This window comes from Saimiri boliviensis, chromosome 1, assembly GCF_048565385.1.
Source record: "Saimiri boliviensis isolate mSaiBol1 chromosome 1, mSaiBol1.pri, whole genome shotgun sequence".
Classification (NCBI taxonomy): domain Eukaryota; kingdom Metazoa; phylum Chordata; class Mammalia; order Primates; family Cebidae; genus Saimiri; species Saimiri boliviensis.
This window is the reverse complement of record NC_133449.1, coordinates 286694405-286964205: the sequence shown is the minus strand read 5'-3', so window position 1 is coordinate 286964205 and position 269801 is coordinate 286694405. Positions and strand designations below refer to the sequence as shown.

The following is a 269801-nucleotide window of genomic DNA, read 5'->3' as shown; positions in this document are numbered from 1 at the left end:
AGGCCGAATGAAAACAAATACTAATAAAGCAATTTATACTTATCTACATTTGGAACCAAAGGAGATGGAAAAAGTAAATTCTTACAGGCAACTGGGGAGTGGCAAAAGTTAGAGTTTAAAAGGTAGCCTGGCACTTTGGGAGGCCGAGATGGGTAGATTACCAGGAGTTTGAGACCAGCCTGGCCAATATGGTAAAACACAGTCTCTACTACAAACACAAAAATTAGCTGGGCATGGTGGTCCACAGCTGTAATCCCAGCTACTCGGGAGGCTGAGGCAGGAGAATTGTTTGAGGCTGGGAGGTGGATGTTGCAGTGAGCTGAGATTATGCCACTGCACTCCAGCCTGGCCTGTCTGACAGAGTGAGACTCTGTCTCAAAAAAAAAAAAAAAAAAAAAAAGGTATCCTGGACCAAATTGTGAAGAGCATTACTAATAGTGAATGGGGAACAGTCATTTGAATTTTAAAAGAATAACTTCAGTTGTAAGTATGGAAGATAGAATAAGATGAAATGAGAGGGTTGAGTCGCCAGTTGGACATAGGAGGCAAAGAAGAAAGAAGAATTAAATACAAATCTGGAATGTCTGAGGCCATCTCTGATAATCTATGTAAAACAGAATATCTGTGGGGCAGGGGTGTGGGAACTTAGAGGACGGTCAACAGATGCAGCAAACCACCACGGCATACATACACCTATGCTAACAAACCTATGTGTTCCGCACATGTGTCCTGAAACTTAAAGTAAAACCAACAACAAACAGAATATCTGTCAGTCACTACTCCTTTATTCTGCTTCATTTTTTTCCACTGAAACACGCACACACACACACACACACACACACACACACAGAATTTATTGTCTATTTCACTAGAATATTAGATCCATGAGGAAAAGGACTTTGCTTTGTTTATTGTTGTATCCCCAGGGCCTACTATACAAAAAAATATTTTTGAAGGAATGCCTGAAATGACTAGCTTAAGAGAGTAAGTGGATTGCAATATAATCAACTAAAATTAAAAATACAGAAAGGAAGTCACACTTGGAAGAATAAGTGATATATTCTTTTTGTGGCATGATGATTTTAAGGTGCCATTATGAATATATTGTCTGGGCTTGTAGAAACGATGGGGTTGCAGATTGATATTTGAAAGTCATGGGTGCTTAGGTATCAGCAAAAGAATGAATTTTTAGTCGAGGAGACATGATAAACAGTGTGGATCTTACAGAGCTGCATGAGAGATAGTTTGGTGTGACTTCTGGTCATTAGAACTGCATTCTTCTTTATCTGCCTCTATTTCATGGGATTTGTAGGTAATGCTTTACAGCTGGTAAAGCCTTAGGGAATGCTGTTCCTGCAGCCATGCCTAATATACTTTGTCTTGTTCAGCTGAAAGACTTCAGTTTGCTTTAAAGGTGACAACTTATATATACATTCTCAACTGTTTACACAGTTTTTATATTGTTTGCTGAGGATTTCTGTTCTTCCACAAGCCACTTGAAATAACTACTCTTTAAACACACACACATACACACCCATGGCAAGTCATGTGACAAACCTTGAACATCACAATGAATACAACAGGAATAAGTAATCTGAAATCTCAAGAGAGATTCAATAGAAACAAAGATGTTCCATAGTTCAAAATTTAAGACTGTTAGCAGGAAGCAATGATTTTCCTTGTTTTTGAGTGTTAACTAGTAGAGCTCATATTTTTTGTTCTTCCATATAACAAGTGCAAAGTGGTCTTGTAATAAGCATAACCCATGCCAGCTTCCATCTCAAGGCATTTTCCAGTGTTACTTTAGTGAAACATTACCATGAAACATTACAATTTGACTGACGTTATGAACGTATCTTGAGTTCTCATTCTTTTCACAGTGATTTGATAGATTTTACATATTTCATTAGAAAAACAAACTGCAGTATAATTCACTCCACTGATTTTTAATCAAATTGGAGTCTGAATAATACAGTGTATTAAATAGCATTGAGAGTTAGATACAATGAATATCAAGCATTTTTGTTGCATTATATATTTTATAGGCTAAGACTAGCTGCTATAGGCTAAGACTCATTTGTCAAGGTTCAAGTTGGACAACTTATGTTATTCAGTTACTATATATGTTCATTATATTTCATTTAAAATGTGGTTATTTATATTACTAATAAAATGTACTTTCTCAATGATCTTCATACTTTATATTCCTTTCAAGAAATGTTACCACTTCAGGAGATCCACCTCTGTACTTAGAGCAGAAGTAGTTCTGAACATTATACAGATGTCAGTTATGGTGCTAGACACTTTCAGACTGCTTCCCTCAACTGCTCTGCTGCCTTTCTTTTTTGTTTAAAATTTTAGTAGAGTCGGTATCTTGCCATGTTGCACAGGCTGATCTGAAACTCCTGGGCTCAAGCAGTCCTCCTGCCTTGGCTTCCCAAAGTGCTGGGATTACAGCCATGAACCACTGTGCCCAGCCTCTCTTTCCTTCTGAAGGTTTCACCCACCTCCCACCTCGTGCCTCCTATACCATCTTTGTCAGGTTGGCTGAAATCTAAGTAGAAGGCACAGGCTTGAAAAGGGATAATCTGACTTCTTTTCCAATTCACATGTCCTGTGTCCTGCATCACGCCCTAACTCTGGGCTTGGATGAAGCCCTGCATACACCATACAGAATCGAGTTTTGGCATCCTAAGTGGCTACTGATGTGCTTGATGACACTGCCCCAAAATGTGGATGAGTTAGCTTTCTGTGGGGAGAACCTCGATTAATAGGAACTAGGAAATGGAGGCAGGGAGCGATTCTCCCTCCCTTGTAAACTCTGAGATACAGTTGTTCTGAAGATACAGTTGTTTTTGCAGCCGTTCTGAAGCATTCTCATGTGCTAGACGGCAAATGTGGCTGAACGACATACCATATATGTGTGTTTGTTTTTGGAAGTTTTGTATGAAGTGGTAGACAACACAGCAGCATGTTGTGTCACTTCGCTTCAACTCTTTTCCTTGCCTCACTTCTCTTTTTTCTCTCACTCATTGTTCTGGGTTTTCACCTCTCAAAGTATAATGTTCTTTTTTCTAGAGGACCTGTTAAGACTATGACCATTAAAAAAATGAAGAAGATAATATTTTAAAAAATTTTAAAATATATTTAGAGGATAAAAGTGCAGATTTTGCATAGTTGTAAAATCTGTTTTTTTTTTCTTTTAAATCTCTTTTTCTTTCAACTTTTTTTAAATTGCATTTTTGATTTTGGGGTACATGTGAAGAACATGCAAGATTGTTGCATAGGTACACATATGGCAGTGTGATTTGCTGCCTTCCTCCCCATCACCTATATCTGGCATTTCTCTCCATGCTATCTCTCCCCAACTCCCCACCCCCCCGCTGTCCCTCCCCTATTTCCCCCCAACAGACCCCAGTGTGTGATGCTCCCCTCCCTGTGTCCATGTGTTCTCATTGTTCACCACCCACCTATGAGTAAGAACATGCGGTGTTTGATTTTTCTGTTCTTGTGTCAGTTTGCTGAGAATGATGGTTTCCAGGTTCATCCATGTCCCTGAAAAGGACACAAACTCATCGTTTTTGATGGCTACATAGTATTCCATGGTGTATATGTGCCACATTTTCCCTGTCCAGTCTATCAAGTCTGGGTTTTTAATGTACCCATTACCTGAATAGTTAACATTTTACTCAATAAGTGCTTTCCTTTTCAGTATATTTTTTTAAAACTCTATCTTCAATGAATTTTCTTTCAGCTTTTACGAGTTTTTTCTATCATTGGCACTCTTGTACGAAAAGCCAGAATTCACTTGTTTTTTTCATATTCTAATGACATGTTACACTTGAAAACGTATACATCCTCCACCCTTTTCTTCATACCAGTATGCCATGCTCTGTGGTCCAAAACAAGCCCTCTGATTAAGCTTTTATCTGTTTCAGATTTATGTTTCATCTCCATGATCTCAACCATGAAGAGATCAGTAAGTTCATCTTGTTTTTTAATGACCAAAATGGAATTCACTACAGCCTCTGTTAAGACCTTTGCAAGTTCAGCATGAATTTAAGTACAAAGAGATGTTCTGGCCACATCTACAAGTGTTTCCCTGTCCACCTTTTTGTTTACTTTGACTTCTTCCAAAAACTCAAGGGTTTCTTTTGCAGCTTCAAATCCTTCAGTGATTATTCTGGGATGAAGGTCTTCAGAAATGTGTAGATCTGCCTGCTCTCCAATGATTAGGATATTGGAATTTGTAGTTTCTGGTTATATCATTCTGGGCTGTTGCTATCTGTGCTGTTAAGGAAGCTGTTGCCTGTTTAATTTGCATTTCGTGAAGCAGCACAATACAGTAAGCTTGATGCCTCCAGCACCAGAAACAAGTATCTTCATGGTGCCCTTTGTAAGGGTAGCTGAGAGAAAGGAAAATAGACCCAAAGTCAGGCAAGAAAGTTTATTAACCTGCCGGGTTGCTTAGAGGAGACAGCAGCCCTGAACTTACAAAACGAGTGGCTTATATGGGGTGAGGGGGGCATGTGGGGGTTTTAGGTAACAGGCACAGAGGTAGTTTTTTAACTTGCAACGGGCCTGCGATACATTATCCTGTGACTTTTGTGGCGGCAGTCTTTTAAAAAAAGACCAAAACCAGGATTTTTTACAGATACGTGTCAAACAGGAATTTACGAATGTGGTAACCAACATATGTTTTCCCTGTCTTCCCTTGAGCTGCCTGTGCTGCCCCATAGCTGTAATTAGGTTTTGGTTAATTGTAGCACTGGCAGCCTTGGTGTGGCACCTGGGTAGGGGTTCAGGAATGCAGCTGCAAAGCAATGCGAGGGGGGTGGGGTGAGCCTGCTTGGAGGGGGTTTTCTGGGGCAGCATGGCTAGTTCCTAACACCCTTGGGCCCCAGGTTGGTCCTCAGCATGTCCTGTAGACCCCGCTGTCAAGCTGATGTTGACCGCCAGCTGCCCGCATTCAGGCCACCTCAACCTTGAGGTTCAGGGTCTTCATCACCATCATAGCTGCTCCAGTGGAGGAAAATGGAAGCGATGCGATGTGGCATGGAGATCCCAGAGCCAGTGCAGCCCTTTGCCCATTGTTTTTAATGGGGTTATTTTTTTTTCTTGTTGAGCTGTTTGAGTTCCTTGTAGATTCTAGATATTAGCCCTTTGTCAGGTGCAGTTTATAAACATTTTTGCCTATTCCATAAGTTGTCTGTTTTCTCTGTTGCTTTTTTCTTGTGCTGTGCAACTTTTTATTTTAATTAAGTCCCATGTCCATTTGCTTTTGAGGTCTTGGCCATAAATTCTTTGTCTATGCAATGTTCAGAGGAATTTTTCCTATGCTTTCTTATAGGATTTTTAGTTTCTGCTCTTGTGTTTAGGTCTTGAATTCAACTTGTGTTATTAATTTTTGCATATGGTGAGAGGTCTGGCTCTAGTTTCATTCTTCTGTATGTGGCTATCCAGTTTCCTCAGCACCAGTTACTGAATAGAGTGTCTTTTCTCCAGCATATATTTTTGTTGACTTTGTCAAAGATCAGTTGGTTGTAAGTACGTGGCTTTTTTTCTGGGCTATTTATTCTGCTCTACTGATCTATGTGTTTATTTTTTTATACGATATCATGCTGTTTTGATTACTATTGCCTTGTTATATAATTTGAGGTCAGGTAATGTGATGCCTCCAGCTTGTTGTTGTTTGTTTGTTTGTTTGTTTTTTGAGACGGAGACTTGCTCTTTGCCCAGGCTGGAGTGCAATGGTGTGATCTCAGCTCATTGCAATCTCTGCCTCCTGGGTTCAAGTGATTCTCGTACCTCAGCCTTCTGAGTAGCTGGGATTACAGGCACCCACCATCACACCTGGCCATTTTTTGTGTGTATTTTTAGTAAAGACAGGATTTCACCATGTTGGCAAGGCTGATCTCAAACTCCTGACCTCAGGTGATCCACCCGCTGGTGGCCTCCTGAAGTGCTGGGTTTACAGGCATGAGCCACCACACCCTGCCACACCCGGTTAATTTTTGTATTTTTAGTAGAGATGGAATTTCACCATGTTGGCTGGTCAGGCTGGTCTTGAAGTCCTGGGGTCGTGATCCACCCACCTGGGCCTCCCAAAGTGCTGGGATTACAGCTGTGAGCCGCCATGCCTGGACCAGCTTTGTTCTTTTTGCTTAGGATTGCCTTGGCTATTCAGGTTCTTTTTTGATTCCATATGAATTTTAGGATAGTTTTTTCTAATTCTTTGAAAAATGTATGTTGGTAATTTGATAGGGATTGCATTGAATCTATAGATTGCATTGGGCTGTACAGTCAGTCATTTTAATGATATTGATTCTTCTAATCCACGAGCATGGGATATTTTTCCATTTGTTTGTGTCATCTACAATTTCATTTATCAGTATTTTGTAGTTCTCCTTATAGGAATTATTTCACCTTACTTATGTGTTCCTAGGTATTTTATTTTGTAGCTATTGTAAATAGAATTGCCTCCTTAATTTGGTCCTTAGCTAAATCAGTATTGATGTAGACAAACACTACTGATTTCTGTACATTAATTCAGTAAAGTAATGAAGCTTTACCGAAGTCATTTATCAAATCTAAGAGTTTTTTTGTGAAGTCTTTAGGGTTTTCTAGATATAAAATCATAGCATCAGGCCAGGTGTGGTGGCTTACGCCTGTAATCCCAGCACTTTGTGAGGCCGAGACTGGTGGATCACCTGAAGTCAGGAGTTTGAGACCAGCCTGGGCAAACTGGTGAAATCCTGTCTCTCCTAAAAATACAAAAATTAGCCAGGCATTGTGGCTGGCGCCTGCAACCTCAGCTTCTTGAGAGGCTGAGGCAGAGAATTGCTTGAGCCTGGAAGGTGGAGGTTGCCGTGAGTCAAGATTGTGCCCCTGCACTGCAGCCAGAGTGACAGGTGAAAAAGCCCAAAACCAAACGGTGAATCCATCTGGTTTTGGGCTTTTTTTGCATGGGGAGAGAGTTTTTTTTTATTATTACTGATTCAATCTTGTTACTCATTACTGGTATATTTGCGAGTTTTTTTCCTTTTTTTATTTTTAAAATTTGTGTGGGTACAAACAAATTTGTGTCTATATTTACGGGGTACATGAGATATTTTGATACAGGAATGCAATGTGAAATAAGTACATCATGGGGAATAGGGTATTCATCCCCTCAAGCATTTATCCTTTGAGTTACAAACAATTCAGTTACACTCTCTAAGTTATTTTAAAGTTCAGGGATTTTAATTTCTTCCTGGTTCAGTCTTGGGAGGTTGCTTGTTTCTGGGAATTAATCCAGTGGAGAAGAATTTTCTTTTTTTTTTTTGAGACGGAGTTTTGCTCTTGTTGCTCAAGCTAGAGTGCAATGGCGTGATCTCAGCTCACTGCAACCTCTGCCTCCTGTGTTCAAGTGATTCTCTTGCCTCAGCCTCCCAAGTAGCTGGGATTACAGGTGTGTGCCACCATTCCTGGCTAATATTTTGTATTTTTAGTAGAAATGGGGTTTCTTCATGTTAGCCAGGCTGGTCTCAAACTCCTGATCTCAAGGGATCCACCCACCTCAGCCTCCCAAAGTGCTGGGATTACAGGTATGAGCCACCATCACCCAGCCAATAAAATCCTAAATGTGGTCTGGTGATGTTTCAGTGGATCTGTGAGGTCAAAACCAATTTCTTAATAATACTAAAATGTTATTTATCTCACTCTCAATCTCTCATGAATATATTGTGGAGTTTTCTAGAGTGTAATATTGCAGCTGTTTGAATATAGAAGCAGACATGAAAAATCTAGCTTCATTTTCTAAACTTTAAGTTACTGTTAGGTAATGTAAAGAATCATATCCTTGATTTTATGCTACTGTATGAATAAAAAGACAAAAGTTAAAAAAAAAAAAAAAAAAAAAAGGCCAGGCGCGGTGACTCAAGCTTGTAATCCCAGCACTTTGGGAGGCCGAGGTGGGTGGATCACAAGGTCAAAAGATCGAGACCATCCTGGTTAACATGGTGAAACCCCGTCTCTACTAAAAATACAAAACATTAGCTGGGCATGGTGGCACGTGCCTGTAATCCCAGCTACTCAGGAGGTTGAGGCAGGAGAATTGCCTGAACCCAGGAGGCAGATGTTGCGATGAGCCAAGATTGCGCCATTGCACTCCAGCCTGGGTAACAACAGTGAAACTCCATCTCAAAAAAAAAAAAAAAGAAAGAAAAAAAGAGAAAAATCTAGCTTCATTCTATTTGTCATGTCTCCATGTGCAAGCCTGGACCCACACAGTCTGAAGTCCTGCCTGCCTCCACTAATCGTCCCCAACCCACTGCCTGAATTCACTAATCGCCCAGCGTAGCTTCCCAGGACAAGCATCTCATTCCACCCTGCCATCTTAACTGTTCTTATGATGATATGAATATCTGTCACCCAACCCTGCCATTTTAACTGTTCTTATGCTTATGATAATGTGAATGCTCTTTGCCCCATCCTGCCATCTTAACTGCTCTTCCACCCATTGTAACTGAGTCTGTAGGTCATGTATACTCCTTTCCCCTACACTCCACCACTGTAACTGATCTTACTCTGCAACACCCCGCAAAAACTACCTCAACCTATAAAGCCAATTCCCACCCTTATCCCCTTTGCCTGTCCTTTCTCGGATTCAGCCCACTTAATGGCCTTGTTGCCTGTTTGGAAGATCTCTTTATTAAATGTGTTTAATATTTGGTACTGTTGGGCGGTAATAACACTATTTTTTTTTTTTTTTTTTTTTTTGAGGCGGAGTTTCACTCTTGTTACCCAGGCTGGAGTGCAATGGCGCGATCTCGGCTCACCGCAACCTCCGCCTCCTGGGTTCAGGCAATTCTCCTGCCTCAGCCTCCTGAGTAGCTGGGATTACAGGCACGTGCCACCATGCCCAGCTAATTTTTTGTATTTTTAGTAGAGATGGGGTTTCACCATGTTGACCAGGATGGTCTCGATCTCTTGACATCGTGATCCACCCGCCTCGGCCTCCCAAAGTGCTGGGATTACAGGCTTGAGCCACCGCGCCCGGCGGTAATAACACTATTAAAACAGACATTAAAGAGACTTGCAAAAGTTGAAACAATGTTACTCTTCTCACCACTTTTTAGTTTTGGAAAATGTAGGTTTTCAAAGTAAAAGAGTTGCTTATGCTAATGTGACTGTGACATGAGTTTATTTTTTTAAAATTAGCATGTATTTTTTAAATTCCCCAATTTTAACATCTAATTCAATAAATATCAATATATAGAACCCACATAAACAAAAGCTTATTAAGGTCCTGTTTTAAAATGCAGGTTTTATTATTATTCAGGTATAATAAGGCCAATAGGGCAGGAGATGACTGCCATCGAAAGGATAGTTTGTTACTCAAAGTTCTCAAAAGAAAGGGGCACACACCAAAGCATGCAGGGTCACAGGAGGAAGCACCAGGGTCAGCTGGGAAGCAGGAGTGAGGGGAAAGCATGAGCAAGAGAAGGCTCTTGCTGGCCAGCTGGGTGCTCTTTATTCTCCTCCCTCCTCCTCTTCCCCCCCGCCGCCTGCACCCTGCTACTCCCCGGCCTGCCCTGTTTCCAGGTCGACATTGCTACCCAGCCGGCAGTGAGGCCTTTCCCTTCTCAAGGGCTCTGCGGCATCTCTGGCCACATTTGTTTTAATGTCTGAACCTCTAAAGCTTTTCTTTTTAATTTGTTTTACTTTTTATTTTAAGAAGCCAGCCCCGCTGTCTCATAGATGGGATTTGCACTCTCAGGGCAACTTAAAGCGTCTCTCTCGATGCTCACAGATGATTGATGTCTTGTCGCTGTGACCCACTCACCATGTAAAGAATTAACCTCCTATCTTAGCAGACGTCGTCTCCTAATATTTCCCTTTTCACTGTGATGTGTGTATGCAGGAATGGGTAAGAAAGGGTAAGCAGGCTTAGAATCAGTTAATTTGAATAATTTCAGCGGGCTCCAGGTTGTCTCAGAGGGTCTGGTTCCTGGCCCTCAGGTGATTGGAACAGGGAAATAGTGTTTTGAAGTTTAGCAGCCCTGTGAGAGTCGAGAAAGGGAGCAGCTAGGGGTATGGGCTTTCATTTGGATGGTTTGCATATACAAAGTGTGGTCACAGGATAGTTGTTTTCCATCTCTAGGAATAATTAGCTACCTCTGGGAGGGGTAGCCTCTGCTTGGTCAGCAAGGCCCCAGACACCAAAGCATACAAAGAATACAGAAATTAAGAAAATATAGTTAATACAAGTCCTTAATAATTTTTAAGAGTATAGAGAATGTAGGAATGTTCTGAGACTAAAATGCCTGTGAACTTCTGGGTTAGTTATGCATGGTAACAGAGAAGCCCCAAATCCCAATGGCTTAACATGGCAAAGAGGTTGTTGTTTTTTTTTTTTTTTCTCATGCAAAGTCTTCACGCTTCTGAAAGGCAGTATAAAAAAAAACTTTAACAATTAAAAAAAAAAGGTCATAATGTCAGAACAAAGGAAAATCACTGTAATTACTTTAGGTTTATGAAAAATTCCATTATTTTTCTCTTTTTTCTTCATAAATTAGTTAAATTTCAGCACTATTTAGCAAGAGTTCAGGGACTGGTGCTTGGCAGTTTCTGACATCTAGGAAAATTATGTTTAGAAACGTGAAAAAAAGAAGAGACTTTGTATGCTGAGAGAATTTAGCAGAGAGAGGGAGGCTGATGATACTGGAAAAATAGGCACTCAACAGAAACCCTGGAGGATGTGAAAGGGAAAGATGGGGGACGGTCTGATATAGCAAAGAAACTGGCTAGAAAGGAGGATGAGACAGTGCCCTTGAAGATAATTTAGCTGGAGGAAAGAGAAAAGCTAAGAGTTTACCCTCAATGGCACTGATTTTCTCTGACTCACAGGCAAATTCATTGCATAATGTCAAGAGGGCATTGAACGATGAGGGCTTGAGACCCATTGCAGGAATTGCAGAAGGGAGCAAGCCAAGAACACAAGATGATGGAGCAGAACCAAAGGCCCGGCTGAGTTTTAACTTTAAATAGTAATAGCATGAAGCACACAGTAGCCTAACTTTTCTAACTGTGCTCCTTCATTCTGGCTTTTAATAGAGGGGCTGGAGGTAGGGATATAGAATTGATGCTTATTGAGAGGCAGTGTGGTATAGCACTTAAGAACATCGCTGTTGAAGCCAGGTGCCTGAATTAGGGTTTTCCCTACCGCTTACTTTCCTATTCAGTAAAATGGGGCTAATAATAGTCTTGTGGTGTTTTAATGAGGACAGTAGTTGTTTTTGAGGATGACATAAATATATGCTGTGGACTGCCCTTCCGCATCCCCATTGCTGAGGGGTCAAGGGATCTACTTTGATTTCTTGGGCTTCAGTGCATGATGGACTCTTGAAAAGGGACAAGCAAAGTTTCTCTCTTCTTCCTGCCCATTTTCTTTGACGGTGTGCCCTGCTCAGACTCCTCATCCTTGTTCCTCATTATCCTCTCTGATTGTGGTGGGCTTTCCCCTATCTCTTTAAAACTATTTTCTGGCATGGTCTATAAGCCTTACAGATCAGACCTTTAGTTTTGAGTCTCAGTTACCTATATTAGAAGTAAACTATACTAACTCTATTTGTATTTTTACTCTAATAATCTTAGCCTACCCATTCACCTGCTTGCTCTCCAGAGAGATTCCTCTGGATCACTGAGAAAAGGTCACATATGGATGATACAAAAGATAAAAGCATAAACATGTACTTCAAAAAATCTCTTTTTACATGTTACTTCTCTTAATTCTCCCATAGGCAGATGTTCTCCTCCTTCTACATATCCAACACTGATGCTCAGAGGGTTAATAATCTGCTCAGAGTTGCACAGCCAGTTGCTGGCAGAGTAGCAATTCAATTCTATGCTGTGCACTTACAGCTTGATAATCCACATTCCCTCACACAAATGGCTGAACTGGTCCAGGGCTGAGGGGTAGACGGATGATGGCACTTAGGAAAAAGGTGTGAGAGAGTTGTAGGTGTTCATGAGAGTAGCTGCTTACCGTAATCAGCATAGGCAAGAGAGTACAAGGGTGTGTGCAGAGAGGGGCTGACAGGGAGAAACGGAAGGAGCAAAGGAGCTTCAAGTTACAATGCAACTGATAAGCAAATGGGAGAAATGAAAGGAGAGGTTAGCTGACAGAGAGTGGGATCCAAAGGTGACTATTTTAAGGTTATTGGTCCACTTCCGGATGATATCAAGGTCTAGAGCGTAGCCACTGGACTAAGTTGATGAGAAGTTAAAACTAGTGGTGTGGACAACGTTAAGGATTGTTTCAGTTGTTTGTCTGAATGAATGTTGAAATTAATAGATATTTTGTTGAAGTCATTTACAAATGTTTGAGAGTGATCTTGAAAAGTAGGCAGGGACCAAGGCAGCAGAGAGGCCCACAGCTGGTCCAAGGCTGGGGCCTCCCACAAAGAGGAAGGTTTTGGAGGCAGGAAGTGTCAGTGTTTTTAATTGTAGTACTTCTCATATGCGACTTCATTTGGTCCTCCCGGTAATCCAGTGAGATGCACACAGGGCAGGAAACAGACTTTCTCCGAGAAAACCAGCTGTTAAGTAGCAGCATTTGGACTCAGTTCGTCTCCTGGCTGTAGTTTGTTGTGAGATCCTTGTTCCTCTACATACTATTCACAGTAGGAAATCAATACATTAGGGAAAAAAACCTTCTCATAGATTCTTTCTACATAGAAAAGGAAAATTTCTTTACATTTTCTTCATTCCAGACTGCTAAAAATCTTTAGGCTGTAATGGTGAGGAAGAGCTACTGGGCTGGCCAGACTGGCTCAGGAAAAGGTCTTATGGTGCCACCTAGTGTCCATGATTGGGTTTATCCACAAAGCTTTGACTATAAATGACAAAGAATGTAAGGAAATCTCAAGCAGCTGATTAATTTTGCAAGATAATAGCTATTAAAACATAAATAGTTTTTTTCTCTCTACCAGGAAGATTTCTTATTCTGGCCTCTTGACTACCCCAAGGGTCAGACCAATTCAGTAAGTTACTTTGTTGGATAAAACAGAAATTATGACCTAGTGAAGTCCAAGGTTACTTAAAATTAGCATGTTTCATAAGGTCATTCTGTAGAGTGGAAAGAACACTAGGCTTGGTGCTCTGACCACTTCAGGTCTTAACTCAGTAGGGTGGTGTATGAAAGGTGCTTCGGAAACTATAAAGTGCTAAGAAAGTGTTAGATATAGCAATAATTTCACAAGCACTGTCCTGGACCTCTGACGCACCTCCCTTCTAATCCTCATATTTATAAGACAGCAGGTACTACCCAGATTTTGCATAAAAGAAACTGAGGCTCAGAAACGTTAAATAACTTGCCCAAGGTTACATAGTTATTTTTTCTCTGCTATACTATATGGCTATTATAATACTGACATAAGGAATTAATATTTAAATCATGTAACAAAAATTCATTAAAGAGCACTGTATACTATACACTTGGTTAATAATAAGGTATATAGGCCAGGCATGGTGGCTTACGCCTATAATCCAAGCACTTTGGAGGCCAAGGCGGGTGGATCACCTGAGGTTGGGTAATCAAAATCAGCATACTACTGGTATGAAAACAGGCACATAGACCAGTGGAACAGAATATAGAGCCCAGATATAAATTTACAGTCCAGTCGTTTTTTGATACAGAGGCTAAGAACATACAACTGGGAAAGGAGAGTTTCTTCAATAAATGTTAATGGGAAAATGGAATAACCATACACAGAAGAATAAAACTAGATCCCTATCTCTCACCATATACAAAAATACAATCAAAATAGAGAAAACACTTACATCTAAGACTTGAAGCTATGAAACTACTTGAAGAAAACAATGGGAAAATGCTCCAGGATTGATTTGGACAAAGATTTTTTTTTTGTAAGACCTCAAAAGCACAGGCAACCAAAGCAAAAACGGAATGAGATGACATCAAACTAAAAAGCTTCTGCACAGCAAAGGAAACAGTCAACAAAATGAAGGGGCAACCACAGAACTAAGAGAAAATATTTGCAAACTATCCATCTGACAAGGGATTAATAACCAGAATATATAAGAAACTCCAACAACTCAATAGCAAAAATTCAAATAATCCAATTTAAAAATGGGCAAAAGACTGAATAGACATTACTCAAAAATGATGTACAAATAGCCAATGGTGGTGGATGGGGAGTTGGGGAGAGATAGCATGGGGAGAAATGCCAGATATAGGTGATGGGGAGGAAGGCAGTGAATCACACTGCCATGTGTATACCCATGCAACAATCTTGCATGTTCTTCACATGTACCCCAAAACCTAAAATGCAATAACAAACAAACAAAAAACAAATGGCCAATAGGTACATGAAAAAATGCTCAGCATTACTAATTATCAGAGAAATGAAAATCAAAGTCATACTGAGGTATTATCTCACCTTGGCTTTTATTAAAAAAAGAAAGGAAATAACTAATGCTAGCAAGGATGTGGAGAAAGGGGAACCCTCATACACTGCCGGTGGGAATGTACATTAATATAGCCACTAAGGAAAACTGTATGGTGGTGCCTCAAAAAACTAAAAATAGAACTACCATATAATCCAGCAGTTTCCCTACTGGGTATATATCCAAAAGAAGGGAAATCAATATATTGAAGAGCTATCTGCACTCCTATGTTTGTTGCAGCACTATTTACAATGGCAAAGTAAGGATCAACCTAAGTGCCTATCAATGGTTGAATGGACAAAGAAAATGTGATATGATTGGGTGCAGTGGTTCATGCCTTTAATCCCAGCATTTTGGGAGTCTAAGGCAGGAGGATCGCTTGAGCTCAGGAGTTCAAGACCGGCCTGGGCAACACAAGGAGACCTTGTCTCTACAAAATATGAAAAAATCAGCTGCACATGGTGGTGCATGCCTGTGTTCCCAGCTACTCTGGAGGCTGAGGCAGGAGAATCATTTGAGGCCAGGAGTTCAAGACCAGCCTAGGCAATGTAAGTGAGACCCTGTCTCTCTACAAAAAAAAAAAAAAAAAAAAAAAAAAAAAGAAAAAGAAAATGTGATATATATACACAATTAAATGTTACTCAGCCACCAAAAAGAATCAAATCCTGTCATTTGCAGCAATAAAAAAAAAAAAAAAGAATCAAATCCTGTCATTTGCAGCAATATGAAAAAAACAAACAAACAAAAAACTAGAGGTCATTATGCTAACTGAAATAAGCCAAGCACAGAAAGTCACATATTTCATGTTCTCTTTTTATTTTTTCTTTTTTTTTAAAGACAGGATTTTACCATGTTGGCCAGGCTGGTCTTGAACTCCCGACTTCAGGTGATCCACCTGCCTCAGCATCCCAAAGTGCTGGGATTATAGGCATGAGCCACCATGCCCGGCCACATTTCATGTTCTCAATCATATGTGGGAGATTTAAAAAAGTGGATCTCATGAGAGTGGACTGGTGATTACCAGAGGTCGAGAAGAGTGGGGAGAAATGTTTACGAACGAGAACAAATATATAGTTATAAGACATAGTGTTTGATAGATCAGTAGTTAGAATAATCTACATTGTATAGTCCAAAATAGCTAAAAGAGAATTTGAATGTTTCTAGCATAAAGAAAAAACACATATTTAAGGTGATAGATATCCCAATTACACTGAATTGATCTTTACTACATGAATGTATTATCACATGCTCCCCAAAATATGTACATTATATGTGAACAAAAAATAAAATTTTTTATTAGAAATGTAGTTTTAAAGGATATAATTTCTACTGCATTGTAAATAGATATTTTAAAATAATCATGACTTATTTTTAATAGAATCTAACATTATAAATTCATTATTCACAAAAAACTGTAATTTTACATCATTCCTTTTTCTCATTGAATTATTTCCTTTCTGTTTCCCATTCGCAGAATTTTATTTAATGCAATATATTTTTATGTTTGAAAGTCTTTTATTACTTAAATTTACTTGAAAGTTTCACTGTAACATTAGCCATCAAAATTCGATGAAAACAACGTATTTAAATTTTGGTAATTGTTACATATACTTCGTAAAATGTGATTATATACATCTCTTTCAAAATCTATGGATGAAAGCTGGGCGTGGTGGCTCATGCCTGTCATGTCAGCACACTGGGAGGCCAAGGCAGGGGTATCACTTGAAACCAGGATTCAAGATCAGCTTGGACAACATGGTGAGACTACAAAAACAAAAAAATTAGCTGGCCGGGCGCAGTGGCTCATGCCTGTAATCCCAGCACTTTGGGAGGCAGAGGCGGGTGGATCACCTGAGGTTGTGAGTTCAAGACCAGCCTGACCAACATGGAGAAACTCCATCTCTACAAAAACTACAAAATTAGCCAGGCATGGTGGCACATGCCTGTAATCCCAGCTACTGCAGAGGCTGAGGCAGGAGAATCACTTGAACCTGGGAGGCGGAGGTTGTGGTTAGCTGAGATTGTGCCATTGCACTCCAGCTTGGGTGACAAGAACAAAACTCTCTCTCAAAAAAAAAAAAAAAAATTAGCTGGGTATGGTGGCATGTGCCTGTAGCCTCAGCTACTCAGGAGGATGAGGCAGGAAATTGCTTGAGTCTGGGAGTTTGAAGCTGCAATAGCTATGATTGCGCCACTGCACTCCAGATCTATTGATGAATGCAATTTACTGTTAGAAAGAGATAGTTGAATATTAATTCAAAATAATTATATTCAATTATATGTATTTTTATATATCAATATAATTATAATTATATTCAATATAATATTAATTATATTCAATTAATTGAATATAATTAATTTCAATTATATTCTATTTTTTGGATTTAATAAACACTATGAAACACTGTCATAAATAGATGGAAATAGTTTTGTTATCACAAAATCAAATCCTTGACCTTCTGAATTGCATGCCAAAAATATCATAGTAATCACTCATGAAATATTATTTTTAATCATCAGCTAATAACTTTAGGCTCTCTCTCAAATTTGTTCGAAGCAAGAAATTAGAAACCACCTGAATTTCAAAGGAATGATGACCTAGGTATTAAGAGTAGCTCAGCTTTTCAATTTCTGGGAAGTACACTAAGGCAAGCATCTCGCTTTAAATCTTCATTCTAAGGTGAACATTAGATAAGGCAGAGAGCTTTGCCATGAGTCTGTCACCTTGATGACATTAGATGCCACCAATACTTTTTTACCAATACTCTCTACTTTGTTCTTCCAAAACTCCCTCAGGAGCAAGTTATCGTTTAGGGAAACTAAAAGCTTAAAATTTGAGTTAAATGACTTGTCTAAGGTCACATAGCTAGTTTTCTCTGTGCTATACTACATCACCCTTGTTTGAGCCCAGAAGTTTGAGACCAGCTTAGACTACATGGCAAGACCCTCTCTCTACAGAAAATTTAAAAAATTAGCTGGTTGTGGTGCTGTGTACCTGTAATCCCAGCTACCTGGGAGGCTGAGATGGGAGGATTACCTAAGCCTGGGAACTTGAGACTGCAGTGAGCTATGATTGCTCCACTGCACTCCAACCTGGGCGACAGAGTTGGACCCGGTCTCGATTATTTTACATTCTTTTTAGGGAGTGTACTAAGGCCTTAAAATCCTGTGTTTCCCACAAACAGCAAATCTTAATTCTGACCAGCTACATTTTTTCTTTTCTTTTCTTTTTTTTTTTTTTTTTTTTTTTTTTTTTTTTTTTTTTTTTTGAGACAGAGTCTTGCTCTATCACCAGGCTGAAGTGGAATGGTGCGATCTTGGCTCACTGCAACCTCTGCCTCCCAGGTTCAAGTGATTCTCCTGTCTCAGCTTCCTGAGTAGCTGGGACTACAGGTGCCTGCCACGACACTCAGCTAATTTTTCTTTTTTCTTTTCTTTCTTTTTTTTTTTTTTTGAGATGGAGTTTCGCTCTTGTTACCCAGGCTGGAGTGCAATGGCATGATCTCGGCTCACCGCAACCTCTGCCTCCTAGGTTCAGGCAATTCTCCTGCCTCAGCCTCCTGAGTAAGCTGGGATTACAGGCACGCGCCACCATGCCCAGCTAATTTTTTGTATTTTTAGTAGAGACGGGGTTTCACCATGTTGATCAGGATGGTCTCGATCTCTTGACCTTGTGATCCACCCACCTCGGCCTCCCAAAGTGCTGGGATTACAGGCGTGTGCCACTGCGCCCGGCCTCCAGCGAATTTTTCTATTTTTGGTAGAGACAGGGTTTCACTATATTGGCCAGGATGGTCTCGATCTCCAGACCTCGTGATCTACCCACCTCGGTCTCCCAAAGTGCTGGGACTACAGGCACTGTGCCTGGCAGACCAGCTACATTTCAAGTGCTCAAGAGGCACACTTCTCTACTGGCTACTGTATTAGACAATGTAGCTCTTGAGGCACACAATGTAGTAAGATTTGGCATGGTTGAGAATCTTCTATTTTTGTATAGCAGGAATATGGTAAACATGAAGGAAATGGTTGGAAAGGAGCACAGGCCTCTTCACATCCCCATGCACCTGTAAAAAGTATCTTTTACTCCAGGGTCTTTGCTGTACAAATGTGTAAAAATGGTATTGCTGTGCCTCAGGAGACAGAGGTATGTCAGTTTGAAGACCACTATTTTAAGATGGATTCTAGCTGTTGAGGTCTATGGGAATGATGCAATAATGATGAAATTTTATACATTCTTATCCCTAAATCTGGACCAAGACAAAAGAAAAATTCGTGGAACAAAATATTTGCAGAAGATCCAGAAAGCCCTTGTGACTTTGCCAGTGATATTCTGGTATGATTTTTAAAGATAAGGTTGATAATCTACCTTCTCACAGTAGAGTTTTTGGTAATAGTAGGTATATTAGTCATTTTTCTCTAGAGGGACAAAACTGATATGATATATATATATATGACATATATGATAGTATATATACGATATATATATATCATATATATATGATAGTATATATATACGATATATATATCGTATATATATATATGATATAAAGGGGAGTTTATTAAGGAGTATTGACTCACATAATCACAAGGTGACCTCCCACAATAGGCTGTCTGCAAGCTGAGGAGCAAGGAAGCCAGCCTGAGTCCCCAAGCTAAAGAACTTGAAGTCTGATGGTTGAGGGCTGGAAGCATCCGAAACAGGAGAAAGATGTAGGTCAGAAGATTAAACCAGTCTAGTCTTCTCTCGTTCTTCTGCCTGTTTTTATTCTGGCCACCCAGATTGAGGGTGGGTCTGTCTTTCCCAGTCCACTGACTCAAATGTTATCCTTCTTTGGCAACACCCCCACAGACACACCTAGGAACAAGACTTTGCGTCCTTCAATCAAGTTGACACTGAATATTAACCATCACAGTAGAATAATATTTTTCTTTGTGACTACAATGGAGACAAGATCAGGCTGTGAGAGAATCATCAACCTAGCATCAGGCTACTTGAGGAGGTGAAGATTTCCTGTAAGTGACAAAGGGTCTCTTCCTTACCTTTATTTTCTTAGGAAACATCTATGATTTGCCCCTCTAGCTCTTTTTAAGTTCCACTATGTGGTATCAATGATGGACTTCCTTTCCAAAGAAACCCATATGCTTGTAAAAGGTAAGTGTAGAGAATTACTCTGTAGGGAATTACTTGGCCCTAGCAGACCAAGATACCAAGACTAGATAGCTTAAATAACAGACATTTTCTGACAGTACTGGAGGCTGAAAAGTAAGATGGAGGTGCCAGGTGATTCAGTTTCTGGTAATGGCTTTCTTCCTGGTTTTCAGATGGCTGTCTTCTTGCTGTGTCCTCACATGGTGCAGAGTGAGCTCTGGTGTCTCTTCTTGTAAGGACACCAGCCCCTTCATGTTAGGGACCAACCCTTTTGACCTCATTTAACCTTTATCATCTCCTTGTTTCCAAATACAGTCACATTGGGGGTTAGGACTTCAACATCTGAATTTTGGGGAGACATAATTCAGTAATTCAATCCATAGCAGATACTAAGCTACCAAGAGTATGGAATTCCATTTCAGAAGCTCTTCAAACAAATTAAGATTATCATCTGCCTGGATGATTCTTAAGGGTGAAATTCTGTTTAGCTAGAGGCAAACGACTGATTTAATATTTTTCAGAACTCCAAGTCTGTGAACTATAACTGCATCATTCTCTCTCCTCCTTATATATAAAATGGTTTCATTTTCATGATAAAGTAAATTTCATTATGACCCATACTTCTCCCAATAAAAACTCTTGGGGAAAGTTTTGGGGGTTTCCAGGTAAACTAATTTTACAGCAAGATATTTTTTCTATTGAGCTATTTCCTCTATTTTTTTCTTTATAAAGTTATTTTCTTTAGCCTGAGAACTGCAGAAGGACAGTAGGTTCCGCCCCCCTCTGTTTTTTAAAAATAGGCATTCAATTAAAACCTAGATGATGGGTTGATAGGTGCAGCAAACCACCATGGCGCATATATACCTATGTAACAAACCTGCATGTTCTGCACATGTATCCCAGAACTTAAAGTAAAATAAAAAAATAAAAAATACAAAAATGCAAACATGGCCATTCAATAATCAAAAGGCATTTTGAATAAGAGTCTTTCAAATTAATACATGGGTATTCCTAGAGTAGTTAATTTCTAAGTGAAACTAACAATAGTTTCCAAAGCTTGGGCACAGTCCATGAACCTATAAAACTAGAATAAACTAAAAAGTACCTTTCCTGTGAGTACTTTAGAGATTGTTGTACAGAACACACTTCAAATCTAATTTTTATTGTTATGGCATTGGGAAATTCCAGAGAGTATAAAAATATAGGGTATTTTAACCTGGCTGTAAATTATGAGTTTATGGTGTTGAAAAGGTGGAATATGAAAATATGCATCCAACTTGTGTTAAGCACCTTAAAGAAAAATTTAAAATATAAGAACACTGTAATGGCTTAGCACTGTTCTTTGGGAACAGTTATTACAAGCAAGGACTACAGCATTCAACGAAAAGGAACGTGGACCCTTTCACAGATTAACTATTCTAGGCAAGGCTACTGAAGTAAATATATAAATTCAAGGTGGTTCATTAAAAATGTAAACTACCAAGTATTGCCAAATTACAATACCATCATATTTATTTTAGTTATCTGATGTTTGATTCTAAGAAGAAACTGAAAACTGACACATTGTCTGTAAGTTATTACACAGGCTTTTACTTAAACGTATGGGTTTTTATGTTATGTATTTATCTTGACATAACAATAGGCTAATTGTTGTAATTATATCACAGTTCATGGGCTTTATTCTCACGACTGCCTCTAAGAAACTCTAGTGTTTGGCTGGGCACGGTGGTTCATGCTTGTAATCCCAGCACTTTGGGAGGCTGAGGCATGTGGATCACTTGAGGTCAGGAGTTTAAGACAAGCCTCGCCAACATGGTGAAACCCTGTCTCTACTGAAAATACAAAAATTAGCTGGGCATGCTAGTGCATACCTATAATCCCAGATACTTGGGAGGCTGAGGCAGGAGAATTGCTTGAACCCTGGAGGCAGACGTTGCAATGAGCCAAGATCACGCCACTGCACTCCATCCTGGGCAACAGAGTGAGACTCTGTCTCAAAAACAAAAACAAAAACAAAAACAAAAACAAAAACAAAACCAACCCCCCCACCCAAAACGGTAGTTTTTGACTTATTTAATACACACATACATCTCTCGAATCATTTCATTCTGTAATATCAGTAAAAACATTTGCATATCCGAAATATGAATAGATTAAAAACTCATGCTGCATCTCTGTATTATGTATACCAGAAACATATACACAATATAGATTTTAAAAGATAAAAGCAAAATGATTTAACATTTAATTTTTTATTTTAATTTTTTTGAGACAGAGTGTCACCACCTATCTTGTGATCCACCGTCGTGGCCTCCCAAAGTGCTGGGATTACAGGCATGAGCACCCTACCTGGACAACATTGAATTTTTAAAATTAAAGTACAAAGTTAGAACAATGACTGGATATTCTTATTTTGGAAGGTCTTGGTTTAACACTTTATGATATGGTGATTTGAGTTTATTTATTTATTTATTTGGAGACAGGGTGTGATTCTATCACTCAGGCTGGAGTACAGTGGCATGATCTCAGCTCACTGAAGCCTCTACCTCCTGGGTTCAGGTGATTCTCCTGTCTGTCTCCCGAGTAGCTGTGACTACAGGTGTGTGTAACCACATCTGGCTAATTTTTGTATTTTTTGGTAGAGACGGGTTTTTTTTTTTTTTTTATCATATTGGCTAGGCTCGTCTCGAACTCCTGATCTCACAGGATCCACCCACCTAGGTCTCCCAAAGTGCTGGGATTACAGATGTGAGCCACCATGCCCTGACTGAGTTTTATTTTTGATCAAAAAAATAGGACCTTATCTTTTAGAAGAGTTTTAGATTTACAGAAACATTGAGAAGATACTACAGAGTTCCCATATACTCTGAATCCAACTTCCCTTATTACTAACATCTTACATTATGATGATATGTTTTTTTATTTTTTATTTTTGTGAGATAGGGTCTTATTCTATCACCTAGGCTGGAGTGCAGAGGCGTGATCATGGCTCACTGCTGCCTTAACCTCCCAGGCTCAAGAAATATTCCCACCTCAGCTTCCTGAGTAGCTGGGACGACAGGTGCACGCCACCACACCTGGCTAATTTTTATCTTTGTAGAGATAGGGTTTCACCATGTTCCCCAGCCTGATCTTGAACTCCTGGACTCAAGCAGTCCTTCCGTCTCAGCCATCCAAAGTGCTGGGATTACAGGCGTGAACCACTGTATGTGCTATAATTAATGAACTAGTAGTGATATATTAACTAAAGTCCATGGTTTATTCAGATTTCCTTTGTTTAATCTAATGGTTTTTTGTTACAGGATCCCACCCAGGACACCAGGAATTGTATTTGCCATGTCTCCTCTTGGCTATGAGTTTCTCAGACATTTCTTGTTTCTAATGACCTTGACAGTTTTGAGAGTATTGATGCCCCTCTAATGGAATTGTCTAATTTTTTTTTTTCTAATTAAACTGGAGTTGTGTTTGAGGGAGGAAAACCATAAAAGTACAATGCCACTTTCAACAGAAGGTTACGTGCCATCAACATGATTTATCACTGAGCTCAGGTCACATGTTAACTTGGTGGCCTATGGTTAAGTTTTCAGTTTCTACTAAGGTCCAGTAGCAAACCAAAAGCTGTTTCTCAAAAGCAGAATAGTTACCCACAGACAATGACAGAGATTTGCTCCAAAATCCGAAGGATTTGTACTATGGTTTACCTATGGTTGCTTGCAAAGGATTCTAAACAGTATTTACTTAGTTATTTTTTGGGAGAAAGGATCTTTTATGTTGCCTAAGCTACAGTGCAGTGGCATGATCATAGCTCACTGTAACTTGAATTCCTGGGCTCAAACGATCCTGCCTTAGCCTTGCAAGTAGTTAGGACAGACTACAGGTGTGTACTACCATACCTGGTTAATCACATTTTTTTTTTTTTAATATAGAGATAAAGTCTCCCATTTTTGCCCAGGCTGGTCTTAAACTCCTGGGCCGAAGCGATCCTCCCAACTTGGCCTCCTAAAGTGCTGGAATTACATGTGTGAGCCACTGTGCCTGGCCTCTCAACAGCATTTAAATCTGCCATTGACACTTTAAGTACCATTGGATCTGCTGGATCTTATGGCCCAAATGGCAGAGCAACTTGCCCAAGAGCCTGGACCTGTTGTAGAGCCTTCTCTTCTTCTACTAGGTATTGTGTGTTTTTTCTTTTTTTGTTTGTTTGTTTGTAGAAGGTGCCAAATGCAATATGCAATAACTTATTCTTCTGTTTACAAGTGATATCTGGGAGGCCACGGTGGCTCATGTCAGTTGTCTTGGCACTTAAGGAGGTGAGGCTATGTGTTCGAGGCCAACCCGGGCAACATAAGAACCTCTCATTCATTAAAAAAAAATAATTAAAAAAAATTTACAAGTGATATCTTGACATGTCCCATACTGGTCTCCCAGAAATTTCATGAGGTGGAGGGCCCCAGATGTTTTGTGAGACTTACTTCCTGTCTTCAGAATGCATATATTTTACCAATATGTCTAGAGTAATTGCTACTTCCTGCTCACCATGAGTAATCAGCATAATATCATCAATGTAATGGACCAGCATGAAGTTCTTTGGAAGAGGAAGACTAAATTATGACATAGGGCTGAAGGGTTGATACATTCCTGTAGTGGGACAAGAAGTTGTATAGTGGTCTTACCAGTTAATAGTAAATTCCTTCTGATGGTGTTTTTAAATAGGTATAGAGGGGAAAAAGCATTTGCTTGATTAACAGCTGCAGGCCCAGTACTAGGAGGTGTGCTGATTTGCTCAAGTAATGAAACATCTAAATGGCAGTGCAACTAGAATAACCATGAAATTAGGTTTATAAGAATCTATTGTCATTTTCCAAGATCCATTTGTGTTTTGCACATGCCAAATAGGCGAGGGGAAAAGAAATGTAGTGGGTATCACCACCTCTGCAACTTTCAAATCCTTGACAGTGGCACTAATATTTACAATCTCTCCCAGAATGTGGCATTGCTTTCAGTTTGCTACTCTCATAGGTATAAGCAGTTCTAGTGGCTTCCTTTGGCCTTTCCTATTACAATAGTCTTTAGAGGTCAGGGAACCAATGTGGGTATTCTTCCAGTTGTTGAGTACATCTCTTTTAATTATGCATTCTGGAACTGGGAAAATAGAACCACAGGATGGGTCCAGGGATTCAATGGGTCTAATGAGAGATGAACCTGAGCTGAAACTCCATGGATCACTCGACCTCCATTAAGCCTCTACTCTAACTGGTAGGCAGAGTAGTTTTTGGTTTCCACAGATTAATATCAGGTCAGAGCCATTGTGTAGCAATCCCTGAAAAATCTGATTATTTCTCTTCCCCCAATACACAGTTACCCTGGTAGATGGCTATTGGTCCCTTTGCGAGAAATAACAATGTAGAATTTTTGGCAATGTAACAGTCCTTCCTCAAGAGGATCCAGTCTCTCCTTCATTCAGAGTTCTGAGAGTATAAACTGGATCAAGTCTAGGAACTGATTGAGGGGTTGTGACTCTCGTGTTTTGGTGATGCAAGTTAGGATATCTGTTTCCTAGGTGTAGAACTCTTCCACTTATACAGATCAGTAAGAATGTAGTAGATTGACTATTTTCTAGGGACACAAGGTTAACTGGCCAACAGCACAGGTCTCTGTAAGTAATACTGTTTTAGCTTTGCTGGCAATTACAGTAATCATGCCCACCTACCTTAAGGCAATTAAGTGCCACCCCAGAGTGGCACTTAGGAATCCCAGTTTGATGGTAGTAGTTTCTACTGTAAGATATATGTGACTTAAGAGTAGCCGCAGATCTCTTCAAGGATGCTAGGGTTCCCCTCACAAATTTATTTCTTAGAGTAGTGGTGAAAAGTATGCCCTCTGGATCCTCCTGGGGTGGGTAAGCAGGTCTTAAATGATAAATCTACTCTAACATTCCAGTCACCCCATGCCTGTGGATACCTTTTTCTACAGATACTAGGCAGTTTTGGCACTTCAACTTCATTTAGCATAGGCCCATCTGGGTGGATGGAGGTTAAGTGATCAATGGAGTTTTCATTCAGATTGTTCTCACGGTGGGCCCAGTGGGTCCCCAAACCTGTCCTGTGTTTATTTTCCGAGTCTGACATGCATAATTGGAAAAGACACACTCAGCAATTAAACACAGCATTAGAGCTTTTTCTAAGCCTCTGAGATAAAACACTGAGTCCAGAATCTCTGGTCGGTTCACATCAATAAATTTGGCCCGGATAGAATTTACAATCTTTCCATTTTGATCCCTGTATGAGTTTCCTGGGGTGGTCATAAAAAAGTACCAGAAACTGAGCGTCTTAAAACAACAAAATTTATTCTCTTGCAGTTTTGGAGGCTAGAAGTCTGAAAGCAGGTTTTTGGCAGGGCCAAGCTTCTTTGGAAGGCACTTTGGAATAATCCTTTTTGGCCTTTTCTTTGGTCTGCTGACTCCTGGCATTCTGTGGCGTTTCCTGGCTTCCAGTTGCATCACTCCCATCTCTGCTTCTTTCTCCACATGGCCTTCTTCCCTCCGGGCCCATTTATCTGTATGTCCTCCTCTAAGGGCACCAACCATTGGTTTTAGGGCTCATCCTATACCAGCTCATTCTATACTAGACCCTCATCTTAACTAATTACATCTGCAAAGCCCCTCTATCCAAATAAGTTAATATTGTAAGGGTCTAGGTGGACATGAATTTTGGGGGACACTATTCAACTCTCTACAATCCCATACCTTAACAGTCTTTGTATATTCTTTCGCATGCTCTGAATTTTTTAGCATGTGTATTTATTACTTTTTCAAGTAAAATTAAAGGAGAAAACTATATCCCTGGAGTTCTCTGCCACGAGATAGAAACATTCTTTCCGTCCAGTTTCTCCCTTGAAGGTCACTACTATTTAGTCTCCCTAAACTGGTCTTCCAAGTCTTGCCCTTCTCCAAACTTTTACCAAACTGCTGTCAAAGTGATTTTTCAAAATGATCTCAAGATCTGTCAATGAGGATTAAACATAAGCTCCATAGTTAGCCTAATATGGCTTCTTCAGGGTCTGGTCTCCAGCACCACTTTTTCAGTTTCTTTCCTTTTTTTTTTTTTTTGAGATGGAGTCTCACTCTGTCATCCAGGCTGGAGTACAATGGCGCGATCTTGGGTCATTGCAACCTCCGCCTCCTGGGTTCAAGCCATTCTCCTGCCTCAACCTCCCGAGTAGCTGGGACTACAGGCACCCGCCACTGCGCCCGGCTAATTTTTGTATTTTTAGCAGAGACGAGGTTTCGCTATGTTGGCCAGGCTGCTTTCAAACTCCTGACAAGCGATCTGCCCACCTCGGCCTCCCAAAGTGCTGGGATTGCAGGCGTGAGCCACCACGGCCAGCCAGTTTCATCTTTCAGTACAATCCCCTGCTCCCCACCTGCTCCGCCCCGGACTCCTCGCGGGTTTCTGCACTGCCCAGCCGTTCCGTCCCGCCCTGTTCCGGCGCTGCACGTCCCTTCAGCGACGCTTCCTGCCCGCGACTGCAAGTCAACCTTGGAGGCTGCTTCTCTTCTCCATCCCGGAGATGAAGCACGTCACTCTTGGATGCTTGAAAACGGTTCATATTTTCCCTTTACATTTTGTTCCAAAATGTTTATGTGAAATACTAGGATCCAAGAACACACACTGCTGCGCTTGCTTAACCAGGTCGGGTTGAACCAGTTCACCCTCTCCGCCCCAATCCCGGTGAGGTGACTCCCAGCCCCGGAGCAACCAGCCTGGCCCGACAGCGGAGGCCCAGGCCCGCCGGACTCGGGTGCCGGGACCTTCCCGGCAGGGGATAGCCCGGACAGGCCGCAGCCACGCTTGACAGCTGAGGAAAACCCGCTCCGGCGGAGGGCGACGCTCCGAAGCCGAGAGTGACACCGCAAGGCGCCGGAACGGATCAGCGCCCTTCACACCTAAGACCGGCCTTCCTCCTCCTCACCCAGGACGCTCCCCGCCGCTGCGCTTGTGGTTTCCAGCTCTCAAGCCGTCAGTCTCTCCCCACACAGCTGAACAGGGAAGCAAGCCAGCGGCGCCCGGGGACAGAGCATGCGCAGCAGCCTCAACGCGTGGTCCACCACTCCGCCCCGGCAGCGCAGCCCGCGCACGCGCACGCGCATGCGCCGCGTCCCGGCCTCCCTCCGGCCGCACCTCCACACGCCAGGTCAGAGGCCGCGGGGCGGGCCTTGGTGACTCGCGCGGAAGCGCCTTGTGGACCCTCGGAAGCCGCCCGGGCAGCAGAGAGGCTGCGCCCACAGCCTGGCACCCCGAAGGCAGGGTCTCGGGACCGTTCCGAGCCGGCTGAACCCCTTCGGCCCCAAGCGGCCGCATGAGTCGGGGGACCATGCCTCAGCCCGGAGCCTGGCCGGGCGCGAGCTGTGCCGAGACACCGGCGCGGGAGGCTGGGGCCGCGGCGCAGGAGGGCGGGAAGGCGGCGGCAGGCGGGCAGCCGCGGTCCGAGATGCGGTTCCCGGCCGAGCAGTGAGTGCAGGGGGCGCGGGTTGGGGGCGGCGGGCTGGGCCCCTCCGGAAGCCGGGCTGGGGTGGGGAGTCGTCACGGAGGGTCCCTGGGCGTCCTCAATTCTGAGTGAGGCCGTCGACGACAAGGAGGGATTGCCAGACAGTTTTGCCCGTGTCCGATTGCATATTTTCCCCCCAGAGCCCCTCACAATTCTCATCACACAGTGCCTCCCCTCCCGTCTCATTTTTGATATCTGCATGTCTGCAAAGTTAAAGTTCCAGAAACTTGGGAAGCAAACCTGAAAGCGATGAGTTTTATTACTAACTCCCACTAGATCTTTCCTCCAGCTTGGCACAGGGAGGAAGTGAGGTCGCCCTGCCGCAGCCGCGGGAGAACGGAGCCACGCGACATGTTCTTGGAGGCGACGTCCCACCTGTTGGATAGACTTTGGACCGAGTCTGACCCATTCTCTTTGACCCTTTAATGGCCTGACTTGTATCCCTTCCCCCTTTTTCTTTTAAAAAAGAGAGTCAGTGCTGGTTAGATCAATTTCTTACTGTACTGTGAAGAAGACGGTTTGGGAAGAATTCATAGTTTCTGCAAGGGTCGGGGGTACACGTGGAAGCAGAATAGAAACTCAGAGTGAAAGTTTTCTGCACTTTCAAGTTCTAGGCACCTATAAATGCTCTTGTAATTTAAGAAATAGTGAAAGCGCTCAACCAGTTTGACAGATCTTTTAATTGGCTGGAAATTTAAATTTAAGATGCGTAAAGCACCGCTAGAACTTTAGGAAAAAAAAAAAATCCTGAAAAGGGGTCCTTTGGAGGCCTGTTAGGTAGATATTGTGTTATAATAACACATTTGCATAGTACTTAGACATTCTCATTTGTTGAGAATCCCCTTGGGATGATGTTATTCACACTTAATGGGATAATGGTCACTGGAAAATAAGATAGAGTTGGTGGTCTCAAACTCCTGCCCCCAGAACTAGGCAGTAAGTGAAGTAAGTTAGTGAAGTTGGCCAGGACCTGGAGAGATTGTCTCTCTGTTGGGAGGCAGGGTCCCCTATGCTCAAGCTAGCTGCTGCATCTTCTGTATTTAAAGAATCCAGCTGTTTGGGGTTTTGTATGAAATATGCTACTTTTTAAACAGTGGCACTTTTTTTTTTTTAGTTGAAACCACTGTACACATCCATGTGTGAGTTGATGTGTCCTGTGGCAGCCAGTTTGCTCTCTGGGTTAGAGTCTGTATTAGGCCATTTTTGTGTTGCTATAAACAAGTACCTGAGGCTGGGTAATTTCTAAAGGAAAGGGGTTTAATCAGCTCATGGTTCTGCAGGGTTTACATGAAGCTTGGTGCCTGTATCTGCTTGGCTTCTGGTGAGGCCTCAGGAAGTTTTAATTCATGGCAGAAAGCCAAGTGGGACCAGACAGTCACTTGGCGAGAGAAGGACCGATAGAGAGAGAGAGAGAGAGAGAGAGAGAGAGAGAGGTAGGGGTGCCACAAAGTTTGAAACAACCACATCTGGTGTGAACTTGGAGTCAGCACTCACCTGTCACCATGGGCATGGCACTAAGCCATTCATGAGGATTCCAAATACCTCCCACCACACTCCACCTACAATACTGGGGTTTATATTTTAACATGAGATTTGGAGGGGACAAATATCCAGACTATCATTCTGCTCCTGGCCCCCCAAATTTCATGTCTTTCTCACATTAGGAAATATAATAATCTCTTTCCAACCATTCCTCAAAGTCTTCACTCATTCTAGCATCAAGTCCAAAGCCCTAAGTCTCATCCAAGACTCAGCTCCTTCCACCTGTCAGCTTGTGAAATCACAGACAGGTTATTTAATTCCACAAATTCCTGGGACGTGGACACAGTGCAGGCAAATTCTTTGCTAGGACATAATGGGTGACCTTTACTCCAGTTCCCAATAACTTCCTCATTTCTATTTGAGACCTCATCAGCCTAGCCTTTAGTGTTCATATTTCTTTTTATTTGTTTTACTTTATTACTATTTTTTATTGAGATGGAGTCTCGCTCTGTCACCCAGGCTGGAGTGCAGTGGCACAATCTTGGCTCACTACAACCTCTGCCTCCCAGGTTCAAGTGATTCTCCTGCCACATCCTCCCGAGTAGCTGGGATTACCGGCATCCACCACCATGCTTGGCTAATTTTTGTTTTTGTTTTAGTAGAGACAGAATTTCACCACGTTGGCCAGGCTGGTTTTGAACTCCTGACCTCAAAGCGATCTGGCTGCCTCAGACTCCCAAAGTGCTAGGATTACAGGTGTAAGCCACTGTGCCTGGCCCACTGTCCATATTTCTATTAGCATTTTGGTCACAACCATTTAACCAGTTTCTAAGACGTTGCAAACTTTCCCTTGATTATCTGTCTTCTGAGCCCTCCAAACTCTTCCAACCTCTGCCCACTACCCAGTTCCAAAGCTGTTTCCACATTTTCAGGTATCTTTATAGCAGTGCTTGACCCCTCAGTACCAATTTTTTGTATTACACTGCTTTTGCACTGCCATAAAAAAATACCTGAGGCTGGGTAATTTATAAAGAAAAGAGATTTAATTGGCTCATAGCTCTGTAGGCTGTACAGGAAGCTTGGTGCGTGTATCTGCTTGGCTTCTGGTGAGGCCTCAGAGAGCTTTTACTCATGGGAGAAAGCCAACCAGGACCATGCGATCACATGGTGAGAGAGGGAGTGAGGTGGGGGTGAGGTGCCACAGACTTTTAAGCAACCAAATCTTGCGTGAACTCAGAACACACTCATCACCAAGGGCGTGGTGCTAAGCCATTCATGAGGGATCTACCCCCATGATCCAATCACCTCCCACTACGCTCACCTCCAACCCTGGGGATTACATTTCAGTATGAGATTGGTAGAGTAGGAGGTGGGGAGAAGTACCCAAATCATATCAGAGACTTACCTCAGACTCTACAGAAGGTTAAATAGGGGGTCTCTTGTCCCCAGCTCCTGCTCCATGGGCCCATGCTGGTTCCTAATTGCTGCTTTGCCTTCCTCCTGCCCTGGTGGTTAGAATCACGTGCACTTAATTTGATGCCCTGACCCATGTTGCACCTCAACCCCAGCTGTTTCATGCCCCCTGAGCAGGGCAGAAACTTTGAAGCCAGACCATGTTCTCCAAAGTATATGTAGTTATTTGACAAGTTTTCTGGTGGTTGTGATTCTCAGTCTGAACACCTATGAAAACAGACAATGGTAGGAAGAAGTGCTCTTTCTTGAAATGTTTTTGTGGCACAGGTCCCTCTTCTGTCTGCTGCTAGTGGAACTGTATAGACTTAGAGCTGAAAGGAATGCAAAAAAGCTAGCCTAGGTTTGTCATTTTACACATTTGCAGATTTGTTAAGTGTAGCTTGGCTAGAGAGACCCTGATGCATCAGTGGGAACCTCCCTTGTCTCTTCTGTGCTTCCTCAGCAAAACCAGGCAGAGATACATGGTTTATAGTAACAGCCAGCTTCACCTTTTTTTTTCCCCCTTGGTTTGCTTCCCAAGTTTGCCTATTAATAGATGTTCTAGTTTGTGTGTGTGATTTTTTTTAAGCAGCTTAATTTTGTTTTCTCATTTTTTTGTGTGTTTGATTATCTCATTCTCTTTTACCTCTCATAAGATGGGGCAGAATAGGAGAGGTGAGTTTAAGATGTCACCTTTTGAACATCATGTCTTAAATTTTGGACTTTTTAGCCTTTTTCCATCTTTCTGATTTGGCAGTATCTGGGTAGTGGGCTATTTCTCTGTGGTATCTTCATGGGCTAGACAAACTGTACTACAGGTATCATATAAACATAAAGTTTGCAATATAAGATATTTATGTCTATTCTTGCATGATGATATATACAGCTTAATAGTTGAGTATCAATTTAAATAGTGTAATGTCCATTTTTAGTCTGTTTTTTTTTTTTTTTTGTCATTGGAGCCAAGGCCTTTCTTTCCACCAGATAGTTGGGTTTGCTGTGCAGAGGAATCATTTAAAATGTTTGCACTTAGAAGTGTGAACACCGTAAGACTGTAGAAGTTTTGAGATATCCTACAGAGTCATTTTTAATACATTCAGTGGACAGTAATTACAAATACAAATCATAGCCCAACTTCTGCAGCTGAATTAGACATTCGGGATGTGATTCTGAAGGCTGTGGTGATGGGTAGAGAAAGAGATGGCTTATTTCCTAGGCAGCACAGTAGGTTACTCTGATTCCTTTCCACTAAGCTCATCACATTTCACAAGGGAGAGAAGTGAAGGAAGAGAAACATATAAACCACATGGATAAGCTGCTTTGTTTTTGTTTGTTTGTTTGAGACAGGGTCTCTCTCTGTTGCCCAGTCTGGGGTGCAGTGGCACAATCATGGATCACTATAGCCTCAACTTTTTGGGCTCAAGGGATCCTCCCACCTCAGCCTCCTAAGTAGCTGGGGCAACGGGTGCATGCCACCATACCCAGCTTTTTTTTTTTTTTTCTTTTCTTTTTGTGGAGACAGTCTTTTTGTTGCTCAGCCTAGTCTCAAACTCTTGGGCTCAAGCAATCCTCTTGCCTCAGCCTCCCAAAGTGCTAGGATTATAGGTATGTGAGCCACAGCACCCAATGATAAGCTACTGCGTAATTGCAGTTATTCTTTTCCTCCCTCCTTTTCTATCTCCCTCCCTTCCTTTCTTCCTTTTTCCCATCGCTAATCAGCGCATTTGAGAGATGTGGTTGGCTCACATCTCCTGGACAAGCCCTAAGGATGGCTCAAAACATAACTTAGAGTCACATTTGAGGAGATCTTATGACAGACCAGGTTAGTTGACATTCTTTAAACTCCCTCTGCTGATCTCCTATGCTGTATTCCCTGCTTACTCCACTCCCAACATGTGACTCCTGCTATCTGGTCCTGGGACATGGTTGGTGGCGAGGCCAGAATTTCTTAGGGAATTGGGAAGAGACTACTCCATGGCCCTTCTCTGAGCATGAGACAGGATTTGAATTTGTGGAGGCGTACTGTTGGTGAACCCCTCTGAAATTGAAAGCAATTTTATGTATGTTTCTGAGCTTAGGTTCTGATGAAATCTAAATTCTCAAAGTGGCTGTGAGCAAAAAAAGTGGCACATTGTTGTTCTTGTGGATGTATTTTCCGCCCCACCCCACCCTTAGATGCTGCTACAGTTTGGAGTAGGGATAAAGTCCACTTTCTCCCAACCTGATGAAGAGCCTGCTTTGGGTTCCAGAGCTGGGATGTTGCTAAGAATCAAACCTTATTGAGAGTGGCTCATTGACCCCAGTTACCTCTGGAAGTCACATGGAGTAGCATGAGCCAGTCATGGAAAATCTACTTGCAGAAGAGGTTGGAATTTTGGCCTGGGTGCCGGTACTTTCCTGTATTTGATGAGTTGTTCACCCATCTCTGAACCACAAGTGGTGGAGAATGGCTGGGTTGAGTGGTCTTTGCTTTTCCTGTGCTGGTGTGGGAAGGTGTGTTAGTATCACATTGGTTGACACTGTCTCACCAACACTGCCTTATTGTTGCCATTAGACTCATAGGACAGGCTAAGTTAAGTATGATCTGCAGGGTTCAAGTCCAGAGAGCTGAATTAAAAAAGCCATACTTAATTCTTTTAGACAACCAAGGTTCATAATGACAAGTGATTAAAATTCTGTCTTGTTAGCTTTGCGTATATATTAGAATTGTTTTTTTTTCCTATTACATGTTTACTTGAATCAGAAATTGAAAAATTGACTTCAGAGAAATGTTTTCTGCTTTACTGAGCTCTTTTTTTTAATTCATGGCTTTTGTTCTTGGGAGTAGTGTAATTTTGTGTCTGTATAGTAAGCATGTTTAAAATAAGTTTTCAAAAATTGGTTGGTATGTAGATGTTTGAACAGAGCAAGTGGTTCTATAATAATTTAGTATGCAACATATAGCTTACTCAGTTGGATAAATTGCCTTAATATCAAAAAGAAAATATTTTATCTCTAGGTTAAGACAAAACAGGTAAATAGGCCAAGCATGGTGGCTCACGCCTATAATCCCAGCACTTTGGGAGGCCAAGGCGGGTGGATCACCTGAGATTAGGAATTTGAGACCAGCCTGGCCAATGTGGTGAAAACCAGTCTCTACTAAAAATATAAAAATTAGCTGGACATGGTAGTACACACCTATAATCCCAGTTACTTGGGAGGCTGAGGCAGGAGAATCGCTTGAACCTCGGAGGCTGAGGTTGCAGTGAGCTGACAGTATGCCATTGCACTCCAGCCTGGGTGACAACAGCGAAACTCTGCCACACACACAAAAAGAAAATAGGTAAATATTGTTTAATAGGAACTTGAAAATATACATATACAGTTTAAAATAATGCCATGGTGCAAAACTAAGAATTTTCTAATTAGGAACTGTTAGCAGGCGTGATGGCCCATACCTATAATCCCAGCTCTTTGGGAGACCAAGGCAGGAGGATCTCTTGACCCCAGGACTTTAAGACCATCCTGGGCAACATAGTGAGACCCTGAATTTATACAAAATTTAAAAAATTAGCTTGATGTGGTGGTGCATACCTGTGGTCCCAGCTACTTGTGGCTGAGGTGGGAGGACTGCTTGAGCCTAGGAGGTCGAGGTTGCGGTGAGCTGTGGTTGTATGGCCACATTCTAGTCTGAGCAACAGAGTGAGATCCTGTCTCAAAAAACATATACATAATTTTTAAATTGACTTATTTTTAAATTATACGTATTTATGGGGCACGTGATGTTTTGATATACATAACTATAGTGATCAGATCAGGGTAATTAGCATGTCCATCATCTCAAACGTTGATCATTTCTTTGTTTTTGGGAACGTTTAGTATCTTTCTCTTAGCCGTTTCAATCTATATAGTAGATTATTATTATTATTATTATTATTATTATTATTTTTTTGAAACGGAGTTTCGCTCTTGTTAACTCAGGCTAGAGTGCAATGGCACGATCTCGGCTCACCACAACCTCTGCCTCCTGGGTTCGAGCAATTCTCCTGCCTCAGCCTCCCGAGCAGCTGGGATTACAGGCACACACCACCATGCCCAGCTAATTTTTTGTATTTTTAATAGAGACGGGGTTTCACCATGTTGACCAGGATGGTCTCAATCTCTTGACCTTGTGATCCGCCCACCTCGGCCTCCCAAAGTGCTGGGATTACAGGCTTGAGCCACCGCGTCCGGCCTTGTAGATTATTAATTATAGTCATCCTACAATGGTATAGAACACTAGAACTTACTCCTTCTATCTAACTGTAATTTTACCCTTTATTTGTATCCTTTAACAAATTTTAACTGTGGAATTGAGTGTGACTGCCAGGAAATAAAGTCATTTAGACTTTGGCTTAACTTTTCTTTAACATAGACCTTTTTGCTCTGGTGATCATCTGAGTCATTGAGCTTCAGTGGTTTCTTCTGTGTCAGAGTGTCTACCTCCCCACTGCCACCCCAACTTGACACACAAAAGGTTACCAAATCCCTGTTCTTCTCATTGTTTTATCATCTTCCCATCCCATAACAAAAACTTAAACTCTCTACCTGTTTCAGATTCCCAGGTTTTAGTATAATTTCATTTTGTCATTATTTTCAGCTTTATTATTTTAATACTTAATTAAAGCAAAAGTGTATTGAGTGAAGCATTTTTTTTTATTTGATGAAATTTTATTCAGCAATAAAAAGGAAAGAGTGAAGCTTTGTTTTTTTTTTTTTTTTTTTTTTTTTTTTTTTTTTGGTGGAGATTGGGTTTCACCATGTTGACCAGGATGGTCTCAATCTCTTGACCTGGTGATCCACCCACCTCGGCCTCCCAAAGTGCTGGGATTATACGCGTGAGCCACCGCGCCCGGCCGCATTTTTAAAATAACATTTTTATTTTTATTTTTTGCTCTGTTTCTTCTTTTCTTCCTTTCTTTTTGCTTATCTTTATCTTAGATGGGTAACTATTTCATTCTGGCTGCGAACTGTCTTCCTTCCTGAATATATTGATTGAGATTCGTTGCTCAAACCTAAAACTTATTCTTCTGGATTATTTTTTAAAATTCAATTAATTAACTAGTTAATTAATTTTTTTTAGTCACCTGGGCTGGAGTGCAGTGGTGTGATCATAGCTCACTGTAGCCTCCAACTCCTGGCTTAAGTGATCTTCTCTCTTCAGTCTCCTCTGTAGGGGGGATTACAGGTGAGTGCCAGCACACCCAACGGATTTTTTTTTTTTTTTTTTGTAGACGTGGGGTCTTGCTTTATTGCCCAGGCTGATACTGAACTCCTGGCTTCAAGCAGGGTTATTTTTATTTTAATGGTGGCCTTCAGTAAAGGTGATATTACATTTTCTGTATGTCCTTGGTGGCCATCAAGTTAGCAAATGTTCACACACAGGATCTGAGTGAAATCCAGTTGTGGTTAAAGCAATTTGAATATACTCTGGTTCTCTTACTCTGTTTCTGCTTTGCTTTTTTCCTGTATCCTAAATCACTGCTTTTTATTTCCAGCAATTTCCCATTCAGCTTCGCTTTGCATTTAGTTCTGTTGTTTCTTTCTTTCCTTTCCTATTTGGCCTTCATGGGAATTTATATTTGTGGGATGGAGAGTCGCTTGTTTAGAGAATCTCCTCCGGGTATTGGTTTTGGATTTCGGTTATTTTGTAGATTAAAAAGGAAGAAAACAAAAGTGGAGCCAAATGTACATGCAGTATAGCCACTTTCGTTCAAAGTACAATTTTCATGACAAATATATTCATAGACTTAGACTAAAGAACTGGAAGAGGAACCATGTAGCTTATATGGCCTCTTCCTGTCTTCTCATTTTGAAGATGAGAAAACTGAGGCCAAGGTTGGGCAAGTGGTTTGCCCAAAGGTATGCTTCCGATAATGATACCATTGAAAGTAATTTGCTGAAATGACTGTTCTACAGGATTAGAATTTGTCTGTTTGTCTCTTATAAAGCCAGGAAGGAGACTGAAAGATGTTGTTAAATTATTAAGAGAAGAACAAACATATTTGGTCACTTTTTATTTTAGGCCTTTGATGTATGGTCCCCATGAATCAGGTTTCTGTTTGTTTTTAACTCTGGCATGGGCTCCAAGGGTGACATCACACTTTTTACTTGAAATCTCACTGGAAGCAAGAGCACATGGAAAGTACCTTTTCCTGATACTTGTTCCCTCATCCCCACACTTTAAAAATACACACAGTTACATATTTAGAGAGAAACAAATAAAAAATGATCATTGGTCAGGTTGTTCATTAATACTTTGCACCAGTGGGCATAAAATGAGAATTAATAAGAACAGTTAACTTAATTTTGAGTGCTAATTATTTTCCATGTATCTGTTTCTTAACAGTAGCTCTTTGAGGTGAGTAAAGGGCTACTGCCATTTTGACAGGTGGTTAAATCTAGATGCCGAGAGGTGTAGTTACTCTAGTCATACAGCTAATAAGGGCTGGAATGAGGACTAGTTAAATAAACCCTGGCAGTCTAATTCCTGGGTCCCCATTCTAACCCTTGCACTCTGCAGGGGGCTTACCCAAATGGCATGCATTGTGACATGTTAGGCAGTGGGCAGGTCAAGAATTGTGGACCATTCAGGAAGAGGGAATATATGAGTGAATCACAAATGTGCAGGCGCACGATAGTGTTGGTCGGGCGTTTGGACTGAAGTGTGAGTAGTGCATAGGGAAATAATGTGATGCAGGCTAGAGTGGTGGGTAAGGTCATAATTTTGATGTTAGTTTTCTGAGTGTTTGGACACCACTGAGAGGTTTTAATGGGGACATGTGAGACTCCCTTCCACAGTCTGCCCCTCACAGTACCTTTTCTTCATCTGTTTCTTGCCCTCTGACCCCTTCCTCTTTCCTCCAGCTATACTAGGCCACGTACCAGGAGCTAGGGTGGTGAGGGAATTGGGGGTAGGGGTATCTCAGTCATTCACTGAATTTCTTTTTTTGTTTTTAGCCTGGCACCTCCTCCTTCATGTGTTTCATTGAGTCTGCAGCCTTATGTGAGGATTGGGTATGCTTTCATGAGGCAGAAGTATGGGGAATTGGAGGTCTAATCATTGCTATGTGAACATCAGCAGTTCTCTTTGTTTTCTGCTCAGTGTGTTTCTCATGCTCCCTGAAAGACTTGGTGCATCCGATTTCTGAGCCTTTCTGGAGTTCTGCCAGGTTTTCTGGCTTGCCTTCCGCCTGTGCCCATCCACCAGCCTTGGCTTCCCTGTCCCGTGTCATTTATCATTTCATCTGCTTTCCACCTCTTCAGACGTTCACCTGTCTTCTGGTTTCATGAAAGAGAGAGTTGGTTTTTCTATTTCCCTTTATTGTCATTTTCGGATGAATCTTGAGGGAAAAAGGAGGCGTCTTCAAACCACAAGTCCCATTCTTCATCATTGCCTAGCATCTAGTGGATTTTTTCCCTTTGTAGTACTTAATGGGCTCTTGTTAGTTAACTAAAGCCCTAGAGACTCTTAAGGAAACTCTGAGTAAGAAGTCAGTAGTGGTGGGACAGTGGGAATATATGCCACAGCTGCATGAGCGGCTGGTTGAATGTGGGGCCAGGAAACAGGAGGAGCTCGAGGAGGTTTTTCAGCTTTGGCAATTTGTAATTGGTAGTCTTTTCTTGTTTTTAAGGTAGCTGTTGTTGGGTTTGCTTGTGACATGTTACAAAGGTCGGCAATGGGCCTGCATTCCTATATAAATACTTTTACCAGCACTATCTCCATTCTTGGAACTTGACAGAATCAGTTCAGGAGCTTCACTAATAAGATGCATGCTATGATGTCTAGATACATAGTTGAAGCATTAATAGGCATTACAAATAAAATGACCTCAGAACCATGTAGCAAATGAAGTGATGTAACTTGTCTTATTTAAAGTAAGAAATTCTGAAGTAGAAGAAAGTGATGTAATAGAAGCATATTCATCTTTATCCTTAACATGTAAGACCCATATTATATCAGATTATCATCATGTAAAATGAAAAAAGTTAAATCCTTAGTGTATTATGCATTTTATAAGCAGCTGTGTAATAGGACGGAAAATGTCAGTGCAACAAGTGAAAATGTCTGCTTTGGTGTGATTTCAGTGAGGAGGACATGTACCGTGCTGCAGATGAAATAGAAAAGGAAAAAGAATTGCTTATACATGAAAGAGGGGCATCAGGTATGTTTGGAATTGTTTTATTTATAGAGTTCTTATTTATAGCAGAAAATGCAGTTAAATCAGTATATCCATTTTCATAAAATATTAATGTGTACTTCTTAGGAAATATTCTTATGTATATGGTCTTATCAATATTGATTATTTGTTTTGGTGAGGTATGTTTAGAGACTGTTGTTGCCTGAGGTTTTTAAATTTTAATGCAAGCATTCCCTCTGCATTCTTTACATTCATATCATTTTTTGCCCCTGTGAGGATTATTTTGTTTAATGTCTTGACACCATCCTCTCTCTGTTCTTGATTTCCTTATATTTTTAGAGGGAGAGTTCAGATTTGAAGCGCATTTTTCATTTCAAATAGAAAGACTTCACTGAGAGACTGGCTATGCGCATCTTTGTATGCAGATAGCCATATGAATGTGATTAAGTAATAAGAAAGACAGTGATGGGATCAGTAGCACAGAGTCTCATCGTTTTGTGATTTCATGTCTGTGTTTTTCTTGTCTTGCCTGATCTTACCCCTACTAGGATTCATTGCTGCTGGAGTGAGGTGTTACTCTTGGCCCCCTCCACTGGTCCATGGAGACTTAGCTGGCAAGGTTGCATGTGATGTACATCCTTAGTTCCCTGACTGCCCTCATGCAGGAGCCACATAGAAATAACTCTGATTTTGGGATACTCCATGAATAATTACAAGTGGCATTTTCTCTCTCATTAACATGACTAATGTATAAGAAGACTATAAAAAAGGTTATGGAAAAATGGAATTAAAAGCTAGAAGGCTGGGTATGGTAGATCATACCTGTAGTCCTAGCACTTGGGGAGGCGGAGGTGGGTGGATTGCTTGAGTCCAGGAGTTTGAGACCAGCCTGGGCAAACAAGGAGACCCTGTTTCTACAAAAAAAATACAAAAATTAGTCAGGTGTGGTGGTGCATGCTTATGGTGCCAGCTACTCAGGAGGCTGTGGTGGGAGGACCACTTCCTCCTGTGGTGGGAGTGTGAGGCTGTAGTGAGCCATGATCGCATTGCTGCACTCCACCCTGGGTAACAGCGAGACCCTGTCTCAAAAAAAAAAGTGTGTGTATATATATATATGTATATATATATATATATATATATATATATATATATGCACTTTATTTCTCAACCTAAGCTCCATCAGTTTTAAGCCACTTTTAAATGATGATACCAGCCATTTGTTGAACTCATCCCTAAAGAACTGACAGGCCTGGGAATTTAATGATGTGAATGTAGCAGTCTTTTTTACATTACAAGCTGAAGAAAAATTTGTGTCCTTTTTTAAAGGCTTCTTAAGATTCGGAAACAAAAGGAAGTCAGAAGGAGCCAAATCAGGACTGTAAGGTGGTTGCCTAATGATTTCTCATCAAAACTCTTGCCCTTGTTTGAGAGGAAGGAGTAGGAGCATTGTTGTGATGGAGAAGGACTCTTGGTGAAGCTTTCTCTGGCATTTTTCTGCTAAAGCTTTTGCTTTCTCAGAACACTCTCAGAATAAGCAGATGTTAATTGTCCTTTGGCCCTTCAGAAAGTCAACAAACAAAATATTTCAATATTCCAAAAAACTGTTGCCCTGACCTTTGCTCTTGACCAGTCTGCTTCTGTTTTGACTGGATCCCTTCCACCTCTTGGTGGCCATGGCTTGGGTTGTGCTTTGTCTTCAGGATCGTACTGGTGAAGCCAGGTTTCATCTCCCATTGCAATTCTTTGAAGAAATGCTTCGGGGTCTTGATCCCACTTGTTTAAAATTTCCTATGAAAGCTTTGCTTCTGTCAGCAGCTAATCTGGAAACAGGGGTTTTGGCACCTATGGAGTGGAAAGTTTGCGCAACTGTAATTTTTTAGTGAGAATTATGTAAGCTGAACCAGTTGAGATGTCTATGATGTTGGCTATTGTTTCTGCTGTTAATTGTTGGTTCCCTTCAATTAGGACACCAGCAAGATTAATATTTTCCTCCTGAATTGATATGGATGGTCTGACACTGCAGGTTTCATCCTCAGCATCATTATGTCCCTTAGGAAAACGAGTTATCCATTTGTAAGCTGCTGATTTCTTTGGGGCATTGTCCTTATAAACTGTTGATAAATCATAAGTGATTTCATCGTTCTTTTGCCCATGCCTCACCATAAATTTGGTGTTTTTTCTTGCTTAAATTTTAGCAGAACTCATGTTGCTCTAACGGGGGCTCTTTTCAAACTGATGTCTTATCTTTCTCAGTGCTTTAGACTGGATTCTGTTCATACGTGTTATAAAAAGTTAGTTTGAGTTTATCATGGCACCAAAAAAAATTGAAATCCATCCGTAGCTTTTTCATAAAACTCATTTTCCATGAACCTTAGAAGACCCTTGTCTGTGTTCTGGTTTTGAGAACTAGCTTCTGTTTATGGCGAACAAAAGCATTGCCATATGTGATTAGGAACAAATGATACACAGTGTGGTTTTTATAATACTTTTTGAGCCTTTCTCAAGAAATTGGTGAACACTTCACTGTGGTAGCCACAGGAGATACTCTTTGTGGTGGTGTGTTCTGGGGCTGCACTGTTTTCAGTCTTCCATGAAACTTCAGAGAATGCTTAGTCTCTATTGCTGTGGTTGCTCAAAATTTCATATAGGGTGCAGTGTCCTCATTAGTTAGATTCCTAAGAAGAAAGTGCATATTCAGCTGGTGTTTGTTAACCTGCTGACAGTCTATAGGCTTTCTGTTGTGATTCTCTTCTGTCTGGCATTGTACCCCACATAGGCAATTAGGCTTCATAGTGGGTCTTGTAACTCCTAGCTTTAGTCTGAGAGTGAAATGGATCCCCTTACACTCCTTGCATCTCAGACCTTCTGGGTTCAGTGTCCTTCCTGAAATAATATTTACTACCCTCTCCCCTGAAGCAGAGCCCAGACTGAGCAGAAAGTTTTCTTATCCTCTCTGTTAGGGAAAAGATTTTTTCCACCGTACCTGGGAGTTGGCAAATTATGGCTTTGAGGCCAAATCTGACTTACCACCTGGTTTTATAAATAAAATTTTTTCTTTCTTTCTTTTTTTTTGAGACAGAGTCTTGCTCCGTCGCCCAGGCTGGCCTGCAGTGGCATGATCTCGGCTCACTGCACCTTCCACTTCCTGGGTTCAAGTGATTCTCCTGTCTCAGCCTCCTGAGTAGCTGGGATTACAGGCACATGCCATCACGCCCGACTAATTTTTGTATTTTTAGTAGAGATGGGGTTTCACTATGTTGGTCAGGCTGGTCTCTAACTTCTGACCTCGTGATCTGCCTGCTTCGGCCTCCCAAAGTGCTGGGATTACCTATTGTCTGTGGTGGCTTTCATGTGTGGTAAAGTTGAGTAGCTGTGACAGAAACCTTATGGCCCTCAAACCCTTAAGTTTTATTTCCTGTCTGGCCCATTACAGACAAAGATTGAGATTCCTGTCTTATTCTACCCTCTGTTTGAGAGTCCCTGCTTTCCGGAGGGGTTTCAGTTTTAACGTCCCATCTTCTGGGGATCTGATTCTTGTCTTTGTCACCCATGTGGTGGTTAAAGGTCAGTCCTCTTTGTTATTTCAACTCCTGGCTTTACCACTCTGGTTTTCAACTTCCTTATTTTTCTGTTTTTTATTTTCTTGCCTTTCGAAATGTCCTTTTTTGAAAATGGCAGAGTCTGTGTAGTTTGCAACTAAAGAAAGGTGCTGTTTAACTCCGTAAACTGCTTGAGGTCAGGTACAGCCTTGTCCTTCATCTCCAGCTCCTAGCCTGGTACCTGGCATGTAGTAGCCATTGGAGTCCTCCTTACAGAGGACCACAGTAGAATGGGAATTCAGGTATTTGATGCTGCCAGCTGTGCTGGTACCCATTTTCCCAACCCTCACAGCCCCACATAGGCCTCTGATACAGCACTTGATTATGGCCTGTGGCTTGGTCTCTTGGCCTGTGTGAGGGCTTGTGCCTCCTCTCCTCAGTCCTGAGGTGCTGGGCTTGCCCCACCCTGTTCTGGTGGCCAGGTCTTATCTTGATGTGCACAAGAATGAGTACTGCAGGGAGGAGAGCAGGAATGTAGATTTCCTTTCCAGGAGGCCCTTTCTGAGCTGGGCATGTGCTTTCTGTTCAGGCTCATAACCCTACCTGGAGGAACAATGGGGACCAATAGGTCCTGATTCTGGATGTTTGCATTTCTTCCCTTTTGGGCAGGTGAATGGAAAGACGGATACATGAGAATGCGTCCATCCACCAAGCAGACATGCAAAAAGTATTTCTTGAATTAAAAAAAAAAAAAGAAGGTTCGTTCTTTAAGGATTGGCTGTGCAGCATTGGTCTTCATTGTCTTTATATATTATACCTCAGGAGCCTGCTTTGCTTTTAATGTATGCCACAAATAAATATGTCTATGCTATCTGTATATGTATTGTTTTCCCTTTTATGTAAAAGATTACTTTTCTTTATAAAAAGATTCACAATGAGATTTTAAAAAATTAGCAGTCCTTAAGAGTTTACCTAAAAAAATTAAAAAAAAAAATTTACCTAACCTGCAAGGAGGATTTTGTGCTCCTAATCATCCTAATACCCATCACACCGTGGTTTATAAGCGCTTGTTGTCTTTTCTTCGGTAATCCATAAGGCCCTTGAGGATAGAATCCTATCTTCATCACCTTGTATTCCCAGTTCCTAGCTCAGTGTTTGGTACATTTTAGGCACTCGGTAAATATTTGTTGAATTTAGTTAAATAAAACATTTATTTCATGTACAATTTGCTCAGGAGTAAATATGTTGTAAGGTACTTCCATATTTATATTCTAAAATCATTGCTAGCAGCTACACCTTCAATAATTTAAAAAGGAAGTTGAGATGTGCCAAAGAATTTACCTCCTTTTCTTCCTAAAACACACGTGCTTATATGCACATGTGTGTGTATATGCATGTACCACAAAAACCCAAAACCGTGTACATTGAACTAGGAAAATCTAAAGGCCTTTTTTTTTTTTTAAAAAAAAACTATAACATTTATCTGATGGTGAGTTGTATTTTTAATTTTGGGGGATGTGTTGTTAGAGTCAGGTGAGGTCCATGGATTAACAGACATGGAGAGTTCTGTTAGTTTCTCGTTTATTATCGACTACTTACAGCTTTTTGGGATCAGGGTAGTACATAAATACATCAAGATAATTAAATGTAATTTTTGTTATAGTAGGTGTTATTTCTTTGTAAAATGGTTATAAAAAAACTACTCATTTTTAGAAGTGTTTCTCATAGTTCAAACTGTCACATCTTTAATTTGATTAGAACAGAATTCATGAGCACTTGTGTGTCAGTGCAGCTCCACATGCTGAGGACATAACACAGCTGGGAAACAAAACAAAGTCCCTGCCTTCAAGGAGCTTGTGTTTTACTGTATTTTTGTATGGGTGTGTATTTGTGTGTGGGGGTGATGGGGTGGTACAGAAAAGGATTTCAGGTATTGATGAGTGCTAAGAAGAAAAACCAAATAGTATAAAAGGAATAGAGAGCAAAAGTGTGTGTGATACTATAACACAAGGTGCCTGCTGACTCTGGAGCAGAGGCCTACATGGAGGGAGGGAGCAGCGTTGCAGGTGTGGGGAAGAGCAAGCCAGGAATGCTGGAGAGTATTGGGAGGATGTAGCCCTGTCAGTGTGGGGAATGGTGGGAGCAGAGACCAGAGAGGCAGAGAGGGGGACTGTATGAGGAATAAGGCCATGAGGCAGGAGCCTCTGGAGCTCTGTGAGCCCAGGAGTGATCAAAACCATCTGACTCATGTTTAGATGTGTCATCCTGGCTAGCCACCATGTGGCGAATGGTCTGGAGAGTGTGGTGACAAGGGACACCCATTGGGAGACCACCGTGGTTATTCAGGGATGAGGTAATGGTGGTCTGGACCAGGGGGTAGGCAGTGGTTGAATTCTGGATTTTTTGGCATGAAGAAAGAAAATGAAGAGGGAAGGGTAACCCCCAACTAAAGCAGTATTCTGATTATGCTTTGATTTATTATTTGCTTTTTTTTTTTTTTTTAAATTCTTTAACAGAACCAAGATTAAGTGTAGCTCCTGAAATGGATATCATGGACTACTGCAAAAAAGAATGGAGGGGAAATACACAGAAAGCAACATGTATGAAAAAGGTATGACACAGATGCACGTATTTCAGGTCTTTCAAATAGTCTCTCGTAAGTTGTTATGTCATTTGATATTTTTAGACATTAGTTAAGATGACTGCTATAGACTTTATTATTGATGTTCTAATTTTAGAGATAAGGAAATAGACTCCAAAGATAAGGGATTTGTTTTAAGTCACAATATTAGTATAGAATCAGCATCAGTTACTCAGTAACTTAATTTCTTGGAAAAACATCTGACTCTGCTGTTCAGATAGGGCCAGCCATTGGATATCCTCTTGGGGCCATTTGGGAATGCCCTTTTTGGCCTGGTATTGTAAAATAAAAGCCTCAGGGATGCCTCAGGCCTATTCCACACTCCTGCTTCCCACAGCACATTGGGTTTGCTTACACACCTGCCAGTCCTGGGGCCTAGAACCTTCTTGCACTCCCTACACAGGAAAATCAGGAATTACTTCTTTCATTTAAGGTGTCCCAGGAGCTGCCCCCTCCCAATCTCATTGTATAGATTGGTGTCTCGAAGATAGTTCCCAAGGCTGTGGGATGACATTGGGGACTTGTATGATGTGGTCCTGCTGCGGCTCTTTGGGCCAGTTCATTACTCAGCTCAGTCACCTGGCCAACATACATTACACAGCTGATCAAGCAGCAGACCCTGTGGGCTCTACCCTCAGATATATACCAAATCCAATATTATCGGTAGGATGAACCATGTGAATAGCTCAAAAATAGTCAAATAGCAGATTTAACCCAAGACTTCCATGACCTCCTGAAACCTCTGGGTTTATCTTTTGCTCATTTTTCTCTTGGGATTATTTACATTATGAATTTGAATGCGCTTTTACGTTAGAGATACTGACCATCATATTTAATAGAAATACCTTTAAATTTTTTTTGGTTAGGATTTTAAATTTTTAAATTTTTGAATATTTAGTCTTTTCCTTAGAGCTCATTTTTATAGAAAATATTGCTCATCTTTCAGCATGTACTTCGACTGCCCATGGGCTGACCTTAGTAAAAATCTAGCTGCCACTTATAAAGCTCTGAGAGAAGGTGATAGCTCTCTGCAAATCCGATATGTAGATGCTTTGTGTTTTTAGGCACTTGTTAAATAACTCAATTATGAAATACCTGGGACTCTTAGCTCCTGCCAGAGGTTAAGAACATTTATATTTTTGCTGACTATGCTGTTGGTCACTTGCAGATTTTCTAGCCTATAGCCCTATATCATCAGGACCCATGGCAGTAATTAGATATCTCAGATACCTGAAAACAGCTTTCACCTCTGTTCTATTTTAGTCCTTATTTGTGTAATTATTTATTTTTGTTTTGAATATTCTTTAGGAAGTAAGTTTATACAAAGCCAGATTTAATTTTATTCTGAAATAGATGAGTAATTTATGCATTTGGAAAGGTACAATTGCAGTTGAATTTGCCATCTTAAGTATTCTGGGGTAATTGAGGTTTACCGTAGGCAAGAAGTGCATAATTATTAGTAGGTGTGATTCTGCCTGATGGAACCTTATGTGTTACAGTGGTTTGACCACTGAATAAGAATGCAACTCTCAAAATGTTATTGTTGGGGAAAAAAAGTACTTTTATATTCATTTAAAACATTATCCTATGACTTGAACCTTGAAAATAGCTAATGATAAGGTTCTAGTATCTGGACACCCAGGACAGAGGTGGTCTGCATTGCGCCCACTCCTTGATGCGGATACCACTTCTTTCTTTGTGTGAGTGCAGGGTAGGAAGTGGGTCTTGAGTGACTGTCAAGGAAGACTGGGATGAGTTAAAGGGCTGACTGGACTCAGGGCCAGGGAGGTGACAAGGCACTTAAGTCAGTCCCAAGGACTGTGCATGTGTCTAGCTGGAGAAGCCAGGCACCATGCCTGCTGGGGGATCAGAGTCACTAGGATTTTATGGTGTCTTTTCAGGGTACATTTCAGAATATCCATTTGGATTGCTATTTTTGAGTGCCCAAGCATGCCACTGAACATTTTCATTTCCTTGTTTCACTTCCAGACTGAGCAAGAGTGACACTTCATTTCGCTTAAAAAAAAGAAAAAAAGGCCGGGCCTGGTGCCTCATGCCTGTAATCCCTGCACTTTGGGAGGCTGAGGCAGGTGGATCACCTGAGGTCAGGAGCTCGAGATCAGCCTGGCCAACATGATGAAATCCCGTCTCTACTAAAAATAGAAAAAAATTAGCTGGGCGTGGTGGTGTGTGCCTGTAATCCTAGCTACTCAGGAGACTGAGGCAGGAAAATTGCTTGAACCCGGGAGGTTGCAGTGAGCCAAGATTGTCCCACTTCACTCCAGCCTGGGGCAACAAGAGCGAAACTCCGTCTCAAAAAAAAAAAAAGAAAAGCCTAACAGAATTATTTTTCAGCCATCTCCTGGCATATAGACTTATGTTATACATGCACATATACACAGCACCCCCACCCCTCACACTGCCTCCCTTTGTTTTTTAGAAACTTGAGATTTTTCTATATTTTCTTTTTTTTTTTTTTTTTTTGAGACGGAGTTTCGCTCTTGTTACCCAGGCTGGAGTGCAATGGCGCGATCTCGGCTCACCGCAACCTCCGCCTCCTGGGTTCAGGCAATTCTCCTGCCTCAGCCTCCTGAGTAGCTGGGATTACAGGCACGAGCCACCATGCCCAGCTAATTTTTTGTATTTTTAGTAGAGACGGGGTTTCACCATGTTGACCAGGATGGTCTCGATCTCTAGACCTCGTGATCCACCCGCCTCGGCCTCCCAAAATGCTGGGATTACAGGCTTGAGCCACCGCGCCCGGCTGAGATTTTTCTATATTTTCTTAATATGAAGATATAAACTTAGTTTGTCTCTCTTTTTTTCTTGCCTTTTTGTTAAGGAGTTTAGGGTCACTTAAAACGCAGATTAAACCTTTCAAAATGTTGGTTGCCAGTGAGTAAGTGTTACAACAATTGCCTAGAAAGGGACATAAAGCTCCAACATTGGGCATCTTCCCAGTGATTCCAGGCCTAGTCTTTTCCACAGGAATGAATCTTCCTATCTCAAGTCAGTAATGACCACTTTGAATTCTTTCATGCCTTTTCCCAGGGCTATGAGGAGGTTTCTCAGAAGTTCACCTCCATACGGCGAGTCCGTGGTGATAATTACTGTGCACTGAGGGCCACGTTGTTCCAGGCCATGAGCCAGGCTGCTGGGCTGCCACCCTGGCTGCAGGACCCAGAGCTCACGCTGGTACGCTGCTGCTGCAGGTTTGAGTCCAAAATGTTTCAAACAATTTTTGTGAGAAAACTTTCCCTTTCTGTCCGTGCTACCTGCTAGTATTGTCTGCAGTATCATGTCAGCATGTGGGTTTATTCAGTTTTGTGTGGCTGGGATGATTTCACATAGTAAAATGACCAAAAATAACTGATGTTTCCCAGAAGAGAAAAATGATAAAATTTATACGAACAGTTTAGTTGAATTAGAGTGCAGACGTTTGTAAAAAGCACTTAGGAACAGCTAGATTTCAATTTTGTGTTTATATTAAGTTGGCTGCATATTTTACTATTTGAGAACCTGCTAGGGATTTAGAATACACATTTCTTTAGTTTTTAGCTATAATTCAATAAATTAGTACCTTTGGCAAAGTGTGAGAAATGGCTTAATAGGTGGCTGAATAGCAACACTAGAGAGATGATTACTGTCCCATGGAGTGGGGCTTCCTGAGGAGCTGAGAATCAGCCTGTCCCGGGCCTGGCCCTCTTTAGTGTTTTAAATGTATCACATGGCAGACATGCCCTGGGAAGTCATGTTTGTGCATGTCCTGACATGCATAAAGTCACATAGTCGGGTGGGTGATAGTCTCAGGGTTATGGTCAGAAATGATTGGTCAGAGATAGCAATATACCCATGTAACAAACCTGCATACGTACCTTTTGTATCTAAAATAAAAGTGGAATTTTAAAAAAGAAAGAAATGACCACAGCTACCCAACGTTCAACAGTCACCACCCTGCTCAGTCAGCAGCCATTAACATCAAAGCAAGACCCTCCACCAGCAAAAAGATTACAACTTGCTGAAGGCCCAGATGATCATTAGCTTTTTTTTTTAACCAACAAAATATTTTTAAATTAAAAAGAAATGACAGTATGACATTAACTGGAAGAAAATGGAAAGTCTTATGCTTAAATTTAAAAAAATCCAAAACCTGGAAGTGCTAGCTGTGGGAGATTGGCTTTATAGCAATTTATGAAGAGAAGGAAAAAGATGTTAGGATTTTAATTGATTGCAAGGCCACTATGATCCTGCATGAAGTGTGATGGCCAGCAATGATCACAAAGCCGTAGCTAAATTTTATTTTTATTATTTTCATGTTTTGTATGTTAAGCAAAAAGACCAACCTGGCTGCATTTTAAAAGGAATGATTCTAAGAATTAGGCAATGACAGCCCCACATGGAGTGACAGCCCCACCTTGAACTGAGCTGGTCAGAGCCCGTCTCCAGCTTGGTGCCTGTATCCTCCACAGGTGGAAATGTGGCCAGGATGTTTCATCACATGCTGGGAGCAGTTGAAGGAGCTGAGGTATTTTCCTAGAATAAACAAGACTTTCAGAAGAACTTATTATTGGCTAAGCTAGAGGTCTTTTAGGTAGATGAGAGATCACATGTTCCAAAGGGCAAAACCAGGACTGATGGTTGGAGGATACTGCCCATCTGTTCCACGATTATTTAATAAACCAGTATAAAATTGGCACACCTATATCAACTGTTAAAATGACATCTGGAGCCAAGTGTGGTGGTACCTGTAGTATTAGCTACTTAGGAGGCTGGGATGGGAGGATCACTTGAGTCAGGAGTTCAAGGCCAGCCTGGGGACCATAAGGAGATCCCTTAATGTTGAGGAGTCTATTAAAAAAAAGCAAAACCAACATCTGGGAAAGATATTTTCTTCCAAGCAAAGAAGTATGCCATCTGAAACAGATTTTTCAATATTAACTTATTTCTTTCACATAAAGGCAAGAGAAATGGATATACTAGGCTATTTTTTCTTTTGTAAATGATGACATTTATTAGTAAAATATTTCAGAATTGTTTGTCAGTTGGCAAAAGCATTCCTATGATTGGATATAAGACCCAGCTAGAGAAGCAAACAATGATTTCACTGTTTTTGCTTTGCTTTGTTGTAACTTCTGTGCTTGACAACTGTAGCTAAGTATGTCACAATTTCTAGATTGTGGTGGCATGTGCCTATAGTCTTAGGTACTCAAGAGGCTGTGCCCCTGACAACTGTAGCTATTTTATATTAATCTACAAATCTATATTTCTAGATTGTGACATAGTATCCTTCTTAATTATAGGCAAAGTTTTCCTTTTGAGGCTTTGCCTTTAAGGAACTGTTTAGAGTTATGGACTTACTTGACATTAAACTTGCATTTTTATGCTTTCTGAGAATCTGGTGTCCTAAGTAATTAATTAAACATATAAAATTGCTTAATAAAAGTAAAGTACAATGTCCCCCTGCCTCCCCCCCCTTTTTTTTTGCTAGCAAGATGTATTTGAATAACATCTGCCATATTAAAAATAGTCTGGGTAGATTACATTCAAACTCTTATCACTGTTAGAGTATGTTGTATGGGTGAGTGATAGGGTTTTAAGGTGGTTTTTCCGACTTAATTTGAGTACTGTGAAAATAGTTTAAAAATTCTTAAGTGTTATTTTCAGTTTCTTTTTTTATGTGTATCAGCTATTACATTTTTCTGGGAGCATAATTTAATTTCTTGGTCCCTGCGGTTTGGTTTTTGTTATCTAATTTTTATTGAATGCCAGGAGGCCTCTGTCAAGGAGAGAAAACACAGTGTACCTGCGTGTGGGTTTGGTATTTACGTTTATTAAACTTTGGGTCTAAATGTCAGCTGAAGAATGACTTTGTTCTTTCCTTGCTCTCATGCAGCTAGAGAACTTGTCCTTGTTTTGCTGTTCCAGCCCTTAGCAATTTAACATAGTTTGAAAACTTCCTTCACCTAGTTCATTTTGTGGTATCATGTCTGAGACATGATTGGATGACAGATTCAAATTCAGCACATGCTTTGTGTCTGAGGGGCCAGCGAAGGAAGGAAGGAGGGAAGGAACCCGTGATCTTAGTCTGGTTGTGCAAATCTCTCAGGTGTCCTGCAGGTCCTCCTGTGGATACCTTTCTGTTCCTGTTCTCACTTTGCCCCTCATGCCCCACCCTTCCCTTGGAAGTCCCACTGTGACAAGGGCTTTGTTGAGCGAGTGAGTGTTTCTTGCAGTGTGACTGAAGGAAATCAGGGTGGAAACTTTAGCTAGCTTTTATCTGCTTCTTTTTGCAGATTGAGAGATGTTCTCTGTGGCATTTTGCTGTCTTCTCTTTTAGAACATCATTTGGTTTTAGGGTATTAAAGGTAACTGGAAAAGCTGAAATGAGTGACTCTTCCCTTAATCTGTGCTCAGTGAAGGGGACCCAGGCTTCCTTTCTGCTGGTGCCCAGCTTTGCTGGCCTTGCTCTGTTCCCTGCCTGTGAGGCGGAGCTTTGTCCTTATTGCCGCTCTGACAGTTTGGCTGCCCCTCACCTCCTGTCATCCTGCCTGGGCTTCCTGTTTGTTGTTCCAATTTCTGTCCAGATCCCAGTCTCTGTGTTTGGCTGCAGCCAGATCATCTGACCCTCACTCCAACTATGGAAATTGCTTAGCCTGGCTAAAAAATGTGGAACAACACTTTGGTTCCTGAGAGGGGACATCCTTTAGAGCAGGAGTCCTTTGATTTCCAACTTCGCTACATTTTATAATGTCTCTCAACTGGTTAGACTGTGACAGTGTTTGCTTAGAGTGGGATAGACTATATATCAGATGTTTTTGTGAGTTAGTTTTGGGGATGACACATTTTTGTTATTTGCTGTCTGTTGTGGTATCAAGAATTACAGGCATTTATTAGAGAAAACAGGCTGTCTTATAGTTCAGTCACAAACGAAGTGACACCTAAGCTAATTACCTACTTTATTCTTGAATATTTCCAATCACTGTTTCTTATTTAAATCTGGTTTCTTGCTTAACTTTTCTTTATTCTAATGGAAGTCCAGTTTTCCAGTTTGTGCTTAGTGGAAGAAAATGAAGGCTATTCACATGTGTTCCATGTGCTGTGACCTTTGAAAGCATTTAAAGTTGTATTCACTCTCTGAATAAATTTGACTTCATTCCTTTCTGATGGCTTCTTTTTTTCATGCTTGGTTTTTAAAAATTGTCTTAAGGATTTCTGCATTTCCTGGAAGCATACAACCCTGAATTGTTTGACCAATGTGTGAAAGAAATAAGAAACAATTGTTTCTCTCTGTATAGTGAGGTCTTCAGGGTTCTCCTGAGTAATTCAGTTGAGTACTGCACCTACTTTTTAGGTAACTGTATACTGTCTCCAGATGCTCAGCTGATCTTCTGCGCTTCCCTTCACCTCCTTTCCCACCTCACATCTGTGTAGCCAGTATTTTCTGCTCATTTGTAGTTCTCTGTGCCCAGTTGTAATTTTAGCTTGTTGCCACTTGAGGGCATGCGAGGTTCTTGTGATAAATCTGAGACCAAATTGAGGGTTTTGCTGCAGCTGCTACATGTTGCTAAAATGCGGGGCAGTGTTGGCAAGGAGTGGGCTGGTGCAGCTCTTAGATGGGTGGTCATTTGTTACTCTAATAAGATGAAGAGGAGAAGGCCCCCTCCCCACCTTAGTGAGTGATATAATTCGCCATCACTGTGGTCACAGTGAAAAGTAATTTACATTCCAGTTGTGGTTCTATGTTTTGTAGAAACCACCTTAGTTTCACGTGATTGCTATAGGTTGAGAAGGTACAACTAGAATTAGTATTCATGAAAGGGTCTTTTAGTATTACATTCTAGTAGAACGGAAGATAACAGCCTCATTTAAAACTGTATTTATTTTATTTTATGTATTTATTTTTATTCATTTCTTTCTTGCTGTATAAATTATTTCTTTTTAAGAGATGGAGTCTTGCTCTGTTGCTCAGACTAAAGTACAATGGTGCAGTCATAACTAACTGTAACCTCAAACTCCTGGGCTCAAGTGATCTTCCTGCCTCAGCCTCCTGAGTAGCTGGGAATACAGGCACATGCCACTGTGCCCAGGGAATTAAAAAAAATTTTTTTTTATAGATATGGGGTCTTGCTATGTTGCCTGGACTGGCCAAACTGTATTAAAAACTGCTAAACAAGGTCAGGTTCCTTGTAGGAATTGTAGGATTTAATTATTCTTTAATGATCTGTTGACTTGTTGATATCCTTTGTAAATTTTGTAGCAGTGGAGTGATACACCTATGCCCAGCCCAATTCTATGATTTTTCTCCTGACACATCAGGACTGTTGGAAGAGTCTCACTTCCTATGCTGTCATCAGTCAGATTGGGTCTCCACTTGCCTTTAAAATGCAGATTCTGCTGATAACTAGAGGGAAACAAAGTAACAAATACTCTAGGAATAAACAAAGGGAAACCAGCATTGTAGGAGTTCAGCTGTCAGTTCTTTCCTGAACTAAGTGATCACAGCTCCCTTAATTGTATGTTTTATCTTAATATATCAATTAGACAGTTAAACTAGTCCTAATATAATTTCTCCGAATGTTAAAACTTTGAGTACATGTGTTAACATTATTTAACAAAAAGGTCTTTTTCTACCCTTTTTTTGGTAGATTTTTTTAAGTACCAGAAACTAGATTTTATTTTTCTTACTGGGTAAGGAGCAGGTTTGACTTCACCCTGGACCTCACATGCTCAGAAGCACTGTCCTGAGCCATGTTTTGGTGGTGGTTGAGAGGCTGCAGTGAGCCCTGAGCCTGAAGGTGTTGGGTGTGAGGACGTGTGCTGTGGGCATGGCCTTAGCTCATCTGTACAACTGCTGTGGAATGTCCTGGCCATGGTTGGAGTCCTGCAAGGCAGACTGTGCTTTGGCATCTCAACCAAAAGCACCATTTCACTCCAGCAGCCCTCTTCAGGGTGGTACTTTCTAAGTTCCTGACTTGTAGATTTAGGTCCTCCATCCTAAACCCACATGACAGATTTGCAGGATTAATTCTGGAAACAAAGGTAGGTTTCACAGACTTTGTGGTTTCTTGCAGCTTAGAGCATGTGGTGGATTTCTTGGAATGTTAACAACTCTTTATCTCTTTGTTTCTCGGTGTTCTAGTTGCCAGAAAAACTTATAAGCAAATACAACTGGATCAGGCAATGGAAACTTGGACTGAAATTTGATGGGAAGAACGAGGACCTGGTTGATAAAATTAAAGAGTCCCTTACTCTGCTGAGGAAGAAGGTTTGGAACCTGTAGTGTCCTGTCTGATTAGAGTGAAACTCTCATTCCTGCTTGCCTTGGTAGACCAGTTTTGGTCTTCATTCAGTGGATTTTCAAATGCTCTTGGCTGATTTTTAGGCAAAATGGTTTTAAATGAACTCAAACTCTTTCCACGAGGGCTTTGGTAAAATGGGAAGTACCAACATTACGTATTCTTAGAGCAGACGCCAGGTACTAGGGTATCAAATAATGAAGTATTTAACTTTCTTAAAAGGAAATCTTAACAAATATAGTCTCTGTTCCAAGTCATATTTATGTTTCAAGAATATAGTTTGGTTCCTATTTCCTATACTAATATCAGTCACAGTAATTCACATTTATTGAATTCTTTCCTATTATGCTCATGTTTTAAGATTCTACCCATATTTATCAGACTTACTTTCTTCCTCAATGATTTTCCAGTTAGTAGATTTAGTAACTTGTCTTTAGAAAACTGTCCTGAGATTTCTTTCTGAAACAGAATTGTAGGGAGAACTTGGTCTGCTGATTCCTATTGATTTGGTATTTAAAATTCTACCTTTCTGTGGCTTTCCACTGTCTCCTCTGGGTGGGGTGTTCTGCCTGCACACTGTCTTACATGACCCTTAGCTTGCTTGTATTGAGCAGCTTGGAGCCCTTCTCACCAAGAACCCTGAGTTGAGAGCCTGTCACTTACACTAGGCTGTCAGTGGAGAGCAGTCAGGTAGAGAGGGGGTCAAACATGGACTTTCAAGGTCCTTCCTAGCATGCACTTCAGACAGTGATTTCTTTACTCCCATATGGTCTGCTGCTCCCATTGGACTTCCAGGAGAGACTGTCCTGTGCATTCCTTGACACCCTGTGCCTAGCAGCAGGCATGGCACAGGGTGTTCATTCAGTGCTTTACTGAATTAGTCAAGTGAGGGCCCTGACTTCTTGGAACCTAGTTTTGGCTTACAAAGATAAGAAATGCTTACTGAAAATAAACTGTCAAAGGAAGTCCAGTAGTTTTATCTTTCTTCTATTATAAAGAAATGGGAGCAAGAGAAGGGAAGAGGGGAATTCCATTCTTGTTACTTGTTGGTCTAGAATGCAGAATTTTGTGTTCCCCAGTCCTTGGGTTAGTGGAGGGTTGAGGCCAGGGCTCTAGCCCTGTGGGAGTAAATGAGATGAGAGGGTTCTTCACCGCAACCACAGGTCACATTTTGTTTTCATTTTTTTAAGGCCTCGTGAAATTTCTGTTTCTGCTTTATTAGGTGTTTCTACTATAATTAGGGCCTCATATTTGGGAATGCTTGAGTGATGCCAATTTATACTAAGATTAAAATTACTCATTAATAATCTGAGCCAGCATTACTAACACTTCTATGCTAGGCTTCACACTAAAATTTCATGTGTTGTTTAATTCTCACAACTATGAAGGTGGTGTTGCTGTGCATCCCTGTTTTTCAGATGCGGAAACTAAGGCCAGGAGCTCAGTTAAATGCCCTGCAAAAGCTACCAGCTGCTCTGTGGTGAAGCCCTGATTCTATCCTGACTGACTCTAGAGCCATGTCTGTGACTGCCAGCTTGGTCTAGTCTGGAAAATATGAGATAAAGACAAATGTGTTCCACCTTTCAGCCCAAATATGACAGAGAATTCTATGCAGTCATTACCATTAAAATTCACTCTTGGATTTAAAATCCATAATGGCGTTTGAGAGGGACACTGGTTGTTGTTTATTCATAGGGAATGGCATTTATGTTGGCATCTTATTCTCATTCACTGTAACTTAAAAGCACATATATTTATAAGTTTTCTTTTTTCTTTTTTTTGAGACGGAGTTTTGCTCTTGTTACCCAGGCTGGAGTGCAATGGCACGATCTTGGCTCACAGCAACCTCTGCCTCCTGAGTTCAAGCAATTCTCCTACCTCAGCCTCCCGAGTAGCTAGGACTACAGGCACACGCCACCATGCCCAGCTAATTTTTGTATTTTTAGTAGAGACGGGGTTTCACCATGTTGACCAGGATGGTCTCGATCTCTTGACCTTGTGATCCAGTCGCCTCCCAAAGTGCTGGTATTATAGGCGTGAGCCACTGCGCCCGGCCTATAGGTTTTCTTTTTTAAAGAGTTTGCCTACATTCACTGAATACCTAACACAGTACTTTATTTTTAATCAGGAGTTAGTAAGAGTTTCCTGAATGGATTTATTCATTTGAAGTTCATATATATTTTTGAAGTTAGATGGGTAAGTTTAGTAAATTAATATTCAGGAGCCCCTACACTCTTCCTTACCTCTCTTCTATTTTGGAGGGTTGGCTTTGTGTTTCTGGTGTTAACTCTCCTGTAAGCCCCTTGTAATTGTAGCTGCCTTTCACAGCTTTACACACAGGCCTCACACACGCATGTTAGCTCTTCCGTAAGTATCCATGAAGGCTGGTTCAGTCTTATTGCCTGTGAAGCTAAGGGAGTCAAAATTTCCATGGCCTCAGTGCTTCTTCCTGCATTGTATTTTTTTTTTTTTTCCAAATTAATGGGAGGGAAAGCTGAATAAGGAGTTCGTGTGGTATAAAGTGTACCGTTTTAAATCTGGAAACCTGAATGTTGTAAGCATTGGTAAATGACCCATGGTTGCCTTTTAAAAATAATTTTGTGCTCAATTTATAGTATGGTACTATACCAGGGATTTTTAGAACAAAAAATTGTAATTATTACATAACTTTCTTATTGTAGTGGGCAGGCTTGGCTGAAATGAGAACTGCTGAAGCAAGACAGATAGCTTGTGATGAACTATTCACAAATGAAGAGGAAGAATATAGCCTCTATGAAGCTGTAAAATTTCTAATGCTAAACAGAGCCATTGAACTGTATAATGATAAAGAGAAAGGAAAGGAAGTACCATTTTTCTCTGTGCTTCTGTTTGCTCGGGACACATCAAATGACCCAGGACAGCTGCTGAGGAACCACCTAAACCAAGTGGGACACACTGGTGGTCTTGAACAGGTGAGTTGTGCTTTTGAGCATGCACTACCCCAAAATATAGCAGCTTTACTGATCAAACTTAATGGCATAGTTTTTATAGGTCAGAAATTCAGGGATGGTTCTGGCTCAGGGTCGATCTCATGAGGTTGCAGTTGTATGTTCGAGGCTGCAGTCATCTGAAGGCTTGACTGGGGCTGGAGGATCTTCTTCCAATGTTGTTCATTCATGTGGCTGTGGGCAGGACGCTTCAGTTCCTTACTGGTAGTTAGTAGGAGGGTTCAGTTCCACACATAGGCCTCCAGAGGGCTGCTTAAGTGTCCTTACAACATGGCAGCTGGCTTCTCAGAGTGATCTAAGCAGAGAGCAAGAAAGAAGACACAATGCCATTTATGCTCTATTCCAGGAAGTCACACACTGCTACACTGTATTCTACTTTTTAGAAACAAATTACTTAATGCATTCCACTCTCAAGAGGAGGGAAATTTGGCTCCACCATTTTGAGTGAGGAGTATGAAAGAATTGTGGAATGTACTTTTTAGTCACCACCATTATCTTGACCTGGGCTTTATTCTTCAGAGTGGTGGATGGGATTAGTACTCTTGGCTCTGGGAGGCTACAAATAAATGAAGTTCTTGGAAGAGCCGTTTGAAGGGTCTTGTTTAATCTTGGCAGCTGTAGCTGCATTAAAAAGAGAAATGGAGTCTCCTTAGCCAGTAGAGTCCAGCCCGCTCTTGGATCTTTTACAGATATGTTAAATGTGGAGTTTTACACAGAAACTGAGTGCAGTACTGTCTCTAAAGCCAATATAGTTGAGTCACCACACCTTGTGCTGTCTTTGCTATCTTTGATGTGTTCATTTCCCTAAAAAGTCTTAATGAGGCTTTTTTTTTTAGTGGAATAGCCAACCACTAAAGTAGCATTAAGCTGTTCATCAAAGTGCCACCCTCCTACTTGCATAATTGACTCTTGTGCTTGCTTTTGTCCAAAAAGGCCCAAGTGCCAGGACAGATACTGCAAGGATTAGAGAGCTGAGTTAGGTTCCGTTCTGAGCTGTCCTGGAGTGTGAAGTCTCTTCTTTTATTCCCAGGTGTGTAGGAAGGAGTGGAGACTAATGGTCACTGCTGGGTCAGGCAGGGCTGATGATGGTTATTTTGAAAAATTATCTGTAGTCATAATGTGGTACTTAACATCTCAAACCATACCAAGTACCATGCAATAAAAATGCTTGTAGAGGTTGGTTTGTATATTAGATTAAAGTTAGTCTTTTCTGAGACCCTGTAAGATCCGCTGTGATGGTAAGTACATTCTTTTTTGTTTTTTAATAAGAAATTTTCAGTTTCTTTTTTGAAATATAATTACATATACCGTAAAGTTTACTCTTTTAAAAAGTTTTGCAACTGTCATTATAGTCTAATTTTAGACCATTTTGTCACCCCAGAAAGAAACCCCATACCCATTAGTAATCACTTTCTCTTTCCTCTAATCCTAGGCAGCCGCTAATCTAATTTCTGTCTCAATGGAGTTGCCTATTCTGGACATTTCATATGAATGGAGTAATATGGTCTTTTGTTTATGGCTTATTTGATTTAGCATACTGTTTGTTAAGATTTTATCCATATTGTGCCATGTATTAGTACTTCATTCCTTTTTATTGATAAGTAATATCCTATTGTATGGATAGATCACATTTTACTCATCTTTTCATCAGTTTGATGTGTATTTGGATTGTTTCTACTTTTTAGTTCTGTGAATAACCCTAATAACCCTGCTATGAACATACATATATAATTTTTTTTATGTGAACATATGTTTTCAGTTCTCTTGGGCATACACCTAGGAGTGGAATTGCTGGGTCATATGATAATTCTTTAACATTTTGAGGAACTGCCAAACTGTTTGCAAAGCAGCTGCACCATTTCATATCCTCACCAGCAATGTAGCAGTGTCCCATTTACCATATCTTCACCAACACTTCTGTTTTTTTTTTTTTTTTTTTTAATTGGGGTGAAGTTCATATAACATAAAATTAACCATTTTAAAGTATACATCTCATTGACATTTAGTACACTGACAGTGACCACCACCTATATGGAGTCCTAAAACATGTCATCCCCAAAGAAAATCCTGTACTCATAAAGCAGTCACTCCCCATTATCATCTTTTTGGTTATAAACATTCTAGTGGGTGTGAGGTACTGTCTTTCGTTGTAGTTTGGATTTGCGTTTCTCTAATGACTTACAGTGTTGAGCATCTTGTCATGTGTTTTGTTGGTCAGTTGTATATCTTCTTTGGAGAGAGGTGTCTTTTCAGAACTTTTGCTTAATTTTTAAGCTGGTTATTTGTTTTTTTGTTTTGTTAATTGTTGTGAGTTCTTTATTCTGGATACAGGTCCCTTAACAGACATATGATTCATTCTTGGTTATCTGCCCTTTTCTTTTAAATAGAAAAGGATTGGGGCTGGGCCCATGGGGGAGGAAAAAAAGGCTGTGGCTTCACCTTTGCTGTGCGTTGTGGGATAATGGATGGAACGTGGCGTTAAGCCATATCTTTCAGTGTGATCTTCCTTAGAATACCTGTTTGTTCTTTCTTCCCAGGTTGAAATGTTCCTTCTTGCCTATGCTGTGCGCCACACAATCCAGGTGTACCGGCTCTCTAAGTACAGCACAGAGGAGTTCATCACAGTCTACCCTACCGACCCACCCAAGGACTGGCCAGTGGTAACGCTCATTGCTGAGGACGATCGCCACTATAATATCCCTGTCAGAGTGTGTGAGGAGACCAGTCTGTGAGAGACGCATGCTCCTGACAGCCTGGTGATGTGGCCAAGATGCACAGGTGGCTGCTGGGTTTGGGCTGCAGGCCTGAGGGGTCTCTAAGAACAATCTTTGAGAACCTTGGGGCCCTGGGAGCCAAGTTGGACAGGATGTCCTGAAGATTAGCTTTTGATAAGAGAAATTAACCAAGTCTTTCCCCTCATCTTTGATGCAATATATTTCATTGGGGGCCTTCAGAGCACACCTGTTGGACAGTGCAAACTATATCTTTTCCAGAAGGCAAATACTTTTGTATCAGAGGAAACTAAGTTTTGGAAAGGAATATGTTCTTTATATCTCAAATCAAAGCTCTCTCAAATGGTACACTGGCTTCTAAGTTTTTTAAGACAGTATTTTTCCCCTCTCTAGTAGTAATGATTTTCTGTAGAACTCCCTATACAGTCTGCTTTAACTCAGGACCTTCAGATTATGAGATGGATGTGCTGCCCACTGCACTAAGGGGGCCTCTAACAGTCTGCTTTAAGTGGTATAATTCTGAGATGGATCTGTTACTGGCATAGTCATGACAACCTGTGGTAATCTCATCTTCTTATGAAGAGAAGAGCAATGGTTTAGACTTACATCTTAATTAAGGCTATTTTAAGCAGATTGTCTTGCAGCAGATTAAGAATTGGGTCCCAGAGTGGGTTATTTCAAGGCATTTTTGAAGACTGGAGGAGCCGTAGGAGGGAGTGATGAGGGAACCTACAACTGCTTCCTCCTTGTGATTGTGACAGGTGTCCGATGTCTCCAGCGCACTGGAGTCCGGGGCTTGGTGCAGGTGGTGCACCATCAGTGTGGACAGACACTACTTGCCTTTGTGCTTTAGTGTTGGAAGCTTTAATTATTCTTCAGTTCCATAGATTCATGATTTTATAGCCAGACAGTTTCTATCCACCTGTTTTCAAAGGAGGAAACCGAGGCCAAATTACTTTGATGTAGGGCTGAGCTGGACCCAGGTTTTCCTGTGCTCTTTGCATGCTGTGTTGGAGGGTATGTCCATTGTCAGATCTGTGTAACCCATCTGGGGCAGGGGATGAGTGACAGCAAACCATCTCAGATTTTTCACGAGTACATTAAGCAGAAGCATGTAGGAATATGAGTGCAAAAGTGTGGCTGAGCTGCCTATGCCCTTGATTGGTTGAGAAGCCCGAGAGAGGCAGCCTTCTTGGCTATGAACCATCATCTGCCCAGTCAGGCTAAGGATGGTGACTGGGTGGTGAAGGGGCAACTCTCCTGAGCATGATCTGCCTTATGGCCTGAACTGGCCTCGCTGTGGACTGCAGATGGTGTTCACGTGAATCAGAGACAACAGGATTGTACTGGCAGCCCCTGAATTGGCTCAACATTTGTGGAGGTGGTGTTTCCCTGAAGTACTGAGCTTTGTTTTATAATATTAAAATCTTTATTTGGTCCAATTTAATATAGTTTAGAAGCAATTCTTTTTGAGGCAAACCTTTTTTGAAAATGTAAATTTTGTTTTTAATTAAAGAAACTGAATTTTGTAATTATCAAAATTCTCAGGTAAAATCTCAAGCCACATGAATTGGTTAACACCTCTGTTGGGAAAAGCATTTGTGAGTTTTTATGTACTGAATTTTGTAATTCAATTTCTTTAGTTAAGAAAATTCAGGATGCACAAAACTATTCAGACTGTTACTTTAGCATTCTCCCATTACCTCATCAGTAATTTCACCACATTTTGCTAAATGTTTATTGATTAGAGTGTTGAAATCAAATTCTGCCCTGAATGTATATGAATACATTGGAGAGGCTTTGTGTTTTTCACTGTGAAATGCAATTGTGCCTTGAATAAGAAGGTGCCTAGAAGCCAAATTAAAGTAATAATGACTTCTTATTGGCTTTGATTTTTCATTGAAGTATATGGGATTGCACAACAGGAAATGCTTACCATTCATTTCTGATATTTTTGAAGGCACAACTGGAAACATTCATATCAAATATACGTAGCAGCAGGAATCTGTGCCCTTCAGGTACATTAAATCTGACAATTAGTTCATAGATGTCATTGAATTTTAATAATACTCATGTTAATAGTCACCTATCTTTGCATTTTGAAAATGTTCTCAACTTAGTGAACTTCAATTGGATTTCTGAGCAAAAGGATGTTTCTTTTATGTTACTTTCTGTCTGACACCCTTGTCAGAATCTATGAGACTCTTGTTTAGGTTTAGTGGGATCATGGCGTCAGAGAAGCAAAGCTTTCAAAGAAATAGTACTTCAGGGAATAGAAATGATTGATCAACTTTAAAAATAAAAATTTTTTATTGCAATATGCAACTTTAGTTGCCCAGAATCTTAGTTCCATTTCTCATTCTTGGTATTGAGCTGGTCAGATGACATCAGCAGATTAGAAGTTAAATGGAGATCAAATGAATTCAGTAGAATGTCCCACTTAGAGCAATCTTCAAAATGATAAAGTGTTTAAGAATAAAGGAATGTAGTAGGAACTATACTATGCTTAACTTTCTATCCCAGAGTTTCTTGCAAGAGCTTAGGAGTTTTGGACCCTATGTATTGGCAGAAAAGTTACCTCCATCTTAAGGAGGCATGACTTTTACACCTGTGAGCTCATTTAAGGTGAATTTAAACATAAAATAATTTCCCTGTATTATGTTTCATGGAATTAACATTGCTTTTCTAGAACATTTTCAGATTCCCCTCCTTACATCCTGAGCTCCTTGTGCATATACATCTGTTGCTCATCCACAAGGAACAAGGATGGTTACATTGGAGAACAAGAAGCCAGTTATACATGGTCTGTAACTGATGATTCAGGCCTGGATTGGATCGAAAGTGTTTGCAGTTCCTCTTCCTTAGAATACTGAGTATATGAAAATGTTTTCAATGCATGGAACAGGATGAATCCTTTTTTCTTTATATAGCCATTTACACTTTTCTTACTCTATTTTATATTCAGTTAATGTCTGATAAGATTTTTTTTTTTGTTTAAGGAGAACAGACATTGCCTTGGTATCTTTTTTCCCCCCCTCCACTTTTGGAGCTTATCAGCTAAAATCTCAAGCCACATGAATTGGTAACATCTCTGTTGGGAAAAACATTTGTGAGTTTTTATGTACTTGGTCTTTGTTGTTGTTATTCATCCTATGTTGTTACTCATCATGTCCTCCCTCTCCCCACAATGTGCTCTTTTACTTAAGAGTTAGTCTAGTTTCTGAAGATCTTCAAGAGAGAGGCTGTGAAGTGCTGTATCACCTTTAATGATACAACACTCCTACCATCTCAGTGTTTACATAGGACTTACATAGACTTCTTGGCTGTGTCCTTTTTGGATACTAAAGTACAGTTGGATCATTTTCTTACCTCTTTTTCTTAAGCAGTACTTTGTAGGTACTCCCCTTTAAAAGTCAGAAGCATAAACCATTGGGGAATCTTATTTGTAGACATGCAGAAAAAGAAATGCCTTTCTATAAGATCTGTGAGTACTTAAAAAGAAAGCCCTGAGTGTGTGCGAAGTGAATGTGAAATATATGTGAAGTACATAGAATTACCAAATAGTTCGACAAAGGCAAGACACACTACCAAGTAATTTAAAAATAGTTCAAGGACCTCCAAGAAGTGAACTCAAGATGGGAACTAATTCTAGAATAAATGTTAAAATGCCATTCAAGAACAAAACTACAGATGCTAGACAGACCTCCTGTGCTTAAGTTATAGAAGAATAAAAATCTAATGAATGGAAGGCCTTATCTGTATATGTTTTACAAATTCCTATTTCTAAAATGTAAGTTCCTTATTTAACAGAAGTATATATTTTTAATGTTTAACTGTCTTGGGAAACCTCATTTGTGACATTATCTAAGAGGATGGAAAGACCAGGGAGCCAGTGCCACATTGAACAGAACAGTGGTTTAGTGAACGTGTGAGGAAAGACACAGGGAGCTGATTATTAACATTTTTGTAATTCAGTTTATAACTTGAAGCCATGAAAAGGAGCAAAACTAAATTGGTTTGACAGCCTGCCACCTCTAGCTTTTCCTTTAAGTCACTAGCAATAGGGGTGAGTTGGGCTTGCCCATGACCAGGAGGGTTGTGTGTGTGTGTGTGTGTGTGTGTGCATGTGTGCATGTGTGTATGTGTGTTGGTCTGCAGTCATAGCACACCTTTCTTTATGTGCATGTGTCCTCACAGCTTGGAACCCAGCAGTATTTTGGGAGGGTGGAGGCGAACTGCCCCATGTATTGTATTATATATATATATATATATATATATATAAATTTTTTTTTCCCTGAGACGGAATTTCGCTCTTGTTACCCTGGCTGGAGTGCAATGGCGCAATCTCGGCTCACCGCAACCTCTGCCTCCTGGATTCGGGCAATTCTCCTGCCTCAGCCTCCTGAGTAGCTGGAATTACAGGCACGTGCCACCATGCCCAGCTAATTTTTTGTATTTTTAGTAGAGACGGGACCAGGATGGTCTCGATCTCTTGACCTCGTGATCCACCCGCCTCGGCCTCCCAAAGTGCTGGGATTACAGGTGTGAGCCACCACGCCCAGCTGTGTATATATTTTTTGAGAAAGGGTCTTGCTCTGTGACCCAGGCTGGAGTGCAGTTGTGCGATCTCAGCTCACTGCAACTTTTGCCTCCTGATTCACGTAGTTCTCCTGCCTCAGCCTCCTGAATTGCTGGGATTACAGGCATGCACTATCACTCCCAGCTAATTTTTGTGTTTTTAGTAGAGACAGGGTTTCACCATGTTAGCCAGGCTAGTCTCGAGCTCTGGCCTCAGGTGATCCACCTGCTTTGGACTCCCAAAGTGCCGAGATTACAGGCATGAGCCACCGTGTCTGACCCCATGTATTGTATTTTTTCAGGGTATATTGAAATCTATTACTGGGAATGGTGGAATGGGTTTTAGTATATATAATGGAAATATATAGAGTGGTGATTAAATCTAGAAACACATATATTAATTGTATTGAAATGTTATATTAATACATCATTTATGATGTATGTCTGGTCCTAGACCTCATGGCCACCAGTTTGTTTAAGCATTCTGAATGTTTTTTAATAGCATTCAGTGGCATTAATGGAGGAGGATGCTGTGTTTTCTCAATTAATCTCATTGACTTGCTTGGTATAAGTTTGGGTCAGAAATGAGACTGCCGAAACATGGATCAGTACAAGGAAGAGACACAGGGCTTAAAATGTCCTCAGTCTTGACAGTGGACTTGGCAGTTCTCCTAGTAAGCAGAAATACTTGAGCCTAATTCTGAACTTCAAAATCATATTTTATACTGAATTTTAGGAGCTTTCATTTACATATTGAAAAATGCCTTGACTGTTTTCACATAAATGGTGCTAAAACGTTGTACCCCTTATAAGAATCGTAGCAATCCACAGCAGCGTTGGTTACTTCTGAATATTTTGATAAGGGAACAAAGTCAAAATGAATGTATTTAATAAGCTTTCTCATTTCCATTGTTTTTATAAAAATATGTTGGTATTGTTGCCTGCATTTTAGCAACTTCTAACTTTTTGTATTATTAATTCGGAGAGGATAACAACCCAATTTTAGAACTTCTGCCAGTGGTGATGGTGTTTTTCTTCTGTGCGTAAGCCACTGTGAATGGAGACCAGCGGAGCAGCACACTATGTGAACCTGGCAGTGTTCATCTTGGCTTGTTTAGCAGCATCTCCTCTGTTTACACCGTAAGATGTTCAGCATGTGTCAGAAATTTCGCCTGCTGAGAAAAACATGCCCTTGGGGCTCTGGGCAGTTTGGGACCTTGGTTCCCACCTGCAAATGCGGTCAGATGCCTGGCTCCTGGGGCAGAGTTTCCTCTGTTAGTTGTTGAGTCTCTTTTCTTCACTGTCAGAAGCTGAACCGACTTGGGGGCTTTGCTGTTGATTCACTTTAGCAAACTCTGCTGCTGAGGACTGTAAAAATAAATAACCAAAAATAAACTTAGAAAATACAACTCAGAAGCCTGGCTGTGTCGCTGTGGTCAAATGCTTGCCTTTGAGGACTTCGGCAGATTGTGGTATTGCAGTGGGATTTAACTTTCTGGCACCGCCAAGGCAGACCTATGGTGTCCACATGGCTGATTCTTGGTCCCTGCCCATTGTGAGCAGAGGCATCAGGAGTTTGGGGAGGCAGTATTGGGCAGTGCTGAGAGTTAGATGAGATGAAGCAGTTAGCACAGTGCTTAGCCCATACTAAGTGCCCCTAACCTTACCAACCAAATTAGGTGCATAGTTACCAGCTTGGGTCTGGATTCAGCAGCATTTCCACAGCCTACTAAAAGGGTGAGCTTGGGCACTTCCTGAACCTCCCTAAATCCTGTTTCTTCATCTTTACCACATAGTCTGTCCTGGTGGTGGTGTGGATTAAGTGAGGTGCTAGCACTTACTGGGGAAGATCCCCCAGACCTGCAAAGCAGTGCTGCAGCCCCAATTCTGACCCAGCCTTGCTGTGTGTTTGCTGCAAGGAGGTCTGCTGTGTGCAGGACACTTTTTTATAAATGCTGGAAATGTACCCAGTGCTGGAAATGTACCCAGCAATATGATAGCAAGAACTTCAACAAACTGTTTATGAATCAGGCTGTCATTGAAAGAAGTTAATCATCTGAAGAAGGGGGAAGACTGGACTTTCAGAGGCATCTTGGGGATAGAAAATGAAGTTTGAGTCAGCAGAGATCTGCCTTCCTGTTTGTCAAACAACTACTGAGTCTGGGAGTCTTGCAAAATGGATCTGGGCTTCTGAAGAACCACTGGGTATGTACTGGGCATCCATTAGATAGCAGTGCTACATTGGTCACGTGCAGCAGAAAGACCTCCCCATGGTGAACAACAAACCAATTTTCTTCTCCACTGGCCCACTCACTTAGATTGATACACTTCTTCAGTGTCGGAAATGTACTTACTCCCTCTACCTGTTTGAATTACGGTGCTCTGCTTAACTCTGTGGACAGTGTTTCTTGAATTTCCTTGCCACCTCCTTTTCCCACTCAGGGAAGTGGAGAGAAAAACAGGGATGCAGGTTGTGGGTCTTATGGAAGCCCTTTACAACCATTAAATAAAGAACACCAGCTGCATTATTGTTTATACAATATGTTCCTGTTTACCACTTTGGTTTTGCCTGAAACCTTCTGGGCATTCTTTCTGCAGTTCCTCTGAATTTTCTGCCTCACCTCCTCACTCCTGCCCTTGCCTTTTGTCTGGGCTTGGTTGCCTGTTCATGTGCTCACTGCCTTGTCTAGCCCTCCAGAGTTAGAATAGGAGGAGGGAGCTAAGGTAGGGAGGGCACAGAGATCTCAACCCTCCATAGGAATTGTCCTAAGCCGGCACGCTTCTTGGACCCAGCAGGGCTTCGTTCTTATTCTCTCATGGGGTACTTTCAGGAATCTTTGAGGCCCCTTCTGTCTCTCCACCTCTTGTCCCTGGCTCAGGGCCTTCGCAGGTGTCTTGACCAAGGCAGCTCCTGGGATGTGCTAATGCTGTTGCCTCCGACCACCACTTCCTCCTTTGCAGCTCTTAGGAAGCCGGTGATAGCTCCAGCTTCTTTCTGCTGTGCCCTGTCCACCCTGCTAGGTGGCCCTGTGGGTTAGGCCTTAAGATGGCCTTAAGGCAGGCTTGTTGATCTGTGTAGCCAGGGCCTGGGCCAAGGGAAAGACTTGCACCGCCTGCCCTGTCAAACGCAGGATATACCAGTCAGCCCCAGTGCCCTTCTATTAGATTTGGTGGGTGAGTCAAACACCAGCCCATGGAGTTCCCAGGACTGAGGACCCTATTTCAAGCTTTTGAATGTTATACCCCCACTAGCCCAGGAGGAGTGGGACCAGTATAGCTCTGTGCAAAGAAACCATCTCTACAAATTCTTTAAAAATATCTACTCTTGGTCCTTTTTTGCCCTCCTCGGTTTGAGGGATGACAGTCACGGAGTTCACATTCCTGCAGCAGGAGGCTAGGAGCTATCAGGAGTCCCTGTTTTGTGTGGCCACCTTCTCTTTGGTGTGAGTGTTATCCTCTGGCTGGATTCTTATTTTCTACACATAGGCCAGGTGTAACCTGGTACCCACCCGTGGTAAGTGTCAGGCTGGTCCTGCAGTCGTCCAGTGTCTAGAGTGAGGAAGGACCTGCCAGGCAAAGCAGGGCATTCATCAGGCCAGGGTTTCTAGAACCATCCCAGGCTGCTGGGAGTGGATGTGTGGGTTGCGTGCTGCAGAACTCCAGGAGATGTCATTTCCATCATAGCCCAGAGGAATACTTGAGCCTGGCGAAGGGAGATGGTTCTGGAGGGAGGTTTCGGTAGCATCCAAGCCCAAGGTGAGCAAGAGCCCCTGAGCCAAGCTGCTGGAACTGAAGAGGAAAAGGAGGGAATGGGAATGCGAATGCTAGGAGGCAGCACTGACCGAACTGAGAGACTTGACTAAGAGGAGTAGGACATGGAGTGGGTTTCTGGGTGGGTGCCCCGTGACGACTCTAGATGGGAGATGCCAGAGAAAGTGTGGGAGGAGCGGGGAAAGAGTGCAGGGATGGCCTGAAGGCCACGGCCCCTCTGGGACCCTAAGGAGATGTTGGGAGGTGACTGGAAGTACTCAGTGACTGGTCTGAAGCTTGGGAACAAGTTAGGGCTGGAAGAACAGACTTGGGCATCACCGCTGTATTTGGAGCTGGAAATAGGCCCAGATTAGGGAACCTGGCTACATGAGGACTGGATTCCCAGCAAAGGTGGAAGTGGGCCTGCCAGCTATTTGTATACTTTTCTGAAGAGCGTGGCATTAAATAGTATTGGGCAGGCTGGCATTGGGAGAAAGACAAGAACCGAGTGAGATTAGGATGTGGCCTTGCTGGCATGATGGAGGAAACGCTCTTTACCTCAGACCACATGTGGATTGCAAGCATCTGCCGGGATGGTGCCAGGGGCAGTGGAGATATAGGCCGCTGTCCTCAGCCATGTCCTTTAGACCAAGAGAGCTTTTATTGTGTGTCAGATGACAGATGAAAGACCTGGTAAGAATTTGAGGTGTATAGTATAAAGTTTGGAAATAATGATTGCATTTGTTAATTCTATTTTGGTCTTTGGAATCAAGGGTCTCTGAACCTGAGATAAGCAGTTGTTTCATTTTGTGAAAGCTCTAGTCTCTAGTTATTTTTCCTTGTTGAAAGCGGACCATAATAATGTGATTTGATGTGTTGGCAAAATACTGCCATGTGGCTTGGAAGCTTAAGCAGACATGGCACCTCTGCCTTCTTGAACTGCCATTGGTCACTCTGCAGATGCTGATGTCGCAGTAGATTAGAACTGTGTAGAAAAGATCTTGTTCTAGAGGAGAGGAGGCTGATCCAGAGGCATCTAGTCGCTTGCCTGAGTCACAGCTAATAAGCAGGAGACAGAATGAGGACTCACAGTTCCTGATTTATTTTTCCCTTTTGTTAAAAGCCCAGTGTATCGAACTGGGTAATCAGCATGGTATTTGCTCTTATATTGTCCAGGTAAAAAACCTGGAGCTTGTTGGGAGCAGAATTACAAAGATAAGCAAATGCCAACCTTCTCTGCACCTTAGCATTGCCTTTAATAGTGTCAGAAACTCCAAAAAACAGCTTAGAAAGAGGCATGGTTCTCTCCACAGTATTTGAGAAATTCACCATGATTTTCCCCTGAGCTAAGCCAGTGAGACTACAGAGGATAAAGAGGAAGGCATGGAAGGCGGAGATAGCAGGAGGCAGGACTGATGGCAGTGGATGGGACTCCACTGGCGGGTGGGGGTTGTGGAGGAGGTTTCCAGGTGGGAGGCAAATGTGCCTCCTCCTCTAGATGGAGATGTCAGGGGAAAGCATGGGGGTGGGTATAGATTTGCTCCTTGTGGTATTAACAGTACCACTCCCCACAGGGACAGTGAATGATGCTGAGGCCAGCGCAGTCTTTAAGGCAACCAGGACCTGAACACACCCTGACATGATAGCTAGGCCTGAGGCCATGGCATAACCCATGCACTGTGGCGGGCAGCTAAGATCCGAAGACTTCAAAAACATGGTTGGTGTTAGGGGCAATAAGAGGGATGCACAGTGGAGATAGGACTGAGATCTGGAATTTTAACAAAAGAACAGTAAGGAAGGAAATAGGTAATCCCTAGAGAGTCTGTAGGATGCCTAGAATCTAAATGACTACAGGTATGTAATGAAACAGTTTTTACAATGTCTTATGAGGAGCTAAAAAAATTAGAGCCATCTTTGAGATTAAAAAGCGATGCTTTAAGAAAAGAGGGATGCTGGCCAGGCCTGGTGGCTTGTGCCTGTAATCCTAGCACTTCGGGAGGCCAGGGTGGGTGGATCATGAGGTTGGGAGATCAAGACCATCCTGGCCAACATGGTGAAACCCTGTCTCTATTAAAAATACAAAAATTAGCTGGTTGTGGTGGCACCCACCGGTAGTCCCAGCTACTCAGGAGGCTGAGGCAGGAGAATAGCTTGAACCTGGGAGGCGGAGGTTGCAGTGAGCTGAGATCGTGCCACTGCACTCCAGCCTAGTGACAGAGCGAGGCTCTGCCTCACAAAAAAAAAAAAAAAAGAAAAAGACTGTTGCTTTTCCCGTAAAGATTAAGAAAAAGAAGAAGAATCTCTTAAATGTGGGTAGGAGATTCTTCTCCGACTCACCAAACACTTGCCTCATTTTGGCATTCTCATTTGAGAAGGTATGTAGAGAAATTGGAGAGGGTTCAGAGAATATTTTCAGTATTAACTCAAGTTATCGGAAGTAAAAGTAATTTTAAAACAATAAAATCTGAAGAAATTGGTTATATTTAAGTAAGACGGAGTTTAGAGAAATTTCTCAGTGGTTAGCAGTTTTAGCAACCAAAGCAAAGGGCAAAATGTTAATTTCTCAGGTAAATTTGATAAAAAGGGAAACTATAATCAGGATTTGGAAACCAAGTAACTTTGAAGTGAGTAAACAGATGCATGGTTAGAATTAAAAAACCAAGAAACTAAAAGCAATCTCAATCGTATGCCAAGTGTTTGAGCTTTACTTAAAGTAAAATTAGAATATGAAACCTATTTGACAATACGTAAATACAAATCCATAAACCCTGAAACAAAGTATATATAAATGCTCTTACGAATGCAAAAAACTTCATCTGTTAGATACATAAACGGCACTTCCTTAAATGCGACATATATTTTATACCGACCTCTGGTCAATTTTAATCAAAAACTACACAAATATTTGTATTTTATAGACGGGGTTTTGCTCTGTTGCTCAAGCTGGATTCCAACTCCTATGCTCAAGCGATCCTCCTGCCTCAGCCTCCCCAGTAGCTGGGACTACACATGTACACCACTGTGCCCAGCTAAACATTTTTAAATTATACCCACAGTTTTGATGTGAAACTGAAAAACCTGGGCCGACAGCCACAGCCCATGTAGAGGAATGACTCCAAGCACACTTCATTTTGTTAAAAAAGAATATGAAAAATCTGGATCATTGCTAATGTTCAGATCTGAAATGAAGACAGGTAATTTTATTCTTCCATTGTAGAATCTCATACCATGTTCTAAATCACAGACCATACACAGAATGTTAGACCAGGAAGGGGCCTTAGCAGTAATGGCTCGAGCCTCCTATTGGACAGATGAGCGAGGTGAGGCCAAGAAGTGTGAGTGATACGGAAGCCAAGGCTCCCAGCTTGAGTACACTCCTTAAATGAATGAGTGTCGGCAAGGAATAGAATCGCGGGTGTGGCTCTGTCCACTTTCCCGAAGCCCTTCAACTAGCTCCTTGGTCCTACTAGCTTTAGCTAGCTCCCTGATCAACATGTAATTAAGCAACCAAAATATCTCATTGAATCGAAGGAGCAGCGCATTTTCCACTGCGAGGCTTGTGGATGTGGCAGCGCGGGGGTGAGGGGCCTGCTGCAAGGTGACATGGCCAGTGCTGTGGGGTGCTGGGTGATTGGTGTTGCTGCGTACCCTGTACCTTTGTTACGTAAGGGTGAACTTAGCTTTCAGTAGCTGGTTTATTCAAACAGTGGATCCCTGGATGTTCACGGCCCCAACTTCAGGGAACCAGTATCTACCTGGTTGTGATGTTCCCCAACTCCAAAGGTGCCATTTCTTGTCCTGGCTCATTCCTAGGGAACATTGCCTCTAAATCTTATAGTAAGAATTTCCACAAGGTTGTAGTGAGCGGTACAACCATTTTTAGCTGGTCTGTCCCTTTCTTTCCCCTTATTTAACCTAAGGAAACCACTTAGAGTCTTGGAGAGAGAAAGGGTGCCTAGTTCTTGTGTGCTTTTGTTTACATAAACATATTGTAGATCCTAATGTCAAGTCTTGTTAGTAAAGTGCAATTCAAGTTACAAAGCCTAACTTAAAAACAGGTACTATATAAAAAACACTTGCTGAATCTATGTGTAGCTGACAGCCATCTATAAAAGTGCATATTTCTTATGCAGTCTTTTAGAGACCCTGGTTGATTGCAAAATGAAGCAGAGAAAAACATTATCACTAAATGAAATATTTTAAGACACTGGCTATAATTCTCCTGGAACCACTTGAACTTGACAAAGATTTCTCAAAAATGATTTAGGAGACCCACCTTTGATGCTCCTCCTAGCAGCAAGTTGCAAGTTAATAGATTTGATGTCTCCTTTTGAGAAGAAAATAGTCTTAAGGTCTCACCATCTCATTTTTCCCTTTTGAGATCAGATAGTATACTATGTATTTGTGACTTTTCTGACTTCTGAGTGGAGTTTGGGTTATTTTGATTGCACAGTGTAATTTCTCTCATTTTATTTTATTTTATTTTTTATTTTTTATTTTATTTATTTTATTTATTTATTTTTTTGAGACGGAGTTTCGCTCTTGTTACCCAGGCTGGAGTGCAATGGCGCGATCTCGGCTCACCGCAACCTCCGCCTCCTGGGCTCAGGCAATTCTCCTGCCTCAGCCTCCTGAGTAGCTGGGATTACAGGCACGCGCCACCACGCCCAGCTAGTTTTTTGTATTTTTAGTAGAGACGGGGTTTCACCATGTTGACCAGGATGGTCTCGATCTCTCGACCTCGTGATCCACCCGCCTCGGCCTCCCAAAGTGCTGGGATTACAGGCTTGAGCCACCGCGCCCGGCCAATTTCTCTCATTTTAAACATTAGCTTGATTTTAGACATTTTGCCTTAGGCAACAGGCCCTTTTACATTTTTTTTTTTCAGATTTTTCTCTACATCCTGTTTTATGTGTGGTTTAGATCAGTTGATGAGTCACATGATGTTTTTTGCTGCTTCGGTGACAGAAATAGATTCAAAATAACCACACAGAGGAGTATCCCAAATGGTTACCCAACACGTTGCTCAAAAACATGCTTTCCTACGGTTCGAATGCTTTATATGAGAGCTGTCAGAGGGCTGTGTGTGAGGGCGCTGTCTACAGAACGCAGGCACGAGCTGCTGGCTTTGAACTGGCTGAACGTGCAATGCAGACATCTCAACACTCTGCATTTTTCAAAACCCTTCCTCACACTCCATTACAATTTTGGTTCCAAAAAGGTGGGGAGCAGAACTTAGGAACATAAAGGATCCCTTTTCTCGGAATGTGCAGTGGTTTGGTGAAGACGTCATTGTAAGTTTAGAAGTTAGGTCACCTGCAGAGCTGCTACTAACTGGCACATGCTGTCCTCGGCACTGTTGTGCTAAGAGAGTCACTGAAGTAGAAAGATTTTAAATACAAGAAAATATTTCTCAAGGAAATGTAATTACAACACTATAAATACTTGCTAGTTTGCAACAGACACACACTCTCTCCCACTTCAATTTGAAGGAAAAAAAAAATCCAGTCACCTACTGAGTCTTGATACTGATATGTTTCTAGAAGCCAAGGGTATAGAAAAGTTACTCTCCTCATGCCCCTTCCCTCCAGAAGATCCCCAAATGGGGAACAAGAGAGCAAGGAGCTGTTAACATTTCATACTTCTTACTCTGAAGATATAAGTGAATAAATTTTCTGACAGTTGTGATATGTAATGTTTAGCCCAACCTGGAGAGAGATTTGGAGGGCTGGGAGTGAGCACTCCTGAGCTGGCCCCGCTGCGATGCACCCTGGCGTCTGGAGAACTCGGCCCAGCTCTGTCACTACCTTGGGAGCTGCCAGGCCTCCCCATCCTGGACCCCGTAGCCCCCTGCACCTCCCAAGGTTATATTGGGAAGACTCAGAGAGTGAAGTATAAAGTGCTTTTACTATTGTAAAGAAGCTTTACTTGGCCCTATCTGATACATCCTAAACCAATATTAAATGTTTCAGTTTCTTAGGGAGTCAGCTATCCAGGACATTTCGAAGCCAAACTACCAGCTAATGCTAAAAATCAAGGCAAAACAAAAATAAGGGAACAGTAACTTTGGCACAAGGCAAATCCGATGCAGGCAGTCATGGGGCATGACTTTTTTTACCCAGAAATGCAAACAAGTGGCCTTCTATGCCCCAATTAAAGAATCCCAAATAGGGGAGGGTTCCTGCCAATGTGCAAATCCCTCAATACTCCCTGAGCCTCGTGGCTGGCCAGTCCAATCCTATCGTGACTTTCTGAATGCAAGCCTCGTCTAGTTTTTTGCTTAGTTGAGTGTCACTGACGCCCTTTGCCACTGAGATCCCTGTAAGTCAGTACAGAACAAATGGCTACTGCACATTGAGAATGACCTCCCTTGTGCCCCTCAAATAAACAGAGGCCACCAAAGGAGGAGCTCTAGCCTTGGCTTACTCGGAGAAAACCCTTAGACTCTATTTTCTATGCTTTGAGCTGTCCAAACCTATTTCTCAGCATCTAAATGAAAAACTACTTTGTACTCCTGTATTTTTAGATTGCATTCGTCCACAAGCAATCACCCAATTTTGAGAAAGTCACACCTGGTCTCTCCATGGTCTTTGACATGAGAATCTGACAGGCATGGTGCCCTTTTAAACGCAACTGTAAGCTGAATGCCCTGCAGTGAAAAATAAATGTTTTGGGGGAACATTTCTTTGGTCCCAAAAATCAAAAGGTTGCCCCTAATGACTCTGAAAAGTGGGAAGGAGAAAGTTCCCCTTCCCTGGTTTGATCTCATGTCTAGCTGGATAATGGGACCCAGTTAGAACAACAAATGCAGGGGAGTATTCTAATTCTCAGTTTTGTTTCAGAAGTTGTTAGGCTGTGACTTAAGCAGCCCAAGTGAAGAAAACGTATGAAGGATCATGTGCTTTAAGGTGAAAAGTTTGAACAAGTCCTGCGTTCAGTCAGCTCCACCGTGGTGGCCTGAGTGTGGCATTGCTTCCTGTGTTCTCAGAAACTAACCAAATATTACGGCCCAATGATCTTGATCACTGAAGGGGGTCTCTGGAGTTGCATGTCCTCGTCACATAATGAAGAGGACCTTGCTGATCCTTCCTTGATTTAGAGGGAAAGGATTTGCTTTCGTTCTTTTTTTTTTCTTTTTTTTTTTTCTTTCCTTTTTTTTTTTTTTGTGACAGTTTTGCTCTTGCTGCTCAGGCTGGAGTGCAATGGCACCATCTCGGCTCACTGCAACCTCTGCCTCCTGGGTTCAAGCGATTCTCCTGCCTCAGCCTCCTGAGTAGTTGGGATTACAGGTGCCCGTCAGCCATGCCCAGCTAATTTTTATGTTTTTAGTAGAGAAGGGGTTTCACCATGTTGGCCAGACTGGTCTTGAACTCCTGACCTCAAGTGATCCATTCTCCTTGGCCTCCCAAAGTGCTGGGATTACAGGCATGAACCACTGTGCCCAGCCTCCTTTCTCAGTTTGTATCTTTTAGCTCCAACCCCAGAAGCATGAAAGAGTCACACATGTTAAAAAATACTGCTGTTTAATTTTCTAGTAATGTCCTTAAAAAAAGCTGATACATTTAGATGTTGTTTTTCATCTTCTCAGATCTGCCTCTGAAACCATTGCAAAGCAGCTATGCATCTTAATTTTTCAGCACTACGTATATATTAATGGAGGAAAAGCCTCTCTGAGGAAGCACGCCAAGGACATGTCCCCATGTGGGCACACCCCATCGGCACTGGGTACCCAGGAATGTGAATGCAACCCTGGGATGCTCACAGCTAACTTTATGCCCTTGCATTCTTTTTTCTATGAGGAACAATTATGATCACACAGCACTGAAAACGGTAGACACAAAAGGCCTGCGTTTTTCTTTCTTTCCAATTTTTGCCCTTCCAGCTTACACTTCTGTTCCCATTCCAGTGACGCATTTATTCCCCAGCTACCCATAATGAAAAGTAGTTCTGTCATTTACTGAGCCTTACATTCAGATGCAAATGATGGGCTTTATAAAACTGCTGCAAATAAGGTACAGTGTTTATTGATACAATACGTTTCAACTGCAGGTATGTTGAGCACACAAGCAATTACCGTATTGTATTAGAGACATTTTATTGAAAATGCGAAAATAGGAAATGTATTATAGCCTAAAATAAATTACATAACATATACAGCATATATTTATATCTTTAAAATATTTTTTTTGTTTAGGTTCTTTCAGTCTAGGAATTTTGACTAAATCAACAATTTAGTGAACTGTGTCTATAATTTTTTAAAGGAAAAAACCTGCTTCCAAACTTAGAAAAATATACTGCACTACATGGATTTCAAATGCATTATTTCAGGGAGGATCACATAGTGACTCTGGTATCGTTATAAAATGTCTTGCTTTATCGTATGGTGTGGGAGGGAAGTACCGTAGTACATTCTGAATTACCTGTACCGCATAGTTATGACTAAGGATGGCAGAACCAGGTAATACATCTACTTCAAAAGTTACCCTACAGCAACCTGGCATTAGAATGCTGGATTAGAGTTAAAGCTTCAGTTCACTGTAAAAACTAAAATGCAAAGTTAGAACGCTCCATGTGACACGCTCTAGTGCGACCTTCAGGAAAGGCAAGGGAAAAGCAAGCCTTCAGGAAAAGTCATGCGGCAGGGGCTGGAATCTGGAGATGCGCTTTTGTGACAACTTAAAGTTAGCTCATGTATATACACAGTGGGGGTGAGAACTGACAGCTCGCTCAGATCTAGGAAAAGGCAAAGGGAAATGCTATCGTTCAGTCATGTCAGTTTGCTGCCCCCGTGCCATTTCAAACCTTTCTACGGGAGATGATACCCATCCGTCAGCCAGGTGTGGTCACAGGTCTCCATTCCTCAGTGTGAACGGTGACTCCGGGCTGCAGCCTGCTGCCCTCCTCCTGCACGTGTGGAGTAGATGGTTTCGAACTCTGAGGCGGAAGGGAAATTTAAGAGGCCACTGGGGCTCCACCTCTTTGTACAGCCATGTGACTGGGAAGCAAATCAAAGGAAGCCAAGCTTTAACCTGTTGATTCTTAAGAGCGATGAAAGGGGACAGGAGAGAGTCTGTGGCCTGCTGTGCGGGGTGACCGAGAGGCGCTGGCACAGCCGCAGTCCTTTGGTTCCAAGAGGAGATTGTCCAGGGGAGGAGGACACAACGGCGACCATGAGGCAGCTGTGTCTTTTGGGTTTTCGTGACGCAGGGGCACGAAGTCAGTTGTTTTGTTTGATTTTACATAGCAACAGTAAAGACCATTCACTAGGTCCCCCCGTCAGTGTGAGCATACCCAGTATGCTAGAGAATTGACACGAAACCTTTAAATCAAGGCCTCTTTCATTACAAAAAAAAAAAAAAAAAAAAAAGGAACAAAACACGATGGGAGAGGGAAGAGATGATGCTGAAGTGACATCCTGACTGTCCCTGCAGTGCCCATGGTGTCCCGTGCCTTATTCATTCTCCTCTCTCATCTCCACGATGTCTGTCACCTCCTCTGTGGGAGGCATGTCTGTCATGGCGGAGTCCTCCCCCTCTGCGGCCGACTCATTCTCCATCTTCTTTTTCTAGACCAAAGAAGACTCATCAGTGAGGGACTGTGGATGGGGACACTGCACAGCAGAACCACTAGCAGGGAGACACCACTGGCGTCTCAGGAGACCCCTCGCTGCTAGCTTAAACCTTATGCTTGGGGTGGCCTCATCTCTTTTGTATCTTAGATCAGCGTGTTCCTTGCAGTTTGGTTGTGTGCCTGGCACTGAGCTAGGCAGGCACTTCAGAGGACACCGTGTCCCACTACCCTGCCCCAGATAACCCACCCCCTGCTGCCCTTTCCAGTGGGGGCTGCGCTCTCCCTGACTCCTCACAGTCACCTGCAGACTGCTTTCCCTTCCTCCTACCTGAAGTCTCAAGCTTGGAATCTCACGTTATCAGAATATTCTACCTTGTACAGCATCAGTCACCTCTGGGACAGCTCCAGGCCTGCTGTCATTCTCTCCAACTCACTCTCCTAATTTCCTGGTCACGTCCCTGCCATGTTGCCTGTCCTTACAATAGATGGCCTCTCAGGGATCAGGCTCTCAGCCCCAGCCCACCTTAGCCACTCCTGGGTTACCACAGACCTTGCCATTATGGACATGTTTGGCACCACCAGCAGGCCAAGGCAAGGACACTTTCCCCTGTCTACCAACCCTGCTAGTCCCCCATCCACGGATCCTATTATCCCTTCACTGTGGCCACCTTTTCAATGTCCTTTCCCTCCCTCATCAGCTTACATGTCATGGTCTGTAATGACCATCATTTCCCTACCCTGCTTTTCTTTCATTATATTTGCCAGGCAAAGCCCCAGCTGTGCTGCGGTTCAGATCGTTACCATCTCAGCCTGTACCACTCAGCTGCCATAACTGGGGGAGCCGAACGGCAGGGGCCAGCCTGTGTCCTAGGATGTACGTCACGTACCATAAGCAGGCCCTCTGAGAGGCCTGGCTGTCACCCTGCTGCCCTGGCCCGTGCACTCGGCCACTCTCCTGACCAGCTGTTTCCCCACTCATGTGTCCTCACTCTTCCACCCTCTAACACCTCCCTTTTCTCAGATGATGATCTGGCTTCCTTCTTTGCTGAGATAAATAAGCAATCAGAAAGGCACTGGCACAAGCTCTCCAACTGCATCTCTGCTCCGGTGTTACCAGAGATGCGCCTGAGCTCCTATCTTGGGCTGCCTGGTCCTTGTGTACACAGCCACGTTCGTCCCACTGTCCCCTCTCCCATTGGCAGCATTGCCCTTCTGCAGATCATTCTCTGAAGCAAGCCACAGGCCGAACTTCACCCCATCTTCACTGGCCTTCTGAAATCCAAGTCCACACCTCTGTCTCCTCTGGAGCAAAAGTCTTGAAAGGGACTGTCTCTACTCACTGCCTTCAGCTTTTCCCCTTTTTCTCTTACCCCACTCCCATTAGGCTTCCAGCTGCCCTAAGCCACAAGACTAGGCAAGGTCACCAAGGATCCCCCACTGATGAGCGTCACCATCCAACCCTGGTCAGTGGCTGCACAGGCCCTCTTGCACCTGGGGGGACGCTCCTGGCTCCTGGCACGACTCTCTCACCTGCTTCCGATAGACATAGCACGCGGCAATGGCGACCATGGTGGATTCTCCCACAAAGCCTGCCAGGAGGGAGCCCACGCCCAGGGTGGCACCATGAACCCTGCAGATGAGAACACAAAGTCGATTTGTCTGTTCAGGCCAAGTCAAGGCACAACTGTCAATGCTAAAACCCAGGAAAGTAAGTGTAGCCTAAAGACAGCCGAGACCAGCAGCATTCTCCATCAGCTGGCTTCATAAGGGCCGCAGCTAACAACATAATGTGTGAGGGGAACTAGGAACTCGGGGCTGGGCTGCCTCCCCGCAACTGCACATGGATCCCACAGCAGTTCCCATGCTCCCCAGGACACCGGGAGCTCCCCGAGCACAGGGACCATGTCCTTCCTCTCTTCTGGTTGTCACATCCAGCAGACGCTAGCGCCCGCGCAGGGCAGGCCGTGCCCCAACAGGAGCTCAGTGGCTACTACTCGTGTCTGGGCCTGACACCAAAAGCACTTTCTAGAAGGGATCCCAAGAGCCTCCACCTGGTGCCTGGGCAGACATCATTCTGAATTTCTGATCTAGACATGCCTAGGGATTTCCCATGGGAATGTAGATCTTAGACCTCTGGACACAGTATTTAAGCGGCAGAAGGACCCATAGCCCCAAATTCCCTGACCACATACCCCAGGTAGGGCAGGACCACGAGGCTGGCGATGAGGACGATGATCCGCAGCACAGAGCTGGGGGCCAGGACGAAGGTTTTCTTCAGGGTCATCAGCCACCCGGTAAGATGCGCCCTCACCGTGACTGTAGGGGAGCAGAGGACTCATTAGCCCTGCCCGTATCCCCTCCGCATCCTGCTGCCTCTGGCCCAGGGCAGCACGTCGGAGAGCCAGGGGCTGCCTGGGATGCTGGCTTTGCTGCTGAGGCCCTGGCCACCTCCTCTTCCTGCTAGGGTTCCCAATCCCTGCTTCTGAACCTGGGCCCAGCCCCTGGGCCAGCCTCCTCACAGCCCTTTGGGTCTAGACTGCTGGGGGCAGGCAGGCTCCTTGCTCCAATGGGACAGCAACTTCCCAGGCAGCCAGTCTAATCCTGTCCCCACGCCTGCCCAGCCTCACCCTCTGATCATCCACCCCTAGAAGAGAACACTCAGACAAAAGTGGCAACGTCACGGGGCTCTAGTGTGATGCCGGGTGAGCAGAAAAGCTGGCACCAGAAGCCATCTTACCTGCCTGTGGTCAAAGGCACAGGGACAGAGTGGTGGGTAGGAGGAAACTGCATGTCCCCACTTCCCTCTGTGCCTTCCCTGGGCTGGTCCTGACCACGTCCACCCTTCCCTTGGTCCCTCTCCTAACAGTGCGGCCTCTCCTCTGGCATGCTGCCATCTCACAATGAGCCACACGGCTTCCCCATGCCCTGCCTCCTCACTGGATCTCTGAGGGCCGTGGGTGGCCAGCAGGGAACTGTGGAGGGCACGGGGCTGGCCCTTGACAGTAAGAAGGCCCTGAGCATCTAGATTTCATCTGAAACTGGAAAGGCTTGAGAAAGCGCAGGGCAGGGCCTGACCTCCCTGTGGATAGCACCAGGCAAAGGCTCTTGGAGAAGAAAGTACTCCTTCCTGGGATAAAAACTCCTTTCCAGGATATGCTGGTTTGGAAGGAAGCCTCTGCCGTCTTCTTGGCCTAACAGCGTGTCCTGCCTTCCCCCTGGTGGAAGCCTTGTATTAATTTTAACGAGGCTCATTTTCTTCCCTTAGGCAGACAGACAGACCCACTGAGGTTTCTGACCAAAGGAGAGAGTCAGGGTCCCAGGTGTATGCTAACTGGGCTGGTCCAAATCCAACAGATTGCAAAGAGTGGCAGGGCCTGGCAGCTGTCTGGAAGCCCTTCATCTTACAGGCAAGGAAGGGGAGTCCAATGGAGATTAAAGGCAAACTGTATACCCAGCTGCAACCTGCTCCCAGCTGGGGCACTCCAGGCCCCTCCTCTGGTCACAGCCATAGGAAATTAACTGCATGTATCTCAATCTGCGAGTGCAACTTCTTCTAGATGGTGGCACCTTCTAGAGCTTGGTTCACCCTGTGTCTACCCAACAAAGTCCAGATGCCATCCTGGTGCTGTGATCTTCCAGCCATTTCTCCATTTCTGTCACAGTCCAGAAAGTGATGCTGTGAGGCCTAAGAGCAGGGGCCACCCCGTCAGCCCTGGCCTACATGGGCTCCATGGCTCCTTTCTTTCTTTCTTTCTTTCTTTTTTTTTTTTTTTGAGACAAGAATCTTGCTCTGTCCCCCAGAGTGGAGTGCAGTGGCATGATCTTGGCTTACTGCAACCTCTGCCTCCTGGGTTCAAGCAATTCCTGCCTCAGCCTTCCAAGTAGCTGGGATTACAGGTGTGTGCCTCCACCCATGGTTAAGTTTTTGTATTTCATAGAGATGGGGTTTTCACCATATTGGTCAGGCTGGTCTTGAACTCCTGACCTCAGGTGATCCAACTGCCTTGGCCTCGCAAAGTGCTAGGAGTACAGGCATGAGCCACCACACCCAGCCCATGGCTCCTTTCTTAAACTCATTGTGGCTTTGTAGATTCTGGCTTCCCAGTTTAATGATTGAGGAGGATCTTTTTGGGAAAACGATTTTTGACTAGGTGACACACTTGGTACAGAATTTAAAAGGTACAAAAGGGAATAGAGTACAAAGGCCTTCTTCCCAGTGGCGACTTCCCAGACACTTGGCCTGCTGCCCATAGGCAACCACTGTTAGCAGCTTGGTGAGTTACTGATAGAAAAAGAATGTAGCCATGCAAGCACTTAGCACATCCATATGATGATACAGACATACATGTGCTACATTTTTGTTATGGAAATGGTTGCATACTAATCAACCATTCTGTAACCTGCTTTTCTCATTTAACCTAGAACGACCTTATTCTTGTAGAGTATACCTCATACCACTGTATCAGCTTGGTGTAATAACTTTCCAGCTGGCTTTTGTCTCAGCCATGGGCGGTTCCTTTCTGACCACCCACCATCTGGCCTCCAGTTGTCCTGGAGTCTCCTTTTCTCCCGCAGCCCTTCTCTTTGTAGAGCTCTAGGCCTTAGCAATAAGCTCACTCTATTTTTCTTTTTTTGATTTCACCGCTTAAATTAATGTATTGTAAAACTGGCTTTTTGGTGCATGGTCGTGAGAATTTTAACACATGAACACATTTGTGTACCGCCACCACCACAATCAAGACAGAGGGCAATTTTGGGTCTACTTTCTTTACTATTTTTGCAATCACTGCACTTTTAAAAACAAGTTATACAGCCAGGCTCAGGCCTATAATCCCAGCACTTTGGGAGGCAAAGGTGGGCGGATCACTTAAGGCCAGGAGTTCAAGACCAGCCTGGACAACATAATGAAACCTTGTCTCTACTAAAAATACAAAAATCAGCTGGGCATGGGTGTGGGTGCCTGTGGAGGTTGAGCAGGAGAATCGCTTGAACCCGGGAGGCAGAGGTCGCAGTGAGCTGAGATCGTGCCACTGCATTCCAGTCTGGGTGACAGAGTGAGACTCCATCCCAAAATAAATAAATAAAATAAAATAAAAACAAGTTATACCTGTTTGATATACTTCTTGAACTTTTAACCTACTGACTAATGTCTTTGCATCTTTGTAAGCCACAGTGAAATTTTACATTTGTGTTGGTGACACGATTGCAAATATTTCCAAAGAACGATTTAATGAGGCATGCGGATAAATAGGAATGTTTCTTTCATTCTGTTTTTCTTTACCTGGAACTGGGAAGAAGGAGAAGATCCTCAAAGGAACAACACAGAGTTCTGCAAAGGCAAAGTCCACTCCGATGATGTCTATCAAGATTTTCTCAGACACGTTGGGTGTCCAAAACATCACGAAACAGAGCTGGAGAAGAAAGACATTGAACAGGGTTGTGAGGAAAAGGTATAAGCGAGTGAAATGAGCCAGTCATGTATGGCACAATCCTGGGAGAGTTGCGAGAGGGACAACCGGCCTGACTGGGTGGCAGGCATGCTGGTCCCAGAGCTGCCACCTCCTTGCTTGGCCCTCTCCTGACCACAGAGGCCCTGGTCCATGTACCATGGCTGCCCCCAGGAGACCTCCACAGCACAGCAGATGTGGCTCCTCCAAGAGTGGGTCATTTCTGAATGGGTGAGCAGGCCCGTTCAGAACCAATGTGCTTTGGGGCAAGAGTGCCACACAGCTCAGTCAGTGCCGGGTGGACAAGTTTATTCATATAATTTTTACAGCTTTAACAAATAATAAAAAATGACCTGAAAGTACTTGGATGTGTACAGAACCACATAGAATCAGCACACATAATGAAAATGGAAATATTAATATTTAGAGTAAGGATCAGCCTACGAACCTTTCAAGGTCTAGTTAAGAGAAGAGGCAGCAACAGAATGTGACACTCTGGAAAGATGGGCAGGTGATAAACCGATGTAATGAATGCAGGAAAAGGAACTCCTGAACTTGGGGGGGAAAGGGGAGCTCTCTCCCCACCTCCCTTCCCCAGAGATCAGAAAGTGTGGCACAGGTCCTTCCGGAGACGGGGTGAAGGCAGGGTCCAAAGCGGGATGGCTGGAAGTTGACTTAGTAAGCAATCCATCCATAGCTCCCGCTGTACAGCTGGTGATGACATCTCCCCGAATTTGACAGGACACAGGAATTGAGTCTCTGAATGAGGTAAAACAGCCGGGTACCTGGCATGGCTGAGGGCAGAGTTACTACAGGTTGAGTAACCCTTATCTGAAATGCTTGGGACCAAAGTGTTTTGGACTCTGAATTTTTCAGATTTTAAAATATTTGTATTATACTTACAGGTTAAACATCCCTAATCCTGAAAAACGAAGTCCAGAATGCTCCCATAAACATTTACTTTGAGAGTCATGTCAGCGATCAAAAGTTTCAGATTTTAGAGCATTTTGGATTTCTGATTTTTGGATTGGGCATACTCCATCTGTACACGGAAAACGGGGATTAAGAGAAAGATGACATTTGCATGTTCTGGCTTCCTCCCTCTGCTATGCTCCCAGAACATGGGAAACTAGTTGAGTTCTTCAGGCAGGAGACCAGAAACAGTCTCTAAGGAGTCTGTCCAGCCCAGGAGAAAAGACGTCAAGTTCCTGAAAATTAGTGTCTCCCAGTGAAGCAGCTCCACTTGACCAGCCATCAGTGAGGCCCTCACAGGTGATAAATCTCATTCTGGTGCTCACGGCTTCCCAATCAACTAATAGTCTCTGGATAAGGTAAAATGGAGTGGGCTTGGGGGTAGAAGGCAGAGTTACTGCAACTAGTAACTAGTGCCCCACTTACCAAACTGAGCAGCCAACCAGGAAAAATCAGACTTTGACAAAGTCCTCCAATGTGAGGAGTTCAAAACAAAAGAAAAAGCTGGCCGGGCATGGTGGCTCACACCTGTAATCCAAGCACTTTGGAGGCCGAGGCAGGCGGATCACCTGAGGTCGGGAGTTCAAGAAAAAGCTACAATTTAAGAGGAAACAAAGACAACGTGGTGGTGGTGGTGGGGGTCGGTGAAAAGGAAAACTTCTCCACTGATACTCCCAGAGAAATGGGAGAAGAACTACACCCATGAAACAAGAACAGAAGGAGAATGTTATAAAGAAGACATTCACTCTGGGTGCAGTGGCTCACGCCTGTAATCCCAGAACTTTGGGAGGCTGAAGCAGGTGGATCACCTGATGGCAGGAGTTTGAGACTAGCCTGGCCAACATGGTGAAACCCCGTCTCTACAAAAAATGAAAAATTAGCTGGGCATGGTGGCACCTTCTGCAATCCCAGCTGCTTGGGAGGCTGAGGTAGGAGAATCGCTTGAACCAGGCTGGGGGTGGGTGCGGTGGAGGTTGTGGTGAGCCGAGATCACTCCATTCCACTCTAGTCTGGGCAATGAGAGTGAAACTCTGCCTAAAAAAAAAAAAAGAACGAAACAAAACAAAACTAAGAATTAAAAAAGATGAAAGCAGAAAGGAAAATTCGCAAGTGAACAATAAGATAAGTTTAGGGAAGCCTGCCATGGAGACAGAGCAGAATCATGAAGGCATGCAAATACAGCACAGGAGGACAGTTAAAGAAACAAAAGTCCAACATCCAAATAACAGGAGTTCCAGAAAAGGGGACAGCGAAAATTTCAGACTGAAAGATACCAGTTTCAGGACTGAAAGGGCCCATCTGGGGGCGGTGGTGCAGTGCACAAGAAAAGCCCCATCAGGCCCGGCGCAGTGGCTCACGCCTGTAATCCCAGCACTTTGGGAGGCCGAGGTGGGAGGATCACAAGGTCAAGTGATCGAGACCATCCTGGCCAACATGGTGAAACCCCGTCTCTACTAAAAAAATACAAAAATTAGCTGGGCATGGTGGCACATGCGTGTAGTCCCAGCTACTCGGGAGGCTGAGGCAGGAGAATTGCTTGAATCTGGGAGGCGGAGGTTGTGGTGAGCTGAGATCACGCCACTGCACTCCAGCCTGGCGCCTGGTGAGAAAGCAAGACTGTGTCTCGGAAAAAATAAATAAATAAATAAATAAATAAATAAATAAAAGGCCCCATCAGGACACGTCACTGAACACCACTGAGGATGGAGAGACGGTCCTATGAGCTTCCAGCCTCAGGCTTCTCAATAGCACTGAAAGCTAGAAGACAAGGAGCAGTAAGTTTCAAATGAAGATATTTCTACTCTGGAACTCTAAACCAAACTATCACTCCAGTGTGTTTAAAAGAAAAATATTTTTGGCTAGGCATGGTGGCTCACACCTGTAATCCTAGCACTTTGGGAGGCTGAGGGAGGCGCATCACCTGAGGTCAGGAGTTCAAGACCAGCGTGGCCAACATGGTGAAACCCCGTCTCTACTAAAATACAAAAATTAGCAGGGCATAGTGGCAGGTGCCTGTAATCCCAGCTACTTGGGAGGCTGAGGCATGATAATCGCTTGAACCCAGGAGGTGAGGTTGCAGTGAGCCGAGATCACACCACTGCACTCCAGCCTGGGTGACAGAGCGAGACTCCATTTCAAAAAAAAAAAAAAAAAAAGAAAAGAAAAGAAAAGAAAAATACTTTCAATATTCAAGGCCTTAACAGTTTTACCTCCCATACATACTTTTTCAGGAGGATATTGGTGGGGGTTGCTCTGCGAATGCAAGTGAGTCGTGGAGCGGAAAACAGAAAGGCACAGGTGAAGCACAAGACAAAAGCCAGGGGAATCTCTGGGGCGGTGGTGAAGGCTGCGATAGGCCCACAGGTCAGCTGATCTTCCCCGGAGCAGGGAGAAAAAGGCTCCCAGAGATGCTAGCTACCTAATGTGCTTGAATACTTGAGATTTATACCACGAAAGGAAAGTGTGGGAATAACTTAGTGTTAAGTACACAGAAGGCTAAGAAAAATGATAATTGAGACAATTATTAAGTCCAGGAAAAACTACAGCTGTTTGAGAAAGGAAGGGAATCAGGGCTCAGCCATCAGTGTTTATTGCAGTCATAATCCATCAAGAGTTGGGGAGTGCCTCCGGGAGTAGGAAAGGGATGCAGGGAGGTGAGCAGCCCTGGAAGAGGGGGACTGGGGACATGGCTACTGTGGGTAACAATCCTGACAGAACTTACTTGCGAAACTTGGTGCTGATTTTAAAAATCTGAATTTAAAAGTGCAACAGCGTAACTTTAGAAGATCCTGTTAAAAACTTGCCAGTTTCATCAAATATTTTTCTCCTTTTCTTAAAATGCAAGTGATTCTTCTCTAAAATAGAACTGAATACATTCTAAAATGAATTACAATAGTGTCAGAACAGAACACTGCAATTTTTGAATATGACATTCTTAATGTACTCTCTGAGTACATTAAGTTTCATGGATTTAGGCAAGCTCTATTTACTATGTCATGCTGACATATTCAAGAAATACACTGGAGATCTATTATAAATATATTTCACTTTTTAAGTGCAATAGAGCCATTCCCCCATGTATTTTCAGCATCTGGGAAAGTATATTCCACTGTTTTTCAAAAATGGCAGAGGTACTACCATTTAATCCACTGCCTGATGACAGTACTCACACTCCATTTTTGACATGAAGGAAAAAATACTTCCTTCGGTCTAGCAACTTGATGCTCAGGGACTTTATTATCTGAATGCCCTGGACAAGTGGCCCTGTTACCTTTTTCCCACTGCGAAGCTACTAGCCTGCAACGGTGAGACATCGCACACAGTCACAGCCCTGATGGCGGCAATTTCATGTTACAGTTGGAAACAACACTGGGCATGGAGTTGGAACTGTATTTCCCCATCCATATCCCACCACCACAAACACATGGGTCATCCCTGCTTCCAGCTTTGCTCTATACTGGGCCCCCAAGATGTCCCATAGCAGTAAAACCGTAAAGAACTGAACTAAGGGATGACTGCCTTACAGTCTGGGCCGGCTCTGTGCCTTAGAACCTACAGAAAGTAAGCCATTCTGTGTTTACCTAAGGGTTAGAGAGACCTAGGTCACATACTGCTAAAAAAACTTAAGCTTCCAGGAGAACCGTTAGTGTGCTGGATTAATTTTGCAGCCAGCAATGATCTGAATGTAAGATAATGCCTCACACAAATGTTGCAATCTCTCCAGGCTTTGCAAAATCCTTGTAGGTGGCTCTTCTGTTCAAGGAACCAGGGAAAAAGGAGGGTGTAATTGCACGCCAGAGAGAAAGATGGTGCAAATGGGCCTCGGTGGGAACCAAGCCAGGTCATCCCTGCACTGGGGTCCCCACATGGCTCATGTTCGCCCAAAGGCGTTTTCCTGTCTTGTGGAAGATCAGTTAATCTCTGGAGTGGGAAGTCCAGTTTGAGGACACAATAATAGTGAGTGTGCCCACATCACACTGACATCAGTATCAGCCAAACTGTGTCAGCAACCACAGTTCTGGTACCTTGAAAACAACCACGGTGTTAAGTAAGGTTTGGTGGATTTCATTCTTTCTTTCTTTTTTCTTCTTTTTTTGAGATGGAGTCTTGCTCTGTCACCCAGGCTGGAGTACAGTGGTACAATCTTGGCTCACTGCAACCTCTGCCTCCTGGGTTCAAGCAATTCTCCTGCCTTAGCCTCCTAAGTAGCTGGGTCTACAGTCACCTACCACCACGCCCGGCTAATTTTTGTATTTTTAGTAGAGATGGGATTTCACCATATTGGCCAGGCTGGTCTCAAACTACTGACCTTGTACAGATCCACCACCTTGGCCTCCCAAAGTGCTGGGATTATAGGCATGATCCACTGTGCCCAGGCCTGGTGGATTTCTAATAGGAGCTTTCTGGGACGGTGGCTCAATATTCCATTTCTAAAATTCCACAGTATGATCCAACTTGGCACCACTCACTCACTCTATTCTTTATCTGGGTATCTGCTGAGCACACCCCAAATGCCCCTTGTTAAAGCCATGTGCCAACAGAGGTGCTTCTTCAGTTTTCAACCACATACACCCACAGCCCAGACTGGGTCTTCATGGGCTGTCAGAACTGGAAGCTGTTAGTCTGATCTGGGGCTTGAATGATCACAAGTAACTAAAGAGGAGGAACGCAATATTTATCAAAGCTTCCTTTCTCTCCCTCCCTGAAATCTCTGAAGCTCTTTCCATGCTTCCAGTATGAAAATGCCACTTCACTTTTCAGTAAGCTTTTCAATGAGTGGGTATTTCTTGCACATATAATTTAGGTATACATGTAACTTAGAAAGGAATACATGTAACTTAGAAGTGGGTATGGTGTTAATTAAAAGCTACAGTACCTATCTGCAGGTGAGCTCTCCCTAAGCTAAGTACTGAGCTCTATCATAATAATCAGACTACATTTAACCAGTCCATTTCAAAAAAACAGGAAGCTTTAGAAGTTCCCTTGACAAAGAGTATTTCAGGAACAGTGTCATTTTAACGAGTTCACCCAGAGTAGTCCCAGCTCAGAACATGCCTCCCAGTTGACCATGACGTGCTCTGTTCTTCAAATATTTGCAGAGCCTAATGACATTGACTTTTCCAAACCAGAACACAACCCTAGTAAACTCCTAACAATGAACAAGAGTTGTTTCTCTGAGCGGCTGCAGGGGTGGATTTTTTTGCTGTCGAGTTTGCTGTCAGTATTCTCTCATTAGGACACAGCCTTCAAAACAGAATAATCCAGACAGTGCCCAGATCTTGGTCTTTCTATTTATTCTTCAATAAAAGGAACAAGGGCTCCTTGGAGAAATGACTCATTCTAGGACTAGGACTAAGGCAGAGAATATGCAAGACGATTCGCTTGGAGCATCTATGTTACGAGAAGGAAGGACACGCCACAAAATAAAAGAATGGGAACATGGCAAGGGACACAGAACCAAGGCAGAAGGAGCTTTCAAATGGCCAGAGCAAAAACAATTTGGGCAAAATAAGTACAGCAGTATTGAATTATATTCCTAAATAGAAAATAAATATCCATGAGTCCATAGGGATAGAAATAAAAAAAATGGCAGCGAAGGGACAAATGTCCTGCCCAGAACTCTAAGTAATTCATTAGCTAATCCCCTCTGAGGTGGGCAGAGCAGACCTTCTGCTCCTTCTGAGGAACTTCCTTCTCAAGGGCATGAAAGGAAACACATCCTGACAGCAGAGGAACGCAGCTGACATAACCCCAGCCACGTAATCAAGGGCAACATCCACAGAGGTAAGTCAGGTTGACAGCACGTGCCCTCGATGTGAGGAAAGTGGCACTTGGTCTCTGTGGTCTTCCTCCCCAGAATCCCTAAGCCCCGTCTTAACCATGAGACAAACCCCAGACAAACACACATTGAGGACTTTCTACCAAATACCTGATCAGAACTTCTTGAAACTGTTGAGACCTTAAAAACAAGGAAAGTCTAAGAAAACTCCCAGAGACAAGAGGAGGCTATGGAGGCATGATGACTAGACATACTGTGGTGTCTTGGAGGGGATCCTGGAACAAAAAGAGCTCATGAGAAAACTATCCAGTACGATCCTAACGAACCATGGAGTTCAGTTCACAGTCACACATGCACCAGGGCTGGTTCCTTGGTTGTCATGTGTGTGCTGTAGTAAAGCAATGTGAGTGAGGGTGAGGGGTCTATGGGAACTCTGCACTATCTCCACAATATTTCTGTAAATTGAAAGTTATTCTTAAAAAAAAAAAAAGGTTAATTAAAAAAGAAGGGCTGGGCATAGTGACTGATGCCTGTAATCCCAGCACTTTGGGAGGTCAAGGTGGGAGGACTGCTTGAGGCTGGGAGTTCAAGACCAGCCTAGGCAACATGAAACCCCTATCTCTACCAAAAAAAAAAAAAAAAAAAATTTTAGCCCCGTGTGGTGGTATGTGCCTTTAACCCCAGCTACTTGGGCAGCTGAGGCAGGAGGATTGCTTGAACCCAGGAGGTCCAGGCTGCAGTGAGCCAAGATTGTGCCACTGTACTCCAGCCTGAGTGACACACTAAGATCCTGTCTCTAAAAATTAAAGGAGAAAAAAAGAAGGAAGAAGAAGAAAGAAGAAGAAGATGATGGGACGTATCCAAGACGGCAGATTCGGAGCAGCTCAGGATTGCAGCTCCCAGCGAAAGTGGGGAGGGTGAGTGAATGCTGCATTTCCAGGCGGATTTTTATTGCCCACAGACCAGGAGATTCCCAGGTGGAGGAGCCCCATGGGTCGCCAGCGTGGCTGTTTTGGCCTGCACAGCTGTTTCGGCTGGAGCAGCTGTTTTGGCTGGCACCCCAGTGTGGTGGTTCTCTGTACAAAATACACAGGTCCCGGCGCTGTTTTAGCTGGTGATTGGAGCTCTGGGAAGACGGATTCACACATTCAACTGATAGAAAATGGGACTGAAACAGGGAGCCAGGCCAAGAGATTCCCGGGCAAAAAAGCACCATGAATCTCAGCCGTCGCCGCATGGGAAATCACAAAGATCCTGGTGCCTTTTCAACAGGCAACTGCAACACTTGGGAGACCAAAATGGAAAAAAAAAAAAAAAAGGCTCTGAGGCAGGGAGCCAGGTGATCAGGCTTGGCTGGTCTCACCCCCACAAAAAAACAGCAGTCTGAAACACTCTGGATTGAGAGTTTCACAGCAAGCACAGCTGAACCCAGGACGGTCCAGCTCTGTGTGGGAGGGGCGTCCACCATTACTGAGGCAGTCCACCACTATGGAGGTAGTCCGCCATTGCTGAGGCAGTCCACCTCTGCTGAGGCATTCCACCATTACAGAGAGAGTCTGCCATTATAGAGGTGGGCCACCATTGCCGAGGCAGTTCTAACTATACCAGTATAAACAGGACTGCAGGGAAGTTCACATGGCAGCTGGGTGGATCCCACAGCAGCTCAGCAAAGGCTCTGCAGGCAGACAGTGACTAGGCTGCCTCCTCGCTGGGCAGGGCAGCCCTGAAAAAAGCCAGCAGCACATCAGAAGCTCATAAATAAAGCCCTAACTCCCCGAGACAGAGAACCTGGGGAAAAAAAAGGGGGGGTTTACGAGTTCAGCTGCAGCAGACTTAAACATACCTGCCCAGCAACTCTGAATGAACATCGGAGCTCGCAGCTCAGCACTTGAGTTCCTATAAAGGACAGACTGTCTCCTCAAGCAGCTGCCTGAACCCCATATATCCAAAGAGTCACCTTATAAAGGAATGCTCAGACTGCATCAGGGGGGTATCCTTCAGGGACAAAGATAGCAGAAGAAACTGGTAGCAACCCTTACTGTACTGCAGCTGCGGCAGGTGATACCCAGGTAAGCAGGGGCCTGGAGTGAACCTCAGCAGTCCTACAGCAGAGGGGCCTGACTGGTAGAAGGAAAACTAAGAAACAGAAATGAATAACTTCATCATCAACAAACTGGACACCCACTCAGAGACCCAAACTGAAAGTCAACAACTACAAAGATGACAGGTGAATAAATACACAAAGATGGGAAGAAACCAGCACAAAAAGGATGAAAACACCCGAAATCAGAACACCTCTCCTCGTACAAGGGATCACCACTCCTCACCAGCAAGGGAACAAAGCTGGATGGAGAATGAGTGTGATGAATTGACAGAATCAGGCTTCAGAAGGTGGGTAATAAACTTCTGTGAGCTAAAAGAACATGTTCTAACCCAATGCAAAGAAACTAAGAACATTGAAAAAAGATTTGATGAAATGCTAATGAGAATAAACGCTTAGAAAGGAATATAAGTGAACGGATGGAGCTGAAAACACAACATGAGAACTTCATGAAGCATGTACAAGTTTCAACAGCTGAACTGATCAAGAAGAAGAAAGGATATCAGAGGTAGAAAATCAAATCAATGAAATAAAACGAGAAGACAAGATTAGAGAAAAAAGCATAAAAAGGAATGAACAAAGTCTCCAAGAAATATGGGACTATGTGAAAAGACCTAATCTACATTTGATAGGTGTACCTGAATGTGACAGAGAGAATCCATCCAACCTGAAAAATACTCTTCAAGATATTATCCAGGAAAATCTCCCCAACCGAGCAAGGCAGGCCAACATTCAAGTTCAGGAAATACAGAGAACACCACAAAGATATTCCTCAAGAAGAGCAACCACAAGGCACATAATCTTCAGATTTGCCAGGGTTGAAATGAAGGAGAAAATGCTAAGGGCAGCCAGAGAGAAAGGTTGGGTTACCCACAAAGGGAAGCCCGTCAGACTCACAGCAGATCTCTCAGCAGAAACCCTACAAGCCAGAAGAGAGTGGGGGCCAATATCCAACATCCTTAAAGAAAAGAACTTTCAACCCAGAATTTCATATCCAGCCAAACTAAGCTTCATAAGTGAAGGAAAAATAAAATCCTTTACGAACAAGCAAGTACTCAGAGATTTCATCGCCACCAGGCCTGCTTTACAAGAGCTCCTGAAAGAGGCACTAAACACAGAAAGGAACAACCAGTATCAGCCACTCCAAAAACATTCCAAATGGTAAAGAGCATCAACACAATGAAAAAACTGCATTAACTAATGGGTAAAACAGCCAGCTAGCATCAAAATGGCAGGATCAAATTAACACATAACAATATTAACCCTAAATGTAAATGGGCTAAATGCCCCAATCAAAAGACACAGACTAGCAAATTGGATAAAAAGCCAAAACCCGTCAGTGTGCTGTATCCAGGAAACCCATCTCACATGCAAGGATACACAAAGGCTCAAAATAAAGGAATGGAGGAAGATTTACCAAGCAAATGGAGAGAAAAAAAAAAAAAAAAAAAAAGGAGAAGAGGAGAAGTTGCAATTCTCATCTCAGATAAAACAGACTTTAAACCAACAAAGATTAAAAGAGACAAAGAAGGACAATTACGTAATGGTAAAAGCATCAATGCAACAAGAAGAGCTAATGATCCTAAATATATATGCACCCAATACAGGAGCACCCAGATACATAAAGCAAGTTCTTAATGACTTACAAAGAGACTTAGACTCCCACACAATAATAGTGGGAGACTTTAACACCCCATTGTCAATATTAGACAGATCAACCAGACAGAAAATAAACAAGGATATCCAGGACTTGAACTCACACCTGAAACAAGAAAACCTAATAGACATTTACAGAACTCTCCACCCCAAATCCACAGAATATACCTTCTTCTCAGCACCACATCACACCTACTCTAAAACTGACCACATAATTGGAAATAAATCACTCCTCAGCAAATGCAAAAGAACAGAAATCATAACAAACAGTCTCTCAAACCACAGTGCAATCAAGTTAGAACTCAGAATTCAGAAACGAACTCAACTGCACAGATTCATGGAAACTGAACAACTGGCTCTTGAATGTTGACTGGATAAACAATGAAATGAAGGCAGAAATAAAGATGTTCTTCGAAACCAACGAGAATGAAGACACAACATACCAGAATCTCTGAGACACATTTGAAGCAGTGTCTAGAGGAAAATACATAGCAATAAATGCCCGCATGAGAAGCAAGGAGAGATCTAAAATTGACACCCTATCATCAAAATTGAAAGAGCTAGAGGAGCAAGATAAAAAAAACTCAAAACCTAGCAGAAGATAAGAAATAACTAAGATCAGAGCAGAACTGAAGGAGACAGAAATACAAAAAAACCCTTCAAAAAATCAATAAATCCAGGAGCTGGTTTTTCGAAAAGATCAGCAAAATAGACCACTAGCCAGATTAATAAAAAAGAAAAGAGAGAATAATCAAATAGATGCAATAAAAAAAATGATAAAAGGGATATCACCACAGATTCCACAGAAATACCAACCATCATCAGAGATTATTACAAACAACTCTATGTACATAAACTAGTAAATCTGGAAGAAATGGATAAATTCCTGGACACTTGCATCCTCCCAAGCCTAAACCAGGAAGAAGCCAAAACACTCAACAGACCAATAACAAGGTCTGAAGTTGAGGCAGCAATTAAGAGCCTACCACCCAAAAAAAGCCCAGGTCCAGACAGGTTCATAGCCGAATTCTAACAGACATGCAAAGAGGAACTGGTACCATTCCTTATGAAACTATTCCAAACAATCCAAAAAGAGGAAATCCTTCCCAAATCATTTTATGAGACCAACATTATCTTGATACCAAAACCTGGCAGAGACTCAACAAGAAAAGAAAACTTCAGGCCAATATTCATGATGAACATAGATGCAAAAATCTTTAATAAAATACTGGCAAACCGATTGCAACAGCACATCAAAAAGCTTATCCACCATGATCAAGTAGGCTTCATCCTGGGGATGCAAGGCTGGTTCAACACATGCAAGTCTATAAACGTAATTCACCACATAAACTGAACCAAAGACAAAAACCACATGATTATCTCAATAGATGCAGAGAAGGCCTTTGACAAAATTCAACAGCCCTTTATGCTAAAAACCCTCAATAAACTAGGTATTGGCAGAACGTATCTCAAAATAATAAAAGCTATTTACAACAAACCAACAGCCTGTATCATACTGAATGGGCAAAAACTGGAAGCATTCCCTTTGAAATCTGGCACTAGACAAGCCAGAGCAATCAGGCAAGAAAAAGAAATAAAGCGTATTCAAAGAGGAAAGGAGGAAGTCAAACTGTCTCTATTTGCAGACAACATGATTGTATATCTAGAAGACCCCATTGTCTCAGCCCAAAATCTCCTGAAACTGATAAGCAACTTCAGCAAAGTCTTAGGATACAAAATCAATGTGCAAAAATAACAAGCATTCCTATACACCAATAACAGACTTAAAGAGAGCCACATCAAGAACAAACTGCCATTCACAATTGCTACAAAGAGAATAAAATAAAAAATCACAAGCATTCCTATACACCAATAACAGGCTTAAAGAGAGCCACATCAAGAACAAACTGCCATTCACAATTGCTACAAAGAGAATAAAATACCTGGAAATACAACTAACAAAGGATATAAAAGACCTCTTCAAGGAGAACTACAAACCACTGCTCAACGACATAAGAGAGGACACAAACAGATGGAGAAACATTCCATGTTCATGGGAAGAATCAATATCGTGAAAATGGCCATACTACCCAATGTAATTTACAGATTAAACACTATCCGCATCAAGGTACCAATGACCTTCTTCACAGAACTGGAAAAAACCACCTTAAACTTCATATGGAACCAAAAGAGAGCCTGCATAGCCAAGTAAATTCTAAGCAAAAAGAACAGAGCAGGAGGCATTACACTACCGTACTTCAAACTATACTACAAGGCTACAGTAATCAAAACAGCATGGTTCTGGTACCAAAAACAGAGATATAGACTAATGAAACAGAACAGAGGCCTCAGAGGCAACACCACACATCTACAACCATCTGATCTTTGACAAACCTGACAAAAACAAGCAATGGGGAAAGGAGTCCCTGTTTAATAAATGATGTTGGGAAAACTGGCTAGCCATGTGCAGAAAGCAGAAACTGGATCCCTTCCTGACACCTTACACTTAAATTAACTCCAGATGGATTAAATACTTAAACATAAGACCTAACACCATAAAAACCCTAGAATAAAACCTAGGCAAAACCATGCAGGACATAGGCATAGGCAACGACTTCATGACCAAAACACCAAAAGCATTGGCAACAAAAGCCAACATAGACAAATGGGATCTAATCAAACTCCACAGCTTCTGCACAGCAAAAGAAACAGTCATTAGAGTGAATCAGCAGCCAACAGAATGGGAAAAAATGTTTGCAGTTTACCCACCTGACAAAGGGCTGATATCCAGAATCTACATAGAACTGAAACAGATTTACAAAAAAAAAACAAACAGGCCCATTCAAAATTGGGCGAAGAATATGAACAGACACTTTACAAAAGAAGACATACATGAGGCCAACAAACATATGAAAAAATGCTCATCATCATGGGTCATTAGAGAAATGCAAATCAAAACCACATTGAGATATCATCTCACGCCAGTTAGAATGGCGATCATTAAAAAATCTGGAGACAACAGATGCTGGAGAGGATGTGGAGAAACAGGAACACTTTTACACTGTTGATGGGAGTGTAAATTAGTTTAACCATTGTGGAAGACAGTGTGGTGACTCCTCAAGGACCTAGACATAGAAATTCCATTTGACCCAGCAATCCCATTACTGGGTATATATCCAAAGGATTATAAATCATTCTACTATAAGGACACATGCAAACGAATGTTCACTGCAGCACTGTTTACAATAGCAATGACCTGGAACCAACCCAAATGCCCATTGATGATAGACTGGACAGGGAAAATGTGGCACACATACACCAAGGAATACTATGCAGCCATCAAAAACGATGAGTTTGTGTCCTTTGTCGGGACATGGATGAACCTGGAAAGCATCATTCTCAGTAAACTGACCCAAGAACAGAAAATCAAACACCGCATGTTCTCACTCATAGGTGGGTGTTGAACAATGAGAACACATGGACACAGGGAGGGGAGCATCACATACTGGGGTCTGTTGGGGGGAAATAAGGGACAGTGGGGGGTGGGGAGGTGGGGAGAGATAGTATGGGGAGAAATACCAGTTATAGGTGATGGGGAGAAAGGCAGCAAATCACACTGCCATGTGTGTACCTATGCAATAATCTTGCATGTTCTTCACATGTACCCCCAAACCTAAAATGCAATAAAAAAATTAAAGTAAAAAGAAGAAGAAGAAGATGATGATGACAATGACTCATAATCCACTTGTCTGTTATTTGGCAGACTGTGATTCTTTTTCTGAGGAACAGCCATTAACCATGCAGTGTCTGCTTTGAACTCTGAAATGCTAATGTGCAGCCCAGGACACATTCATGTCTAGTAGAGTGTAGTCCCCTCTCAGTCTCTTATTCTGCATGATCAAGGGGTGGACTTCCTCATTTCTTGAATCATATTAACCTCTTTAGAAACTAACCACCACTGGGTTGCAGCTTTTTTATTCACAACCTTTAAAATACAGTTTCCAGTCAGCATGTGAGCCACAGTCAGTTTCCAGGGATGATGTGGTTGAGCCTAACGCTGATGATGACTCAGATCAATGAGTAATTTAACATTTTTGAGCGGGCCTTAACTGTGTGCCGTCATTCTGTCTTGGGGCAATACTCAACCTTTATTTCTAAATCTGTGTATCACTGAGCTAAGTCATGAAAAACTTTGACCACATATTCATGTCCCCCAAGAGAGTGCAGAGGTGCTGAAGGAAGCCACCAACCTTACAGAGAGTGTTCTCTCTGGTTGTCACTATGCTACAGTCCAAAACAGCTTGATTTTCTAAGCTAAGAACCACAGAAGGGGGATTTGAACCAAGACTTGCTTCCTCACTGGCAGAGTGGGCCATTCATGGTCCCTGAGCTTCCCTGGGGACAATCTGAGTCTCTTTCCAAAGAATTTGGAACTGGGATCTGAAGAGGCCAGTTGTCCCCTTCAGCACTCAAACTAAGAAACATAACAAATCGGCCACAATGGGACAGCCATTTCTGTGAGTCCTTAGAGAACTCTACCCATGAGGGCACACTGCCAAGTGCTCAGGTCTTGACTTAATTTCCATAAGCTCTTAACCACATTTTGAGGGACTCACAAACTTCTCCATTACCCTGAATAATCAGAATTAGCAGTACATGAGAGATTCTTATCCCTTGCACTTAGAAAAAGTAAAACCATGCAGCTGTTTTGAATAAAAATCATTGACCCTGGACATCATTTTTATTTGGCGCTTTTACTTCCAATAAAAAGGTTCAATATACGTTTAACTGTGTTGAAGTCCCCACCGGGCAAACCAGTGGTTAGCCCTCGGCAACACGGAGAGTGAAGAGGAGGTTCGGGCTTGGCACCGGCGCCTGACTGCTGGGCTGGCGCTCCCACCCAGCTGTGTCTCTCTGCTGTCTCTGGGCGAGCTCCTTGAGCACCCCAGCCTCGAGACTTCTTTGAAATGGGGATGGTGTTTCCCTCACAGGGATGGTGTGTGGAACTCAGCTGCCTAGAGTGCCAGTCTGCCAACTGTGGACCGGTCCACACTGCCGTAAGCAGCTGACTCCATAAAGTAAATTGACGCCTGGCTTCCTTCATGAAGAAAGTCTTACCATCCAGTCAACACCAGCCGAACTGAACAGCATGCCTGGTGGTCAAGTTATTCACATTCCGGTTCCAGTTTCTTATCCCGTCACAGACCAGACCTCCAGCACTAGTCGGAGAACCCCATGCCTGAGAGCACTGCAGCTTGCACAGAACACTTTTCCAGCACCGGCACACCACACGTGATCCGCGGATGTCAGCTCTAAGTATTCCAGAAGGTTCCCAGGACTGTATTCTAATAAAATGCTAGCAGTGGAGTCCTCTGGAGGTGGTGAGATTAGGACTGATTTTCCTCTTTGTACTTCTCCGTGGCTTCCACAAAGAACGTGTATTCTTTTTATCAGAAAAACATTTTAAAATAAAACAGACCCCTGTAGATGTCTTCACAGATATCATCAAACTTCAAATCTGCTTGGGACAGGAACGTGAGAAGTCTTGTCCTGCAGGAGGGGCAGTTTTCAGAAAGTGGCGGTCGGCTTGGTTTTCACAGCCAACGTCTTGAGAAACCGTGTCCCACATCACCCCATGAGGAAGGCACACTGATCTGATATACTTAGGGGTGGACAATATTAGACAACACACATGCTATCTTGCTTGACTTTCCAGAGACAGCTGATGCAGCCTTAAGGAACACTGGCCTTTCGGTTCTTAGCTTCAGATTGCATCAGCTGCACACGTGTAAGGAAGGAGGACAGTTCAGGAAAGGTTTCACTGGTCATGGTCACGACTCTGGCTTTCACTTGGAGGGACATGAGAGCCAGGCAGGTTGGGGGTGGAGAAGAGGCAAGATCAGATTGACACTATGGCAGCCTCACTCAGGGCAAGGTGGGGAAGGGCAGAATCAAGGATCTTCGTCAGGGCTACTGTGAACATCCAGGTGAGAGATGGCAAGGGCTTAGACTGGTTGGGAAGGGAGAAGAACCAATGTAGAGTATGAAAGACAGAGCCGGGGGAAGAGGGAGGGCAGGGAGGCGGGAGGCTGGGGGCGTGGCCGCCCTGTCCTCATGGTGGTTTCCTCCTCACTCCTGAGCTGTCCCGTGAGCTAGACGGGGACTCTCTAGGAGTGTTCCTGGTGTTTGCACTACTTGATAAGTCCCAAATGGCACAACACAAACACCATCAAGTCACACTCTCATACTCCCAATTTAGAAGGAAAACCAGTGCCATTTTACCAGGGTGAAGATGCCGAAAGTAGCCAATGACTCCCATTTCTGGTGATTGGCGCTTAAGGGGCACACACCTGTAGCCACTGTCAGAAGGAATGGGCTGACCTGACCTCAGAAAGGTGAAAAGCCACCTGTTTCCAGGACAGCACGTGAGGGGACCACGGGAGAGAAGGATGCTTCCACGTCTGCGTTGTGCCCAGTGGGAGAAAGTAGGGAATCTCATAGGAGGAATGACGATTATTACCATCACAGACAGTGCGGATATGGGAGGGACTTTTTTATGTAAGGGCAGGCTAGCAAAAGTTCTAGTTGGCTGACATAGGGGTGGCAAACCACAACTATTTGCAATAGGTGAAAGTAAATGACATCTATTACTGGAACAGAGCTTGGTTCTCTAAGCTAAGGAGCTTGGAAAAGCATATTACAAGGTGTTTACATAGAATTTAATGCCCTCCATCTAGCTTGTTGATAATCATAATAATAATTATAAGTCTGCCTTGAATATTTCCATAGGGGAGTTGACATAACCATCAACTGTTAGAGCATATTCATGGTAAAAAAAAAAAAAATCAACATTTTCAGATGTAGTTTTATCACCATCTTTTTAAAGAATATGAAAACTAAACCATCCCTGCTATCATTTAGGTTTAATGAAATTGCCAAATGCACATACTGCATGGAAGCAATGTGTCTTTCAGATCTAAGACGACTTCCCAATTCCTAGTAACGCCGTATTGGTGGAAAGAAATGACATATTTCAAACAGCAGGGGGCGCCGTGCACCACGTCTGCAGAGGGTTGTCCAACTCCTATTCCTTTTCTCTGCAGGTTTAATCCTTTCCTGGTTTTTCTCCCGGATCTAAAGACTACTGAGAAAGTTCCACACTCCAGCTTCTGTTTAGCCTTTCCTTCTTCTTGACTATTAATAGTCAACTTGGAACTTGTTTGGGGCTGGGGGAAGGGGACATGGGGAGTTACTGTTTAAAGGGTACAGAGTTTCAGTTTTGCAACCCGGGTACGGGCAGATGGTGATGACAAGCAGCAATGTGAAGGGACTTCACTGTCCCTTTCAAAATGGCGAGGATGGTACATTTTATGTGTACTTTTCTACAATTAAAAAAAAAAATTTTAAAGCATTGGGAACAAGCACGCTCTGCTTGTTCATTTGCTCGTTGTTTAAGCGACACAGGTGTGCATCTGCCCTGGTGTCTTATTATGAGGGCTTAGGTAGAGTTTTGGGGACTAGCCTTATTGCCTTCATCTCGCCTAAATTCCCCCCAAACAAACCAATCAACCCCTCAAATCAAATCTGCTATACGTGCTGACATAAAGTGCAAATTCTGGATTCCTGCAGCTTCCAGAGAAAAGTGTGGAGGGAAGGCAGAGGTTCAGCACAAAGGAACTTACTCTCACAGGTCACTCTGCCAAGAGTGCTCCATATGTGATTCCGTATCATCTTCACACACTCCCCAGACAGATGCCTTATTAGTTGAGGAGGACGTAGGGCCTACAGGTACTGTGTGACTTGCCCCAGGTCATCAGCTGGTAAAGGGGCAGCGGCAAGACTTCAGTCCAGGCCTTGGGGCTACAGAACCCTGCTTTCTCCGTTTCTGAGACGCCCTAGGCTGCTAAATCACTCCGGCCCATGGGTGCTGTGAGGGGCACCAAATGGGAAAGTGTTGAATTCCATTAATTCACCTTTGGTTCTTTCTTCATCCCCCATGCACAAGAGAGGCATTTTCTTCCAGTGGAGCCGGGAACAATGGACGGCAGTCTCCACCGCATGGCGTGGGGGTGGGGTGGCCCAGCATCAACAAAGCCTCAAACAGGCTGTCTTTGTTCCAGACAAAGGGTCAGCATGGTACCATGGCTGGAATACGGCCTTTAGGATCCGCCCAGGAGGGCTGAGTGACAGCTATGGCTTTCGGGAAGGCTGCCACAGGAAGGTGAGACGGGGTCATTCTCATGAACCGAACTTCTAACCTGGAGCACAGCGCCAGCCGGACAAAGGCGTGTTGGGTGGCGATTTTTACTACAAGCTTAGATTCTGCTGCCTTCTGGCACATGACGAAAGGACTCAGAACTAACACGCTTTACTGAGATGCAGTTACAACTAATGGTGTGCAACCAAGAAGAAGGAATCCTTGGGGCACTAGTCCAAGCCGCGACGAGACAGGAGCAGGGCAGGCTCACCAGGGCACAGAAAGCCCTCTCCATCACACATGGACAGCAGGAAAAACAAGAGCGGAGGAGTCTATCCTGACCTGACGGGTGCAAAACTGGCCCTGAAATGATGAAGAAAAAAAAAAAAAAAAAAAGAAGTCTAATTGAGGAAATTGAGGATGCGAGAGGCAGTGCCAGTCGGGACCCCAAACCTCTGCCTTCTCGGTGTTCCCTTTTCCTGTGCCTCTCCCTCGATCTGCCAGCTGTGCCTTGGAGAGGTGCAGCCCTTCCAAGGAGGGAGGGCCGAGCCTGTGTTCCACTGGGATGAGGGCAGTGTAAAAACTCACACCACCTGAGACCTGCCACCTTGCAATGGTGGGGCAGGCTCTGGTGGGGAGAAGAGGGGCGGGGCCAGAATTCTGGTTTCTAGCTTTGTGAATGGTGCTTCCCAGCAAGCGCATGGAGAGGGGTTAGCTCAGTGTGTCCAAGAGAAAGACTCTGACAGTGGATTTTCAGGCTGCTTCCTTCCCCGACGCTGCCGCTGTTCGTTTTCTTTCCCTCCTGAGTTGTTCTGTCTGCGGCCTGAAGTTCTGAAGCTTTAGGATGAAGATGTTTCAAATACTAAACGCCTTTATCCTCAGCTCCGCGGCGGCCGCCTGCTCTGGGATGGCACCTATGTCCTTCTCTCCAGCAGGCAGTGAAGCCCAACAGAAGCTGCCAGCTATGCTGTGATCCGTGCTGGGATTCTACCAAAACAGCATGCAAGGAGGGGACCTGACTGGGCCGCTAAGCCACTCTCCTCTCTGGCAGCTCCAACCTAACTCCTCCCAGACAAAGCTTCTCCCCAATGGATGCTGGAGCAGGGCAGGCTCACAGCCTTTCCGGAGGGGACCATCCTGACAGGCAATGGAGAGGGGGCTGCTGACGAAGAGAGTGGCCATGACTTCTTCGAATTCACAGAAATCAGGGACTTTGTTTTTTTTTTTAAAAAAAGGAATTAAGGAAAACAGATTTCAAAACTTACAGAAAAGAGGCGAATACGATCTAATAGCACCAGAGATTCTAAAAGAGGCTGAAAAACTCTCAGAAGACAAATTCTCTCCCAACAACCAGAATACAGGCCATGAGGAAGAAAACGGAAGGAAGGCATCTGAAGGCCTCATGGTCCCCCAGGTGAGGAAGTGGGCACTGGGGACAGCAACACATGCATCCATGCCTTCACCTGCCACCTGCAGGTCCCTCTTACCGGGTCGCAGCATGCCCCATGCAGAGTCTACCTTGAAGGGCTCGCAGCCTCAAGGATGGGGCTGATGTGTAGTGCAGATGTGCCCAACATACCTGCCAGCAAGAAGCGGGTGCCAGGAGTGTAGGAGAAGGGGCGCCTGTCTGTGCCAGGGAGAGGTTGATAAGGAAGCACCTGCCTGCCGAGAAGCCTGACGAGGCACTCGAGGCCAACGCAGCAGCCACCAATGCAAAGCACAGAGTGAGGAGACGCCGCTGCATGGGGAGCTGGAGAGGTGGCCCAACAGGGGCATGAAAGGCCATGTCATCCCCCGGAGGCAGTGGCCAGAGGTGAAGAATTGTGGGGAAAGCCTGTGGGCGGATGAGTGTCTACGAAGAGGGCTTATTTCCCGAGGATCTTCATCATTTCCGAGTCAGCCATGGCTAAGAGGGAGAGGCAGGCTGAGGGGTGGCCTGGTGCACAAATGTGTCGTGTCTACGGCAGGGTCTATGGTCGTGCCAAACGATGTGTCCTAACCCCCATGACAGCAAGGTCGGGAGATGAAAGCCCAAGTGCTTTGAGCGAGTAAAGGTGCTCAGATCAAGAAAAAGGGCTGTAAAAAACGTGCCGTGAGAAAGAAGGGAAAAGGGAAAGAGCTGCCAGGGGCCGGGGGCACCTTGCAAACCCCTGATCTCTGTCTGCCTTCTCTACCCAGGAGGGTTACCCAAAACTAGCCAGGATGAGCAAAGCCAGACAAGTGGGATCTGAAGACCGCCATTGGCAAGAGGGAGAAAAGCTCTCTGAGATAACTGTAAAACCGTGCAAGGCTCCCAGCATGAACTTATCTGTGGTGGAAAGAAAGCTTAGAGAATCAGGGAAACGCCAGGAGCCTCGAGGCTGGAAATTCTAAGGAGGGATTCTAGAAGGGCCCAGTCCTTGACTGGATCTTATGGGTCTCCTGTTTATCCTGAGAACAGTGCCAGGCGGCTAATTTAAAAAGCAGACATAGCCTTAGGCGGCATTGGTGAAACTGACGGGCTGACGTGTTCTGCTCTACTGCCTACGTGTTCGATGATTTCGGTGACGCATACGGCCACACCTGTGTGGGACAAGGTAACGTGGGGAGAGACGAGGGAGCTGCATGAGTGTCATGCCAACAGGGTCGTGAGGGGTCCTCAGGAAGCATCACGTGTCCCCCACAGGACACAGGTTTCTGCGGACACGCAGGTATTCTTTCTCACCCCAGGACTTCAAAATGTAAACATGCTTTCCAGGCCCAGGGGCAACCTAAAATCGGTCCTTACTGGCATTTTCTACTGTGTGGTGGTGTCTGCAGTTCTACCGGATGTCTAGTCAGAGGACTCGACCTACTCATTCCCCTCTTTTTGTGTTCACTGCAGCTTGCTGGAGAACCGGCATCTCTGCATTAGCAAGAAGAAGGGGCTCGGGTAGCACTGTCTGCACCTGGGGCTGGGAGGCTGTAAATAGCAAGGGGTGACGGGTCACCCAAAGAGCTTCCCCGGGAAAGAAAATGGGGCACCCAAGGGTCATGTCTGTGGCAGGGTCTGTCTATTGAAGGTGTGTGTAAATCTACCAATCAAGAGACTGGCTTTTAAAAAAACACCCCTTCACCCACCCACCAAAACCCACAAAAATTTGATGTATATAAACTTTATATATATATATATATATATATGTGTGTGTGTGTGTGTGTGTGTGTGTGTGTATACATATATGTATATATGTGTATATGTATGTATATATGTATATGTGTGTGTGTATATATATATCTATATATATAGCTATAAAATATAGCAGCTATATACAAAACTCATAAAATGATTCCTTGGCATAAAAGATACGCCTAGCCTCCTATGTCCATGTGCAGCCCCCTTTCCTTGTGTTAGGGACGACCTGATGCCACAGTGGTGGAGCTGGTGGCTGAGAGGAGAGCTGGCATTCTTTGCATGTAGCACACGCCAGGTATTTCACTAAGCTTTGACCCCTTTTAAAGTCATAAAAGGTGAGCAATTCTCATTATCTCTGCATGCTATCTGGGGAAACTGAAGCTTGCAGTTTTCAGTGGCTTTCCTGAAGCCACTCAGCTGATGAGTGGTGGAGCTGGGATTTGAACCCAAGCTATGTAGCCAATTCCAGCCTGACCTAAATCTCTCTGGCTCCATCCCTTTCCCCTCTTTAAATCAACAGACAGGGACAGGGCAGTCAGATGTCATGAGAGCCACAGGCGTGACAAGCAGCCCCGCATCTGAACTTGCCTCCAGTTTCAAAGGTGGGAACTTGTAAGAGATGAGTGGTGGCAGCTCCAGTGCGTGCACCCTTGGCCCTCTGGAAACTTCTTTTGTGGAAACGATCAGTTCATTCTTCTAACCACATCAGTTAAGAGCCGTCTCCAGGAAGGACTATAGGCTACTGGCAGCTGTCTGGCACCCAATTCACAGTGAGCAGGTTTCGAGGCTCTGTCATTTGCCAAATGTGCCATTTCTTGGCAGTGCTTTGTGGTTTTTTAAGGCTAGCACTGGGCTCAGAAGATACAAAAAGACCCTAGAAGAATTTCATGGCACCATTCAAAACTGTGTACCTTACCATGCCTGAGAAAGTGGGACATCGGACCCAGAGCTGGGGACACAGTAGTGACCCTTTAAGAGAAAATGAAGACCCTTTTGAGCAAAGACTACAGATTAGCTAAGAGTACTTTACACGTGCTGCCCGTAGGTGCAGGAGACACCCTGGCTCTGGGAGACGGAAGCCAGTGAGGTCTCTCCTGTGAACAGAGTGTTTTTTGATTGTTTTCTTTTGTTCCTGTGTCAAATGATGTCTTACTTCATTAAACTTACAAAATGGCCATTTAGCATGCTAATCAGCTGTTTTAGGTCCTCACTGTGCTCATTTCACACACTGCTTCGTGTAATTACCTCTATTTGGTAATTTTTGAGGTATTTTGAGATCATTCACATGGGCTTTGCTGGGCTCCCTGCCTGCTGCACCCAAGTGAATGGGAGGCCATTGGGAGTTTCAGGCCATGGAGAAAGCGCTCGTGTGCGGAGCCCTGGGTGTCTCAGAGCCATGCTGGGCTCAGAAAGCCAAAAAGCCAGGGGCACCACGTCCTTGCTTTCTCCACGTTGATGGTGCATCCGTGTCGGGAGTGTCTGGCCTAAGCACCTGTTCAGGCTGATGTCTGATTTCTGAACCCTGTCTTTAAGCTGAGACAAATAAAAACAATTTTTTAAAAAAGCCACAGGGAATCATAAGGTATTAATCGTGAAAGTCTACCAGTGAAGCCCTACTGAGCGGCTTTGCCGTTTGTGTGGAATGGCAGTTTGTGACTGACCTCTCCCTGTGATTATCTCTGCTTCCACAGCAGTGAAAACCGAAAAAGCAGGGCAGGGTGGGACTCAGGTCAGGCAGCGCCTGGCAGGTGCAGGGGTCCGCGGGGCCCAGGCTTCCCTTCCTTCCCGGCTTGGAGGGGCTGGTAAGCAGTGTGTGTCTGCAGGCCCAGGGTATAAACATGGTGTCTTCCTTGCTGCTTTCAAACTCATTCAGGTGGTGGGCCCCACGTGGGATCCTGGCAGAACAGGGGTGTGTATTGATATGTTAAACTGAGAAATGAGTAATTTTTATAATTTTGTGTCAAATCGGCTTACCCTTCTATAAGGTTCAAGTGGAAAACAGTAGAAGAGGTCAAGATTTTGAGGCAATTTGAGGGCGTAACACAAATGAATAGAATACTGGCAACTTTGTTTCCTGAAAATTGGAAAAGTATTTCAGTTTTTGAATGTTTGTAGTGGCACAGGTTCGTCCTGGGCTCTGCAAAGACTGCTGAGGGCTACTGAGTTACTTGATGAATAAAAAGCAGAATAAAAACAAGAAGCGAAGTGACTTGAATCCAGCCCTGGAACTTCTATCAGATGCTACGATGTCAACAGTCCCCTCTCTCCACAGAAACCTTCGGCAAAGATATCACTAAGCACGTAAGTGCAGGCACAGGTTGCCAGTATCAAAATAGCTCATGCTCCCCATAAATATGTACACTTACTAGGTATCCATAAAAAATAAAAACTAAAATAAAAAAATGTAGAAACAGGGCCACACTGCATGAAAAGTATTATATTTCTAAGCAAATCCTCTACTCACATGGAGAATCTGGAAATAAAATAATAGAGACCTCTCATGAAACTAAAAGGAGAAATTAAAAACAAAAAACAGGTGCGTTGAATAGTACGAAGTCTGGTTAATCAGTCCATGTGGCCTAAGGTGACAAGAAGTCTCCTTCCTTTCGGAAATCATAGTTGCTAGCTTGCCAGGCACCCAAAACAAACTACCACAAACTATGAGCAACAGACAATGACTATCCCACAGTTCTGGAGACTGAAATCAAGGAGAGAGCAGAGCCACACACCCCCTGAAGGTGCTAGGGAAGCATTCGTTCCAGGCCTTCCCTGGCTTTTGGTAGCTCCTGGGCTGAGGCAGCTAAACTCCAAACTTTACAAGGTGCTTCCCCTGCGTGCACGTCTGTGCCCAAATTCCTTCCTCTAAAAAGGGCACCAGTCATATGGGATCATGGGCCCACCCTACTCACCTACTAGAAACTCATTTTAACCCTATTTCCAAAATCTGAGATACTGGGGGTTAGGACTTTTAATGTAAGAATGTTTGGCGAATCCAATTCAACCCATAACAATCAAGATAGAAGGCTGGATGCAGGTTCACGGTCTCCCTTTAACCACTCACAGGCTGCAATAAACAAGGCTTAGAAAGATCCAGAGAAAAAACCTATTTTAACTTTATTTCTAAAAAAGAACTAGATCTTTAAATACAAGCAGCCACTGACCTCGGATACCCTTGCACCCTTCTGCGTGAGGCCCTGTGGTTTGACTGGCACACTGTGCCAGCGTGGCACCCTGCCAGGCTTCCTTCTCTCTCTGCCTCAAGTGACAGCAACAGCTCCCCACCCCCACCACACCAAGCAGCCTCCATGTGTCGAAGCCAGGGAAGCAGTCGTTCGGGGGCCAGTGGATACAGTCTGGGTCCCCCAGCACAGTCCCATGACTTCAGCATAATCGGAACGTGGGTGTGAGGGCCAGCCCTGGACAGAGTCCCATCCACACCTGCCATCTTGAAACAGGTCAGCTCACCAAAAATCAACCAGTGGATAATCAATCTGGCCAATCAACAATTTGTCAAATGTTCGGAGTTTTAAGATCGTGTCTTCTTTAAACTCTTCTAAAGTTTATAGCAATTTTTACTGGAAGGATTGGCAGGGTCCCAAGGGCTGCGAGGTCCCCAGGGTCTCTGAGGCCTCCACGTTCTCCCTGTCTGTCTGCACCCCTACCTCTGCCATCCGCTCCAGCCTTCTCTGACTCGTCACCTCCCCTCTTTTTCTGACCAGTCTCTCTCCCTTCTCCTTCTGACCTTCATGCTACTCCATCTCTCTGACATTCAGTCACTCTCCTCTGATCCTTGTTCTCCCCCTCCTCTGACTTTCTCTGAGCGTGGTATCCTGGGGGTGCTGGGTATGGTCATGTAGGTTGTACACTGCACAAAAATGCCTGGCTGGCTCTGTTTGCCAAGATCCATCTGGAGAGATGCCCATTTCCACTGTGTGCTAAGGGTGTGGGGCGGCCTTAGCAGAGGCCAAGCCTGTGCTTTGCATGGATTCTTTTCTACGTCTCCTGAAGCTGAGGGGCCCCCTCTCTGGGCACTAACTCCCCAAAGCAGAGCAGCAGGGAGCTTGAGAAGAGAAACACCAAATGTTCTGAAAATGCCATTGTGAAATCAAAACGGAAACTAATCAACTAAAAGCATCCAAAGCTGTTAAAAACTTCTCTGTTTATTAAAATATGATTGACTACAAAGTTCAGCAATAGTTTAAAAAGTTATGCTTTGGGTAAATGAGCAAATTTGGTAAACTCAGCAGCCTGATGGGTTGGCTTTCACCAACTGGCCTGGCGTCCAGGAATCGGGAGGTCCGTCACTCTTTTGGGATACTTCTTCCCCTCCGAAAGGACAGTTGGAAGATAAGGCCCATGCTGGTGAGTGGTTTCTATCTTATCCCCACATCTAGAGTCCAGGAGGGCACCACGGTAAGGCCCAGGGGTTCGCGCGAGGCTGGGTTTCTGTAAGTTCAGCACTGCCAGCTACCTTCCCCTGTGGTGCCTGCTCCTCTCTTGTGAGCTCACTGCCGACTTAGCCTGTGGCTTCAGGAATGTCTAGCTGGAGAAGCATGGCCTTTTAGGTCACACTTACTGTCACTGTATTCCACAGGCAGTCACGTGAGTGACAGAGGCCACAGCTGTCCGGGAAGTCGCAGAGCAAGGTGACACCTCACACGCAAGGCTGCGATGCAGTCTCTCCTGCGTGGCTGCAACCCCGCACGCTTCCACGTGAAAGCAGACTCTCTGAAGCTGTTCTTCCAAATGGCTTTCTGCTGGGTATATCTTTGAACTCTGCTTTCCTTCACCCCACACAGCTGCCTGTCAGTCCGCAGGCGCCTTGCTAACCTGAGTTTGCCCTGTGTCTGCTTCCTCGTTGCCATTAACAGGATTCTGTTTCATCTGACAGTTCTCCTGTTTTGAAGCTAATCTTTTGGTCAACTAAAGGTACCCCTTTTCTCATCCTCATGCCCATCAGATGGTTTAGAGAGATCAATCAATCCACCTCTGGCTGAGCACGCCTAACCGCAGCTCTGTAAAATGAAAGCAAGATGCTAACGAAAATCGCGAACACTTCTATTTTCCCACTCGACACTCCTCTGATCTCAGCTCCTCTTCCACACTGGGCAGAAGACATTCACTGCTTTTCTTAATTCCCAGTGATCAACAAAACCACTGGATAAGACTATAAGGGGAGAACCAACTTCTGGAGAAGGACACATACTCATTTAAATATAAAATGTATAATAGGGAATAAACAAACACATCATTGTAGCATGCTGAAATATAAGCCTCTTACTGTCAACAGTGACACCGTGGTATTTTTCACAGGCAAAGGCAGGTGTCGAACTCCACATGCCAGGGCCTAGAGAGGGGGCCTATTCTGAGGGAAGGATGCATTTTGGTTTTGGACAGTATGTTTTCCTTTGAATCACTGAGTCATTGAGCATCTGCAGGATCATGGGGGCCAGCTCTTCTCAAAGACTCAGGGACAAACGTTAATTTTCCCAAAGCAGCCAAGTGTGGGAAAGCCGTATAACATTGGGTGATGTGTGGAGTGCTGTGGAATCATCACGCAGCTCCTACTGTATACACAGAATCATTCGCTGAAAGAAACACCAAATGTGCTGCTCTCGAGTGTTTCAATGACCTCTGCTACATACGTCATTAAGAAGTTTCAAAATTCAAAAAACAAAAACAGGCCAGGTGCAGTGGCTCATGCCTATAATCTCAGCACTTTAGGAGGCCAGGAATTCGACATCAGCCTGGGCAACACAATGAGACCCCATCTCTATAAAAAGTTAAAAAAAGACACAAATCCAAGCCAAGGAAAAAGAAAGTGGATTAGAAAGTCAAGGGCCTTTTAAAAGCTTTTAAAATAGTATAAACGGAGCATAAGGGAGAAGACTGCTGTTCACCAAGGGTGAATGCTGTTGGTACCTTACTGACCTTTGTCTCATAATTAAGAATTAGTTGATTCCTGTGTTTATTAAGTTGTTACTGTGACCTTTCTCAGTGTCAGGCAGAATGCTAAGCCCTGGGGATAAAAGGCTACATGGCAGACCCTGCCACATGAAGTTTGGAGCCCAAGAGCAGCAAGAGATATACAAAATGAATACAGTAAGAGGTAGAATCAAGTGTGTACTCATTACAGAGGCAGCTTAATGTTTAATTTAGAAAGAAAAATCTCCAGCTGGGTGCAGCAGCTCACAGCTGTAATCCCACCACTTTGGGAGGCTGAGGCAGGAGGATTACTTGAGGTCAGGAGTTCGAGACCAGCCTGGTCAATATGGTAAAACCCTGTCTCTACTAAAAATACAAAAATCAGGTGGGTGTGGTGGCAGGCACCTGTAATCCCAGCTACTCAGGGGGCTGAGGCAGGAGAATTGCTTGAACCCAGGAGGCAGAGATTTCAGTGAGCCAAGATTGCACCAATGCACTCCAGCCTGGGCAACAGAGCAAGACTCTGTCTCAAAAAAGAAAAAAGGAAAAATCTCCCTTTATATTTTTTTCTATGTGTCTTTCAGTGAAAATTCCTTTAGCCAAGATGTTGGATCAATTGACTGAATCATCGTAAGGATAGTGTATGTGAGACCCTTCCTAAGCCACAAACTCAAATACAATGGTTTTTAATGGGCAAGAAACCACAATTGCAGGCATGGTGGCAAGTGCCCCAGTCTGGAGGCCTAAAGGCCAATATTTGTTCCTACTCTCTGGGAATAGTGTGGTTCAGAGGACAGGACCCCGGAGAGTACGCCCTGGAGGCTGGGCTGTAGCCGGTTCTATTACTGGATACTTGGACAAGTCACTTTTCCGTGTGAATCATTTCCTTTTCTGAAAAATTATGGGTTTTGAGGAGTTCATCTCCAAGTTCCTTTCCAACAAAAGGTTCTGAATCTCTATTTCTAGAAGGTGAAAATTTACCCTGAGATACTTCAAGTTACAGATGGTTTTTAGATAGAAATTAGAAAAATAAATAAAACCTCTACCTGGGAAATGTAAGCATTTCTCCAGATTATAAGTCATTATCATTTCAAAGTAAACTTGCTGCAGAATAATTTTTTTAGAAGTACAAATTATTGCCTGAGAACTGAAAGAGAGGAGAATGCCCTTAAGCCCAATCTGGTCAAGTTTTCCATCAGATTCAACTCCAGCTGCGGGAAGACGTTAAACGTTGTGAAAGAAGAGAGAGGAGGTGAGTTTCTGGACCGTAGAGCCAGCGGCAACCAGGAGCTGCCAGCTTTATATGCAGATGAGGTCCAAGCCACAGGGCCTGGCAGCAGAGTCAGTTCAACCTTGGACTCGCCGCCATTTAACACAGTCTCCAAGTGCTGAGGTCTGTTCCTGGAACAGAAATCTCTCTGTTCTGCCTAAAATGCTCTTATAAATGGTTTCAAAGTTGCTCAGTGTTTTGCTAATATTTTAGGGAACTATGGAAAAACTTGCACACTACAGAGAGAAATCATGGCAAGAGAGGAGCAGGGCTGCCCGGGTAACCGGCCCCGCTTGAACAGGCATTGCTATCAGAAATTCTCCTGCCGAGAGCCAGTGCTGGGAGACGTTCCCAACGCCCCCATGTTCCACAGGGACAGGCTGGCAAAAGGGGCTGTGTTGGTGGCGACAAGGGCAGCTGAGGACATGAGGTCATGACTCGGCAGTGGCAGAGGTCTTCTGTGAGGGGCACTGCCCTTGGGACTATCTAATTAGGTGTTGGATCAACGGATCAGATATTAAGCTTCAGGCTTTCAAAATGTCCATTAAAGGTTAAATGTGTAGGCAGGCCTTGATTTTAATGGCCTTAACAGAGCTCATCAAACTCCAAGGTTCTTGTGATGATGGTAAGAAGGATCCAGCTCCTATATTCCCATTATTGGCACAACCCAACACCTTCACGGCCTTAGGTCCTCTTCGTTAGTTATTGACAGTGACAATGGCACACATCCAGACATTCCTGAAAATGCATCTATTTTGTATGTGAATGCAAGTTTCTACAGGATTAACAGGACATGTGTTGTCACAACAATAAACACAAAAAACAGAACTGAGTTCAAAAGACCCTTATTTCTTTTTATTTTCTTCTCATCTTCATCTTTATAACCTGAAGGGCAGAGTCTCCAACAGAAGGTCGTTTATAAATGGTAGGGTTTTTTTTGCCACTGTTGATAAATGCTCTAAAAAACCTTAAATTATATACCACGTCCTTTGGACTATAAAGCATGTACCTATTTTCTTCATGTTTATTGAACGTTATCAATGTTCAAACACATCTAAATTAGACACAGGGGCTTGATAATGAAGGGTATGTGTTGTTTACTGAAGGTCGTGCATAGAAACACTGACAGGTTCTGCTGCTGACATGTGTCACACATGCTTTCTCACAGCTGTATCCTCAGCACACGGGCCTGGGATCTCGCAGGAGCTCAATGCCTGTGTGCACATGACAGCCAATTAAGTAGGCTACGTCAGCACAAATGTAAGTGGAAAGGAATTTTTACTGGGGAAAACTGCAATGATGTTGATTAAATTTGGAAAAAGGACAGGGATGGTTGTAAAGTTGACTCTTGATGTTTAAAAAGTGGGCTGGAAATGTTTCAAGTGTATTATAAGACAAGTGTGTTATTCCAATAAAATGCAACCTCTTCCTTTCTGCAGCATTTGAGAAGTCCCAAGAAACGCTAGAAGTAGATCTTTTATTCCTAGACTCAAGGGCCTCCTTGAATCACAATTGTTCACATTTGAAGAACATGTATTGAAGAGGTTGCTAATTAATCTAGCATCACATTACACAGCAGAAAATAAGATTTTCCCCTTTAAAATAGCAATTTTCCCCTTTACAAACAGAGAGAAGAGAGAGCCTCTGTCCTTACCGTGAGTGACAGAGCCATGCAGACGAAGGTGAACTTCTTGATGTGGGCTGCCGTGACCGTGTTGCTCGTGCTCACCAGTTTGTTGCTGGGGTTATTCTGAGAAAGAAAACCACAGTCATGAATGGGTCCAGCATAGCCTTGGTTGAACCCTCGGGGGGTTCTGAAGAGCATCTTGCTTTTGTTTTATCTGATGTGTCTGAAGTAGAGGTTTCAAGTGGCAGTGTGCCAGGCGGCTGTCTCGCTGAGTGCCTCTCAGGCAGCTGTCAGGTCCCTGCACAGGATCATTAACCAGAGTGAATTCTCGACTCAGTGTCCTGCAGTATTTTCCCACTCAGTTGCCTCCCCTTGGCCTGGGCAGCCCACTTCACCCAGTCCTGGGGCTTCAGCTCTGAAGCCTGTTCCTGCCCGCTGCGCCCTCCTCCTGGGCCCAGCAGACCCTGTGCCTTGCCAGCATAAGTGTCTCCCTAAATGCCATGGCCCGGCTCGGTGGCCTCCAGGGCTTCTCTCCTCCCCACCAAATGGACTATAGATTCCACTGGGCATTCAAAGTCTTGTGCAATCTGACACAGACTCACTTTCCAGCTGTGACTTCTCTACTTCTATCCCAAATGGAGCTTCCTGCTCTTCCCCCGATACGCCTGGTGCCTTTGTTCCTCCTGCCATTGAATCCTGATTTTCAAAAACACCCTTGTTTCTAAGGCCCATCATCTTCCCAGCCCATCTGTTCCCTAAAGCCCCTCTGACATTTGACCTCCAAGCTGGGCCCCACTCCTGGAAAGCCTGATGCCCCTGGCGCTCTCTGAGGGCAGGCATCACGTCCTGTCATGCGTCCAGCCCTGGTGAGGCTGTGCTCGCTAAGATAACGCCTTGTGTGTCTCCCGGGAAGCACTTAGCACAACACCTGAGTAGAATAGACGCCCCAAGCGTCTGCTTCACTGGATTTCAAGCAGGACCACTGGGGGCTCAGATGTTCCCCGGCTCAGCAGTCGCAGAGGCCTCCTGAAGCTCTCCAGCTGTACTGCTAAGCGTGCTCCTTGCCCCCGCAAAATGAGGGCCTGGCCCCCAGACCACGAAAACTGGCAGAGAAAAATAACCCTGGCCTCATTATGGACCCAATTAATCCCAGAGCTGACTCACATAAACAAAGCCTGAACACCTGGCTCTGCATCCAGCCCCGTGAAACACACACCCACTGCTGTCACAGGATCCACTTGGAAGAGAGCTTGTGATTTTCCTTCACTGGGAGGCTAAGATCATTTCTCAAATCCCTTTCACCACCAGCACCAACCTCTGAATGACTGTACGTTTTCGTAATTCAAGTCTCTAAAACATATCTGCTTTCTAGACTGCTCTATGGCAAAGTACAAGTCCCAGTGGCTGGAGACACCCATCTCCATTCACCCTGGATCTGTTAGAGGACTGCTTTCGGTAAGAGCGGTGTCCTGATAGGTACGATGAGAAGGAGGCCTATGTTGGAAAGAATTGGAGAATCTCAGCAAAACACACATACCGCCATGGCGGCAGCAATGTACTGCAGCTCCTTCAGGGGCACTGTGATGTGCAAAATGGCACATATTTACACAAAGATCATTTAAATAAACCAGCAGGTATCATGAGATTAGCCCTGGAGTTTCATTTTGTTTGCCCAATTGGCTCAGAAGCATCCTTTTTTGCAGATAACTGAACCTTAGACAGAATCTGCACTAGTGGAAACCTCTCAGCGCATACTTGGCTAGAACTCCCAGAAGGTATGCAAGAAATTTTAAACCTCTGATTCTGGAACCCACAAAGAGGCTAAGGATTTCAACTGTCAATGCAGCAAATTCTGAAGTCCACACAGAGGTGCCTAAGATTTTGGTGAATAGACGGCATTCACATACAAGGCTTGGTGTAGCTCGCTGGAATGCTTGGAAACAATGGGTGAGGTTTTAAAAGGATTTGGAGTAACTCGAAGTTCTGGCTAGAGGTACTCTTGTTAAAGGAATTTTTTTATAGCTCCTAGCCTCTGTGATCATGAATAAAACAATGTTTTTCTTGGATGCTCTCACTGAAACCATACAATATTGTATTGTTAAATTTTATGATTTCAAGGTGGCCAAAAATAATCTCAGATGAGATCTAGGCAGCCAGGAGGTTCTAAGACTTCAGCACCTGCCCTTCTCATCAGTTTCATTAGAAGATCATCTTATTCATCAGGAGCTAGAACTGAAATTTAGCAAGGCAACATATTCATGGTGGGTTTCTAGGATTTACTTCTATACACACGTGCCTTGAAATGAAAAGAATGATTTCTATCTACAGACTGAATTAAACCCACTCAAACACAGTGTCTGTTCTCTCCAGCAAGTGACTCATGCCTTCTCAGTTCACTCTCAAAGGCCTGTGAAGCAGGAACCAAAAGCATTTCTTAGGAGACGCTCTGCATCCTGATGCTGCAACTAAATATTCCCAGTAGGTGGTGGGTCCTAACTCACAGTCCAGGAGGTGATGGGTCTTAACTCACAGTCCAGGAGGTGGGGTGGGTCCTAACTCACAGTCCAGTAGGTGGTAGGTCCTAATTCACAATCCAGTAGGTGATGAGTTCTAACTCACAGTCCAGTAGGTGATGGGTACTAAGTCAGTCCAGGAGGTGGTGCGTCCTAACTCACAGTCCAGTAGGTGGTGGGTCCTAATTCACAATCCAGTAGGTGATGGGTTCTAACTCACAGTCCAGTAGGTGATGGGTCCTAACTCACAGTCCAGTAGGTGATGGGTACTAACTCACAGTCCAGTAGGTGATGGGTCCTAACTCACAGTCCAGTAGGTGATGGGTCCTAACTCACAGTCCAGTAGGTGATGGGTTCTAACTCACAGTCCAGTAGGTGGTGGGTCCTAACTCACAGTCCAGTAGGTGATGGGTACTAACTCACAGTCCAGTAGGTGATGGGTCCTAACTCACAGTCCAGTAGGTGATGGGTACTAACTCACAGTCCAGTAGGTGATGGGTTCTAACTCACAGTCCAGTAGGTGATGAGTCCTAACTCACAGTCCAGTAGGTGATGGGTACTAACTCACAGTCCAGTAGGTGATGGGTCCTAACTCACAGTCCAGTAGATGATGGGTCCTAACTCACAGTCCAGTAGGTGATGTGTCCTAACTCACAGTCCAGTAGGTGATGGGTACTAACTCACAGTCCAGCAGGTGATGGGTCCTAACTCACAGTCCAGCAGGTGATGGGTACTAGCTCACAGTCCAGCAGGTGATGGGTCCTAACTCACAGTCCAGCAGGTGATGGGTCCTAACTCACAGTCCAGCAGGTGATGGGTCCTAACTCACAGTCCAGTAGGTGATGGGTCTTAACTCACAGTCCAGTAGGTGATGGGTACTAACTCACAGTCCAGTAGGTGATGGGTACTAACTCACAGTCCAGTAGGTGATGGGTCCTAACTCACAGTCCAGCAGGTGATGGGTACTAACTCACAGTCCAGCAGGTGATGGGTCCTAACTCACAGTCCAGCAGGTGATGGGTCCTAACTCACAGTCCAGCAGGTGATGGCTCCTAACTCACAGTCCAGTAGGTGATGGGTCTTAACTCACAGTCCAGTAGGTGATGGGTACTAACTCACAGTCCAGTAGGTGATGGGTCCTAACTCACAGTCCAGTAGGTGATGGGTCCTAACTCACAGTCCAGTAGGTGATGGGTCCTAACTCACAGTCCAGTAGGTGATGGGTCCTAACTCACAGTCCAGTAGGTGATGGGTCCTAACTCACAGTCCAGTAGGTGATGGGTCCTAACTCACAGTCCAGTAGGTGATGGGTCCTAACTCACAGTCCAGTAGGTGATGGGTCCTAACTCACAGTCCAGTAGGTGATGGGTTCTAACTCAGTCTAGTAGGTGATGGGTTCTATCTCACAGTCCAGTAGGTGATGGGTTCTAACTCAGTCTAGTAGGTGATGGGTTCTGTCTCACCGTCCAGTAGGTGGTGGGTCCTAACTAATAGACCATTGAGGAAATTCCACACCCAAGACAGATTTCTGGGCCTATGGCCCATTAGCTTAAGCAGGGCAATCCCTCACTGGTTTTCAGGTGGGTTACCCTTCCCAGGTGACCATGGGTAGGGAAATAGAGGAGAAAAATGATACAGTCAGGGAAGAGTGGCGTGGGGGCTGGGAGTAGAAGAATGCTTCGATGGGGAAGTGGGTGCAGGTGTGTGTTGGGGTGTGTGCGGGTGGATGCGTGTGTGTGTGGGTGGATGTGTGTGTGTGTGGGGTGGATGTGTGTGTGTGTGTGAGTAGATGTTTGTGTGTGTGGGTGGGTGTGTGTGTGTGGGTGGATGTGTGTGTGGGTGGATGTGTCTGTGTGTGAGTGGATGTGTGTGTGTGTAGCGGATGTGTGTGTGGGTGGATGTGTGTGTGTGGGTGGATGTGTGTGTGGGTGGATGTGTGTGTGTTGGGGTGGATGTGTCTGTGTGCGAGTGGATGTATGTGGGTGGATGTGTGTGTGTGGGTGGATGTGTCTGTGTGTGAGTGGATGTGTGTGTGTGGTGGATGTGTGTGTGGGTGGGGGTGTGTGTGTGGGGTGTGTGTGTGGGTGGATGTGTGTGTGGGGTGTGTGTGTGGGTAGAGGTGTGTGTATGGGGTGTGTATGAGTGGATGTGTGTGTGTGTGGGGTGTGTGGGTGGATGTGTGTATGAGTGGATGTATGTGGGGGTGGATGTGTGTGTGTGAGTCAATGTGTGTGGGGGGTGGGTGGATATGTGTGTGGGCATATGTGTGTGTGTGTGGGTGGGGTGGATGTGTGTGTGTGTGGTGGATGTGTGTGCTTGGGGGTGGATGTGTGTGTGTGGGTGGATGTGTGTGTGTATGTGGGTGTATGTGTGTGTGGAGTGTATGTGTGTGGGGTGTGTGTGTGGGGTGTGTGTGTGGGGTGTGTGTATGTGTGAGTGGATATGTGTGTGGGAGGGTATATGTGTGTGTGGGGCGTATGTGTGTGTGTGGGTGTATGTGTGTGTGGGGTATATGTGTGTGGGGTGTGTGTGTGTGTGGGGTTTGTGTGTGTGTGGGTGGATGTGTGTGTGGGAGGGTGGATGTGTGTGTGGGGCATATGTGTGTGTGTGTGTGGGCGTATGTGTGTGGGGGTGTATGTGTGTGTGTGTGGGGGTGTATGTGTGTGTGGGGTGTGTGTCTGTGGGTGGATGTGTGTGTGTGGTTTGTGTGTGTGTGGGTGAATGTGTATGAATGGATGTATGTGGGGGTGGATGGATGTGTGTGTGTGTGGGTGGGGTGGATGTGTGTGTGTGGTGGATGTGTGTGCTTGGGAGTGGATGTGTGTGTGTAGGTGGATGTGTGTGTGTGTGTGGGTGGATGTGTGTGTGGGGTGTGTGTGTGGGGGTGTATGTGTGTGTGGCTGTGTGTGGGGTGGATGTGTGTGTGTGGGGTGTGTGTGTGAGTGGATGTGTGTGTGGGAGGGTGGATGTGTGTGTGGGGCATATGTGTGTGTGTGGGGGTGAATGTGTGTGTGGGGTGTGTGTGTGTCTGTGGGTGGATGTGTGTGTGTAGGGTTTGTGTGTGTGTGGGTGGATGTGTGTGTGTGAGTGAATGTGTGTGTGGGGTGGATGTGTGTTTGTGAGTGGATGTGTGTGTGGGGTCGATGTGTGTGTGGATCTGTGTGTGTGCGTGGATATGTGTGTGGGGTGTATGTGTGTGTGTGGGGGTGGGTGTGGATGTGTGTGTGGGTGGATGTGTGGGGGTGGATGTGTAGGTGTGGGGGGGTGGATGTGTGTGTTGGGGGTGTTGCGTTTGTGGGGTGGTGAATGTGTGTGTTGGGGGTGGATGTGTGTGGGGGTGAATTGTGTGTTGGGGTGGATGTGTGTGGGGGTAAATGTGTGTTTGCACAAGTGCACACTAACAGGGAAACTTCTTGGGAACGGCAGGAGCAGAGGAGAAGGAGGAGGAGGGCAGATGTGGGTGAGAGCTCCAGACTTGATCCTCCATATCCATCTCACACTTTCAGAGATGCTTGCCGGGATGCCCTTAGGCCAGGCTGTAAGGTGTGGCGGGTCCCCAGCTCCCTGTTCCACAGGCCTTGTCCCTCCCAGAGCCCACAAATGGTCTCAGGGTGCCATGTTGGAAGCTGGTGACCATATGAAGGAAGGAGGCCTGTAGCCTGTGGCCTAGCCTTGTGGTGTGGCTTCCCGTGCCCAGGAGAGGTCAGGCCAGTAGTGGGGGAAGGAGGGAGGGGCCAGCATTAGCCAGGGTCCAAGGCCAACCACCCATTCTGCCAGAGTTTCGCACTGCAGACACCCCTGGCCAGGAGGTGTCTTCTCCTCCCTTCCCAGGCTCTGGCTGGGAGGAAACAGTGTGATGTTGGCAGCGGCTGCTAGTTTTGCAGACATTCAAGGCAAAACAGGTGCCCTTCACGGTAAAAAGTGGCAGGCTATTTGCTTCCTTCCTACACATCATTTTTAAACACCGTAAACTATTTGTGGAGTATGTTTCATCGTTTTAGAGTCTTAATAAAAGTCTATAGGTTTACATCATAACACTATAAGAGACTTTTGTTGAATGACAGCAGGAGAGTGCTGACTGGGCCACAAGTTACAGGGCACAAGGGTTATGTGACTCCTGGGGTTGGGGAGACAGAGCAGCCATGAGCAGTGGCTTTCCACTGGAATACGCCTGTCACATCAAAACACTGGGCCTAGGTCTTGCCTATGGACAACTTGAGCATGCAGGCAGGCCGGCACACGGAAGGAGAGCTGCGTGCCCATGAAGCAGGTGCATGGCTTCCTGTCTGCACCCCAGCCATTCGGTATGGGGCCAGCAAAGTATTTGTTTAACTAAAGAAACAAACTGGCCGGGCACGGTGGCTCATGCCTGTAATTCCAGCAATTTGGAAGGTGGAGGTGGGAGGATCATGAGGTCAGGAGGTTGAGACTATCCTGGCCAACATGGTGAAGCCCCATCTCTACTAAAAATACAAAAATTAGCTGGGCGTGGTGGCGTGCACCTATAATCCCAGCTACTTGGGAGGCTGAGGCAGGAGAATCACTTGAACCCGGGAGTCAGAGGTTGCGGTGAGCAAAGACTGTGCCACTGTACTCCAGCCTGGCAACAGAGTGAGACCATCTCAAAAAAGAAAGAAAGAAAGAAAGAAAGAAAGAAAGAGAAAAAGAAACCACAGAAATAAAATCCAATAGATTTATTTTTTGTGGAGGTTTATTTCCCTTTCACAAACAAATCACTTCTCAAGAGGAATAACGTGAGAGTTACCACAAGAAGATCACTTGGAAAGCATTCAGGGATCAGTGTCAAGGTATCCAGTGTCAAGGTAAGCTTCTATTTGCCCCCGTTATTTTCTAAGGAAAAAATCCCTTCAACGCCCCCAACGTCACATTAACCTTACAAAGGGAAGCAGGACTGAGAAGCAACAAAGTGTCTGTCATCAGAAAGCCCTGTCTGTCAAGCAGTCATTTCAAAAGCACGTTTCAGACGCAACACCACATGGGTTCTCACCTTGTCGAAAGCAGGATAGACAGCACGGATTTCTGTCAACCAGCCGTATGGCATGTGACCCACAGGGTACGTGGCTGTCAAAATCGCCACTGCCTGCAACAGAAGAGTTGGCAGAGTTAGCAGGGTATCAGGCGAAAGGCCTCCAGGAGTGACAGTAAGTGACAAACGACGCCAACTCAGGTGCAGAGGACAGAGCCCTCCACACTGGGTGACAAGCATTGGGGTGGCGAGGGGTGGTGTGCACAGGATGGCCGGGGAGGGGAGGGCTGACAGCGAGTTGGGCTCCTAAGGGCAGGCACTCCGCTGCATCCCTGGGAGTGGAATGAACCAGCCAACTAAGTGGATGTGAAACAAGGAGGATGTATCATGTTTCATGTGGATCCAACGAGAAGTGCGGACCACTGGCTGAGAAGTCAAGACTTCTTTTTCTTTTTCCCTCCCTCCCTCCCCCCTTTCCCTCTCTTTCTTTCTTTCTGCCAAGATTTCCCTCCCTCCCTTCCTCTTTCTCTTTTCTTTTCTTTCGGGGGAGACCAGAGTTTTATTATTAATCAGAATCTGTCTCCCCAAACATTGGGATCTGAGATGAAATTACGAGGGGTTGGAGCTGTCTTCTTTCTCTCAGTCACTTCCTGGGTGGGGGCCACAAGATCAGATGAGCCAGTTTATTGATCTGGGTGGGACCAGCTGATCCATCAAGTGCAGGGTCTGCAAAATACCTCAAGCACTGATCTTTGGAGCAGTTTAGGAAGGGTCAGAATCTTGTAGCCTCCAGTTGCATGACTCTTAAAGCATAATTTCTAATCTTGTGGCTAATGTTAGTCCTACAAAGGCAATCTAGTCCCCAGGCAAGAATGAGGTCTGCTTTGGGAAAGGGCTGTTACCATCTTCGTTGAAACTATAAACTAAGTGTCTCCCAAAGTTAGTTCAAGCTTATGCCCAGGAATGAACAAGGACAGCTTGGAGGTTAGAAGCAAGATGGAGCCAGTTAAGTTAGATCCCTTTCACTGTCTCAGTCATAATTTTGCAAAGATGGTTTTAGTCCCTCCCTTTGGGTTTTATAACACCTTAAAATGTAGGCTATGAAGTTGGGAAAAGGCTGTTGATCGCTTTGAGAAGCCAAGATTTCAACCCATGTCCACCACACTCCAGAATCTTTGTTCATTCCATTGAGCCACACAGAACCCTCTAGTTTAACCCCATTTATTCTGGATTATCAAAATGAAATTGCAAGCCCTCTCTGCTCTCTGCAGGGTCTCTTCCTCGGGATCTACCTCTAAGTCTCCACTCCGTCCTTCAGGGACACTGACATTTTGCGTGGCTGTTGGTGGCTCTGTGCTACTACTCTCCTTCCAACCCAACTCACTCCCAGTCTGTTTGGTCAGTATGGCCCAATTTAGATTTTCAATTTAAGAAAATTAAGTACAGCTGAGCATGGTGGCTCACGCCTGTAATCCTAGCACTTTGGGAAGCCGAGGTGGATGGATTACCTGAGGTCAGGAGTTCAAAACCAGCCTGGCCATCATGGTGAAACCCCATCTTTAAAAAATAAAGAAAGAAAAGAAAGAAAGAAAGAAAGAAAATTAAGTACATATTTTGTGTAGAAAGCTATCAATATGTTTCCATGAAAATGAGAGTTTCTGGCCAGATACAGTGGCTCATGCCTATAATCCCAGCACTTTGGGAGGCCGAGGCAGGAGGATCGCTTGAGCCCAGGAGATGGAGGCTGCAATGAGCTATGATCATGCCACCATTCACTCCTACCTGGGTGACAAAACAAGACCCACCTCTTAAAGAAGAAAAACAGGCTGGGCGTGGTTACTCATGCCTGCAATCCAAGCACTTTGGAGAAAAGGCGGGCGGATCACCTGAGGTCAGGAGTTCAAGACCAGCCTGACCAACATGGTGAAACCCCATCCAAAAAAAAAGAAAAAGAAAAAGATAACTTCTTCCCTATTTGAATGAAAAGGAAGAAAAATGAAAACAAAGCAACTAAACCTACATTCTGGCAGCGTTCAACTCTCTGTCTAGCTTGTGAAAGAGGAGGAGGAGCTTCATCTGTTTTAATTAACAAAACAGCAATACCCAGAGGTTCCAGGAACATGAGGCAAGTCCCCAGCTGTATGAAGAAAGTGTGGTGTGGTTTGGTGTGCTGGAACAAAAGACAGCAGTGGGATCGGGCGGACCTGTATCCAAACCTTCACCTCATTGCTCACCACCTGTGTGAAGCACCATGTCTCCCACCACCCCCCTTCTTGCTCCTCCAGTGGAACAGTAAGATCAATAATATCCACCCCACAGGGTTATTGGGGAGTCAAGGAAATGTACATAAATGCCTGGCGCATGAGCAGATGACCAGTAAATGCCAGTGCTGTATCCCACGTGCTGTTCCTATATGCCACCGAGGGCAATTTTCAAATGGCTCTAAAGTGTAATTTGTCCTTTTTCTTTTTTTAAAGGAGAGGATGGAATTCTAGCACACAGGTGGCAGGGGTCCCATACTTTTTATGAGAAACTTAAACTGAAGCATTCCAGAACAAAAGCTGTGTGTTACCGCAGCCACCCAAGATGACTTTCATGATTAAAAAAACGAAATCCTGGAACACATGGAAGTAAGAGAACGCGTTCTGCTTTTGATTTATGTGCTTCTCTCTCCAGGCGGACATGAGCAGCTTCCCGGGACGGGGAAACTGGCAGGGACTCTGGCTGGAGACATGCTGACAGCGCAGTCGGGGCGCCGGGCTGCTCTCCGCAGGGCAGCGCCTGGACGGGAGGCCCTCGTGGGCAGCCATGAGCCTTCCTCAGGAGCGGCAGTTCCAGAGACGGAATTAATTCTCCAGAGGACAGTGGAGGAGGAAGCCAATGAGTAATTCTATTTGTTCAAACCCAACTTGAAAGAGGGAAAAATGAGTCAACTCTTTCTTTGGAGTGGCTGCCAATTTCCAGATAAAGTTTGGTCAATCAAGGAGCTCCTCATCTGAGGCGGGCGGGCCAGGCGTGGCGCAGTGGTAACGGGTGGGGTGGCACATGCAGGCTGCTGAAGGGCAGGTGAGGGCAGGCCAGTTCCACAGAGGCAGCAGCCCTGCAGCCGCTGGGTGTGTCCCACTCTGCTGCCACGTGACATGCTCTGTCATCCTCTGCCGCCACGGTGAAGAGGCCCGGTGCTGACTCCAGGGACATGGAAAACGGAGTGGGAGTCAGAAAATCTGGATTCTAACACTAGTTAGAATCCAACTAGTTCTGTGTCTTTTTAAACCCTTTCTGTGCCTCGGTTCCTCATATGATAAACGAGAAGGATGCATGACACGCATGACCTGTTTCCTTCCCTAATCACAAAAATATAAAATTACATGATTAGAAGTCACTGACCGAGACTTTAATGGCTTCCTCGTGTGACTGTCACATAATTTAATATTGGGGAATTACCTGAGCTCTCAAGAAGAACTGGAAATAAATTTCAGCCCCGCACTGGCCCACCAGGACGATTACAAGCCCCACGTCCCCAGAGCATGGCCTACCTCTGTGGCTGCAGAACTGCCACCAAGGTCCCGGGAAACAAAGAGGTTGACAATAGGCCGACTGATTCTCTGTGTGGCCAAAATTAGAGCCAAAGGCCACCAGAAACTCAGCATCTTTCTTATTGTTGCATCTCCCTGTATTAAGAAATGAAGATAAAAGTTATCTAAACCCTAGAAGTAGAAAGAAAAAAAAAAAAAAGATTCAGAATCAAAGCTTTTCCTTTGTATGTTCATCATGAGCCAATTCACTATACTTGAAAGTAATATAAGGAAAAGCCTCTGTAGACAAGTCAAGTTGAATTAAAATAAAATGTTCAGTCTTATTAGAAATTAACTGAGATAGCTGGCAAGCGGCTGCAAAATTAAAACACACACTGAAACCTAAAGGATCTCAACCGCTCTTTTCCATACTGGGACTCAGGGAATCTCTAACCAAGGTAGAACCCAGGTCGAGGGCCTGAGAAACAGATTTGAAATTAAGTCTTTGTTAATCTCATCAAATGGACTGGATAGAAGCCATGTCAGGAAGAGGTAACTCTTAGAAATAAAAAGTTATTATAATTTATTTTGGAATCAGCTCATAAAAATGTGCCTGATTATTCTGTAGAAATTGACTACAGAGGTCCTTATTCTCAGAGCTCTCATAGACATCATGTAAACGGTTCAAAAGCACAATCAAAATACAGGCATGTAAAGAACAAGTGATTTCTAAGACTTCTGTGGCCAAAGTGTGGGACATCTTTAAAGCCTGGCTTTCGTTACACGATTTTGGTTTTGATTGTTCACAAGGGTGAGAGTTACGTCTTGGCCACTTTATTTCCTTTTGCTGGTGGCTAAATGTTAAGAGACAGATTGTTACTGTCAACACCAATTTGTGGTTGACCTAGAGATGGGATAACTAGATAGGATTTCACTGACAGCCTGACCTGGATGGAGGTAAGTGGTCAATACAATTACTGCTTGACATGGCAGAGTGATGTGTGGCTGAAGTGGGGATCAGGGTGAGGTGAGAGGGCTGAATACATGCCTTATGGCTAAATGCAGACAAACTGAATGAGGTCTAATACCTATGGGCAGGGAAAATTGCACACACAGAAACCAGATACTGTTTATACTTACAATAAACAGAATGTTTTGGTCATCTGCATAAGGTTATCTATCTCACTCCTACTTGTTTCTTATTCAACTTTCAGGCCACAGCAAGATCTGCCTCCACCAAGGAGGCTTCTTACGCTCTCCCAGTGTTAGTGTCTCCTCAATTCTCACGCAGGTGCTACGCTGTTTTGGATGACTGTTTAACTGTTGCTTCTGTATTGTTCTAACCTGCCAAATGGGAAATGACGCTGCTCGAGGGTAGAGACCATATCCTAACATTTTCTGTGCTGCCCTATGGTACCTAATATTGTGCTTGGTCCCCAGGAGGTACCTGAATAAGGGACTGGGCTTGGCCATTGAAGAAAGTATAAACAAAGCCCAGATCCCGGCTGTAAAATTAAACACAATGAAATGTAAACTCACAGGCATCATGGGTCCTGAAATCTTTGTTGACTACAGAATAACTTATGATTGAGAGCAAGGGAAACCACGAATGTCGTATCTATTCCTCGACCACAGATTCTCTGTGCCTCTGTCTCCTCCTATGGGATAAGGAGGCTGGATGGTGACTTCTCAGATCACATCCATCTGTTAGAGTTCATTAATTCTCCAGCTGTCTTTCCCTGCAGACACCTAGCACTTGGCCTTTGGGTATGATCCTGGCCAATTTCATGATCTGATTTCATTGGTTTCTCATTTTATATAGAGGCGGAATACAGCTCTATTCTACTCAGAGTCTCAGAAAGACTGCTGTTGGGTTGGTAGACATACCCCCAGCTCCGGGCCACTTCGGTCGGGGATGATGTCGTGAATGTTCCTGTAGTAGCCCAGGCACAGGGTGGTGCAGCGCACAAGGGCGCCCATGTACAAGGAGAGGATCGGGATGAGCAGGGGCTCCCGGCATTCCAGGTGACTGTGAAGCAAAATGGCTACAAAAACAACCTGAGAGAAGGGGGAACGGGAACAGGTCAGAAGAGAGAAGTGGGAACCGTCCCACAGATACACAGGGGCATGCTCTTGAACCCGAGATAGACCTCTGAGCAAAGATCTTGACATTTATGTAAAGAGAACCAAAAATTGGAAGATGACCCAATGTTGCTCTCATATAATTCAGGTGCAGAAGTTTGGAAGAATACACTGATCATTTTGTTACACCCACCATGAAAATTCTTTAAAGCAACTGCAATAATCTTTCAAGACATTTTTTTTTTAAAGTTACTGGTTTAAAAAACATTTACAAACTTTGGTCTTCCAACCCCTCCAAATGTAGCTTTTCCCTCTCAAGGCTGGATACTGAGGTGTGTATGTAACATACAACTGAGGACTAGGCTACATTTAACAAAGGAAACAACAGTAGCGATCAATGACGTATACAGGAAAATAGGCATTAATGTTTTTGGGACAGAAGGCACTAAAAATGGGCTGGGTGCCATGGCTCACACCTGTTATCTCAGTGCTTTGGGCAGCTGAAGCTGGAGGATTGCTGGAGGCTAGCATTTCCAGACCAGCCTGGGCAACACAGTGAGACCCCATCTTTTTAAAAGATTTTTTTTTAAAAAATGAGCCAGGTGTGTGGTGGTGCGCAATGGTAGTCCTAGCTCCTTAGGAAGCTGAGACAGGAGGATCACTTGAGCCCAGGAGTTTGAGGTTACAGTGTGTTTTAATCGTGCCACTGCACTCCAGCCTGGGTGACAGCGAGACGCTATCAAAGTCACTGAAAGTGCTGCCAAGAAACACCAACAGTAATAATTATAAAACAACTTATATTAACATTTAAGATACTAACCTATAAAAGTAGAACAGGTTGAAATAATCAGAGTCAGGAGAGAATGAAGTTACCATCAAGTGTATATCTCTATTCAATAGTACAGTCTCTAAAGTAAGCTTAACAATGTATTAACCTCCCTGTCCTGCAGAAATCAGAGAATCAGCCCAGCCTTTGTCTAGAGTCCTCCTGGGATCCACTCATTCAAAAGCATACTGAGAACAAAAGCAGGATAATGTATACTCCTGAGCTACATCAACCTTAATGGCCAAATGCCAATGGGAAAATAGGCATGTAAAAACCAGGAAGGCAGTGGTGGAGGGCTGGTGGGAAGGACTGTGTGACTGAGGAGGGGACAGCGAGACAGACTGAAGATCAGGGAAGTTGCTTGCTGTGTTTAATGGCAGGAAAGTCATTAGTAAGAACCATCTGCATATTCTCACTCATGGGCGGTGTTGAACAATGTGAACACATGGACACAGGGAGGGGAGCGCTACACACTGGGGTCAGTTGGGGGGAAATAGGGGTGGGACAGTGGGGGTGGGGAGTTGGGGAGAGATAGCATGGGGAGAAACGCCAGATATAGGTGAAGGGGAGGAAGGCAGCAAATCACACTGCCATGTGTGTACCTATGCAACAATCTTGCATGTTCTTCACATGTACCCCAAAACGTAAAATGCAATTAAAAATAAAAAGAACCATCTTGGTGGACTGATGGGGGTGGAAGTCGGCTTCACGTAGGTAGAGAATGAAAGGGAAGTGAAAAAATAAAGACAGTGAGTGGAAGCCACCCTTCCAAGAAATGTGGCTATAAAGTGACAGAGAGAACTGTAGCTAAAGAGGTAGGTGGGAGACATGGGGAGCTTCTTGTTGCTGTGTTGAGATGGCAGAGATTTGAGCATGACAGGACAAGGGAAATGATGCAGGAGAAAGCAGGGAACAGGTTCCTGAGAAAGCAGCACAGGCCAGGACCAAGAGGAGTGGCCCTGGATGGGAGGAGGGACACCTCTTTCACTACAATGAGAAGAAAATAGAGAGGATGCCTGTTGGAAGGTAAGCATGTAGGTTTGGTGGCTGGAAGGTGACGAATTTGATTGCTGCAATTGACTCTGTGAAGTGGGAAATGAGGTCATCTGTTGGGAGGTGAGAGGTGGAGAAACACCCTCTGAAATAGTTCCTACAGAGTCAGCAAAGGTGAGGGATAAGATTATGTGTTTACAGCTTGATCACTTTGTTCCATTGTGTAACCTTTTGCAGAAGCACCACGAAAGTGAAGGAAGAGGCATAACATAGGGTTGGTTCAGAGGAATTTTCTCCGAAGACTGAGATGAAAAGGCAGGAGATAAGGGAATTCACAGGAATGCAGAGAATGAATACATTATGATCTGACCATCCTTGGAATGTCAGCTGAACTTGAAAGGCAAGGGCTGATGATGGCAGAGGAGTTAGAGGATGGGAATTCTGAGGAGGGCAAACAACCTTGAGAATTCTCACCTTGATATCAAGCAAGCTAAGAAGGTCCAGGTGACCAGGAAATAAAACAAAAACAGCAATATGTTTTCACAAATCCCTTGGCAATGACTGACTGGAACATACAACTATGAAGATAATGACAGCAGAGAAAAGCCCTGCATGTTTGTACCAAACCAAGAGGTTTTTTTGTACTATTGTGCAAAACCCATTAACTTAGTACAATCTGAAGGAAAAAAAAAAACACCCCTAGAGAATTGCCACTGAAATTCGAGGCATTATAAATGATTTCCATTTTATTATTGGTGATTGGTGATTACTTGCTATTTATGCCAAGGTGGTATTTCAAAGTACTTTGCATGGAATCTATTCACTCATTACCAACTTAGATATGTTATCATACCTAACGAATGTGTTCAGGTAATGAAAGGAAGCTTGGTAAAAGGCTTAAAATGAGAATTTATTCCTCCAGCCAAATGGAGGTAGGAACTCAAGCGGCAAGGTTTAAAATAACTACTCCATCAGGCACAGCCCGAAGCCAGATGGCACCTGAACTCAGCTTCCACGCTCCCACTAACCAGATCTGTTGATTCTGAACTTGCGGGCCTTCCGACAGGCAAGGGCCAGGATCAGGTTTAAAACAGAGAAGGAAAATGGCTGTCGGGGTATTGGCAGTGTCTTTTTCAGGGACAGGCTTTTCTTCTTCTGTCCTTGGATGCCTACGATGTTTATTTTAGGCAAAGCTAAAGTTTTTTTTTTTTTTTAATTTGACTTAAAAAAACACACATCTACAAATGCGTGCTCACAAATGCTTGCTGACTTGCTGATGCCAGTGTTTGAAATTAGAGGGGCTTCCTGACTTTCAAACTAACTGATTAGAGTGAATAAGGCAGTTCCTCTTCCAGAGGAGGCAAAAAGTAAGACTGAGACAAAATTCTCTACTAACTCTTAAGAAAATTAACAAAGACATACCAAAAAATGATGGTTGCTAGTATTTACACACACACACACACACACACACACAGTGTTAGCAGAAATCTATTTAAATTACTTATAATAGTGATCCATAGAGTAAACACAATTAGTCTGGAAATTATTGGTCTTTAGGGAAGTACTAACAGTTCAACAGTAGATTATTTCAAAAACGTGGCCAAGAGATCAGGGTGTGCAAGAAAGGAAAAATGTATGGAAAAGTTCATAGAATAGAAATGAGGCCGGTTGTAGTAGCTCACGCTTGTAATCCCAGCACTTTGGGAGGCCAAGGCAGGTGGATCATCTGAGGTCAGGAGTTCGAGATCAACCTGGCCAACATGGAGAAACCCTATGTCTACTAAAAATACAAAAATTAGCCAGGTGTGGTAGCAGGCGCCTATAATTCCAGCTACTTGAAAGGCTGAGGCAGGGGAATCATTTGAACCCAGGAAGAGGAGATTGCAGTGAGCCAAGATCATGTCATTGCACTCCAGTCTGCATGACAAGAGCAAAACTCCATCTCAAAAAAACAAACAAATGAAAAGAGAATTTGGAAGGATGTGTAGAGATATAGTCTAACCTCCTCTATGAAGAAATCATTCTCCCAAATCCCCGATTGTAGAACTTAGTCTAGTTTACAAATCATAGGAATTCAATCTAATTTTCCACTAAAATTCATGCTCTATCCTTGGTGGAAGAAGAAAGGAGAGAAGGTCAGAGCTGAGTACCAGGGCTTAGAAAATTGGACCCAACAGAAAGTGGGATATGGGCCTTCTTCTCAGACCACGTGGAAAGGTAGCTGAATCAACTTCCTGGTTCTTTCTAAATGCAGGGAAGTGACCTGTGAATGGCAGCCCTGCATGGTAACAACAGAGGATTAGAAGAGCATCTCAGAATAGTTCCTAAGAGCCCCCTCTCTAGAACAGAGTGACAGACTGATACTGTTAGGGCACGCAGAGGGCACCCAGCCAAGTGCACAGGACCCTAGGACATGCCCAAATGTTCCAGGTGTGACTTTACGGTCATCTTACACGTATGCTCTTTAAAAATACAGGTCAAAACTGCAACACTAAATTTAAATTCTTACAACCCGTATTGTAGCAAGATAATACATAGTTTTAATACAGGGAGTTTCCTTTTCTCATTCATTTAGCAAATACTTATTGAGGTCCCTATGTGTTGTGATGTAACGGTGCTGTCGAAACCAGGTCGAATGCAGAGTGTACTGTACAGTGAATGAATATAAATCACTCATCAGCTACACACACCAGAAGGGGACTCTGAGGAGCTCGAATTGACACACAGACCATATTTACCTGAGCTATGACATCTGAGATTGAGGCACATCCCACCAGGAAACTGTACTTGTGTTTTAAGAGAATGCCAGCATGGGTCCATGCCTGCCAGAAAAAAAGAATTTGCCATGAGATATACCTTTAGGATTATGCTGTTTCTGGTTACTGTGATTTTCCAGGCATTCCTGAAATACACTTTATTCCCCCTCAGAGCCTTAGCAGCACAGGTCTGATAAGTGTTTGGTTGGTAAAATTACTGTAATTCCATCTGGTGGCTAGTTCCACGGTAGAGTTTTCAGTGGAGTGAATGACTGCACCAACGTATTTATTCAGTACCAACTGTATGCAGACTAGTGCATCATTAGGTTTGTATACCTGGCAAGAAAGCTGAAGGAATACCAAGAATGGAGGAAACATTATTTCTCTCTCTGAAGCATCTCAATCCCAAAGCAGCGTCCTTCCCACGTGACCCATGTCATAATGAGGGCTCTCATTTGGGTCTGATTATTACAGTCTTTACGGGTGTTCACTGAGTGATTAGGGTCTACTGTTTTCTTGCCTTCAAGTTTGGGCAGGATCTGATCTGACAGTCTGGGAAATGACGAAGGTGCTACGAGAGGAGCAGATGAAAAGCCCGGGGAACACCAGGAGAAGATTTCAAGTTCATGACGGGTTCTGTTTAAGGATTATCCTTCAGACCTTCAAGGTTGATTTGGACTGACACAGAAATGACATTTCATGTGAGCTAAGCACAATGAGACAAGCAGGGGCTATCCTCCAGGTCTATGTCAATACTTTGCAGAGCAACAGCTGCTTCCCTGACCATCTGCAGATCATGGCGGTGGGCTGGCTTTGTTGTCTGAAAGCCGGCAAGATGATAAGCTTTCTGGCTTTAAATATTTAATATCTGGCCAATATATCAAGGCCATGCTGCCAGGGGTGAGGGGGTGGGGAGGGAGGATATGCTCTGGTCCTTATAAATGTTCATTATTTTCATTTTTATTAGCCGTCTCTTGCTGTTACACCAGGGTCTTTGGGGGAACTTAAAGAAGAAACATGGAAGAAAAGGGTACCAATTACAAATGTTCTGGTGTTATATTTGATTTCAGAGACTCTCTTCCGGCAGATAAATACAATTGAAGGGATGGGGAATACCAGGTCCTTAACAACCTGCAACTCACCTTTACTAACAGTCCCGAGTTCCTGGAATTCACCTTGTAAGTGTAATTCTCCTACAAGTTTAGGTTCCCACTTCAAACACAGATGGAAGGATAGACCTCAGAGCAGCAGCATGGACCTGTCCAGGAAGTTAGGCTTCGAGTCTTCAGGGATGTCAGGGAGGCCACTTCCTTCAGCTCTCTAACTGGGTTACCACCATGGGCTAGTTCAGGCACCAAGGGGAAGCAGCTCTGCACTTACCTTATGCATCTTACTGCATTTAAACTGGAGGTGGGGGCAGTAAAAAACTATACAGACAAACATATGTTTAAGTCTCCTTCCAAGAATAATTCAAAAGGAAAGGGTTTACTTCCCAGCATTGCACCTTATTGGAAATATACATATATACGTGTGTGTGTGTGTGTGTGTGTGTGTGTGTGTGTGTGTGTGTATTTTGTGTGTATATATATATATCTGTGTATTTTTTTGGGTAGGTCTCTTTTATATTTATAAGACAGCAAAAGATAATAAAAGCACTGTTTAAGCACTCCTCAGTATCGCGACAAAGAATTTAGGGAAGTGGGCAGCCTTTAGCTAATGGGACAAAGCTGGTTATTAAAATAATGAAACCCTAACAGAACGTTCAAGAGATTCTTACTCTAAAACTTTGGGTGTCTGTGCCACACAAGTGATAAGTTTATCAGAAAGTGATTCTGATCCTTTGCTCCTGAGTATATCAGAAAAGAACTGTATATCTGCATCGACGTTTTCAAAGGGGCTTTCCTGCCACCTCCCAGAACTTGTGGCGAAATGAAATAAATTGACAAGATGAACTGGTTAAAAGTCAACAGGCAATTTGAACCTGAGTACTCTGCTGGTGGTATAGGTGCTACAAAAATCAGTGTGCTAATTCCTCAAAACATTAAAAATCAAATTTCCATATGATCCTGCAATTCCACTTCTGGGTATACACCCTAAACAACAGTATATGCCCAAAGAACAGGGACTCACTCAGGTTCACAGCAGCATTACCCACAAGAGCCCAAAGGCAGAAGCAGCACAAGTGTCCATCAGCCGATGAACGGATACACAAGATGTGGGCTAGACATCCACCGGAAAGTGACTCAGCCCTAAAAAGGAAGGAAATTCTGGCATCTGCTACTACATGGATAAACCCTGAGGACGTGCTCAGTGAAATAAGCCAGTCATGTACGGCTCAGTGAAATCAGCCAGTTTGATTCCAGTCTTTTGAGTTATCTCAAGTAGTCAAAGCTGTAGTTACAAAGTAGAATGGAAGCTGCTGGGAGCTGGGAAGGGGGCCGAGGAGAGTTGCTCTTTAATGAGGATAGAATCTCAGTTCTGCAAGATGAAGAGTTCTGAAGATTGCCTGCACAACAATGTGAATATACTGCATGTCATTAAACTGCACACACAAAAATAGCTAAAATGGTACATTTTACATTATGTATATTTTACCATTAGTTAAAAAAAAGAAAGCCAACGATCTTCTCTACGCACCATTGCATCCATGAAAGGAAAGGCGGCGAGGTACAGGAAGGCCCTTCTTGTCTTACTCCCCACGGACTCGTCCACATGGTGCAGTTTATTGATAATGTAGTATCCTAAATCACTATAAGCTGCAAAGGGTCAAAAGACATATGTGGAAACGTCATATGTAGAAAAGGATCTCTTTATATTCTTTTTATTTCAAAGGCTTAAAAACAATTTTAAATGTAGTATTAGTTTACCATAGATAAATTAGATGAGCAAATAGAAAAAGATAATCTACAATGTCATCTACCCAGAGTGGCTCACAGCTAATGCTCTGGCTTCTAATCACCAAGTTCTTTTATGGTCATGTGTTTTAACATAAATATGAGATTGTATTACACATTCTCTTTTGTAAACCATGAACATCTTTCCATGATATGTTTCTACATTTTATTTCATTAAATTCCCTTCAATGAACTGAATTTCTTTCTGGGAGTTTGCTTAGTATCAACGTGCCCAGTCTATTGTTACACGGTTAGGTTGTTTCCATCATTTTCATATTACAGAAGAATGCTTAGCAGCTAGGTTTGAAGCTGAATGTTTACACGTATTCTTAATTATTTACTAAGAGAAAATTTTTAGATGTTAATATGCCTTTTCCATAAAACTCTGAAGCTAACTTTTCCACACCTGCCAGTTCTTTTACTTCACTTTTTGGGAAGAGGGTGGCAACTTAGGGTATAGTCCTGCATGCTGGAAAATGACACCGGAGAGGTGCTTTTGTAGTCCTTCCAATATCAGAATTTGTTACCAGTGACTGCAACATAGTAGGCACTCAGCCAGTACAGGCTGAATGAAGGCGTTATGTGTCAAATAGGAATAAGGAAGAAGGAGAAAGGCCTCCTAATGTGTTAGTCAGGAATCCCGACAGATATTATCAGCAAAGGTCAAATAAAATATTGAGCTATTTTTCACCTCATTGATAGAGGTTTAGATTATATATAAAAATAATAGGCAAGGCATGGTGGCTCATGCCTGTAATCCCAGCACTTCAAGAGGCTGAGGCAGAAAGATTGCTTAGCCTAAGAGTTTGACAACAGCCTGGGCAACAAAGTAAGATTCTTTTTCTAGCAAAAAGCTTTTTTTAAAAATTAGCCAGGCATGGTGGTACATGCCTGTTGTCTCAGCTACTTGGGAGGCTGAGGCAGGAGAATTGCTTGAGCCGGGAGTTCAAGAGTACACTGAGCTATGATTGCGTCACTGTACTCCACCCTGGGTGACAGAGTGAGTCCTGTCTTTATAAGAAAGAGAAGAGCAAAGAAACCTCTATCAATGAGATGAAAAATAGCTCAATGTTTTATTTAACCTTTGCTAATATCTGTCAGGATTCCTGACAAGGGAGGGGAGGGGTGGGGAGAGGAGGAAAATCACAATCTTTGTGTTTTTCATAGTGCCTTACAAGTGCTCCAGCAGTAGGTGTGCCTACTGTTTTCATTCTCTTACAACTCTGGATATTAGTCTACTTAACCACAGAAGCTGCTCTGAAATCAGACTAGAGCCAGAGTGCAGAAAGAGTCTCACTTTATGTGAAATAAGAATCCTCTGACATTTCAAAGCCTGGGGGACAACTTACCATGTTAATTGGTTAAAAGAGAAAACCCTTCATCCTTTGTCAGGATTAGTCTTGAATTATGGGAATTTTGGATGCAGTAAGGTCTTGGGGATGATACCCAGGATACTCAAATGTGCGAATGGGTAGAGGGGTAGAGGTGTGAGTAGTGGTGTCAAGGAGTGGGAGGCTGGAATGACTATGATCTTCAGAGAGTAAGGCGGGGCGGGTCAGGGAGAGTGCAGGAGGAAAGCTCCTAGTCCTTCCAGGCAGCATAGAGGTGAACAACAGAGGGTCAGCTGCCAGGGGAGTAAAGGTGCCAGGTGTGGTGGTAGCAGGGCTGTCAGAACCACTGAGGCATCAAGAAGAGAAATCCAAGAGAGGGGATGTCACATGGCAGAAAGGAGAGGGACCTGGGAAGATGGGATTAGTTATAGCAAGGGACATGGGTGAGAGGAGGCAGCTGTGATGTCCCTGTCATTTGGATCAGAAGCTGCACAGAGATGAAAAGTGGATTCCTGGAGGTTTGACTTGACCTGGGAAGGCAAGGAGGGAGAGCTCCTGTCTGATTTTGCAGCCAGGTGAGAATTGCATTCAGACATGAGCTAAGCTGGCTGGAACACAAAGCTAGAATGAAGATGTTGCTTAATCATACAAGTGGTCTACTTTGGGTGCTGAACTGTGGAAATTTTGTCTCAAAGTTTATTGTTGCCGCTGCTGTTTATTTGCACATGTGTTTTCTTTCAGTCAACAAATGTTCACTGTGCAGGAACCTGCAAGGAGACCATCTTGACCTTGCCCACAGCACTGTCCCCATGCCCGCCTCTCAGCTAAGCCACTGGCAATGGCAAAGGCAGCTGTGCCAGGCGAGCAGAGCAACCAACACAGTGCCAAGTGCAAGAGCACAGGGCTGGCTAGGAATAGGTTATGAGCTAAACCCCCCTGGTGAAGGTTACGGTCACTATAAAACACCAGCTGAAGGGACTTGACTGCTGTGGTTGAAGCTGGCAACTACGGAATTGGTGAAAGGGCAGTGTTATAAGCTAAACTATGTCCCTTCAAAATTCAGATGCTGAACTCCTAACTGCTGGCATCTCAGATGTGACTTTATCTAGCAATGAGGTCACTGCAGGTATAACTGGTTAAGATGAGGTCATACTGGGTAGAGTGGGCTCTCAATCCAATGACTGATGCTTTTATAAAACGGACATTCAGATACATAGGTAGACACACACAGGGAGAACGCTATGTGAAGATAAAGGCAAAAACCGGGGTGACTCCTCTACAAGCCAAGGAATGCCAAAGATTGCCAGTAAACCCCCAGAAGCTAGGGGAGAGGCCTGGAAGACAGTCTCCTTCATATCTTTCAGAAGGAGCCGACCCTGTGACACCTTGACCTTGGACTTAAAGCATCCAGAACTGTGAAAGGCTCAATTTCCATTGCTTAATCCACCGGGTTTTTGATACTTTGTTACGGCAGCCCTGGAACACAGGTGCAAGTGGCTTCTGAGAAAGGGAGAGAGACTTATTTTCGTGTTAAACTCTGGGGTGCCAGGAAGATCAGATGGGACATGTGAGTTTCAGCAGCTGAGAGCTGGGCATGCAGTCTGCATGTAGTGCCCAGAAATACAGAGATCAATATACATAAGCTTCTCCCTGCTGAAAAGAAACTCATCTGAAAAAGGTGAGCCCCTTGAATTATTGGGCCTAGAGATGCACTGAAATGTGACACTGTGAGAAGGGGGTCACGCCTCACTCCCACCTTGAGCTAACTAATGACCTTGAAGCTACTTGCTGTGTGGGCTCTAGATGAACTGATGCTAAGTAGCCATAAAATGCCACATGCTGGACACCACAGTTCATACCCTATACTGTAAATCAGTGAGTATTCTCGTCAAATGACTTCATGTCAGCCCATTCCTTGTTCCCTCTTGCCTTCTTGCCTTTTTTTTTTTTTTTTTTTTTTTGAGACAAAGTCTTGCTCAGGCTAAAGTGCAGTGATGCAATCTCAGCTCACGGAAACCTCCACCTCCTGGGTTTAAGCAATCTCCTGTCTCAGCCTCCCCAGTGGCTGGGATTACAGGTGTGTGCCACCACATCCAGTTAATTTTGTATTTTTAGTAGAGATGGAGTTTCACCATGTTGGCTAGGCTGGTCTTGAACTCCTGACCTCAGGTGATTCCACCTGCCTCAGCCTCCCAAAGTGCTGAGATTACAGGTGTGAGTCACCATTCCCAGCCCTTTTTGCCTTTAAAAACCTGCTTGTAACGAAGGCTGAAAGGAGCACTCTCCAAGGCCACTGGGAAGTGTGTCCCAGGTGGCAATCCTCTATCTTGGCCCAAATAAACTCGCTATATAATTTAACCCCAGTTTCTTAAATATGGCTACTTATTACAATAGTTTAACAGAAACATCAAAAACAGTGCCTTCATGCAGAGTAACTGGGGTAAACAGGTAATATTTATGGGTCTAAGGACTGCTGGAGGGTTTGCCATGTATTCTCCTGGGGATGAGCCCAGCCAGCTTCCTGGTTCTGTGAGGTGTCCCCAGCTCTTGCCTTCTTCAGCATCCAGGGCTCACCCTAGCTCCCTGGGTTTCTGAGTACTATGGGACCTATGAGGCTAGAGGCTGCCTTTGCTTCTTTTAACTTCTCTTTATTTCAGTCTCTTCCTCTTTCGCCTACTAGAGGAGACATTTGGAGGCCAAGGGAAGAAGCTTTTTCTCCCTGGTTTTCTTACTTCCTTCTACTCTTCCCCTACAGGATAGAGGAGTTTGATGATAACTACAGAGGTTGCTTCTACCCTGAGAGCTGTGAGTATAAAATCCCAACAACTGTTTTCAACCACTCTCTCCTGGCAACTCCCTCCCTCCCATGCCCCTGAGCTATTAACAGCTAGAGCAATGTGTGTGTGTGTGTGTGTGTGTATTGGGGGGGTGTAATTTGTTTAAAGTGCTTTGCATAGAGTCCATAATTACCAGGCTAGCTGCCTTAGCAATATTTAGCAAACTTCAGCTTCTATAAACCACATTACCAAGACTGCTCTGAAACAGCTTGTATTCCTTACAAAGAGCAGAACATTACAAAAAAAATTCAAGTTTTTGAACAGATGTAAACAAATATTACGACACTGCAACATCAAGAAGACACTGACTTGACCTGTTTACAGGTGGACAGCTCTGACCCTCCTAAACAGGGGACACCAAGAAGGCCCTTCAGATCCACGGCTCCACTGACCTCAGCCAGCCAGGGCCATGGTCCCTGTCTGGAATCAGTGGTTCTCATACCTTCTTCCAGTAGCTGTTGCAAACCATAAAATGTTAATATTAACTGACATAAGTCTACATATATACATTTTTTCCACATCCAATGGGCAGATTTGAGAACCATTATTCTAATTCAAATTCCCAAGTTCTAAATGTTTGTAAGTGTCACAGATACTGTTATTCACCCACTGTGTCCAGCTTGTGAGGCTTTTCATGGGAGCAGGGAATTTCACCACTGTGCTTCCAGGGCATTATTTCCAAGGGATGTGTGTTTATATGGCTGATAGGTCATATTTAAATCACTTCAATAAATATGTGTTGAGTGACTTGTATGCAGCAGGTACTACACACACTAACACAGATGTGAAGGAGACAGTTCCCTGCATATGGGCTGGGACACGGACATATCACATCACCCATCTATAATCTATACTGAGCAACACTTGTCCAGTGTGGGGATGGGAGGCATAAATATCACCTAGGTTTTGAAGAGATACCACAAACCCATGCACGATGTAAGTAACGTAAATGTGAATTTTAAACTCAAGAACAGAAATTCTATCTCACTGGCATCAAGACTTGGTAGAGTGGGGTTCCTAATAATTTACTGCAGGAGATCTGCTTCTTTCTAGAGAACATTTCTTATTCATGTCTGAATTCTCAGGATCTAGCCCAGTGTGCTGACTGAATAAATGCTGAAATCTGTAACTCTCAAAAGAAGTAGCTGGGAGGCTGCGCGTGGTGGCTCACGGCTGTAATCCTAGCACTTTGGGAGGCCGAGGTGGGCGGATCACCTGAGGTCAGGAGTTTGAGACCAGCCTGGCCAACTGGGTGAAATCTCATCTCTACTAAAAATACAAAAATTAGCCAGGTGTGGTGGCAGGCACCTGTAATTCCAGCTACTTAGGAGGCTGAGGCAGGAGAATCGCCTGAATCCGGGAGGTGGAGGTTGCAGTGAGCCGAGATTGCGCCACTGAACTCCAGCTTGGGTGACAGAGTGAGACTCTGTCTCAAAGAGAGAAGTGACTGGGACAAACTGGTGGCAAAAAGATCCCTGGGTCTTCCCTCCTACTTATATCACCACTCTTTGTCACATGATTTTGCAGTTCCTCACAGCAAATGTTAGGGTCTATTCCCCGCCCCTTGAATCTGGCCTGGCCTGTGATTTGTTTTGGTCAGCAGTGCGTGGTGGGAGCGATGGTGGCCGGCTCTGATTCTTGGCCACAGGGAGCCATCGTGTGTGCTTCTGTCCCTTCACTTGCAATGTCACCGCAGCCGTCTAAAAAAGCCCAGGCAATGCTAGTGGAGGATGAGAGGCTATATGGAGGAGAGCTCAGCTGTCCCAACAAAGGCCATCCAGGCTGGCCTGACGTTAGCTAACGGTCCCCCAGGAGCATGCCAAGGTCAGCAGAGCCACCTCCTGACCCTCAGCTGGCCACAGAGGCATGAGCCCAGCCAAGTTCCAAAGATCCACCCAGTCAACCTGTGGTCTTGTGAACAAAAATAAATGCTTGTGTTTTAAGCGGCTGAGGATGGAGGTGAATTTTGCATGGCAATAAATTGTGAAACTATACTGACACTATCTGTTCACTCCTAGCACCCTGATTCGTTTAAATTACGGCAAATTTTACTAATTCACCCTTTACAGAGCTGGTTAATAACGCATGAATAATGGAAAAGTTTGAAAAGTGAAGACCACACAGAACTGGTCTAGAAATGACTCCAGTAGCTTGCTGGAGAGGCACAGGATCCTGCTGGTTCGTTCCCCTGAATTCTGCTGACTACCCAGGTGGCTTCAGAACACGGCAAGGGACTTACCGGTTACGGTTAAGAATAAACGTGTAAAGAAAGTTAAAATCCACAGCAGTGGTTTTGACATCTTCGTGAATTAGGAGGTTAGGCAATACTAATTTCTATGCATGTGAAATTAATGTGGAACCAAATGTAAGGTCAGCATGCTGTCCTCCATGCACAGCAACCACTAGCCTAAATGAAGGTGTGCAGGTGGCAAACCCTGGGCTCCGTACTTTTGGTTTTTGTTTTGTAACTTAATCTACCAGGATGATGCAGTTTTTAAAAATGGTGTCTCATGGCCGGGCGCGGTGGCTCACGCCTGTAATCCCAGCACTTTGGGAGGCCAAGGCGGGCGGTTCATGAGGTCAAGAGATTGAGACCATCCTGGCCAACATGGTCTCTACTAAAAATACAAAAATAGCCGGGCATGGTGGCACGTGCCTGTGGTCCCAGCTACTCGGGAGGCCGAGGTGGAAGGATTGCTTGAACCCAGGAGGCGGAGGTTGCAGTGAGCTGAGATTGCACCACTGCACTCCAGCCTGGTGATAGAGTAAGACTCTGTCTCAAAAAAAAAAAAAGGTATCTCATAGATGGGTCCATGACAGAAGTCATGGCTATAGTTAAGCTAAAAAAAGAGATACTTACAGCTGCTCAACAAAGGTCAAGAAATACTTCCAAGGCTCTTGCAGTTTGGGTATCCTGAGCCAGGCTATGGGTGTGCATAGAATGGACAGTAACTCTTGTCCAGTGGATGTTCTAGGCTTCAACTCTGTCAATCCAACACAATTCCAAGTGTCTGCTCAACTGGCTCATTGCACAAGGTTTGGTTGGGTGGGAGAAGTTGTTGGGCACATTCTCTGAGGCCATCTGTCCCTCACAATCTCCATCAAGCATTCCCAGGTAAGTGACTGAGCGGTCAGTGGAATCTACCCCAGCCTTGTCTGGGGAAACGCATTACCAAGCGCAAAGGTCTCAGAGATGGGAGAATGCCTAGCTCACTAGTGGGGTCCAGAAAGAAAACAAACATGAAACAAAAAACAGAAAAAAAAAAGAAACACAAGGAAAAAGAATTCTTTAACTACAGTAAATCTAATGAAAAGGACCTCGTAAAGGGTTCTTTCCTTTATTGGGGCAAACCCAATGAATGAGGGATGACAATACCAAAGAGCTTTTAGTGCTCTCTGACCTGAGCTTATCTCAATCATCCTACTGTGACCCATCAACCGATGCACAGAGAGGACACTGCATTAGTGATAGTGAGAAGCTACACCTGAACTGATTTTTTTCAGAGCTGGCAATGGCCACATTTGAAATCCCTTCCGTGTGAAGAAGATGCTCCAGGGATTGGTACATTATTAGTAAATACTGAAAAGTATGAAGTGTTGAAGTTCATCCAGACAAGGGAAAAAAAGTCTAAGATAGAGACCATCACATTGGGATCATTTTAGATGGCTATAGCAAAATATTCATTATAGAGCACAGGGTAAATTCTTGACTCAATTTTGTATCAAAAATAAGGAAAAATTAGACAGTGTTGTGCTGGCCGGGTGTGGTGGTTCATGCTTGTAATCCCAGCTCTTTGGGAGGCTCAGGCAGGCAGATCACTTGAACTCAGGAATTCAGGATGAGCCTGGGCAACATGGCAACCCTATCTTTACAAAAAAATACAAAAATTAGCCAGATGTGGTGGCACGCACCTGTAGTCCCAGCTACTTGAGAGGCTGAGGTGGGAGAACTGATTAAATCCAGGAGTTCAAGGTTGCAGTGAGCTGTGATCACACTACTGCACTCTTGGCCTGGCAGAGCAAAATTCAGTCTCAAAAACAAAGAAGCAAACAATCAAAAGAAAAGGTGGCACTGAAATTCAACGCATCCTTCAGAGATGGTTAAGAAATGACTCAAACCATGAGGCTTGTCCCAACCCCGTAAAGAAATAATCTCTTCCTGCTCTATGCTCTCACATGTCAAAAATAAATGCCTTTGAAAAATCAGAACTTGCTAAAAAAAAAAATAAATTCATTAAGGTGATGGGAAACTAGCACTTAAAGAAATGTTGAAAGCAATTCAACTGCTTTTGCCTGGGCAAAAGAATAGAGAGAAATTAGTTTAAACCTAGATGTATCTGCTTTATATTCCTACTCTTTGAATTCAGCATGATGAATTTATAATACAAGGCTTTCTGTACTTACTGTAGGCCCCACTCAGGAGCTGTACATGTAGGGAAAATATGCTCATTTCAATATCAGCCTAAGCAAATATAATTAGGAAGACTGCTTGAAATCATACAATGGCTTTTCAAGTCAAATATACTGGAGTATTTCCTTTTTTCTTTTTTTTAAGACGAGGTTTCACCATGTTGGTCAGGCTGGTCTTGAACTCCCAACCTCAGGTGATCTGTCTGCCTTGGCCTCCAAAGTGCTTGGATTACAGGCATGAGCCACCATGCCCGGCCTCCTTTTCTGTTTCATCTATGTCAGGTGTTCCCCTGTCACATACATAGTTATCCAGGAGCCGACTGCTGAAGTAGAAATGTAAGTAGCTGTTTTCAGCATTACTAGGAAGTGAAAATGGGTGTAAGTGTCCAATAGAGGTGATGCATAAAGTAGACACTGACATTGGAAGCGAAATGTTCAATGATGTGGGAAAGTGGTGGTAAGAATGGGGAGTGGGTGTAGAGACAGTAACATCCCATCATGGAGCTGTGGTCACGATTATGGGAAACAAAATGGGCAAGATCTGGATATAGAAAAAGCTGACATGACTACTAAAACCGGAAGGAAGCATAAAGGTGAGCGAGGTGCCTGATGTAGCAGACGGCAGAGGCAAGAGAGCAGCTAAAGACTTAGGCAGAAAATAGCCAGGAGGCCAACACACCAGAAAAGGGTGCATCATGAAAATCTGATTTTCAAATGTTCAAAAGAAATTGATTTGTGCTTTCATAGCAACTGAACATTTGTTTGTGGATGGAAAAATGCTGTGATTGTAAAAGTATAAAAACTAATAATGATTATTAAATATATATGAGATACAAAACCATTTTGGTTTGAATTTAAAATTTTATATTTCTATTTTAAAATTGAAAAACTAAAATGACATTGATTTTTATTTCAGTGGCCACATTTTCTTCCCCACAATTGCAATAACACAGGATGCTTAGCTTTTTTCTTCCAGAATTACTGACAACTGATAATTAGTCCCAAAGTCTCATTCAGCCATGGCTAAATAGGTTGGATTATTTAGAATGGATTATTGGAATGTTGGATTATTTAGAAGTCCAAGTAAAAAAAGAACTAGTAGCAAAGGGAACTCATTTGCTTATTTAAGGAAGCCCTTATTTAAAAAAAAAATATGACTTTTTTTCCCCCCAATGCTGTACACATACTCTTTGAAAATGGTTCAGGTCAAATGTAGCAGAAATTTACTTCAAATGTGCAAACCCTTAGTCCACACTTAGCATTCAGGGTATAAATGAGGAAATGAGAGGCATCTCCTCTTTACTCCATGCCCTGAGGCTCTGAGCACAAATTAAAGGATCAATATCAATGCTTTGGCTGAATGTCTGGTCCATCAGCAGCCGGGCTCTCTTCCACACTGTTCTTAGCACAGAATTCTATGCCACATTAAAAAGGAAAACCACAAAGTCCTTACCTTATTTACTTTCAGATTCACAGTTATGTGAGTAAGCATGAGCTGCCATGCGAACACACTGTAAATGGTCTGGGTTAATCTTTTGGTTCCTTTATTCACCACTGACAGTCATGCATCTTACACAATCAGCAACAATTTCAAGGTACACAATGGGTTTATGAAGTGTCATTCACAGTGTTTTATGTAACTGGCTTCAAGCGATACCACTCAATTTTTATGCCAGGTAAGCAAAGCTGTTTTAAAGCCATGACATCTGGAAATCATGCCCTTAAGGTTTTATCCCCACCAAGAAAGCAGCAGCAGCAGAACTCCAGCCCGGAAGGAGAGTTGTGTTCCTAAGGTCTTGGTTACACTGGAGGCCATTCACTGTATGTATAATATAGTTTTCCTGTTGTTTCATGGAAAGAATGCTATGACAAGAGTATTTAGTCTTGTCTTTGAATAAAATAGAATAATGAGATCCTAGAACAAATCAATTTAATAAATAGAACAATCTGTCATTTGTTCTCATTGCTAATAAGCATTCATTCTAAATAACAGTCATTCAAATTTTTTTTTGTGTGTGTGACATAGTCTTGCTCTGTCGCCAGGCTGTAGTGCAGTGGCATGATCTCGGCTCACTGCAACCTCTGACTCCTGGGTGCAAGTGATTCTCTTGCCTCAGCTTCCTGAGTAGTTGGGATTACAGGCATGTGCCACCATGCCCAGCTAATTTTTGTAGTTTTAGTAAATATGGGGTTTCACCATGTTGGTCAGTATGATCTTGATCTCCTGACCTTGTGACCTGCCTGCCTTGGCCTCCCAAAGTGCTGGGATTACAGGTGTGAGCCACGTGCCCAGCCAGCAGTCACTCTATTTTTAAGATTCAATGAGCCCGTACAATGATGCACACATATCTGTAATGAAAGCACCTGCTATTTTATTGCCCTTACCAAATGTTATTCCTAGATGCAATCACCTGCTAATTAAATCACTTCTTTTCACTTTGGGAATCAGAGACACTAAACTACAGCTCCCCAGAGAAAACACATTATTGTCTTAAGCTAGGAGCGCAAGCACTGTTCCTTCTATCCCTGGAAATTTTATAAGAAACATTTGATAATTAGTGAAGAAACTACTTCATCTCAATAAATATATTTAAATCAATGAACAAGAATAAGAAATTGCCAAAGCTAGATTCAGCAGTGGCGGTCGGCGGCCTCACCTATAAGCGTGTGAAAGACGGCGGCGATGGCCCCAGCCACCACCATACACAGGACGGCTTTGGTCCTGTCTCGCTTGCTGTTCACGAACACCAGGCCCACATTTTTGAAGTCACTCATGGGACCCGTGAAGAACTTCATGAGGGAGTATGCCAGCCCGTAGCTGGCCAGCATCTCAACCGCATCCTCCTTGACAGCAGCAATGCCCCGGTTCAAGGCCTGGCAAGGGGGAAAACCCACAAAGAGCGTCAGAAATGTCATCTCTTCTCTGGGGAATGATACCTCTAAAATAAAACTCAGCAGACCATGTTTCTATAGAAACACTACGCAGCTTATAGGGTACATGTCCTGTAATTAGATAAAGGTGATTGGTTTTCATTTTCCTCTACATCAGCTTCAGTTTGAGTTTCTTTTTGTGATGGAGATACCTGTCCACTGCGGTTAAAATAACAGCAAAACACCAACAAATATTTTTTGCTAATATTGAAAAATAATTCTAAGAAGTTTTGGTTAAAAGTTAATTAAAAAAAAAAACAACGTGTTAAATCTTGTTTGAAGGCTGAATTGACATAACGGCAACAGGCATTCTGGAAATGAATCTAACAGTTTATATCAAGGGGATGGGTTCTTTTTTCTTTAAAGAAGGTGTGTGTGTATGTGTGTGTTCAGGTGCGCATATGTAATCTTAAATACTGTGTATATGTTATGTATTCTTCATAGCACTGAGCTCTATGCTTTGAAAAAGGGTACTGAAGGAATTTATTATATCCTTCATTAATGCATGTTGTTTACCTGATTCCTACTATATATTTTAACCTGAAACACATTCCCGAGCTCTATGCAGACAAATATGAAAAGAACACCTTTAGAAATGTTTTTGGATAATGGTTGTGCAGGAAAATACGGTTGTAAAATACCCTGACCACTTTAACCATCCTCCAAGAGAGACCCTCTTAGGTACTGCAGGTCTTGTTAGGATGGTACTTCCAACTAACTTTCCCACCCCTTAGACAAATCAGTAACAGCAGACCAGTGGGGAAGGATGTCCAGGTAAATGAATTTTCTGACTAAAATACCTCTAGAACATTGCCTCTGTCATTAGGAAGAGGCAACTAAGCAGAAGAGTCAGCTTTCTGTACAGTTATATATTTTTAAAAATAGACTGTTTTGAAGGCAGTTTTAGGTTCACAGTAAAACTGTGCAGAACGTACAGAGCATTCCTATATGTCCTTCGCCTCCACAAACACGGAGCCTCCCCTGCTATCAACATCCCACACCAGAGTGGTACATGTCTTACAATCAGGAGTCTACACTGACACGACACTATTACTAAAGACCAGACAGTAGTCTCCCGTTAGCCACGGGGGAAACATTCCAAGACCCCCAGTGAATGCCTGAAACCATCGATAGTCCCAAACCCTCTATATACTATGTTTTTTCCTATATATACATACCTATGATAAAGTTTAATTTATAAATTAGGCACAGTAAGAGATTAACAACGATAATCAAACAGAACAAGTATAACAATATGGTAAGTCATATGAATGTGATCTTTCTCTCAAAATATCTTACTGTACTCCTTGTGACGAGGAAGAGATAAAGCAAGATGATGACAGATTTTATTACACTACTTGCAATGGCATGCAATTTAAAACTTACAGATTGTTTATTTCTGGAACTTTCCATTTAATATTTCTGAAGCTTGGTCAACCCCCGGTAACTGTAACCATGGAAAGTAAAAGTGTGGATAGGGTGTCTAATGCAATGCACTTTACATTAGGGCTCACTCTTGGTATATTGTACATTGCATGGATTCTGACAAATGTAGAATGACATATATCCACCATCCTATTTTTAAGAAAAAAGATATGTTAAAGTCTTGGCCTGCCATTTGTTACACATCCAACAGAGATACAGTCACATTCACAGAATTCATACTCTCTCTGCTGTGTAAACTAAAAGAAGAAGAAAGGAAAGGAATGCACTTTTCCTGTCTATTCCCTATTTCTATTCATCAAGACAGCTGTTGATAATTTTCCCTGCAAATATATGGTTATAGCCATCATCTGAGTGCTACCTTGCTACACTGGGTAAAGGTAATCTGAGCAATTCCAAAGGAGCCAATGGATGCTTGAAAGAGGAAAGACTGAATACAACAAAAGATTCAAGAACTAATCTTCAAACATATATGAGAATCATACTACATTATAACAAAACAAATTAAACTCCATCTATTGTGTTTCACTGAATCTGATACTATATAGACTGCAAGTGTATGGCAGACACAGCTGACAAAAGTTACTTCGGCATACCCTGAGAATGACCCTGCACCGCAGATGTACCTGATAACAATAACAACTTAAACATACCCTAAGAATGCCGATGCACCTGATCTACATAAACTGCATGCTTTTTACAAATAGCAGCAGCTCTCCTGTGCAGCCTGCCACCACTGGACTTCCTTGTAGGTAAGTCCCCTCAGTAAACAGGGTTTATGTCTCAGGGTTTATGCCACCACTGGACTTCCTTGTAGGTAAGTCCCCTCAGTAAACAGGGACCTGGCTCCAGGTCCCTTCTTTGGCCTCTTGAACATGGTACCATCCCTATCCAAGTCAATACGGGTCTGACACCACAGAAGGGTACATTATTATATGCCACTAAGAAAGAAAAAATGTTCCAGCTGGGTATGGTGGAGGCTGTAATCCCAATTTTGGAGGCTGAGGCAGGCAGATCGCTTGATGTCAGGAGTTCGAGACAAACCTGGCCAACAGGGTGAAACTCCGTCTCTACTAAAAATACAAAAACTAGCCAGGCATGGTGGGGGACACCTGCAATCCCAGCTACCTGTGGGGGCTGAGGCAGAAGAATCACTTGAACCCGGGAGGTGGAGGTTGGGATAGGTCAAGATCGTGCCACTGCACTCCTGTCTGGGCAATAGAGCGAGACTCTGTCTCAAAAAAAGAAGAAAAAGAAAAAGAAAAAGAAAAGATGTTCCCAGTTATAATTGAATGTCATTGATCATAAGATGTATCCCGATTTCAGAGTTGCTAAAATATAGAGGTGGAAGGAGTGTGCCTCAGAATCCATGAAGGGAGGCATTTCATGTTACACTTTAAGCTATTCCTTAGTTTCGAGGGCTGATCTAGGTTTTGGTCCCCAAATGTAATCCAGCGTCAGTATCCTCTGGCAGGAGCAAAGGTACAGCTACTCGACAAAACTCAAGGGCTTCACATTCTCTGCCTTTGTTTCATTCCTTTACTAGGAGACAGAGCTGACTGGAATAATGAAAACTTATGGAACTGACATTCTCTGCAAAGCACTGTTAGGAAAAAACGTATTTATAGGAAAATACCAATGTGAAAAACTATTTTTTAGAAAAATCTAGAATAAAACTGTAGGCTATCTGTAGGAATTCATTATCATTTTTCTGACTCAGTTGGTATTATATAAGCTAGCCTCTGATAACTGTTTCCAATTTTATCTCTAATTGTTTTCCCTTTTTCTACTAATAACTTGAAAACTTCCATAAGAACCTTCTTAGCCTCTGCAGAGCACACCTGCCATGATGCCTTTCTTAGAAACAATTTTTTTTTTCCGATGGAATACATTAACACACTAAAACAAAATAAAAACCAAAACGCTCCTTTATAACAAGTCCCTGTGTTCAACAAACATCTCTAGTCTAAGGGCTCCTCCTGTCTATGTGCAAAACTTACCACTTGACAATCTACCAAATTAATTCCCTTTGGCCTTCTGTAGGGGACACTGTTGGTGCCTCACCCGGATCCCCTATCCTTTACCTGGCAGTCCCTATCCCCAGAAGCTGGGAGTTGGCCACTAATGGCTCACAGCTGTCTTCTTGTAAGGGGCTCCCAGCCACTTTGCATTGGTGAAACTCATCTGATGCATCCACCATAGTTCCAGTCAGCATGAAGCCACTGGGTGACACAGGGGTGTTTAAGATCACCACCCTTGCCTCCATGTGGTACCACTGTGGTACAATTCATGGTCCAGAGTTCTCCCTGGGATCAGGGTGAAGCCAGTCTCCAGTGGAGACCACAACCTTGCTTCACTTTTCCTGTTTCCTCCCTTACACACAGGTTTTGCTTCTAGAGAACTCCATTTAGGACAGCTTTTTTTTTTTTTTTTTTTTTTTTTTTTTTTTGAGGCAGAGTCTCGCACTGTCACCCAGGTTGGAGTGCAGTAGCACGATCTCGGCTCACTGCAACTTCTGCCTCCTGAGTAGCTGGGATTACAGTTGCCTGCCACCATGCCCAGCTTATTTTTTGTATTTTTAGTAGAGACAGGGTTTCACCATGTTGGCAGGCTGTTCTCGAACTCCTGACTTCATGATTTGCCCATCTCAGCCTCCCAAGGTGCTGGGATTACAGACATGAGCCACCACGCCCATCAGGGACAGCTTCTAATCACCTATTTCTCAGACGTCAAGAATAGTGTATGGTTCTTTTTCTTTCCCATTCTTCCCAAAATTTAGGATTGTGAATCTCATAGGGCTGCTAAATAATGGAGAACTAGATGTTTTATGTGTCTTCTTGGCTAACCATTCTTTTTTTTTTTTGCTAAAAACATACCAGCCTAGGCTGAGGCATCCACTGAAATGCTTTCTATTTCTACTGACGGTTCCTGGACTTGAGTCCTCAAGCCAGTGCTGAGGCAGGTGGGAAGACAGAGGGCCGAGGTAATGATAGCTCTGTCAGCAAGACGGAGTGGGAAAGTTTCATTTAGCCCAACAATTATGATAATTTGAGGAAAGAGCACAGGGTTTAAAGCCTTGCAGGCTTGAGTTGGAATCTGCTTCTATCACTTAACCGCTGAGTGGCCTTGGTCAAAGTACTTATTCTCCCTGAAATAACCCAACTGATTTGAGAAGCAAGGTAGGTAGTGCACAGAGCACGAAGCTGTGGCTGGCCGACAGATGCTTGAAAGCAAGGATTTTTGCCGATTTTGTTTACTGCTGTTCACCTACCACCTTGTTGCCAAGGCAACACTGTAAACACTGCATTATTTGTTGAATGAATGAATGAATTGGCTATTTTCTAACGAGAACTTAAATGTCCATACTAATTGTATGAACTAATTTTTAAAGAAACACTTCTTAAAATCACATTATAATTGCAAGATATTCTTGCTTGTAAGAGATGCCATTGATTTCATGATTTTAATGACCACATTAAATATAAACATTATTTGAAAATGATCCCAGTTTCAAGAAACATTTAAAAGTATGAGAAAAGCTGCGATATTGAGGACATGAGCTACATTTGCATTACGAGCACTTTGTTATCCCATCTGGAGCAAGTGTTTCCCCCAGTGTGTTCACTGCTTCATTCCATGTTTTCTTTTGATACAAGAAACATTCAGTAATCATGCAGTCTGTCTGTCAATCATTTTATGGAGTTCGTTTCTATATTTTTGGATTTGCCATTCTTACCCCACCATAGATAGGATAATTTTGTTCTAATTTATGGCTTCATGTGCGCACTTAACTTTTTACTCTTCCTTAAATTTATGAAGTGAGTTATGGATTAAAACTAATTGCCTCCAAGCAGTTTATCACTTCAAAACCACTTATTGAATAAACCACCTATTGCCCATTTATTTGTGGTGATTTCTTTCCATTCATTAAGTTTTACTTTCTTTTCCCTTGAGTCTTGCTCTGTTGCCCAGGCTGGAGTGCAGTGGTGCAATCTTGGTTCACTGCAACCTCTACCTCCGAGGCTCAAGCAATTCTCCTGCCTCAGACTCCTGAGTAGATAGGATTACAGGTGCCCAGCTAATCATTAAATTCTTGTATGTCCCTCAGTCACCTACTATTTGCTTTATCTGTCTCTGTTTGCTCACCCTGTTTTCCTTCATCACATGTTCACTACCTAACATTGTATCATATCTTTACTTGCTATTTATTTTCTTGCCTGACTGCTCTACCTGAATGTAAGCTCCAGGAAGCAGAGGCCTTCGTTTCACTGGTACATCCCCAGATCTACAACATAAAAGGCCTCTCAAGATAGATGATCAATAAATATTTGGAAGAATGAAGTAAAATGTATACAAATAGAATAAAAATTTACTGTGATATGTACTGAACACAAAACACATAGGCACCGCTTATTCACAGAAGGTATGTCTCAAGACCCCCCAGTGGATGTCTGAAACCTTGGACAGTACCCAACTCTATATATACTGTTTTTTCCTATACATACACACCTGTGATAAAGTCCCTTTTTTTTTTTAGATGAGCTCTCCCTCTGTCACCCAGGCTGTAGTACTATAGCAATATCACAGCTCATTGCAGCCTCAACCTCCTGAGTTCAAATGATCCTCCTGCCTCAGCCTCCTGAGTAGCTGCGACTACAGGTGTGCACCACCACACCCGGCTTATTTTGTATATTTATTTAATTTTTTTTTGTAGAGATGGAGTCTTACTAGGTGGCCCAGGCTGGTCTTGAACTCCTGGGCTCAAGTGATCCTTCTGTCTCTGCCTCCCAAAGCATAATAAAGTCTAATTTATAAATTTGGCACAGTAAGAATGACAACAATAACTAATAATGAAACAGGACAAATATGACAATATACTGTAATAAAGTTATGTCAATATGGTCTCTCTCTCGAAATACTGCAGAATTTTCAGACTGTGGTTAACTGCAGGCAGCTGAACCTGTAGAATTGAACCCACAGATAAGGGGGGTGTACTACATGCCAATCGTGGGACATTTTTTGGAGGAGCTCATTTAGGTACACGAGGCAGTCCCTCTAAAGAGGTGACGTTTGAGCTGGGGCCCAAAGACCAAGAGAGAGATAGTTCCATAAAGACTGGAGGCAGGCAGAGGCCTGCAGGAGGGCTTAGTATATTTAAGGAATGGAAGGGAGGCCAGTAAGAGAAATAGAAGGTGGATTTGGAAGAGCAGGAAATGCTGAGATCATTCGAGGTGGTGGTGAAGAATATGTATTTTGCTGCAACAGCAGTGGGAAGCCATTAAAGGTTTGGGCAGAGGTGGGACAGCGGTTCCCTCTGGCCTTGGTGATAGAAGTGGACTGGAGAGGTCAAGGGCTCCATGGTAACCCAAGCCAGACAAGGTGGCCGGACTGGAAAGCTTGTGGGAGGAAAAGCGAATGGGTGTGGCATGGACTACACTTGGCTTAGGTCCCGACGCCTGGCTCATGCCTCCCACGTTCCTTCCCAGGGAGCAGAGTATGGGCAGGGGGCCGCCCCCGCGTCCTCCTGGGTGGGAGGAAGAGGGAGAACCTGATGATGACTGCTGAGCTTTCTGGCTTGAGTCATTGATCAAGTGTTGCAGCAATTTTCTGGGCTAAGAAAATGAGAGAGGAAAGGTTTGGGAGGAAAAAGCAAGAGCTCCATTGGGAGCCTCATATTGGATTTGAGATGCCCATTAGGATTCCAAATAGAGAAGCTGAGTGAGAGAGTCAGCTCGGTGAGTCTGGAGTCCAGAGGGTCCGTCTGGGCTGTGGATATACATTTGGAAGTCATCGGCCTACAGACAGAATTTAAAGCCAGGGGACTGAACGAGATCATCTAGAAAGAACAGAGCTAGGAAAAGAGAGTCCACGATTTGGCTCTGTGGCATGCTAGGAGTAAATATAAACACGCAAAGGACGTGGCGAGCCTTCTGTGTCATGCCAGCGTTGTGAGTATGCTGTAGTTCCATTACTTAGCTAGGAAGTGTTCTTGGGGTAATGTCAATCCCAAATACTGCTGCATCTCTAGCCAAGACCAGGAAGAACAGTTGCTGTGGCTGGTAAAGAGGAATAGCTATGTTCATGAAATTCAGCTAAAAAAGTGTCTTACGATGTCTCCAGCATAAATTAGGCCTTGAGGCAGATGGCCAAGACATTCATCAGGGCAGAGGTTCACTGTTTAAAGGCAAGTCTCTAAACATTCACGGGCTTTCCAAAGTAAAGACACTTTACTTTAGGTTAGGGCCAGATCTAACAGCACTCCAACAATTGTAAATACGAAGCCGCCCTTTAATCACAGCCTGGGTCTGGCCCCAGGTGCACGGCACAAGGCCTTTCCTCACTCAGATCAGTCTTCTCTGCACAATGGGTGCTTAGCAACATGGAATGGCTGACTTAAAAACATATCTGGGGTCGGGTCTGGTGGCTCACGCTTGTAATCCCAGCATTTTGGGATGCCAAGGCAGGTGGATCACCTAAGGAGTTTGAGACCAGCCTGGCCAATGTGGCAAAACCCTGTCTCTACTAAAAATACAAAAGAAAGTTAGCTGGGCATGGTGGTAGCAGTCGCCTGTAATCCTAGCTACTCTGGAGGCTGAGGCAGGAAAATTACTTGAACCTGGGGTGCAGAAGTTGCAGTGAGCCGAGACTGCGCCATTGCACCCTAGCCCGTGTGACAAGAGAAAAAATGTCTCAAAAAACAAAACAAAACAAAACAAAACAAAACAAACCCCCCAAACCCAAACCAAACAAAAAACACCAAACATATCTGGGTCCACAAAGCATTGAGTGGCTCATGCATGCCTTTGTATCTCCCGGTATCCACCAGGTTTACAGTGCTCTGATTGCCTGATTTTTTTTCCATCAAAAGTTAACAAAACCACAGGATATTAAAAAGTAAAAAATACAACTTCTCCAGAAATGGTTACCAAATCCCACAGATATGAACTGATCTCCTCGGTATGAGCTGTCTAGATCATTAAATCCTAAAAGAGATGCCAACATTGTAAACTTCAGATCTGGAGACCAGAAATATCTTTATACTGCAGTCTGAGATTCCTCAGGATAGGAGTCACCGATTCACCTCCAATCCTGCCAGTCATTTTATGCTAATGCTAGCAACAAGCATTCCTTGCAAGTGGGAAGGAGAGCTGTGTCCTGGGGCATGGGTCCAGGTGGCAACCCATCCTCCCTGAGAGGTCTGGTGTACAAGCTGCTCAGCTCAGCTCTTGTCTGGGAAACCTGTGAGACACTGATGTGTGTAGACAGATTATCTTTTTGGGTTCAGTACGTAAGTTGGGTCCATGAACCACCACCCTGGCTGCGGTAATAGAGTGGTGCCCTAGTCTAATTCCTCTGGGCCTTTGGAGGAGAATGTTCCTTTCCATGCTTCCTGCAGGTTCCATCATGGTTATAAGGCCCTGGGCAAAAGCTCTGCAGTCCTGCTCCAGTGAATAGCACCTTCCTGCCTCTGCCACGTGTGTCACCTCCACCTGAGATGACACTACGTGGCCTTTGACCGCTGCTGTCCACCCAGCAGCTGAAATTCCTGTCAACCCCAGAGCTGGGCAACAGGAGGGTGAGGGCGCCTGCAGCTCCTGGCCCAGGGACATCCTCATCCTTGCAGTCCTGGAGGTAGGTGTGCATTCTTGCTGTCAACACCATTCCAGCCAGTGTGTCTCTGCCCTCCCGTAAACTCCCTGCTGTTTTGAGATTCACACCCCTAGCCATATTCCTCTCTCATTGTGGAGTTCCAAATGGAGAAGGTGATCCCTTCAAGTCACTTTGATTTTCACTGGGGACCCTGCCACTTGGCTCAGTCTCCTTTGCATCTCAGCTCTGCAGGGAAGGCATTTCGACATCCATCTGGTCAACGTACCCAATGTCCTCTGAGTTATTTGACCCCCTCCATGCCAGTGACCTTGTCTACTCTGCTTCAAGCGCCCACTCTTGTGGCCACACCTTTGCTTTCATCATCCAGAGTTGCTCCACTTCTCAAATTTCAGTTAAAATCTCCGGCTGCAATTTCTGCCCTCTCTCTGTTTCTCCCACTCCCTCGATTCTAAACTGCATTAAACTTGTCGCTCACTCGACTCCCCACTTTCCCTCTCATCGCTCCTCCTGTCTTCCCTTCCTTACTCCTATAGCCTACACTTCAGGGTCATCGCTTAACCCTGCCCTTGTCAAAACCCGCAGCTCAATGCCTGCAAATCTCTAGCCTTAGATTCATCTGACTGACCTATTCCACCCTTCACTGTATCTGTAGACTCCTACTTGGGCTTTGAGAGTTGCTGGAAGTGAAAACACAACCACAGAGTCTGCTGCCACTACACAGTTGCGGTCTCCATCCTCCCCCATGCTGCCAGCTGCCCGGTTATCCCTCTGGTCTTTCCCATTCCTGGCTCTCAGTATTCCTAGGCTGGAAAGACTGGGAGATGCATTCCTTCTTACTCAGCAGATAACCTCACCACTTTTCATCTGGAATGTGGAATCCAGCAGGTAGAAACTAAACTTCTTCTTGCTTCTCTCTCTGAAACTACAAAACTCAACAAAACACATCTGACCTAAGTTCTTCCTCACCTTCTCCCTCCTATCACAAAGGAAAGGTGGACCTGACCAGGGTGAGTCTGGGGCCATCCATTTGGGGCTCTACCTTTATGTTCCTCTGACCGTTTCAGGAGCCTTGCTCAAATCCACCATCTTCCTCTTTTTTGTCTGATCTTTGCTACTTGACTGGCCTTCCCATCAATGTTTATACAGGCAAAAGTCTCTTCCACCCTAAAAAGAAACCCTCTTGACTCCCAACATCCTCCAGCCTCTGGTTCCTGTCCTCTTTCTGGTCTTCCCTCCTCTGTGCTCTGCAGTCCCTTGTGCAGATCTGAGACTCTGTCACTGAGCTCTTCGGGGTGTGCTGCGGTGTCCTGCTTACCTGATCACCCATATCACCAGTCGGTTACCTCCTTGAGGCAGGGACTGGGCTTATTTCCTCGTTTTTCTACATTTACTTAGCACATTGCTTGAAACCCAACACATGTACAAATGAATGTGTATTAACTATGATACAAAATTTATGTCTGGTCATTCATAAAAAGTCTTCTAAATGTAAGTTTAGATTTCTGGATTAAAAACCCATACTTTTGGGTACAGTCTGTGAACTCAAAATATAAAAAGTGCTGACAATGTCACTGTACCTGCTCATGTAGTTCTAATCATTTCTCAATAGATGGGAAGGCTCCGTGACCATTTCCACCAAGCCACACTGAGCATCTAATTGGCTGCCTAACTGCGGACACACGGACACGAACAGAATGCAGCAATGGGCCACAGAATTAGCCTCCTTGGTGTAAAGTGAAAGTCAAGATATTTTTCAATTCTTTTTGGATGTCAATTGGGATACAGGACAAGCTGTTCCATTATGGAGTCAAATCTTGTAACAGAAGTTAGCTGCCATAAGGAGGAAATCAGAAGTTCACATTCAAAGGATAAGAGAGTTTTTTTTGTTTTTTTGTTTTTTCCTGACCAGACCCTGGAGAAGCTTAGTGTGCTACTGAGAACCACCTTTCACTGCGAATGAAGGGTGCCTGGATGGGTTACAGAGCATTCAGGAGAGGTAGCCGTGAAAGTCAGGACCTGCCAAGGGCTGCTGGGCCCTGACCTTGTTATAAACATTCACAGCCACATGGTTAGAAAATAAAATCACAGGCCAGATGCTATGGCTCACAACTGTAATCCCAGCATTCTGGGAGGCTGAGCTGGGTGGATCATCTGAGGTCAGGAGTTCAAGACTTGGCCAACATGGTGAAACTGTCTCTACGACAAATACAAAAATTAGCCAGGCATGGTGGTGGGTGCCTGTAATCCCAGCTATTCAGGAGGCTGAGGCAGGAGAATTGTTTGAACCCGGGAGGTGGAGGTTGCAGTGAGCTGAGATCACGCCGTTGAACTCCAGCCTAGCTAACAGAGTGAGACTCTGTCTCAAAAAAACAAAACAAAAATCATGTTTCTCATATGGAAACAGCTTCTCAAATTCTTCCACAAAAAAGGGTATCTAGTTGGAAATTGATACTGTTCCCTAAAATAGCAAGAGATTATTATGTGAAATGTTGAAAGTTGCATTTTTTACTTTCAGTAAGACGAATACTTCCTTCACTTGCCTCATCCTGGACTAGAAAAATCAATGACACCTAAGAGCCAGGTAATTATTTTGTCTCATTCGGAACCAGCCTGGGCTGCCATCTAATCCCTTTGATAAAAGACAACTCCTCGGTCTACAGCTTCAATGATCTCATTATACTTATAATGACATCAAGTAAACTGACCATTGTAGCAGATGAAATATAGTTTTAAAATCTGCCTTACACCCTAAGTCCTTAGAAAATGTACACGTGTGGATCCATGGGAAAGTCAGAGAAGTACATGTGTAGGCACAGTTACCTGCGGGAAGAGCTTCTTCCAAAGACATGGAGAATCAGCAATTTTGGATTTTGGTCCTCTCAAGGAGCCTGATTTCCTGTAATTTTCCACTGTTATTGTTCTGTTGGTCTGAGTTTTGAAAAGTGGCTTGGGTTAAATTGGATCATTTGTCTTCCCGGTAGTTTTCCAGCCATGCTTTATTTTCCCAGGGATCTATATAGTGCTAAATAAGTCTCCCTCACTCTGTTTAGCTGGAGCTCCAGCCAAGAACTTCACGCCCACACATGAGGTTGTGGTTCAGGGGGAGCAGCAGTCGAATGGAACCTGGTCCCTTCAGGAGTCAAAGTGACTGCTCTGTGTGGTGCTGTCCATATTTAGTGCTTCCTGAAAACCCCGGGACAACATCGGGCAAGTCCAAAATATGACACTGGTGTTTTCGGTCACCTCCCACACCTGGAGAGGAGCTTCCGTAAAGAAAAGGGACAAACAACCAAGCAGGTAGGATGATGTCTGGCTAACTCACCTTTCTCCTGTTGGTGTCTTCCATATATCAGAGAAAATGAAAAGCATTTTCCTGTATGACCTCTTAATCTGAAAATACGCTCCTTCATGAAAGAGTAGCCTCAGAGTCATAAGGCCCTCTTGGAATCCTCCTGATGTCTCATGAAACATGAAGCTTATTCACCTAGCTAAATGTAACTTTAATTCAAGATGGTAGAAGGCCTGACAAGGAAGGATTGCTATTATGAAAGTTGTAGTGTATTTAAAAAACAAAGCTTCCTGTGCCACTTCAGAAGGCTTATTCCCCACCTCAATCTCACAGCTTTACTGTTAGTGAAATTCTCACATTTCCTACCGTTTTTTTATACTTATAGAGAGAGATGGTTCCCAAATGATATTGCTTAGTTAATACCTCAAGATTCTGCCCACATTTTAAAACACTACCACCGACTCCACAAACAACAATCTGGAATACAGGTTTACCTCTGGGATCCTGAAAGTCTTTTAACCAACTCTTCCACCTGCTGTCTCCCTGCTTGGTGGTAGATGTTTTTCATTGACGACCCCAGTGCCCTAACTGTGACTGTGGATCCTGGGCAGCTCAGAATCTCCGTTCCTTCTTCTGACTCAAGTGCAACTTCAAGATGTGTCATCTACTGCATTCCATGGAAGTTTATAAGTGTGTTTATACTAAGTAAAAAAAGAGTGAAGGTCCATTTGCATTTGGACCTTAAGAAATCCAGTGACCATGATAGTGATGGTGACAATCTTAGCAGCTAGAACTGAGTGCTCACCCTGTGGCAGACACTATTCTAAGATCTTACCTTCCTCTCACAACAATGTGAGGGAGATATTTCCCAGCTTACTGGAGAGGAAACTGATGTATGAAGAGGCTAAATCATTTGTCCAGGGTGGACACAAATCCAGAGAGATTTCTCGGAAAAAAATCCAGAGAGCTTGGCTTCACAGCTAGTGATCCTAACCATCATTCTATTGTACTAAAACCAAACCCTTTCTTCACTTTGAATTAGAGATTATAGTTGATGCTAGCAATACTTTAAACAGGAGACGACTAGCTATCAGATCAAAGAGAACTTTTGACTAAAGACTATTCTTATAAAAAATTCCAAAGATTCTAAAGTAAAGATTGTTTTTTTTAAACAGTACTATACAATAAACATTGCGGCATAGATGTAAAGGCTGAACTGAGTATAACTAAAGATGTATTTAATATTCTGAGCCATGCCAAGAAAATGAGAATGAAAAAATAAGGTCAATTACATTGTGCAATCATGACTGTGAAGCTTGGTGAAGAGTTTCAGCCTGTAAATCCAGCACCACACAGGCCATCTTGTAAAGCTCATGTACCTGCCCACTATCACCAGTGCAGTGGAGATGCCAAGAGAACCCCTTTAGTGGCCTACTGAAGGGGAGGACAAGAACTTTAGGGGCTCCTTTTGTACATGGCAGAGTGCATTATACAAGGTTTTTTAACTTGTCCAAAATTTTCATCACTGCTCAGCTGTAGGGTTCATTTACTTCTGTGTGAGGGATCTCTTAGGACTCACTGTTGGTATTTATGTAACTGGCACACATCAAGTTTTGTGAATGACTTCTAAGGGTCTGGGGTACTTGATCTGGTTGTTTTTAGGAGGTGAGAGAGAGTTAAAAGCAGTCATTAAACAAGTTAGTCCACTCGGCCCCTGACCAGTCTCACTGAGCCATTTGTTAGGAATCAGTAACATTGCTTACCACTATCGGGACAAGAGAAGACACCGCAGCACAGAAGAGAGTCACCACCATTCTACACATGCGTGCACACACACACACACACACACACACACACACGGAGATAGGAATCTCAGCAAAATTCAAATAGACACTATTTTATGTGTGACAAGGCTGTCTTCAGCATTTGCTTTGCTGTGTGGCAGTAGGAACGTCATTACCTCGCCATTCCACACTGCTGTTATTGGTTTAAATTACTCATGCACAGTATTCTAGGTGGAGTAAAATCATCTCACAGAATTAAGCATTTTAGAACACAATACAAGAAAGGACAAAGGATATGATCATAGCACTGCTTTAAAAATTACTAAAGATATGAAGATGAATTCATTTGTATTACTTGCTATTTCATACATACATGATACAGGAAGGAGTAAGTGCCCATGCTGTGCTTCATTCTGTAAATCCAGGTTCCCTGTGATTCAGACCTTGTTTCTGAAAATTAGAGTAGCCTGAAGCATTGTCTTGCTCCCATTTCACCTACATGGGTAAGGGGACCAAGGACCAAGGAGGCACCTTTGACCTACACCTTGCCCTGGGAAGATGCTGCAGCATCAGAAGGCGTATTTGTTGGTGGAGTTTAGTCAAGGTGGTGGCAAAAATATTCAAGGAAAAATATTAGAGATAGTTACAGGAAACAGTCACAAAACATCCTTAGAAGGTTGGGTAGTTTACATAGCTTCAGATGAGAGAGTAGGCCAAAGGCAGTCAGTTCTTACCCTAAGGCATTAGAACATAGAGTAAATACTAGGAATTGTAAAGAGGCTTCCCCAGAGAAGGCGGTTTACCCCCACCTCCGTTAGCAAACCTTTGATCTTCCATGAGGGCAAAACTGCCTTCTACTGGGGAAGAGGGGATCAGCAGATGTTAATTACCCTCTAATAGTGTTTATCCAAAGACCCTTATCCTTTGATCTATACAAAATAAAAGTCTGCAAGGCCAGCAAGTCAAGGCCAGCAGCCATTAACTCCTTTGGGTGAATGGCCTGGACACCCCAGTCCACTCTTTCACTGAAAATCTGTGTCTCAGTGAATTTATTCATCTGTCGAAGTCTGCCTGTTGAACTCCGACAGTGGAGGACATGAATTCATCCAAGAAACATTTATGGATCCATGAAGTATAACAACCTCTTTTATATGCACTACTGCTCATTCTTGAACATGACTTCACATGTTATCTTACTGGTTTTATCTAACTAGGAAACAAGGTAAGTTATCTTACCTTACAGGGTAAGAACGGAAAATTCCTATTATGTCGTACCAGAGCGAGCATAGAAAGTCAGCACCAAGACAAAAGTATGCCAAATTGCAGGGTCTTTATTGCCAGCGGCCATGGAGGACTCAGGTCTCTCTGAACCATGGCCCCGAAAGGAGGGTGTCAAGACCTTTTATGCCTGTAAACCACCTCCTGGGTAGGGGTGGGGGTGAGGGGCTTTCTGACATTCCGATTCTTACTTAAGTGGTTCACAGAAGTCAAGATAAGCATTAGCTTACACATTGCCTGGGTACAGTGGAAATTACAGACCTTAATTACTTATTACAAGTCGCAGAGGCCAAGATGGTGTGAGTTTCGACTGCTTGCCTGTCATATCAGGGTTACAGAGAGCAATTGCAACAGAAGGCCGAGGTATGGTTGAGGTATGCAGTTTTATGGGGCTTTTACCATGTCACAATGTGGATAAGGAAACTGAGGCTTGATGAGATTCCATGCCCTGCCCCAGGTTCATAGTTAATATATGGTGCTGCTGAATAAAACTAGCCAGACTGGCAGCCTGCCTGGTGCTCCCTTCCCCACGCCTCCACACTGGACAAGGAGGAAGGGTGGGGTGGTGGGGGCAGGATAAGCACGTTTCTACCATCATCAGGCTGGGAAAGCTGGTGAGCGGCAGTGCATGGCCTCACAAAGAAATGCTTTATTACCTGCCCAGGCAATTAAGTATGAAAAATAATCATCACTAAAAGACGTGGTTTTTAAATGTCATGGTTACGTAGCTTGGGGAACTGGAGTGCCCTCATAAAGAGTGTATGTCATGTTGTTGGAGGCATTTTCCTCTGAACAGAGTAAGGAGCAGGGCCATGGTATCTAGTGACAGAGCACTGGCCTGGCCAACCTCTCTACCTGGAAGTCTGAGTAAAGAAATCCTGCAGGATAAGGAGCTCAAGAATACTCCCAGGACTGAAGCTTCCAGGGAGATCCCCAAAGAAAAAGAAGGTATCTCAGTGATGTATCACTCTTCTCTGCCTTCTAATGCTCCCCTAAAATGGGTGAGGCCCTACAAAAGGCATTTGCTGAAGTTGGTACAACCCCCAATGAAGGCCCTAATGACTCCAGACAGAGGAAGATTTGTGATGTGCCCACCCACAGCAGGACAATGGATTGTGGAAAGTCCACGCATCAGCAGACCATGGAAAGGTCCATTGGTCAGTGCTCTTCCAGTAATTCTGGATACCACCTTCAATCTTCTGTGTGTGGCGGCTTGGACTTTTCCTTCATTTCTGTTCATTTTTCTGACAACTGAGGGTTGAGAGCAGACAGTGAAGCTCTTCCCCAAAATATCCACTGCCCAAACAGAGTTATTTAAGACTTTCTGAGATCTGTGAGATTTCTACTCAGGGACCCCAAAACAAAAAGATGAATATCCACAGGTACAAGTACTAAATCTTACTGGTTGATATGGTTTGGATGCTTGTCCCCTCCAAATCTCACACTGAAATGTGATTTCCAGGGTTGGAGGTAAGGCCTGGAGGGAGGTAATAGGATCATGGAGGTGGATCCCTCAGGAATGGTTCAGCACCATGGTGTAGAGTGAGTTCTCGCTCAGTTCATGTGAGATCTGGTTGTTTAAAAGTCTGGGATCTCCCCTTCTTCGCTTTTTTGCTCTCACCATCTGGTTTGCCTACTCTCCCTTCACCTTCTGCATGATTGGAAGCTTCCTGAGGCCTCCCCAGAAGCCAAACAGATGCCAGCACTGTGCTTCCTGTACAGCCTGCAGCACTGTGAGCCAATTAAACCTCTTCTCTTTATAAATTACCCAGTCTTAGGTATTTCTTTACAGCAATGCAAAAACTAATACACGAGTTGAAATTGAAATTGTTATTTTAAAGCATCATGTAGGAAAATTTTAATATAAATGTGTTAAGAAATAAACTGTTTTCTAATAAAACTATGTAATATATGTTTATTATTTAAAAGTAATATGTATCAAGGAGAAGAAGAAAAAAATAAAGGTCTATTTTCTTTCTTTGTCTTTGATGGCACATTCTTGTGTGTCTTATTAGACTGATATTAGACTCATAAACTGCCTTACTCCCACTATAAAAGAGATAAAACTATAAACTTCCTGGAAATAAATTAAACAAGTAGTTCCTAAGTAAAGAAAACCATAGCATTTTATTAAGATTCGTAAATTAAGACCCGAATAAATGAAGAGGCAAACTATGTTCCTTGATGAGAAGACATAATGTCATAAATATGTCAGAGCTCTTTCTGAACCCATTTGTCAATTTGATGGTGTTCCAGTCAGAATTCTAGTGACTTGCATTTTTATTTGGACCTGGACAAAATGAGCTTTAACTCCATCTAGGAGAAAAAAACAAGAAAAAGGTGACAGAAGAGACCGGCGAGGGGTGCCTGCCTTAGCAGATATTAAACTAACTATGGAGAAGGCAGCTCCCGGAAGACGCAATGCTCATAGGCCGCAGACACAGGAAAAGATGCTCTGCCTCAGACGAAGTCAGAGAAGGAAAAACTGAAACAAGACTGCCATCGGATTTTACAAATTAAAATATAGCCCTGAAATCTCCTTTGACGTGATTAAAAAAAAAAAGAAAGAAAAAACAATCAAACTAACTGGTAAAATCTAGCACTAGCAAAGACAAGGAGTACTGGGAAATGTCCGATAGTATTGTTTGGTGTGGAAACTTCCATAATTGTGTGGAAAAGGAATATATCAAGAGGTATTAAAAATGTGCTAACTCCTTGATCCAGTAATCCCCCCTTCAGAAAACCATCTAAACAAAAGTCCCAGTACACAATGACATGCACAAATGGACGTTCATGAAAGCGTTGTCATGACATACAGCTGATAATAGTTCATGTGTCTACCAACATGGGAGAGGTTAAATAATTAGGGTCCATATAGATGGGGGAAGGTTACCCATCAAACATGAAGTGAAAGTCAATGTACTGAAGTAGAAAGAGGCCCAAGAAACAGGCTGGGTGTGGTGGCTCATGCCTGTAATCCCAGTACTTTGGGAGGCTGAGGAAGCTAGATCATCTGAGGTCAGGAGTTTAAGACTAGCCTGACCCACATGGTGAAACCCTGTCTCTACTAAAAATACAAAAATTACCCAGGCATGGTGGTGCTTTCCTGCAATCCCACCTACTTGGGAGGCTGAGGCAGGAGAATTACTTGCATCTGGGAGGCAGAGGTTGCAGTGAGCCAAGATAGCACCATTGCATTCCAGCCTGGATAACAGAGTCAGACTGTCTCAAAAAAAGAAAAAAAAAGAAAGGTCCAAGAAGCAGTGTTAAGGAGAAGTTGTAAGTCAAGCAATATAGAATATTCTCATTCTGTTAAAAATATAAAAAAAGACCCTAAAAATGTGTGAGTTTATCTGTATGAGCAGAGACAGCTGGAGGCAGACCCATACCAAGCTGTTGATCCTGGTTATTTTAGGAAAAGTGGGATTAAGAGGGGCAGGAATGGGACAATTATTAACTTAATACACTTCTGTATCATTTTACTTACGATAAAGAGCAGAGCAGATGCTACTTGTATTAATTTAAAATGAAAAAAATAAAAGCACCTTTATCAGGCAGGCAAAATAAATGAAATGCCTATTAAAAAAATAAAAGCACCTTTATCAAGGCAGGGTGCAAAGTCAAGGAAGCACCTGTCAAAGCAAAGGCTGACAGGTCACTGGCGTGCTTTGTGTAATCGCCTGTGATGGTTTCTCTAAGCAGAAGCCTCCCTGTTCATCTCACTTGAAAAACAGTGAATTCCAACAGTTTGAAACACAATGCTACATGCTATGAGTTTTGTGCTAGTCCAAAGACAGCCGTGAGGCTCCAAAGCCCACACCTTTGGCTGTGAGAAAAGAGGAATCTTCTCCCTGTTTGACTCACTTTCCTGTTGCAGCTGGTTTAAGCCCTTCATGACCTACTTCCCTGTTTTGGACTTCAGCACCTAAATCACGACTGGTTTACAAATAGGTGAAAAAATTCTAACGATCTGATGAGAGCATGAAGGTATTGCGTCCAGTCCGCTGGGTCCAAGAAGGCTTCTCAGAGCCCTAAAAACTTACCAGGACTATCAGTGCTGCCCTCATTAGAACTCTAAATTATCAAGCCCAAACTTTGAATTTCCTGGCTGTGCTATGTCTTCACTCTGCTGAAATGCCAGCAGAATGGCTTCCTCTTGTCTTCTGCCTATCCTCTGAGAACAAGGTCAATTAGAAACCTCCTTAACCTGTCAAGGCCACATGATTGCTCCTGACCCAGGGATTATCACGGCCATCCATGTATTTATTCAAAGAACTAGTTCATGTATTCAAATATACTTAATGATTGCAGTGTATCTGCCTGGCACCATCTCTTGGTGGATAAATGTGCATGATGTGGTGGCCAAACAGACGTTTTACTTTTTATGGCCATCACATCATGTACATTGGCTATTAAGGGCAAATACGCAAAACACGCTAAGTATACTTGAACATTACTGACTAATTGCCATAAGGGTTAGGCACTGTCGTATGACAAGAAGGAGGATGAACTCAGGAGGTGAAGATGGAAAAAGGGTTGGAGAAAGTAGTAGAAAGGCAGAAATATACAGAGACGGACTGTCACTGAAACAAAAGCTAAGACAGAAACACAAGAGGATAGCTAAGCAAATCATACAGGTTAATAATGCTAACTGACCAAAATGAGTGGAAATGGAACTTTAGAACAAAAGGTATGTGGAATGTTCCCTGAGCAGCTGTGCAAAAAGGAAAAAAAAAAAAGGTGCTTCGCGTGTCTTAGTGTCACTTGGATTCTTTGGACATAACTACATCTAAACTTGTTTGGGTCAGGCGTGATGACCCACGTCTGTAATCCTAGCACTTTGGGAGGCTGAGGTGGGCAGATCACCTGAGGTCAGGAGTTTGAGACCAGCCTGGCCAACATGGTGAAACCCCATTCCTACTAAAAACACAAAATTAGCTGGGCGTGGTGTTGTGTGCCTGTAGTCCCAGCTACTCAGGAGGCTGAGGCAGGAGAAGCTCTTGAACCTGGGAGGTAGAGGTTGCAACGAGCTAAGATTGCACCACTGCACTCCAGCAACGGACAACAACCACAACACTCCTTTAGCATATATACCATAGTGTTTATATAAGCATGTAAGAATGGTTCCAACTTCAATGTTAGAATTCTTTTACAAAGTCTCACTTTTGAGCTTCCCTGTGGCTTAAATGCATTTTTAAAAGCAAATTTAATATTCTTGCATCACATTTAGGTCCCATTCAATTATCCTAAATTCATGTTGTGCTTCTAGAATGGTGGAGATACATTAAAACAAAACAGCAAAAATAGCTAAGCTCCATTTTTAAGCTGTGTCTATCTGGAAAATTTCTAAAGTATTCAGTGTTTGGCTTGGTAACCTCTCTTCAACACTAAGGAATAAACCATAGTAAATATTTCTTTCTGTTTTACTGAGAGTAAAAGGGAATCTCCTAAGGTTATTTGTTAACTTTCAAGATGGCAAAATGCAGATTTTTTAAATTGTACTTTAAAACAATAAGAATTTTGGACTTTGAGCAGTACACGTTTTCTCTGTCTCTCTCTCCCTCCCTTATTCTTTCTTTTTTGGAGACAGGATCTCACTCTGTTGCCTGGCTGGAGAGCAGTGGTGCGACCTCGGCTCACTGCAACCTCCATTTCCCAGGATCAAGCAATTCTCCCAGCCTCATTCTCCCCAGTAGTTGGGATTATAGTTGTATGTCACCATGCCTGGCTAATTTTTGCATTTTTAGTAGAGATGGGGTTTCACCACGTTGTCCAGACCGGTTTCGAACTCCGGGGCTCAAGCGATCCACCCGCGTTGGCCTCCCAAAGTGCTGAGATTATAGGTGTAAGTCACTTGTGCCCAGCTCATGTTTTCATTTTGCATAAATTAACAGCTCTGACAATACAGTTTAGTCTGCTTTAAAGTAAGCTGTATGATATCTTTCAATTCCACAGTATAGAATATGATTTTTCTTCACAAGTTAAAATGCATTAAGATTCCTGCTCTGCCTCCCTCCCCATATCATTCTAAAAGTACAGAACAAAAATGTTTCTCCATAATTACTTACTTCCATATGAATATAAAAGTACACTAAACAGATAAAATATGACATTAAATACTATATCACCTAATTTTAAACCCCTCAAACACACTTCGAACTTAAGACTAGTCCCATATGACTGTGTTCTTGGCTGATGCAAAAAATGAAGAATTCAAAGAGAAAAACATAGATCAGGAAAAAACAGGAAGTCCCAACTTTCAAAAACACTCAATCCACCTTCCATGCAAACCACAAAAAGATTAGACAAACTAAGTATTTGTTGACATTGGCTGTAAATTTTGAAAAGGAAGAGAACATCAAAATATATCTGGAGTGAGACTCAAATCCCTTATTCACTTGTTCTTTTTTTTTCCTTTTTGTAAGATATATTTTAAAGAAACTGCTAAGTAGAAATCTAAAATTATTTTTTCATTCATCCCTGAGTCTCGCTCTGTCACTCAGGCTGGAGTGTAGTGGCGCAATCTCAGCCCACTGCAACCTTCGCTTCTTGAGTTTGAGCGATTCTCCTGTCCCAGCCTCCCTGAGTAGGTGAGACTTACAGGTGAGCATCATCACTCCCAGTTAATTTTTTGTATTTTCAGTAGAGATGGGGTTTTGCCATGTTGGCCAGGCTGGTCTTGAAATCCTGACCTCACATTGGCCTCCCAAAGTGCTGGGATTAGAGGCATGAGCCACCATCCCGCACCAAGCCAAGATTCAACTCTTTTCATGCACTCTCCTGTGTGTATTAGGGTCTGTGCTGGGCATTACCTTTTCTCAAAAGAAGTTATCACACTTCATTAATCCTCCTGAAAAACCTAGCAAAGGGAGGGATTCTTAGCTCTTGTGAAGGACAAGATGATTGAGGCTCATAGGAAAAAAAAAAAAAATTTACCCAAGGCCATAAAGCTCTTAGTGACAAAATTGGGACTCTGGCCTCTAAATCCAGCCAAGTAAACTGGAAAGAATGTGGACCATCAGGCTAATGTCTGAGTTTCCCCCTACTAGCTTTATCTTCTGCCCCTTTGGGTGCCCGCAGAGGGAGGTAAAGAACCTTAAGTCTGGGGTGGGTGGATAAGCTCGGTCAAGAGGCAGCTGTGCTAACCCAGACTGCCTGAGATTTCATGACTCTCCATTCAGCAGGGAGGTAAGGAACAACAAAATGAGGAACTGTGGTAGCTGCTTGGTGATTTCCAAAAAAAAGTACCAAGATCTAGACTCAGTGAAGTAAGTTTCAAAAGCACCTTCTATACCAAGTGTGTCTGCTGAGTACTGAGTACTGAAGCTCCTACAGCAGTAATAAGCCTTTTCTTAGCTTCGTTTTCTTTTTATAAAAAGTGGTTCCCTTGCCATTAAAAAAAAAAAGCATAAAAAATTGGTTTTGAATAAATTAGCCACCCCAAAGTGAGCTTTTGACTTTTGCTTTGTCAAAAGCTAAGCAAAATAAAGCCCACTTATTACTCAATATTTATCCTCATTGAATTTGACAGCTTTGGAAGGAAAGCACCCAGTGTGTGCAAAGAATGTCAGTTTTGTATTTTCAAAAGCAGCTTCCAGTGATAGCTTGTGAAGTTGAAAGTCTACCCCAGCCTCTACCTGGGGAGCTGTCCCAACGTTCACCTTATACTCCAGCAAACCTCTGCCACGCAGGTCTACAGTGGAAGGGGCGCATCCAGCCATTGCTTGGCTAAGAAGGATTTGTTCAGTACCTGTTATGTGTCTGGTATTGTACTAGGCAAGAACCATGGACCACAGACAAGAGGCGTGAAAGCTGGTCTCTGCCTTCAAGGAGGTCACGATGAGAATATGGAACAACACAGGACAAAAATGGTGGTGCCAATTTGATCAGCAAGAGATGATGGCAAGGATCCTAGATCCCTTGGGAAGAGGGTGGAGGGCACTGGAAGTGGGTACAGGGCAGGCGTCCCCAAACTACAGCCCGCGGGCCGCATGTGGCCCCCTGAGGCCATTTATCCGGCCCCCCGCCGCACTTCAGGAAGGGGCACCTCTTTCATCGATGGTCAGTGAGAGGAGCACAGTATGTGGCGGCCCTCCAACGGTCTGAGGGACAGTGAACTGGCCCCTGTGTAAAAAGTTTGGGGATGCCTGGTACAGGGAGTGCCCGGGCTCAGCCTGCTCTGGACTTAGAGAGGAACAGCAGCTGGCTGGAGGAAGGGTGCATGGAGTGGAGAGAAATTAGGTCAGGTGCCTAGAGTCGAGTCCCATTATACTGGGCAGGGGAATTGAGATTGGATCTGATTGTGATAGGAGAGACTGCAAGCTTGTGAGTGGAGGGCTTATGAAGACAGATCTAGGAAGAATGTACAGAGTGGACTAGAGTGGCAAAAACCAGTCAGGAAACCAACTCTTGACAGAGTGCCAGGGAAGAGGTGCTTGGTCTGAGACTCAGGCTGATGATGGGGACAGGAGGGTGAAAGCCAACATTTAACTGGATGTAAGAACTAAGATCCGTTTCTCGTCTGCTGCCAGTGGCCTTCCTCCCTAGGCGAATCTCCTTCACAGCGGGAAACGTGCCTCCTTCACCACTCTATCTAGGCTGTCAATGAGCACTGATGAAAGGAAAGAATGATTTTGGGGTTTCTAGCTGAAGAGGCAGCTGGGTGCTGGTGAACACAAGCTAAAAACACTATGCAGGACTGACTACTCATCCTTGAAGTTACATGAAATAAAAATAAAACAGGGCTGGGCACGGTGGCTCATGCCTTGTAATCCCAGCACTTTGGGAGGCTGAGGCAGGTGGATCAACGGAGGTCAGAAGTTCAAGACCAGCCTGGCCAACATGGTGCAACCCCATCTCTACTGAAAATACAAAAAATTAGCTGGGCGCGGTGGTGGACACCTATAATCCCAGCTACCCAGGAGGCTGAGGCAGAATTGCTTGAACTCGGGAGTTGGAGGTTGTAGTGAGCCAAGATTGTGCCACTACACTCCAGCCTGAGCAACAAGAGAGAAACGCCATCTCAAAATACATGCATACATATATACATACATACATACATATGACAACACTTAGCTACAACAAAGCCTAAAATAAAAGAGAGGTGGACACTCTTATCAAAGTTTAAGGAGGAAGGGATGAGTCAGCAGTCAGGCTGCCTTGGACTTGGTCTGCCTTGACCCTGACATCTAAGGGTTCTGGGGCTGGAAAGAGGCCCACAGGGACATGCTAGGCTGTTGAAGAACCAGTGAGGACTCACTTCTACCACCCAGTCATGGCCAAAGACCTAACCCCTAAATGTTCCTCACCCATGGTGGCTTTGTCCAGTAGCTCTTGGGTATTTCCCCAATTCCCAGGGGCTGTGCCCATGATAAAGTGGCAGTGTGGTGAGGACTACAGGGGATCAGAGGCAGTGAGACCACCAGACATGCAGTGGCCAGTTCTCTGGTGGAGCAGCAAGGTAAGCGGGGAGAGGCTGAGTAACTGCAGATGCACTAGGGTGAGGAGGCAGAATAAAGAGGCAAAGGGCAAGCAGCCAGGCCAGGAGACTCGCAGGAATGGTGGCTGCAAATCTCAATGGTGCTGTTCTTGCCTTCACTGCGGCAGCTCCTCTTGCCCTGGAGAAACCCAGTCCCAAGTGAGTTTGTCCTGGAAGTTTGCAAGTGACACCTAGTGGCCCAGCCAGTTGTGTGACCTTGAGAGTGCAGCAAGCGAGGACCTGGCAGAAGCATTTCCCTGCCCTGTTTGCTCTCTTGTGGGGCAGTAAATCTTCTCCCTCTTCATTTGCTATCTCTGCATTTCTGTGTGGCTGACTGTTGAACAATGAATGGGGCGACCGCCCACTGGGAGAAAAATGTTTTTCCCTAAGTAGAAGAAGTAATGCTATCCACTGATCCGTTCTGGCTTGCAAAACAAATTTGTTTGCTAAGCCAACCCTTATCTGATGGCGAACTTCTGTTGGGATAAACAGAAATATCACTAAGATCTCTTCACAATGGTGAGAACCAAACCTCGTAGGATGTAGTCAGAGTCAATGTAACTAACTGCATGGCTTTATTCTCCAGGAAGTCCTAGCAGCTTTGGGCGGTAAGGCGTCGTTGGGAAGTGCCCTAGGAAAGCCAGCCTATTCTAGAGCAGCAGAGCCTATTTTCAAAGGACATTTATTTTAGCCACAGAGGAGACCTGGAAAAAGCTGAATTTCTCTTGCTGGAACTATACCCTGCAGCTTCCTGTGTGCCCAGCACTGACAGTGATTCCATGAAGTAGCTACAGTGGGGACCACAGAAAGGAGGCAGGTAAGTGCAGAGAGGGGCCCTGGTCATGAACATGAATGAAAGACAGCTTGGGGAGCACAGGGAGCCCGTGTAAGAGGCTTTGGGGATGTTCCATTGAATGCCTCTTTGCTCCCTCTCCTTTCTTCTTTCTCATCCTAGTTACCTAACAGTTCCGCCATCACAGAAAGTCCTTTTGCTTACTGTTGGATCACACTCTTAAGATAAATGTCCCCAGGTTTACTAACTGCTCTAATTTGGAAATGTGCTGTGGTGAAAAGCTGACTCCCAAAGGCAGATCACTTCTTCCAGTACAGTTCAATTATTTTTCCCACAGAGGTGACAAGTTTCAGAAGCAGATGAGAGAGCTTGCTGCAGGTCATATAAGAAGCTTGTTCCTGAACAGACACGGCCTTGAGATGGGTAGAGCAACGTGTGGAACTGACTAGTTGCTTTGTTTCCTGGAATGATGTCAGGATTGCACTGAGCGCTGCACTGCCCTTCAAAGAAATATACATGGCATTTTCCTCCGCACCAGGTGAGGCAATGAAAACAGAATTCCATGTGTGCTCTGGGAGGCATGCTCTTGTGTTTTCCTTTGCTCTACTGTGTATGTTCTGAGGTAATGGAAGTAGGAGGTGGTATACAGAAACAGTGTGTGCCTGACACTACTTGTCTGAGTGACAGAAAAATGCCTGGATGCAAGTCTGGTCCAACGTGCATCCGCCCACAGTATCTCACTCATCACACATCACTGCAGGCAGCTGCTCTTTTCGGAAGCAATCCTTCACGTGTGTGCACAGAAACATTTTCCATTTTCTTGGTGGCATGCTAATGGCAAAGTAAAATGCAGTTCCTGACTTGGAGCCATTAACACCAACCATGAAAAGGCAGTCAGCAAAAAGAGGGTGGAAAAAATTTGTCTTCAACAATGGTGGTAAAATCCAGTTGTGACCTACTAAACACTGGTGTTTATTATTGGAAGAGTGAACACATTTTCTGCATTTGGAAAAACATAGATGCAGCTTTTATTCTGAACTAGAGAGATCTCTGTAATAACAGGGTGTGGTTTAAACTCATCTTAAGTTAAAATAATCCCCAAATCATGTGCAATTGATTGAAAGGATGTAAAACACCAAGAAGAAAAAATTCTGGATTCCTTCAGCAAACCTTCACCCTTTTTCAAATGAGAGCTACATAAAGGATGCTACAAAAGCAGATTAAAAGCTGGGCGCAGTGGCTCACGCCTGTAATTCCAGCACTTTGGGAGGCTGAAGCAGGTGGATCACTTGAGGCCAGGAGTTTGAGACTGCCCTGGCCAACATGGTGAAACCCCATTTTTAATCTCTACTAAAACTACAAAATAATTAACCAGCGTGGTGGCATATGCCTGTAATCCCAGCTACCGAGGAGGCTGAGGCATAAGGCTCAGTTAAACCTGGGAGGTGGAGGTTGCAGTGAGCCAAGAATATACCATTGCACTCCATCCTGGGTGACAGAGCGAGACCATGTCTCAAAAAAAAAAAAAAAAAAAAGCAGATTATAGCCCAACATATATAAAAGCAAATATCCTAAGATGAGCCCTGAGGCCACAAGACTAATTAATTATTCCTTTTGCAATGTGAGACCTTATTGGTGTCCTGTTCTTTGGAGCCTTTACAGTTAAAATTATTTTGAACATATTTTCCTTCCAGATTATCAGAGTAGATCTTAGCTGAAAAAAATCTTTTTGATATTTTTACAAAGAAATTTGTATCTGTGCCTTTTGGGTACAGGCATATTCACACCTTGTTTTTATTGGGCTTCACTTTCTTGTGCATTGCAGACTGTGTTTTGTTTTTGTTGTTTTTGTTTTTACACACTGAAGGTAGGTGGCAACCCTGTGTCAAGCAAGTCTATTGGCACCATTTATCCAAAAGTACATGCTCAACTCTGTGTCCCTTGTGTCACATTTTGGTAACTCTTGCAATATTTCAAACTCTTTCATTATTATTATATCTGGTATGGTGAAGTGTGATAGGCTATCTTTAATGTGACTATTTTAATTGTTTTGGGACACCACCAACTGCACTGTATTAGATGGCAAACTTAATAAATGTGTGTGTCCTGACTGCTCTACCCACTGGCCTTTCCCTTCTCCCTCGCCTCCAGGCCTCCCTGTTCCCTGAAACAAAACATTATTGAAATGGGGCCAATTCATAACCCTACGATGGCCTCTAAGTGTTCAAGTAAAAGGAACAGTCACCCCTCTCTCATGGTAAATAAAAAGCCCTGCTTAGTAAGGACGGCAAGCTGAATTAGGCCAGTTAGCCAGGTTGTGCATGCAGAAGGAAAGTTCTTAAAGGAAATTTTAAAATGTTACCTCAGTGGACACAAGAATAATAAGAAAGTGCAACAGCCTTATTGCTGATATGGAGAAAGTTTGAGTGATCTGGATAGAAGATCAAACTACCCACAACATTCCCTTAAGTGAAAGCCTAATCCAGAGCCAGGCCCTAACTCTTTAATTCCATGAATGCCGGGAGAGGTAAAAAAGTTGCAGAAGAAAAGCTAGAAGCTAAGGAGGTTGGTTCATGGGGTTTAAGGAAAGAATCTATCTCCAAAATATAAAAATGCAAGGTAAAGCAGCAAGTGCTTATGTAGAAGCTGCAGCAACTTATCCAGAAGATCTAGCTAAGATCATTGATGAAGGTGGCTATACGATACAACAGATTTTCAAGGTAGACAAAACAGCCTTCTATTGGAAGAAGGTGCCATCTAGGACTTTCACAGCTAGAGAAGAGAAGTCAATGTCTGGCTTCAAAGTTTCAAAGGACAGGCTGATTCTCTTGTTATGGGATAATGCAGCTGGTGACCTTAAGCTGACGCCAATGCTCATTCACCATTCAGAAAGTCCTCAGGCCCTTAAGAATTATGCTGAGTCTACCCTGAGTCTACCCTGCCTGTGTTACAACAAAGCCTGGATGACAGTCCATCTGTTTACAGCATGGCTTACCGAAAATATTTTAAGCCTACTGCTGAGACCTACTGCTCGGAAAAAAGAATTTCTTTCAAATATTACGGCTCATTGACAATGCACCTGGTCACACAAGAGCTCTGATGGAGACGTGCAAGGAGATTTATGTTGTTTTCAGGCTGCTAACATAGCATCCATTCTGCAGTCCATGGATCAAGGAGTCATTTCAACTTTCAAGTCTTATTGTTTAAGAAATACATTTCATAAAGCTATAGTTGCCATCGACAGTGATTCCTCTGATGGATCTCCACAAAAGATAGTGAAAACCTTCTGGAAAGAATTCACCATTCTAGATGCCATTAAAAACATTCCTGATTCATTGGAGGAGGTAAAACTATCCACATTAACAGGAGTTTGGAAGAAGTTCAGCCCTCATGGGTTTCAACCCTCATGGATGACTTTGAGGGGTTCAAGACTTCAGTGGGGAAGGTGGCTGCAGATGTGGTAGAAATAGCAAGGGAACTGGTTAGAAGTGGAGCCTGAAGATGGGACTGACGTGCTGCAATCTCATGCTCAAACTCTCATGCTGAGGAGCTGCTTCTTATGCATGAGCGAAGAAAGTGTTTCAGATGGAATCTACATCTGGTGAAGATGATGTGAACACTGTTGAAATGACAACAAATGATTTAGAATATTACATAAGCCTAGTGGATAAAGCAAAAGCAGGTTTTGAGGGGACTGATTTCAATTTTGAAAGAAGTTCTACTGTGGGCAAAATGCTATCAGACAGCATCTCATGCTACAGAAAAACCTTTCATAAAGGAAGACTCAACTGATGTGATGTGGCAAACTTCATTCCTGTCTTATTTGAAGAAATTGCTACAACCAACCCAACCTTCAGAACCACCACCTTGATCAGTCAGCAGCCATCAATACCAAGGCAAGAGCCTGTACCCACAAAAAGATTACAACTCTTTGAAGGCTCAGATGATTGTTGGCATTTTGTAGCAATGAAGTATCTTTTAATTAAGGTATACATACTGTTTTAAAGTGTTAATATATTGCACACTTAATTGACTATAGTATAGCACAAATGGAACTTTTTTTTTTTTTTGAGACAGGGTCTTGCTTTTTTGCCCAGGTTGGAATGCAGTGATGTGAACATGGCTCACTGCAGCCTTGACCTCCTGGGCTCAAGTGATCCTCCCACCTCAGCGTTGGGTAGCTGGGACCACACGCATGCTACCACCACACCTGGCTAGTTATTTTATTTTTTGTAAATATGAGATCTTGCCATGATGCCCAGGCTGCTCTCAAAGTCCTGGGCTCAAGCGATCCTCCCCCTTCAGCCTCCCAAAGTGCTAAGATTATAGGCGTGAGCCATCACACCCACCCAAACATAACTTTTATATGTATTAGAACACCAAAAAATGTGTGTGACTTGCTTTATTGCAGTATTTGCTTCATTCTGGTGGTCTGGAAGTGAAGCTGCAATCACTCCAAAAGATGCCTATATAATTTGATGTACAGCTAGTGCTCAACTTAAGACCACGATTGGTTCCAACAGACTGGTCGTAACACGATTTGGTCATAAGTTGAGTAGGCTATATGTACAGTACTGTGAAATGATGTTATAAAAATCTTTAAGTCATATTTTATCATAATTTTCTTTCATTATTGTTATATATCATAATTTTTTTGTTCATTTTATGCCATTTGTATCATCTCTATACCATTTTGTTTCTTATTTTTACATTCGTCAGGTTTAAGTAAAACACTGCATTACCAGTACAACTGGTTTAATATTTGCAAAATATACAGAATTACAAAATACAAGTGCATACAAAAATACAAAATACAGGTGTAAAAAATGGTAGTCCTGCCGGAAGCTGGTCCACACTGCCATACGCCCAGCTGGGCAACGTTTGCGCTGCCAGACGCGGAGCAGTCATGGCTAGCAATTGTGGTCGTAAAGTTGAATGATCGTAAGTTGCATAGGTTGTAAGTCGATCAATACCTGACATATCTTGAAAGATTTGACAGAATTACTAGACTAAAAGGTTTCTTACCTGATTGTTTTAGTTGTCTCTTATCTTTATATAGAACTCTATTAGATGCCTTATTGATCTTTAAGTCCTTAAATTCCCTAAGACCTCCCTAAAAACAAATCCCACTGTTTCAAATCTTTTCCCAGTGACTGATGATTACCAACACTCATTCCAAAACAGTCTAGGTTTGGAAATGGACAAGCCAATGCTATGTTACTGAAAGTATCCTCTAAGGAACACTATTTCTTTCAGATGTTAATAGGTGCCGTGTATTTAAAAAACTCTTTATATTAAAATAACTTTAGAAAACAAAGTTAAACACTCTCTCTTTTTTTTTTTTTTTTTTTTTTTTGCTACAGAAGTCCTCACTTTGTCAATGTATGCTAAAAATCTTCAAAGAGACCATGGAATTAGAGAATTTCTCAAATGTTTTTGCCTACAGAACCTTGCTTTTGAAGTTCATGTTACAAATTCCTCCATGGGACATTTAGGGAAATGCTGCCATGACCTCACCTCTACTGTGATATGAAGTGGAATGTGGGTAAGTGGATCCAATAGGAAAAGAAGAAAACAGGATGTCTGTGTCAGTTCTTGAAAGCTCAGGTCTTGACTTTGACCTCTCTTCTCATTCTACATATTCACTAAGACATAAGTGTGTCATAAAAACAATTTAGAACATTACAACCAACGATTTTTATAAACAGAATAGAAAAATGCCCTAATGCATACAGTGGCGATAGGTCTGTTGTAGGGGTGTGTGTGCACTCACATGTCTTTACAGGTCTGTTGTAGGGGTGTGTGCACTCGCATGTCTGTACAGGTCTTTTGTAGGTGTGTGTGTGCACTCGCATGTCTGTACAGGTCTGTTGTAGGGGTATGTGTGTATTCGCATGTCTGTACAGGTCTGTTGTGGGGGTGCGTGTGCACTCACATGTCTGTACAGGTTTGTTGTAGGGGTGTGCATGCACTCACATGTCTGTACAGGTCTGTTGTAGGGGTGTGTGTACTCGCATGTCTGTACAGGTCTGTTGTAGGGGTGCGCATGCACTCACATGTCTGTACAGGTCTGTTGTAGGGGTGTGTGCACTCGCATGCCTAAATAGGTCTGTTGTAGGGGTGTGCATGCACTCACATGTCTGTACAGGTCTGTTGTAGGGGTGTGTGTGCACTCGCATGTCTGTACAGGTCTGTTGTAGGGGTGTGTGCACTCGCATGTCTGTAGACTGGGCTGCAGGACAGGAGGCATTTCCTTCTGTGCTCTGCTGGCTGCCATTTCCTCAGGAGATCTCTCTTCGATTCCTACAGCTTCAATTCCTTTCTTCATGTCGACAGTGCCAACACTGGGTCCATGTTTCTATCTGAGACTTTTCTCCTTGGCCTGAAATAGGCTATGTTAACTGCCTACCAGTCAGTGCTACCTGGGTGGCTGGCAAGTGCCTCAACTCAGTGTGTTCAGAAATGAATTCCTCAGTTAGTCTCTGACACTCCCCAAAGCTGCTCCTTCACTGTTCCCTTTCTTAATGGCTCTCCTCCCCAAGGCTTGGCATTATCTCTGAGGCACACCCTCCCTATTCCTACATTTTCAATCAATTGCCTTGTCTAGTTGATTCTGCCTCCTAAATATCGATTATATCCATCTATCACTTCCCAGCCCCACTGCCTAGTACAGACCCGTATTACTTCTCATGGAGTTTGTTGAATCCCTTCTACTACTTGATCTCTCTTGATCTTGTTCTTGTCGCCTCCTGTACATTTTTGCTTCCCTGCTGGAGGGATCTTCTGAAGATGTGGCTCTGACCCTGTCTCTCCTCCACAGCTACCCATTATCCTTTGGCCAAATCTCAGTCTCCTTAGTTTTACCTTTGAGACCCTCCACGGTCTGGTCCCTCACTTCCTCTTCTTCCCCATTCTAGATTCCAGACTCAGGGCATTTCCTTGAGAGCTGCAGATTCTTCCCTCCCCACCAGCCATCCCATTCTGCCTCCCACCTGCCTCTTCCTGGCTGCTCCTACTTATCCCTCATCTAAATGTCACCTCCTCTGAAGCTTTTCTCTTATCCCTGGGCTGGGTTAGCTCCCCACCCCCATTCCTTCTCCCGTAGCTGTCCATCATGATCCAATCATAGCTTACTGAATTACCTGGCACAGAGTAGGTGCTCAAGAAAGACTTGTTAATGTGACTCTCACCCATCTTCAGGCAGGGATGTTAAATTAACCAACTTGTTGGCTCTGGAACCAACTTGCAGAGTGATATCTGATAAATACTGTAATCCCCTAGATCAGCATCTTCCATATCGTGAATTTCAATCTATGCTGGATCATGAAATCAATTTGGTAGGTCACATCCAGCATGTAAGTATCTTTTAGTTGTTTGAATGCTGGTGTGTGTATACTGGGCTGCAATGAAAATCTATTACTGTGTCAGGTGGTGGAAAAGTTTGAAAGTACCACCTGCAAATCTTTTTCCTTAGATATGGGCTGAAGGCCATGGACTTCTCTAAAGGTCTTTAGTCTCTATCTCTTTTTTATTTTATTTTTATTTGTTTATTTTTTGAGACAGAGTCTTGCTCTGTCACCGAGGCTGGGGTGCAGTGGTGTAATCTTAGCTCACTACAACCTCCGCCTCCTGGGTTCAAGTGATTCTTGTGCCTCGGCCTCCTGATTACCTAGGATTACAGGCATGCACCACCATACCCAATTAATTTTTGTGTTTTTGGTAGAGATGGGGTTTCACCATTTTGGCCAGCCTGGTCTCAAACTCCTGACCTCAAGTGATCCACCTGCCTCAGCCTCCCAAAGTGCTGGCATTACATGCATAAGCCACTGTGCCTGTCTGCTGACTCTTTTTAAATATTTATTCTTCTCTTTGGCCTTAAATTTTTCTATTTTACACTTCTTCTTCTATACTCCCTTGACCTTAGTGAAATCAAGGTTTCGGTTCACTCCATGACCATGGCGATGTGCAGACCTAGCCTGTCTCCGGCCAAGTGCTCTTTCCTGAGCTCCTCACATGGCGTCTCTCACTCTCTTGTCTAAAACCAACCACAACAGCAACCATAACTATCATGCATTGTTGGCAAGGAATGCAGGAAGGGCTTTATCATTTGGTTCTATGATAATCTTACAAAGCAGATTCTATTAGTCCCCCCACACCCAACCCCACTTTTTTTTGAGACAGTTTCACTCTTGTTGCCCAGGCTGGAGTGCGATGGCACACTATCGGCTCACGGCAACCTCCGCCTCCTGGGTTCAAGCACTTCTCCTGCCTCAGCTTCCCAAGTAGCTGGGATTACAGGTGCCCCCACCACACCTGGCTAATTTTTGTATTTTTAGTAGGGATGGGGTTTCACCATGTTGGCCAGGCTGGTCTCGAATTTCTGACCTCAGGTAATCTGCCCACTTCAGCCTTCCGAAGTGCTGGGATTATAGACGTGAGCCACCATGCCTGGCCAGTTCCCTTTTTCTACAGAGATGAAGGAATGGAGGCACAGAGAATTTCATTACTCACCCCCAGGTCACACAGTGAGTACTCATCTGTTTCCCGTTCTGCAATGTATGTCCCCAGCTCTGCACCTCCCCCATCAGAGCAGCCTGCCCACCACACCATAATGGGTTGCTTGTGTCTGTCAGTTGACAACTCCAAGTTCCAGGTATGTGGGTGTCATCTTTCCTTTGTGATCCCTGCACCCAGAACAATTCTAAGCCCCAAATAAATAGTGTTGAATGGCAGAATGAATGAATGTGTTAAAGTCTATGATTGATTGGCAGGTAATAGGCTGGGAAGGAGCCAGCCAGGGTGAGAGTCCGTGTCTACTTTATGCTTACTTTGTTTATTCTGTAAAAATAATGTGATGGTCAGGGAGGGACTGAAAATTGTTGTTGGAGTTTCACAGGGGTTGAAAATAGAATAAAATTCTGTGAAACCACTGCTGACTTCTCTAAATAAGGTATACTCTTGCTAGGTTTACAGCTAGAGTTGAGGAAATGGATACTTTCTATGTTTTTTGAACAGAGAAATAAAGACTATCAGTGCTCGCTGGCATTTCAAACAGGGTTGAGACTGGATGGAGAATCGCAGGCATAGGATTTAGTTTTTTCGCTTTACAACTGGCTTTGGGATATTAGAGTAGTCACTGGGTTGCCTTGTGTGATTCTGATGGCTTCTCAGGTCCTCCAAAGATGTGATTCTTGATGTGTCTGTATGACAGCTTGAGGCAGTTGGAAATGACTAAGGTTTGACTCTACCCTTTCTTGCTGTGACGGTTGATACTGAGTGTCAACTTAATTGGATTGAAGGATACAAAGTATTGATTTTCAGTGTGTCTGTGGGAGTGTGGCCGAAAGAGATTAACATTTGAGTCAGTATGCTGGGGAAGGCAGATCCGCCCTTAATCTGGCTAGCACAATCTAATCAGCTGCCAGGGAATATAAAGCAGGCAGAAAAACACGAAAAGGAGAAACTGGCTTAACCTCCCAGCCTACATCTTTCTCTCATGCTGGACGCTTACTGCCCTCAAACATCAGGCTCCAAGTTCTTCAGTTTTGGGACTTGGACTGGCTCTCCTTGCTCCTCAGCTTGCAGACAGCCTATTGTGGGACCTTGGGACCATGTAAATTAATACTTAATAAGCTTTCTATTATGTATATGTATATCCTATCAGTTCTGTCTCTAAGAGAACCCTAATACACTTGCTTTAGGTGTTTATTCTAAGGTATCCTGTTTATGTAAAATTCGCCTTATGCTTTCAGCTCCAGCTCAGAAGGCTGTTGTGCTCTCTCGCTCTCTCTCTTTCTCTGTTTCTTAATACCTTCAATGTCGCCTGGGTTGGGGTCTCCATGACTCAGCTAAAAAAAAAAAAAAAAAACAAAAATTTGCCTTATTTTTCTTAGTTACCTTGTTGGTGTCTACAGACCCAAGCCATACATTTCTTTCCCTGTTAGACAGTAGCTCACACTAATTACCTGACACAATGTTATTAAAGCTGGATGCCTAATGGCCCTGCAGATGATTCCAAGCCACTGCAAAGACATTCATCTTCCCTTGCCACTCGAGGGTACAACCACATTCACACTGGAGAGCACGCACTGCTGCTGCCCCGATAAAGCCAGACTCCTGGTCTCACCAGGTGTCACTCGAAAAGCCGTTTCGGGTGGGTGTGGTGGCTCATGCCTGTAATCCCAGGACTTTGGGAGGCCGAGGTGGGCGGATCATGAGGTCACGAGATTGAGACCATTGTGGCCAACATGGTGAAACTCCGTCTCTACTAAAAATACAAAAAAATTAGCTGGGTGTGGTGGCGCAAGCCTGTAGTCCCAGCTACATGGGAGGCTGAGGCAGGAGAATCGCTTGAACCCGGGAGGCGGAGATTGCAGTGAGCCAAGATCGTGCCACTGCACTATAGCCTGGGCCACAGTGCAAGACTCTGTCTCCAAAAAAAAAAAAAAAAAAAAAAGGTCATTTTGACTGCGCTTCAAAGTCTGTGCTTCTGGTTTTTTTTTTTTTTTTGAGATAGAGACTTGCTCTGTCACCCAGGCTGGAATGCAGTGGCACAATCTCGGCTCACTGCAAGCTCTGCCTCCCATGTTCAAGTGATTCTCCTGCCTCAGACTCCCAAGTAGCTGGGACTACAGGTGCCTGCTGCCACACCTGGCTAAATTTTTTGTATTTTTAGTAGAGACAGGGTTTCACTGTGTTAGCGAGGATGGTCCCGATCTCCTGATCCTGTGATCCACCCTCCTCAGCCTACCAAAGTGCTGGGATTACATGCATGAGCCACCGTGCCCAGCCCGAAGTCTGTGCTTCTAACTACTCTGCTTAGCACTGAAGTAAGTGTTTTGAAGCTATATAAAATATTAACAGGTAACTTCTGACTTGTTCACAATTGAGATGGGAAGACAAGATAAATGTACAAAACTTGTATACGTAAGGAGACATGGAGCAATATACAACTTGGGTGCAACTGTGCAAGGATAATTTTTAATTCCCCCACCCTTCTGCCACGTCAACACATTTGTTCTGGAAAACACGAAACCTACAGACTGCCTAATTCAACAGCTGTTGAATAAAGAGCAAACATTAATCAGTTAAAGAGAATTCTCTCCTATGCAGCACCTCTTGCCCCTCGCAACCTGCATCACCCCCAACCCCCCAAAAAACTCTAAACATCTCAAGATAAAACATATTTGGGTGGGTGAAAAAATACCCAATCCATAGATGCCTATTGCTTAGTCAGGGCGAAAATAAGAGACTTTAATGCTTTAAATGGAATGTTGACCACACCCTCAATAATTGCCACTTAATAATTATCTGGGAGTCCAACGGAACCCTCCCTGCATGGCAGTCTCTGATGAGTGTTTGCTGTTTTATCACCATTCACGCTACAAACCCTTTTCCTAGGTGGTCATGGGAGAGGCTGTGGCTATGGCTGTGGCAGGAGGTCACGCTCCTCCTGCTAGGATTCAGGGGCGACTGTGGACCATCAGGAGAAAAGCAGGCGAGTTCCTGTGCATGTTGTTCTTGGAGGCCCTTCTAATGGGAACCGGCTGCGGCGGCTATTCTATTAAGTGTGATCAGTCCTTAGGCGTCATCAGTTTCAACTGTCCTCTTGTGACCTCTTGTAAATATAAAAAGGAGACGCTGGGAAAGCCACAGTGAATCTCTGAACTGGTGCCGGTGCAGTCACAAAGGAGAAACACGGCATGCCAGTGTCTGCCCTGGAGAATCTCCGCTTTAGGAAGCCCATTTTATTTCAGGTATAAAACGAATTATCCACATTCTGAACAATACTGGTTGCTGTAATTCAGAAAATATAGTTCTAATTTTTAAAATTTTATCTCACATTATCAAATGTTTCTTGTGTCTCTTTCTTCCTGACCAGGCATTTAACCAACTGCCACAAAGAGTCCTAGTTAATCAATTAAGCTACAGATTGTCCTGTGTGGTCTACCATGATATTTCTTTCTTTTCTTTTCTTTCTTTTTTTTTTTTTTTGAGGTTGGGTCTTACTCTGTCTCCCAAGCTGGAGTGCAGTGACATGATCTTGGCTCACTGACACCTCCGCCTCCTGGGCTCAAGTGATCCTCCCACCCTCACCTTCTGAGTAGCTGGGACTATAGGCACATGCCACCATGCCCAGTTAATGTTTGCATTTTTAGTAGAGAGGGGGGTTTCACCACCTTGGCCAGGCTGGTCTTGAACTCCTGAGCTCGAGTGATCTACCCACCTTGGCCCCTCAAAGTGCTGGGATTACAGGCTTAAGCCACCACTCCCAGCCTGCCATGATGTTCCTTACAGTGCTGTGGAGTCCACATGATGAGTTTGTGGGGCTTAATAACTCTAATACTTCTTGACCATTGTTTCCCTAGGTACTGATACTTAACCTGAACTGCTGTGAGAAAGGTAAAACCTATTAAAATATATTCCATGTTTGTATGTATCATTTTACATGCACCTGCCCTACTGACACCTGTTTTAAACTATAAATGTCTAAAAGTTAGATAGTGTGTCCCCTATAGTAAGTCTATATGCCAGCAAGGAGGCACATGGAAGGAGAGTGATTTGACGAGATGTGTAAATACAAGAGGGCTGGGCGTGTGGTTCACACCTGTAATCCCAGCACTTTGGGATGCTAAGGTGGGCGGATCACTTGAGCCCAGGAGTTCAAGACTAACCTGGCCAATATTACGAAACCCAGTCTCTACTAAAAACAGTCATGCTGGTGTGTGCCTGTCATCCTAACTACTTGAAAGGCTCAGGCAGGAGGATGATTTGAGCCCAGGAAGTTGCTGCAATGAGCCATGATTGTGCCACTACATTCCAGCCTTGGTGATGCAGTGAGATCCTGTCTCAATCAGTCAATCAATCAGTCAAAATTGTAACAGAAAGCTCTGAGTTTTTTCCACCATAGCTTTCTATTTCTCCTTGACATGGGATGAAATGATGACTTTCTGTAGGTACCAAATGCAGAAGCAAGTATGACCTGAAAATGTTCAATTCGCATCTTTCTGCACTTCCCAGACCTACCATTTCCCAGCTAAAGGCCAGAGACCACTCAAATGAGAAGCCTCCAAAGAAAACTCTGGAGCCACAGGAAGTGGGGTGATGACTCAGTAGGAGGGATCCTTCCTCTGAGTCAGCCCAGTCTCGGTGTGACCCTAGAGTGGGCACTGGGCCCTCAAAGCCACAACAGAATTAAGATCTGAAACCCAGATTTTGCTCACAAAGGATTCTACACAGGAAGTTAGTTTCTGGGTACCGGCTGAATTCAAGCCACAGGCACGGACTGTTTGCATTCCCTGGTGGCACTGGTACCTGTTTTCCCGACTCTGACTTCCTGGGTCTCCTCACCACAGACAGCTTCTGTGTTTCTCTAAGGGAGGGAAGAAGCAATCTTCAATTCTGAGCTTCATGGGGGAGGAGAATAATTCTATGAAAGCATAAATGATGGACTTTTTTTTTTTTCTGAGATGGAGTCTTGCTATGTCACCCAGCCTGGAGTGCAGTGACACAATCTTGGCTCACTGCAACCTCCACCTTTCAGGCTCAAGAGATTCTCCTGCCTCAGACTCCCAAGTAGCTGGAATTACAGGCGCCCGCCATCACGCCTGGCTAATTTTTTTTTTTTTTTTTTTTTTTTTGTATTTTAGTAAAGATGGGGTTTCACCTTGGAGTTTAAGGCCAGAATGATCTCAAACTCTTGACCTCAGGTGATCCGCCAGCCTTGGCCTCCCAAAGTACCGGGATTACAGGCGCGATTCACCGCACCCAGCCCAAAAATGGTTGACTGTTAAAGTAGAATAGCAATGAGCATGCTTGTAAATGCCTGCACTGATAAGTCAATTCAGAATTAACTTTCACTGATTTGGAGTTTAAAGTACCCAAGTGACACAACTAATTACAGTAACCGTGAATTCAGTGCCTGGCTGTTTATCCCAGCAATTTCAAGCTTCAGGAATCCCTTGCAGCACCAGAGAGACAACTACATGTCTAACTTCCACCTTCTGTCCCCTGAGAAGGCACTATTCATCTTGTTTCCCTTGGGATGAAGTTTTTGTTTCTATGTTTAAACGTCTGCAAAAGAAATTAAAAAAAAATAGACTCAGTATGAGAATAAACCTTACGAACCATTGCCAAGGTCATTTTTTTTACCTCTTCTATACCTAGACTACTGGGTGGGATAGTGCATTCATAAAATCCCAGATTCAATGCTATCATTTGCATCATGACAAAATGCCACTTTATAGCGAAATATGATTTCTCCAGGGCACTGTGGGGTGAAGAAGGGAGGGGGGGAATAAATGGACCATAAAAAGCAAAAGATAAATCATGTTCCTGCAAGTGCAGATCACGATCCCTCCAGCAGCCTGCACAGCCTCCTCACTGTTAACCTCAATGCCCCAAGCAGCATATTGCATTATGAACACTTTACTTTGGCCAGTAACAAAACAGTCACTTGGCTTTCAAGATTCTCAGCTCTGCTAGTGAAATAAGTTCAGCCACTTCATGTCCTTATTCATATACAATAAAAAGGCAGCGCTGACCAATAGCTACAGCATGGCGACAGGAAAGGGGGAAAAAGAGGAAAAGCATGTAGGATCTTAACAGGCGTCAGGACTGTTCTCTGACCTCTCCACTGGACAGTCAAACACACACTTTCCACAGGAAGCCTCCATGTGCAATTGCACGACGTCAGTGGGAGGCAGGATTGCTGGTTTCAGCTAATAAAAATCCCAGTATACTGTAGGTCCTTTTGAATTGCTTGGGGGGTGTGTGCTGTTGGAACTAACCGCTTGAGAGCATTCTGATTATGGTACACGCTGTCTCCAAGTACAAGCAAACAATCAATCTTGTGTGATATGACAGCAAAAGAATACTGAAACTTTGATGTTCAACCCACTTAATTTTTAGTTTACTAACATTTTAACACATTTCTATTTCAGATGAAACCTCAAAACATCTTTCCTTGCAGTTTCTAGGGTCTAACTCAAAGAGGAACTTTACCACTTTCTCTTAAGTTCCTGTTTTCTACTAAGAAAATTCCTGAGCTGTTAATCCTTTTCCAAACACAACAATGAAATTAGTCATGGCAGCAAGGCTCCAGGGCTGGGATGTCTCATTTACCTTTTCCTAAAGATTCCGTGCTTGATATTATCCATCTTAATTCAGTTTCTTCTACTCTTATGCCATCAAGGTCTGAAAACCGCAGGAAAAACAAATACACCTCTGTGGCTCATAGAAGCACCTTTTAAAAGTCTGAAGGTAGAAAACAATCTGTCTCCCTACTTCCATTCATGCTACTATCATAGTCAATTCTTCCCTCTCTATTTATTTACCTTTATAAAATTCATGCTGGGCTACTTTTAATCACTGGATCCCGAAAGTAGTTGTTTCTGTTAAGAGTATTTATCTTTAAAAAAAAAAAAAAAAAAAAAAAAAAGAAAGAAAGAAAGAAAGAAGACTCTAGTAAGTTTGAAAAACTACTAAGGGAAAACAGGTTTCTCTTTAAGGGTTAGTACTTTCTCAAATTATAACCAAAACCCAAACTTGATTATTTTTTTAAACCAAAATATAAGTAAATAGAGTAGTCAAATTTGGAGCAAATGTGTCTGATGGAGACCACACTCTCAAAATCCCCTTTCTTCTGCCACCTGTTAATCAACACACCGGCTGCCTCCTTCACTGAGTGTTCCCCCTGACTATTATGACACAGTCTCTCGTGATGCTTCTTAATCAGGAATCAGGTTGTGCATGGGTATGACAGAACACCCTACCCGATAACTACATGTTTTCCAGTTTTAATACATGTAACAAACAGTTCCAGGGCTTGGGGGTAACAAAGACTTTCTTCCTTGAGCAAACCCTAATGGCGCCCCTCTGAGCCCTCTTCCTTGACCTTAAGCCCTGTCTTCAGCCTGCTTATTTGTAGCAATAATCCTGCTAAGTCAGTTTAGTTTAGCCAGAATTCCTGCATCGCTGATATCTGAACATGCTTGATAGCTGATCAAGCTCCTATCTTCCAACCTTGATGTCTATGCCCTTCCTTGGCCTGCCTTCAGCAAGAATTCTGTTAATAAAGTCTTCTTTATGCTTTTAGTAAGCATCAGAATATTTTTTTCTTTAACACAGGAACCGCTCAAAAGACAAAGTACAATCTTTGCACTCAAGTAACTGACTGCTATCTAGAAACAGCCATGCAATAAACCAACATAAATACAAAGCAGTCTCAGATGAGAGCTACCTCTAGTAACAGAATAAGCAGAGTGCTATATTTTCTTTTTATTCAATGTAATAATCCCAGTCATATTAACATATGGTTAAAGCACTTTGGGAGGTTAAGGTGGGAGGATCACTTGAGGCCAGACATTTGAGACCAGCCTGGGCAACACAGTGAAACCCCATCTCTATAAAAAATTAAAAAATAAACTGGGCATGGTGGTACACACCTGTAGTCCTAGCTACTCAGGAGGCTAAAGCAGGAGGATCACTTGAGCCCAGGAGTTACAGTGAGCTATGATCAGGTCACTGCACCCCAGCTTGGGTTACAGAGAGACAGCTATTCCAAAAAAAAAAAAGAAAAGAAAAAAAAGTATGGTTGACTAGGTCTTTATTAGCAGGACCTATCTCTCAATGCACATAACGGTTTTGGGATGACACAGGATGGTATTAAAGATAGACCCATAGATACTCACAGGGTATGACTTTTGGCAAAAATACTTGCAGATTAGGAATGTGAATTGTCATCTGAATGCCACAGAAAAATGTTAAGTTCCAAGGGCTCCTAAAGGGCTATTTTGGCCAAAATATAAATTCAGAAGAGTCATACACAAAAAAGAGAAACCCAAATTAAAATGTGCAACAGTGTCCTCAGCTTTGTAGTGGGAAGGTGATCCCAGAAACCCCCAATGTGAAGATGATCTGTACTGAAGTGTGCCACAGTGACCTTCAATGCCTGGGTCCTCCCTGTAACCCCTGCCCATGGCATCTATCAGAGGCTAAGCTTCACTAGGACCTGGCCCCTAATCTGTGTCTGCCACAGCCATCAATCCAGCAATACCGCTCAGCTCTCTGTTGCTTCTCACCATTGCTCCAGCATCATCTTCCTAAAACATGGACAAGACTAGGCCACCTCCATCTTCAGAACCCATTAAGGACTCTCACCTCTACAACATGAGGCTGAACTCCTGCTGCAGATGATCTGTGCCATGTTCTTCTGGTTTCCTTTCCCACGTTGTCCCTGCATTCCATGTTCTGGCCTCCCCTGACAACCTGCCAGCCCCCAAGCATCACACCCGCCACTTCCCCTCCCCCTGGCTCAGGCAGATTCCTCAGGCCAGGCACTCCTCCCTCCTAATTTCCACCTTATCCCAGTTCTACTTATTCTTCAAGGTCAAGTTCAGATGCTAACATTCTTGAGACAATGTTCCATCTTTCACACCAGAATCAGTGATGCCTTTCCCAGTATTTTCATAGACAATTTCATTCTCTGCATGACTGTTTGACATTTATTTCATTCCCATATAGCTTTATAGTTATTTACCTTTGTCTCCTCCACTAGATCATAAATAATGTGAGGGCAGGAGGCTGGTGTGTGTGTGTGTGTGTGTGTGTGTGTGTGTGTGTGTGTGTGTGTTCAATGTATCAATTCAGCTTCTAGCGAATACCAGGTATCAAAAATGTAAATAGGCTGGGCATGGTGGCTCACACCTGTAATCCCAGCACTGCAGGAGGCTGAAGCAGGAGGACTGTTTGAGCCCAGAATCTTGAGACCAACCTGGGTAACATACCAAGACCTTGTCTCTACAGAAATTGTTTTTTAAAGAAGAGATGCATGGTGGTACACATCCTGTGGTCCCAGATACTCAAGAGGTTGAGGTGGGAGGACGGCTTGAGCCTGGGAGGTTGAGGCTGCAGTGAGCCGTGACTGCCACTGCAATCCAGCCTGGGCAACACAGAGAGATCTTGTCTCTATAGCACCTCTTGGAGTCGATCTGGTTTTCTCTCCCTCCCTCCTCTCTCTAAAAGTTTCACAAATCTGAGAGCAGGGGCTCTAGTTTCAGAAAGCCAACAACGTCTTTTTATTCTATCCCTACTTCAAAACAGAGTTGGAATGTTAGCAGAGTATTAGCCTTTCCAGTCTGAGGAGTCCTGAGCCTTGAAGTTGGTTCTTACCCATCAGCATTGTGTTTCTGTCCTTTTGAACATGTCACCTGTCCCTCTAGGCCTGTGGCTCTCTAGAAAAGTAAGTGAACATTTTGTTTCACTTTCAATATCCTCTACCTAATAATACCTACTGGGCTGTGGCAAAACCTCTGGGCTGATGTCTTCAAGGGACGACAGGCAAGTCTCCTGATTGTTCTGCATATGAAGTTTTAAAATTAATACCCACTGTGCAGTAACGAGACAGATTTTTCCCCATAAGCCCCCTAGTTAGCAGGTGTTTGGGCTGCAGCTCATCTGTCTATATGCATGTGAATGTGTACGGATATACCTGTGTTTGAATAACAAGTACACTTCCACTGCCTTGAAATTATTGATTCATAGTCACTCTTGTCATCTGCAATCTTAGCTGTTTTACCATTCACTGTCTCCCATTGATCATTAAACAAAAATGGATGATGTTGAGGTCCACCAAGATTTCCAGGCAGCCCCATGGTCTCTATACTTCCCCAGTGATATGCTACTTCTTTGTTTCTTGTGCCTGAGTCAGTTGTCATGGATGACAAAGTACTCATTTGCCCCTACTAAGGAGTATTCTTTATGCAATAATAACCACACCCAGGCTGTCCAAGACAAACAGAAAAAGGAATGCCAATGTATACACATGAAGACAGGGTCCCTGAGCCACACAGACACAATGACCACAAATGCCCAGGAGCACAGAGGCATTGGCCAACGCGGAGAGTTAATACTGCCAAACACAAGTCAAACATGATTGGAATTTTGCCCAGTGGAGTCTAGTGATTTTTAAGCCACAGAGCAAGGTGCTGGCTGGTAAGCCAGACCAAGGCCAAGGTGGGCAGGTCATTGTTGTAAATGACCAATTATGAATTCCAGTCCCTATTTTTCTGTTTGTTCATCCTTGTTTACTAGATTGTCCAATCCTGGTTTCCATCAAAAGACATTTTTTGGCATAACGGTTTGCCTAAGCATTGGGGATAGGCTGAAGGAAAAGTATTCCTGACCCACAAAACATCCCAGTTGCCATTCTAATGTGGAGAGCACATCATGCTAAATTCCTTTCCTTTCCAAAACTAAAAACATTTTTCTTTACTTTGTTGACCTAAAGAGGTTGAAGGGCAGAGGTCAGAGATCACTGTCTTAGGAGAGGACATCTGAGCATCAATCACCTTCAGCCAGTGACCGCTGCAGGACTCAGTTTCCTCATATGCAAAATCAAAGAAGATTGGGTTAGAAGCTTTAAGAGAGAGAAGCCACTTGATAGGTCTAATTGTAATTTCTTCTAAACCTCGAATCGTTGTGTGGGTGATTTTTTTTCTCACAAGGCTTTTACTTGAATGACCTGATGTACCATCAGAGAGTGACTTGGGGCATAAAAGAGAGGAACAGAACCCAGCAAGAGAGGAAGGGGATGATTCCATTTTAAACTTGTCCAACTCAGAAGGGAGAATAAATTACGACCAGCTTATAAAAGCGACGTAAAAGCCTTGGAGATGACTCCCATTTCTGGCTCTCTTCTCTTACAAAAGGTTTTTGTTTGGGCATCAATATTTTCAAGACGCCCACATTTCAGTTGATTTTCTTGGAACATGAATGTCAAGTACACCTGACTGTTCTTCAGTAGAGTCTCTGTAACAGGTTGGTCTGGCACCAAGAAAAGCTTCTCAAAAATTCACCCAACCAAGAGGCAGGACAGTCAACATTGCAAGCCATGAGCTCTCGCCAGGATGAACACAATGGCAAACAAACTCTCCCATGGGGAAAAGAAAAACACTCATTTTGGATGTGACCAAAGAAAGGACCAGGGGCTGGGAGCTCATGCTTTTACCTCATTGTACAGATCTCAGCCTTTTTTTATGGACTGCCATGAATTTCTGTTGGATATGATTTTTAAATTAAAAAATAACATAATCTGCTTTGATTATCCCATACCATGATGTTTTCTAAGTTCAAATATTTCACTGAATAAAGTGCTTCAATTCTTTTAGACATGAGGTCCCATTTTTCTGTTGTTTTTGCCAAATAGGCAGATGGAAAGGATGTATCGTGTAAGAGTCTAGGATTGGGCACCACAGGGTAGAAATGATGAATCAAAGCTTGCTGATTCTGTTTGGCTTTCTGTGGTGCATTTTGGCAGCCTGCGTAGGTGTGTCAGAGGCTGTCTGACCATGCATGAGCCTCGTTGATGGTGGTAGGTTTTTATGTATGATGCTAAAACACCAGGAAAGAAAAAGATAGAAACTGCTAAACATGAGTGGAAATGAGTGAAATGGAAGGATGAGAATCAGAAAGCCAAAAGGGAGTGAAAGAAAAAATGAAGAGCCTGGTGAATTCAATAAAGAATATAGGTCTTTCTGAACTCCCATGAGATGGATGAGATGGAACACAGTTGTCACGTTAAATGAATCTTCTCAGGGTCGTATGCTCTGTGTTCCCCAGAGACCAGCTTTCTCCTCACTCCTCAATCCTCCCACTGTATACAGAACCAGTCAAGAAGACAGACTTGACTTGACCTGATAAAGTGTGACACCTGCCACCACTTCTGATGTTTAGGTTCACAAGTGTGAAGAAGTAAAAAGCTGTGCATTTCCCCAGGGTATTCTGTCTAGAGAATGTTCCCTCTGACATAGCTACATAACCTGTAGATACAAGCTTCACCTGGAGAGAGGTGTGTCAACCCCCTTTCATTGTAAAGAATAAAGGGTTCACTATAACAGGAGCGGTAACAATTTTAATGTAAAAGGTAACGCAAAAAGAAAAAAAGCGAGACTTAAAGTAACCAATGGCCTTGGTCAACATGGCAAAACCCCAACTCTACTAAAAATACAAAAATCATCCAGGAATGATGGCGTGGGCCTGTAGTCCCAGCTACTTGGGAGGCTAAGGCTTGAGAATTGCTTTAACCAGGGAGGTAGACATTGCAGTGAGCTGAGATTGTACCACTGCACTCCAGCCTGGGTGACAATGCAAGACTTTGTCTCAAAAAAAGAAAAAAAAATAATAAGGAAAAAAACAATCAGTGGCTAGGAGAATTTGTCACTTATCTCATTAGTCTACCCATACTCGTTATAATTCACCACACATCCTGATAAAGCTTTTAGCTCTTTTCTCTTACCTACCTTGTACTACGTGGGAGCCCAGGAGTTGCCCATACTCCATATTTCAGTCTTACACTCTCCAGTAGGATCAGTAGAAGGAGAAAGCCCTACCCTCCCTCCTCCTCTCCTTCTTGGTGCTATTCCATCTTTTTTTAAATAAATAAATAAATAAATAAATAAGGCAGAATCAGTTGGGCATAGTGGCTCATACCTGTAATTCCAGCACTTTGGGGGGCCAAGGCGGGCAGATCACCTGAGGTCAGGAGTTCGAGACCAGCCTAGCCAACATGGTGAAACCCCATCTCTACTAAAAATACAAACAATTATCCAGATGTGGTGGTGGGTGCCTGTAGTCCCAGCTACTCAGAAAGCTGAGACAGAATTGCTTGAACTCGGGAGGTGGAGGTTGCAGTGAGGTGAGATTGCACCATTGCACTCTAGCCTGGGTGACAAGAGTGAAACTCCATCTCAGGTAATAATAATAATAATAATAATAATAATAATAAGGCAGAAGCAGAAAAAAGAATTAGACTCCTGTGTGCACACTGGGCTTCCACACCACCCCTCGTCTCAAGGTTGCCACTTCTAATGGAAACACAGCAATTCTGCCCTTGATTCTTTCACAAAGAAATAAAGAGCCTCACTGAAAGTTCATTACTCTGGTCTCCAACCGTTTGAAAAGTGCACACAATGGACACTTAGTAGAGGATACTTTCGTCAAAGGCCTTAACCTAGAACTTACATTGAATCACTGCTGAAGAGTTACTTTTGGAAAAAGCTAATGTTCTTAAGGCATACAATACTATATTCTAAAAACAAACAGAAATATATTGAGGTAGAGATTGAAAGTAGCTTCACCATAAAGCACCGAAGGCTCAACCCTGAATAGGGAGTTAGTGACCGGTTGCCAGCATGAGCTACCCCTCGTCTGGCGTGAATGGCACTGTGGTCCAGTGTCCAGAAAGAGCTGAAGTCTTCCTGGAAAGTAACTCTCTGGGGAGTTTCCATAATTATCTTCAGAAAAAAATGAAATGCTCATGGTGGCGTGTGCCTGTAATCCCAGCACCTCAGGAGGCTGAGGCAGGAGAATTGCCTGAACCCAGGAGGCAGAGGTTGCAGTGAGCCGAGATCGCGCCATTGCACTCCAGCCTGGGTCACAAGAGCGAAACTCCATCTCAAAAAAAAAAAAAAGAAAAAAAGAAAAGAAAAACACTAAAACTACCTTTTATTCTGCTGTCTCAACCTCTCTCTTTTTGCATAACTCATAAAATAACTAAGCATTCAAGAAAGACATATGGACAGGAAACGGGCTGATACACAAGCCCATGCACCCATACCTATGTGGGACTACACTGCTGTAATGCAGGCATGAAACTCTGCAGCGAGAGCCTGGACTTTCTTAATTCAATAAGCCCTCTGGGTGGGGGCCAGTATTTCTACAAGGAGGTCCTCTCTGCAGTAAAAGTGGCTTGATAATTCTGCATCACTTTTATTTCGGTCTGCAATTGAGAGTGCTACTTTCAGTGCAAGCTCTCATTGACTTCTTACAAGTGGATTAAAATAAGCCTCGGCCGGGCACTGTGCCTCATGCCTGTAATCCCAGCACTTTGGGAGGCTGAGGAGGGCAGATCTCTTGAGCCCAGGAATTCAAGATCAGCCTGGGCAACATGGCAAACCCCATCTCTACCAAAAATACAAAAATTAACCAGGCGTGGTAGTGTGTGCCTATAGTCCCAACTACTTGGGAGGCTGAGGAGGTAGGATCCCTGGAACCCAGAACGTTGAGGTTATAGTGAGCTGAGGTGGCACCCTTGCACAGTCTGGATGACAGAGTGAAGCCTCATCTAAAAACAAAAACAAAAACAAAAACATTAAGCCTAATCTCTAACAACCTTTGCAACTCAGTATATAACGCCAACAGGAGTTACATGCCCACATACTTTGGATCAAACACTGTGGGATAAATTAAGATCTCACTCCTTTAGAAATAATTCAGACTAGAGAAACCAGTATTTTATAAGAAAGTATTTTACAAAATTTTAGGCCAGATTTTGCACTTCGGTTGTAAGCATAATAAAATATCTCTATAATACAACAGTAATAAACAATGAATGTTCCAAGTAAATATAAACTTCACTTCTAACCACAGAGTTTACTTAACCTGCCTAATAGAGTGTTTTTTAGTTTCTTGAATGAGATGAAATAAGAACTTACTCTGTACCACTTCACAACAAAACTGTCCTAAAGTGCTCATACATGGGCTTTCTATGCGACTCACTATTGTGCCATTGAAAAAAAGTTACTCTGACACTGTTAAAATGGTAAGGAATACTTTATTTGGGACTATTACAACAGAGGAAAGAGATGAAGCTCAACTCTGAATACAAGAATGAGGGAAATGACAGCCAACGAACAGAGTCAGAGGATTGGTGGATGGAAAATTACTAAGAGGAGACACCACAGGTAGAGAGAATCTTACAAAACTCACCGAACAGGATTCCTGATGAGGGTAGGCCAAGGGCCCCACGTCAGGGGTGGAGAAATGAGTAACTTGACCAGATATTAAGTGTAGGAGGATTCCCACTAAACTGACTTGGAAGAATTCTTGATCAAGATAGACCAGGAGGGAGAGACACAGAAGGTTGAGAAGGCTCAGGGGAGCCTAACTAAAGTCTGGTAAAGGAGAGAATTTTTGTCAGTTTCTACCATACAAAAAAATTAAGTTACTACAGCTGGGTGCAGTGGCTCACGCCTGTAATCCCAGCACTTTGGGAGGCCAAGGCAGGCAGATCGCTTAAGCCCAGGAGCTTAAGTCCAGCCTGGGCAACATGATGAAACTCTATTTCTTCTAGAAATATAAACAAATGAGCTGGGGGTGGTGGTGTGCACCTGTAGTCCCAGCAACTTGAGGGGGCTGAGGTGGGACGATTGGTTGATCTTGGGAGATGGAGGCTGTAGTGAGCCCTGACCATGCCACTGTACTCCAGCCTGGGTGACAGAATGAGATCCTGTCTCAAAAAAAGAATTTTTTTTTTTGCTTCAGTTACTAAACTTCAAAAACATATCAAGACTTTATTAAAGCCCAACATCATATAAATGATAGATGTGTGAGTTTGTAGATACCTTCCAAGTTAAATCTGAGAACATGCCTCTATTACTAATCCTTTGAGGGTAATAATGTTGCAAAACCTTCTTCTCCAATCAACAGTAATAAACCCAAAGGTCACAGCTTCTTGAAAATGAGGGCCATCTGGTTAACAACAGCCGTTTAAATTGGCCAGGAAGACATAGTATGTTATCATCTCACTTAAAATTACAGTAACAGCTCTTTTACTCTGAAAATGGAATGACATAAAATAGTCTGTATTCCAGAGAAGAATGGAGGGAGGAAAATTCGATCAGACAGACTCTGACATGTTCTGGTTATGAATTAATGCTGACTGTTTTTGGTAATTATGGTTGATACTTGCTGCAAGGGCTTTGAAGCATTTGAAATGGCATTAATGTACCATCTTTCCACTGTCCATACTAAACCAAAACATAAACATTTAGTAAGCAAAACTTCCGCATTTTCAGTGGAAAAAGCTCGATACAGTAAAAACAGTCTTTGGCTGAAAAGTAGTCTGTTAACTAAAGAAAGCACTGTGACTCTAACTGGAGTCTTTAATTTCTGCTGCATCCCATCCATGTGGCTATGGCAACAGTAGAACCAGATAAAGAGAGAAAAAAGGAATCCTTTACATTAAGGCCCTCTGATGTAGGATTTTAAATTTTCTTTAGGAAATGACTAACATTAGATCAGTGTTTGTTTTTATTTCCATAAAAATAAAGTTAAACTCTGCTATGGAACAGCATTTGATCTGTGCAAATAAACATCAGAAGGTTATATTTTGCAGACAGTTCTTTCAACATTTTCAAGATCCGACATTTAGTGTTCTACAAAGGAACAGACATTTCACGTGATCCTATCCAAAGCGGCAGCCAAGCCATTGATGGACCTTGCTGTCCAATCCAGCAACCCAGATGACATGTGGTTATGAGCAGTTGAAAAGTGGCTAGACTGATCTGCAATGTCCAGTATGTGTAAATACACGCTGGATTTCCATGACTTAGGACAGAAAATGAAGAACTCTCTCAACAATAATTTTATTTTGATGACAGGCAGGAATAATAGTATTTGGGTATATTGAGTTAAATATAGTACTAAAAATTTGAACTGTTTATTTTTTACTTTTTAAATAAGGCTACTAGAAAATTTTAAGTTATATATGTGGCTCACATTACTTCTGTTGGACAGCTGCATGAGACACTTCTTTGAGGGAGGCTGTTTTTCCTAGCCATCTGAACAGAATGAATATGTCACACTTCAGAAATAGCACTACCAGCAGAATCACATAATGACCCTACATTGGGTCCATCTGCTCAAATAAGGATTCAACTGTTATCTTTTTTATTTTATATAAAAAGGCAGTGGCCTTCATTTTTCATGACAGACAGCATGCATTCAGAAGCAATGTTAACCGCAATAGTAAAAACTCTGCCAATAAACAGAAATTTCACGACCACAAACGTTCACATCCCAGAAATACACGAAAACCACATTTGCCCTCTTCTTACACTCTAAGAACCTGCCATTAAACACCACTAATATGGTAATTAATATAAGGTTAGCTGGACTTGGTAATATAAAATTCACTATTATGTAATTTTACAACACTAAGTAAAACCAAACATTCAACTACGCTTCTGACATTGACTATTATTTATTGCAAAGGGCAAAGTATGAACTTCAGTGTTTACTGGTAAAAGTTGCGTGAGTAGTCAGAAAGCCTAACATCTACTATTTTACACCTATATTACAAGAAAAGAACTTTAGTTTATTTACTTTGTTAGTCATAACTGCTTTGAACTGTGATTCACTTAAATATCAGTGTCTTTATTTTTCAGAATATCAGGAATAACAACAATAATTATTTTAAAATAAAAAGAACTTTTAAAAAGGAGAGATCCTGTTTACAAAATGAACAATTTTCAGTGGAAATGATCAATTTATAACATTGTAAGGCAAGAAAGCCATCCTAGAATGGCTTGTGAGGGAGTGATCCTTCTAGAAATAATTCAGGAATTGGGAGATTGAGAGACAAAAAGTGGGTATTTTCAAGCAAACTGGAGATCAAAACTCACAAATGACTTTCACAGTTCACAGCCTCTGATGAATGAGAAGTCATTTCCACATTTAAACCTTTCTTTGGCAGGACATGATGGCTGTCCCTTGTAATCCCAACACTATGGGAGGCCAAGGAGGCTGGATCATCTGAGGTCATGAGGTCGAGACCAGCCTGGCCAACATGGTGAAACCCTGTCTCCACTAAAAATGCAAAAATTACCCAGTCGTAGTGGCACACACCTGTAATCTCAGCTACTTGGGTGGCAGAGGCAGGAGAACTGCTTGAACCTGGGATGTGGAGGTTGCAGTGAGTGGAGATCGTGTCACTGCATTCCAGCTTGGGTGACAGAGTGAGAATCCATCACAAAACGAAACGAAACAAAACAAAACAAAACAAAACAAAACAAAACAAAACAAAACAAAACAAAACAAAACAAAACACTGTTCTTTATCCTGTGGTGCTGCTGCCCGGAAAAACAGGCAGCAGACAGAAACCCATGGCACAAGTATGTGGTATGCAAGAATACCTTACCCCAACCAAGAGTCTGCAGAGCCCTCAGATAGCAGTGACTGCAGACAAAAACCTACCTCCATGACATTTTATCTCTACAGCCAAGAGGTTGAAACAATCTGTTCCCAGCAGGACCATCCTTCCTTGAAAGAAGGAAAAAAATAGTCCTTGATGAAATGTAAATAGGAAAAAATTAAAAGTGACGATTTATTTTTCAGATTTTTTTGAAAAAAAAAAAAAAATTAGTCAAGTTAGTGGAGCAGTCCCACCTTACAAATGACATGTCTGCTACAGTCAATGTATTCTTGTTTGAAAATAAAACCCAAAACTGGACTAGAAGTCTAAAGGGTAATACGGCTGGGTGATTTTTCCAGTAATAGAGATATGAAAAAGCAGTTTCTTTTTTAAAGTTAAAATTAAGTTGCATTTAAATTAGGAAGCGGTCATGAATTCTAAACCACAAAAGCTTAATGTTCCATAGAATCAAACGGTACCCTCAATATGAGTTCACAGAATGAGAATAGCTGTGTTATGTTAATCATAACACAAAATAGCAGTCATTTCCAAACAATACAAATTAATAAATACAATGAACAGTTCTGTGGTTTGTGAGATCATTTCATCAGCTGACAGGATCAACTGCTAACACTCCTGGTTTCCAATATGGTGATGAGGTCCCAAGTCCCAAGTCCCTATTAAATCACCACTGTAACAGCCCAGGGAGTCAGCCCTGATACTTCTATTTTCTGCCTGGCCCCTGACTTCCGCTTGGCTTGGTGGGGGTCATATCAGTGGCCCCCTGGCCCCTGACAGCTCCGGTTACACACCGCAAAAGGTGAGCAATATCACTTTCTCAACTCAATGAAAATAACTTTGAAGAACAAATGCAATAAAGAATATTCTAACTTTGCACAGTGGAAAATGTTTTGAGATCTAGAGGTAAAATGCAAGAGATTATCACCTGTTAGCAACACAAAGATGGATGGTCTGCCTAATTGTTCCCTATATTTTTATAAAACTGAAACAAACTGTGAAAAAGAAAAAACGAATATTGAAGAACAGGTGCCTTCCTCATTTGGCTACCATCATCAAGACTTTCAAAAGACACATGAGGCCACACACAAACAACTGGGCAAACACCTAGCTGCCTCATAGCTTGGCCAAAAGTCTTTAAGGTAGACTGGTATACAGAAATTCTAACTACTCAGCTATTCCATGGCCTATCAAAACTCTTTGCACTACTACACATCTGCTGCTGCTTCTATCTGAGATCTGCTATATCTACTTCTTGGTGCATTTTTCTTTTTTTTTTCTGACAGGATCTCCCCCTGTTGCCCAGGCTGGAGTGCAGTGGCACAGTCTTAGCTCACTGCAGCCTTGATCTCTTGGGCTCAAGCGACCCTTCCATTTCAGCCTCCTGAGCAGCTGAGACTACAGGCATGTACCATCATGCCTGATTAATTTTTGTATTTTTTTTGTAGAGACAGGATCTCACTATGTTGCCCAAGTTGGTCTCAAACTCCTGGGTTCAAGTGACCCCTCTCCATTGACCTCCCAAAGTGCTGTGATTTAAGATGTGAGCCACTACGCCCAGCCTCAAGCCTTTTAATAATAAACATATCTTAGTGTCTTAGAGGAACCTGAAATCTATGGAATTGATAAAGATGGTAATGACCTGACTCACCTGAACTGATCCTGCAGAATCTCTTAAGAAAATAAGCACCTAATCTGAAGACCATTCTTCACACTGTCTGTGTACAGGGGCTCACAGAATCGTGTCTTCCTCTTTTCTTTCTACAGTGTTACACTTGAAAACTCAAAAAAATTAAAACACAAGTACCAGTGACATCATGGTATATAACCTCTACGATTAAAATCTAGAGGTTAGTTAGGGTTAGGACCCTCCTTGGATCTGCAGTTAGTATTAAAAACTAAGTAAATACAATCTATTATTAAAATACTAACTGCAGATCAAAGTAAGGGTCCTAGCTAATTTTTCAAGGACGAACTAAACAGATTATCCATGGTTAAGACACTAAAACCTCTTTTCCAGACTAATGCAATGTATGCATGGTTAACCTGATAATAACCGTAGCATGTTTCTCTAAGCAAATAAATTAAAGTAAACCTAAGAATAAAGTACACATTGATGTGTGTTTTTCCATGCACATGTGTATTAGGTTTTCTTGACAAACCACCCAGCTCATGACAAATTAATGGGTGCTGTATTAGGTAGCGTGAACACCTCGTATGGGATTTAGTCTTAAGCTGTATATCTGGATTTGGTCTCCCAAAAAAGAAAACAGAGTTGGTGACTAAGTTATCTCTCTACCAAATCTTGTCAGATTACAGATTAAAAGGACAGTGAAAAACACGAGCTAGCAGCTCTGTTCATCCTGTTTGTGCTTCTTCCTCAACTCCTATTTATCATTTGGATTCATGCCTTTGTGGCAATTCACTTTCTTTATCTGTCCAATGGGGATAATTGTGGTACCTACTTCATAAGGGCTGTGGTGGGAATTAATAAGTTAATTTCATCTCATTCAATAAGATCAAATAAGTATGTCAAGTCCTTGGTATTTTGGTACACAGCAAATGCTCCCTACATGGTAGCTTTCATTATGGTATTCAGAAACGATAACACAGCTGAATTTCAGCGTGAACACTGGAATTTGACTGTTGCATGCCAAGTGAAAGCAGATTTTCATATTCTTAAAATGAAACTAAAAAAGTCTTTCTGCTTCGAGTGAAATCATAGAGTCAAAAGCATACATTTGCTATCCATATTCTGACCAATATCCACGTTCTGACCACTAGCCACGTTCTGACCACTATCCACGTTCTTCTCTGCTTCCTGGGCAGCTAACCTACATTTCTCATGTCCCTCTGCAGTTAGGTGGGGCCATGTGACCATTTCTAGCCAATGGGATGTGGGGGAAGTAATAAAGTAGAAAGCCAATGGAAGATGGGAGCTTTGGGAGTATGAGAATGTGGGAAATCTGGTCTCCAAAAGCTCCTGAGCAAACCTCTTTCCTCACCTGCTGTCTAGAGGCTGAAAATCAGTGAAGTACTCAGAGGGCCTAGAAGAGAACAGAACCACTGTCTCCGAGGAATCTCACTGACCTGGGCTAAGCGGCTGAGACGACACCATTGTGCACCCTGGCAGTTTGCTCACTCTTGTCCATGGCTCTTCCTCTTTTAGACACGACTCTAACATATTTTTGTAACAATAACACCTAAGACTTTTACCATGGGCCACTGTTCTAAGTACTGCATATACATCTTTGCTTTCAATTTTCTCAGCAACCCTCTGAGACAGGTATTTCTCATAGCTAAGGAAGGTAAAAGAAAGATTTTAAGTGATCTGTCGCAGGTGCACAGCCAAGGTAAGTGGATGAACTGTGGCAGGATGCAAACAGCAGTCCAGTCAGCCCGAGAGTCTATTCTCAGTCACTAGTCTAGGCCTTTTAAAGATAAATGCACACATACAAGACATGCTGCTGTGGCATTATTCACCTAAGTGTGAAGCAGGGTCAGTCCAGGCATAGTTGAGAAGGCTGTGCTTGTCAATAAGAGATCCCCAAAGCCCCTGCTGTAGGCACATTCTATTTCCTTTGTTAACTAGGTATCTTATCAGGTAGCAGATAATTGGATGTCTCATCATCTCCTTTGGCTTCCTGGGGCTCCCAACTTAAAGGATCCTCTCTGGGCATCACTAAGGTCTTTGGATCCTTGTTGTATTTCTCCTTATATCAAAACTGCTGTCCTATATTTTGGGAGATCTTACTCACTAAGTGCTGATAACTCAGTGACTGGATACATTATATCAATGTTGTCTTTCTCTCAAATTGTAATTTGATACGTTTTATCAATGTTATCTTTCTCTTAGATTATCTTTTATTTCAGAGGCCTTCAGGGACAATACCATAATCCGAAATGGTAACTTGGTTGCCAACAGTTTATAACATCCTCAGGTAGGTGTAGGAGCCATATCTGTTTGAATAAAGAAGAGTATTTGCACATCTCAGATCATACCACGTCAGCGCCTGTTCCAGCATAAAATAAATCACATCAATTACAGACAAATGAAAACATGTTGCTTTGTTTCCAGGCTGTGGCTACAACACTCTTATGATAAGCACTACCACCTGCTTTATGCCATTTAGAAAAAGAAACCACGGTAATCTTACCATATGATGAAGAGTGTGACAGGTCAGCTTGGATACCAGGCAAGGGTATTTCCTAACATTAAAAACAAGCTTCTGGACAGGCGCGGTGGCTCACGCCTGTAATCTCACCACTTTGGGAGTCCGAGGTGGGCAGATCACTTGAGGTTAGGAGTTCGAGACCAGCCTGCCCAACATGGTGAAACCTGGTCTCTACAAAACAAAACAAAACAAAACAACCTACAAACATTAGCCAGGCATGGTGGCAGGCGCCTGTAATCCCAGCTATGTAGGAGGTGAGGCAGGAGAATCACTTGAACCTGGGAGGTGGAGTTTGCAGTCAACCAAGACTGCACCACTGCACTCCAGCCTGGATAACAGAGTGAGACTCCATCTCAAACACCAACAAACAGAAACAAGCTTCTGCTTCTGCTTCTTCTCCTCCTCCTCCTCTTCCTCCTTCTTTCCTTTCTTCTTCTTTTTTAAACATAATGGTTAAAAAAAAAAAAAAAAGGTAGGTTCTTTAAGCCTATACCATGGAATGATACCATCAGTAATATGCCTTCTAATAAGAATCTCATCACATGGAAGATATACTTGTGAAAATATTTCATGGCCTAGGCTCTAGACATACAAGTGGAAAATATAAGCTTATTAATAAAGCTCATCCCCTTGTACTATATCCAAATCAGAGGGAGAAGAACAAGCTAGAAACAACTTTGCCCAAGTCATAGGTATATATCTTTAAGGTCTCAATTACTCAAGAGAATTCCTGACGTGGTTATCATTCAGAAGAAGCAATTTAAAAGCACAGACTTTTACTACAGTTTTAGTTAATCAATAACTCTTATTGTCCATTGTAATGAAGAGAACAACAGAATTCAGAAAGCCTTATCCAGAAATACTTATTTTGGCATATAGATGCCCGAATTCCCTCTGTTCTGCTTCTTCAAGCTTGATGGTCAAATTTCTAGAACAATTCATTAAAGCATCAAAAGCTGAATGTGGTACATCGCTAAAATTCAGCTTCTACTGAAAAATGTCAAAGTTCTACAAATAATACAGGTTCTGAGATATGAAAGAAAAAAGTGCCAAATCCTTACTTTATAAATAAACTACCAAATGCTTAGGAAGAATGCATTTGGGCAAGTTGCCTGTTCTCGTGGAGCAAATCAGCAGAAATGCCTGACACATGATCTAGAATTCACTTCTGCCAGGCTAGTGCTGCCCAACCACGTCACATCTTGTGTGTCTTAAGAATCAGTCTTTGAGAAAACCTTCTCACAAAATCATTACATAAAAAGATCTGTTGCACATTTCCTGTGTTTTATTTAGACAGGTACCTGAGACCTATATAATTTGTCCTCCCCATCCCCAGGATAAATAGAAGACATAACACACAAATAAGTTTTGTGTTTTCCTCAGAGTTTATAACTTCATAACTAAATAATAATTTCAGCAAGCAAAATATCAGCCTAGCCTCTAAAATGACCGTTCTCAATTTTAGCAAGTTAACCATTTCATGTAAACCTGAGGAATTTTCAAGATTCTATTTCTGATCCAGGTTTTGCCATTTCTGGATTGGGCAAGCGGAAGAGTCACTTATCGTTTGTCTGTATGATAAATGGAGGCAGGAAGTAATGTGAAGAAAGTCCAGTGCTGTACCTTGGAAGGCACCTCACTAGAGGATACACTAAAATCACCACAACAGACTCAACACATACATATGGACAACTATGAAGCAGGTTTTTTTTTTTTTGTTTTTTGTTTTTTTTTTTTTTTATGTGAAGGAAGTAAGCAAAACTGATACAGAGAAGTCCTCCTGTGTATCTGAGGCTACCTTTCAGTCATCCTTTTATTCCTGGGCTCACTGGGCAGCCATATCAGACTGGGAAGACATTGCTGAGCTTGCCCCAGCATTGGGCTCACCTCCTGCCCAGTACACACACCCGCAGAGGCGGGAATAATGGAAGGTGGGGACAACATGAGTAGGAAGTAATGAAAACGTGCCCCAGTGCCGGGGAAGGGTCCAAACCAAACACAGTCCTGGGCTGCAGTGGGGGAAGGAAGTGGCTGGAAAGTTATTCCCTGATGGCTTGGACATGTAAATATTGTGAGGTAAGGGGGAGTGTGTGTGTGTGTGTGTGTGTGTGTGCAGCCTTAGGAATAAAAAACAATACTGCTAACTTAGAAACTTAGAAAAACAATTTGGTCATAACTGAAAGAGAATAACAGTAAGTCCAACTAATCAAGGAGCCACCTAAGAGCTCCAGGTTGTAGGCCTGTTTTGTAGGTCTGTTTTCCCACTGCCTCTCCACTGACCATTTTCCCAAGCGCTGCCCAGAAAGGAATGTCACTGGCCCTTCTGGTGAAATGCTAGAGCTAATTCACCACTTTACTCCCAACATCTAGTCTGGCTCTTGGCATCCAGAAGGCACCGACGGCCCTGCTTCGCCTGGGACTCACCTCTCTTCAGGACTGAAGGCCACAGCCCAGGAAACCCTCGGTCCTGGATAAACTGGGTCAGCTGGCTACTCTACAAGGTGCCCCATGTGGAATCCCTTCCTCAGTATGCCTTCACAGAGAGATAAGTTAGATCGTTCATTTTTTGTTTTCAGGGCAAAGAAAGAATTTTTTGAATGTCAGCACCAGGTACTTCCTCTGGAGTTGGTCAGAATGAGTACAAGGATAGGTCCTGCTGAACAGCTCCTGGCTGGGCCACAAATGCAGCGTTCTACTGAGTGAGTGGGACTGTGATGTCCAACTCAGGAGACCTTGGAGAGTCACAGGGAGCCCTAAAATGAAGGGAGTGAAAACTCCACAGAACTGGGATTGGACAGCCAGCTGATACTCTGAATTCCTATTGGAAGAATTCTAAAGTTTCAATATGTATCCCATCACGAATGTTTGTATGAGGAGCTACTTAAATGAAAATCTGCCTAAAGATGCCCCTGTTTCCTACTTTTATTATTATTTTGCCTCTCTTAGCTAAGTCCCTAAATGCCTAATACAAAGCAACTTTTCTGTGTTTCTCATATCTCTGCACCTTGCTGTGGTTGAGTTCACTGGTGACTCAAGGCACTAGAATGACATTTGCTGAGACTGATACCATCCACAGCTTCATAATCTCCCCAGGGGATGGCTGGGGGCCTTTACAGTATTTATAGCTGTGATTGCCATGGTGCCAAAGGGATTCATGGTCAAATGCTCGAGGGGGGCCCGGTACCCCAACCACACCAGAGAAATCCTATAGTACAGGAAACCACCTTCACAGTGGTCAGCTTAGCACTGTTCACATTTACCTGATCGCAGGGTCCAATTTTCACCCAAAACTTCCTGCAGCAACTTTTGGGAAACTTGCCCAACTAAGATATTCACAGACTTGAAAACAGTCTTTCCCTCAACCTACATATTCATTGTGCTAATTAAAGAAAAGCAGTTACCAAACCATGAACTATTTCCCATATAAGAATCTTTCTCATCACCAAATTAAATTATTAAGAAAGATAAGGAGGATGAATGAACTTTAAGGAACAAGGATTAATAAATTACATGAGATATTTTGCTTTTAAAACTTTCCCTAAATTTTTTTGGGAAAAAGTTCTGGGCCAGCAAAATATTCAATTCTCAATGGAATTTCTCAACAGCTTATAATACCAGCAGTGAACACAGCTCTACTCAAAATTACAGTGAAATTTCCTAGCAGCCCCCTTCTAAGAAAAGCAACTTTTAGATCAATAACCTCAAAATACAGGTTTTTAAATATATATATATATATATGTATATATGTATATATTTCCTGATCTGAAAAGTCACACAGTCTTTAGGCAGTTATCTTTACAAAGTAGAACATAACTCAAAAACTAAAAACAACAAAAATATTTAAAAGCTATTAAAAAGTTGCTGCCACAGACATAAATTTTATTGTCTCTGGGAATTCTGACAGCTCTCCACGTGCAAATAAATATTATTTCCACTATTGTGGTTTGTTATAAGCTCTCAAAATAGTTGCAACGAGGAATAAAACAAATTTCTGGATTGTAAACAAGCAGTATCCTTTTCAAAAAAACTCAATAACCAAAGTCAATTATCAAATTGCTAGTTCCTGTTCCTAAGGGTAGAGGGGAAATCAAAATAAAGAGATTACAATCAGTAAGTAACAGATTTATAGAACCATTCAAGTCACCCAGAAAACATAGCATGAGAATGAAAAACAAATTCAAATAGATTCATTAAAAAGTGCTGAAGAAGGAATTGGAGGAAGTAAGTTTCCAAGAAAGGATAAATTAAATTTTAATTACTATTCATGCTTTATTTTCTACTTTTCTAGTTATCTTTTATTTACCTGTAGAGTTTGTTGGGCTGTTACAAATAACAATCTTTGTAACATTTGGAGCAAGGAAAGCAGAAACAAGACTCAAAATGGGGAGAAAATATCTGTTCCACTGTGAGAGCAATAAAGAATCTGGATACTGAAAAACATACCAACACCTAGCCTTTCTGAAAGGAAATTTGTTCGCAAAAATTATTACTAGCCTATCTTCCCATGGACTACTAAAAAGTAGTTCTTCGCAGCTGAATGTGTAACAATTTCCGGTGCTTAATGTTTTCCATTTCTTGATGCAATCACAGTGCTGCTTTGATGGCCCCACGCCTGGCCCTGCTGACCTGTGGGGAGGGCTCTCTCAACCTGCAGTATGATTCCTATGTCTCAGATGGATCAGTTTGGACACAAACAGAACCCCTTTAGGCATGACGGCTTCCCTTCTGCCCACATTAAAGCTTGCAATGGATTATGTCTTCAGATGTTCAGAGGCAGGTAAATATTCATTCCATTCTTAAATTATAGCATTGCCATATATTCTGGAACTTCCATCAGAGGAATTAAGACTATAAGAACTAGCTTGGTATGCTCCTTAAAAATGAGCTTTCTGTCTTGATATTCCAACATGCCTACTCTCCGAAGCTCAGGTCTTGAGGAGTTTTCATTCATTCACACACAAGGGTGCTTGCTATTCATGGGAATGGGCAATAGACTAGTAAAAGCTCTAGTCTCCCACCTTGCAGAGCTTGTTAGGCTCTTAGACAACATACCAATGTTTACAGCATTTAGAGCAAGGGAGGTCAAAACAAGATTCTTGCCTGCTCCTCCCTTAGTCAGGGTGTATGGTCCAGGATGGACTCCCAAAGCTACAGGAGACAAGGATGAGGACCTACTTTAGCATTAGGGTGAAAAAGGCTGCGGCACAAACTCAAAGACAAGTAGTGATATCTGCCAGAGATCTTTAAATAGAGCTACCACATCACTCTTTGTGGACTGGCCAATACTGGGCCTGAGGGAAGTGAGCCAAACTGACCTATAGGCCCTGCCTTGCTTACGGTACGATGCCAAGTAGAAAACTACCTCATGCATAATTACATCTCCTTATGGACCATTTCTTTACTCAAGAAACTTATTTACATGCAGAGGAACTGCGGGGGCCCTGCAGTCCTCCAGCAGCACTCCACCTTCTCTCTCGTATTAAAACTCTTTTCAGTAATGCAACTGCTTCAGAGTTGGCAGCACGAAAGAATTAGGAAACTGGCTGGGTGTGGCGGTTCACACCTGTAAAGCCAGCACTTTGGGAGGTCGAGGCGGGCCAATCACGAGGTCAGGAGTTCGAGATAAGCCTGACCAACATGGTGAAACCCCATCTCTACTAAAAATACAAAAATTAGCTGGGCATGGTGGCACGTGCCTGTAATCCCAGCTACTTGGGAGGCTGAGGCAGGAGAATAGCTTGAACCCAGGAAGTAGAGGTTGCAATGAGCTGAGATGGTGCCACTACACTCCAGCCTGGGCGACAGAGTGAGACGCCATCTCAAAAAAAAAAAAAAAAAAAAAGAACTAGAAAACGAAACAGAACCGCACAGGGTTTCTGTGGGGCTCATGCTGACCTGTATTCACTCACACACAAACCTGGCCTAAACGGAGATCACGGCTCACTCTCCACAAAATTCACAGCATCTTTAAAGTACAGGGACTTATTCCAATTATTTTATATAAAATATAAAGGTACAATGAAAGGAGGACTAGTGGGAATAACATGAGCTCCACCCTTAGCCTGTCGGGGTACAGATAAGAGCTCTGCTTTCTGACCCTAGACAAGTTATCTCACATCTTTGACCTCAGTTTCCCCATCTGTAAAATGGAGACAATGACAGGACCTGTGTCACAGGGGAAAGCATTGGTAAATGCTCAGTCTGTGAATGGTCTGGAGTGATGAGGCCTCCACAGAAGGTGATACCTGTTATGATTACTATTGCTAACTATAGTTAAGGCAAGCATGCCCCAAAGACTACAGGAGAAAGGACACTGTGACATTAGAGAAAAAACCTGTAAATACTGGGGATTTACTAGGGAACTTCTTAGGAGTATTAAAAAAAAGATCTGGCCAGGCAGGGTGGCTCATGCCTATATTCCTAACACTTTAGGAGGCTGAGGTAGGCAGATCATATGAGGCCAGGAATTCAAGACCAGCCTGGCCAACATGGGAAAACTCTGTCTCTACAAAATATACAAAAAGTAGCCAGGTGTGGTGGTGCACACCTGTAATCCCATCTATTTGGGAGTTTGAGGCAGGAGAATCACTTGAACCCAGGAGGCTGAGGTTACAGTGAGCAGAGATCACACCACTACACTCCAGCCTGGGTGACAGAGCAAGACTGTGTCTCAAAATAAATAAAGATCTATTGTGTCATCCTAGGCAAGTGAATTCACCCTCTCTGTGCCTTAGTTCCCTCATCTGGAGAAAGAAGATAATTAACAGTGGCTGCTTTGTGGGATTATTTAGAAGACTGGTGAATTAATAGACATAAAGATCTCTGAGCAGTTACCTGGAACACTGTCATGGCTACATAACTGCTTGTTTTAGCACCATCATTAAGACAAAAGCATGGTTTCAAATAAAACAGCCAAATTAGGAAAGAAAAGGTTATTTATTTCAGTAACATTACTTTAATCAAGCAAGAGTAACCATTGCTTCTGATACTAGCACAATTCATTTTCATTTTTATGGTGATACAATCTTTACAATTTTTAAAAAACTAATTCTGGATAAGTGCAGAGCTCGTTAAATTTTAAAGTGCCTCACATATGTATATTTTATGACCAGACTTAACTGGAAACCACATATATTTTTAATTCTGTTGAGACTGAAAGAGATGAGTGTTGCTCAGTGAGATGCCTGCTGTCCCCCTGGTTAGTTGCGGGAATAACCAGCCTCTTGGAAGAGTCTGTTCCATTGTAAAAGGAGCCCTGTGAAAGACCTGCAGTCCATGCCCAGGTTGAAATGTTTCCCAAGTCCAGCACTACTGAGTCAAAGCCATTTTTGTAATCAGACCCTTCATCTTTCCAGACATGTCAGTGCATTCAGTGGTGAAAAGCTGCATGAATCCTACACTCTTCCCTAATAGACTGAGTATCCTGCTTTCCACCCTGAAACTCTGATGCTATATTACTATGGGTTTCTGGCTGGTGAGATTCTGGCAGATGCTCCAGCTGTCTACTAATTACTTTTCCGGTTTATCTTTCTGCTTAACTAGTCACGCTCTTTGTCTTCTGACAAAATCACACTCTGGAGCAGTCCTCTCAACTCCACAAAACCACAAGTCTCTTGAACTCAAGGGTATGCTCTTCTAGGTCCAGGCCTGAAACCAGGAAGCCCTGCTGGGGCCTATGTGACTGGCAGCCCCTGGGGGACCTGATCCCTGCTCGGGGTGACCAGAGAGGAGGCAGGGGATGGACCAAGATGCAACACAAATACCCCATCCCGAGGGGAGCTTCACTTAATTCCAACTGGACTGTTTTGCTTGGCAGATGACTCTGCACACTTTCTGATAAAGGAGGGTTTAGAAACGGTTTATTTTTTCAATAAATCACTTAATGAGCATAACAAAACACTCCACAGTGTGAATTTTTCTGCCAGTGTATACAAACTGCAGGTGTGCCCAGGCAAAAACCCAGCCAAGTCCCTGCCAGCCCCTAAGGTGTGCATATGTGGGCCAAGGAACCAAATTGCTATCGTGAAGGCAAAGACCTGAAGACTCAGTATGTGTTAATGTTAAACAGTATTACACTTCCTTTGAACAACAACCCAAGTGAAAAACTATTCATAAAAATCTTAGCAAAGATCCTTAAAGTGATTTTGACCCAGTTATCCAATAGACCCTTACCTCACTTTTAGCAAACTGAGCCTCGTGCCGCATTAGCTTAACATGGGCGGGGTGAGGGGGAAGGTCTTCAAAGTAAAACATGGGACGTATGAGGAAGTGATGTATGTATGCAGCCAGTGCAACCACAGCACCCACAATCTTCACATCCTGACTTGAATCCTTGGATTTAAACCTAAGTGCTGAATTCAGAAATATGTAGACTAATTTTTTATTTCTGGAAAGATTATGTTCTTTCTTTATAATCTTTAATATCAAGAGTAGTGAACACAAGTAAAAATGCTAACATAGATAAGTTAAAACTCCATAACGTGAACACATACAAAGACATACACATGCACAAACAGGGTTTTGGCTCCACGTCTTACTTGCTTTCCTTAAAGAAGCGGTATTGTAGTATATTCTGCCAAGCTGAAGCCAGATGCTTCTAGCCTCAACTCAAAGTCTTATCAGTTACAAAAAACAAAACAAAAAACCCCAGAGATTCCTTTCTTTGTTCTTCAGTATAAGAAAGCGATTTTGTTTGATTCTGTTTTCAAGGCTGGCTAGATTTTGATCAGTCTCCAAACTCATGTTACTTTGGGCTGAAATCAAGACTACCAAAGGTCAAGTCCTCAACTTTCTCTTTCCTAGAAGAAACTTCAAGACACTGGGATACAGAATGAAACTCCTAATGGCACTTGTTTCTATCCTTTCATCTTTAATATTCAAATTTTGAACTGTAAATAAGATCCTTCATATATTTGAGGGTGTCTGCCGGACATAGTATTAATTTTGATGTGGGAAGGAATGCAAAGATGCAAACATGTCCCCCATCAGAGAGAGAAACATTGCCTTGATTGGCAAGTACCGTCTCACCAACAGCAGCTCAAATCACAGAAAATTATCAATGTCTGATTTTTGTGATCAAACCTAATAAATGTTCAGGCTGACCTTGTCCAAAACACTTAAGCATCCTGCTGTGAATATCACAGAAACCAACCGAGAATAAGCAAAGGAATACAGAGAAGTTCTTAAATGTTTTTAAAAGGGAGCTCTCGCCTTATAAAGGATGGATGATAACATTTGCTGTCATCCTTACCACACCTCTGAACACGTTGGGCTTGCTCATGAAGAGATCCAGTGCTCTTCTATTCTCAACAAGTGAAGTGTCTGGCCAGGTCAAGGAATTTCCATAGCACTTTTTAAGAAGTTTCTTTTTTCCTTTTTGTGTATTCCAGATACAGTTTAAAGATTTTTACGAAGGAAACCTACAGTATTCCAGCAGCGTGTAAGTGTCCACCATTTTCTATTTTGCCCTAGACAAAACCAAATAAGGAAGTTGTTTTTGCTACAGTTTTCTAGGAAGCAGGTGACTGCTGAATATGGAAACACGCACACACACACACACACACACACACACACACACAGATTATTCTTCTCTGGATTCAGAACTCTACTAAATTCTGATTTTTAGAATCTGGATTTTATCATATTAGATTTGGGATCCAAAGTAAACTGAGTTGTGCATTTTCTTGATTTGTGACAGCTGTTCTAATGGTTTGTTTAGTTGCCTATTTCAAGCAAAAGTAGATGTTTATGAATTGGCTTCACAAGGTGGTTTCTAGAAATGACAAATGATCTGATTTAGCAAGTATTATTATACATTTTCAAATTATCTGCTCCAAAATTCTACTGATATATCAGGTTAAATGAGCTCCCCCTGGCCTTCTAATGATGCCCAGGCATTTACATCCCCCTCACTCACAGTCAGTCAGAAAGGGGAAGGTTCTGAGGCCTAAAGACAGCAAGGGGCATCCTGGAAGGTGACTGCATGGATATGTATGGAAAGGGAAAATGAACGGGAAAACAGGACGTTTCTGAGTGAGCCTCAGACAAAAAAAAAAAAAAAAAAAAAAAAAATCACAGCTGCTCCATTATACTATGCCATTTGGTTTTTTATAACTTGACAGGCTAACACCTTAATCATGATACTTTCTCTTTCAGCCTATAACACGTTTGAGCAGGAACATGTATGACTAACATGCATGAGGATACTAATTGTCACTATCGAGAGGACAGATTTTACAATCATTAGGTAGAACTGGGCAAACAGAATGGGTAGAGGAATGAAGAGCTCATAAAGTTTTATTCTTGGCCGGGCGCGGTGGCTCAAGCCTGTAATCCCAGCACTTTGGGAGGCTGAGGCAGGTGGATCACAAGGACGAAAGATGGAGACCATCCTGGTCAACATGGTGAAACCCCGTCTCTACTAAAAATACAAAAAAAAAAACTAGCTGGGTATGGTGGCACGTGCCTGTAATCCCAGCTACTTAGGAGGCTGAGGCAGGAGAATTGCCTGAGCCCAGGAGGCGGAGGTTGCGGTGAGCCGAGATCGCGCCATTGCACTCCAGCCTGGGTAACAAGAGCGAAACTCCATCTCAAAAAAAAAAAAAAAAAAAAAAAAAAAAATTTTATTTAAAAAACAAAAGAAAAAACCCTTTTAAAAAGAAGCTTCAGCCGGGCGCGGTGGCTCAAGCCTGTAATCCCAGCACTTTGGGAGGCCGAGGCGGGTGGATCACGAGGTCGAGAGATCGAGACCATCCTGGTCAACATGGTGAAACCCCGTCTCTACTAAAAATACAAAAAACTAGCTGGGCGTGGTGGCGCGTGCCTGTAATCCCAGCTACTCAGGAGGCTGAGGCAGGAGAATTGCCTGAACCCAGGAGGCGGAGGTTGCGGTGAGCCGAGATCGCGCCATTGCACTCCAGCCTGGGTAACAAGAGCAAAACTCCGTCACAAAAAAAAAAAAAAAAAAAAAAAAAAAAATTGAAAAAAAAAAAAAAAAAAAAAGCTTCAGGGGAAAATAATTAATGGAGAAAACTTGATAATCTTTTAAACATATTTTTAAAATCATGATAAAATATACATAACATAAAATTTAACATTTGTTTTGTTTTGTTCTGTTAGATGAAGTCTCACTCTGTCACCCAGGCTGGAGTGCCATGGCGCGATCTCAGCTCACTGCAACTTCTGCCTCCCTGGTTAAAGCCACTCTCCTGCCTCAGCCTCCCAAGTAGCTGGGATTACAGGCATGCACCACCATGCCTGGCTAATTTTTGCAATTTTAGTAGAGATAGGGTTTTGCCATCTTGGTCAGCTGGCCTCGAACTCCTGACCTCAGGTGATCCATCTACTTTGGCCTCCCAAAGTGCTGGGATTACAGGCATGAACCACCGTGTCAGGCCAAAATTTACCATTTTTAAGTGAAGTTCAGAGACACTAAGTCCTGTGAAGTTCACATTGTTGGGCAACCATCTGTACCATCCATCTCCAGAACCTTTTCTGCCTTGCAAAACCAAAACTTTGTCCCCATTAAACACTAACCCCCAATTATCTCCTCCCCAAACCCCCAGCAACCCCCATTCTACTTTCTGTCTTTGTGAATTTGACTATTCTAAGAACCACATACGAGTATTTGTCTTTTGGTGACTGGCTTATTTCACCTAGCATCGTCTAGAAGGGTCATCTATGTTGTGGCATGTGTCAATATGTAATTATTTACTTCAAAAAAAAAATCCCAGAATTCTAGAACTAGGTGTCAATTCCAAAGTTTTAGGGAGATAGTCTTAAGAAAAATAAAAACGATTAGCGCTTTACAAAAGAATAATAAACCTTGAGCAATTTGCATCCCAAGAAGACAATAAAAGGCTAAATAGATGAATGCTTTCACTAAAATTAGACAAATTCCTAGGAAAGAGATATATAGGAGGCTATTTCCTGGAGGAAATTTACACCACCATTTTAGTCTGCTGTAAGGTGGAGATGGGAGACAGCTAATTAGGGTCCTCTCCATAATACTGACTGATGATCGGGGTGTGGTTTCTTACTTGGCTGAGTGCCTTGCCAATCATTTCTGCACTTGCTGGGCCTGGAGATTGCTGATGTGCTTCAGGCATAAGAAAACCACATCAAAGGCTCAGCTCACTGGCATACCTGATGGTCAAGGACAGAGACCTGCTCTGACCAAGAACACCCCAATGAGACTGGCCTGGAGGGTCCAAGCCAGTTCAGCCATGTCTTATGGAGTCCTAGGGTAGTCCTGGTTATTCAGTTTTGGAGAGCATGGTTTGGTCTGTAGGACACAGACTCTCTTCTACATCCTTCCTTAGGGACCAGCTGTGTCTCAGTCTGCATAAGACCTAGTGGAACTAAAATGGACTGTTCATCACAACCTGCAGAGTATCAAAGCTCTTAGTTTCCAGTGTCCTGAGAAAACACGCACCCAAGTTTCCTGGGCTGGACTTGAACAGATGAAGGCTGCAGACACAGGGAGTCGGGGTTTTCTTCTATCTAGTCCAAGTAGGAACAACACACTGAAGTGTCTCTTCCGTTCACTCGGTGCTCATGAGCCATGCAGGGGCAATCATATCACCTATGGGTGGTGATTTTCTTCCTTTTCTTCTCTCAGTAATGGCACTGAGAACAGAATGTTCTGATCATTATATGGCAGAACACATGAAAATTCCTAGAGAGATCTGTTCTATGCACCCGCTCCTCCATTCAGCATGTTCTGTTCCCACTGTGGTTCTGCTGTTGGACAGCAAAATCTGTTCTGAGAGCTTCAGGGTAAGCGGGTCTCAATTTGTGGCCAGATGCCCAGGAGTGTTTAAGTGATTAGAACATTCAGACACTACATCTCAAGTATGGTTAATTGCCTACAGTTCAGCAGCGACAGCCCATCTCCTGAGCCACTCAGCTCCCTAACAAATGAGACCTTTGCCGAACTACAAGCATTCTTTTTTGTTTTTGAGACAGAGTCTTGCTCTGTCACTCAGGCTGAAGTGCAATGGTACGATTTTGGCTCAGTGCAACCTCCGCCTCCCAGGTTCAAGTGGTTCTCCTGTCTCCGCCTCCTGAGTAGCTGGGACTACAGGTGTGCACCACCACACTTGGCTAATTTTTGCATGTTGGTCAAGCTGATCTTGAACTCCTGACCTCAGGTAATCTGCCTACCTCAGCCTCCCAAAGTTCTGGGATTACAGGTATGAGCCACCGTGTCCAGCCAGTTCTCATTTATTATAATGCACCAGACCCCAATAAACAGGCCTTTCTCCCAAACAATTATCAGGGGATTAGCAAAAAAAAAAAACAAAAAAAAAAACCTATCTGACAGAAGCAGAAAAAGTGAACTAGGAAACGCTGAAACCAGACAGACTAACAGACCTTGGTCAGAAGAGAGAACCTGAGCAAGAAGGGAGGAGACTCAAGCTTAACGTGATTTCTCTCTATTGCTACTTAGCTCCTCAGTGTGTGCTTGCTCTTGAGTTATTCTCTCGGTGAGGGAGGACGATGGAAAAGCAGCAGTAAGGATAACTTAAAGCTTACAATAATGAAATCTTGACTGTTTAACCAACAGAGCCCAGACAGTGATCAGTCATTCATAGTGGGCACACATTTTGTATATAAGGTATGTAAATACAAGCAGGAACTACTGTAGACACCAGGATACCATCTTTTTTTAGTGGAGACCACATTTTTCCCTTCCTCCTGTAAGTCCAAGGAGAGAGGGATAAAAGGGAAAAAACCGTGTTCCTGTATCATCTACAAGATTGCACCTGGAGTCAAGTTCACATTCACTGTAGAGCAAATAAGACATTTGGTTTCAGAGAGAACAACTTTATTCTCTGAGCGGCAGTGATTTGTTTCACTCTGCCTCATTACTCCTCAAGCGTGGCGTAACTAAAGTCTTAAAAAAAAAATCCCCGCGGTTGCCAGTCTTGGGACAGTTCCGATGTCTTATGTGCTTCTCCTATAGTCCTATCTTTCTCTGCACAATAAGCGAATAGGCATGCTTCTTTTCTGAAAGCACAATTGTTTCACTTGCCAAGTTTCTCTGACCTTACTTTTGGCCTAAGGTGTTTCTAGTGAAATGTAGTATTTCAGTGCTTTTGCCAAATTTCTTGACTACCGGCTCAGAAGAAACAAACTTTCACTTAGAAGAGGTCCTTCACCTAAATAAAGACAAGAATGCTCTTTTATCTAAATTGCAGCCTTCTGAAGCTTCAGCCTTGCTCTCACTTTGCTAAGCACTCACTGTGGGTATTGAGATTTTTATTAGGGTTTTCTAGCTATAAGTCAGAGATCTGATGAAAAAACAGAGGTCACAGAGAACCTTATATTTTCTTCATTTGTAATTGCAAATGGAAACTGGTCACAGGTGGCTATTTAAAGGTGAACCCCTTTCACTGCCTGTGACTTTCTGCTCTGCAGTTGGGACTATGGAGCTGGGGATTCAGGATTTGCTTGGCGGCACACTGCTCAGACTTGAAGGATTTTTCATGTTTGTTTTGAGTTTGAGAGCTATTTCTGCCTCTCATGTTTCTCCCCACCACTCTTCTCTTTGTGCATAACCAGCTCATTGTCTTGGTTTCAGAGAACTCCAAGTTTCTGGGAGCATCTTTCAGGGAAGATTGGAGCCATAGGATTGGTATCAATTTTCTACTTAAAAACGTTTCCCTCCGGGGAGAAATTACTTACCAAGCTATCATATTATCAACTTCTTCCTGCTCTTTTATTCCTGTTTACCTCAGCATGCAAGAGAAAGAAAGAAGGAAGGAAGGAAGGAAGGAAGGAAGGAAAGAAAGAAAGAAAGAAAGAAAGAAAGAAAGAAAGAAAGAAAGAAAGAAAGAAAAAAAGAAAGAAAAAAAGCAAGAGCAAGCCCCTTTTCTGCAGCTGAACTTTCAAAGAGGACTTTAATAAGGCATCCAACCATTCAACATCCAGATTAATGGTGTTGACAGAAGCATGCTTTCCAATAACACCTGTTTTGTTAATCTGGTAAAGAAACCAAAAATGTGTATTGTTTTATATATTTATTTAATGAGTATATATGGTAAGACTCTAGCTTAGATAAATAGTGAGTCCAGAACTTTCTTTCGTCTATCCTGTGCCTGAACCACCATACTGAGATTTGAAGGCATTACTGTTGGCAGAAGAAAATTTGGTAGTTTTTACATATATATATATATATTTAAACTTTCTGGTTTTATTAAGAAAAAGAGACAGCATAAAGTAAATTAAACCAAATGGTAGGTAGGTGTGTTTAGAAGTACATGTCCTGGAGGAGCTATCTTTGGATCTTCTCATATAATTTCTGTGACCTTACCATACAGTGTCATTCTATGACAGGGACTTCTGAGCCCCCTAAACAAAGACTTGGGTTGACGGTGACTTGAGAGGAAGTTGTTCTGGGTCCAATCCTTACAGAAGAAACATAGAGAGTGCTGACGTTTCTCTTGGGTTCCAATCCACCCCCAGGGTGCTAGGCAGTGCTTAATTTGACTCTCCCCACCCTGGGCTTTGTGGGGCACCTTTAATGTCCTACAACCCTGGTCAATGACCACAGGTGCTGGGCAACCAAAGACATGCCTAATTAGCTATGAGCCAAAGGTAACAGATTACTACATCAGCACTGCAAACTGGTCAAAGAAAATCCCTATGCAGGCTTTTTTCTTTCTTTCTTTCTTTTTTTTAAATCAACTAAGAGATTCTAGTAAAACTTTTTTTTGTGTGTGATGGAGTTTCCCTCTTGTTGCCCAGGCTGGAATGCAATGGCACAATCTCAGCTCATTGCAACCTCTACCTCCCAGGTTCAAGTAATTCGCCTGCCTCAGCCTCTCATGTAGCTGGGGTTACAGGCACCTGCCACCATGCCTGGCTAATTTTTTGTATTTTTAGTAGAGACAGGGTTTCACCATGTTGGCCAGGTTGGTCTTGAACTCCTGGCCTCAAGTGATCTGCCCACCTCAAAGTGCTGAGATTACAAACATGAGCCACCATGCCTGGTGCCCTACTTATTTTGATGCAGCCAAATTCTAATCTCTGAGCATCTTTTGGTAAATATGCTTAAGGCAGTGTGTGAAACTGTGAGGTGGTGGTTATAATCATAAAACATTAAAGACTGTTACCTAAGTGTCTACTATTTCCATGAAACAAGTGTTTAAAATGGCATTCCCCCTGCTTTTTAAAAATTTTCCATACAGGCAATGCCATGGTATTCTTCACTATAGAACAGTAGGAAAAGAGCTATATTTACAATGACATTTACATATATCCAGCTTAACTGTTAGTAGAGGTTTGGACTAGGATAAGATATGGATGACAAGACTTATTTAATAATTAATTTCATGTGATTTTTAGTCCCTTGGCTTTTCAAATAAGGCCTTTCTGAATTATATTATACATAAGCAATGAAATGGTTCAAGAGCAAGTGACAAAGTCCCAGAGAAGCAACTGAGTACTGTCTCTTGGGCTGTTTCTACTAGAGACCTATTTTGCATCACCCAACACATTTAACTTAGTAGAGAGCACACACATTTGTCACCTAGGGAGGAGCGTGGTTAAGAATGAACCTTGAGGGCTGGCTCACACCTGTAATCCTAGCACTTTGGGAGGCCAAGGCAGATAGATTACTTGAGGTCAGGAGTTCGAGCCCAGTCTGGCCAACGTGGTGAAACCCTGTCTCTACTAAAAATACAAAAACTAGCCGGGCGTGGTGGTGTGTGGGAGGCTGAGGCGGAGAATTGCTCGAATTCAGGAGACGGAGGTTGCAGTGAGCCAAGATCGTGCCACTGCACTCCAGCCTGGGTGACAGTGCAAAAAAAAAAAGAATGAACCTCAAGTTTTTGATTTTCAAACTACCACCTTACAGGTTGCCTTACAGGATGGAGGGTGTTGCATCAAAGGCAAAAAGCATTGCTCTTAGGTAAGCAAGGAAGCCAGCAAACTATTAAAGACACAGTGACTGGTTAACAAGAGCAAAATTTTTCATGTATTATTTTCATCCATTTTGGGGAAAAGAATTTTCATCCATTTTGGGGAAAAGAAAAAGACAAAAAAGTTGGCACCTCAAAGTGAATGCTTATGTAGTCAGTGAAAACACAGAGATCACTAAGGGGGAGAAAAGGGGGCTGTCACTGGTTTTGAAATAAAGTCTCCTTTGCTGTGGAGGCCATGGATGTGGCTCTGAATAAGAGCTGTGCTAGTGCATCCTGACTGTGGAAGAAAGGTTCCACCGGAAATCCCTGGGACCTCACAGTGCAGCAAAGACAAGGAGCAAGGTCCCAGGGTGGCTCAGCGGCCAAAGGGTCACCATCCAGAAGGAGGGCACATCCAGGCCTCCCATTGGGATTCCTCTGGTCTGGGTAGGCCTGGTTCTCCTGGCTGTCCTCTGGATTGGTAAAAACTGTGTGGGGCCATGTCAGCTGGGTAACAAACTACTGCCCAGGCTGCCAAAGCACAAAGCATATGGATTGGCAGAGTAAAGATCTATTTATTTTGTGCCTATAGATATGGACCCAGTCTCTCTGACAATCTTAGGATAAAGAAATTTTCCCTTGCTCAATATGGGAAGACCATATGCTTTCAAATAACCATGGCTTCCTATGAGACACTAGGAAAATGACAGTAGAAAATCAGAATTTTAAATTTGTTTTCAAAGTTTTATGCTCTGGGCCAGGTATAATTGCTTATGCCGGTAAGCCCTTTGGGAAGCTGAGGCAGGCAGATCACTTGAGGTCAGGAGTTTGAGACCAGCCTGGCCAATGTGATGAAACCCTGTTTCTAGTAAAAATACAAAAATTACCCTGGTGTGGTGGCTTACACCTGTAATCCCAGCTACTTAGGAGGCTGAGGCAGGAGAATCACTTGAACCCAGGAGGCGGAGGTTGCAGTGAGTTGGAACTGCACCACTACACTCCAGCCTGGGTGATGGAGTGAGATTCTGTCTCAATTAAACACCGACAAAGTTTTACACTCTGTTCTATGAAGAAAAATGTTAAGTGTCACTACTGCACCTTTTCTGAAATAAGCAGCAATAATTATTTATTATTAGGGAGGGCTAAGTTATAAAGCATTTTTAGTGATCTGCTAAAAGAAAACTAGTTATTTCTTCCTATTCCCACTCATCCCACTTCCCCCTACCAAAACCACAGAAGGCAAAAATCCTACAAACCCTCAAACCAACAACCCTCAATGAGGAGAAAAAGAAAGAAAAGTGCTTTCATGCCTAGCAGCTGTCTGTCTACTCTTGGAAAAAACAATAGCACATGCGTTAGAAGGTTATTTCTACATTTTTGGAAACCACAATGATATGTCGACTCCCTGGAATCTAGAGCCACTGAAAGATTAATTATACCATTCTCTCCTCCAGTTTGGGTTGGAAGCTTCCTTTTAGAAGCCGTATCATCTTCATGGCAAATCCATGCTTTGCTTCCTAAGGTTTTGCTTTTTTTTTTTTTTTTAAACTGAATTCCATACCATTTAAAAAATAATCTAGCATATTTCTTTTTTTTTTAAAGGTAAGTCAGATTTTTCATTTTATTATTATTATTATTATTATTTATCTTTATTTTATTTATTTATTTTTTTGAGACGGAGTTTCGCTCTTGTTACCCAGGCTGGAGTGCAATGGCGCGACCTCGGCTCACCGCAACCTCCGCCTCCTGGGTTCAAACAATTCTCCTGCCTCAGCCTCCTGAGTAACTGGGATTACAGGCATGCGCCACCATGCCCAGCTACTTTTTTGTATTTTTAGTAGAGACGGGGTTTCACCATGTTGACCACGATGGTCTCGATCTCTCGACCTCGTGATCCACCCGCCTCGGCCTCCCAAAGTGCTGGGATTACAGGCTTGAGCCACCGCGCCCGGCAGCATATTTCAAACAGCCTGTAAATATATCATACTAAGGGAGACTTCAAACAACTGAAAAGTATAAAAAGGTGGCCATGGTTATATAATCAGTGATTTAATAACCTCAAAAAGAAAACATTTGATTTAAAAATATAATCCCAAATGAAGACATATCATGGTTCTGGGAGAAGGGGGACAGGGTTTCAGTTTATAAAACAATGTTGTGTTTTAAAAACATGCCACGCTTACTTCCATGCTTTTCCCTTTGGACTTTGCCTCAATCTTCAGTCGCTGAGGAATTAGTACATACTAGAGATCAGATTTCTTCTTTGTCAGATTTGTATGGCAGGTAAGTCCCAAAAGTCTTTTCTCTTCCATCTTCTCATTAACTTGGGAGAGGGAAAGCATCCTATTTTTTGACCATGTTCTTTCCCTTTGGGTAATGGTAAGTAATGTAACAAAGTCAGGATCCCTTAAAGCAAAGGAGTTTTCTCCTTACAATGTTAGCTGTATACACAGAGTCCATAAACAGTGGCTGTTCACATTATTTGCAGAGAAAATTATTATGGGTTATTAAACTATTTATTAGATGCAGGGAGGGAGGGAAGAGCTCAACAGACAATACTCTTTGCTAGCTCTTAGATCATTATCACTTCCGTGTTATTCTCTGTTCAGGTCTCATTCCTGTGATATACAATATGACACATTAAAAGATTTTTGGTTTGGCCACAGCCCACTCTGATGATCAAAAGTACAAAGTCAGCCCAGAATGCTCTTTACAAGCTATACAATCATTAAGTCTTCTCACAAATGTTGCTCTTCACATCTGGGTCTATTCAGCTCCTTCTAATCATAGCTGTGTCCCTCTGCTTTGGATGAACATACACACTTGTTCAGTTAGATTGTCATTCGGGCAGACGCTGCTTCTCACGGTTACCTGGATGTGTGTCCTCAAAAGAAGGTGGACTTCCCTGTGGACTTTCAGGGCTGGGAATGTGAATGAGGGTGGTCAGGAGCTCTCCTCCGCACCCGTTCCTGCCTCCCCACGATGCACCCTCCAGTTTAAACCTGCTCCTAACCGGCACCTGCAGTACTCAAATCACTTCAGTAACTTTAGTAACTTCAGTACTCAAATCACTCTCACTTCGTTCCCTCAGGTAAAATCGCCTCACAAAAGGTATGTTTTTGTATATTTCCTTTCACCACAAAAGGATTTCTCAGCAAACACAAGAATAATTGTCTTTCAAAGTAGCTGGTCTCACTGGCTTGATGAGGAACCCACATATCAGGTCCACGCCATGGTTAACCCCGCCCTGCTTCCAGATGCAGCCTGAGAGGAGCTGCCTGCTGCCTGGGTGGGGAGGGTGGGCCGTGGCTGCGCAGTCATGCATCATGGGCTTCCCTGCTGCTGATCTTGAGCTAAATGTGTGTACCAAGGTATTGTGTGTCTAGGAAGTCATCTAATAAACTCAGTGCGTTGTCCTTCCATTTGGAGGGAAAAACGTGCTCTGGCTGATAGAGGATGGGGACATCTGTACTAACCTTAAGCAAACTACATTTGAAAGCTTGTATTTTCAGGCATTCAGCCACTCATTTCCTTCAAGCTCTCCGAAGTCCTTACTGTGTGCTGAGTACAGGAAGCCAGAAGACAGGACAGTAGGCTGGAATCACACCTCAGCCGCATCCGGGGTTCACAGTAAGATGGGGACAGCGTGTAGCACTGCCAGGAGTCCTACTACCTCCTGGAAGGGCGGGGTGAATACTGGGATGCCCTCTCTCCCTCTCCTGGAGCTGGCTGCTGTGGAGAGGAAAGGAACCCTTTACAAAGGCAAGCTGAGCAACTTAATCTGAAACTAATGAATGCTTGGAAGCAGGAAAAACCTTTTTAAAAGACCTGATTTATGAAAAGGTGCTGAAAAGCAGAGAAATTGTGATGTCTGCCAGAAGGCACAGCCAATTAAAGCCCAGAGAGCGCTCATTGAGTTTTTTTTTTTTTTCTCCTGATGATTAGATTTGAAGAAAGTCATGCTCTGCCATAGAGATAAGGAACTGTGAGGTGCTCCCATTAGCTTAGGAGAGGGCAGAGGGGGCAGGGAGAGGCATGGTGATGTTATGAAGGTTTAAGAAGGAAGAGAGTGGTGTATACAAGAAGAGAATTCTAGGAGGACTGCGAAACCTGCCCATGACACGGAATGCTGCTAAGGCTGTGCTGTGACCCACACGATGCTGCCAGGGAAACCTTGCTCTCTGTTCCAACAGGGCATGATTCTCAAAGGGTACCAGCAGGAGACTTAGGATGCCAACACTCAGAGAAAAGGAAGGCTGGCTGCAGGCACAGGGGGGCTTTGATCCCAGGCTATCTGTGGCTCTGCCTCTCACTGCCTCTGTGTGCAGTTCTCTGTAACACCAAGACTGGACTCTGCCTTCCTCTGCTCCAAGAGAAGCTCTGCACAGAAGCGCCATTAGGGGCTCAGAAGGAAGATGGGTTCACCTTGGAGGAGGGAAAGAGGGGTGGCCAGTGGGCTCTCATATCTCCTGGGGATAGCCCCACTCTTCTTCTGGATGGGATCATCGCCAGTGCTTGTGGATTATGGAAGTATTGCATTTAATGGAAATATAGTTTATAAACTGTGAAGTGAGAACCAGGAAAGGTAAAGGCAATGTTAATTTTGTTGCATCCTGAAATAAGACTGTCCATTTCTGCTGAACCAAAAAGAAGAAAACAGTAGATGAAGTACTTTCCACTCCCTCCATCTAAAGCATTTGTCTTACATTGGATATGACTTGAACAATTCTCAAAAACAAAAACAAAAAAAAAGGAATGTAGGTAAGCATTGGATGTAACATACAGAGAGATGTTCCCTTCACAATATTGATATGGTCCAATCATAAAAAGCATGTTCACTTCCCCAAATTCTCATTTAAATGATGAGCTTCCTAACAGCTTATGAGTCTCTTACTAAAGTAAATATAAACAATGCTTTTTACATTATTTTGTAAGATGATTTCAATGGAATGAAGTTACGGGTAGGCCTAAATCAATGAATACAGTTAGGAGTTTTAAGATTTTATCCTCACTAGAGAACATAGCAATAACACACTTGAAAATATAATTTGGGGCTGGGCACAGTGGCGCACACCTATAATTCCAGCACTTTTGGAGGCTGAGGTGGGAGGGCTGCATGAGCCCAGGAGTTTGAAACCAGCCTGGACAACATACCAGGACCCTGTCTCTACAAAAAGTTTAAAAATTAGCCATGAGTGGTGACACACGCCTGTAGTCCCAGCTACCTGGGAGGCCAAGGCAGGAAGATTGCTTGAACCCAGGAGTTCAAGGCTGCAGTGAGCAGGGATTGTGTCACTGTGCTCCAGCCTGGGTGACTATTAAAAAAAAAAAAGTAAAAATAGAATGCCACTTAAGGACTAATTAGGAAAAAGGAAATGTGATATAGAAGCAGCGAGGCCCTTGGAAATGAGCCAGGCACATAGCACATGATTAGGTCACAACAAATTACAGGGCAGAGAACATACATTTTAAAGTCCAAGCTGCTACTGATAGCGACAATCAGAACAAGCCTTTCTCTAACCATACAGAAGTGAGTTCTTTTTGACGCAAAATCATTACTTTTTAAAAATTTAACTTTTAAGTTCAGGGGTACATGTGCAGGTTTGTTATACAGGCAAACTCGTGTCATGGGAGTTTGTCATACAGATTATTTTGTCACCTGGAGTGTAAATTAGTTCAAAAACATTTTAAACTGCCTTACAAGTGTCCCTAGCAGCAGACCACTGGCCATTACTATACTTTAGATTAGATCAAGTTACAGGCAACAACCTTCTATTGCCTGTCCCCCAAAAATGTCTTTCACATGCAACTGGAAGAACGCACAGTATCTTCCTTTTACTTTTCTCACCATCCCGGCCCACTCAAGCTGTCCGGGGGTCATGATGCCAGCGGAGCACAGGAGTCCTGTGGGATCCTGCAGAAGATCCAGCCTCACCCAGGAGAATTCATTCCCACCACACCCATCAATTCCACCCAAGCAGCTCTGTTTCACACCAACCCTCCTGTCTTCCACATCGTGTCAAGGTACCCCGGGAGTGTGCATCACTCATCTCTCATTGGTGAGTTTTCAGATAATTGTAATCATGCTGATGAGCCACATGCACCCAGAAGATGTTCTTGTTTAAAACTAAGCCCTTGGCACCAACCTCCCCCCGAACTACCACCATCTGCCCAACAGTTCTTAAGGTGCAATTAATCAAGACAAATAATAAATTGCAATCATACTGCTTTCCCCAAAGACTACTATTTTAACAGTATGGTTGTCTACTCCTCATTGCAAATACAGAATATTGAAATAACATCAGGAGTGACATAACTTAGGTGGCCAGGTGTGGTGGCTCATGCCTGTAATCCCAACATTTTGAGAGGCCAAGACGGGAGAATCACTTGAGCCCTGGGATTTGAGACCCACCTGGGTAACATAGTGAGACCTTGTCTCCATGAAAAAACCAAAACATTAGCCGGGCATGGTAGCAAGCGCCTACAGTCACAGCTACTTGGGAAGCTGAGGTGGGAGGATCACTTGAACCCAGGAGGTTGAGGTCGCAGTGAGCAGAGATTGTACTACTGCACTCTAGCCTGGGCGACACAGCAAGATCCTGATTTAATAAAATAAAATAATTTACATGGAGGGGCATGGAAACCTAAACATGATTTATACATTATTTCTGTAGAAAGATGTATTTTAAGTGAATTTTATGAATCACAACTAGATGGTAAGCTACAGACAATACTAAACACAAACAAACATAGGAGCAAACATAAAGCCATAAAAGAAAGCCCTCTAAGGTGAGTCTACCCCCTAATGTTTACATGGTAAACACTTACTATATATAAAGATAGAGCAAACCAAGAGGCCTCATCCAATGCAGTTCCAGATGGTTCTCTCTACTGTTACCAGGCACCTGGTCCAACTGTAATGTTATCCTCAGCAGAGCACAACGATGATGCAGAGAAATTTGCTTCCTCCTGAGTCCTAATGTATTCCAGTGCCAAATATTCATAAATAGTTCTGAATTTTCCATATCACTCTTTCATTAAGGCAAATGGCTGAGAACTAACTGGATTATAATAGAACATTTTTATATTTTAAAGGGATAAATGAATATTCATAGCATTTGCAGGTAGAAAAAATGAACTCTAGTTCAGCTCCCACTGATAGAGAATGTCCTGAAGAGAGAGATCCGACACTAAATATTCATTGCCATCCTCACTGTTTATTCATAACTTGTATTCTCTCAGGCAAGCAATTTAAAACATTTCATTAAATCTACTAACAAATTAACACGACTGAAACAGAACTCATTCTCTTCACCACAATCCAGCTCGTGGTAGCAGCTGGGCATGGTGGCTCAACCTGTAACCCCAGGACTTTGGGCGGTTGAGGTGGAAGGATCCCTTGGGCCTAAGAGTTTGAGACCAGCCTGGACAACATACCAGGACCCAGTCTCTACAAAAAAACTTCAAAAATTAGTCAGGCGTGGTGTCATGCACCTGTGTTCCCAAATACTCTGGAGGCTGAGGTGGGAGGATCACTTGAGCCCAGGAGTGAGCCATGTTCCTCCACTGTACTCCAAGCCTGGGTGACATACACAGTGAGACCCAGTTTTTAAAATAAATAAATAAAACTTGGTGGCATCATCACCTGCCCCAGCCTCTCCCACCTCATCTGATCAGAGCCAAGTCCATTTGAGTCTAGATTATCTTCTCTTCCAGCCCTCCCTCCCCACCCAACCCTGATCCAAGCCAATTGCTGTATCTCTGGTACTTGCCACAATAGCCTCTTAACTGGTGTCCTTGCCTTTGGTCTCACCTCCCTCTAATTCATTAGCTATACTGAAACTAAATTATCTTTCAAACATGCAAATCTGAGCACACCACACCCTACTAAGAATGCTTTAAAGTTCTCCACTGTGAGCAGGACCAAGTCCAGGCTCCTTACCTTGAATGACTGGGCCCTTCCCAGTCCGGGTTCATTCAGCTAGCCATCCTCTCCTGCTGTGTCTCTGGGCTTTTTCCCTGCTCCAATCATACTAAGCATCTTTCATTCCTCTACTGGATCTGTCTTGCTTTCCAGAATGGGGACACAGTATTCTCTTTAGGCCTCAGCTGGAACAAAAAGCTTCCCTGATTCTGAGGATGGGCTATGGATTCCTCCCAAAAGATCCCAGAGCAAAGCCCCTGGTCTCCTCCTCCCAGCCCTGATCCTATTTCTTGCTAAGTGCCTCCTTATCTATTTGCCCTCCTATTAATAGATAGACTCACTGGAAGGCAAGGACGGCATTTGTCCTTTTGCTGAATCCATTCAGTGACCAGCACTTCGTAAATGTCCAAGAAACATTTGTTGAATGAACAAATTCTTGAGCATACTCTTGCCCTCTGTGTTCCATACTCTCCATTATTTAATAATGAAAACACTCCAAAATAGTATACTGAGCACTTGGGGAGGTATGTTACAACTTTTAGCTCATTAAGCAACCATCACACATTGTTTCAAAACACCATGTTGTGTTATTATCATAATTGTCAACAAAATTGAGAAAGACTTGGTCCCACTTGTATGACTTGATTACAGAAGGGGTCCATGGTACATGGCAGCCACCATCCCCCTAATCCCATGTCAAATAGCAGCCTATAATTATAAGAAGATTCAATTTAATCCATCATTTCAAAAAACATATGTTACTTAAATCTTAGTAACTCAGTTTTAAAAAGGCACACTACTGAGAAAATCTAACCTTAAAGGACTTTCCCCAAAGTGGGGGGTGGGGGGCGGGAAGGACAGCATGCTGACACACGTGCTATAAAATCCAAGTGTCCCAATCATCTGTCATTTGCTTGTTTCTGCTAGCCGCTAACCAGTTGGCTCTGGCTTAAAGATTCCCTTTAATGCAAGTCATTAAACGAATACAAAGCAAGAAAAGTCAATTAGTCAAGAAAGCATAAAAACAGGCAGGGCATGGCGGCTCAAGTCTGTAATCCCAGCACTTTGGGAAGCCAAAGTGGGTGGGCAAATTGCTTGAGCCCAGGAGTTTGCAACCAGCCTGGGCAACATGGCAAAGCATCATCTCTACAAAAAATAGAGGAGGTGGAGGTTGCAGTGAGCTGTGATCATGTCACTGCACTCCAGCCTGGGAGATAGAGCCAGACTCTGTCTGAAAAAAACAAAACAAAACAAAACAAAACCAGAAAGGAAGCATAAAACAGGTGTAGCAGTAGCATACCAAGCTCCAAGTCTTTGCAATACTATCATTCATACATGCAGCACTTCATACTTTTCAAAGCACGTTTGCATCCAGTCTGTTTGGTCTAGAGTTCCAAAAGAAATATCCCTATTTACAGTTGAAAAAGTTGAAACCCCCAGAGGTCAAGTTCACTGCTTAAGGTCACAGAGCCAGTGGATGCAGAGGTCAAATCCAGGGGTCCTGACCGTCAGGAGCCCATGATTTTTCTATCCATTGCACTGTGATTAGCTTGCACTACTAATATTGAGTTAGTCAAGAAAGCATAAAAATAGGCAGGATGTGGTGGCTCAATCCTGTAATCCCAGCACTTTGGGAAGCCAAAGTGGGTGGGCAAATCACTTGACCCCAGGAATTTGAGACCAGCCTGGGCAACATGGCAAAGCCCCATCTCTACAGAATGCAGAGGACAAGCCCCAGGAATTTAATTCACTTCTGGATGAGGATGAACCATGTCCCCTCTCCTTTCTCTTTCGTTCCTTTTCTCCAATGTAGACTCAAAATAGCAAGACCAGGTGAAATGGATAAAATCATGGTCAGCAGAGTAGAAAAGAAAAAAGAACATTTTTCTTTTCGATTTTCCCTAAATACCACCAGCTCTGCTTTTCTCTCACAGACAGTCAACACCTATGAGACTTTAAGCATAAGCCACGAGTCAGATGAGCCTGGCTCCACATGCTAGAAGCTATTCCCTTATTAACCTTTGAAGTAGGGAAGGTGACTCCCCACAGTGCACTCCCCATACCTCACATCCGGCACCTAAGAAGGTCTGCACGTTTTTTTCTCCTTTCCCACATGCATGTTCACAGGGAAGCAAAACTTCTAGAGCACCAGTGAACTCACTGAAAGAAAGCACTCTGTCTTGAACCCTGCAGGAACTGAGATCTTCCCAAATATACAGGGGAGTAAAACCAATACAGTCCCTGTCCATCCTACGCATATGCCTAACCACACGTGCAGTATATATTGGTTCCAAAAGGTACCAGACATTTTGCCTGGTGAGATCTTCTCAGGTATACAGATATACCTGTATACTTCCCTGTACACCTGGGAAGATCTCACCAGGCAAAAAGGTATATGTCCCTGTATACCTGCATACTTGGTATATAGAAAGTGAGCTCTTCCCAGATATACAGAGAAGTAAAACCAATACAGCCCCTGCCCTCCCCACAAGTATGCCTAGCCACACATGCAATATATGTTTGGTCCAAAAGGTATTTATTAAAAAAATAAATAAATAAAGTCCAGAGACAGTTTAAAGTATTTTATGAAGAAAAACTGCTGGGTGCAGTGGCTCATGCCTGTAATTCCAGCACTCTGGGAAGCCAAGGCAGGTGGATCACCTGAGGTCAGGAGTTCAAGACCAGCCTGGCCAACATGGTAAAACCCCAATCTCTACCAAAAAATAAAAATAAAAATAAAAAAATCCACAAAAATCAGCTAGGCATGGTGGTGGACATCTGTGATCCCAGCTACTTGGGAGGCTGAGGCAGCAGAATGGCTTGAACCTGGGAGGTGGAGGTTGCTGTGAACTGAGATTGAGCTACTGTACTCAAGCCTGGGTGACAGAGTGAGACACCATCTTAAAAAAAGAAAAAAGAAAAGAAAAGAAACCAAAGAAAAACTTAACAGATCTCTCAGCATTAAATAATATTTTTCATGGTGTGGCTGGAGAGAACTAAAACGCAGATTCTCAAAGTCAGAGGGCAATGAAATAGCTGCGAGAGAGGGAACACCCACCATGTGCCAAGATCAGGGACGGCACATCCAGACTCAGCATCTCTAAAGAAAACTGGAACAACTGTCTACACAGGTGTGGGGCTGCTTGGCAGAAGCCTGGAAAAGGGGCACACTGTGACCGGTAATATTAATCTGAAGAAATAGACAGGACAGTGGTTGGCCAGGAAGACTGCAAAGGGGCCCCATGGACGTGTCTGGGCTGACGGAAACGTCCCATATTCTAGTGGCATGGATTACACACAGGTATGCATTTGTCATTTGACACAACTCACAGACCTATACACTTAAGATCTGTAGATTTCACTTACAGCCTAAGGGAAATCAGAGTAAATGAATTTTACAGAAACAAAGGAGATTCTACAGTTCAACTAGTGAGCCTTACTGTCATCCACTGCTTTAGGGCCCTTTGGCAGGTCTCTACTATACCTGGTACTAAGCCCAAGCTCCTTGCTCTTCAGTGCTGAAACACTGGTTTGTCTGGAGAGGCTGAGAAACACGTGGTGGACTAACTACTTACAACGCCAGGATATCTACCCACGTTTAGGAGACAGCCTAATAGGCATGAGCCCCAGGTGGTGGAATGCCTCTGTGTGAGGTAGAAATGAGGTACAGGCAGCTGGCTGCATGCCAGGCTCCAGGCCACGTGTCTTCCCAGGTGATGCAAGGCTGCATCCGAAACCATCCCAAAGAAACAAGGCCTCTCTGGAAGGCGGTGAGGGAGCAACATTCAAACACAGAAACCTGCAGAGGAGGAGGGTGATGTCTGGACTCCCTTGTCAGGCTGGCTGTGAGCTGTCTTTCCAGTTGTGGCATTGGACTTGGCCAGAATCACGAGGAGGTGAAAGTCACTGCCTCCGTATTAAATGTGAATATCTGTTACTCTCCTCTGTGCAGCTTGCCTTTATAAAACGTCAAGTTTAGGCCACACATGGTGGGAGGCCTCAGTGTCCTAGCCATGGTGAATTTCCTGCCAAACCATTCAAAGCACTGAGAAGTCAGAGAACTTTTTTTTTTTTTTTTTTGGTCATTTACTATTTTAGATTCTCCACACTACTATTTCCCTCTGTTAAAGTGCACCATTCAATGGCCGGCTGATCTCCGTTGGCTCACAGGGCAGTGTAAGAAGCATACAAAATTCTTATCATCTTAAAAACCATTTTGGAAACACAAAGCAGCCCCAGCGATTTCAAATGGCAAATTAGAGAATGGCAGTCAGGAACTCACATACTCTCCTCAACTTAAATAGCACATACATATTTTTATTTTACTATTAATTTATTTTGAGATGGAGGCTCCCTATGACATCCAGACTAGAGTGCAGTGATCTTGGCTCACCCGCAACCTCCACCTTCTGAGTTCAAGCAATTCTCCTGCCTCAGCCTCCTGAGTAGCTGGGACTAGAGGAGCCCACCATCACACCCGGTTAATTTTTGTATTTTTAGTAGAAACAGGGTTTCAGTATGTGGGCTAAGCTGGTCTTGAACTGCTGACCTCACGTTATCCGTCCACCTCGGCCTCTCAAAGTGCTGGGATTACAGGCATGAGCCACCATGCCTGGTGTGTGTGTGTGTATATATATATATATATATTTTTTAAGTGAAACAAAGGTTCTGAAAAGCATACTGATGTGGACTCACCATAATTTGAATGAAAGGCAGTAACCCGAAGTAACTAGTTCTCACAGTATAAATGCTCACACAGGATGACCGAACATGCAAGACGCCAAGCACATACTATTCCTCTTTGGGTCACACACTAGAATAAGCCACCTTTCCTTCTCATGTCCTCAGAAGCTGATAACCACAAAGCTGACCTCTGCCCCTCCTGGTTCCTGGTTCATCTGGCTCCCTAGGAAATGTCTCATCAACCTATTAGTAGATATTCTGCTCCAAGCTATTTAATCAGGATGATGAAATGTCCTAGGAAGCCTCGGCCTCACTTTTGAAGTCATCTTTGAAACTCCCTATCTGGGGACTCTGCTCTGTTTTTGGACTTCTCCCTAGCCTGGAGCCAGAGGTCCTCACTGGCATATCTCTGCCTAGGTGGGATAGCCTGGTGGGTGTGGTGTGTGGCAGTGCTTGTCACCTCCTGACACTCCAGAGTACAGAGCCGCATACATGCAGTCCCTCCTGTGTCCCCCAGGCTGGGGACAGTGACGTCAGCCCATCTTAGTGAGGACAGTGCAGACTCTTACTGACAAACCCACCTTTCAGTGTTACCTCTGGAAAATGCCACTACCGATCTAAAAACCAGCTAGGACCTGAGCGCTAACTTAAACCAAAATATCCTCCCCCTAACTAGAGACAAAGCTGGCCTGTCTGTTCCTAGGGACCCTAAACCAGATGTACAGACTGTATTTAGATAACATTTTATCTAGGGGAATAAATATTGCCCCAGTCTTTGCCCTGGCAAATAATTGTTGCTTTCCTTCCCTGGATGAACTTTAAGACCATTTTTGGGGCTGGGCATGGTAGCTCACATCTGTAATCCCAGTACTTTGGGAGACCAAGGCAGGTGGATCACTTGAGGTCAGGGGTTGGAGACCAGCCTGGCCAACATGGTGAAACCCATCTCTCTTAAAAATATGGAAATCAGCGGGGCATGGTGAACATGCCTCTAATCCCAGTTACTCAGGAGGCTGAGGCTGGAGAATAGCTTGAACCCGGGAGGCGGAGGTTGCAGTGAGCTGAGATTGTGCCACTGCACTCCAGCCTGGGCAGCAGAGTGAGACTCCATCTCAAAAAAAAAAAAAAAAAAAAAAAGAGCATTTTTGGTATGAAGAAGCAACTACATAGGAAAAACACTAAGTTCTGATGCATAAACCTTCTTTCTAGCTGACTGAAAGCCCTCCTAAATGTGGTCTTTGTCATTTTAAGTGCATTTGTTCTTATAGCATTATGAGTGGTATTTGGTTGTTGAAACAAGAACTGAATGATCCCAAAGCCATGGAAAACAAAACCAACCAACAAACAAAAACAATGCCTGGGCTGATATGGCTTGATATGAAGCCTGCTAATTGGCATATCCTGCAATTCTATCTTCATCTTTGTAGACCAGAGCTCTCCACGTTTCCCAGCAGAGCATTTAGAGAGGAGAGGCAGGAGATGAGTACATCCAGATGAGAACTATGTCCAAACATCTTGCTGTTTCATGACCACAGACTTACTGCTGTGCTGCAAGGACTGAGCACCTTGTTCTGTGCTGTATAATTAGACATTTTGTTCTGTGCTGCTCCAACTGCAAAGGTGTTTCATGTGTTTTCTTAACCAGGCTCTAAACAATTTGAGGGCAGGGGCTGGGTCGAATGTGGCCATGCTTCTTTGCCTTGTTCAAAAATCACTTCACTGCCACTGACTCTGGAATCTCTCTAGAATAGACGCAAAATGAGAGTAGGAAAACAAGTGTCACAGAGTATAAACGCTTTTCCCAAAGGAAGCCACCAAAGTTACTCCTTCATCTTTCCTGGAATTCTAGTGAATTTTAGTTGCCTGGGACCAGAGCAGGTCCACAGCAGAACATTAAAAAGCAAGAACTCAATAAATATTAGCTATGTTTATGGTATTGGTGTTATTATCACGTGGTTACATGGGCATACTGCACAGCAAGAAGAGGAAACTGAGTTCATAGTAACCAATTACTGAAACCAGGAGCAACTGATTACTATTAACCAGTTAATTGGCAACTGGTTAGTATTAAAATGATAAAAGCAGGCACATGGCCTATAATTTTTTTTTTTTTAAACCCCATCACACATCCAAGAGTCTCAAGAAGGCCATAACACTGCTGGTTATGCAGGGCTCAGGACCAGCCAAGGTCAGCTCCCACTTGTTGGTGCCAATCCCTTGGTTAAGTATTTTGAATCTCATGTGATTGCCCAGCACAACAACGGATATTCACAGCCTCCAAAGATGCTATGTTATGCTTTGCCATATGATACTCATTTAAGAAGGTAGATAAATGTGCAATATAGGTTACTCTTCCAACAACACTAGTGCTCATACTAAAAAAAGAGAGGATAAACCCAGTGACTTGCACTTTAAAGAAAAGTCACTCATGTGGGTAGCTGAGACCCAGATAAGGCTGTAGAAAACTGGAGTTTTCTCTACTGCATCTTTACAGAAACTAATAGAGTCATAGGTATTCAGAAAACACCCGATTTTTTCTTTTTTGAATGTAAACACCATCCAAGTCACTCTGGTATGCTATATCAGGAGTTTAAGGAGGTTTATTTGCTGGCAAAAGACAATAAAGGAATGGCTCTCCATCCATGGTCTCTCCTCCTCCCACCTAGCATAACCTGCTCCATTGTCCCAAACCAAATATGAAAACCAAATTATTCACTGCTAATATAAAACTGGGCTTATCTCATTTAAAAAGTGATTCCCATAAACAGTATCACACTGTATCCTTTAAAAACTGTTTTTAGGCTGGATGCAATGGCTCATGCCTTATTATAATCCCAGCAGTATGGGAGGCTGAGGTGGGAGGATTGCTTAAGCCCAGGAGTTCAAGTCCAGCCTGGGTAACATCACAAGACCCCATCTCTACAAAAATAAAAAAATTAGGCAGGCATGGTTGCATATGCCTGGAGTACCAGCTACTCAGGAGGCTGAGGATGGAGGTTGGCTTTAGCCCAGGAATTCAAGGCTGCAGTAAGCTGTGTTTGCACCGCTGTATTCCAGCCTGGGTCACAGAGTGAGACTTGTCTCAAAAAACAAAAACAAAAACAAAAACAAAACAAAAACAAAAACAAAAAATAAAAACTGCTTTAAAGAATTTGATCTATCACTAGAAAGAGAGTTACATATTGTTTCTGTATGATGAATATGCTTGGAATTATTTTGACAGAGTAGTATCTAGGCTGGTCATCAAACCATCTCAATAAATAAATGAATGAATAAATGAGTAAACAAACCAGCTTCAAGATTATACCTCTGTGGCTCTAGAAACAACCCACTTACCTAAGTCATCTTAAGGGATGTATTTTAAATGCGGCCAGACATCTAAAGAAAACTGAGAAACACAGCAGGGAAGTAACTATCAATTGGACTAAGGAGGTCACAGTGTCCTTGACTAAATATGGACTGCAAGAAAGGCATGACCTCATTTTCTATGTATGAAATCGGAAACTGAAATAGGCACCAAATTATGCCAGGCATAAAGCCCAAGGCAGTCAGAGAAAACACGTTTATCTACTTATTACACAAAGATGTTCATTGAAACTTTATATTGCAAAAACAAACAAACAAAAAACCTATGTTTAACAATAGGGTAATAGACAGCAAAAGGAATTACAGCATGCTCTCATAACCAAAATTATGCTGCAATTTAAAATCATACATGAACACTTTTAAATAATTTGGGGAAAATGCTTCCGTGTTTTGTGAAACATACATACATACACACACACATATACAATTTTATATATAAAATGCATATATACACACATACATATCATTTTTATATGTGTATATTTATGATATATACACACACACCCCACACACATATATTTCCTCAATTACGTTATAAAAATAAATTGGCAGGAGATATCCAAATTATTAAAGGACTTTTCAGAGTGAAATTAGAGGTATTTTTTCCCACTTAAAAATTTATCAAACTTTAAACAATTAGCTGATATTACTTCTATTTATAATTAGAAAAAATAATTATTTTGAAATTTATTCTGTTACTATAGAATAGACTGGAGTGGGAAAAAGTCTCCCTCACAGTGACTCAGAACCTTGATATTTCCATTTCTCTCTTTAAGCACTTTGGGAAGTGGATCTTACAACAGACTCTTATCTTGTTTCTTAAGGCAAGCTCTTAAGCACTGCCAAAGGAGGCCCTCTCCATTGCTCAGTGACCTTGGATGAAGAGTCTCTTCCCTGATGGAGCCACTATCATACACTAAATTTGCCCTTTTTAATTCCTGTTCCTCCCGATGTAATGAAATAGTTTTGTTGTACTTTGGGAGGAGGTGTGGAGAGCTATTTTTCCTGGGCTTTTCTTTTTGTCTGCTTTGTGATATTAATACTTTGGGCTCCTCTTACATTGTAGAAGCCTAACTCTGGGTTTCCTAAATAGAAAGGGCTGAGGATATATGAATAGTCTATTACACATCTTAGTCCAGGAATTGTCACAATTCATGTGCAAAAGTCTCCATGCACAGATAAAGAGCTCTGGTCTTTGAATTATCATATTAGACCCAACCAAATTCAGTGAATCATACAAGGCCACTTGAAATATCTAAAGTATTTGTTTTGTTTTGTTTTGACAGAGACTGGTTTTGTCGCCAGGCGCCAGGCTGGAATGCGGTGGCATGATCTCGGCTCACTGCAACCTCCAACCTCCATCTCTCAGGTTCAAGTAATTCTCCTGCTGCAGGCTCCTGAGTAGCTGGGACTACAGGCATGCACCACCACATCCAGCTAATTTTTGTATTTTAGTAGAGATGGGGTTTCACTGTGTTGGCCAGGATGGTCTTGATCTCTTGACTTGTGATCTGCCCGCCTCAGCCTCCCAAAGGACTGGGATTACAGACATACGCCACCACGCCTAGCCTGAAATATCTAAAGTATTGGAAAGATATTAAGATATTTTAAATACTCCTTTCTCCTTTGATATATATATATTTTTTTCCAGATGAAGTTTCCCTCTTGTTGCCCAGGCTGAAGTGCAATGGCACAGTCTCAGCTCACTGCAACCTCCACCTCCCAGGTTCAAGCGATTCTCCTGCCTCAGCCTCCCAAGAAGCTGGGATTACAGGCACCTGCCACCATACCTGGCTAATTTTGTATTTTTATTAGAGATGGTATTTCACCATGTTGGCCAGGCTGGTATTGAACTCCTGACCTCAGGTGATCTGCCCTCCACAGCGTCCCAAAGTGCTGGGATTGCAGGCCTGAGCCACTGTACCCGGCCTCCTTTCTCCTTTGAGTATGAAAGCATAGATTACCTGGCCCTAGGCAGAACACATTTCTTAGGTGAGAACAGGTTCAACTTTCTTTTCTCCTTCAAGGTCTTCACAGCGAAGTGGCCCTTAACATTTTAAGCAACACTGAGTACCTTTTTTAAAAGTTCACTAATTTACTAATTTAGTGAATTTGGCTTTTAAGGAAATCAGGGACTTTGAAACAAATTTAAACAGAATAACAATTCTTTGGACATGGTGAGATCAGTGAATTTGGCTTTTAAGGAAATCAGGGACTTTGAAACAAATTTAAACAGAATAACAATTCTTTGGACATGGTGAGATCAAATGGACATTTGCAGATACTTTAAAAGAAATACATTGCTTAAAAACTGTCTTAATATGTTCCTTCTTTCCTTAGCAATCTGTATTGTTCTAATGATAAAGACTAAGTGACTTCTAATAACTTTCTTGTGAGGTATCAATTGTTTCTTCCCCCCACTTGACCAAAATCAATGCCTTGTTAAAATAAGATACAATGTTGATTTAATTATCTAGGTAATTGGCTTTTCTTTTCTTTTCTTTCTTTCTTTTTTTTTTGAGATGGAGTTTCGCTCTTGTTACCCAGGCTGGAGTGCAATGGCACGATATTGGCTCACCGCAACCTCCGCCTCCTGGGTTCAGGCAATTCTCCTGCCTCAGCGTTCTGAGTAGCTGGGATTACAGGCATGCGCCACCACGCCAAGCCAATATTTTGTATTTTTAGTAGAGACGGGGTTTCACCATGTTGACCAGGATAGTCTCGATCTCTTGACCTCGTGATCCACCCACCTTGGCCTCCCTAAGTGCTGGGATTACAGGCGTGAGCCACTGCACCCGGCCCGGCTTTTCTTAAAATGAACTTCTTGGTCATAATATCCCTTTACTGGAAGTCGTCCTTTTAATCATCCTACATCTGTTGAGTTTTTAAAATTCAATATACAGCTCGGAGCTGGTGGCTCACGCTTGTAATCTCAACATTTTGGAAGGCAAGGTGGGTGGATCCGCTGAGCTCAGGAGTTCAAGACCAGCCTGGGCAACATGGTGAAACCCCATCTCTACAAAAAATACAAAAATTAGCCGGGCATGGTGGCACATACCTGTGGTCCCTGCTACTCAGGGAAATGAGGTAGGAGAACTGCTTGAGCCTGGGAGATGGTGGCTTCAGTGAGCTGAGATCATACCACTGCACTCTAGCCTGGGCAACAGAGCAAGACCCAGTCTTAAAAAAAAAAAAAATCAATATATGATAGCTAAGATTAAATTTAGATCTAGTCTGAGAACCAGTAAAGCTACAACTTATTCCTAAATCGATAAGGGCCAGGTGTGTATAGGCTTGAACCTTAGCTCTGCCATTTACTATCTGTGTCATCCTGAACCATTACCTCACCATGTGCAGACCTCCCATTCTTTCCTCATATACGTCATATGCTGAGATACAGGCACATACTAGGTGCCCAATCAATGGAAGTGATTAATATCTTTGATTCTCAATCTGTAAAAGTGGAGATAAAATAATTCTAGATATGCAATGATCATAAAGTATTTTCTATACCCATAGGGCTCTATATTACAAATGTTATTTCAGTTTCTGCAAAAGTAGATGTGTTCCCATTTTCTATGGTGCCTATGTTTTAATATTAAAAGGAGATCATTTTATTCTGTAGAGCCTTTTTAGTATAAAATTCAACCTCTCCCACTCACCACCTCAAATTACTGCCACTACCAAAATTGAAAAAATGTGATAATAGGTTTTGCTAGTTTTGTTACAGTAAATATTCCATAATACCTGGTTTCCTCCCTGATTGAGCTAAAAAATGACAAAGAAACCTATATACAACAGGTAATGTTTATGGAGAATATCAGAAGTTTCTGTAGAGATTGTTACAGGCTCTTTCCTAGCCCTTTCCTACGCACTGGCTCTGGGGTCATTAACAGGTAATTCCTTTACATGGTCACGTATGTGCAACTTATTTAACTTTCAGTGGAATCTTGTATATAGCTAGATTTCCATTAAGATCTGTACTTTTTTTAAAAAAAAACATAAACTGTGATATTTATAGTCATAAACTACCTCATCTAAGAAACAATTAACACGATTTTGCTGTTGTTCTGTTCTTGACAAACCAGGAACTTTAAAAGCTCATGAGATGTTTTAATTTTTAATTTTTCTTTTCTTTTCTTTCTTTTTTTTGACAGTCTCACTCTGTCACTCAGGCTGGAGTGTGCAGTGGCACAATCCTGGGTTACTGCAACCTCTGCCTCCTGGAATTCACACAATTCTCCCACCTCAGCCTCCCGAGTAGCTAGGATTACAGGCAGGCAACACCATCCCTGGCTAATTTTATTATTTATTTATTTATTTATTTATTTATTTATTTATTTATTAGTAGAGACAGGGTTGCACCATGTTGGCCAGGCTGGTGGGACCTCAAGTGATCCACCTGCCTTGCCTCCCAAAGTGCTGGGATTATAGATAGGTGTGAGTCACTGCACCTGGCCTCCTTTTTTTTTTTTTTTTTTTTTTTTGAGATGGAGTCTTGCTCTGTCTCCCAGTCTGGAGTGCAACAGCATAATCTTAGCTCACTGCAACCTCCACCTCCTGGGTTCAAGCGATTCTCCTGCCTCAGGCTCCCAAGTAGCTGAAATTACAGGGGCCTGACATTGCTTCCAGCTAATTGTGTATTTTTTAGTAATGACATGGCTTTGTCATGTTGGCCAGTCTGGTCTTGACTCTTGACCTCAGGTGATCCACCTGCCTCAGCCTCCGAAAGTGCTGCGATTATAGGCATGAGCCACCACATCCACCTTTTTTTTTTCTTTTCTTTTCTTTTTTTTTTTTTTTTAATAGAGACGAGGTTTTACTGTGTTGCCCAGGCCAGCTGGTTTTGAACTCCTGAGCTCAAGTGATCCTCCCACTTCAGCCTAGGCAATCCTCTAGCCTCAGCCTCCCTAAGTGCTAGGATTGTCCTCGTGAAGTAACAGAATCATAGCCATGAGGCTCCTCGCCCAGCCTAATTTTGCATTTCTTAATCATCTCAAAAGCATATGAACGTGAGGCTGCATTTACCTTTGTACTCCATGCTACCTCTCCACCTTAGGATTTGTCAATCTCTGGCAAATGAACCATCATTCACTCCCAACAATGTGTAATACACCTGCCCACTCGGCGGCAGGACCTACATGTGTCCATCTGTCTAGAACTCTGTATAAACTCAAGGGCTGCAGATTTTCAGCTAACCTAGACCCACTTTTGCAGACTGGTTCATTTCTTCCCCTCTTTACTGTGCTGCAGAAGAGATGGGGTAAAATGTTCTTCTATTCATCACCCACACATACCAGGCCACTCTTCAGGTCCCGCTGTATTCTTTCCCTCCAGTTTAATGCTGAGAAAGAGTAAGTAAGTCTCTCTCTCTCACCCTGCAGCATTTTGCAAAACAATTATCATCTGACACCAGAAGGCAACGCAAGGTTTTGAAAACCTATCGATTTCTTTCCCCCATCTCTCCACCCCTAACTGTGATAAAATATCTCCGCCGCCAGGCAGCCTGTAACCTCATAAACACTCTGGTGCTTTTGGGAAAAGGACCTCAAATGACACTTGTTGATAACATTTTGCTTCTCTACAAAAACACAACTCTGTTAAGTACTTTGCTTACATCAGTTATGAGAATCAGGTTGGCAGTGTTTTAAGGATAAGTTACAATTATTAGACCTGAGAAGATAAACCATCTGGATAACTGTCTCTTATGTTTAGTCTCCCTTTTGTGACTTCAGAAGATTCTTTTTCTTATACTAAAATCAAATTTAAATCAAGGCAAAAGGCAGGCAATATTGTGGTATGCATGAGGTGGTTTGATGATGGCACATAACTATTCTTCTCCATTAGTTATCTCTATATGATTCTTACATGCACACAAACACACACCAGTTCAGATGAGCAGCCTGGGCTTTGTGACAACCTTTGGGGCAGCTCCAAGAAGGTAAGCCTTAAAATAGGAAAAGGCTTGGGTGAATATACGGCATTTGACAAATCTCAAATGGGGAATTTAGTAAATTCGTGTCTAAAAGCTTTTCTACAGACTGTAGGACATGTTCAAAGTCACCAGTTACTTAAGAAAGAAGGGAAGGTGGGCGGGAACAGGGTGCAGCAGGGAAGGAGAAGCCCTTGGGGTACCCTTGTGAGGCACTGGCAGGGCACAGTGGCAACAGAAGAGAGACAACATTTTATCAAAGGACACTGGTTAGCTCTCTAAACAAAGGTCTCTAGAGAATATGCCAAACTGTGAACACCTATCACCAATAAAATTCAGAGTAAAAAGTAACTTACAATGTGGGCTACATATTAGGGAGCTTATTGAGTTGCAATCATTCAAAAGTTCAGAGCACAGAATCCAAATAGATATGTGTCAAACGAAGGAGTCAAACGAATCTCCGGTTTGCAACTGCCTTCCGAAAGCTGTTAGGCTTTTACAATGAGCACTGCATCAAAATAGGTGCATATTCTATATAAATATCTGTTAAAGTCTCTTTACTTAAAAGGAAAGAATTAAGACAGTACCACAACATAGGAGTGCCGTTCGTCGCACGCCATGGCCACTTCGGACACCTACCCATCAGGGTAGCGTGCCACTGCCTCCCCATCACCAAATCCTCTCCCGGCCTTAGAACGCAGCTGCATCCCGCTGGTGGCCCTGCCAAAACGGTCCCCACATGCAAAGTGCAGGGTGTCAATGCCCCATCGCTGGAGAGCCTGCAGCGCTAGATTTGCAATGACGCCACATGGAGAAAACATGAAAAGAAACAAGGACGAGAAGGCGACACTAAACAAAAACATGCTCTCCTTCTTTAGTGATCCATGAAAAAAAAAAAAAAAAAAAAAAAAGGAAAGAAAGAAAGAAAAGAAAAAGGAAAAGGAAAAAAAGAAATCCCAAACTAGAAATGGTCAAGACCGCCTTATCAGGACACATTCGGGATACTCCTAATCCTTACCTGGGCTACGAAACAAATGTTTAAAAATTAGAAGTACCTGGGAAATCAGCTTGGACGCATTATAAAACAGAATCTCCCACCATCACCATTACCACCAGCCATGGATAAATTAAAAACCCAGCACTTAAGCTACTAGAAACTACATTTTAATTACAGAGCTGAGGTTTACATAATCGCAAATTACATAATACTGCTGTGCACTAAAAACCCTTCCATAGGTGAAGCTTCACACCATCCGGTCTTTTTAACATTTTCCAGAGAGGGCTGGAAAAGTCTGCTGAATAACTGAGGGGAGGGAGGGAGTGGGGTGCTGGAAAAGTCACCCTTGACAAGCTGCAGAGTCGACCCAACGTTCCAGGATAAAGAGGGACTCGGAGCAGGTGACTCCCCTGCGCCCCCGTGTCCGGGCGTCTAGGGCCGAGGCAGGGCGAGCGGGCGCGGGGCGCAGGGCAGGGGCTTACCTGCTCCCCGAAGTCGATGGCTATGTTGGTGATGCCCAGGGGCACCAAGAACCGGATCAGGGGCCAGTAGTGCGTGAGAGCCGGGAATTTCACCATAGTCCCCGCCGTGGGCTGACCCCACACACATCTGCCGCCGCAAGGGGACTCTGCGGGGAGGTGAGGGGCGCGGGGCGAGCGGGGCGCGGGCCGACTGAGGCCGCGTGCGGCGGGGCCTCCGGCGGGGCGGCGGCTCCTCCTCGCGGCTGCGGCGCCTTCTCTGAGCGCGGCTGCTCTAGCAGGGGATCCGCAAGCTCAAGTCCATCCCTGCTGCCCTCCCACACAACAAAGATCTGCCGGGAAAAAAAAGAGGAGGGACGGCGGCGGCGGCGGCAGAAGGTTCTGCTGACAGCGGCTCCATTATAAGCGCTCTGGGGCCCGGAAATAAATAACCGCGCGCACGAGGCGCTGCCGCCGCCGCCGCCGCCCGGAGGAAATCAGGGGCGGGCGCGGAGGCGCGGACACCGCCGGCGGCCCCGGGGGCGGGCTGGGGAGGGGGCCGGGCCGGGCCTGGCGCGCCGCGGCCTCGTTCCCTGAGCCGCCGCCCGCCGTCTGCACGGCCGCTGGGGGCGCTGCGCACGCTCAGGCCGCGGGGTGGGCGCCTCCGGGGCGCGGGGCGGGGCTCTCCGCGGAGCCTTGGCCGGCCCGGGGGCGGCGGCGCTGGGGGCGCGGCTGGGACGGCCTGGGGACGCGGGGGCGCCGGCGGGGGGCGGGGGCGTCGGGCTGCCTAGAAGTCCGGGGGCGCCCCGGCTCGGTGGCCGGGCCCTGTCTCCCGCGTCCTGCGGGGCCGGGGGCCGGAGTTCCCGCGCTGGGTTCCCCGGGAGGGCCCGGGCGTCTGGAAGACTTGGCAGCCGGGGCAAGCGATGTGGGCGCGGACGCGCGAGGCGGGCCGGGGCTCGGGACCCCGCGCCGCGGGGCTGGGAAGGGCGCCGTCCCGCGGTGGCCGTGCTGGCGGCGGGCGGGGACTGCGGAGGAGGCAGCTCTCGCCGGGGCTGGGGCCTGCTTCGGAGGACTAGCGGCCCGGGAGGGATGGAGGTGCCGCTCCGGGAGAGCGAAAGACGCGAGGAACGGTCGCCCAGGAGGGAGCCTGTCACCCAGGGTTTCCAGGGGAGACTGTGGCCCGCGTCCCTGGGGAAAAAATGCGCCGGGGCAGCAGGGAGCGATCTCTGCAGGCGCCCAGGCTGGGGCCGGCCGCCCTCTGGGGCGCTCAGACCTGCCTGCTGCAGGCAGTTTGCAAACAGTACGCCCGATTCTTTTCATTGTAAAAAAGCCCTATTAAAAATAACTCGTTAAGCCTATCATCTCTTAAATAAAGGGGAAGAAAGAGAAAAGTGTGTTCTGTTTTGTAATACCTGATTTCAGAGTAACTAGTCGCGGCGCTGAGAGTTTGACCTAAAGCTCAGCAGTGTGACAGCAACACCAGCATCCATCCCCGCACCCCAGCACTGTGTGCCGCGAGGGAGGAGGACCCGGGGAATGAAAAGGGACTCTGGACAAGGCTGGCTTTACCAGCGTGCGACCTGTGCAGTCAGAGTGCCCGCACTTAGGACTAACTCGCTGCTGCTGCTCTCTTGAATTTGAATAAAGGTCACTGCATTTTCATTTTGTACTGGGCCTGGCATAGGAGTAGCCTATCGTGGTCTTATTTTGTACCCCCTCTCACACACATCTCTTGGCGTTTAATAAACATGATAAAATAATTTATTATTAAAAGTAAGAAAGTGTCTTGTGCCTAGAATGAACCTATTAACTCACAATTTAGCTTTGTAAAGTTTTTGTAATAGTGAGCTTGAGACCTCAATATCCCGGATTCAGTGATTTCCCAACTATTTTGAAAGTATTAAATGGGTCTATAGGCGAGGCGTGGTAGTGAGCGCCTGTAGTCCCAGCTACTCGAGAGGCTGAGGCAGGAGAAGTGCCTGAACCCAGGAGGTGGAGGTTGCAGTGAGCCGAGACTGCGCCACGACACTCAAGACTGCATGACAGAGCGAGACTCCCTGTCAAAAAATAATAGATAATCCAGCACTTTGAGAGGCCTAGGCAGGTGGATCACTTGAGGTCGGGGGTTCGAGACCAACCTGAGCAACATGGAGAAACCCAGTCTCTATTAAAAATACAAAAAATTAACCGGGTGTGGTGGTGCATGCCTATAATCCCAGCTACTCGGGAGGCTGAGGCAGGAGAATCGCTTGAACCTGGGTGGCAGAGGTTGCAGTGAGCAGAGATTGCACCATTGCACTACAGCCTGGACAAAAAGATCGAAACTCTGTCTCAAACTATATAATAAATAAATATTTTCATATTTTACATCCTTTTAAAATACCTTTTTGAAGTTCCACACAACTTGAACAGGCCTTGAGAAATAGGAAGCTAATTTTCCTTGAAGCTCTGATGTAACCTCAAATTACATTCCCTATAATTAAAATTAAACTAAGCCACCATGACATGTGTATACCTATGTAACAATCCTGCAAGATCAGCACATGTACCCAGAACTTAAAGTATAATTTAAAAAATATATATATCAAAAAAGAAATACCAAGCTACATAATATTTATGTCATGAGACATTATATTGCACTAATAAAGATGTTAATTTATTTAAAAAAATTAACTTTGGTAAGTATTTATTGTGTTAAATGTGTCAAATAGCAATGCGGTATTTAAAAGATTTCCCAGCAAAACAGGAGGTTAATGTGGATAGGACTGTCTTCAGGAGGAAGTTTCTGAAAGGTGTGTTTAAATATATTTGAATCTTACTTAAATATACAAAAGAGGAACTTGTTATTTAAAGAAATTCTCTGGGAAAGAGTTCTTTTCTAAAGCAAATATCACCTCACGGTTTATCATTCTGTTATTCTAGGTTTCATGGGCTGACTCATTTTACTTAGCGCAATCTAATTACACTGACCTTTGTCGAGAATTGGGATTGATGAGGTCCTAGATCGATCCCCATCAAGTCCAGTTTCCTTTCGCTGGTCTCTGGACAAGGACTGCCACAGCTCCGGCTGCCTGATGCAAACATACACCTTTGGTCTTCAGGGGCAATGGTGAGACAATTCCAGTGGATCAATAAAAAGTCATCATCCTTGTTTGAGTGTTCTAAAGTGCATTTTTCAAATGAGTGATTTGGAAGTGTCATCTCTGACTATGGCAAAGAGCCCTTTTTAGATTTTAAAGGCCTATGAATTTCAGTAACACTATGGCAACATGGAAACAAATGGGACATTTTTTTTTTGGTCACAGTCAAAATCTGAAACAGATTTCAAAGAATTTTTGGCTCCTCTCTCTTTCTGTTTTTTTATTTTTATTTTTATTTTTTAATGATTACAATAGACATTTATTTAAAGTAAAACATTTGCAGACAAAATAATTCTTAAATTTTATGTTTCAGGTTTTACCATCTTCATAAAAATGCTTGGAGGACAGCTGCATCCACAGACGTCAAATACGTGATGACTTCTTTGACCATTCTTCTCAGTATTTTCTTTCCCAAATAAGCACTTTCAGATACGGTTCAAGGTAGAACTTATCCTCTTCGTGTTTGATCTGCTGCTCTTAACAAGATCTGCTGCCTCAGAGTCAGATCCAGTGTTCTGATGTGAAACATCCTGCCATTAGAAAGTCCTCTTACGGCTTTCTTTACTTCTTTATCCTTGTACATCGTCTCATCTCACGTTTACCATCCAGCCACCTGTTTGAAGCTGCAGTAGCCGGCAATCTTGACCCAAACGTGAAATATTGCCTTCTCTCTCTCTTTTTATTTATTTATCTAATTTATTTTATTTTTGAGGTGGAGTTTTCGCTCTTGCTGCCCAGGCTGCAGTGTAATGGCACAATCTCAGCTCACTGCAACCTCCACTTCCCAGGTTCAAGTGATTCTCCCGCCTCAGCCTCCCAAGTAGCCGGGACTACAGGCATGTGCCACCATGCCCAGCTAATTTTTGTATTTTTAGTAGAGATGGGTTTCATCCTGTTAGCCAGTATGGTCTTGATCTCCTGATATCTTGATCTGCCTGCCTCTGCCTCCCATAGGGCTGGGATTACAGGTGTGAGGCACCATGCCTGAACTCTCTTTTTAAACTTTGTTGTTTGAAAATATAATTTCAGAATGTAAGTGATAAGAATGAGTAGGAGATTTTTTAAATTACTCAGAAGCCAAAAAGACATCCCCAAATTGTTGGGTGTTTTCTTTCTGAATGTACAGCTTTATCTTCTGCTTAAAAAATCTTAGACTTGATGGCTTTTGGTCAAAGATCATTACAAGATTTGCAAATTCTAGACTCAATAGTGTAAGAAAAAATATGTACATGTAGAAAAAAATGCTGGAAGAAAATATGCTCAACTATTCACAGTAGATAGTTATTGCTGAGTGGTATGAATATGGCTGATTATTCCTTCCTTTGTATACTTTTCTGTGTTTAATGCAATGGGCATATATAAGTTTATTTAAAAAACAGTTTTAAAAAATATTTATAAAACGTTACTAGAAATGCAAACTAGCACTGATTTCAGAGCATGGAAAAAGTTACTCTTTGCAAAACAATTTTGCAAATGACCAACAATATCATTTTGGTGCCTAAAATTATTAATTCCAAGTTTTTAAAGGAGCTAATGCAGAAAGAAAGACTAAAAGTTACATACATGTCTAATTTACCTTTTTTTCCTGAATTTGATCTTAAATGAACAGATTCAAGTAACCCCTACCAAGAAACAGCTGCTTCAAAGGGCAAAATAAAATATTGTCTTTAAAGTTATCCAGCTCTAGAACTCTGTAACTCAGACTGCCTTGACTTGAGGAACCCTATGACATCATGTTGGGAGTGTAGCTGTGAGCATGGTTTGGGAGTAGATGCCATATTGGTTGATTTGTATAAGCTTGACCCAACAGGGTTACCCTCATTGATTCCATGCAATTATCCTATATCATGTATTTAGTATAGCCAACTTGTTTAATAATTTTGATGGAAGACCTAGTCCTAAAGATTGACATCTAGTGTTGAGTCACAACCCTCCAATATAGGGTAGACTAGGTATAAATTTAAGCCTCACAGTTCTGTATCTGGGCCTTGAGTAATTTTGCTCCATGGCTCACTGAGGATGTGGTGAGGGGAAGTCTACAATTTCAGCCTATTTAATTGTGTTCATATAAACATCATTCTATTGATAAAGTCATGATTTCTGCCAAGTTGCCATCTTCCAAGAGACCAAAAAGAGAAGTATTTGCAGTATTTAAAAGTAAAATTGTTAAGTTTTACTTTTGCTATTCCAGCCTAAAGCCTAAGTATAATTTGCCTGGGCTAATTATTAAAGTCAGTTTCTGTACTCTCAGCACACGCCAGAAGTGGAGGTAGGAGGTGAGGGGAATGGGTAAATGATCCTGAAATTGTCATTTGCTGTAGATAAGCTAGAATTAGCTGGTTAAATTCTGCCAAGAGTTATAGTTCTCACTTTTAATCACTTCCTTAATAATATTTTTAAAGGGACCACACAGGTGCTTCAAAATGTGTGCTGTAAAAAGGAATGGGGAAGAATTCTAGGTACTGTTATGGAATAATCTGTAGAATATTTTGTTAAGTGAGAAAAGCAAGGTGCCAAACCATAAAATGGTATGTTATTTTGGGGGCAAAAAGGGAGAGAAATATGAATATGTGTGTGTGTGTGTGTGTGTACATGTGAATGTGCTTATATTTGTGAAAAGGCACACTGGTAGGATAAGCTGAAAATTAATTAAATGTTTATGAGAGAAGGAACAGAACAGATTGGAATTGGGAAGGAATGATGCTTTCTCTGAATGTACCTTAGAATCAAATTTTGGCCTAGAAAACATTCCTGTTTTATATGTTGAAAAAAATAAATCAAAAGAAAAATTGACAGCAGATACATTTCACACAGACTTTTTTCTGAGTTGGTCCCCTTTTATTCCAAGGAAAGAATTTGAGGCAGCTTAAGTCATAGCACAGATATATACCTTATGCATTTTGACAAATTTTGATTTGTCTGTAACGGCTAGAGAATAAAACCATTTGGAGAGACTCTTGCCAGGGCAACTGTGTAATCTGGTGGCACTGGGCATTGGTAACTACCAACTCATTCTTTCCTCTGAAAAGTGACCTAAAAAACAAGAGTGAGTTTTGGGGCAGATTCTGCCTGTTCCCCTGAGAAATGACACCACCAGAAGCTGACTTTCAGGATTCCTGAAGTAATGTACTTTATACAGGTAAACATTTGATGATTTGCCAACTTATATTTGGCTCATAATGGTACAACATAGAAGGTGAGCATATACGTAATTCATCCTGGCTCTGCAAACCTGAGGTCTGGCAATGCTTAACGAGCATTATATATTATTATAACTACTTTTTATTCTCCTTTTTCCCTCTTTCTTCAACTTCTGATGGTTTTGTTTAAATGACCAGAATAAGAGAGAATGCCTGTAATTGAAAATATTGATCACACCTGTAATCTCAGCACTTTGGAAGGCTGAGTCGGGTGGATCACCTGAGGTCAAGAGTTTGAGACCACCCTGGCCACAAAAATCAGCTGGGCATGGTGGCGCACACCTGTAATCCCAGCTACTCAGGAGGCTGAGGCAGGAGAATCTCTTGAACTTGGAGAGTAGAGGTTGCAGTGAGCCAAGATCACGCCATTGCACTTCAACCTGGGCAACAGGAGCGAAACTCCATCTCAAAAACAACAACAACAACAACAACAACAACAATAAAGCTTATGATATTATCCTTGACATCTATTCAAAATCTTTTTAATTTTCCACCATCCACTATTTAACTATGTAAAAGTCAGGTAATAAAATACATTTATCTCTTTCTAATCAGGCGATGAGGCATAAACTGTTGGGGCATACCGCTCGGGGCCACTGCTGTTTGGGATTAAAACACTGGCATTGCGGTCTGGACGGAGAGCCTTCATATTCTTGCTTACTTTCCCAGTCACTGCCCCAGCATTCTTGCTCTTCTCTTCCATTTAATATTTTGGCAGTCAGAGTCAGGGCTGTATTCCTTTCTCTTTCTAGAGTATAAGTCTGATCTCTACCACAAAATATTAAATTTACTGAGTTTGAAACTATTTAGAGGAGGGATTCCCAACCCCTGGGCCATGGACAGGTATAGGTCTGTGGCCTGTTAGGAGCTGGGCCACACAATAGAAGGTGAATGGCGGGGGGCAAGTGAAATTTCATGTGTATTTACAGCCACTCCCATTACTCACGTGACCACCTGGGCTCTGCCTCCTGTCAGATCAGCGGTGGCCTTAGAGTTTCGTAGGAGCATGAACCCTATTGTGAACTGCGCCTGTGAGGGATCTTGGTTGTGGGCTCCTTTTGAGAATATAATGCCTGATGATCTGTCACGATCTCCCATTACCTCCAGATGGGACCGTCTGGTTGCAGGAAAACAAGCTCAGGGCTCCCACTGAGTCTACATTATGGTGAGTTATGTAATTATTATGTCTTATTATGTAATAAAAATAGAAATAAAGCGCACAATAAATGTAATGTGCTGGAATCATCCCGAAACCATCCTGACCCCAGTCTGTGGAAAAATTGTCTTCTATGAAACTGGTCTCTAGTGCCAAAAAGATTGGGGACCACTGTTTAGAGTACTGTTACATCTCCTTTTACCCTCCACCACCTGCATCCGTAAAGGCAGTAACAGACACTAAATAATATGTTTGGAGATGAGTGTTTTATGTTTTTATGTTTAATCTCCAAGCTAGCAAGTGTGTTATCCTTTCCATTATACAGTTAATACTAATTGGACATCTTTCACATTTTGATAATATGTGGAAATCGGATTCTCTTGCTTCTCAGGCTTCACTATCCCAGAGAAAAGGTAGACAAACAATCGTACTTTAAATTGTTACTGCACTCTAATCAAATATGTTTTCTGTTTTCAATGTTGTTCATTATATTTTAGTAGGTATCAATTCATCAAACAAGTAGTGCGATTTTGCCTTTTATTTTTATTTTTTTGAGACAGAGTCTCACTTTCTCGCCCAGGCTGGAATGCAGCGGTGTGACCTCAGCTCACTGCAACCTCTGCCCCCCAGGTTCAAGTAATTCTCCTGCCTCAGCCTCCTGAGTAGCTGGGATTACAAGTGTGCACTACCACACCTGGCTAATTTTTTGTATTTGTAGTAGAGACAGGGTTTTCCCATATTGGCCAGGCTGGTCTCAAACTCCTGATCTCAGTTAATCTGACCGAGTCAGCCTCCCAAGATTCTCAGATTACCAAAGTTCTGGGATTACCAAAATTCTGGGATTACTGCTGTGAGCCACTGTGCCCAGACCTGATTTTTACCTTTATATTAAGCATGTAGCTTATCCCTAAGTTTCTTTATCCCCCAATCAGAAGATTTTTTATGCTTGAAAATGTTCCTGATTTCAAGATGGTATCCCCCTACTTTATTTCATATTTTTACTTGTGACTCAATAATTTGATTGGTTGGATAATGTTGCTAATGGAACCAGTGTCATTTTTTTCCTCTATATAAATTGGTTAACTTTGCTTTAATGCATTTAGCAATCTCTTTTGAGTGGCTACTGTGTGCCAGGCATGGTGCAAAGTGCAGGGCAAAAAGTGCTGTGCAAACCAAACATGATCCTCCTAAGACTGGGAACAGGGCAAGATGAGCTCCCTCATCACTCCTGTTCAACACCAGAGTGGAAGTCCTAGCCGATGCAATCAAGCAAGCAAAGGAAATAAAAAGCATATACAGTGGAGAGAAAGAAGTATTTAGTTCACAGATGATGGGATAGTTTGCATAGAAAATTTCAAAGCTTCAACAGGAGACCTACCAGAACTAATACGTGTACTTAGAAGATCACAGGATAGTCTCATTGTTTCATTTTATCTTTAAAGTAATCCCATGAATTTGCTACTATTATTTTTTGCGGGGAGGGAAGTAGGAAAACAGAAGCATGAACACACAGGTTAAGCAAACTGTCTTAGATCTTACAACTAGCAAGCAGCAAAGTTGGTACTCCAACCCAGAAATACATGACAAAAAATATTAATCACCATGCCAGGGCATTTCAAATTTAGTATGCTTAAAATGCAAAGTCTCAGCCCTTACCCAGAGATTGTGTTTCAGATGGTAGAATAGGGGTAGGTCCTGGGGAGCTGTGTGTTCATAAGCACTCTGGGAGATTCTCATGCAAGGTGTTCAGAGAACCTGTCATTATATGGACTATATATTTCCTATGCACATACAGTATTCTTTTCATAGACTGTTGCACACAGTACCTCTAACCCAGGAAAAATAATCTCTTAGTTGAAGCTCAGTGTGATAGAAACCAAACCAACCTTTTTCTGGTTTCATCAGTGGATTTAAAGAGAAGCTAAACAAACCTAAAAGGGCTGGTAGAATCCACGTTCGAGGAGGCAAGGAAGAAAAGGCAGCATTTTAAAGGGCTGATCCCTCTGTGAGACCCACAACTGAGTTTTGTTTTGTTTTTTTTTTGACATGGGGTCTTGCTTTGTTACCCAGGCTGGAGTGCAGTGGCACAATCTTGGCTCACTGCAACCTCCAGGCTCAAGCAGTGCTCCTGCCTCAGCCTCCCAAGTAGCTGGGATTACAGGGGGCCAGCACTGCATCCAGCAAATTGAATGTACATATGGGATGATGCAAGGTTCTAGCAAAGAACCTTGCAGAGAATCCCACAGCCCATTGCAGCAGAGGGGCATCCCAGCAGAAGCCAAAACACTGGTGGTCTAGAGAGAAAGGGGAACTTGAAGAGTGAGTTCAGGGGTTCAATGAGTGTACTAGGGGATAAGACTATGGAACTGTGTATTTAGAACTCAGACAGCTAGTGAAGGAGCCATAAAGATGAAGGAAGGGCCAGGTGCAGAGGCTTTTGCCTGTAATCTCAGCAATTTGGGAGGCCAAGCAGGGAGGACCACTTGAGCTCAGGAGTTTGAGACTAGCCTGGGCAATATAGTGAGACCCCCATCTCTATTTTTAAAAATACTAAAGGATATTAAATAAAAAGATAACAGAGGAATTGGGATTGGAACATGCATTGCCCATTTTATTTTATTTTTTGTAATAATAATTATTAACTGTTCCTGGACTGAGCATTTTCCATGTGCCGGGAATGTTGTTAGGTACCTCACATGCACTGTGATGTGGAATATTCAGAGCAATTCCCCGGGGGAGGACTGTTCATTATCACCCAACAATGAATCTGATCGGTAGAGTTGAGTGGACCATGAAAGAGACTCAGTACCACAAGATAGCAAGGCTGCAAGGAATTTTAGGGATGATTTAGTCCAAAGGTATATCCTGTGCTTTAGTTTAAAAAGGGACAGAGCCGGGCGCGGTGGCTCAAGCCTGTAATCCCAGCACTTTGGGAGGCCGAGGCGGGTGGATCACGAGGTCGAGAGATCGAGACCATCCTGGTCAACATGGTGAAACCCCGTCTCTACTAAAAAAGTGCAAGAAATTAGCTGGGCATGGTGGCACGTGCCTGTAATCCCAGCTACTCAGGAGGCTGAGGCAGGAGAATTGCCTGAGCCCAGGAGGCGGAGGTTGCGGTGAGCCAAGATCGCGCCATTGCACTCCAGCCTGGGTAACAAGGGCGAAACTCCGTCCCCCCCACAAAAAAAAAAAAAAAAAAAAAAAAGGGACAGAAAGGGCTGGGTGCAGTGGCTCATACCTGTAATCCCAGCACTTTGGGAGGCCAAAGCAGGGGATCACTTGAGCCCAGGAGTTCAAGGTTACAGTGAGCTATGATCGCATCACTGTACTCCAGCCTGAGAAAAGGAAAGAGACTCTGTTTAAAAAAAAAAAAAAAAAAAAAAAAAAAAAAAAAAAAAAAAAAAGAGGGTGAGAGAGAAGAAAAGGCAAAGCATTCCTGGAAGGAGAGCGGCTGTGTGGGTGGTTTCTCAACAATGAGGAAATGGGATAGTTTGGGACAGGGGCCTGTGCTACAGGCTTTGGAGAAGAGACAGTGATGTCAGGGCTCCTCAAAGCTGGGGCAGTCAGAGTCACTGCTAGAGCAGTGATGGGGCTGCCTTGATCATAATTGCACATCTAGCCTCTCTAGGGCACTGCATTGTTTCCAACCTACTTTTCATATCAAGTATAGTAGTTTCTCACAACGAATCTATGAAAAGGTCTTTCAGTTGAATTCTTTTGGTAGAATCTGAGAAAAATCAGCTTAAACTAGCCTACACTGAAAAGAGGGATTTATGATGAAGATACAGTATGTTCCACGGAACCCAAGGCAAAGGCAAAGTGGCCTCAGGAAGGGACTGGTACTAGAGACTCAGCGGCTGTCAGGACTTGCCCTGCATTTCTAATCACTCTCCCCCTGACCTCCGGCCTGTCATCTTCTGCTTGTCTGGTCAAGATGGGAGTAGAAAATGCCCAACCTATAGCTTCTGAGCTTAGTTATTAGGTCCCTTTTCCCCTCAGGTCTATATGTCAACATAAGAGACTCTGAGTGGTCCAGCTGGGATCAGCTTCCCATGCTGATGCCATCAGATGAGTCAGGGGATGGGGTCATGTTGTCCGTCATGACTACTGGGTGCTCCAGGGAGAAGTGGCCAAGCAGAAAACTGAACAGATGTCTTACACATGGCAGCCTGCTCTGTAACACAAGTATACATCATCCCATATGTACAAATTTTCAAATATGCCTCTGCCTAACAAGGCTCAACTACTCCAGCTACAATCCCAAGTGTACTCTGTCTTTTCCCAATAGAACATAACTCAACAACTCATAATCAGCTGCTATAGGCAATACTGGGGTCCTGGCACCAGGGTTTACAGACAGTATTATCTTTTTCCATGTAAGGGAATATTGACCCCTTTGCCATATAACATTATGGTCTCAGGTCCAGGGCATGGGAAGTGAATATTTTTGGATACCATTATTTAGCTTATCACAAGTAGCTTCATTAAAAAGGTAATGCAGGGTGGGCACAGTGGCTCATGCCTGCAATCCTAGCACTTTGGGAGGCTAAGGCAGTCGGATCACCTGAGGTCAGGAGTTCAAGACCAGCCTGGTTAACATGGCGGACCCTCATCTCTACTAAAAATACAAAAATTAGCTGGGTGTGGTGGTGGGCTTCTGAAGTTTCAGTTAATCAGGAGGCCAAGGCAGGAGAATCACTTGAACCTGTGAGGTGGAGGTTGCAGTGAGCCAAGATTGCACTACTGCACTCCAGCCTGGGTGACAGAGCGAGACTCCATTACACACACACACACACACACACACACACACACACACACACAGGGGAAATTGGTTTTGAGTGTATTTTGTTTAACTTAACGTATCCAAGACATTATTATTATTGCAACATGTAATCAATATAAAACTATCAATAAGATATCTTACATTTTTTTTGCCTGACTAGATTTTCAAAACTCTGTGTGTCTGCACGTGCTTCCTCTTCTCTCTGCATCTTGTGGTGAGTTGTTCTTGGACTGGAACACAGCTGCACACACCAGGGGGTTGTGTTCTGCTAGAGGGACCTGCCCAGGATCTCCGCTTTCATAGGGAAGGGTGGCTTTGCCCAGGAGAATAAGCACCTTGGGCTCAGTTGCTTGGCACCCTTCGACTAAGTGTCAGATATTCAGTGGTCATGTGCCTGCCCTGGCTCAATCAGTTGGCAAAGGCCCTCTGTCTGGCACCCGGAGACCCTGGTCATGCCTTTTCCCATGGCAAGTTGAATCAGGCACAACCCCTTTCTCTGGCCGTTGTGTGTGTGCAGGGGCTAGCCTGGCAGGGCTGAGTCCTTGGACCTTACTACCTATTGCCAGAAAATAGAAGCATGGAAAAGTACGCATAGTCACCCAATGGGCAGGCCTGCACTTCTGCACAGCTGAAAATGGTAGAAATGGGATATTAGGTCTCTCTAATTCCAAAACCAGTTCTCTCAGCTACATACTCTTCTCTTCCTTCCCATGGGAAGAGGCACAGCCAGCATCTCTGGGTACCAGACAGAGGGCCTTTCTCAACTGATTGAGCCAGGGTAGACACCTGACCTCGGAAATCTGGCATCTGGTGCAGGATGCCTTTGCTTGTCTGGTCCAGTGCCCATCCCATAGCATCTGAGCTTAGATATTAGGTCCTTTTCTCCCAGGTCTATATGTCAGCAAAAGAGAGCCTGAGTGGTCTAGTGTGGGTCAGGTGCTCACACTGATGCAATCAGATGAGTCAGGGGATGGGATCATGTTGTCACCATGACTGCTGGGCATGATAGGTGGGGACCCTATCATCACCTATGGTGGACTGAGACAGGGATTGCTTTGGAAGGCAGTCCCCACTTGGACGGAAGTAGGGCAGCAGGCAGGCAGGGGCAAGATCAGGGGCAGGCCAGGAATTGGGACAAACCAGGATGTGGTCCACATGGCCAAGGTAAAGACAGGAGCTTCAGGAAGAGCCTTCAGGTATGACCAGACCCGAGGTGGAGGCCATGGCCGGGCTGCTCACAGGGAGACCTGTTTTGGATGGAGAATAACTGTTAAGTTGTTTGTTTTTCAGTGAACTGCCTCACCCAAGAATGTTCCAGTCATGTCTTAAAAGGCTTAGCCCCTCCAGAGAGGGTCTGGTTTCCCTGAGTCAGTGATTTCATCGCCTTCTGTCTAAGAATCCTGCCAGTTTGTCTCCAAAAGAGTGTTTGCCCTTAGGGTGGATGGTGGCTCAGCTGGCTCTGGACTGAGACTCAGTCCTCTTAGGCTTTGGTTCAGTAACTTTCCAATTCCCTCCCACAGCACTGGGGCCACAGATGGGCGTTTGGCTTAAACCTGACACTAACCCCATTGGCTCCATCACCAGAGCCGTCTGCACACAACAGGTATCCAAGCACGTTGCCAACCAATAGCTCTTATCTTGGGGTGGCTTGGCTGTCAGCCAGACCAGGGGAGCTGATTGCTAGAGTCCTCATCTCAGAAGCGAAGAATAGCATCTGTCCTTGTTCCAGTGTTTTCCAAAGACTCCAGTAAGTGCCTGATATGGTTTGGCTGTGTCACCAGCCAGATCTTATCTTGAATTCCCACGTGTTGTGGGAGGGACCTGGGGGAGGTAATTGAATCATGGGGGCAAGTCTCCCCCGTGCTGTTTTTGTGATAGTGAATAAGTCTCATGAGATCTGATGGTTTCATGAAGAGGAGTTCCCCTGAACAAGTTCCCTCTCTTTGCCTGCTGCCATTCATATAAGACGTGTCTTGCTCCTTCTTGCCTTCTGCCATGATTGTGAGGCCTCCCCAGCTGTATGGAAATACAAGTCCATTAAACCTGTTTCTTTCGTAAACTGCCCAGTCTTGGGTATGTCTTTATCAATGGTGTGAGAATAGACAGTGTCTTTAAAACATGTTTACAATGAGTGTTTTGAGTGTGTGCCCACCTCTCTTTGATGAATCCATGCAGAACATTCTGCACAAATCTCAACAGTTATGTAGATTAAGAACAAGTTAGATTGCTATCCAAGTTTCCAATTCAAATAACAGCACAAGTTTATTTGGCTTGATTTCCCCAGGGCTTACCTTTTTCCCACAACATTTCATATATTTGAACGTGTACATTTAAATATATGAAATGTACAGTTTCCAAAATAGCATAATAGTCATTACAGAGAAGGTTGATTGTGTTTTCTGAACAAAAAGTGCAATCTTTGCTACTTTGTAGAGTCAGTCTGGGAGGTATAATTGGAGGCAGAAATGTTTAAGTTTGGGCTGGTCTATGAAAAGATCACAGAAGAGATTATTTGAATTGTGGGTGCCCCAAAAGTACATTCAGGGCATTCAATGGTGATTCTGACATCCATTGAGTCCAACCTTCACCCCACCTTTCGTGTGTTATCTGGAAGAAGCAGACTCAGTTACAATGTAGGAGGCTTAGCCAGTGACATTCTTTCTTGCCATAGTAATCTCTATTTCTTTCTTCTTATTGTTTTCAGAGTCCCAGTGGAGAAGATTGGGCATGGCAGTGAAAGAGCTCAAACAGGTGAAGGGCCAGGAGGTAAGGCAGGATGTATATAAAGTTCCTGAACAAATGATAATTAGTAATACAAATAAGAACAAGCACAGCAACAGGTAGTACTTACTACTTATATGCTGTGTACCACACTATGCTGGGTGCTTGACATGGGTCACCTCACTCATTCATTCATCCAATTGTTCAGCTGTTACTAATGTGTCAAGTAGCATTCCAGGTACCAAGGGCACAGCAATGAATAAAGCAAAGTCCTTGCTCTTGTGGAACTTTCTTCTAGGAGGGAGTTGGAAAACAAATGAATACATACAGAAAGCCAAGGAGATGAGTGCTAAGAAGGAAAATACATCTGGGCATGAGAGAGGGGGCCGGGGAGTCCCAGAGGAGGTCACTCTGTTGAGTAGGTATCTGTCTGCTTTGCAGGCAGTCAACAACAGGCCCTGAGCCTGGGAAGGGCTTCACAATGCACGGTAGGGGACGAGGGCCAGATCCCAGTGAAATGGAGAAGCCACTAGAGACTGTTGAGCAGGGACATATTTTGACATTGTCTTTAAAGGAATCCCTTTGCCTGCTTGGTGGAGAAGAGGCTGGGGAAGGGATGGGAGGAGGCAGGGAGGTTGGTTCACAGGCTACTGCAATAGTTGAGGAAGAGATGATGATGGCTTGAAGTTTGAGCTAAAACTGGAGGAGGTGAGAAATGGTGGGTTTTGGATCTTCTCTGGAGTTATGATGGCAGCAGAATAACTGATGGACTTGAATGTGGTGTGAGAGCAGGAGAAGAGTCAAGGATGTCATCTAAGTTTTTGGCAGGGGCTCAAACTAGGGGTACCATTTCCTGACATGAGTGCCTGAGGGAGGGGCTGGTCTGGAGATGGAAAAGCATTTGGAGTGGATTGTACTGCCTTCGTGCTGCTCACCAGACATCAGGTGGAGATGTCGTAGACAGAGCTGACTGCATAAACTAGTCTGGTGCTCAGTGGGGAGGCTGGAGATTGAGATTTAGGAGCCATCAGCAGATATACGGTCCCTGAGGTCAGAGGTCTAGATAACCAACAAAGGAGGGAGAAGACGTGAGGTCCAAGAACCAACTTCCATAGGAAAGGGACAGATGCTGAGGGGAGCTGAAGGAGGTAGGAGGAAATCAGGGGGAGTGCTTATTTTGATGGCAAATGGGGCAAGTGCGCCAATAAACTGAGTATGATGAATACTGAGAATTGGTCACAAGGTTTGGCAACGTGGATTTCGTTCGTCTTAAAACCATATGTGGTGGATGCTGTGATTTTCCTCATTTGTCTTTTTCTTTGTTTTCTTTTGAGATGGAGTCTTGCTCTGTCACCCATGCTAGAGTGCAACCTCCGCCTCCCGGGTTCAAGCAATTCTGCTGCCTCAGCCTCCCAAGTAGCGAGAATTACAAGTGTCTACCACCACGCCTGGCTAATTTTTTTGTAATTTTGGTAGAGACAGGGTTTCACCATGTTGGCCAGGCTGGTTTCAAACTCCTGACCTCAAGTGATCCACTCACCTTGGGCTCCTGAAGTGCTAGAATTACAGATGTGAGCCACTGTGCCTGGCCATTTTCCTCATTTTCCAAGGAGGAAGCCAAGACTCAGAGCAGCTTAAGTAACTTGCCTGGATGGGAAACAGTATGGAGGCTCCTCAAAAAATTAAAAACAGAACTGCCATATGATCCAGCACCCCTACCGCTGGGTATCTATCTGAAAGGAAGTACAATCAGTATATCAAAGAGATGTCTATACACTCATGTTCATTGCAGCACTATTTACAATAGCTGAGATATGAAACCAACCAAAGTGTCCATCAATGGATGAAGGAATAAAGAAAGTATGGTATACAAACGCCATGAAATACTATTCAGCCTTAGAAAAGAAGAACATCTCATCATTTGCTACAACATGGATGAAACTGGAGAATGTTATATTAAGTGAAATAAGTCCAGCATAGAAAGACAAATACCAGACGATCTCACTTATATGTGAAATGTAAACAAGTCAGTCGTAGAAATAGAGAGTAGAATGGTGTTTGCCATTGGGGGGAAGACTAGGAAGGTGTTGGTCAAAGGACACAAAGCTCTTCACTTGGATGGGAACAATAAGTTCAGCAAATCCATTGTACATCATGGTGACTGCAGTTAACATATATAGCATGTAAGAGAGTAGATTTTAAATGTTTTCACCACAAAAAATGGAAGCATGTGAGGTAATGCATATATACAATTTATTTTATTTTATTTGAGACAGAGTCTCATTCTGTTGCCCAGGCTGGAGTGCAGTGGCATGATCTCGGCTCACTGCAACTTCAGTCTCCCAGGTTCAAGCACTTCTGCTGCCTCAGCCTCCCAAGTAGCTGGGACCAAAGGCTTGCACCATCATTCCTGGCTCATTTTTGTGTTTTTAGTAGAAACAGGGTTTCACCATGTTGTCCACACTGGTCTTGAACTCCTGACTTCAAGTGATCTGCCCGCCTTAGCCTCCCAAAGTGCTGAGATTACAGGCATGAGCCACCGTGTCTAGCCTGGTAATGCATATGTTAAATAGTGTGATTTAGCATTCCACAGTGTATGCATATATCAACGTTGTACATCATAAATATATACAATTTTTACTTGTCAATTAAGAAAAAAAAAAAACCCAGCAACTTGCCTGGGCCCACACCAAGTGACACAGCCAGGATTCACACCCAGGGTCTCTAACCTCAAAGGCTGCCAGCTTCATGCCCAGGGCTACCCTGGAGATACACATTTGCCTTCTTACTACCTGTTGTAGAGCCCTGGCTTTTTACCTCTGCTCCCAGGTAAACAGCAGCAGTGCTCCAGAGAGGATCACTGGGGAAGGAGCCTTACTCGCTTCACCTCCATTTGCAGGGTGATAGATTCCTGCCGAATTCTCAGAAAGAATGATTCAAAATGAGGCCAGAGAGGGGATAATGGAGGGTGTTTAGGCGAAGCCTGCCTTACCGCTTATCTTTGGTTTTAGCTCATGATTGCTTTAAAAATTTCTTATTGGCATGAGAGAGAGAGAGGAAAGGAAGACTGAAAATAAGAATTGTTTACACCAAAAAAATGTAGTGGGAGATTTGTAGACTTTTCTGCCAGATTGCAGGCTACAGAACAGATTTGTAGGTGAAACCTAAGCTCTTCGTGTTTGTTCTTTCTCATTTCATCTCTTGTATGCTTAATGCATATTAAAGAAAAGCTAATTAGGCTATGATAGGAATAGCATGGATAATCCTCATTCCTAAACAGTGTTATCTATTTACTGCAAAATATTTGCATGAAAAGGAATTTTCTTTTTTTTTTTTTGAGGAAAAAAAGGTAGCAAAGGAACAGCCTTACTTTATATATATTAGTTTCTGACTGTGTGTTCTTAAAATGTCTCAATACCCTAAACATAGATTTTCAAATCTGGGTTCCCCAATCCAAAGCCAAATGGATCGAGAGCATAGGTTTGTTGGCCCTGGATGCCAATACAGTTTTCTAGATGATAGTTATAAAACAAAAGATTCTTTTTTTTTTTTTTTTTGAGACAGAGTTTCCCTCTGTCACCCGGGTTGAAGTGCAGTCATGCAATCTCAGCTCACTGAAACCTCTGTCTGCTGGGCTTAAGTGACTCTCCCACCTTAGCCTCTCAAACAGTTGGGACCACAGGTGCATGCCACCACTCCTGGCTAATGTTTGTATTTTTGGAAGAGACGGGGTTTCTCCATGTTGCACAGGCTGGTTTCAAACTCCTGAGCTCAAATGATCTACCCACGTGTGCCTCCCAAAATGCTGGGATTATAGGTGTGAGCCACCATGCCTGTTGAGATTCTTAATTTCAGTGTAAGTTCATTTCCTAGGGCATCCACAAGTTACCAAAACGTGGGTGGCTTAAAACAACAAGATTTCAGTCTCTCGTCATCTGGAGGCTTGAAGTCTGGAATCAAGGAAACAGCAGGGCTGTGCCCCCTCTGAAGGGTCCAGGAGAGAATCTTTCTTTGCTTCTTCCAGCATCTGGTGGCTGTAGGCATTCCATGGCTTGTGGCAGTGTAAATCCCATCTCTGCTTCTGTCTATATATGATTTCTCCCCTGTATCTCTGTCTCTGGGTTTCTCTGATGAGGACACTGTGATTAGATTTAGGGCCCACTCTAAATCCAGAATGATCTCATTTTGAGATCATTAATTATGTCTGCAAACACCATTTTCCAAATAAGATCACATTCACAAGTTTTGATGCTTAGGATTTGAATATATGTTTTGAGGTCACTATATTTTGGGGACATATATTTATGGATCACTATTGGGGTGACCCATAGTGGATCACCATCCCACTCACTATACCATGTTACCCCTGAAGGTGGTGGGAAGGAATTAGAGGTTTGGGGTGTGGTCTTCTTCTGATGTCCACACATCTTAAGTGTTTGCATACAACGCCACATTCAGGAGAATATCATAAACATGTGTAAGTCATCTATAAGAACAAATAGAGGATGAGGTGGTTCACTTTGTGGTGTCTCTTTGCAGGTGTCTAGGGCCACAGCAGAGTGGAAAGAGAATGTCTGGATCAGACACACCTGGGTAGAAACTGACTCTACCAATGACTGGCTGCAACACCTTGGCGATTATCCTTTAACCTAGCCTCAGTCTGAACGTGTGAAAAGTGAGTCCTAATCCTGACCTCAGAATGTCCTGTTCCTGGGAAATCAGAGGTGCCACACATGGAGTCCCTTGCACAATACCTACATGATTCCACAAATGTCAGTGCCTCCCTTCTCTCTGTGCTGAGCCTGGACGCCTGTCTTCCTTCCTGGTGCCATTCAGCATTCATTTTTTCACCCTTGGAGCTTCCCAGCTATGGGAAGAAGTGGGAGCCCTGGTCTGGTTCCTCCTATCTTAGGCCAGCGAGTCTGCTCAAGCCCTCTTCCAGTCCACTTACACAGTCCTGTCTCTTTGGCTGCCTCTGTCTTTTGCCCAGAGACAGTAGTAGCTTTTCTCATCTGTTCATTAGGACCCCCTTGTATTCAGCCTATCTACTTTGTAAGGCATCCAGTAGCCTTGTAAGGAATACAAGGACGAGTCCCATAGTCCTTGTCTGTGGGATGGGACCCTGTGGATGGCTTCTGGTGTCTCTGAACTAGTTCCTGAGGGGATCCGAAGCTGCGCTTTGGGCAGCTGTGTGTGAAATGGATTTAAAGGGCAAAGAATTGGAAGCAGCAAGGAGTAGGCTTGTGTGGCAGTTTAGGAACTGTGGACTGAACGAGGGTGCTGGTAACGGGAATGGAAAAGAAGGGTCTGGAAATAGGAGCCACAGGTTCTGCGGTTGGTCGGTGCTGCGCCACGGGCCATCTGAGTGGTGCAGGTGGGACCATCTTCTCAGCTGTGGTGAATGGTGGGCTGCTCGGCTTGAGGAAGGAGCCCTGGACTGACTGTGTGTGAACCCGGTGGGTCCCCTAATGTCTCTGAGTTCCAGTTTTCTCCTCTGTAAAAAGTAATAATAATACTAAGAACAAGAAGAATAAAACAAACAAAAAGCTCCAGAAATTACAGGTTGTTTGGAAATATAACTAAGTTATCATGGGCCTGGAGCCAAGTAAATGTTTCTAAACTCCATTGTTCTTTTGTAACATAATATAGGGTAATTTTAAATCAGAGGCCTCTAGGGCAGAGCTGTTCTCTCTGTTCCATCACTATTATCCTTTAAGACACCTAGAGGAGCAATGAACGGGATCAAATGAAGGTAAAGTAATTTCAGGTCAGTACAAAGGCTCTGACGCTGGTCATATCCAGTCCAGTTGTTGACTTTTTTCACCAAAAATCGGGCTGGGGCAGTGTTTCCCAAACCCTAATGGATTTCCCAGTCCTCTGAGGATCTTGTTAAAATTCAGACTTTGATTCAGCCATTGTTGGTCAGGGCCCAAAATTCTGCATTTCTAGTAAATTCCCAGGTGACGCCAATATTGCAGCTCCGAGGACCGCACTGTGAGTGGTAGAAGCGGGGCGGCACTCGGGATTCAGTCATTCAAATACTCTATGCCCAGAATTTCTTTAAAACTATCAGCTGCAACTTCTCTCTCCTTTTTCACTGAAAGCTCTTTTTTTTTTTTTTGAGACAATCTCTCTCTGTCACCCAGGCTGGAGTACAGTGGTGCCATCTTGGCTCACTGCTACCTCTGCTTCCCAGGTTCAAGCGATTCTCCTGCCTCAGCCTCCTGAGTAGCTGGGACTACAGGCATGCGCCACCACATTTGGCTAACTTTTGTATTTTTAGTAGAGACGAGATTTCACCATGTTGAGCAGGCTGGTCTCAAACTCCTGACCTCAAGTGATCTGTCTGCTTCAGCCTCCCAAGGTGCTGGGATTATAGGCATGAGCCACCTTGCCCGGTGTCATCTTCTTCAGGTCAGAAGCGACAGAGAAGAATTTCCTTAGGCCAACTCATGCAGAATAGAGCCAGAGAGGCAAAGGAAAACTACTGCTTTGAGGAAAGCCATTTCTTCAAGCAGTTAATGTGGTGACCCAGGATACCAGAAGGAAGTTTAGTGTGCCAGACTTTAATCTGCACATTTTAGGCATGGCAGGATGACTTGGTCTGATTCTTAACTGAAAGCCTAATTGAAAATTTTCTTTTGTTTTAGTGTTACGTTCTGTAAGATTTTCCTTAGACTCCACCTCCTCTGAGAGGCCTCTCTTTTTCTGTTTTCTTTTCCTAACTCTCAATCCTCTATAACAGGGCCCCCAGTCCCCAGGGCTGTGGACCTGTACTGGTCTGTGGCCGGTTAAGAGCTGGCCTGCACAGCAGGAGGCGAGTAGCAGGCAAGTGAGCATTATTGCCTGAGCTGCGCCTCATGTCAGATCAGTGGTGGCGTTAGATTCTCATCAGAGTACAAACCCTAATATGAACCGCGCATGCGAGAGATGCAGGCTACATGCTTCTTATGAGAATCTAACTAAGGCCTGATGATCCGAGGTGGAACAGTCTTATTCTGAAACCCACCTCCCCTCCTCCATCCATGGAAAATTGTCTTCCATGAAATCGGACCCTGGTGCCAAAAAGGTTGGGCACCACTGCTCTGTAATCTCCCTGACCTCCAGTATCTGTGTCTATCCTAACTCTGACTTCCCTGTATCTGGCCACCCTTTTGTGGGTCCCTTTCAGAGCATTATCTCCTTGAAGGCAAAACAGAGACTCTAGACCCTGTAGTCAGGCGTCTTAGAAAATGTCTGGCATGTTCATAGACACTCCTGGTCTAGCAGTTATATTAATAGTTATAATAGTTGAAACAAAGACCCTTTGCTAATCCGCATTTAATCCTAACAAATTGGTGAATTTTTGCTCTCTCTCCATTTTGCAGACATGACAATGGCAGCTTAGAGAGGTTCAGCTACTTGTGTCACCCCTTGTCAGGTGGGGGAGCTGAACCTTGGGTGCAGGGGTATTTGTCTCTGCTGTCCGAACTCTTCCTAACTGTTTGGAATGACAGAATGAGGAAATGCACCCAAGGTAAATTTTATGTTGACTATTACCTGTAAGATGTCGGTGGCTGATCCCAGCTTTAGCTGACCATCCTGATATCCAGAGCAATGGTTTCCAAATCTTGGTCCATGGTCTGGTGCCAGTTTAGGACAAAGGACTTACCAGTCTTTGATGTGAGGAAAATAAGAGCATAAAACTGGTCAGGCGCGGTGGCTCACGCCTGTAATCCCAGCATTGGGAGGCCAATGCAGGCAGATCATGAGGTCAGGAGTTCGAGACCAGCCTGACCAATATGGTGATGGTCTCTACTAAAAATACAAAAATTAGCTGGGCATGGTGGTGCATACCTGTAATCCCAGCTACTCAGGAGGCCGAGGCAGGAGAATCACTTGAACCTGGGAGGTGGAGGTTGCGGTAAGCTGAGATTGTGCCACTGCACTCCAGCCTGGGCAACAGAGAGTGAAATTCAGTCTCAAAAATAAGTAAATAAGTAAATGAAAGAATGGTGATAAGAACTTGTAGGTTTCTTTCTTTCTTTCTTTTTTTAGGTGCTCTTACTTGGCAAAATAAACTGATCATTTCTGAATTGAAATTCCACTTTATTTAGATTGCTGTGGAATCACAATTCCTGCGAATGATTGCTGTGAAAGGAGGAAGCAATAAAGTCCTGGGCCTTGGAGAGCAAATAGGGAGGCACCTTTAATGGATGATTTTAGTGGAGACTGCAATAAAAATTCCCACTCATAAATATCACCCCTTCCATTGTGCCCAGCTTACTTTGAGTAGCCCTGGATAATAGGACCTAAAATTCATGAAAGGGCCACCCCTTTTATTTGAGCAAAATGATTGAGGGCTTTGTCTTTCAAAAAACTCTGAATGGGCACCCTGCTAGGGTGACATCGATGGGAAGAGAGGATGTGGGTGTCCTGTGCCTTTCTCCCACTAGCTCATTATCTCAGTCCCTGCAGGCTGCTCTAACAAGATACATGGACTGAGTGCCTTGACACAACAGAAACTTATTTCCCATCGTTCTAGAGGCCAGGAAGTTCAAGATCAAAGTGCCCATAAATTTGGTGTTTGGTGAGGGTTTGTTCTCTTCCTCAAAGATGGTGCCTTCTTGCGGCATCCACATGGCAGGAGAGGTGAACAGCTTCCCCCAGGCTTTTTTTTTTTTTTTTTTTAAAGACAGAATTTCACTTTTGTGGCCCAGGCTGGAGTGCAATGGCATGATCTCAGCTCACTGTCACCTCTGCCTCCCGGGTTCAAGTGGTTCTCCTGCCTCAGCCTCCCAAGTAGCTGGGATTACAGGCATGTACCACCACACCCAGCTAATTTTGTATTTTTAGTAGAGATGGAGTTTTACCTGTTGGTCAGGCTGGTCTTGAACTCCTGACCTCAGGTGATCTGCCTGCCTTGGCCTTCCAAAGTGCTGGGATTACAGATGTGAGTCACTATGCTTGGCCAAGACTTTTTTTCCTAAAGGCCCCAATCTCATTCCTGAGGGTGGAGCCCTCACGATGGCATCATCTCCCAAAGACCTCACCTTCTAATGCCATCAACTTGGGGATTAGGTTTCAACATATGAATTCTAGGGGGACATAAACATTCAGGTCATAGAACACAGGCGACTTAATTTTCTGGGAAATGTTAGGAGACTCCGGGGCAGCCAGAATTTCTGGGTAGGGGGATGGATAGGAAGTGAGAAGGGGGTTGGGTGTGGGAAGACAGAGCACTGCCTAGCTGAGAGAATAGGGGTAGGGAGAGAAAATCTTACAGGAAGGGGATGCCCAGAGTGATATTCAACAAGGATGGGGAGGCCAGATTTTACCTGTTGATCTACCTTGAAGCAAAAACCCAAACCAAAATAAACACAAAAACCAAAAAGCAAAACTCCCATGATGTCATCAGAAATGGGCCATTTCCATATGGAGTGGCAGATGAGCTGATGGAATTCTTATAGTTTCTCTATTTCAGGAAGAAGTGAGTATGAGGGATGTCTTTCTCACTGTGTTCATATCATTGTCTGATGATTAGAATGACTCACATGATAAATACAGGTAATTGCAATCCTTTTCTTATGCACATTTCACAACATTCAGCCCTACACAACAGAATTGATCTTGTACTCATGACTGCCAAAAGAATATCCTTGTATGACGGGCACAGTGGCTCATGCCTGCAATCCCAGCATTTTGGGAGGCCAAGGCAGGTGGATCACCTGAGGTCAGGTGTTTGAGACCAGCCTTGCCAACATGGTGAAACCATGTCTCTACTAAATATACAAAAATTAGCTGGGTATGGTGGTGGGCATCTGTAATCCTAGCTACTCAGGTGGCTGAGGCAGAATTGCTTGAACCCAGGAAGCGGAAGTTGCAGTGAGCTGAGATCACGCCATTGTACTCAGCCTGGGTGACAAGAATGAAACAACACCTCTAAAAAAAAAAAAAAAAAAAAAAAATCCTTGTATAGTGCAGTAGGTCACAGAGTATAATGCAGTTACACACATACCATAAACCCAGGAAGGGCTTAGTGTGTGGCTCACCCCCTGGGTGAGCCATGAATTATTGTACCCAAGAAACTCTGACACACTTTATAGCAAGCAGTATTCACCACCATGATAGTATAACTACCATTCACAGCTAAGCAGTGCAAAAAATTAAAAAAGAAAAAGCTGCCTTTATGGAGTAACAAGCTTTAGACCAACTGCAGATTGTATGAGATTATAGCAACTGAAATGATCTTGCCATGTAATGGCCTTATCATGTCTGTTGTATAGTGGCTTTTTTTTCTGAGCCAAATAAAGTTGAAATTAGCAATAATCGAGTATCAGATCTGGTGGCATTTCACATCTGTTGCAATACTTTTCTTATGCACATTTCACAACATTCAGCCCTACACAACAGCATTGATCTTGTACTCATGACTGCCAAAAGAATATATATCCTTGTATGGCGGGCACAGTGGCTCATGCCTGTAATCTCAGCATTTTGGGAGGCCGAGGCAGGTAAAACACATGTGAATGTTTCAATAATTAAAAGGAGACAAGGACTCTGGCTAGAAAGAATGGCATATATGTATGTATTGAGACGGAGTCTCTCTCTGTCGCCCAGGCTGATGTGATCTCAGCTCACTGCAACCTCTGCCTCCCAGGTTGAAGCAATTATCCTGTCTCAGCTTCCTGAGTAGCTGGGACTGCATTACAGGTGTAACTCACTGCGCTGGGCATTTTTTTTTTTTTTTTGGTGGGGGATGGAGTCAGAGTCCGGACCCAAGACAGCTTCACTTCTCTCCATTGAGGTGGGGGAGAGGCGAGGCCATAAACTGAAAAATGAGATAAGGACAGGAAGCAGCAGAGGATATCATGGTGTGGACTTTAGAGTCACACTGTCTGGGTTTGAGTCCAGCTCCGCCTCTTACCAGCTGTGTGACTTTGAGTAAGTTACCTAACCTCTCCACACCTTATTCCCCCAAGTGAAAAATGAGAATAACAATGGTACTAAGTCATAAAGTTGTTGTGAGAATTAAACAAGTTGATAAGGTGGTTGTGTTCAGCATATTATGCAAATGAATGTTTGCTACTACTGGAGGAGGCACAGCAGGAAAAATGCCCTAGATGGATGTAGCTGCCAGCAGTGGAAGCTATTGGCGCAAAGGTGCAGGGCAGATTGGAGCGTG

The 269801-nt window shown here is 43.4% G+C and overlaps 2 protein-coding genes and 1 long non-coding RNA gene across 3 annotated transcripts; 1 reads left to right on the top strand and 2 right to left on the bottom strand.

The window, feature by feature from the left end:
• The first annotated feature begins 27768 nt into the window (after positions 1-27768).
• Positions 27769-61384, top strand: OTULIN (OTU deubiquitinase with linear linkage specificity). The gene is made up of 7 exons (XM_003932488.3): positions 27769-28107; positions 39185-39261; positions 45293-45387; positions 48469-48612; positions 54557-54682; positions 57395-57664; positions 60238-61384. Exons 1-7 carry the CDS (start codon positions 27956-27958, stop codon positions 60430-60432), a joined length of 1059 nt encoding a protein of 352 aa, XP_003932537.1. The 5' UTR covers positions 27769-27955; the 3' UTR covers positions 60433-61384.
• Positions 61385-76762: 15378 nt separating this feature from the next.
• On the bottom strand, positions 76763-244249 carry ANKH (ANKH inorganic pyrophosphate transport regulator). Its single transcript, XM_003932487.4, has 12 exons — positions 243662-244249; positions 146257-146473; positions 134765-134883; positions 132110-132193; positions 127358-127528; positions 125492-125626; positions 121977-122069; positions 114483-114578; positions 83612-83741; positions 80523-80646; positions 79861-79960; positions 76763-78325 (listed from the first exon to the last, which is right to left on the bottom strand). The coding sequence occupies exons 1-12, from the start codon at positions 243755-243757 to the stop codon at positions 78212-78214; spliced, it is 1479 nt and encodes a 492-aa protein (XP_003932536.1). The 5' UTR covers positions 243758-244249; the 3' UTR covers positions 76763-78211.
• LOC141581494 (uncharacterized) lies at positions 193642-228213 on the bottom strand. Its single transcript, XR_012514173.1, has 2 exons — positions 215804-228213; positions 193642-212837 (listed from the first exon to the last, which is right to left on the bottom strand). It is a non-coding gene; the product is annotated as an uncharacterized LOC141581494 (long non-coding RNA).
• Positions 244250-269801: the final 25552 nt, after the last annotated feature.

What these genes read in the sequence shown, in the direction of transcription:
- OTULIN (XM_003932488.3), top strand. Translation starts at nt 27,956, where the DNA reads ATGAGTCGGGGGACCATGCCTCAGCCCGGAGCCTGGCCGGGCGCGAGC. An exon ending in TTACTCTGCTGAGGAAGAAG is followed by an intron (nt 54,683 to 57,394) that starts GTTTGGAACCTG and finishes TTCTTATTGTAG; the next exon opens with TGGGCAGGCTTGGCTGAAAT. An exon ending in ACACTGGTGGTCTTGAACAG is followed by an intron (nt 57,665 to 60,237) that starts GTGAGTTGTGCT and finishes CTTTCTTCCCAG; the next exon opens with GTTGAAATGTTCCTTCTTGC.
- ANKH (XM_003932487.4), bottom strand. Translation starts at nt 243,757, where the DNA reads ATGGTGAAATTCCCGGCTCTCACGCACTACTGGCCCCTGATCCGGTTC. An exon ending in TCTATCCTGCTTTCGACAAG is followed by an intron (nt 114,579 to 121,976) that starts GTGAGAACCCAT and finishes TTTCTTTCTCAG; the next exon opens with AATAACCCCAGCAACAAACT. An exon ending in CTCCTTCTTCCCAGTTCCAG is followed by an intron (nt 80,647 to 83,611) that starts GTAAAGAAAAAC and finishes GCTCCCCTACAG; the next exon opens with TCACGGTGAGGGCGCATCTT.